This window comes from Colius striatus, chromosome 3, assembly GCF_028858725.1.
Source record: "Colius striatus isolate bColStr4 chromosome 3, bColStr4.1.hap1, whole genome shotgun sequence".
NCBI lineage: Eukaryota > Metazoa > Chordata > Aves > Coliiformes > Coliidae > Colius > Colius striatus.
The window spans coordinates 90,438,746-90,727,103 of NC_084761.1; the positions used below are offsets into that span (position 1 = coordinate 90,438,746).

The 288,358-nt window shown below is 40.8% G+C and overlaps 3 protein-coding genes across 8 annotated transcripts; 1 reads left to right on the forward strand and 2 right to left on the reverse strand.

The window, feature by feature from the left end:
* Window positions 1-11,410: 11,410 nt before the first annotated feature.
* Window positions 11,411-26,092, reverse strand: RNF4 (ring finger protein 4). Of its 2 annotated transcripts, none has more exons than XM_061993764.1 (8): window positions 25,933-26,092; window positions 20,026-20,188; window positions 19,473-19,593; window positions 18,516-18,592; window positions 17,377-17,386; window positions 15,913-16,078; window positions 13,929-13,977; window positions 11,411-13,577 (listed from the first exon to the last, which is right to left on the reverse strand). In XM_061993764.1, the coding sequence occupies exons 2-8, from the start codon at window positions 20,032-20,034 to the stop codon at window positions 13,428-13,430; spliced, it is 582 nt and encodes a 193-aa protein (XP_061849748.1). In that variant the 5' UTR covers window positions 20,035-20,188; window positions 25,933-26,092; the 3' UTR covers window positions 11,411-13,427. The 2 variants fall into 2 exon arrangements, with proteins under 2 accessions (XP_061849748.1, XP_061849747.1); XM_061993763.1 differs by having other exon boundaries at window positions 18,516-18,595.
* Window positions 26,093-30,180: 4,088 nt separating this feature from the next.
* On the reverse strand, window positions 30,181-87,030 carry CFAP99 (cilia and flagella associated protein 99). The gene is made up of 16 exons (XM_061993222.1): window positions 86,877-87,030; window positions 83,860-83,987; window positions 72,321-72,465; window positions 69,331-69,425; window positions 63,022-63,134; window positions 60,688-60,862; window positions 57,201-57,281; window positions 55,014-55,079; window positions 53,211-53,270; window positions 49,216-49,304; window positions 46,775-46,979; window positions 45,185-45,326; window positions 43,852-44,003; window positions 40,621-40,826; window positions 32,184-32,346; window positions 30,181-30,348 (listed from the first exon to the last, which is right to left on the reverse strand). The coding sequence occupies exons 1-16, from the start codon at window positions 87,028-87,030 to the stop codon at window positions 30,181-30,183; spliced, it is 2,142 nt and encodes a 713-aa protein (XP_061849206.1).
* Window positions 87,031-87,419: 389 nt separating this feature from the next.
* Window positions 87,420-242,580, forward strand: ZFYVE28 (zinc finger FYVE-type containing 28). Of its 5 annotated transcripts, none has more exons than XM_061993942.1 (14): window positions 87,420-87,761; window positions 160,979-161,119; window positions 181,057-181,194; window positions 184,028-184,230; window positions 185,925-186,014; window positions 188,255-188,344; window positions 190,807-190,908; window positions 196,771-198,135; window positions 208,191-208,295; window positions 225,022-225,176; window positions 225,791-225,907; window positions 227,890-227,994; window positions 239,249-239,352; window positions 240,249-242,580. In XM_061993942.1, the coding sequence occupies exons 1-14, from the start codon at window positions 87,723-87,725 to the stop codon at window positions 240,378-240,380; spliced, it is 2,886 nt and encodes a 961-aa protein (XP_061849926.1). In that variant the 5' UTR covers window positions 87,420-87,722; the 3' UTR covers window positions 240,381-242,580. The 5 variants fall into 5 exon arrangements, with proteins under 5 accessions (XP_061849926.1, XP_061849927.1, XP_061849928.1 ...); XM_061993943.1 differs by having other exon boundaries at window positions 225,025-225,176; XM_061993944.1 differs by lacking the exon at window positions 208,191-208,295 and having other exon boundaries at window positions 87,421-87,761.
* Window positions 242,581-288,358: the final 45,778 nt, after the last annotated feature.

Below are 288,358 nucleotides of genomic sequence, written 5' to 3' on the forward strand. Positions count from 1 at the left end.
ATCATGCTGGGACTGAAAATAGAAACCAGTGATTCAAGGCACGTGGGCAACATTTGAACAAAGGTCAATATTCACTTTTTGCACAGGGCTGTGGCTGAGATTGGAGCGCAAGCAGAAGGGGATGCTGCAGGATTGCTGCTGGCCTTATCAGATGCTGTTAGACCTACTAAGGTGCCTGACCCACAGCTCCAGTGGAAGAGAGGAACTGAAGGGGCTGGTGGAGCCAAAGGGCAGTTTGCCAGAGCACACAAGCATCTGCACAGGAGATGGGAATCGGCAAAGTCAGCTCTCCAGGCACAGGCACAGCTGAGCACCCTTGCAGGGTCACCTCGGTCAGGTCACACAGGAATGCATCCAGGAGGGTTTGGAAACCTCCAGAGAAGGAGACTGCACAACCTCCCTGAGCAGCCTGTGCTGGGGCTCCTTCACCCTCACAGGAAAGAAAATTTTCCCTGTGTAGTCCTGTTGCTGGACACTACAAAAAAATGTCACCACATCCTCCTGATATGCACCTTTTAGGTACTTACAAGTATTGATAAGGTCTCTCCTCAGTCTTCTCCAGGCTAAACAGCCCCAGTTCCTGCAGCCTTTCCTCATAAGAACGTTCCAGTCCCCTGATCATCTTGGTGGCCCTGTGCTGAACTGTCTCCAGCAGTTCCCTGTCCCTCTTGAGCTGAGGAGCCCAGAACTGGACACAGGACTCCAGATGAGGCCTCACGAGGGCAGAGTAGAGGGGGAGCAGAACTTCCCGTGATCTGCTCCCCACACTCTTTTTGATTCCACTCCTGCCTTTGGCCTTCTTGGCCATGAAGGGCACATTGCTCTGTTTTTAAGCTGAGCTGAGTAAATCATTTCTCAGCAGTTTCCTGTAAAAAGAAAGAAAATAACCCCTAACCAAAATAGAATCATAGAATCATAGAATGGTAGGGGTTGGAAGGGACCTTTAGAGATCATCCAGTCCAACCCCCCTGCAGAAGCAGGGTCACCTAGATCAGGTCACATAGGAACATGTCCAGGTGGGTCTTGAAGACCTCCAAGGAAGGAAACTCCACACCCCCTCTGGGCAGCCTGTGCCAGGGCTCCCTCACCTCAACAGTGAAATAGTTTTTTCTTATGCTTAAATGAAACTTTTTGTGTTCCAGCTTCATCCCATTACCCCTTGTCCTGTTACTAGCTACTACAGAAAAAAGGGATGTCCCAACCTCCTGACACCAACCCTTTAGATATTTGTAAATGTTAATAAGATCCCCCCTCAGTCTCCTCTTTTCCAGACTAAACAGCCCCAGTTCCCGCAGCCTTTCCTCATATGAAAGATGCTCCAGTCCCCTGATCATCTTGGTCGCCCTGCACTGGACTCTCTCCAGCACTTCCCTGTCCCTCTTGAGCTGAGGAGCCCAGAACTGGACACAGGACTCGAGATGAGGCCTCACTAGGCAGAATAGAGAGGGAAAAGAACCTCCTTCGACCTGCTGCCCACACTCTTCTTGATGCATACTTCATAAGCTCACTCGTTCCACTGAACTGTTCCAGTCACACAAAAGCTCCCACCTGTGCTGAAATGGTTAATGTTAACATTCCAACATGTCATTTTTACATAGACCTTTAGAAAAATAATTTAAGGTTGTTATAATGGTTTCATTCTGTGAATAAATGTGAGAAACTTTTATATTAATGGGAAGTCATTTCTTCTCTGATTTTTTTTGAAGCTGCAGCAGAAGAGCACGTTTACACAGCTCATGTTCATTGGGGTGGTCTGAAGTACAGCATGATGGCCCTGGAGGGTTGAAAGTCATGGACAATGTGTTACAGTGACCAAGTCCTAAGAGAATATCAAGGATTCAGATGAAGAGATTTTTAGTTCCTGCAGAAGGCGTGAGAATACTTTGCAGTGTCTCAGGTCCCAGCTAAAGCGCCTCAGTGCCGATGGCTTTCGGGAGCTACGATACTTTTCAATTAGTGCCACCTAGGCCTGGACAGGTGTCAGTCTGTTTTACAGATGGAAACACAATGGAATGTCAGTGTAAAAGTAATGAAAGGGCCATTTTTAAAGCTGTCTGTGGGCATGTGTAATTCTGACTCTAAGGACAGGCTCCCCAAACTGCTGCTGATCCGGGTACCTGTCACTTTCAAGGAATAGAGCTCAAGGAAACAATAGTGATTTTTTCTATGAAACCCATCCTCCACCACTCACTTCCCTGCTGACACCATACTGCACCTTCAGCTTCCCCATCTGTGAGCAGCCTGTGCAGGGATGGGTGGACATCCAGCAGGTTTCAGCACCCGTGACTGTGCACTCTCTTCTCCAGCCTGGGAGAGCGCTGCCTGCACCATATGAGGTGTCCCTTCTATCTCCAGCAAAATGCTGAGCACTTTTGGGCAGGAAGCTGCCCGTGCAACTGGCAGAGCAGCTCAGCAAGTGGAAAATGGGGAAGCCAGGCAGAGAACAATGCCAAACCCCTCACTCACAGCCGAGGGAATTGTCGCAGGAGCTGCTCTTGAGGGTTTTCCCATGCTGAAGTGATGACTTCTCCCTCTCTGCCTTATCAGCCCGTGCCCTTCAGGGAGAGTGGCAACTAAACTTTTTAATGATCTGGGCTCCCCTTAGCTCCAAAACCCTCGAGACTCTTAGAAATTCCCTCCTCAGCAATGGGTCCATCACTTTCTCGGTCAGGTCAGGCTAGTGAAGGAACCCAATGCCTCCTCTGCAGTCAACAACCAGCTTCCAGCTATACACAGAGACAGGCTGAGGTGCTGCTAATGGGGACCCAAAGGGGAAAACAGCAGCACATCCTGAGCAAGAATGTGTACATTTTATTCATTTCATTTCATCAGGATAACTTTGGAAGGATGGGTTTGCAAATGCTAAGGAGGGCAGAAGAGGCAGAAGTGCTTTGCCGTGTGGTGGAGGGGCTCGATGCAGATGGGAGCCGGCAGCTCCTGGCTGTGGCCATGACTTGGCCTGACAACACAATCACCTCAACCGGCACTTCTGCAGGACTCCAGGATTAACAATCAGGTTCTGGTAAGAAGTGCCAGGAAACCCATTACCACCCCATAAATACTCAACAACATTTTAGAGTGTTAATTTATTTTCCTCTCCTCCTCTCTTCTGCAATTTGCATTACCAGTCACACTCCTTACTCTGATTCACTGCTTCAAAGACCTCCCTGTAGCAATTTCATAAGGAATTCAGTGCTTGATCTTACAACTCCAGCACATATTGTCAACCACAGGAGTTTTATTTCAGTCCAAATCACCATCCTCTGGAAACTTAATATCCATTCTTTTCCTCCAGTAGAGTTTCATCTGCTCTGCAGCAGTAGAAAGAATATTTTGGTCTAACTGGAACCGTTAGGTGGAGATCTGTGTAACAGAGACATCCCAATGCTGCCTGTTAATTTCTCTGCTGGAGCTGAGGTAATTTGGAAAATAAGAGCTTTCACTTTGTTCATCTGTGATCTCTACTCTGGGGCAGAATACCCTTTCTGCCACACAAACCCTAGAGTAAACAAAGACATCATTTAAGCACATCTGGCATCTTACCTCCAGGAACAAGGCGTTGCTGTGTGACCTGAGCTAGGTGGACCTGCTTTGGCAAGTGGGTTAGACTAGATGATTCTATGATGTAAATTTATATTGCAAGGGTCCTCAGATCCTTGCTGGCCCATGGGCACGTGATGTGGTGTCATGGACCATGGCACCAGTGACCACCTTCTGCCACAAGCAGATCTGTAGGGTTCTGGCCACTGTGCACAACAGCCAGCTCCCAGAAATCCTTCTTGTCTTGTCTCCTGAGAACAATACCTTTTGCAATACCTGTTGGATATATATGAAACAAATGTGCTGTCCCTCAGCAAGGGTCTTGGAAAAAATAGCTTTCAAAGGCCTTGTGTTCTAAACAGAAGCCTGGTCTTTGCCCCTCCTAGTTATGGCAGCAATATTTTGTGGCATTGGCATACTGCTGTCCTTCCTCCAGCCAGAGGATGAGGAAAATGGCTCGTCTGTCTCTGCTCCTGGACTGTTCCACACTGACAGTGCATCTGGCATAGGCACAACTAGCTCACCAGTGGTCAAGACCCTGACATACCACGGCAAGGGAGCAGGGGGAGACACTGCTTCTCACCAGTCACTGCCTCGAAGGGTGCTCGGCTATTTGACAGACAAATTACCAAAACAAAATAAATATGAATTAAAATCAGCATGAATTGAAATAAATCTGGGTGAGGAGGGGAGGAATTTCTCTCTGTGCCCAGCACAGGAGCTCACAAAGGCCTGTGTGCAGCCATGTGGGGACGTCTGCAAGAGCTGTGTGCTGTGGTATCGATGTCCTGCACTGGCCTGTCACACATAAATAAAAATGCTTTCCAAGAAAATACTTAGTTCTTGAAGAAAAATATTTTTCTCCTTACTTATGATACCCCTGGGTAGCTCTTCACTCCTAGGCTGCCCAGAAAACTCTGAGAGGGGCCTTACTTTCTTTACAAATATTTTCAGATCTTATTCCTCAGTGAGAGGCAGGAGGGTCTTCTCCTGGGTCAGCAGGGTTGGCAACCATGAGAGGCAGCATTAAGAGCACGAGCCACCTAACACTGTGAGGCTGCCAGCCCTGAGAGTTCCTTCAGGGCTTGTGCCAGGTGCACTTCTCCCTTTCCAGCATTGGTGTGTTGGGTTTGTGTAGAGCTCCTTTTTCTCAGTAATGAGGAGGAGGCTGCAGTGCTGTCCCTGTACATAGTTCTCACAAGTTCCTCCAGCTGACAACTAGACCTACCTCTGTCCCAGCCAGGCCAATCTGCTGCTCCTGCTAGCACTATTTAAGATGGGAGACTTGCATCAGAAGATGAGGTGGAAGGAGTGGGACAAGATGGAAGTGACCAGGTGGATGTTAAAGTGAGGGAAGGGGGAGGGCAAGAGGTGTGCTGGACTGGAGACCCCCCTGCAGCTCACGGTGTGAGATAAGGGAACTGAAACCCACCTGCAGCTCTGGGAGCATCCTGCAGGTGAGGGGTGGCTGTGCCTGGAAGGGCCAGGGCTGTGTGTGGAGCTGGCCCCGGTTTGAGCTTTTGTGGAGTGCCTATGGGCAGCACAAACCCACACAGGAGGTGGAGAGGAGCTGCAGCCCTTGGGATGGGTGCACCTCTGGTCAGTCCCTGGACTGGTGAGGAGCCCGCCTGCCCTGAGGTGAGACGAGTGGCAGGAGCCATCGGGAAAGGACTGACTGAAACACCCATTCCCTGACCCGCTGTGCTGCTCAGGAGGGGAGGAGGTAAAGTCAACTGGATCAGTGCCTGAGCCTGGGAAGAGGGGAGGGGCAGGGGGAAGGAGGCCTGGTCATACTCTTCATCATTGTGCTACTCTGCATCTTCTATTTATTAAGCTTTTGGTTGGTGACACACTAAATGGACTTTGTTTGCTTCCTCAAGTCGAGGAGTCCTGCCCATTCTGCCCAGGCCCACAACTGGTGAGGGAGCCCTCCCTGTCCTTGGGGCTTTCCCTGAGGCCCTCGGTGCCTTTTCTCTTCCCCATCCCGCCACGTGCAGTCGGGGCAGCGAGCAAGGCAGCAGCTACATGGGCCTTGTGCCTGCCTGGGCCTAAACCACAGCAGTCACATACTTGCCGACTCCCCCGCTGTTAGTGCCAAATTCAAACTGCCCTTCTGTGGGTTCCAGCATTTTGCTGCTCATTCATCCACCTGTGTGTTGGCCAGACATTTCTTCTCTCACATGTAAGGTGTTGTTGTGATGCCTGGCTTGCAGCTGAGCTCTGCAGAAAACAAAGAACCACGACTACACCTTAAACATGCACCAATAGCCTTGAACAATCCCTTCCCTCTCATACTGGGCCTGTATATACTTCAATATAATAAATACATTAAATCCTTTCTAACAGTTCCCTTGTCAGGCTGAATAAAAGTCAGCTTTCTTCCATATATCCCACCAAGATCCCTAATCATCTCCATTGTTTCTCTTTTGGCTTCCTTAATATTATCAGTAAGCAGCTTAAACAGGAATTGCCAGCTTCATCATCTGCTTTAATAATGTGTTTAATAATTGCAGGTATAATTATTCACAGCACTGACAAAATTTGTCATTCAATACTAATTTCTTCAAACTACTGAAGGCATAAAGCAAAAACAGACTAGCTAGACATTCATTTCTAATAGTTCTGCTCATGTTGTTTGATGAACAAAACCTTCAACCCAGCATTCCAGCAGTATTCCTTTACAATATAAAAGGAAAGCCAACAGGACTTTGGGTTCCATCAACAAGGACATCACCAGCAGAGATAGATAAGTCATTATCCCTCTCTACTCAGCACTTGCCAGGCCATACCTGGAACACCGTGTTTGGTTTTGGTCCCAGCTATGCAAAAAAGATGTGGGCAGGCTGGAGAAGGTCCAGGGGAAGGCCACAAAGATGATCAAAGGACTGGGAGGGAAGCCTGCCGTGTAAGGAAAGGCTGAGAGAACCGGATTTATTCAGCCTTGAGAAAAGAAAGCTTGGAAGAGACCTTCTCACCACGTTCCAGTATTTGAAGGGTGGCTACAAAGAAGATGGAGACTCCTTTTGTACTAGGAGTCACTTGGAAAAGATGAGGAGTGATGAGTACAAGTTACTCTACTCCTGTGAAGTTTATGACTGGATGCAGGAGGAAACTAATCACAATGAGAAGACTCAGCCATTGGAATAATCTCCCCAGGGAAGTGGTGGGCACCCAGCATTGGACATTTTATAAGATTTATCTTGACAGACTGCTGGGCCATCTTATCTAAGTTATGCTTTTGCCAAGAAATTTTGGACCAGATGATGCTTGAGGTGTCTTCCAACCTAGGATTCTATGATTCTAGGATAAGGAAAATGAAGGTAATGGTAGCTTACACATGCACACGCTTTGCATTTTGGTTAGAAACACCAATCCCAGGCTTCAGCATGTTTTCACACTGAAATAGTGCAGCACCAACACACAGAGTATTTCTCCACCTTGCTTTTATCCCATTTATATGTGTTATTTCCACAGCCAGAGAATAGGGAGATACAGCACAAAATTCCCCTCGTGCTGTTACCTCCTGCTGTCCGTGAGGTCAGTGCATCCAAAGGGACATTTCCCAGCTGCTCCCACCTGGGACCAGATCCTTTTCCAGAAGAAATCCAGCAGCAGAGTGCAGCCTCCTGTAGCACATGGGGCAGGTCAGCACTGGGTCCAGGCTGATGTGGCTGTACCATAACGTAAGAGCAATGTAACTGGGTTTGGGGAGATGAGCTCCAGCCCTGGGAGTGCTGCCTGTCCAGGAACAAGCCACAGCTGTGCTGTCAGACACCAGGCTTGCCCTAGCACAGCCCCAAACTCTTCCTAAGTCTTAGATCTAAGCTAAACCAGTTTTCTACCCTAGGGAACTGCACAGTATCATAGAATCATAGAATGGTAGGGGTTGGAAGGGATCTTTAGAGATCATCTAGTCCAACCCCCCTGCAGAAGCAGGGTCACCTAGATCAGGTCACATAGGAACATGTCCAGGCGGGTCTTGAAGATCTCCAAGGAAGGAGAATCCACAACCCCTCTGGGCAGCCTGTGCCACTGCTCCATCACATATCCTGGTCTAGGTGGTCTACATATAGACATGTAAATTCATAAACATTTCTTTTCACAATAAAACCTTTTTTTTAGGCATTCTAACAGGTATGAAACAATAATAAAGCCAATACAATCCTGCATAGCACCTAGGTAGCAATGCTGAGGTATAAGAAAAGTATATATAGCTTTCCTTTCCCCTTCTTAATGTCCAAGGATATTGGATATTTCCCTTGCATTTCCAAGGAGCTCTGGTGCACCCAAAACAATTATTTCATTCATCTCTTCAGGAGGCCAGGTATTGCCCTGCTCTGGCACTGTGAAACCCCATCTCTGCCAGAAGAAGCAGTGGGCTCACAGCAAGTCTGGGAAACAGGGCACCAGCCTTTTCCCTCAGCATCCCCAAACACATGGTAAACAACAGCCATGCTTTTGCAGGGGAGGGGGCTCTGAAATGAAGGTTCTCTCTAATTTTATGCCTGGGAACCAGCTGGCATTTGTCAAGCCACCGGGCTCCACCACCACTCAAATTGCTCTTTGCTGCTCTCCTCACACAATGCCTCCGGAGAACTGGCTGATTTTTACTGGTCAAACAAAAATAAGAACAAAAATTGATGTTAGGGTCCAAGCACCTCCAGCTGGAAGTCTCCTTTCTTTCTGAGTGCTGGCAAGAGTCACACGGCCGAGCAGCACTGCTTTCCATGCAACGCGCTCTGCCTTCTAATACAGGAGGCAGGAGAAGGTGAAAACAAGGCACACTGACTTGCAAACCTAATAAACTATCTCTATTGACAGAGAGTCCTCAGTACGACAAAAGCACTTCAGATATGTTTTAGCCAGAAGTATCAGGAAATCAGCCTTCTGCAAGCATTTCTTCTAATCAGCTCTTTGCAATTCATGAGGCCCCGTGTGGAGCAAGCAGCTCTCTTACAATCACAGAATGGTAGGGGATGGAAGGGACCTTTAGAGATCATCCAGTCCAACTCCCCTGCAGAAGCAGGTTCACCTAGATTAGGTTGCAGAGGAACACGTCCAGGTGGGTCTTGAAGTCCTCCAAGGAAGGAGACTCCACAGCCCCTCTGGGCAGCCTGTGCCAGGGCTCCCTCACCTCAACAGTGAAAGAGTTTTTTCTCCTCCAGCAGAGCCCTGGCTGCTCCCGCAGCCTCACGCTCAATTTGCTCAGCTCAGGGGTACGAATGCTTCAATATGCAGCAGGCATTTTCTTAAACATTGAAAGACTTAAACAAATCATAACCATCCTATAATTTGGCAGGTTAAAAAAGCAGCTTTTAGAGCCATGTAAAACGAGTGACTTAACCCCTCACCCCAGGCTATTTTTAGAACTTGCCTGCACTCCAGCGAGGAGAAAGGCACAAATGTATGCGTGATCCAGGCCTGAAATCGTGATTGCTGAATTAGTTAGAAAGAAGCTGGGATCTTTGTGGCTGTTGGTAAATGATTTGGGGAAAAGGTGTTGGGCCACTGGTCACTGGAATAGGCACAGCTTCATACCTCTCCACCACGGAGCGAGAATTGCAATGAGATTTATGGCAAAGGAGAAGCCGTGGCACACCACCTCCCTGCAGCACAGCTTGAACACTTAATTTACACGCTCCCTTCCACTGCAATGTGTGTGCTCTTGACCAGGGTAATTATAAAGTACCCACTTGCCATGATGCTGCAAATCAAGGTATACAAGAAAAGCTACATAGGAGTTGGTGTGAAAACATAACACCATTCTGTGTACCCCATTTCACAGAGCCCAGAGGTGCCTGTGCTAGACATTTCTGCCATCTGAAGTGGTGGGAACTTAGGGAGTACAGCAGCACACCTTGCTTCAGCTGAGATCTTTGCAGCAGGGAGAATATTTAAGCTGGCACCTCCAGATGCTCTGCAGGAGCTGAAGGCTCAAGGACAGGTTGCTTCCGCTCTGTTGCCACGTGTGCCAGCAGGGATTGGGAAGGGCAGAGGGTATTAGAACAGCTAATGAAGGGATGAAAGTTTCCTAAAGGAAACGAAGGATAAACTAGTGCTAGAAGAAGCAGAGGTCTTTCACCTTCCCCAGGAAGCAAGGAATCCCTCACTACACGTGAATGCATTTTGTGCACTCCCTGGGAAACAAGTTGCCATATATATAATTACAATCAGTTTAAAATGGGTCTGCAATTGCTTGGGTAGACAGACATCTGAGACCATTCATCCCTCAACCTCTGTTGCCCCTGTATTAAATCAATACCATAACCTAGGATTTTTCTGTGTAAGATTTTTAATGCTAATGCCTTGTTCTTACAAGTTGAGCAAGGAACCAGCTTTAGAAATAAGCATAATACCATTCCTACATTTTCATTCACGCTGTGTGTGCTTTTAACTGTCTCATCTACAACCTGAGGGCAACATCTCCTATAGAAGACAAAAATAGACTGAGTTTGAATCTATAATTTGTGGGTAGCAGAGTTACCAGTGGGAAGTAAGGCTTTCAAGTTTATGTTGTTGGTGCAATCAAGGGCTTTACTGAATGAAAGATGTTGCAACTATTCAATGGGGTTTTTTTTAATGGTCTGAGACCTCTATCTCATTTCTAATAAGAAACTCAGTATCACATCACCTCTGTATTCATCCTCCACCACTGGCACAGGTGGGACACCCCTCTAGAGAGAGATGTCAGGGTAAAAATCTCTTGGATCACATCTGGCCTTAGCAGTGGAGACTGGTGCAGATGACAATCTCCTCCTCTGGGAAGCTCCAGACCAGATATTCCTGCTCCTCTTACCTTCCCAGAACCCTCAAAGAGCAGGAGAACTTAGAATGTCAGAAATAATATGAAGCAGTTCTGAAGGATCTCAGTGTTAGCAGGCTCTGAGTCAGCTGTAGAAACCACTATGAATTTCGTCTTCAAACACAGCACCACACAATCGACCAAGCTGAGTTTCATGTCATCAGATAAAAAAGAGATAAAATATACTTGAAGGTTAAACATCCTCACAAGCCTGAGGGTTCAACAGCATGCTCTTGACATAAAATAGATTTAAACAGAACATCTGAAATTAGCCCTCGCTGCCACCAAGCGTAGGTCAGGCACAATGCAAGGACACAGCGTTCTACAGTGAACAAAAGCCTGGTGCATAGGATTGCATCGCCTGTAAGCATCACCCCAGAGCTGTGCTACCACCCTGTGAGGCCTAACCCCAGGCAAATCAAGGTTTAAGCTCTGCAACCAGAACTCAGAGGCTCCCTGAGCAGTCATGGCCTTGCTGAGCTCATCCAGCTGAAGTGCTGCAACACTTCCCCATGGGAATTCCCCTCTGGAATTCCTCCTCACACAGCTCAGCTGCAGCCACAGCTCCACACAGTGAGCTGTAGGTGCAGGTTGCAGCTCATTATGCTCCAGCACTGATCACCAAGCCACAGCATTAGTTTCCACTCCAGATGTGCAGGACCAACATCTCCCTTCCCTGTCTCATCCTTCTCTCCAGCCACTGCAGTGCTGCGAGCATCCAATTAAACCTTGGAACATGTTTCTTATCTGGCTTCCAAGCCCAGGACTGCTCCTTCTTGGTCCTGAACTTCAGCTTCCTAATATGGCTCATATTTTTTACCTCATCTCAAAAATGTGACCTAGAGTTAGATCCCAAGTGAGAGCAGCTTTCTGTAACAGCAGAAAGGCATCAGTCTGCTGGTACCAAGGATCAGTAGCAGACATACAGCCTTCTCCTTTCCCCACACCACAGACTCACTGAAGAACTACAAGGTTTGGGGATTTAGGATTCTTCCTCCTCCCCACCTCTAAAAAAAAAAAGATAGATGTCAATCAATACACTGTGATTAAAAGAACAGCTGCTTCAAATGGATCAAATTGATACTTTTATTTCCACCTCTTAGAAGAACTGTTTGCTACCAGCAGAGTCAACATAGATGGGACAGACAGACAGGAATACAATTAAATACAGGAAAATTTGAACTATATACAACAAGACATACATTTACATAGTGAAGAAATCTATATATAATCAATCTGGTTTTGCCAATGTGAAACATCAGTGGAACTACATTGGTTTGTTGGGTTGTTTTGGTTTGGGGTTTTTTTTTTTCCCTAAAAACACATGTAATACAACTCAGTCTTTTTCCATATACTGAGACCTGAAGTTCATTGATGTGCACAAACTCTGTGGGTACTCACAGGGTACACAGAAGAGAAAAACTTTTTTTTGTTCAGTACTTTATAGTTTGTGACATCTCAATTCCAAACAGCTCCACTTAGTTTCTCAAGACACAAACTGTAAAGCAGTGCTTCCATGGAGCAAGTTGTGCAAAGTCATTCTAGGCTATGGCTAGTACACTGTGACAAGACACACGGGTACCTGGCTCTCTTCCTCCCAGCCCCTTGTACAGTCACCACCCAAGGAAAACAGGCCAGAATTATTCTTTTGGTTTTTTTTTTCTTTCTTAAGCTACAGGGAGAAAGCTGCTTCTATGGCCCTTGGGCATCTTGGCAGGTTCCACACTGGGCTGCTTCTCTTCCTGCAGTCGCTGCTCCAAGCAACTTTCAGAATCATCTCTCTGCTCTTTGGAACACAAATGCAGCCCCAGTCATCTCCATCTGCCCTCCAGCTGCTGCAGGCCCTGTGTCCCCTCTCTCAGACCAGAGCAGAGCATCCATGGGAGAGATGGCAACTTGCTATGTTTCACGTGGGAACAGTCACCTCTTTGACACAACGTGGAAGCTGCCTGCTCCTAGTACCAGCTCTGAGCCACAGCCATCCCCCACCCCCGGCAGGGAAGGGGAAGCATTCCTTCAGCAGCCTTTCTGGAACAAACTCTGTCTCTATTCCTACTTCCAGAAATATCCCTAGATTTGGGTTGCAATCTTCAATATCAAACTTAGGAGAGCTAATTAAAACAGTTGCTTCAATTAAAGGCTTCCTACAGACCCCTAAGACAGTTTAGCAAAGACTCAGCAGATGCCAATGGTAACCACCAACACTTGACATAGGAAGAGCTGTAGGCAGTTTGGTGTTCAGCTGACAAGAGCACAGCATACAACTGGCTTCTTATTCATGGCTTGCAAGCCTGGAGAAGACTAGATTCTCCTTCGTGATCAGGAGAAAGTGCTACACAACAGTAGTACCCCCAAGAGATCATCTCCTCACCTTTGAAAAGAAATGCAGTGTTGGGATTCCAATACAGCAATTCTTGGCAGGTCAAAACATTCAAAGAAGTCTTCTCACACTCTACATGTTGCAATTTGCCTACATACCTCAGATCTCATGGAGTTCATAAAGACATCAACATGTTCAAGCCTTCTGCTTAGAACACCCGATGGCTGGTTATCAGCAGGTTCTTTTATTGCATTACCCTGGTTGTCAATTGGTTTATGGTAAGGTATGACAGACCTTACTCCACTCAGGCAAAGATGGTGCAGCAGACAGCAACAGAGTCATGAGCTTCTTACAAGATAAAAAACAAAAGCATAAGGAAATGGCAAGTTCATCTGTATTTTGAAAGGTAACTATTCCATACCTCTATGTGACAGTGTGAATAATTTAAAGAGGAAGAAATAACAAAATATTTAGACCCTTCTTTAAGCATTAAAATAATCAAAGGAAAGGGATTAGCTGCGTCCTTGCTGATACGGGCTGCTGGTCTCATTTAGAGACAGCACTGATGTAACATCATAAGCAAGGAGTTAACAAGCAGCAGCTCAGACCATAAAAAAGCTGTCTCTATACATACAAGTTCTTATAAAAAAAATCATTTCTATTTGGATGTGTGCACAACCTGCTGCTCTTTAAATCTTCAGAGTACTGGAAACTTGACATTTTCTCCAAACCCCAAGTTGAGTCTGTCCTGAGAAACAAAAGTACTCATATATAAATGGGATGATACTGTCTGTGGGTGAGTTTCTTCCTGCAGGTCGGGCAGGAGTTTGCGTTCCTAAGGGAATCTCGTAGACACTGACTGCAGAAGACGTGGCCACACTTGGTTGACACAATCAGTCGTCCACTTTGCACGATCTGCAAGAAAAGAAACAACCACAGGTATTTAGAGCAAAGAACTCTAGTGTGCTGGTGTGTCGGCACCAGGAAAAGAGGACTTGGAGTATTTGCAATCAGGACGGACTACTTTAACCATGAGGAAGCCAAAGACCTTTTTGGTACCATCTTGGAAAGTGCTTTTCCCTCTACAGACACCACTAAGAAGTGCCTTGGGGTTACAAGTTGGGTTCACCTTCAAAGCAAGGCCTGTACTGGACTTCCAGCTACCTGTCTGTAGCCTCCCACATAATCCAGCAGAGTTGGGCTGCTCACCCTCTGCCACGTTCTCCCTCCAACAAAACAGAACCGCTGACAACACGTGGTCCTTACCTCTGAGTAGCCATCCATGCAAATCGGGCAGCTAACGGTACCAGAGGGCCTTGTGGGAGAGAGAATAAAACCAGAGAGAACAGGCATCTGTTAATTTCACCATGTATTGAAGGGTCCTGATGCATCAAAGGGCCCCTCTTAGTTACAGGAAACAGTGTCTTGGTTGTCATTAGGGACCAAAGCCTGTAGCCACCCACTCTATTATTAGAGGTCACAGCAGTCTATGTGCTGTGCAGTCTGCCTATGCCAGTATCCATCTTCCACAGGTCCTCAATAAGTGCACTGTAACAAAAGCACCTAGCTGTACTTTGGGATCTAATCATTCTACAAGGGAAAGAGGTTGTTAGAACTTCACACGTCCCCTATTCTACTTCAACAACATTCCAGTCCAGTAACATATTCAAGGAAGTCCTTCCTTATACAGGTAAGGTGAGGAAATACTCAGCAAGAAATTTCTAGTTCAGAGAAGGAAAGAGACTCAGTGGCTGCTGCCCAGTTGTAGCTATAGATGTACTTCTGCTTCCAGCATCCAGGACAGCTGTATTGCACAGATACTTACTGACAGACATAGCTACTCTGCCTAATAGTCTCTCTTCCTCACCACTTGTATTTACAAATTAACCTCTAGTTTAAACAATCACAGTAATCTGCTTTAATCTTTTCCAGAACATTTGGCTTTATTGTCACTGCCCTCACTAAGCACCAGTTTGCCATTGAACATGAGTAGAAAAACACGAGGTGTCTGGTATCCTGTTATCTTAACTTGGAGCAGTGAGTACTACTAACATCTATCCCTAGTTTCACATACATAATTTAACTCCATTAATTCTCCCATTTTTACTACTAGATTTTTTTTCTGCAGCAGCTACAATACCAGCTCAGCAGTTAATTACAATTGATGATCACCTTCATGTAAGCAAGAGTAGTGCAACACAACAGAGTAAGACTGCAGCCAGCTCTGTGGCAATCTCCAGCAGCAGTAGCTCTCTGTCAATGGCAAACGCTGCAGCCCTGACCTGTTTCAGCCTTACCTAAACCTTGCAGAAAGGCACGTTCTTGAACAGAGAAGTTCGAGATCCAAGGAACACTATTTTTTTTATATATCAACTAAATAGTTGGATTTATTTGACCATATTCTTAACATCCTAAACTTCAAAATCTACAAGTCCACTGGCAAAACATACAGTGCTTTAGAATACTTTAAGCCCTTTGGGTGGCCTATTTAAGACTTGACACCCAAAACTTCCATACCCAAGGGTTCTCCTCCATTGCCTTCCAGTAATCTAAAAGGCTCAAAGCACACCATTTTTAGCAGTACATATATCTCCCCCCCCCCCCCCCAAAACATTTTACAAAACACACAACAATTCTCATCTTTGCCTTCCCTAGTCATACAGACGCCTGACTTCATTTAGTTAGTCATCAGAGCTCCATGACATAGCCAGGACAGCACAACTGGCTGCAACAGTATGAACTCCACAACCTCCTTGCAAGTACACCTCGGGAAGGACGGCTGTTGCTCCACGAGATCAAGGCAGACAACTGCCACGGCAGGGCAGAAGCACTGAATCAATCCTAGTTTTTACTGGAATTTGTCAGGTTGCTGCCTGCCAGTCTTGTGATATCAAGGCTCACCAACACCAGTGAAGATCTTTCCACATCTAACATCACTACTAGAGCTTTGTATGAACAGTAAAGGCAATACACTATAAGCTATGGCCTGTGACTAACCCTCCTTCCTTGCCAAACCCCCCATTCCTCTTTTAAGGTTGTATGCAAAGTTAAACATCTGTCTTGGGCTGCCTTTTTACCCTCAAGTGCCAATGCTATCACGTGGTTACCATGCAAAATGTGACATTATGGAAAGGAGGAACTAGAGTAAGTTACGAGTTCAAAGACAAGCCAAGCTATTGCAATATAACTTAGCCCTGTATGTATAAGCAAAGCAAAAGTCAACGTTTGGTAGGTTGTAAGTCACACGTACTTCGAACTTGCAGTTTCATCTTCCAGTGGCCCAAATTCTCGAGACACTTTGTCTGTCACATACACATCATTATCTCGTGGTTCATCTTCATCATCACTACTCAGTACGCAGCTGTCCGACTGCCGCTGGCTTCTTAGTCTGAGATTTCTCCTTTGTCGTTGATTCTCTGCAATTTCATTTTGGGTAAGTTAGACATGGCATCTGTCTCTCCCTGGATTTATCCTTGAAATGCATGACATTAAGCCTGTAATGTTTCATATTTTAAAAGCACCATATTCAGCTGAATGAAAAGCAAACCAGTTTCCCACATATGAAGGCTGAACGCTTCCTGACATGGTGAATATTCCACTGCACATCGACACAAAATATTTGCTTTGTTCAGAAGTGATGGAAGAGATATTTAAATCTAAAAATGTCAATTATTGAGCTGCTGGAGTTACTCTACCCAGGTATGGTGCTAAACTGTTCCACTCTGTGTTAAAGCAAAGCTCCCCACTGAAAGGCAGTTCCCACAAAAAGAGTCTTTTTAAGAACGTGTTTGGAAACTACATAAAAACAGTGTCTCCTTAGAAATTGGCATCATCTTCCTCCTGAGTTATGGTAACTTGCAAAAGGAATTATATTGCCCAAGAAAAAAGGAGATGATAAAAATATTTAATTGCCTGGTCTGTAACATCCAAAGGTTAAACAACGGCTGTTCACTTTTTCGACAATTAGAAACTGCATGCAATAGTTACCTTTGCAACACTAGTGTATATGTAATAACAGTCAAGCACTGATCATTTCAATTGATATAGACAGCCACAAAAATAAAGTTCCCTCCTGCATAATTACTCCACTAGAACTTTTATTCCAAGTATTTTCTACATGCTTTTGCTTCATTGAAAGCACAGAAGAGGCTACATTCTAAACTAGCTAACAACATGCTAATACCTCTTAGATATTACAATCAAAACAAGGTCTGAAAGGTGTCAAGGATTAACTTCTTTCTATATATAATCATTGTAACAACTAATATAGCACAAAAAAAAGATATCACACTTGTTCATACTTCTCAGTATCTGAGATGTGTCAGAATAGATAATGAAAGTGAATACCACGACCACAATTAACTTTCTTCTTTAGTTCCTTCACAGCAATATAGGCTAAAAGAGTGTTTTGACATTTTCCTATTCAAAGCAGATAGTCTAGTGTAAAAGTGATAATGGAAATTATTATCACTTGGCTGAGAAAACTTCTGCATTTGGAAAATCTGAAAACATTTGGAACAGATCTGATGTATTTCCTTTCAGATACTTTCTACGAGTTCTGATAGCAACTACCAAACACAGAGTGGATCCAACCTCTAAGACACTGGTGAGGTACTTCAGCACTGTCTTTGTCTCTCACTAAATGCAAATTTAATCTATGATGCTCACATGTGTTGGAAAAGACAAAAAATGTAATTGGCAAATGTCTCCTCACCTTCAACGATCTTGCATCGATACATATGGGAAAGGAGAGAAAAGAAAACACAATTAGACTTTGGTGTGCACCCCAAACATAGGTTAAGCAACTACAGCACAACACGTTAAGAATGGTGGGATATCACTCTCTTATTTTGGTTAAGAAAGTTAAAAGTCATAGTAAACTTGCTGCTGCTCTGAAAGGAAGTCGGTGATTGGTTGTGGTTCTGCTGACACTGCTGCAAAGGGATAGAAATGGAGGCAGGTGATGAACCACCTGAACACCTCCTACTGGCTCCCTGTACCCATACCCTAATTTCATTTAGCCTGAAGGGGATTCTTTCCCTCTTTCTCTCTCAAACAGGCAAATTCAGGTCTGACGTCCATAGACACTTCACATCACATTCACAGTGGTTGAATTAAAAAAATCCCCAAACCCAAACTCCCTGTTGCCTTTGGTGGAACAAGCCCTGGAGTGATGCAGATTATGTCCCAAAGTTGGAAGCCTTTCCTTTGCAAAGGCCCAGGACCAATCCCAGCAGGAGATAACTTCACTCTGTTCCTCCTTCTCACTTCTGGTACGCGCAGCAGCTGGGGCATCCAAGAATGAGGTTCTAAACCAGACTATGGACTGCATCAAATACTATTCCGGCTTTTAAAAGGGCAGTAAAAATCAAGTAGTGGATTTTTAAGAAACTCCTTGGAGCAATAAAATGCACTAGTTTGTGTCATGGTCTGCTGCCATTGTCCTTAGCATCTCTCTGACAGGGGTACTTGAAACCAATGCTGCACCTAAATATTTGGTATTTACCAAGTCAAAGACTGTAGGCTCGTATACTTTTCATTTAAACCATTGGACTCTATCATTGATATACCAATCAAATTGTAAACTTAAAATTGCATTTCCTTATGTTACATTACCCATGACAGGTATAGAATCTCCCCAATCTCTCAAGCAAAAGCTACTTTGGATTACTCTCACTATCTTCAAGTGCACCTCCAGAGCAGCTTGTATCTTGGCCTGTAACACACATCTTTCATGCACTAACCAGTCACCTTGGAATTTAAACTTGTCTTTAGAGCCAGATTTGATCAGGGAGCTCAACAGAAAACTAACCTGACTGCAAGATTTAGATCAGTGTGTTGTTTGCTACTTACCACAACAGAATCATTGTGAGTTAGATCAACGACCACTGGATCAGAAGATTCACATGTCAGATCTACTACTTCTTCACCTGCTTAAGACAACAAAGTTAGAATGAAGATCAGAGACTGACACTGGGTAACAGGCTGAGCTTTAGCTCAACTTCCCATCCTCCCTCTTCTCTTCAGGAAGATTCCCAACTTCTCCCTCGGGCTTGGCCCTCCAGAGTGCACACAGAGTATTACCACCACTGTCTTCTGCAGTGCAAGAGAAACAGCAGCTGAGCTGCTCATACAGTTCAGTTGTACAACAGCTTGCAGAAGGTGCACAGCAACAGATTATTCATCTAACACAGCAGAATGTCTATCATGCCAAATAAAACATGAATCATAATGGACAGAATAATTTTACAGTACTAGCTGTAAATGTTCCCATCTCATGTCTCTTCATAGCTAAGTGCACAGCAAAAGCTGAAAAAGCCATATAACTAGCCAGAGAATAGTAGTTACTTACAGGATGTCAGAAGGCAATTTAAGTATCTAGGAGGTCAGGAAAGCTTTTAAAATCCTGATACTTTTTGAAAAAGTGTATTTGAGTGATGAGGCATGACTAATGACAAACTTTTAATTATGTCCTTAATACTTGGGAGTTTCCAAACTTCAGTTACCACTGTCTGTTGTGGCAGGTGCAGTGACTTTCAGCTCACCAGATGGGACATTCAGATGTCTAGGCAGCACTTGAGGCCCTTTCTCACACAATTCCTCTGTCACTAATGGTCAATGGGTGGCATCTCAGTAACAGACTAAAACAGCTGTCAGCAGGCTTGGTGTTTATAGGTGCCACACTAGAGGCTTTCTAACAGCAGAGGTTTCCCATACTTCTCAGTTAAGGGACCAGAAACCAGGAATTAAGTGAGACTCCAACTTTCCATAAATAGCTGATGTTCTTACCAAGTTAAAAAGAAAGCTTACCACTTTCTTCAAGTTCTATTGGCTCTGCTTCTGAAGCCATCTCTGCAGTAGAAGCTGCCAGTCTGCTGCGTTTCCGAGCTTGCCTAGAACTAACTGCTCCTCCACGGCGCTTTCGTTGAGTCTAAGAGAGAACAAAGCCTTTCCATTTTCCTTAGAACAAACATTTACGAGGCCCTTGTCCTGGCAGCACCCATGAAAGCACACAGGATACACAAAACCCTCCCCAAAAAGGCTGCAACAGGAATCTAATGCTGGCATGGGTCATGCCTACCTGAATGCATCTCATGAGGGCAAAGACATCACCCCAGACCTCTTACCAGCTGGGTCACAAACTAAAACATATCGTGATGGTTTGCAAGTGAGAAAATTGGTTTGTGACTACATCAAGTCTTTGCTTACCCTGTAAGCATTTCTGAACTACTGCCAGCACTGAGAGTGATTAAAAATCTGAAGTATCACAGAACAGTTACATGAAGTTTTAATATGCTTATGTTCCACTTCATTTACTATAAACTCCCAAAACCTGCTTTGTACTGAGTAGTAAAATACTTACTGTGCTCATAGTGTTTCGTGACCAAAAGCTACAGGAAAAGCTGTACAAATACCAAAAAATAAAACTGCAAGAAAGCTGCAAGAATCAATTCCTTGTATCCCCTTAAATAGGACACTTAAGCAGTCTGGATTGCTCAGGGTCTCAAAATGACAGTCTTCTGAACCTGTAAGAAAAAAAGAAAAGAGAGAAAATGACCCAACTGTAATGCTCCTTCTCTTCAATACACTGTCTCTCTCTCTCCAAGATTCCCATTTCTGAGCCACCAATGGCTGTTCAGGGCTAAAGGGGAATCCTCGGAGTTTGGGAGTTGAGCCTCGGACATCTGCAGCTGGGCCTGCAGTCTCTGTCATTCCCACTCAGAATAAGCCAGTTTCTTAGCAAACTCAGAAAGCACTATGGAAGCTCAACTAGGTTTCACTGAAAAGTAACTGACTGACTCTCAAGCCAATGTCTGTACGAGAGCAAGAATCACTGGTGGTTGTCAGGCAGTTCTCCAAACCGTCTCCAGATTCCAACAGTAGGTGCTGAACATCTTGAGAGGAAACTAAAAGCAAGTGCAGCAGAGAAATTACAGTTTAGAAATCCTCATAGATCTGCAAGAGGATACAAGTTTGCAGTAACTACTCCGTGGTAGCTGTAGGTATACATGCCCCTGCCCTTCAGACAGCAAGCTGCTAAGTGGGAAGAGGTGAAAAGCATCAAGGCAGAGATCGGTAGTTGACACGGTACTGAAGACCACATCTTAAAACTTGCTCTTGGTACAGCTATTTTGTGTCCAAGACACCATGAGGACTGTTTAGAAGACTGAGGAGAACACAGGCAAAATCCAATTATGTTAAACAAGAACTGCAGAACTGTCTTCCCCATACTGATCCTGACCTACACTACAAAGACCAGCACAACGCTGCTGTTACCCTGTTCTCAGGTTAACAAACACTGAGACTGTGAAGTGAGAGAATGGCACTGCAATCAGTTGTAACCCCAAGGTGAAAGAAGCCTGACTGGTTTTTTTTCTTATTATATTTTCTCCCTGTATTTCTTAAATAACTTTACTTCTTAAGAGATTCACTAACATTGAATTGGGACATTATTAAAACAAAACATACTCGAGAAAAATCCTTCACCTACATTTGGTACTTTTACAAAGCCCAAAGATACATTTACACAGAGTTTGAAGCAACACATTACTCATGAATTTTCTCATTTTAAAACTGGCACTGGATTGCAAAAGCTAAAATGAAAGTCAGTATGTCTTTTCAGTTTGTTTTTTATTTGTTTGAAGGTTTTCTTCCCCACTTGGACTACTTGCTGTATGCCAGACTTAACCACCAGGGAGCCTAGAGGCAGATTTTCTGAACTGGTATGCACAACTCCTTCTTTCAGCATGAACCTGATAAATTTTGATAGTTTTTAAAAACTACACTAAAATGTATAGCTTTTCAACAGTTTTTCCTCATAAATGTGAGCAATAGCCTTATATACTTATGTGGGACACCAAAGACTAAGGCTGAGTGTGTGCTGTCAGAGAAAGGCAGGAAGTGACTTTGCATCTCCCCCATTCTCAGTGCAGGACTCACACAACCATCTTTCTAGCATTCTGTGCACAGCTAACACGAGTTCTCTTTGCACACTGCGCGCCACTGTTCTTATGGTCTAGACTTTATCTCACCTGTTACGAAAGCAAGCTTTTCCATCGGCCTTATCAACACAAGTGGGAAGATCCTACTTTATTGCACTGAATTTTGGGCTTAAGGAAGGAGAACTCCTAAAACAAGACCAAGTCTAATTGCACCATTGTTACAAACCAAACCAGAAAGACTGCTCTGGGAGCACATTATGGAAGAAGGAACTCCTTTATGACTATTATTCAGAGGTTTGGAGCTCTTTGAAAACAAAGAAAAAAAGGAAATGAAGCAAGAAGGACACATAGCACAAGAATTGAGGGATGGGGACAAGGAGGAGAAGCATCCCTAAACTCAACACATCTGCTTTTAAGCTAGTTGCTCTAACCACCCTCATCTAACAGCTACAATTGAAATGGAAAATAACCTAGGTGGTTTTCTGCACACAGCAGGAAGATGAAAAATACTGAGCAACACACGAGTACATCAAGAAGTTAAGCCATTGTACTCTGCAAGTTTATTTAATCACTAAAGCCTAGAGATCTTTCCCTGATTTTTCCTCAGATATGGAGTTGGAAAAAACACTTAAGACATTAAAAACCTGGGAAATGTTAGTTGGTACACAAAGCTGAGGACTTGAGCAAGCTAGCTGTAATTAAGTTGTTCAAACTGTCTTTAAATAGAACCTTTTAGAGCGATCTGATCCACTGACATAGCCACACTGCTGAAAAGACAGCAAAAGCCAAGGCTGATGGATTCAGTGGACAGTGGGCTTTTGGAGGTAAAACACCAGAAGGTTTCACCAGACCCAGTGCTTTTCAGATTTAATGCTGAATACAATCCAGTGCAATGGTGTGTTGACAAAGTATCTTTAAAATGGTAAAAAATATGGAGGGAGCAAGCACCTGGGATGACTCCAAACAAAACGCTGCATAGGTTCTCTTTGGCCACAAATGACTTCAGTGCCAAAGAGGCATGGTATAGTCACTTTCATCATTAAAAAATATCCCACAAGTCAAACCACAAACAGAAAAACCTTCTAACTTGAAAATTACGGTAAAAAGAAAATCTAACTAATACAAGACCTCTCATGCTAAGACCACTTCATCCATGTTAAATATTCACTCATTTTACCAAGATACTAAGAAACAGATTTATATGACTACTATGATATGTTTCAGAAGATCTAATATGAGACCAAAAGGCAACACAGGGCAGAGAACATTTCTCAAACTAAGTGACAGCACCACCACTACTTAGTTTAATTTATACTTAATTTTATACTTTTATACTTAGTTTTATTTATACTTAATACAGAGCATGTATATAAGGCACAAATTTTCTAGTTGCTAATGGTTGAAATCTTCACCTCTTCAGAAGCTGCTTCTTCTGAAGGAAGTTGGGAATGGGTATCTATAAGGAAGCTCATAACTGTAAAATCACCAGCACAGGCAAGTACACCAGTATCAACACAACCTGACTCTGGGAATTCACCTTTATAAAGAAAACAGTACTGCTGGAATTAAGATTATGAAAGGAGCCTCATGACCCAGCAATATTTGTGTCTTGTAAGACTTAACCTCTTCTGTGGGACTACAGATTTCCACATGTTATTGGCTTGCTTGGGAAATTTCACTGACAGTTAATTACCCAAACTGTAAGAATGGGTAGCAAAAATAAAGCAAAGTTTACTTTCTTAAATAGGTCACAGATGAAGTTAGTAGCACCCAAGAAGAGAGGCAAACAGAAGCATTCCAAGGTTTGCACATTTCCAAATATATTCATCAGTAAGAATTCCTAAAGACTTTGAAAATCTCAGGGCCACTCAGTTTAATAATATAATTTGTTATACAGGATAGTCCAAATTAAACAATATGGTTTATATGCTCCTTGTGCAACAGACACTGTGAAACCCAGCACCAAGGCTGGATAACACAAAGGGAGTCACTGCAATGACCCCCATCCCTCAACCCATAAGCATGAAACAACCCCAGCTGAAGCTGGTTGTGAGCTCAGGCATTACACTTGAAGCAAGATAACATGCATTCAAGACATCAATTCCAAATTCCACAATTTCGACTTTAAAAGTAAAAAAATCCCAAACAAACCCTTTTCCTAAATGTGAAAACGAAGCAGACCCATTTAGGAAGATAACAAACACATTTAACTTAACAGACTTTTTATGGCATCACTGCAGGATGACGTTCACTACCCCAGAGGCCACTCCCCCCCATAGGCAGAGCTCGGCATATGCAGTTATTGTTCCTGCCATTTAGCTCTGCCAAGGGCTTAAGTAGTGTTGTCCTCATAACAACAAATTTCAAGGTTTATCCTTACTGGCATTTTAAGGACTATGTCTACTAGCTTTTCTCCTTACAGGTAGATACTTCAGAAAAGCAAAGGCTGAGCCATATAAACTAGTAATATTGACTCCCATACTCATCATTTTAATCTCCTGTTCATTTTTCCCTCTATAAAAACTTCAATATATTCATCAAGTTTAAGTTGAACCAATTTAACATGTTTGAATTACAACTCACAAAATACCAAAAGGACTCTCTAGACAACATAAACTAAAAACTTCTCTTACACTACTCTGAAAATAGTCTTGGTGTCCTCACGCTTAGCATGAATTGAGGCAAATTAGCTTAAGCAACAAATAGATATTTTTACCACATCTCACTAACACAAACAAGACTTGACTTTGTAATCATCCTAAACATTACAAATACGCTAAATAATGACTTGAAAAAAAAGCAGTAATGTCAGTCTAAATGCTTGGTGTGTGCAAGGCACAGATGACAAACTCCACACACACTGTATTTGTCAAAACATGATAGGCTATGCTTTTCAGACTTTGCTGGTCTGAGAGAATTTCTCACTCTCTCTTTGCACTCCTAACAACAGGAAACAGTGTCAAAGATGTAGCATGCATAACAAAGTTTACTGTGGTCAGAAAACATATATACCAATCTGCTTTGATTTTTAATCACATAGAACAGTAATCTGCTGTTTTATTCCTTCAAAACTTTCCTATCATGTATTTCCAGTTAAAGGCATTCTATTTATTTCAGATGCACTACACCAAGCTCACTGAAAAAAGAAGCCGAGACCTTTTATCCAAATTAGGTCAAGCAATCCCTCTTAGAAAAGCCTGGTGAAAGGCACTATAGAACAAGTAAAGATGGAGAGATAAACAGTCTACCATACAGATACACTAGCCTACCTGCTCTAGGCAGTCAGCTAAATCTACAAACAAACAAGACACGGGTTTATAGGCGGCCTAACAAAAAAACCCCAAACAAAACACTACCAAAAAGAAACCTCAAATCCAAAATAAAACGAAGAAGCTAAGAGAACATCCACAGAACAAAACACACCAAAACTTTTCAGTGGTCTGACATCCTATTTCAGAAACAACAACAAAAAGTATTCATTGGCCACAAGAAAAGCTCCTATTTGCATAAGTCTCTCTGGCAGAGGCTATTTACAATACTTCCCAAATCAGAGAGCAAAGAAAGGAAAAAGTTGTCTTGTCACACCCTGTAATGGAGGCGCAGGGGGACACTGAGGTATCAGAGAACCATTCCCTCCGCTCCTGCTTTCATGCAAAAATAGGAGCACACACTTAACAACTTCACGAAACTACGTCCCATGGGCACACTGAGCAGGGGAGGGGAGAAGAGGAATGCCATCGTCTCGTTCTCCCCCAGCCCTCTCAAGGCACCATCCGAAGGGCTTGAGCAGTAAACGCGGTTTATGAAGCAGTGAGCACCACAAAAGGCCGGACAGTGCGTCTGCAAGAACGGGCCAGTCTCGCTTTTGAGGGAATACAGGGCAGAAAACAGCCGCAGGCTTTGCAGTCCCCCGGAGCTAGCGGCCGCTCGGCAGGGAGAGCACGAACGGCCGGGGCCAGGCCTGAGGCAGAGGCGCTCGCAGGCCCCGGACCTCCACAGAGCGACGCAGAAAAAAAACCAAAACACCACACGGCCGAGGGAGGGGGGACGCGGCAGCCCAGGCCGGGAGAGCGGAGAAGAGGCCCTGGGGGCCGCCACAGCGGCGAAATGAGTCGAGACTCCGCCCCGCGCCCGGGGAAGGGGCTCGGTGACCGCCGCGGCCCCGCAGAAGGCGGCAGCGCCGGCACAGCCCTGCTGCGCCGGGCCCAGCTCCGCGAACCGGCGGCAAGCGCCTCTTTCCCCCCGCTCCCCTCAGCGCCGGCCCGGCCCTCCCCGCCCCACCGCGGCTCGGCGCGACCGCCTCCCCTTCCTCACCCCCCTGCCCTCACCTGCCGCCCGCCACCCCGGACGCCTCAGAAGGGCAAGGCGGGCCCAGGGACGCCGGTACCGCTCCCGGGCACCGCTCCACCGCCCTGGCAAAGCCGCGCGGCCTGCGGCACTCACCCTCACCGCCCGACCCGGCAGCGGCGCAGGGTAACGCCCGCCCCCGCTGCCCGGCCATTGGAGTGGCCGCCGCGCACGTCAATTAGGAACGGTGATGGCGCAGCCCCGCCTCTTATCCGGCCCCGGGGGCTGCTGGGAGTTGTAGTTTCGCGAGCGGCCCACAGCCCCCTCACCGTGGGTCCCTCAGCGGTGGTGGCCGCGGGGCCCTATCGTGCGTTTGGCTCTGACGGTGGCCGAAGCAGGACTGTGCTTTTGCTATGTCCTGCGGTGTTGTTCCACCGGGGTATAGGTGTAGGAGCTTTGAGGGTTCCTCTCCTGCCATGCCAGCTCCCTGGGAATGTTCCAATACATTGAGCAAAATTCATCAGGGCCTAGGAGATCATTACCTGTTGCCTGCTGCATAATTAGTCCAGATCCTCTATGTGACCTCTTGCAAGAGCTTGTACAGGTGTCCTGAGGCCCTCACAACATCACTGAAAAAGTTTTTCCCAGCTGCTTTGCCTTAACACAGGGATCATCTGGCTTTTCCTGGGTTTTACTGCTCTGTGCCTGGCTACTTGTAGAGAAATTCATAGGTTTTCCTGGTGACTTTCCTTGCCTTCTCCTCCCCTGGGTGAACAAAACTCAAGATTTGTAGTAGGTTTGGGGCTGGTTTTTTTCTTTTGCTTATCATTCCAACATAACTGACTCTGCATCTTTGGTTCCATTTTATAACATATGGGATGTTATAAATATTATTACAGTCTTGTATTCATGATCTAGTAATCATATAATAAAAATCTTTTAATATATTATTCTATAATATTATAATATAAAAGCATGTATGTGCTTTCTATAGCAGGTCACATTACTTGGCCTGTCAGTTACTGAGCATGAGCTTTGTCTCCTTACCAGCACTGCTTTGGAAGATGGAGCCAAGCATCACCCAGCAGCAACTGTGTTGCACAAGGAGCGAGCACCCTCTGTCCATCTCATGCTCACAGCAAAGCTAAAACCCTTCTGTCTTCCTGAGGTAATCTGGGCCTCATTACCATAGTTGCATGTGAAGGCCTTTGTGGTCTGGTCATTTAAACTGAAACAGTAGACCTTTAGAACACACAGCTTTTGGCAATAAAAGGGTTTCTTAATGAGTCTGTCACTAAGATCAGACAGGTGAAACCTCAGATTTGTTGTAATGGTGCAAATAATACTCATCCACAGATGTAGAGAAGCTAGGAAATACACATAGAAAGACACACATGGGCAACAGAGTAACCAGCAAGGTTAACTCAAAGCCATTCTTTACTTCCTAGCTACTTCCTTATATGCTGCTTCTGCCCATGTGCTCACAGGGGCTCGATTGATTAACCTGTAGCATCTGTTTCTGATAACTGGAAGCAGCTTGCCAGCTGCATGAACTTGTCCCTACCATCTTTATTTAAACTGAGGAAGTATCTGGCTGGTCCAAGTCATGTTCGTATCCACACTGATTTTGTAAGTCGGTATTGTTAGACAATTTAAGAGTCAGGTTTGTTCACTTACCCTCATCTTCTTGGTTGCATATAGAGCAAGGAAGCCTTTGTGAAGCCAATGAGTGTAGAGGCATTGCTGACTCTCAGTTATCTGGGCATGGACATTTTAATCATGTTGTGGATGGTCTGTGACAGAGATGAGCAGAGGAAGCAGTGTAAATGCAGCTGTATTGCTTCAAAGTTCATTGGGCTTCTGGAGACTGAAGCATCTTATGAGGAAAAGCTGTGGGATCTGGGACTGTTCAACCTGTAAAAGAGAACACTGAGGGGGGACCTCATTAATACTTGCAAGTATTTGAAAGATGTACGTCAAGAGGATGAGGTGACACTTTTTCCTGTAGTGTCCAATGACAGGACATGGCATAATGGTCAAAAGCTGGAACACAGTAAGTTCCACTTAAACTTCTTTACTTTGAAGGTGAGGGAGCCCTGGCACAGCTCTGGAGGTTTTCAGAATCCCCCTGGACATGTTCCTGTGTGACCTGATCTCCATGGACCTGCTTTAGCAGGGGAGTTGGACTAGATGATCTCTAAAGGTCTCTTCCAAGCATGACTACTCTCTGATTCTGTAGTTCTAATGGCATTACAGCTGCTTTTGTGACAGAATGCTAATAAGCCCTACCAGACCTTTCCTGTCTCTGCATTGGATCACTTCACATTTCTGTGTACCATATTGCTGGAGCAGGAATACTAGAGAAGATACTCTAGTGGCCAGGAGCTGAATGGTTCTGGATGGGATCTGCTGGCTTCAGAATCAAGATATCCACATTTGTCAGGAAGAACGTGGCATTTTTGATGTTATTCTGTATATTCTGTTGCAAGAGCTCCCATCACTGGGAAATCAATAGGCTATACTGATATAAAAATATATTGCTATTTTTCCTGACAGACTCAAGTCCTTTTATGTTTCTCAGCACATTGATTTTGAAAATGACTTTATGCATGAGATTCTAAAGTAGCAATAGGGCTATTTGTGACTTCTGAAGTTAAAAATTCTACAGCTGGATTATTGAGATTCCTCTGTTCCTCAGTCCTTTCGAGAGCAGGGAAATTACAGAGAAGGAAATAGTTATGAATCAGCTTGACTGCAAGTCAGGAAGAATTCTGAAAACTGGGTCCAACATCACAGAGGAAGAAGCATGCAGTATGATGGAGTTTTGAAATTGCCATATTACCTACCTAAACACATTTGCCATTTATTTACCTAGTGATGACTGGTTTGGGGGTTTTTTTTAACTCTCAAAATGCAAAACCCATTACAAACTTTAAGAGGAACTATTCAGCTGTGCAATATCCCAGGCCAGGACTGTCAGCCCTGGTAGTTGCTAGCTTCAGCAAAATCGAGGTGTTAAAGTCACTGCTTGGCTTTGTGGTTCTGGAATACAATGCAACAGAATGCTGAACAACTGCAGATAGGGAAACTTCCTGTCATCGAGGGTTTGTCGTTTTTAGCTATTGCAGTCCCCTGCTGGACATAGTGATGTAGTTCCCTTATCTCTGTAGTTTCCCTTCTTTTGCTCTCCTACCTTTCTTAGCTCTTCCTATGGAGCATGAGCCCTGCATTGCTTTCGTGCACTAGTGAAACATTTACTTTGAATGAAAAATACAGCACATTTTGTCAGCCTGTAGATTGTGGAAGTGATCTTCACAGCTAGATGGCAACAAAAGAATTCTATTACACTTCCTTCAGTAAAAAGTGAGAAATGGACTGTTGTGAGAGCACTAAAAGCAGCTACCTGACTAATGTCAGAAATAGTCTCCTTCAATTAAAATATTTGTAATACCCATAATTAAACACTTAGTAACTGGCATCAAGTTAAAATAGAAATGGATTACACAGTTTTACTGCTGTGCAGATTTTATTTCAGATGTACATCCTCCTTGGCTTTGTGCTTAGAATGTCTTGTGATTTAAAGGCTGTTTCACACAATACAGCAATTGTCATAAAGCGAAAATTATCTTCTAGGTGACTAACAGAATTTCAACATTTTCTGGAGGCAGCTCACTAAAGAGGTCAAGGAATGTTAAGTTCTCTTTCCACTGAAGACAGAAGACATTCACATCTGTGGGAATGGTCTATCTGGGTCACGGGACTCTGTCACATCATCTAAACCTAAACAAGTTTTTCCCTCATCCTCTAAAACCAGTGTTGAAACTGGTGATCCTCTTACACACAGTTACTGTAGGAACACGTTTTGGGAGCTTGGGCTGAGCATGCCTCCTGAAAAGATGCATACGTAAACAAATGCTGTTTGATTTTTGCCCTCATTTTTATTCTTTTGGAAGGTGAGCATAGCAAAGCATGGCATAGTATACACTGATAACAGAAATATAGATCTCAACACTCTTATGCAGATATTTGCAGTTGTGCTGTAGGAGCTCCAACGGTAAGGTTTTGGTTTCTTAAAGCTTTTGATTCTAACAGAAAAAATATGTGTTGTTATGGAGTAAATATAACATTCTATTACCAAAAAATTAACACAATTTCTATTCTGTTGTGTCTGTATGACCCACATTTTCCTAATCACACTGTAAAAGTGAAATAAAGATTAAAATTCAACCTTGTAGTAGCTAGGCACATTGGGAGATTTCCAGCAGACCCGAGTTTCTTTCAAATGCACTTTATTTCACTTGAGAACGCAAGATACAGGCTGTGGCTCCAGTTCTTGCTGCCTCATAGCCAGCCATTTTCTGAGCTGTTTCTCTGGCCATGAAGCCACGTTGAAGGATCTTGAACTGTCTTTCCCGACTCCCTTCCAATTCTTTCCATAGGTTCCACTGAAAAGAATCCTGCAGAGAAGACAGGCAGATGATCAGATAATACAGTGCTTCTCTTTAGAAGTTACACTGAACTTCTGTTTGATGATCTGGCTGGCTGGGAACAGTTTATTTGCTAACATTACTGCAAAACTGGTCAACCTCAAACTGGGTATGATGAACAGAAAGGTAACTCGAGTGGGTTATCCAGTTTAAGATGAATTAAACGCAGCTGCAGCACTTCACAGAATGTTAATTCAAGATAAAACTCCATCTGGATGGTTTGCTCCAACGCTACTACCTTATGTTCTTTCTCTGTCAGCTGTTGATTCTTGAAGCCCTAAATGAACCGTTGCAGAAATCCTATCAGTGTCTATTGTTTTGCTGATCCAAAACTGGATTCCCAAAGGAGCATTACCACAAAAGCTCAGAACAAACAGAAAACTGCTACTTAAAACAGTAGAAAAATATATTTTTTTCATTGATGGCAGCTTTCTTTATGGTTATTTTTCCAAATTTCCTCCAGAGGAGGAGACTCCGCACCCTCCCTGGGCAGCCTGTGCCAGGGCTCCCTCACCTTCACAGTAAAGAAGTTTTTCCTTAAGTGGAACCTTTTGTATTCCAGCTTTTGATTGTTACCCCCAGTCACTGAATGTTACAAAAAATTAGTATTGCCCCATCCCCCTGACAAACACCTTTCCAATACTTCTAAGTATTAATGAGATCTCCCCTCAGTCTCATCTCCAGACTAAATAGCTCCAGTTCCCACAGTCTTTCCTCATATGGAAGATGCTCCAGTCCCCTGATCATCTTGGTGGCCCTGTGCTGGACTCTCCAGCAGTTCCCTGTCCCTCTTGAGCTGGGGAGCTCAGAACTGGACACAGGACTCCAGATGAGGCCTCACCAAGGCAGAGTAGAGAGGGAGCAGAACCTCCCTTGACCTGCTGGCCACACTCTTCTTGATGTACCCCAGGATGCCATTGGCCTTCTTGGCCATGAGAGCACATTGCTGGCTCATGTTCAGTTTATTATCAACCAGGACTCCCAGGTTTCTCTCTGCAGAGCTGCTCTCCAGCAGGACAATCCCAGCTTGTACTGGTGCATGGGGTTGTTCCTTCCCAGGCGCAGGACTCTGCACTTGCCCTTATTTTAATGGACTTGGAGGTTTAGTTGTAATTTTACATTGCAGTTGTAGAGCTTTTAAAAAGTGAGCCCCTCCTGACTGTTCCCTGCAGTGATCCATATGCTGTGGCACAAGTACTGTTACTGGTGTCTGAACTACTGCTAAGTGTTAGGCACACATGAGACAATGGCAGAGGCAGCAGCGGCAGGAGCAGCAGTTCCTCACCACTTCTCTTTACATTTGCCAGGAAAACACAACCAGTGTGAATGAGCATAAAGGCTATAGGCCCACTGGTGCTTCCTTTCAGTGTTGTGGGAGCAGGCAGAGGAAATGCAAGGTAAAAACCATGGGAATGATTAACAGTGATGTGCCTTGGGTGAGAGAGGGGGTGAGCATATCTGTTTGGTGTGATGGGATGTGTGTGATAGGAAGCTGAGAAAGAGAAAGAGTTAGAAATGGGGCACAAGGTCCTGCTTTGATGGGCTGAGAGTGCATGGCAAAAAGAGTGGAAAGCTGGGTGTCGCGTGGATGAGCCCTGCTCTGTGATAGCAGAAGGTGTGACAAGAAGGTGAGGTCAAAAACATGGTTTAGAGAAATTGTGCCTATGCAGGAAGCAGGGTGTTGCTGTTGCCAGCCATGTATGGCACCATCTGCCTCTCCCCCCCTTGCCAGTGCTGGCAGTTGAGCAAAGGTCTGTGAACAGCAGGTCTATTGCAGAGCTGTTCTCTTTATGTAACTCCCAGACCTTCCTTGATGTGATGCTGGTTTTCTGGGGGGTGATCTTAAGAAGTTCTGCTTGCTTTTTACGCTCCATTGCTTTTTCTTCGATCTTTTTCTGCAAGTTTAAAACACGTTCGTCTTTTATAGGCCTTGCACCACACTGGGACTTTATTTTCTTTTCTTCTTGTCTGCAAAATCAAAAAGAAGCAATGAGAAGGTTAAAATGATATCAATCCTCAGAATAAATCCATCTGAGCATATATTGTCTTAATAATAATGAATTTGCTCTTGCTTCTGGGAACTAGTAAGACCCAAAACAGGGTTAAATTATGTAGCTCAAACGTGGTCTTCACAACTTCCTTCATGTTGTTTACAAAACAGCATTACTAAACAGTATAGAATAATTTCTTCCCACAGGATGCCACGATGACAACATCTGAAGCCTGACATGACATCCTTTAGAACAAGCCTGTGCAAAACCTGTGACAACACTGCTCCTTTCTGCTTATGAGAACTATGAAGTTTTGCTTATATGATCATTAGTGTTCATCTCAATTGCTGTATCCCTTGGCAAATGAAAGACATTCTTTACTGTGTAATCTCAATGCTCAGACTCAGAATCTATGGGTTGATGATGTATTAATTAAGGTCAATTGGTCTAGGTGAGCCTAAATTGATAGCACCATGTGCAGCATAGAAGTAAGGAATAAGAAAGAGGCTATGGGTCTTCCCTTTTTCTGCCTTTTGTTATAGCTACTTTTCTGCCCTCTGGACTTTACAGCAGGTGTTCTTCAGAACAGCTGTTCTGGACTAGAGTTTCCAAAATCCTCAGGAACTGGACAAAGGGCAGATTTGACCCAAGTAAAATGAGATTTGACCTGTCGCTGCAATGTGAGTGTGAACTTTAAAGAAGGGGCACAGTTTAGCTTGGCTTCTCATTTCCAGTTACTTTGCTGAGAGACTTCCTCAAACCTCTCTGTGTCATGCTACCTGGTTGGGATAACACTTCCTTATGCTCCTTAATGCTGTGATATACTCTGTTACACTGAGATTAACACTATTCTCTAAATCTAAAAATTATGTACTATCACTTAATCCAATTGAGAACATGGATTATTTCTATTTCCATTGTAACAAAGCATTGCATTACAAGGGATATAGGAGAATATAACAATCTTCTTTAAATATCATGATAGGTTTTATGTAAATACTGGATGGTTAAATATTATAAGTGGGAATAAACAAAAGCCCTTCCCTTACATGAAAATACAGATTCTTGTAAAGACAATTATAGGAAGTACAGTAAGAGGTTTAATATCATAAAGCAGCAGCTGCTTTATTTACTGTTTTAACAGTATTTACCTTTTAAAAATGTACTTATTTTTTAAATGTACTTATTATTTACTTTATTAACATTGTAAATAGTTGCTTATCCTCAGAGTGATATTAGTCCTCTTCTACATGTGCCAGTCACCTACACTATTCCAAAAAACCCTGTCAATCTCATATACTTTCAGATCATAGAATCATAGAATTATAGAATCATAGAATCATAGAATGGGAGGGGTTCAAAGGGACCTCTAGAGATCATCTAGTCCAACCTCCCTGCAGAGGCAGGTTCATCTAGATCAGGTCGCATAGGAACATGTCCAGGCAGGTCTTGAAGACCTCCAAGGAAAGAGATTGCACACCCTCCCTGGGCAGCCTGTGCCAGGGCTCTCTCACCCTCACAGTGAAACAGTTTTTTCTTATGTTTAAGTGGAACTTTTTGTGTTCCAGCTTCATCCAGCTTCCATCAGCCCTTGTCCTGTTGCTAGATACTGTAGAAAAAAGGGATGTCCCAACCTCCTGACACCCACCCTTTAGATATTTGTAAATATTAATGTGATCCCCCCTCAATCTCCTCTTTTCTAGTCTCCACCACATTGTAACAGAAACTCAAAGAAGGAAAGCAATAAAAGAAGATTTTTTTTAATGGTGTTTTTCCATGATGATCAGCTGAGAACTTGCAAGACTCAAGCTAGAAAAGTTATTTGTTCTCTGTCACTCCATATCACCTATTCCCTAAGGAGATAAGGTAACAGCTAGTCAGAATGGAGTGGTACATAGTCAGAAAAAGCCTCTCCAGATTCAACAGAAAATTATGTGATAATTACATATTATAAATACTAAATACATATTCTATTATTTTATATTATAATCCATAACCATTTAAATGTTACTTTTCTTTACCAGCTATTGGTATTGAATGAGCTCTTTGAATGAAATAAACTCTTAAGAGCTGTACTAGTTCCTAAAATGTAATGTCAAATCTTTAGTCCAAAAGAGAAGTTGTTAATTTGCTTTCCTTTTGGTCTCAGACAAGCCTTCCATCCCTTTATGAGTCAGCCAGAATTAAAAAATAATTCCCCACCCAAGACTTTGAAGGATTTTTAATATCTTTGAAGTCTGCGTGTTTTGAAATGGTTTGACACACTCTTGGTTTTGCTTAGTTGACTTATCAGAAAGTACCTTTTAGCACTAAGGAACGAGACAAGATTCTTGACTGTGTGTATGGAAGTTTGTAGTACTGTGGGGTGTGTGTGTAAACTTCCCAGAGGAAGAAAAGTCAGGGATGAATGAAACATTCACCAGAATCTGGATAGAACAGCAAACAGTGAAAATGTAGTTAACTACCACTCATTCCGTTCTCTATTCACTTTCCATGTAAGCTGTGTGTGCAGTCAACAGCAGAAAGATTTGGGCTCATTATGATGAATTACAGCACAATTCCATCAGTGATAGGTAAAATGTGTCTTTCTATTTAAAATAATATTCCAGCTGTGATAAACTGCAGTTGACATCCCATAACTGCTGTCTTCATGATTTCCTTTGTAAATACAATGATTTTTAAAATGTGCAAGTATTTCTTTACTTCACATTTAACAAACCTGTCATGGAGTCTGGCAGTCCAGAGTCATCTTACTTACACATTCCTTGTAATTATTTAACTATCTACCCTGCAATTTTAACATCTGGCCAACTGGACCCTAGGTCTAGTAGGTCATCTGGCCTTTAACTGAAGAAGTAGCAATTCAGCATTAAAAGTTTTCCTGCCAGAAGTGAAACACATGGAACAGTTGGATTAGGTCTCCTCAGCTGTGTTTAAAAAATGGAGAATTTGAAGATTTGCACAGAGGATTCTGCCTGAAAACTCCATTTTGCCCTTCATATACATTTTCAAACTCCAGCAGTGCATACAAAGTATAAGGGGACAGATGTATGACAGCTCCTAACTGACTCAATATTGATAGGAGATGAAGTAAAAATGGCTACTTGACCATTCTAGGCATCAAAATATCAACTTAAGCAGCTAGGACTATGTTTATAAGCTCACCTTACAAACTGTGCATTAAACACAAATATATTTGTGTTGGGTTGCCTTACAGTGCAATAAACAACTCTATTTTTCCCATTTCCTCTCAGTCTCAGTGACTAGGGCTGTCTGTATTTCACAGCACCTTGTCTTTTCTTCCACCCTGCACTACACAAGTCCTGCTTATTGCAGTGAGGAAAATGAATGTTATCTGTTAGCAGTTCCCTGGTATGGGAGTCATTATTTTGACATTTAAGAGCACCACACTATTAGATTGATTACTGTTTTGTGCTAATGTGAGGGATTTCAGCACTCAAAATCTGACTCCCTTCCAAAACAATTAAGTTATTAAGCACCTAATTTTAGGTAAGGAAATGATTGTTATTCATAACAGTGTTTTCCTCAATTGAAATAAAAGACTATGAAGCTGTATAATCAAAGTTCATTCACTGAATCACAGAATGGCTGAGGATGGAAGGGACCTCTGGGTATCATCTTGTCCGCTCTCACCTGCTCAAACAGGGCCACTTAGAGCCAGTTGCCCATGACTGTGTCCAAACAGCTTTGGAGACACCACAGCCTTTCTGGGTGACCTGTGTCAGTGCTTGGTCACCATCACAGTAAAAAAGTGCTTCCTGATGTTCAGAGGAAGCCTCCTCTGTTTCCTTTTGTACCTCTTGTCCTCTCATTGCTCACCACTGAGAAGAGCCTGCCTCTTTTTTCTTTACAGCCTCTTCACATGCTTATATTTCTGATCCATCATTGCTGATAAATTATTTCCTCCTCCTGTTTCAGTGTTAGTAAAGAACTCATCACAAGCAGTAGGGACTGAGAAACTAGATCTTTCTTATTGCAAACAGAATTCTTACGTATTTGTGAAATGGTGAAACTAACGAAATCACAAGTATTATGAAGTACCAAACCAAAGTCCCTTAAATTGGTAGTTATTCAGCTTTTTTCATTACTCTAGGTTGGTTTTGAAGTTCTGAAGCAATAGCCACACATAGGGACAGGATGGCACATGTTCCCATTACATCTTTCCACCTCCATATGCTGTCTGCCTCTTCCCTCAGTTGTGCTGCCAAGATGTCTTATAGGTTTTGGAGAACAGTACTCCATTCTCCTTACTCAGAAGGCCTTTGACCCCCTAAGTCAGACCTGAAAAGTCCAGGAGCTTGTTCTACCTGGAAAGGAGCATCAGTTATTCATTCATAACCCTCTCTTCCACTTGTTCTCTTCCTCCTCCTAACCAGCCTTCCCCTTTGTCCTCCTGCCATGGCTGCCCTCAGGCTATCCCCACCCCTCCCCAGAGCAGGCCAAGACAGAGTGTCACACTGGTGTGCAGTCGGTACCCGTTGCCCATGAGGGCTTTGAGCACTAGCAAGGGCAGGGAGAGAGAGGCGTTCTCTGCCACCTGGGCAAACACACCAGTATCTGTAATGCAGTGCTGAGCTCTCAGCGTGCTACACCAGCACAGTGGCAGAGGGGCATGTGGTAAGCTGTTATGTTGGTGAGAGTCTGTGTGTTTGCCTCATATATAAGGAAGTCAAGGAGGATTAGTGTCAGTTCCAAGGTTCACCCTGGAACTGCAGCTGCTACCTTCACTGGGAAGTTGCCATGACTTGGAGCAGGGAGGAGGCTCAGGCAGCAGGCACTGTCCTGTCACTTGAAAAGGATCAGGAAAACAAGGCAGGAACATGAGCAAGAACAGAAATAAGGCACCTTGCATATGTGCCAGTGGCTGATGGGGGTGTGGATGTGCTACTGGCATGTATGTGAGACAAAAAAAAGGGTAGTGTGGTGTTCACTAGATTAGCTAACAGAGGAGACAGTTTTCATAGAACCATAGAATTGTAGGGGCTGGAAGGGACCTTTAGAGATCATCTAGTCCAACCCCCCTGCAGAAGCAGCTCCACCTAGATCAGGTGGCATAGGAACGTGTCCAGGCAGGTCTTGAAGACCTCCAAGGAAGGAGACTCCACAACCCCTCTGGGCAGCCTGTGCCAGGGCTCCCTCACCTCAACAGTGAAGTAGTTTTTTCTTATGTTTAAGTGGAACTTTTTGTGTTCCAGCTTCATCCCATTACCCCTTGTCCTGTTACTAGCTACTATAGAAAAAAGGGATGTCCCAACCTCCTGACACCCACCCTTTAGATATTTATAAATGTTAATAAGATCACCCCTCAGTCTCATCTTCTCCAGACTAAACAGCCCCAGTTCCCGCAGCCTTTCTTCGTATGACAGATGCTCCAGTCCCCTGATCATCTTGGTGGCCCTGAGCTGGACTCTCTCCAGCACTTCCCTGTCCCTCTTGAGCTGAGGAGCCCAGAACTGGACACAGTTTTGTGAGATGACTTCCCTCTGGACAGCTCTAAACCACATGAGAGAGCATGCTCACTCAAGACCACACTAAATCCAACCCGAAGTACAACCTCCCAAACACAGATAATGTGAGTAGGAGGAGCCTCAGCACCAACTGGTTTATCTGTTGCTTGATTTATCTGTTGATTACTTGCAGTAATAGATGTAGCCTGAGAGGAATGAAAGGTATTGTACCTGAAGTATGCAGGCACGTAACTTTAGTACATTAGCATGTATTCAAATACTCATAAATCTTTTGGTGCTCACGTTCCAAAGGTGAGAACTCAAATGTTTGTCCACACACCAGTGCTGACTTTCAAACTGTGTGACAGTAAGTCTAGCAATTAAAGGGACGTCCTGCGTACGTATTGAATTGATTGCTGAGTGTTCTGCAAGCACTCACAAAGCCACCGCTGTGATGGATGTCATGGCTTGCGGTCTATTAAAGGCTGATGTCTCTCTAATTTTTCATGATCCATTTCCTATTTTGTTTAATATAGCTCATTACATGCTTGTTCAACGTGCTGCTTTTGTGCTGATGTATGTCTGTCTGTAAATGATATTGAAAGGAACCTTCTTGGGTAGGGACCCAATTAGACTCCAGCTGACACTAACTAAAGCACATTTCTTTAGCAAAGCTTAGATGCCATACTTCAGCTGATTAGCAGTAGCCTTCAACATAATGCAATAGATAACTATTTCAGGATTCAAGATCTGTAAATCAGGTTTAACCCACTAAAACCTATAGCTTGTTTAGAGAGAAATCAAAGCTGCAGCCAAGTGTTTAACATTTGTAAACAGGCAGCACGCTGTATTGCTGTGTGAACAGAAATAACACCATAGATTGGGATTCCAGATGAAAATGCATGAAGTACACTCCCAAAGAACAACATTTCTAGTATGCTTTGATGATGCCTCTTTATAGTAGATGCTTCCAAGTTATGTAAATAAATTGCCTGGGAGCCATGAAAGGAAATGTCATATAACATCTACAATGAAACTTTGCATTTTCTTTATTTGGTGAGCAAACAGGGCTCCATTAAAATTACTTTATTACTTATCAGGAATCTGACTAGAAGCTTGCAAATGAAGTGTTTAATTTTATTGGATTCTACCACATTTGTCATGCTGGTCTGTTGCAAAAAACATTTCAAATGTCAGGACAAAAAGCGAATCAAAGTTAGCTTCTCATTCGAACACAGCTTTTTCAGGATCACAACAGTTCTAGATCTGAATTAAGCCCAAGAGTCTATTTTAAAGGAACCCAGTACTATATAAAATTCACAGACTGCACATCTAGCATAACAAATGATTCTTTAAGTAGTTACTAGTGAAACAGGTTTTATGTAGTATACAAGGTCTTAATGCCTAGTTTGCATCTCCAGTGCAAAAGCATTGGCTGGAGTTGCTCCCACAGGCTTTCACTACACTGAATGTTCAGCAGAGAGTGTATTTCCAACTCCATTTAAAGTTCTTCAGTCTTAAAATCTTCCCTCAATATATGCCATAGAAGAGAGGGTCACTAATCTATGGAGTCAATCCACTGCAGCTGCAGTTATTGATTCATTAAATTTATTAAACTGTCTTCTTCAGGACTAACATAGTGAAACCCCAGTCTTTGGAGATTAACTATCAGGAAGAAACCAAATTAGAGCTGGGAGTAGTGAAAACTAGTTAAATGAATACATCAATATTGCCTTCTGTAGTAGAGATTTAGAGCTGGATGATAAATCAATAACATGAATCGATCTCTAAGAAGCCACCCTCAGTGTCTCAGCAACAAACGTGAGTCTAAGACGTGTCTAAAGGTGTGTTTTTAGCGTGACAGAATATGTCTTCAGAATGTCAGCCTGAACGTCCGTTTGCAAAATAAATATGGCATGACGGTGACTAACCTCTCACACCCACAAAAGGGAAACTGTGAAAGGTAACTTGCAAGAAAGCAGTGGCAAATAGTCAAGATGCAGTAAAAATGGTGTAAAATCAAGAGGTGTGCTGTATTTCATGCTTTTACATTGGCTTTCTTCCTGCCTAGTTTTGTAAATGGTTTTAACTTAAACTTTAAACTCTTTGTGGAATGGCCCTGTCTTCTGCATCTGTGAAGCTTCATTGATGGTTACAGATTCTTTATGATAATGAATAATAAATATGATAATGAATTATAAATATGACTAATGAAGACAGAATTTGATCAGAGAGCCTGTAAGCAAAGAATTTTTTCTTTGATCTACTGCTATATTATATTTAATTTATAACTTATTATTGTTATCAAAAAATCTCCTTCCTAAAATATTTTGAACTTCTAGAGTAAGACCTGCCTTTTCACATAACAAATCGAACTGTAGCCCTAATGTGTTGCTTTAGATGAAAATGAGAAACCACTCGCAGTGGCATGCTAGAATGATACTAATGACATCAAATTAGTTCCGATTAGCTGAAAAGGAACAGAAGAAAGGCAGAATTTCTTTCTCAATATAGATTATTGTCTCTGAATCCTGGGGCAATACTGTTAACACCAGCCTACGGAGTGTCTTCAACCATAAAGAAGGAAAAAGCTTTGTTAAATCTGATGCAAATTATTTTAAGAAGAAAAAGGAAATGTTGGCTCCAGTGTAATCCTTGACAAAAGTCATACTGATTTATAAAAGGGCAGTACTTTGCTCTCTACTTGTTTTTGTCCTTCAGGGGCTAGCAAAACATTATCAAAGTGGCAATGTCTTAAATGTCACATGCTGTTTTATACTGACTTTAAAGCAGCTGCTCGTCCAAGTTCTGCTCTGAACAGGGAAATCTGGTCCAGTTTGTCTAGAAGAAGTTGTTCCTTAGCTTGTTTTTCATGAATTATCTGGTCTCTCTTCTCTTCCTCTGCTGCCTTCTGTGCTTCTCTGAGTAGTGCGAGGCGTTCACGTAGTTCCACTATTGACATTTCACAAATTAAACCATGGCCACCAGTCTAGAAAATATGGAATATAGGTTTAAATACCAAGGGGAGAGTAAGTGAGTAAAAACAGAATATCTTGATTGTGTTCCAAATCACACTGAATATATTTTGACTTCAAGAAATATAGGGATGCCCAAACCTGTTATTTGCAAGCTGTTTTTAAGGTTTAGAACATACTTTTCATATGTGTAAAAACACAAGGCTCATAAAAGAATTCATGAAAAAGCACTGAAATATACAGCAGAATGATCATAAATACAACACATTTGCCATCCAAAAAGTTATAGCTGACTTATCTTTAAGTTTTAATCAGGCTTTTAAAATGTGTAAAACTGCTTTTAGTTTGTAGCACCAGAACAGACTTTACACTTACAAGTATGCATTTTTTAAACTTATCCATCTCCAAACTATGTATCTGATGTACGGTAGCATCTGCTATTTTTATCTGAAAAGACTAGGACTACACAATGCTTTGTAGCCAGAAAATTCAGATTGTAATGTCCAAAGTCAAAATATTCAAAACTGAATATTTAATGAATGTTTTTTAATAGAATCTTTGCAATTAGAGGGATAATGAGCCTGATTCTGAGATGTAAAGAGAAATTTCTGCACCTCAGTTTGCATCTGACTACAGATCATTTCCAAACAGATTTGCTAACACTTGAAGTTTTTGGCCCTTGCTCTTACATATACTCCCCCTTTCTCTAGGCCTACACATACATGCATCTGCATATATGGACAACCTTCCTAAACTCACACACATACTGAGGTTCTCTGTAGCTTTCTTTGCAAAATCAATCCATTTCACCCCAACTAATATTCTTTTGTCTATTAACATAGTATTGGTGCACATCTTTGGTGTGTATCTTGTACTATACCATGTTATAATGGAATACATGTGTGCAGGAAGTCAAGATGCTAATCTCACTCTTGCTATATATTTATACAACATTAAGAGTGAAATATTGATTTGGAATTAATCACAAAACCTTGGTCTACTTAGTTCCATGGAAGTAGTTGCAGCAAATTATAGTGACAGTTTGGAAGGTATGAAGGAAGTGGGATGAGGTAGCCAAAAGAACAACCACTCCTCCAAATTGTATTTCTCAGACTAAAATGAATGGTAACGCTAAAGATATGTAAGTAAAACAATCTTTACAATCTTTTTAATGAAGAGAAATAAGCCAGATAAAGAGCCTTTATTTTTTTCAAGCAATCCTTGTATTGAATACTGAGTGGGTTGTTGACACAATAGTAGTCACCTTTCTGCTTTTGAGCTTTTCACAAGAGAGTACATGAAGGGCAAGTAAAATGGAATTTTGAATGATTTTTTTTGCATATGACTTGAAACCTTTGTTTTTCTTGTTTGTTTTTTGAGATGAGCTAGATGGGAAAATGTGTTTGAAGATATATTCTGTACTCAGAAACAAACAGTATTTCAGTAGAAGCTCAATATGAAGAGTTGACTGCCACTGTAAGTAGCAATGAAAGGGACCCAGTTCAAAAATAAGAAAGTCCTGACATTCCAGTCACCTTCATTTTCCTGAATGAGAGCCTGAATCGTTTCCCAGTTGTTGTGATTGAAAAAGTAATGATGTTTCCACATCTGACTACATCATACTGTTGTGTCTTTGCAGCCTACATCTTGTGACTGAATCATCTGGGTGAGACCATCCTAAGAGCTCCGTTTAGGGCTGAAGCAGTAAAAGACCTATAGACTGCAGTACCTTTTGGCATTTCCATGCGGACAGTTTATAGTATCTATGCTGGATGATAACTCTTTGTACCTGTCATATTTTCCCTGCTTTTTCTGTTGTGGTTCAATAATATTTCTCCATAAACGGATGGAGCGAGTCTGGCCTTGAAAAAAGAGAATTGCCTTCTCTGTCTGGAAAAGCAGCAGAGACGCGATGGCAGAGCAGCCATAAAGGGAACCGAAGAGAGTAAGGGAGGGTGGGCAATCTGAAGAGCTGATTTTATTCTTGTTCGGTTATTTCACACTTGAACACTAAATGTATTCTAAAATCTGAAAAATGAGATGGCGATTTATTTGGTGGCTGCAAACATGGCAAGTAGCTTTGGCATCAAAGTGTCAGATTGACTGTTCCAATAGCTCCATGGAAGGAAGACCTGTTCCTTCTGTGTGTTTTCTGCAGACTAGTCATGGATGGGGATTTTTAATATGTGGTCTTCATTTGAATACATGAGAGAAAGAAAAGAAAAAGGGAAAGGGATTCTATTTAAAATTGCTAGTGGGATTTTATATTATTCTCCGTTATTCCTCTTTCAGCGTGGATGAGCAAAATGGCAGTGTATTTTCAGCTGATCTGTTTCTGATTCAGTGGTAACATAACAGATTTCCGCATGTTGCCTACGTGTGGAAACTCTGCAAAAGTGGGTGTTGCAAAGCCCAATCTCAGGCATATCAGTTGTTGTGCATCAACAGTAAATCCAAGAAGTGTGGGATACATTTAGTGGAGACTTAACCACACACGTACAAGTCATTTGCACCGTATGCTCATAATAGCTCAGCAGGTTTTGGGTTCTCTTGACCATCTTTTTCATATATCTCTATGTTGACAGTTTTGAAAGCAAAGGAAATTAATTTTGCTAATTATCATGGCAATCACCACTGCAATATGAACAACTGTACGTCAGTCCAAACTGATGTATTCATTCAGTGCTTACTCAGGACTGACAAATCTGTGAATCTGTGAAGATGGATAGAACACGTTGCAGTCACATGCCAGACTCTTTTTGAAAGACACCAGGAAACCCAGATTCTACTGGCAAAATTCAAAGAAAGTCCAACATTTCCCTTACCATCCTAATATTCTTCCTGGTAAAATTTTACTTTTAGAAATTTTGTGAAAGTTCCAGTTCAGACCTAACCTTTGTGTCATGGGGTCACTTTGTACTCAATGCTGTGCCTCCAGACTGTGATGTGTACTGCAGGGAGTACACAATTCCTCTGAACACATGAAACATCTGGGATACAGTGTTATGTAAACCCAGTCATTTTTGCTTTGGAGCTTACCTCTGTTAAATCAACAAACTTGTGCCTGATGTTTGGCAAAGACTCAATAGCTCGTATTTGTTGAATTAGCTCATATCTTTTCCTGAGCTTCTCCTCCTCTTCTTCTAAAGCTTGCCGAAGAAGTTCTCGGTTTTCTTCACAAACTTCCTGAACTGAAAGATAAGAACTAATCTCTGTTAGCTGGTTGCATATTTTAACAAGTAGTCCATCTGGAGGAAAATTTGTATGTATTTGTGAAGAACCATAATAATACCAATCTAAAGGCACTTGAGGGAACAGTCTGGCATTGGTGGGAGGAACGATTAGAGAAACAAATGAGTACTTCCCACCTCCACTATCATTCTATTCAGCACACAAACATACTTTAAACATACATGAAGTATCCACTATGAAATACTGCTTTATCATTTCTGTTCCAATTAGTGCATGTTGTTTCACTACTTAATAAAAGGATATTATACAATTGCAAATATTCACAGTTTTTCAAGATATATGTAAGTATTGATATCCTAGGAATCACTGAATTGCTAAGGCTGGTAGGCTTTTTTAGAATGGCCAATACCCTCTGCCCACCTCAACCCTTACTAATACAAATGTACAATAAATACAAAAATACCAAATAAATACAATAAATACCAAAAATACCAAAATCATCACAACTAGAGGCCATGTGCTCATAACAGTAGATGCATTGCCTTGGAATATGCATAGCCGTGCCAGGCAGAACAGCGTTCTCCTGCACCTCAGTAGCTAAAGCATTAACTGAAGAATGTTTTTTTAAGAATAATGGAGGATGAGTGACGTTATTTTCCTTCATCCTAACGACTGGTCTGTCTCGGAGGCGCTACATCCTTCTCCTTTTTGATATGGTCCTTCTAGGAGACGGTTTTTCTTTCCTTTATCTACAATCTTCTCTGGACTGTCTCCTCTGGAGGAGACAATAATTTTGAGCCATGACTCTTTCACAGTGGTTGCTAAGCAAATGCTTTCTTAACAATATGAATCACAAGAATCTGAACTTCATAACTTGATTTTTCAAAAAGTAGAGTCATTCACATATGCTGCTTTTAGATGGGAGACAAACTAGTTGAAGAACATTAGTGTTGTATTTCTCCCTTTTAAACAAAAAGACTTTCCCATGACCAGTAGCTTAGAATTTATTACCTTATTCCTAGAATTCATATGCACGTATTCACGGAAATGTAGAGGCTGGATCTCTCCCTCAACTTCCCTTTCCTTTCTGTAAGATTTGTAATGGGCTCACTAAAAGAAAGACGAAGTAATTTGGGGACATTTCTCATAATCTTGCATTTTTCTGGCAATATATAAATACCTATTTGCTGCTTGAATTTCTGGAGCTTTACTTTTGCTTGCTTTGCATTCTTGTGTCCTTCCATGACCTGCTCCACCAGCTCTCTCATTTCTTTCTGTTCCTGTAGGCGTTTCTCTGCATATTGGTGCATCAGCTCTGCTTTCTAAATCCCAAACAAACAGGTGAATAAAACTTATGTTAATTGGTGATCCGAGTGCCTCAAATCATTGAGTCAGGGCAAGGACAATTGGATTCAAGGTATTACATCATGCACAAAAGTAGCAAAGGGCATCGGTTAGAGACAACATACAGACACAGATTTAAACTCCCCTCTGTAACATTTGTACTTCTGTCATTCAGGATTTCCTCCCACACGTTTCTAAAAGCACAGAAAAAAAAAAGCCATCTCTTGATCTGGTTGTGAGAAACTAAGAGGAGTGTTAATCTAATACATGGCTAGTTGTGTGCCTGCAGGGTATTCTTGGGCCTAAGTCATATCTACAATGTACAAAAGTCCACTTTTGGCTATCATGTTCCTTTCTTTGTCAGAAGAAATGAACAGGAAGCAGGAAACTGGATTTTCCCAGACTAGATTTCTTACTGTACTTTCTATTTTAGATGGAAGACTAGAGTTTTAAAAGGAGGAGGAAGGCCAGTACCACAGCTGTTGGTGAATAGGGGACTGGTGCTCAGTACTTCTGGAGATCTCCGTAGAGATGAAGTGCCCTGCTGGCGTCTGTTGGCAAGCAAGGGAGCTGCTTGGAATTGGTCAAGTTAGAGTAAATCTAATTTGCACATACCCTAATCTACATAAATTGGGACATTTCTGTTAAATAAAGCACACATGCTCTGAAATTGAGGTGAATATCATTTACAATAATTTTGGCATTAGTATGAGCGATCGCTCTGTGCTCAGTTGTACACAGGACAGTTCACTTTAACTTCTTGCTACAGCCTGTCTAAACAGACATAAAGATTAAAAGATTCCATGGAACAGAAAAGGAACCCATTAAGCAAGTTTTCCTTTTGTAGCATGACCTACATGAAAATCTTGTACATTTGTGGTCCCACCTTAAGTTGCTCAGACACTGCAGAGACATTGGTGTATAGAGACACAACTATATATAGAACCAGTGAGGGTCTCTACCTGAATTTTCCCCTAACACAGATCTAGGCATTTCATATGATATGGAGTAATCTGAATTATATCAGTTTAAGAAAACAATTTTTTTCGTATTTGTGGCTTTCATTTTAACAAGATAATGAAATTACTCATAAATGAGTGATTACACTGCAAAAGGTGCTTAATATCTTAGTATCTCTTCAAAAAGAATCTGCACAGTGACATGAATATAGGGGAGAATGATTTAACCTTCTCTTTTATTCAACTTACTTTGTTGTGTGTTGTCAGTCAAAGCAGTCACTTGTAAAAAGTACTTTAATTTAAAAGCACTACTGTATCTGGAAGTTATAGCACTATCTTTCCATTGTTTCCAGACTCCAGTGAGTGAAAACATGATGCAAAACTTTTACACTTTCTTATGGTAGGTGTCATCTGTGGCATGTTTTGCACTGATTGCATGTGAAGTTGAGCAATGCTGTATGTATTACCTCTTCTCTCATTAGACCAGCTTTCTTCTTATTTTCTTGAATCACATTCTGACGGGCTAGAACTGCCTCTTCATGACTCAGTTTCCCTTGAAGCCTCCTGGACTCTATTTCAGCTAGCTGTTCTTCCAAATCTTTTCCACGCATCTGTTTTTGCCATTCCAAGAATTCAGACGGGTCTCTGGCCCCTCGTAGCAAGTTTTCAATTCTGCAAGAGAGAAGAAAGGGTATAATACCCTAGGGATCTGGCTCTGCAGCCCTGCCTTGGTTCATGGCACGTTTCTAGTAGTGAGATAAGGTGATTGATTTCTGCCAAGAAAAATGGTGATTGTTGCAAAGTCATTTGACAGATACATTTTAATTCCAGTCTGAGACATTCCTCCTATGTGGAAAGCCTGGGAAACCCAGGTTAGAAGAAGGTGCTTGAGGGCATGGACCTGAAAGTTTTCAGTAAAACAAAGCCCCAAGAGAGGGCAAACTTTAGCTACATATGGATTCTCAAAAGCAGCAGGGAGAATCTGGATGAAGTTATGTACATTTGCTCAGAGGATCACTTTGGTTAAGAGATAGAAAGAAAAAATAACATTTCTCTTTGGCAATTTTCTTGTCTGCTTTAACACAGAGAATAAAAAACTTTTCTGCTTAATTCTATTTCTGTTTTGTATTTCATATTAAATAATATTGCTGTAATGAGGCAAAGAAATATTCAGCTATTAAATAAAGCCACATCCTTATTTTTTGTGCTTGGCTGAGAGAGAAGAGCATAGCAAAGCTCTGGGGCAGGCTCATCAAAGTCCTGCAGGAAAGGAGTGAATAAACCAAGAACTAGGGCAGAGACACAAAAATGCAGTGGATTGCATCTCACTGCTGCTCCCCAATATATCTATCTATATCTATATCTATATCTATATCTATATCTATATCTATATCTACATCTACATCTACATCTACATCTACATCTACATCTGTTTTGTGTTAAATGCAGCTGAAGATGAAAACTTAATGTAAAATAGTGTGAAGTTATGAGGAAAATATATTCCTTTGCTGAGTGTAAGGAAATTCTGCCATTTAAGAGTATCATACATAATATGAAAGAAGCTCAATATACATACTCAGCTGATAACAGAACCTGGTTGATGTATATCTCACTGCTAATATCCTGATCCATGCACCAAAATTTGCTAGGTCCAAAGAGCAAATGCAACCTTAAGCTGTCATTCTGGGACTTAAAATGCTAACCATTTCTAGTGCTGGGTCAGGTGGATTAGAAATAATACTAAATCAAGACAACATGACATGATTTATCTTTGACAAAGTTGTTAGTGAAAATGTTCTATAATTCCAGTTCTAGAATACTACATGCAGTGGATATTCATGAGTCACTCTCTGCCTAGTTAATAGCTGCTGAAACCTGTGCTGCTGAATAAGGATTCCTTACGTCAGAGGAATCCTTATGCCAGGACTCCTTAGAGCCTTTAGTGTGCCAAAAGGATCTGCAACTTCTTATTACCCATCCCTGCCTAGGATTTCCTTGCTTGTATTCAAAGGCAGCAAAGACTTTTGTATATTGCAACCCTGTAACACTGGGCTCCTATAACATTGGATCAGACTGGAGTGAAAAGAACTGTGTGAGGAAGAGCTGTGAAAAATCCTGTTGCGTGTGCAGTTTCTTACTGGGAGCCACACTGAAGTTGATGTGAACAGCCTTTGTCCTTGCCTAAGCTCTGCTGTGGGTTTGCCTGTCCCCAGCCTTGTTGTGCCTCCCTGGCTTCTCCTCGGCCCTGGCTCAGCAGTATGGACTCATTTGGCAGCCCCTGGAGCGCTGCTGTCCCTGCTGCCTTGCCAGGGTACTATGGAGCTGCTCTCAGGAAGGACATTGTCCCTACATACCGCACAGTCACTCACAGCTCCTGCCTTGTCTTGCCTTGTGAAGTGGCACACTCTTAGTCCTCCATATCTTAATGTGATGGAATGGACAGGTATTTTTCTATATATACAAATATTCAATTTGGCAAGTAGCTGACCACAAACCATTGAAGAAAATGGAGCTATATGAAATGATTCACCTTAATATATGTGCATCTTTTTAAAAGGGACACAGAAATAGATGTGTATTTGGGTCATTATTTATCCTGGAGAATCAGAACAAATACGACACGTGATCCTTGGATGTGCAAGTAGACACTAGCCAGAGTGCTAAATCAGAGTAGTCACACATCTTCAGTAAAACTATGACTTTCATGTAAACTGTAATTTCAGTCCACTCTTCTCTTTATTTGCCAACCATGTTTACAGAATAGCTTCCTAATGCCTTACAACAGGTCCAGTATTTTAGTTTACCTGGAATTTACTTAATTATTTTCTATAATTATTCTATATTAATTAGTTAATTATTCTATATCCAGGGATGTGAAAAGTAATCTGAGAAAGAAGTGTGATGGTACCTCTGGAGCTCCTGTTCCGTTTTCCGTTGATAGAGGGCACGCTCTCTTAAAATAGCTGCAGCGTTTAATTTAATAGGTATATTGTCAATCTGTCAGGAAAGGGAATGTATATACTATAGTTAGTAATGTAAACCATAAAACAGAGTATAAAAACATTTCAATGGGTTAAAAAAATTGACCGAAGACAGCATAAATTTTGCTTAAAGCATTCATCTAGCATTAATCTGACATTCACAATGAAATTGCATGCTGTTCATAAACCACTCAAGCTGCTTAAGAAATCAGCAAAGTCTCCCAAGTGGATTATAAATTTGTAATCACTCTTGGACCATGTCAAATCCCATAGAATGTGTTCTCTTCCTTTCATTTTTTGTCAGTGCTCATATACATACTGTGCAGGGATTCCATCTGCTTTGGACAAAGAAAATAAGCTGTTTCTCTGGAAAAGGGTAAGTTAGCCAAAGCCATTAAAGTAAAACATAAGCTGTACCTTTTGTAGGAAGGTCTCAGAAGTGTTTTATAAATAATCCCTATTATAGCTTCAAAATTTTTCTGAGACAACTGGCATCACCAATTGCCATATCCATTTTCCAGACAGTGGAAGTAGAGCACTGTGCTCTGACTTTCAGACCTTATGGTGTAACTTCAATTTGATCCTAGGGCTGTTTTGCAGTTCTTCAAAGTATTGCCTTAGGACTAATTCTCAGGCATCCTCTAAATACTGAGAGAGGAAAGGAATGTCTCTGGCAGATAAAAATGTTCCCTGCACAAGTAGACTATTCAGAAGACATCTATCACCTCTGCAGACGCATACAAGAGACCTGATCTGAACTGAGGCAAAGCAGTGTTGGTGGGGTAAGGACTGCGAGCATTCCTGCAGGAAACAAAGCTTAGTCATGACACGTTTGACCCAAATCCAGACAAGTTCTGTGCTGAGAAATCAAACATGTTTTTAATTTCCAAGTTAACAGCTTAATGAGTGGCTGAGAAACAGATGCACAGAATAATTCAAACTATATACTGAAAATATCATATGCACAAGTATGTGCTTCTGAAATACCTCAGCTAACTGCAACAAGGAAATTTTATAACAGATATTAATTAGGTAGGTTGAGAATAACAAAGACATGCTATCACCTAGAAATTCACTGAATGGTATTACTATGTTTTCTACACAGATGACACATTTTAGTGGACAAAAATTAATTACTAGCTTGTTTCTTGACAAAATGATGATAACTTGAAGAATTTAGGAAAAAACCTAAGCCAATTTATTTCTTTTGTTTGATGCACCATACTTACTCTTCTGTCTATTGATGTCCTTCTTTTTGATCCACTTCTCAACTCCTCTTAAAGTCTTCTGCATTATATGAACATTCCCTCCCCAGCCTGTATTTTAGACACTATACTGTGTATAAAATCTCTACTTAGAAAAAAATTTTTCTCTGATACATGTAGAAATTCTAGTCTATTTGGCAATTTCCTGTGTATACGGATTTCATGTTCTGTATTGACTAACTAGAATTTGGATAGAGAACCGAACTAAGAATGGTTATGAAAATACCTTTAACTTCAGTTTCCCAGCTTATTAACAGAAATACAACAGCCCATACAGTCAAATAATTAGGATTCCCAAGACATATGCAGACATGTATAAGTTAAACAACTGATTCAATTTTTCTATGTCTTGTGATATCAAGGAAGTTCTGAATTTTAGTCATTCTTTTCCTGTCCTGATGTATTTCCCTTTTTTCAGGATGGGAAAATGGAAATAATGGGGAAAATCACAGAACACTCTTATTCTTTGGGAAAGAAAACCCCTTTTCACTGTTGCCACCTAATAAACATGTAAGAGCCCACCAAAACAAATAAATATGTAATGAGCACGGTTTGATATGAGCAAAAGGCAGATTGAGACAGAGTGGTGATGCATTTATAGTATTTCATTCTTCCAGCAAAAAGAATGAATTGATATTTTGTTACAGCTGTGAGAAGTATTTGCTGCTGCACAAACTAAATGTGTCTGAAATGAACAAAAAAGAGATTTAATATACTGTGGGTGTTCTAAAAAGAGGAAAGGAAAATACTAGTTGGTTAAAACATTATATAATTAATTAATTTCAGGGCAGATTTTGATCTTATTTTTGCATCTTGGATAAACCTCCCTCTTAGGATTTCTCTAGTCACAGAGTTACACAGGCAGAAAGGCAATGGGAATAGAAAGTATTTTAAAAGTCAATAACAATAGGCCTTTCTGAGCTTGAAAGTTACAGCAGCATCTTGACTATCATGTAACCAACTTTTAAGGCAAACGTTTAGATGAGATAAAACTGCTCATGCTCCTAGAGGAGATAGTAGCAGGTGTTAGAAGTGGCCCTGATCAATGCCTAAGATGCCAGATCCATATTTTTCTTTATGCAATTTAAACAGATGGTTTGACTCTCATTAGTCCACACTAAGGTTTCAGTATTTTACATTATCAGGAAAGGAAATGGAATATACATAGTCTTGAACTAAGCCCACATAATAACATTTGAGTTAACTGTGTAAATGTTTCCTGATTTGGTCTTTTACCCTTTTTTGAGTGCAGAAGGAGTTGAGATCTTACTACATTCCTTTAATTTAAATGCTGCTGAATTGTAAGCAAGTAGACTGAGTAGGTGATATCACTATTAAAGATAACTTCAGTATGTTGATAAATGCCAGATATACTTTAGAAACAGTTGCCAGATGCCCAGTTCCCCAAGCAGAGAGACAGTCTTTCCAAAGTGTGAGCTATACATAAATACATAGTTTTAAAGAGTAGATAGACCTGCTCACAAGAGATTTGTCACAATACAAACACAGATTCCACATTAAATTATTCTGCATTTGAACTTGAAACAAATGAAAGGTGACAGACTGAATGATGTTTAGACTGAAGATTATCTGTAGTAGTTATTGCAGAAATAGCAATGGGAGTTTTCATGTGCTACACTGCTAAGGCTGAAGAGCCCATTTTCCATGTTTACAATTCTCTGACCCTTGGAAATCCCAGCAGAGAAGCAATCAGTGTAGTGGATTTTATGACCTCAGTACTTGTCTAAAGGAAACAAGACAAACATCCAGACTGATTGTATGTTGTGTATCAGATAGTCATTAGCGGAAATGATTGTTCAGCATTCTTTAGGATCTCATTTTGAAACAGCAATTTACAGACGTAAGATTCTTCTGTCTCTACAGTGAGCTCTCAAACCAGAGGTTTACAATTCTTTTCTTTTTGCTGTGGACTATTATTGGTCCCTACCATTTTATATAAAAACTTCTCTCTTTGTAACTGCAAACACTGCCAAGGCAATAAAGTTCATTGTGCAACTACACACAACTTATTGTCAGGCCCTTCAGGGAACCAACAGGTTTGAATTGCCCCGATGAATCTCACCTGGGATCTCCACTCACATCCTCTACTCACCAGGCCAGGAGCCCCACTTAAGCTCAGATATGGGCTTCAATCCTTTCCCAGTATGCTGGAGGTAACTCTGCTCCTGGTTGTCTCTCCAGTTATTCTGCCTTCTATCATGGAACTGGGTTGCTGTTGTAGCTTATTCTCCTGACTAGACTTCCTGGTGGACCCCAAACCCGTTACTTTGCTTTGTCTAGGGATGACTTGCTGTCAGCAGAACCTGTCACTACCACCATCTTGTTGCATTCAGATACTGCGGCCTGGTTGGTGAGGGCACTGGTTGTGCTTTCATTACCTTTAGCTCCTTGTTTCTCTTCCCTCCTGGAGTAGCCACACTCTTGTTGCTCCCTGGCCATTTCTTTGTGGATTGTTCATGATGTGTAGGCCAAAATTTCTGAGCCAAAAACCCAATCCATCCCACGCTCCTGGCCACAGAACTTAGTGTAAAAACATAGATTCCAGCAGAGTTTCCATCATCACAGGATCTTTATGTGTGTCTTTCACTCCAAAGTTTTCAAGCACATCTGACAATAGTAACTTAAAGGTTACTCACCTTTCTTTGGATCTTTTGAGCCCGGAATGCTGTCTTACTCTTCATACTCTCATGTGTGTTCTGCAGTTCAAACCAAAAATACATCATTTCAGAGAGAGGTTTTCAAGTACTCAGCAAAAATTACTAGCAAAAATCACTCTTGAATATTCATCTAGAGTAACAAATATGATCATAGGGGATGTATTTTGGAATTGTTGTATCTACATAAACTTGCTATGTACACCCAACTTAGTGAGAATATTTCATATCAAATGGTCATACAAAGGTAGGTCCAAATATTGACTAAAATTTACCGACTAGAATAATGTTAACAGAATAACAGTGATGCTTTGTTTGAGTATGAAATATTACCTATATATATATGAATATATTAAACTCTTGACAGGAATAGATATTGGGAAGACAAGACAGGGTGTTAAAGGATACTTCATGATACTATGAAATAGTCATAGAATTCTGCTGGTGGTTATTATTTTAATTTTATAGTGTTAACTGTAGATACTGATGTGAAAGTGTCTGGTACCATGGGGAGGAACACAGTGAATAGAATATGCAGATATGACGCTGAAATGAATATATTACACACATGGCTTCATGACATAGTTGTGAACTGGGAATTGACCAAAGCAAGAATTCAGTATGAATGGGACTGTTATTCCCTCAGCTTGGCTCCTCTGTGGTGTAAAAGTTAATGGAAAAATAATATGTGGATTTAGAGAAATATTGCCAGTTTGGAGACTTGTTGGAGTAGTATCACAGGAAGGCTGCTTGTCTTAAAACTAGGAGACTAATAAAGCAGCACTAAAAGCATAAGAAAAGAGGGTTGCACATTATGCATCCAAACAGACAAATGTTAGTGTATGGATGTGAAATGACAGTACAGCTATAAATCATAGAACCATAGAATAGTTAGGGTTGGAAGGGACCTTAAAGATCATCTTGTTCCAGCGTTCCTGCCATAAGCACAGACACCTTCCACTAGACCAGGTTGCTCAAAGCCCCATCCAGCCTTGAAAACTGCCAGGGTCAGAGCAGCCACAAACTCACTGGGCAAACCCGTCCCAGTGCCTCACCACTCTCACAGTGAAGAACACCTTCCTTGCATATAATCTAAATCCACCCTCTTCCAGTTTGAAGCTGATCCCATCACTACATGACCGTGTCAAAAGTCCCTCTCCAGCTTTCCTGTAGGCCCCTTTAGGCACTGGAAGGCTGCTAGGACGTTTCTGCAAAAACTTCTCTTCTCTAGGCTGAACAGCCCCAACTCTCTCAGCAGGTCCTCCAGTCCTCATGAGGTGCTCCAGCCCTCTGATGTCCTTCATGGCCTCCTCTGGGCCTGCTCCAACAAGCTTCATGTCCTTCTTAGGCTGGGGGCCCCAGAGCTGCACATAGTACTGTGAGGTGGAGAATCCCCTCCCTCAACCTGCTGGCTACGCTGCTTTTGAGGCAGCCCAGGATATAGTTGGTTTTCTGGGCTGCAAGTGCACATTGATGGGTCATATTGAGCTTCTTGTCAACCAACACCCCCAAGGGTTGGCACATAATTCCTAACCCAAATAAACAGATGGGTTGTGGAGTCTCCTTCTCTGGGGACATTCAAAATCTACCTGGATGAGTTCCTGTGTGACCCACTCTAGGTGGTCCTGCTCTGGCAGGGAGGTTGGACTAGATAGTCTTTCGAGGTCCCTTCCAACCCTTAAGATTCTGTGATTCTGTGATATTTTGACATACTTTTAAATACTCCAGTCATTTTTTATCTTCACACTGAGGAATTTTTAGGTAATAATGTATTTTTTAGCATACCTCTTCCTTTTCAGACTTCATGGTTGCACATCTGAACTGGCCGGCATTTGCTTTCAGGAGCAGATCCTAAAATTAAAGCAATTAGCTTAAAGAGTGTGGTACATTTAAACTCTCTAGTAAGAACTTTCTGTCTTGAACAGCTCTGCAGCCCTGATCAGTATATTAATTTGTTTCCAATGAATGAAAGCCTGACTTAGTATTTCTATGAGTTTTCATTTCTAATTAAAGACTCAAAGTAGGCAAGTCCTGATTTTCTACATAGCTGTGCCTGGTTGGATCCTTTGCACAGGGCATCAGGCCTTTGATATGTCTGCCCGTACAAAACATGTTCCTCATCTGTAATTCAACTTAAAACCCTCATAATTATCTATGGCATATCAGTACCATAGGTAGGAACTGTTTCTGTTTTTTAGTTAAATTAGAAGATGTCAATCATGGGATCTGAGCACTAAGGGTTTCTCCAATAAGCAGACCCCTCGTTTTCAAGAGGGAAATACAAGCAGCCACATTTCAGGTTTTTTGAATATTTCTTTTGGTTGTAAACCAGGTATCTAATCAAAGCTGTGAAACACACACTTGATTTTCTAACGGCTTTCTGGACAGCAGCTGTGCATAACGTCAGCACTTTCACCACTTAAGTACATTCTCACTCCTCCTTACAGGTGCTCAGACATGGTATTTGTAATAACAGCTATAGCTTCTGCAAAAATGCTATGAAACAAATGGTATTTCTAATGCATATTTCTTTTAGAATCCAACATTTCAGCTTGTTTAGCAAACAGTCTAGGGAACTGACCTTTGTGACTGCTTTGGATGCCTTTTATAACATTCCAGAGGCAACAAAAACTGCTGTTATTGCAGATATATTTTCTGTAGTGGTTTTCCCTTGTTCCTTGTATTCATGCATTTTCTCCACTGAAGAATGTGGCTGGTTGTTAAGTGATTTTATACTTGTCATAGATTTTTGACAATACAGGCACTGTGATATCTTGCTTTTCCTCCCCAGTCTTTCTAGGAAGTTTGTACATACAAGTAAGCACACAGATAAATAGGCATGTGCTTTCTCCACAATGTGGAAATAGTAAAAGGACAAAAAATAATGTTGTATTATTTTATAATGAAATATCAAGCATAGGTAACATGATGTGCCAGTAGAAGGGATGCAAATGAATGTAAAGGAATCCCCTAGAATCTATCATACATTAAGGCATTTACTGGTATTTAGGAACAGAATCCAATACCCCTTTTACAAGGACAGAAGGAGAGGCCAGAACAGTGATAAATGGACTTGCAGTGGCTAGTGAAAGCTAGAGTAAGGCATTTTCAAAATGGGGAGAGTGCAGATAAAAAGGAGGCAAATAGCATGGCTTTTATCAAGCTAACACTGTTATTCGATTGGATGTGGTGATTGCAGTGTGGGGAGGAGGAGAGAAAGTAGAAACTGACATTTAATTAATTCCCTTCCAAGGAGAAGACAACAACAATCTGTTTTAACTATGATAGGAGCTAACTCCTTGAACAGGGTTCCTATCAAACTTTGGATCAAATAACTACATCTGTTGCTTTGTTTTTCCAGGCCCTCCCTTCTTCTGCTCTCTTAACACGCAGACCATGTACTCTGCTTCTTTACAAATCATGATGATTTCCCACTCTCTCAGCCTGCTGAAGGCAAGAGTATGGAGTCTGCACAAAAAAGATGTCAGACTCTGCCGATATTTTGAAACAGTGAGCGATGACATGTGGTTGTTTATCAGTTCCTATCGAAAACAAACAAAAATATTGAATGTATTTTGAAGCCTTAATTATTAAGTGACTACCTTAAATAGCCATATGTCCTGTGGGAGTAAAAGAACCATCAGGCTATTTGAAGGTTGTGAAGGGAATAAAGTAATCATGTTTCTGTCACCTCACATGGCTACTTGCATAATTTCTCACCTGGTAGTTGTATAGTGAATGAAAGGTAGACCTTGACTCAGACAATTAATAATAACAGAAAGAAGATGGAAAAAGGGTGATAGAACAAAATAGAGAATATAAACTTCCTCACTCTGGAGAAAAAGCCAGGAGCTATTAGGTACAAAAGCAAGCGTGTCTCAGATAAAGTTCTGTGACTTGTGAAAATGAAGCATTACAGGAGAAATAGTTTAGAAGAAAGGAAAGACTAGAATAACAACATAATACACTTACTTGTGCTCTTCGGCGATTTTTTGTTTTGATTTCTTCTAGCTGCTTTTTTTCCTTTGGAGGTTTGTAGGTGCTTGGAGGAACCTATATTAAAAGGCAATAATCTCTATGATATGGGACATAAAGCATTCTAAAGCCACACAAAATAAATGCACAAACAGAAGCCAGCAATTAAGCCAGCTTGAGTATTTTTGTTAGCTTTTTAAGTGAAGTAGAACTGAAAGTATTTCGTAGAGTATCTAAGATTTTTTATTATGCTTTTATGGATGGAGAAATTAAAGCCCAGAGGATTTGCAGAGTTGCACAGACAGTAAGTATCAGTTTATTTCACTCTTCTTGTCATGTGCTTTACCTGCAAAACTGCACTTGGCTGCCAGTGTAAGCTGAAAATTTCTCCTTAGAAACTGCTGCACTTATTCCAAGTAATTTAAGGAGACTTTTCAATCAGATCTGTTCCAAAAATGATCTTAGCCTTGTAATTTAGCCCTCAGATACCATGGTGATGACTACCAATCAGACGACAGATAGACAATACAACAATTACCCAGTTGCTGGAAGAGGGTGACTAAGTCACTATAAGTAAACTGTAAATTCCAGCAGTAGAGTGATCAGAAAAGCCAACCCATACCTACGTAGTCCTAAGCCAGGAGTGAGAGAGGCCAACTTTGCTTTTCCTCTCCAGCCAGTGGTCAGGCTCACCTGGTGCCTTCTGAATGTCCTTTTACCAGAGGTTTATTCAGGGAGTAGGTGCCACAAGAAGTTTAAGGAAGAAAAGAGTGAGTAATCACTTTGAACTTTGGTTGTCATCACTCTTCTATTTTTTTTTTAAAGTTGCTGTTGTAAGATGGACAAGGGCAAGCTAATGCAACATTATTGCATTGAGAGCTTCTATTTTTAAACATAACAAGATCATAAAGATAAATATTTGTTGGGTCTATACATTTGCAAACCAAATCTTCTGCATTGGCCAAATGAATTCACCTATTTAATTATTTTCAACAATCAGCAACTTAATTCATGAAGCACAGCTGAAATAATGGAGGAAATATCTAAAAAATACACTAAATTTGACTGAATGGTACTACAATAATATCTCAGTGTGTCCTTTTCAATTCTTTAAACTACATTATTGGTTTCCAGAAAGTCTAAAAAGAAAATAATTGCACCATCTAATTATTCTATTACAGCAGTGATATTAAAAGAATGGATTTTATTTATAACTCAAGGCCAAGATATCCAGGGAAGTTAAATGTGTTCAAATCACTTTGCATGTTATCAGGTTTAAGCACCTGTCTCCATTTGTTTCCTTTGCCAACTTCAAGATTTTCTTTGTAGAATTTTATTTATGAATCTGTCAATGCATGTGTGCATCCTCACGTGTGCATCCTTGTGCTGGTGTGTAAAGGACAGTAGAGAGAAGAATGCATAATCTTTAGACCAAATATTTAGAATGAAATTGTTTATTATTAAGTTTCAAAACACAAGTATTTTTCCTTTGCATTTAGTGGCCCCCATTTCTGATGAATGTTTATGATGAATGATTATCCTAACCTTCTAGGCCTACATTTTGCCAGTGAAACTTTCCAAGGTCAGTGGAGAGACTCATCTCAATATAGATAACTAAGAAGACAACTACTACTCTGCCATCTGCAAAAACCCACATCTCCAGTCCTCTCCTGTGAAGAAAGCCCATGCTCAGCATACAGGACAGCAGTACTATCCCAGCTCCTGAACTCAATGTATGCCATACATCTCTTGCTTTGCTCCTTCTCTCTACTACAGAACATAATGCAACTCAGCAGGGATAAATACCTAAATTAATAATCCCATCAACCAGAATGAACTGACTGCACCACAGGAATGCCGTAACTCATCAGTGGTCGTTGCTTAAAATCCAGATGCTTCCATACAGCTGTTTCAAGCAGTAGCTACACCTGCGTTACTGTGACTACAATAGTCCCTACTAATATACCACATGGCAAGTTCTTTGACAGATGCATGAGAACCATGAGGAAAAAAGATATAAAATGAACAACTCTGTGAGAAAATTTCTGCACCAGACTATGAGATGTAATCTGAAAGAGCTTTATTTTTGTGCGTTCCTCTCAATTACATACAGCTCTCTACCATACAGTAGCCACAACTATGGCCTGCTCCCACTTTACTAACTCTTCCTTGCCATCTGGGCTGTCTTTTCAAGATCTAAAATGGTGATACTGGCAACAACATGGCAAATTAAAATGCAACTTAATTTGCTGAGATAGGTATAGAAATGAGCTCAACATATGTCTCTACTACACTAATAGTTTTGGCTTCACATAAGCTTTTAAATTTGCAGGCTTGGCTAGAATACAAACCAAAGTTAGTATAATCCTAACAACACAAATGAACTTCAGTAAATGCATCTGCATTAAAGCAAATTTATTCTAAGAGGGGCTGCACAGCATAAAGGTACTAAAATGACAGCAGCATGACTCATTCCTATACTGATTAAGTAGTTATTAAATGCAGTTTTACAAAGCCTTGTATTAAGCTGTTTCAATGTAAAATCCCATTAACTGTACAAAACACTACCATTACATTGCTCTGCCATCCTAAGATGTAAATGATTTCTAAGAGCATTCAACATATACATTATTTAAAACCTGAAGTGCTAATACAAGGTGGCAGATAATGCCTAAAACTATGACTTCCAAGCTCACTTTCCACTGCATTTAAATATAGATGATTTTGGAGTCTTTAGTAAGTTAGTCATAGCAGCTTGATCCCAAATCCTGTTTGCCTTACCCCAGCCAGTGAACTTGAAACCATTTGTATGTCTCTGATTCGTACCAGTGTAACTGAATTACAATCTTAGACAAATAAGATACAAGATAAATCTAGCCTCAGTATATGTGAGCAATAAATTTAAACTAAAAAAACCCTTAATTTTGCAGATACAGAATTAATACAAATAAAAAGTAATAAAATTCCACTCTCAAGGAGGAGCTGCAAACCTGGAGTCCCTCTCATCTCAATGAAATTGCTTTGTCGTTTATTTTAATGACAGTTCATCTACAAAAAGTCTAAGTTTATTAAAAAAATTCAATTGTATGTTCTTTTCTTACCCGCTTCGGTGCTTTATCCAAAGCAGACACCTTACAAACTCAAAGACTACCAGAAACACTTGTATCAATGCTGTCATCAGTTTGTACCCATTTGTATAGTTCCACCGCCAAAATGCACAAAACAACTACAGGAACCAACCTTTTCCCTTTCATTTGGCTTACACTATGCTTCCAAAACATTCACTGACATGAAAATAATTAGCTTGGGTTTTTTTTAGAAATCTGACTTCAATAACACAGCATATTACAAAAATCTCTGTTGATCTGTCAAAGGTCATAGATTTTCTATAGCTATTTTTAAAGAGACAATTAACTCCCCTACCATGATTTTGTGCACAAGAATACATAAAATTTAGTATCTGTCAAAGCATAAAAGAACTCACAGGTGGCCTTTTTTCCAGTACTGGTATTGGCAGAGGTATAGGAATGGCACGTGGTTTGGGTACAGTCAAATTGAATTCCTTCGGCTGAGTGATCGTCGAAGCCTTGACAGTGGTAGTGCGATTATTTAATTTCTCTGTGAGCTGTTCAATCAGTTGCTGTACTTTTGGCTGCCATCTTCAAATAAAACCAGATTTTTCAATTTTATTTCATTTTTTCCCCCTTTCACACAAACTTACATGCAGTATATGAGGTTGGCACCCTGTAATGCTTTTACCTGTTCAATTTTAATTAAATTGACCAATGAATTTATACTCATCATTTAGTTGGACTGTGTTACTTCACCTCTTGATAGAGGCTAGTCCATTCAGACTGGTAGTGGTGAAATAGCCACAGTTTTTACTGAATAAGCAATTATCTTGCCAGTTCTTTTTGTAGTAGGAACAGATTATGAATCAGAAAAGCAGCTGTCATAAGCAAAGTACACACCTAACATACTTAGATGAACAGATTATCAACAAACTGTGGTCTGAGTATTGCTGCTTTTACCAACAGACAGAGCATACATAAATCAATCTCAAAGTACAGGCAGTTCTAATAAAAAAATTGGAAAGATGTATGGAGCTGGGTGAATTAGCAAATGAACCCTCAGTGAACTCTGTGGAGCAGTCAAGATGATTTTGATTTCTTCTGTGTTTGGATTTTGGCTTCTATGAAGGTTCAGATTTCTTCCAGGGAATGACAGCAAAGTGCAGAATTCAAGATGAGACACAAATGGGTTATCACAGGGCTAATTATGGTGACAGCTTCATGTTAGTTATTCCTCCTCTAGATGTGTTCTATCCTTAAGTATTACACACATAAGAGAGCTTTCCTGGAACTTACAAAGCAGCTGACAGAGCCAACTTCCAGTAACTTGTTCCTGTGACTGTTACCTTAGCTAGTACTGTCACTACAGGATGAGGTTTGCAAGGAACTTTTGCAAGTGATGCAGCTCTATTGAAATAAAATAGGACTCTTTATATTGACCTTATTGGCGTTAGAAAGAGGAACAGAAAGATAAAAGCATTTAAGCTACTGAACTGATTAAACTGATCAATGCATCCTCAACCCTCTGAAGGGAGTTTCAAACCCAGTAACCACATATTGTCTTTTAACATTTTTTCATATGCTGCATTTACTACTTCTAAGCAAAACACGTATTCACTACGTCTGGAGGATGGCTCCAAAGTGCTCCTGAAGCCAGCAATGGCTTAAGCACCTGCTTGCAGGCACATGTATAGATGAAAACTGTGTGGGTATGTGTGTGTGTGTGTGTGTCTCTACACCTCCATCTGTATCTTTATGCTACTGTAAGCATACGTTTGCATTAGAGTCACTACAATGGAATATACTGAGTCAAATTTTGGCTTCAAGTATATCCCTGCAGTTCCCTGTAGAACTCAGTGGGATTTGGAGCATTGCAAGCCAAATCCATACTATGTATTTGCTAATGTGGCCTAATCTCCACAGTATGAAAGGAATAATTCCACTGACTTTGATATGGCAGCTAGAGCTGGATGCAAGCCCCTTTTCAGCTGACATTGTTCGTAGCATACTTTTGTCTGACAGTGTTTGCCATCATCTGAGTTAAAGTACACTGCAGTGAGGAGGATGTGTGATGGTAGCCACATTGGTGTACCGATGCTTGCTCTAATTTATCTGTCCTGGGTAAAAATGAGAGTGAAATAAGTGACACAATATGCTGCTGAGCTACTGTTTTTCCACATGAAAATGTTCAATTGACAAGGGTACTGATGATACTGTATCACCATCTAACCAATGTGTGGACAAACCTGGCACCTCGGAGCATTCAAACTGTCCTGTGATGCTGCAGCAGTGTAAGTAAATGATAATTTTAAAGACTTGTTTACACGCTTATCTGATTTGCTCAGAAGGGATTTAACAACTATTGGCATAAACAAGTCTGTGTATAAAGCCAAACGTGGGGAAGTCAAACATCTTTTTTTTTAAATGCCTAATGCCATACAGATGTTGAAGTGAATTATGAGGCATAAGTCGAACTCTGTAAGATAATTTGAACCTTCTATTTTTTTTTAGAGTTGGATCTGTGCAGGGGCACTGATAACAAATTTACAACAGCTGTGAAAGCACTCTTCTATGAGAGAACCTTGCCTCTGGGGAAGTAAAGGGATTACTACAGTTTCATGAAGAAAAGAAATGTTCTGAGAGACTTCAGTAAAAGAAACACTTAAACAGCAAATTGAACTTTCAGGGGAACCTTTCCCCAGCTTTTAAACTCTGAGATGGCCACAGGCTACTTAGGTACTGCTTACCTTAGCAGAGGATCAATCCAGTTCTCTTTTACATACTGTGCATCGTAGATCTGACTCCATTCATCTTTAATCCATGTGTTCAAATACAAGGCATTGAAGAAGAATCTAAGAAACTAATAAGAAGTGGTTTCTTTAAAGTATGGATATTGAAGTTATGGTATATACAAGACTACAGAAAGATAGTTGCTTTTCCTAAAAACACTGCTAAGAACTTGCTGGTATTTTATCCTGTAATTGCAATCATAGGTGCTCAGTATTTGTAGGTTTTTCTTAGTTGTGTTAGGATAGACACCTGTTTTTGAGCTTTATTTTGTGAAATACAAACAGATACTAAAATATTTTTAATGGCCTAAAAATCATCTAGGGGCTACAACATGGAGATCCATTGATGAATCTTCAAACATTGTGAAAGTTTTATTCAATACACTGGTTTTGGTATAATTACACAATAAACTTTCAGGTTCTAGTATGCCTACAATCAGCTCCTGATCTTTAGCTAGATGACCCTCAGTGCCCAGAAATGTGTCAGGCTCACCACTGCACCTGCATTACTGAAGTAGCTTTCAGCTCCCTAGGAACTGGGCAGGGAGAACTGCTGAGAACTATACTAACTGTTACACAATATATTTTTTTTCTTTTATTGAAATTTAATTAACAGGCCTATTCTCATTAAAATAGAAGATTGAAATTTGGCACACTTAAACATTGCAGGGCTCTGCATGTTGGAGAAATAGCAACTAACATTTGAACTTTTATTTCCCACTGGAGTTCACTAGAAGGTCAAAAGCCTTTCTTTAAAATTCAAACTGTTCAAATTGCCTTTTGAAACAGACTCTTGAAAAACGACGCTCAGAGGCAGCAGGTATCATTTACAGCAATACAAATTCCAAACTTGAACCTGAATTTTTTCATTTAAACTGTTGGATATCAAAGTACAAGCAAGTATCATGCTGAAATAAACCTGAAATAACAGAAAAAAAGCACCCTAAAGAATATTGACATTATGAGCCATACTGGTAAGCAGTGTGGAGTCACTTAAGAAGCTTTGAATGGTGACTGCAGAGCTTATTAGTTCAGACTTGACAACAGCTCGTCTTGGGTTGGTTTCCACATAGCCATATAGATCTTTGTACCAAGTTTTCAGTTCTGGAGGACACCAAGGAACTTAACTCAGACCTTTGTGAATAATTCAGCTATAAAATTTCAGATTTGACTTGAGGTGTTTACTGCAGGTGTTCAAGAGGTGTAGAAAGTCTGCTTCTTGAAATCTATAGTCTTGATGTGACCATTTCCAAGGAATTAACCTGTAAATTTCGTCTTATTTTCCTCTATTATGCTCCTGGTAGAGTCAAAAGATTGACAAACGACTGAAGGACTAAATGAATATTACCCCCTTGGATTCCCATTCTTGTCTAGAAACTATTGCTCTTCTCCAAAATTGCAGATTTGCTGGCATATTGCAAAATTGCTGGCATATCAACACATCATTGAAAAGAAGATATTTCATTCCTAAAAGCATGACTATAAACTAAGTGTTCAATTGTGAAGTTGGTTTTGGTGCTTCCAGATTTAGTGGAGGTTGGTAAGGATATGGTAAGGGATGTGTTCCATCCCTTTCGTCTAGAATCTCATTCATTCTCCTCATGGAGGATGGTTCTCTGTAGTGCATGCGGGTTCAATTACATTTTTCACCTAACGGAGTAATTTGCACTTATGCCATGTATAAACAAAATGCTACAAGTCTAGACAGAGTTCACACTCTCCAACAGAACTGATCCACTGTATACATACTACTTCTACCAGTTATTCTAACAAATGTTTACCTTCAGGTATTCCAGCTGCATATAAGACTATAGACCCAGTGAATATGTTTCCAGCCAAAGTACCCTTCTTACCTTATGGAAGATCCTGCCTGTACACAAAGTCTATAAAAAATGTGTTTTTAAACCCATGTAAGCAAGTGCATATATAAGAGCAGATTGAACATAAGCTAATATACTTAAAATGAGGCAGACCCTGAAGGGTAAAACAAGTTTAAAATTTCTAGGTATTCAGAGAGCTCACAGAAGAAGCTGATGTAGAAATACTGCAAGTGGTGATTCCTAAATCCTCCAGTTTTCTTTCACTAGCTTTCATTAAGCTGAACTCCTCCATTTCAGTCCTCAGTATTCCTCTTTCATAACCTAGTCCATCCTCAGAGGCTTCACTCAGTTGTCTGCTCCATTGCCACATGGAACTGAGCCTCTGAACTGTTGTTTTAGCGCTCTCTGGCTGATCTTCATTTAGGTCTTCTAAATATTTGCTGAAATTGTCTTTTACAAAGTGCTTGCAACTCAACTACCTCTTCAAGGCAGTTGAAACTATAATAAAGGCACAAAGTTAGTGATTACTAGCTGTTGTGTACAATAGCTGGCTGTTACCCCTTGAGACCTTCCATTGCATCACCAGTTATGTTCTGGTTATTAATATTTCACACTGTATTAAGACAAATGGGTAATTATGTGATTGATAAATGTTACAATGTATTCCTGTGAGGTACAGAGAATGATTAACTGTGTAATCAGATATCAATACTGTGATGTATATTTTAGTACTGCTTTAGTGACAGTCCCCAGAGATATGCTGTGATAAGGATATAACCCAATCTGCATCATATTGAAACAGTTCTCCAGGCAATGCAGGAATTGCAAGTGGCAGTGGAACATTACCATACATAACTTCTGATCAAAGTCTGCCTGTGCTAAAGTCCACAATCTTGGTTTTGGTAATCCATATCACAGATGGCAAATGTTAGCAGAACGAGACCCAGGAAGCCATAGCACAGTTCACTTCTTGACAATAGAAAATGTAATGTTTTGATGGACTGAATTGCTAGGAAAAATCCCTATACTTCTGTTTTGTCTTTGGTCACATGTGACACAGATGGCAACCTCAATTATCAGCAGTCATTGCTTTTATAATAGCAAAATGTGTCCTGAAGTTTGCACAGATTTCTGTTTGGATGTTACCAGCATCTGTCTCCTTAGAGAAATCACTGGCAGTCACTTTGGTAACAGCATTATTCTGCTTATTCCTCTGTTTTGAAGTTACAAGAGTTCCACTACTCACAGAGCATGACAACGAAGATTAATCTCCCTTCTAGAAGCTATGGAATTACACCAGAAATGAATTGTACCCATTTTTACTATTTCGATGTGCTCTGGCTGTAGTAAGACAATGTGTATAATTAAAGACTGTTTTGTAATGCATTTTTACAGGTGGGCTGAATTAATACCTTGCTTTTGAGAACTTTAACATGTCCTGCTAATACTCTCAGTGTATTCTAACAGTGGGATTGTATGTATAGCTAAAAAACAAACAGGAAATGGGAAGTTTCCTCATTTCATATTATCTTTATATGCATGAAATCATTTGCAGAGCCTAATATTCACAACATAAGCTTTTGACTACTGAGTTACAGAAGCAACTGCAAGAAATAGCAGGTTCTGTTTGTTTACACAGGTCAGCCACTACCTAAGAATGCTACTGTTTTGGTGGTACACACACAGAGCTATTTGCTGTAGTAGCAAATGCAATCAAAGACATTCCTGTCCACTCCTCTCTTCATCTGCTGATTCTTTTCCTCTTATTATAGAGTTTAGCTCTTCAGCTATGCCAGCTCAGCTACCTGTAGGACTGTACCTTTCAACAGCAACAGAGAAAAAAGAGAAAGACAAGAAGTTTTTAAGGCAGCTTTCCTATGAATAAAATGTAATGAGCAACTCTATTTTGAGGAACCTGACGTAAAGATGTAGAGAAAAGTGTCCTAGCATGGTCTCAGGTCCTTCTGACCCAACTTGGACTTTTTTTACCCCCATGCCCACCATAAGGCTGATGTTGCCCTACTATTTCTACCTTATCATAATAGCAATTGCAATACCCAGTTCTTATGTAGTGACTTTCCCTTGCAGACCTCAGAAATTGTTTATAGAGGACTATAGTGCTATTAGAAGCAACTAGAACACGAAACAGAACAAAACAGTTCTTGAATGCTAGAAGGAAAACACTAGTTATTTTGCATTTTTTACAAAGCCATTATGAAACTATACAGCTGTTTTCTTCAACTTTTTATTTCAACATTGTATTTCCTCTAACAAACAACCCCTTAAGTTTTACAACAAATATAAAAGAATAACATATATGAATAATAGAACAGGAAAATAGGCTTGAGCTAGCAACGCATAGCTAAGTTCTTAGAGGAACAATCAGACTAAAGTTACAAAATTGGGTTTTATCTTATGGTTCTGTAGTTACAGAACCATAAAGAATTTTTGCATGTATTCTTAACATTACAGAGAGCTTATGGTTCTCTGTTCAAGAAGAAGAACATGTGTTAGTGAGGTAACAGTATCATTCTGCCCGGATATTCTGTATAAATGAAAAGAGTTGAACATGCATCAATCAGAGTGAAATGCTGTGACTTTGATTTGAATGGATTCCATCATGCAGTCCTTTATAAGAAAGGTCTATTCACATGAGTCATCTCATTCAACTGAAAACTCATTTGAGTAAGGTTTGTCTGCATGATTGAGAAAATTCCATTCGGTCTGGGATGTGCAGAAAAAATATTTTTAATTAATTTATTCTAAGGAAATATATGTGAATAATTTTTTCTGCATCTCAAGTGAACTCAGACACAGTAGCCATCAGGCAAAATGTACAGGTCAGCATCCTGAAGGAGAATCTCAAATTTTTGATAACTTCTGTTGCTAAGGCTGCATATCTGCCTTCTGCTGTTTTTGTCTCTGTTGCTGGGGGGACCAAATGTTGCTTCCAAATCCTCTGCTGCAGGTGTATTAATATAATCTAGCATCGCTTTGGAGAAAAAGAACCTCTTCTAATGCAAGAGAAGAAAACATAGGTACCATGGTGATGAGGATCTGACACTTAAACAAAGTTACTTCTACAGGGAAAAAAGTAGCAGGTTCAGACCATAGTGTAAGGCAGCACTTCCCTATCAGAAAAGAGTTATTCCAGACAAGGAATGAGAAATGACCTGAAATAGAACATCAGGGCGCTGATGCTTAAGCCATATAAAGCTAAGTGAATGGAATCAACATAACTGGCATGAAGTGGGAAAATGGGGTTGCTAGCTGAATGAGCTCAAAATGCATCCAATCCAGTGGCTTGTGCCTAAGATGTTTACCAAAGAAGGGGCTGGGAGAGCATTTTAGACAGAGTGATTTGTCTGTCTACCAGATTATGATAATTCTTCCAGCCAATTCTCTGTTATTTCTAACAGTTAATGAAGTATATAATTTTTGTCTCTGAATGGAATTAATAAAACCCATTCCATGGTAAGCCCATCCCGACAAAGTGAAATGAGTGTTTCTAAAAACACTGTGCAGAGAACCTAACCTAGCCTCTCCTTACATACTATGCAGCAACTGTACTCATTAAAGAGACACTGGCATCCACGTGAACATTCAAAGTAATCAGTGTAAGGATAAACCTTAGCCTTTGGATATTAATTACTAAAATTTGCCTATCTCATGCATCACAGATGTTACTCAAATGCTGTGTTTGGACTATGCTTTGAAACATCTGGATGATCAAGGTTTACATAGGCTGTGCCACCAGTAATCTAATTTTAACTCATTTTCCTAAGAAAACAAGGATTATGAGACTGTTGCCGCTCAGTTTTTCCCTCTGCCTCTCTTTCCTACATAGCTTTTAAGATAATCAGCCCTTCAATCATTTTGAATGAGAAGCAGAAGATATGAATGTTTATTAAAATTTCATGAAAATTAGTAAACAATTGGTGAGTGAAACCTAAATTTGTGACTCTAGAGAGGAAAAGGCAGGGGGAACTTTGTTGTCGTACTTTGCGTTTAACAGCAATAGTGTGGTCAATTGCACTTATGTTGTAAGGGTGTAATTGGTACATGCATAGCTCCAAATGAGCAATTGTTTTTTTGAGGAGAAAACATGACGGAAGGACAAGAGGCTTGATAATTGAAGTGGTAGTAGGTTATCTAAGGGGAAATAAAAAAACCCCACTAATCAGCAGGAAGTGCAAGTTTCAATAGATCTGTTGTATACAGGAAACACTTCTGCTGCTTAAAGTCAAAGAAAGAATGCAAGCAGAGTGAGTATACAAGTTAGAGTGATAACTGTAAATCACATTAATTGTAAATCATGTGATTATTTGACCTTAACACTAATTTCTCAGGTTAAATTATCCTGAAAGTTGAGAAAAGTCATCTGATTAATCAAACATAATGAAAAGATCATTAATTATTTTTTTTAAATGTTTGGGACTTTCATTACCTTTTGCATTTTTGCAGTGTCCAGAGATTTGATGATTCTGCTGAAGTGTTGAAGACCAAGCTCTTCTAGTTGAAAAGTAGCCAGATAACAAATAACTATGAAAAGATACAAACAATTAAAACATGGCAGGATATTCTAATAAACCCATACCCTATACTCAGCATACTCTGGATCTATACTCTTAATTTTAGATAGTCTTCAATATTGTTTCTCTAACTGCTAGACAATGAGAAAGTGTAACATTAAGTTATAATATAATGTTAACCTCGAGTTCATTATTAGCATCATGACTATGCTATGGTTCACAAAGATTAGTTGTCTCTTTTGTGACTCAGATCCAAGCTAGTGCAAATCTACAAAATTTTATGCAATTCTAACAGCTGAGGATCTAGCCACTGACACAAAAATGTAAACAAATTGCAGTTATCTAAAGTAATTCACAGAGGTCCTATTGATGCCTGCAAATACCCTGCTTGCAAAGCTGGGAGATCTACCATAGCAGCGTTTGGAATCCTGTAAGGCCAAAGGTAAGATCTTGCCACAATTTCAGGGTGATTTCATTATGCCAACATCACCACTAAAACAAGTAGCTCTGTTTACCCTTGTTTGTTCTCATCCCCTCCTTTGGCTTCTTCTCTTGAGCAAGTACAATCAAGTTAAAACAGACTGAATTTTAACCTGAAGCACTTTCTTGATCAGTTCACTAGATAGCTGCTTACCACAAGTCCTAACTCAAAAGAAGATATGTCACAGGACTGAGAATGAGTGGCCAGTGATGAGAAAAATCGTGGCTTGTTCCTTTGGTTAGTAGTACCAGCTTATACAAGAAATATCTGCATATCCCCTCTGTATAAATTCTGTGTTAGTCTGACAACAAGGCAGGAAAGAGTCAGATGGCTCCTGAGAGACACGACTGAAAAGTTTCTGACAGTATTGCATTGTTAGAAACAGCTCCTTCTTTTACTGTAACCAAAATATTCAGTATAAGCAAGCTTATTTTGAGAAAATTTAATGTGAACATGAGACAGAAAAGAACGTTTTGATAGTTAATTTTTCAACGTCCTGTGTCTTTAATGTTTTCAGAGAGGATAGCTCTTAATTTTCTGTTCCAAAATCATATTTTATTATGCATGACAACATTATATATAACAAAATGTTTAAACTTAAAATGTCACATTTCTAGTATTTCTTTTCCATAATCAATTTGCAGAAACTGTACTAATCTTTGTTTTTATTCTGAATTAGAATAAACCCAAGTTTTTAAATTGTAAAATCCTCTGGAAAATCCAAACCCCATGCTTGCACCTCGCTCTGGCAAGTATGCACTTTGGGTACGGGCACACTCAGTGCAGACGTGTTTCTGAGCTCCTAGATCAGCCTTCATTTGAGCATATTCACTTTGATCACTTTGATTTTAGCTGCCACCAAAGAGTAATGATAAAATCAGTAAATTCTAACCAATGTGCAGAGCCAACTCAGTGTATCGTTAGGCTTCAATCTTATGCTTTAGCATAGCAACATACTTAAGCAGTCTTAGCAGAATATACATTTATCTCCCACAAGCTTTATTAAATTCAAATCTGCTCACACATAGCAACAGCCTTTATAAGCAGCTTTGATCATTTAAGTGTCAATGCATCTTGGCAAAGGGAACCACAAGCAGCTTAAAAAAATGTAAGCCAATGACCTTAGACTCTCAACTTGTTGATAAAGGAAAATTTTCCGGGGCTTACCCTCTGCCTATGATTAATGGAGGCTTTTGAGTGGACCATTCCTGACAATCCAATTATAGCAACACTCAGCTTAAAGGTATAATTTATGTGCCCCAGACACTGAAAAACATGGCTTTGGAGAAATGGAGACAATGAAGCATCACCATTTAGAATAAATTCAATATACTATTAATTTTATCCTTGACAGTTTAGGTTCCCTTTCATTTGTTATTTGATTTCGATTTCTATACCTTTCCAGACTGTGACAACCAGAATTGCCATAAAAATTTAGTAGCTTTTCAAAGATAAAATGCAGATATATTAGATAGGGGTTTTTTTTATTTTTCAACCACTTTGAATTAAATTGACCTGACTTTTCAAAGTACCCACAAAGCTTCAGAAAGTATGTGACTTAGAGAACCAATGCTGGTGCGATTTGTGTTCCAACATATTTAGGGACTCAATAAATGAGTCTTGGTATATGCCTATTAAATGCAGAGCATAAAAATATTTTTTAAACTACTTCTCAATGCCTGAAATAACCTTGGGAGTAGTAACCACCCTGATTAAACAGTTTGTACTATCAGATATAGTTGTACTGCAAATTATCGTAACCAAGTAACTAGTGAAAACAATTTACTCCACTCATGCAGACTGATAGAAGCCTATTTGAGTCATTGTGATGGCCAGGAATGAAGAAAGCCACAGAATCAGAGAATCACAGAATGGTAGGGGTTGGAAGGGAGCTCTAGAGATCATCCAGTCCAACCTCCCTGCTAAAGCAGGTCCAGCTAGATCAGGTCATGCAGGAACATGGAGAGAGATAATTATATCTTCATACTGTGAGATATGCCGTGTTCCTCAGCAGACAGAGCTTTGTTACACAACTTAATATCTGAATGGCTGAGGTAATAGGCTGCATAGAAGAGAATTACAGGAAATCACTGAAGAACATTTTTTAAAGTGATGGTTAAACTTCCAAGAGACTTCTTCCAGCCATCAATGCTATTTTGCACCTGCATGTTACCTCATTTGCAGGCATATTCTGCAGAATTTTCTCAGTAAAATTGCAATTAACACCTGTGAGAGTCCACACCAAATAACAATTTCAGCACTCAGCCTTTACATCCTAAGGCCATTGGAAAAAGTTCTGTACTTTGTAACACATTTGGCACAATGACGATGCTACAAATGTCACATAATACTAAGACTTACATGAATAAAATACATTTTAAAAGGTTTTGTGGTAACACATTTGGTGTTTTCAAGAAAACTTACCTACGTAGAGGTTCCGCTCAGCAATGAGGCAGTATCTCCCATCACGAACAAAAAAGGCATCGACCACTACATCCAGCAAGGATTTATATTCTATGCATCCAGCTACTGTATCCAACACAAACTTCTTTTCTGTCACATTAAGAGTCTATAGAGATACAAAATTAATAATGATTACTGTATTCTGGAAAGAAAATGTTAGTTGTGTACAAAACAAAGTACAATCATTTTGAAGTAATTGGAAAATATAAGCAACTTCTAATACTATCAAATATGGGCTGTCCTGACAAATTAATGGCCCTTTTTAAGCAAAATGTAACCTTCCCCAGTGTTAAACTTCCAGTTTATCTGCTGACATATGCATTTAGGTAAAAGGCTCCGATGAGTTAATGTCAACAGTTAAAGCAAAGAAAATTTGATGTCTCTGAGGTACAAGCAATGATGAACTTAGTCAACAATATGAGACAGTTTCAGTAAGAGTTTGCTTTTTCAGAAGGAAACCTGTTCTTTGCCAGTGAAGTCTGTGCCACCTGAGGAGACTAAATCAAGGGGAGAAGCTGGACAAGGATTATGGAGAAGACTCTTAACTGCTAACATAACCTAATATTGGAGAGTAGAACTAATTTAATCTAAACCCATGAGTGCCAGCATTCTTGATAATGCAGATTGTTTTGTATCCAGTCGTGTTCAGCAGTTTGCTATTATGTGAATTGAAGGAGGACAGCCACGCTACAACAAAATAACAAAAGATTCTGTGACTTAAAGAGGTAAGACAAGAAGCCAAGCAAAATGCTAAGTGTATCTTCTGAAAACATGTAGTTCACCTTTGATATATGATTTCTCCCACAGCTCTGTGATGTGGAAACAACTGAATGGCAATAATATATCTGATGAGAGGTTCACCTTGCCTAGAAGGCTATCTGCTAGCATCTTGATCTCTTTATTTCCCTAATGTGATTCATTTCTACTTTAAAGGTATTATTAGAGGCTGCTGGAAGGAGCTATGTGAGTTTTCTGATGTAAGACACTACACAGGGCTTTGAGACTGAGCAAATACAAGGAAAAAAATTAAAACCAAAGTTCTAATTTTTAAATGTAAAAAGTTATGCAGAAGAATTCCAGGTGTATTTTCTCAGTTTGACAGTCAAAGCAAGCACAATCCTTTTTCATTACTCCTGCTCAAAAGCCAGATTTCAGTCCTTCCAATTTGTGCATCATTACTAGAAAAAAAGGGGCCTCTGTATAATTGTCTCCGTATCTGTCTGTATTTACATATGCATATATCCATACACATGAATGCAGGCAAAATTACACGTACATACATCCTTGTGAAGTCTTTACTGCCATTGCGACTGCACTAATACATCTGACTGTCTCTCTAGCAGAATTGTCATAGACAATATTACTGAAGATACACATACAGAAACAGAAGGGGGTTAGGTCCTTAAGGCTAATAATGGTTAAAACGATGGAAAAGCTATGAAGTAAAGAAATCTATGAAGCTATGAAAAAATGAAGTAATCAGGTACGACTCTGAATATATTCTGTGACTCAGATATGTTGAGGGAGAAGAAACAAGAGTGTAACCAAACTAATCATTACATGGAGACATGGATGCTTTACAAAGTCTGCTGGGTAGCATTAGAGACTGAATGTGAATAAGCAGGACATCACCTACTTTCTTAGTCAGGCCTGTAGAGAAAGATCCAAAAGGTTGTGGTTCAGATGGAAGAAAGGTAAAGGGGAATGTGTTTGGGAAAACAGAGCCAAGTAGAGTGAGGTGGCAAAGGAACATAGAGAAGTGAGTGAAAAGGAGAGGAAGGGAAAACAGGACATACAAAAGGGCTTAGATGGAGAACAGATCAAATAGAAGAGCAAAGGAAAGAGCCTGAATACATCTGAAAGTATGCAAAAAAAATTAATTTGATGGGAAGTATGGACTCCAGCTTGCTAAGCACTGAGAATTCTTATGAGGGACAGAATCCATTCCAAATATATCTTTTCTGGATGAAGACTTATGGAAGTTTTTTCAAAGAACCGACAAAGAAAATCCAGAAATCTAACCTCCCACTAAAAGCTCAAATGTATATCCCATATTTTATATTAAATATCTGAGAAATCAACGTAAAAGGCAAAAGCAAACCTAAATACCTGAATGGCAAAGTGAGGCGGTTCCAGTAAAAGTAGGCTTGTGACATTTTGAATCTAAACCAATTAGTCCCCTTGAAGAAATGCCGTTGTTCATAAACAGATCAATCTGCAGACAACAGTAGCTCAGATAATAAAGTCCACAGTAAAACTGGCCAAGTCCCTTGGAAACAAGCCCACAAAAACTCTCACTGCTATCTCTGCTAGAAATCTAGACCATAAATTGTTTCCAAGATCTTTGTTTGAGCCTTTCTATTCTCCTTTTGAGTTCTTTGATACAAGTATAAAGCGCTACAACAAACCAGTGCCTTTCAAATGTACTTTGGAGAGATGATACCACTGCCCAAAATAAGAACTCCTATACAGTAGAGACTATAGCATAAAAATGCAATTGCATATTTATTCACTCTACTTTTACTATTCTAACAAGTCAGTCAGAAGACAGTTGTTAAGACAAACATAGAAATAAGTGCTTACTCTTGCTTGCTGCCTGAGCAAGAAAGTCCATAACCACTGCATGGCCTTGAGCTAAACAACAAGGTGGTAGCAGGTGCTACCTTCGGGACAACTGTGCCCCAGAACATCAATACTGATTGATAACTCTGTGAACCACAGGTCAAAAAGTCTTGTCACAAAATACTATCAACCGAGTCTGCTTTCAACTACGAACAGTACTAAGTGTTCTGTTTCTAACTATGAAAACTGAAAATAGTTCAGCAGCCTGCAGCTGTGTCATCGAAGGAAGTGATCTCATCGGAACTCACAATAAACTAAACAAGAATGGGCAGGATGAGGACTTGGATAAGAGATCTCAAAGGTGAGCCAGTTGTTGGTTAAGCCCTTCTAATAATCTAGTGTATCAGAAACCAACACTTTGAAACAGTTAGGATACTCTCTGCATAGCAAGGGCATTGTGTCCTCAACAAATTTCATCGAGGATATTTATAGTTTATGTGTATATCTGAAATCATAATTGCTTTGGGAAAGTCACACGTTGGGCATGTGTAATATCTAGCACTAATTCCTAAGCACATTCTGTGCACTTTATGTTGCATTTTATGTAAGTGGGATGTAATTCAGAAGTGAGTCAAATGATTCTGAAGCGGTACAATATGATAGATTGTACATTGATAGCACCTTTTGTATGAGGCCCTCAAAACACTTTACTAACATTAATTGTGTTTAATGAGATTTCTTTTGGGCAGTGTTATTTTGTAAATGCAGGGTTTACAGTATGGAGAAGATGAGATTTGGCCCAGGTGATATCATAAGTTATTGGTGGCAACAGGAATTAATACATGCTAATTTTTGAGCATTTGTTGTGTCCATCAGAACATGTTCTTACCTTTTCGAGTATACTTTACCTTATGCACTTCTCTGAAACAAGTAGCAGTTAGCTAGGTTTGCAATATGTTATGTGAGTCCTTCAGCATGAGGAAGGCCAGATAATTTACAGGTAAAAGTAATACATGCAGCTATCATCTTTTGTTGCACTGAAAACTGAAATTTATCAGAAGACAAAATAGATCTTGATCAATATGCCTACACCATTATCAGAAAAAAAATGCTCTATCTCTATTGCTCCAGCTTATTATTTGTTGATTTATTATGTAAAGCACAGAAAGCTTATGGTAGATGAATACTGGATGATCCTACATTTTCAACGTTTGGAAATCTTTGTATTCCTATGTTGACCAATGGCTGCACTGGATGTAAGTAAAATAGAGTTATATATTTTCACGATATCATTCCCATACAAATACCTGAAAGTGTTCTCTCTATGGCACTGAATTTCAGCTTTTTCTGATTGCTGAGCGCTTGAGTTGTAAAAGAATGATCCTGTCTGAAATTATCCTGAATGATTCTGGGAAAAAAATATACAACTCTTGTCTGAATGTGTGCTGATTGGCAATATCTCCCTGTTTTAAGGAATCTCTAATGTCTGCTGCTCTATGGACATATTTTCCTTGTTCCCTCACACTTAGCTGTAGCTGGGACGTAGCTTTTGTTTCTGGAGTGAGGGAGGGAAAGGAATTTCAACGATGTCCTGTTTGAGACTTCTCAGGACAAGGATTTAGTTTAAGGTGAAACAAACATTTTAGAAAAAACATAATATTTAATGAAAAGATAAAATAGCTTTCACCTCCTGTGAGAACTGAGTATGTACTGAGCTTGTCTACTTCTAGGCAGAATATGCACATTTTGCAGATGCAGTCTGATTAATTTATAGTGCTTCAGATATCAGTGCTAGTCCTCTCCAAGGGTCTAATCAAAATGCTGTGGAAATGAAAAATAACATTCCTATTGCCTTCACTGGATTTTTTATCAGCCACTAGAACCCAGTCCTCTTTCCCTCTCAAGTCAGGGAATATGCTGCAAGTCATTTAAACAGAGGGTTTCCTGGGATCTTAGGATATAAGTAGGAAAATGTCCTCCTCCTACTATTTACAGTCAATGTTGCTGGCACAAGCAAGTATTTTCATTTTCCTGTCATAATGGTGACCATCTTGAAGAGGTACAGTTGATGTTATTTTCCCTTGTACTTGAGATTAAACCACATGTTTAGGTCATTGCAGAAAAAACAGCTTCCATCCTTTCCTTAGAAAGAGTCTAATCTGCATTTATGTAAGTAACCAATAACACAAACTAGGTTTGTATAATATAGCAGGATTTTTTTACACCATGTATATCAAAATAAGCTTGCATTATTTTCATATTTAAAACTAAATCTATGACTTTTGACATGTGGGGATTTTACTCACAGCTGAGTAGGCATGTGTGAGACACAGCCAAACCAACACAAACGAGAACTACGAAGAGTTGTGCCAAATTACACCATGTTCTTGTGAAATGGAAAGCTCATAAACAGGTTCATCTTGCTATCAATATGAGAGAGATAAAGGAGTAAAATAGTGAGACTGGATTGCAGCTCTGATTTTACAGAAGTAAGCTTTTCAGTAGTTGGGATATATAAAGGTTAATATTGTGGGTCCAATCCTGCCACTCTGACATAAAGAATTCCACTGAAAATGAAGTGAGTTATTTGCATAGAGAAAGGCACAAACATTGCATGCTAACTTCTGTGTTAAAATCTGTCTCTTGTTATCATAGCAAAAGCTTGATTTTAACAGTCACAAGGAAGAAAAATGCCTGGGATGCTTCAGTTAGGTACAAAACAGAATCTTTTTTCAAAATGAACAGATGCAGTCTGTTTCTATAAATGGCCTGATGAAATGATTTCCTTATGTACAATACACACTGGATGAAAGATGCCTCTGGATATAGATCACTTTTGATAGATTTAATTGAGGAATACTTAATAAAATGAAGGATGTTTAGTTGACAAGAATTAAGGTATTATCTGGAAGGCATCGGTCTGATGAAAGGAGTATTAAAAAGAATTTAGGAAGGGGATAAACACAGAGAAGTAGCTTGGGCATTCAAATGAAGAACAACAGAATATAGAGATATAAATTCGATGTGCATGCTACTAACTCAAAGAACTGGGATAGAGTTAAAGAATTATTTTTAGTTAATCTCTCATTCACTATAATTCATGTTGAATTCTGTTTTAATAGCAACAAGGTCACAATATTGAAGCAAAAGCATTTATTTACACTCATTATTTGGTTTTAGGAGGTTTGAGGGACACAATATGATTCCTCACAATTGCAACTAGGAATCACCCATCATGTTATTAATGAATCTGTGTTCTTAGTGAAAATATATGCAGTGAAAATCAAGTCCAGTATTATGTTATAAATATAACTTACAATACAATAAACATGAAGATTGTAAATAAATGCATTAAAAATCAAAGTGTTGTTTTCTTCCTGGAAGTAACTTGTCTGATCATTCACTGAGAACAACAAATAGGATGTAAAATTTACATGTTGAAGAAAGAAAATGTGTGGAGGCTAACAGAGAATCACTTCTACATTCATTTTGATCCTAACATTCTAATTAGAGGAAAGCACATTATTTATCTCCCACTGTTCATGATTACAAAAACCTTACCATGTTTCACTTGTATTTCTCTAAAACCAGTATGCTAATAATCACTGAGTTTCCCTAACTCCACTTTTCTACAGAAGTGTGAACTAGGAGTTGGAAAATCAGAGCTGAGATTGGTATGTGTCTTTCTCTCTTGCCGTTATTATACTCTCTCTTGACACTCAGTCTTAAAGACTATTAACCACCTGGCATTCCAGCAATCTGTTGATGCATTTCCAACACACCAAAAGAAGATTCTGTTTTTATCCATACAATGCTTCAGACAGACCTGAACTCCTGCCAAAGTAATGGCTTGCCTCTGCTCTTTAACATTCACTTTCCCTTCCTTTAGTACTCATTTTCTGATTCTCTATTTGTATGTTGAGATACTGAGTGGCTGAAAAGTGCAAAAAGTGAAAAAGAAAAATGTGTCTGAACAGTTAGTGGATATGTTATCTGCTTGATCTACCTCAACTACAAAAATGTGGGGAAAGATGGGTTCTCTTGGAAGCAGCATGCAGGGATTAGATATGTGGCTGTCATTACTGTAAATGTACTGTGTAAAGCTAAATCTCACACACAGCTAGGAAAATATAACTCTTGATAGCAATATCTAATGTCATAATTTCCCTATAAATAAAGATGGCCAACTACTTATCTCATTTATATCAATATATATACAGGGTAATGCTTCTGACTTTGAGCAGTCACTCCAAAACATGGATGCAGACTGCACACTCAAATGTTTTCCAAACATTTTTCTATCTCAAAGCTTGAGACAAGACTTCCTACAATGTCAGAATATATTCAGATGGGAACACTGATATTTAAATAATATTATAAAGATGCATCAAGAGATTAAAATAATAATAATCATGAGGTTGTTTCTGCTTCTGTTGGAAGTTAATGGATACCCTCCCTTACTATTCAAGAGGAACAAGATGGTTTGATACAAGGAACTGGGAAAGTTGTTGAATTTTCAGTTTTTTTAACTAGCTACTTGGAGATAGCAAGTAGCTGCAAATCAAATGCAAACAAAGAGCTAGCAATGTATTTTCAAAGTGGTGCACAGGGGCCAAGCAGTGCTTTACAAATTGGCCTTCTGGTTTTCTTAGGAAAATCAGTGCACATTTTTCCAAGTGAAAACTATCCATTTGGATGTGTTTTGTATGAAGTTATACTGTAGCAGTAAGCTGCCCTGAAGATTCTGTGTGCCCTTACCATGCCCAGCCCAGGGATAAGACTGGGTCAAGCCATGCTGGGTCGGTTTGGAAGCTAAGACTGATGGAAGAGAGCCTGTCTTGGCTGTCTTTGTGACATTTGCCTCTTATGAGCTTCAGTTTGAAGAGAGAGAGATATTAATAATTTGCTTTAGGTACAGTAGAGACTGGAACTGAATGTGCAAGAACAATGTGCATGAGCAGATCAAAACCAAAGAGGTGAGCAGAACAGTAACAATAGCACTGGAATCAAAAACTTGAAGAGATGGAACTGGGACAGGTTAAATGAAGAGAGGTAGGCAAATAAGTTTGAGGGTGAGTAAGAGAATGGACAGGGACAGAAAGATGAGGGAACTTAGAACAGAATGCAGTTTATCTTTCTCTTCCATCTGCCCACTATTTGGCTAGCAGGGTATTCCAAACCTCTTATGCCCATTTGTCAATCACTGTGAACTGATAAGACATAAATTTTCTACATAGTAGTTATGAAAGAGCAAAATACACTATTTCACACGATTACATATTTTGGGCTTTGTTTGCAATCATCTAACCTTACCCCTAAGTAAAATTAGAGTATCAAGAGATTAATAAGAAAATCTTGCTGAAGAGTTATAACACAAACCTCTGGCTTGTGTTACCTTCACAGCAGCACAATGAAACCAACACAAATGTGTTGGATTTGGAACAGAATATTCAACAAAGGCCAATTCTATACTTAGTAGTATATCTAATATGGAAATCTACCCATCACTTCTTGCTATCATTTGCAAAGTAAGTCTATTTTCACTCTATGGCTTCCACCCTTTGAATTTCATGCCTTTAAGACATTCATATTGTAAAGTCCTTTATTTTAATATTTATTTCCTTGTCCATTTTCACTTCTTTTCCCACCCTCATTTCATCAGTCATTTTTAGTGCTTTACTTTGTATGAATTCCTGCAAGGATGGTCTTATGCCTCTGGTAGATGGTTGACAGGGTTATTTGGATCAAGACATATTGTACCTTTCAGACTCATTCCCTTAGGACTAAGCCTGATTTCCTTTCATAACATATTCACATTTATCATGGACACAAGTGAAACCCCTAAACTACAGTTTAAAATGCTGGCCTTTCTCTGTGACATTTCCTCACTCTTGTCAGCTCATTTTCAACAATCCTAAAACAAAAGTTGTGCTCTCATGCTAATTCTCAATTATTGGTACTATTCCTACCTTGCATATCAGTCAAGCCCGTAACTTCAGAGGTCATTTTTCATGTAGGCTACTGTCCAGGATATCATAATGAGTTTATCTGCACTCTTCACTCTTTTTGAACACTAGGTTTCAAGTAGTGTTTTCCTGTCCCTTCACGGCTAAAATCTAAGGCAGCTTCCCTGGTTTGTTCCTGGTTTATTGCAATAAATGCCTATTTCCTGGCTTTAACTATTCCCATGTTTCTCTAGGAAATCAGCACTCTGGAGTGCCATCCTTAAGATTGTTCTGCTAGTCCATTATTTTGACCCACTTACTCCACCTAGCATCTCACAGTTGATTCTAGCACAGGAAACCAAAGCAGCCTGTCTTCGCTAATCAAGATGCTTCACACCTGGGTTCCATTCTAACTTTATCTCTTATTCTTTACTGATGTCATCCCCCATTTCTGATCAGCCAAGGATGCTCATCTACTTATTTGTTAAATTTTCAAACAAGTAATTTTACTTACTTTCAATCAGCTCCTACAAACATTTATTTTGCTCTTTTAAACCTACTTCATTTTGACAGTGGTTTTGCTCTGCAAAATGTCTTTTGCTATCTCCTCTTTGTACTTCATGTAAGAAGATGTGGCTTTCAGAGGTATTTATTTCCAGGATTTGGCACTTGACAATACTGGCAATTATCCTGGGGTAATGACCTCCCTTGAACAAAATCAGGAATGACCTGTGCAGGCTGTCCTTCAATTTTGAGGGAAATGATCTAGCCCAAAATTGTTGGTTTCACCAGGAACAACCACAAACAAGCTGGGCAACAGGCTAATAAGTATAATTTATGCAGGTCATCAACAGGTTAACGAAGAACTAAACAAGGCACCTCAGATACTATATTAGAAGGACATAAGACTAGAAAACATCAAATCCCAATAAATATATATATAGTATGAATAAAATGTACAGTGTTGGTAATGACTGCAATCTGATTGTACTTTTAAGGGAAGGAAAACTATCTAGCAATTAGAAAAGTCTAGTAGTACAGAAGATAGTAACTTGTTGAGAAGTCTGATATATTGCATACCTAAGTAAATAGAGAGCTGTGTCTTGCAATTATTTAGATTTGTGCTGTTGGAATCTGTCCCTCCTGAATTCTACCTGCTCAATGGGACACTACTACTTTTGCTATCTGTCATGCTGCTAGCATGAGACATACAGGCTTGAATCTAGTCTGTGATTTAAAGCGATGGTATTAACCAGGATACAAACTGGAGGAAGCTTGTGCATGGGTCAGCTAATATTGGCTAACTGGTAGGTAGCCAAGCCTGGAAATCATGTGTACAAAAACACTACAGTACTTTCAGGATCATATGCACCAAGAGAGCTGTTAAGCATTGGAACTCGCTGCGCAGGGAGGTGGTGGAGTCCCCAGGCCTGGAGAAATTTAAAAGCCGTGCAGCTGAGGTGCTGAGGGAAATGGTTTAGTGGTGGGCTTGACAGTGTGAGGTGAGTGGTTGGACTTGATGATCTCAAAGGTCTTTTCCAACCCTAGTGATTCTGTGATTCTATGATATGCCTATTATGGAAGAGAAAGAACTGAAGTGAATTTTCCATGATGAATTATAATTACTCATTTGGTACTGAAACAAAGATGAATCTTAGGTAAACACAGATATTACTTTTTGTTTTCTTGGATAAATTCACAGCAAAAATATTATGTAGTAAGTTGAAATCATCCTAGAGAAAGATTTCTGCCTTACCTTTGGCATCAGCTATCATCCCTGTTCTTCCCCTCTTGAAAGCATTTATTATGAAACCTAAGATTCATATTTCTCTAATGGAGTTACTGCTTCTTTTGTCTTTGTATCACCTTTTGTGAGCTGAAAACAAAGTTCTGAACATGAATTTTTACAAGTATTTATTTCATCAGCAGTAGTAGCTGAATTTTCCTGCTTTCTGCCCAGAGAAAAATGATTATTTTGAAACTGGATCAGTTCCCTGATGCAATTCAGCATATGAGCTAGGGCAGGAGGGCAGTAACAGAAACTAGGGGCCTGCTTAAGAAAGCAAGCAGTCAAGTAAGTGTGTACGGATCCAGTGTCTCAGCCTCGGATTTTCATACCACACCTCCATAGTTTTACATTCTTGTAGTAGTTTCTGTTTATGCAAAATCAATGTAAAAGACTTTATAACTGGAACAGCAGTGGTTTAGACCTTATTGTCAAAAGTGGAAATGAGGACTGGAGCTACACAGCAGTGTGGAATCTAGGGCTCTGTCAATGTAGTTTGATAATACACGGCAAGCACAGACAATAGCAGTCTAAACAACATCACTGTCTTCCCTTAGTGATTTTGGACAGCTGATTCAATTCAGTAGCTGCATCAGCACAAGTCAGAGTAGCACTGAGGACAAAGAGATAGGAAGAGGTGATAGACTACAATCAGGAAAAGATGAGAACTGCTTCAGCCCGTACAGCTACGTATGGGCAAATCTTGGTCTGGTTACTTGTAATATGAGATTAAAATTAGGTAGTTGATTCATTGTCACTTGCCTTCCATCCCACAGTTCTGGTGGTCACTTAAAGTAAGTGGTCCTCAAAGCAAGAATAACCCATCCTGTGAGTCAGTTTCTGAACTGCATTTCTACATACAAACAGGTAGTGCTGACAGAAATTTCTATTTGGAAGGACAGGAGGAGATTGGAAACTATAGAACAGCTCGCTCAGAAGAGAAGCTTCCCCTATCACTGTCAGATACAGTCTAGAATGTTGTTGCTTTCCTGGCTTTTTGTTGCTACCCAAGCAGTTTTTCAATCCCTTTGATCTTCACTTCTGTGTTTTCTCTTGATAACCACAAGAATTTGGACTTTACTCATAAATGAAAACTGTCACTGTAAGAAAAACCCATGAAAGTTACATCAGGATAGAAAACATATCTCTATATTTAAAATCACATGGTAAACCAAAGTAAGCTATCTAAGATGAAGTGAAAATATACCTGCAACATCTTAGCCGATTCATCCAAGAAATCTTCCGCGCTCTGATTTTCAGAGTCAAATTTGTTAAGCTGTTGGACTATTATTGCAATATGTTTTCCATGGCTGACCATCTTCACCACGAACAATCCTATAAATACAGTAGATCATTAATTTTTCATGCCTCCTTCAGTGGTAGCATAACATATGTTGATAGGCTCATGGAGAAGATACACTGCAATAATGTAGAAGAGAACATTTAGGTCAAGCTTTCAAAATCATAGTTATTCAGAACAGCTAACAGGAGAAATGAGAATATAGTACAATCATCAATAAAATAGAATACATAATTACATATTTCTTACTCTGCAAATGTCTCAAAGATCCTGAGGATGATACCTGAATGGTTTCTGTATCAAGTTATTTAGTAAAATATAATTAAAGATAATACTAGAGACAAACATGAATTTTTGCACGTGTGCTATGCAGGTCCTGTTTAATAGGCTGCTCTTCCCAGTGAGATGCAAATGTAAACAAAATTTTAGTGTCTTATTACATGTTGCCATTAACAGCCCGTTTTCCCAAAACAACAAAGGAAGAGGAACAGAGAGGAATCACAATGAAGCAATGAGACAGTGTCTCATGGTCACCAAGCTGGGCAGCAATCACAACACATCAGTGGTCTAGGCCAGGGTCAAGATTTTTGAAGGCACAGCAGATGGGTACTTTTTCTGCTTAATGCTTTGTTTGGGAAATGACTGGATCACATCTAACTCAAATGATGTCTTACTCATATGTGTGAGAGTCTGCAGAACTGGCTACCTCAATTGTAATGTTCCCATGACAAGAACTACAATGCATTTATTTATACACATGCACATGTTGTGTACGAAAGACCAATGACGGTAATGATCAGGGCTGAAAGTCATTAATCTGGTTTAGCAAGGGGAAAAAAAAGACCAAAGAAGTAATTTTTCATGAGGAAAATAAAGTAATACTTTTGAAAATAGTTCTTCTATTTTTTATATCATTTTTTTGATGCTACAAAAGAACACTTCATCAAGATGATTCATTCCCACTGTAGTAAGGATAATGAATTTCTTCTTTTAAAAGAATATCATCACATTTCCAGATACAGTGCTCTGCCTTTCATCACTGTCATATTCCATAACAAATGCTTAAACAGCATTTTTAATTACTCATCTCAGACTACTGAAAAAAAAGTTTGTCTGTGATTATGTTCAATATAGGTATTTAGTTACCTGGTACGATCAAGACAAAATGACCAATAAAAAAAAAGAAACAGTCCATCAAAACAGGGATGGATGATGACAAGGGATGGCAAATAAAAAAGAGGTCTTAGTGCCTCTGTCATAGGGGGAACTGCTGTTTCTCCACTCTTCTGAGAATCATGGTATCTGTTTTTTGTACTTGCCAAGATATCTTGCACTTGGATAAGGGAGAGAGAAATACCTCTATACTCAATCAGGCTGAATCATAACTCAGGCTACAACAGCTCTACTAGTGGCAGATATTTTTTTCTAGCATAGTAGAAGTAAGTTTGAGCTCTAATGCTCTGTACATGTATGTATTCATGCCTCCCCTCCAAATAACAATCATTAAACAAAAACTGGAATATGAAAACTAAGTCTTGAGACCTCTGGACATAGAGGGGTTCTTAATAAAGAACTTTACTGGGGACTGTATTTAAGCAGACTGCTATTATTCTCATCAATGTTTTAAAACATATACATCAGAAATGTTTTTTTATGACATACACTCCTATTTCCACACAGCCATTTAGGAGACTATTCCAACTGCTATGTATAAAAATGATATAAATTTACACTATGAACAAAAATAGTAGACATTTCATTCCATTATCAAACACAGAATGTCACCTAAAAGACCTGACTTAGAGTTATTTTACAATGGAGCTTGGAGATTTTTTGGAAGCTATTCCATAGGATAAGTCTGGCTTCAACTGTAGGGCTTGGTTTCAGTGACCAGAAAGATTCCTTCAGGTTTTACATTTACTCCTAAGCTCCTAGCCCAGAAAGGCTGTGATTGCATTGCTTCTGATAAATGCCATCCTTAAAAAGTGGGCTGAACTAAGCCTCCCTGCAAAATTAAGTCAGATCAAGTAGCTATTGCTCAAAACGGAACAGGTGTTTCTCTCAGCTAGAAAAACTCTGTGCTAGAAAAAGAGCCTCTGAATATAGGGTATAATTCTCCCAATGGTTACATCCTGCCACTCCCATTTGCTTTCCACTTTTCTACATTGCTGTCACCTGAGAGTAGCAAAGAGCAGTTCTGGGCACAGGTTCAGCAGGTTCCTTCCTGAAGGCAGTGAAACATCAGACAGAGAACACTCACTGTGAGCAGCTATAGCCTGGATCTTTTTTAGTTTTAATTTGCATAGATTTCAACGTTTTGTATACCTACTGCAAGTATTTGCTTGACAGGCCATGGTTTGGTTTGTTTTCTTTAATCCAATATCTTCTGGAATGTCACAATTAAATATTCATTGTACAAAACCTTCTGCAAATAAGTTGTATTACATTTACAAGATAGGTAAACCAGAGGACAGCAAAGCTGGCTACTTGCCCGAAACCATAGCAGCTAAGGAAAACTCTGGGAGCACAGGCCAGCAACCCCTCCTGCCCACGGTATCCCACAGGCCCCGAGGGATCTTTTCTGTTGCATTTACCAACACAGAACGAACTTGTGCAGTAAGTTACAAGCTGCCCTGGGCACCTGACACTTTCAGGCATCAAGCATTTAACCCATTTTTGCCTTGGGCGGTGACACGTGCAGCTACAGCTCCCTCACTGCCGACCGACGCGCGTCAGAACGCGAGGATGCAACACCCCGGCCCTGGGACGGGCGCCGCCTGAGGTAAACGCGCGAGAGCGCCGCGGCGCCTGCCGCCGCGGGCGCTTCCTCGGCCCAGCCCCGTACCTGGCTGCCCCCGCCAGCCCGCGCGGCCGCCCGCGTCCCCGCCGGAGACCGTCGCCCCGCTCTCAGCGCGGCGGGAAACCCTCCGGCCACAGAGACCACTCTGCGGCAGCCGGCGGGTCGGTTGCTAAGGGGCGCAGGGGCTGCTGGGAGACGTAGTTCTTCCGCGCTGCTGCCGTTATGTTCCGGAACGGCCCGATCGGGAGCAAAGAACTACCCGGACGGGGTAAAAACATGGCGGCGATTGTTTGCTGCCGTTGCCAAGAAACTTATTCCGCCCGTCCTCGGTTTGTGTGCTCACGGGCGGCTGGAAACCAGCTAGCAGACTGTCTCGCCCTCAGGTAGGGCTCACAGTCACAAGTGGCACCTTGCTCGCCTGAAGCGGGCACGCTCAGCGCAGCCGGCGCAGGAGACTACACGTCCCGGCACGCACCGGGGCCGCGGTGCTTAGCCCCGCGCGCGCGGCGGCGGCGCGCAGCATGCTGGGGCGCGTAGTCTCGCCGCCCCCTTGGCGCGTTACGCGTGCAGTAGGGTGGGCGGGACAAGTCCCCCGCGGGGCCGTCCCTGGCCGCCCTCTGATTGGCGGCGTGCGCGGGGCCAGCGGGGGGTGGGAGAGCGAGGCGGTGCCTGCGCATGCGTCGGCGCGGCGCCGCTGCTGGCCGCGCATGTTTTGGGGGCTGTCAGGAGAGCTCGGAGCCCGCGGTGCTGGCGGCCGGTCCCTGCGCTGAGGGGAGCGCGCACGGTGCCCGCGCTCCACGGCGGCCTCTGCCCAGAGGAGGAGCGGGAGAAGCAGCAGCGGCTGTAGTAGCAGAGGCGACGCGGCGGAGCCTACCGGCGAAGGGCAGGGCTTACCCCGGTACCCCGAGCGGCGCGGGCGGGAAGCCCGCAGCTCCTGTGGCAGCGGCCGGCGGTGGCAGCGGCCGCGGTGATGATGAACAGGTTCAGAAAGTGGCTCTACAAACCTAAGGTAAGTTGTGAGGAGCCGCCGGCGCAGCGCGGCTCGGGGGCGCCGGGTGGCCGGCGCTACCCCGCGGCTTTTCGGTTCGCCTATCCTTGGGTCACCCTCACCCCGCAGCCGCGAAGTTGGGACGCGGGTTCCGGCGCGGCGCTGGCATTTCGTCTTGGTGCCTCAGCCGGCAGCCGCCGCCGCCGCGAAGGTGGCATGAGGTTGGCGCGGAGCGGGGCCAAGTCCGCTCGCCTTCGGACGGGTCTTGCTGGACACGGGCTGTGGCGGTTCCGCGGAGCAAAGGCGGGAGGGGCTGGGGCGTGCGAGGTACCGGAGCGGGCGAGCAGTTAGTACCGGCGTGCGCGGAGCGGCTGGCCCGCTGCGGGGGAAGAGATGACAAAGCAGAGCGTGTGCCGTGGTGCCGCTTGGACTTGGCGAGAGCACGGCCCGGGCGGGGGCCAGGGCGCTTTCCCGGCTCCGGGCTGCGCAGCTGCCGGCGCTCCCCGCGGTGCGCAGCGCGGAGGCGGCTCTGCCTGACCGCCTGGGCTCGTCCTGCGCGCTGCACTGGCGGCTGTTTCCTGTGGTTTGCGTACAGCTTCAGCCCGCGGAGGGACTGTTCAGGTGCTACCCTTTCAGCTATGGATGCTTTTGCCTGCACCCGAGAACTTTTTAAGTGAAAAAATTTGTTGAATGATGCTCTGTAGGTGTGTATATTTTCTGCCCTTTTATTTTCGCTTTGAAATTCTTGGAAGGAATCCAGGAAACATAGCTCTCATTGTAATGAAATTATCTTTTGGCACGAGTTAAATAACAACCGTCTGGAGAGTGATCTTGTCTCAAATGTGATGTGCAGATCGTGTAAGAAGGGCATTCCTGGTTCCGAACGTCTGCAGCATGCTTTTTTTTGTGTGTGTCCAGGTGTTACAGCAGGCAATCTAGTTTTTCACTTGTATTTGATTTAATTTTTTTCCCTCGCTGTTGCTACCACTCTTTTTTTTCTCCTTGCGTTTTAATTGCAGTCTTAACATTAAGCCTTATTTTTGTAAAGCTTCCATGCACACAGTCCTTTCACCCAAATTACAGCCAGTACGCTAGGATTTTTAAAAAAAAGAGAGTCGAGGTGATACTGCAAAATGAAAGTTCAGGTTGTGCTGGCTTTATGGTTTTTTTATGGAGTCATTATTCTGGTGTGTACTGTTGAAGAGCACAAACTTATCTGAGAGGGCTGCTAATAAATGAAAGGAGACTAGTTTAGAGATACAGTAACTGAAAATACAGCAAGAAATTACAGGTAGCTTTTAATAGACTTTATTAGTTGCTGATGTTTTATACCAAGGAACAAGAAGAGAAACAGATAATGAACAAAAAGAAGTATTGGTAATCTTATATGCAGAAGAAATCATTACAAATATAACTTTTGCCACTATTTTTTATCAGAACTAATTAGTTTTCTTGGTAGTTTTTAATGGAGTTTTCATCTTTTTACAGTAAAACTTACTGATACTGTTCCTTTGTTTTATATTATATGTTCAGTGTCCAAGGTCTGTATCAAAAAGGGTATGCTTATATTTTTATGGGACTTTTCTGTGGTAAATGAACTTCTCAAGCCCGACATATGACACTGGGCCTCATAATTTGGTAACATCTATTGCTGTTAGTTTAAAACTAGCACCCCATCTTTTTTTGTGTGTACTTATACATAGTTTGCAAATATTTTGTTAGTTCCAATAGCTTATTATTTGTTTCTTTCTACATGTATCCAGACATGGAAGTTTGAGTAGCACCTTTTTTGGTAGAAAGGAAGGTGGACAAGGTCATGTTTAGAGACTGTCACTTTGCTGGCTATGCTACCTGCTTTCCTATTTTGTCAAAGGATCCTTAGGATTCTTTCCTGTTGTGGGTCTCACAATCTGTTTTGAAATTATTTTGAACATACTGTATTTTGAAGATGATTGTTTAGAATATTTATTCTGGTGGGAGCAATCACCACCAGTGACTTGTATTGCTTAGTTATAGTCCTCTGTTAGGTACGTTCTGTAGATGCCAGGTACGTTTTATTAGATTTTGTGGCTACCAGTGGTGGGGCACACTACCTCACCAATATTCCAGATCCTGCTATTGTGTAATAGGGCTTCTGCAGGGCAGTAGGTTTTGATGGTACTGAGCATTTGGTAAGAGGCTTTCCCATTGAGATACTTTTGAAGGCAAGGGGATATGACATCAGAGTGCAACAAATTGACAGTACAGCCTGTTCAGATACCTGAATATATGGTTTAGCTTAATCCCAGGGGAACTATTTCAATTTCATAATTCTTCCTCAAAAAATCCAAGCCCACAAATATGTTAATTAACTCAGCTTAATCTTTGTAGATGGGAGAGATGAGGAAATGGAATAGAACAGGTATTGCTTAACAAGACGGAATTAGAAAACTGTCAGGATAATCACCAAGTTGCTGTAAGATGCAGGGACCTGTGTCTAAAGAGAGATACTCACTTGGTAGCTGCTGCCTCTCTTTGAGCATAGCAGGGACAGGAGAGAAAATGTGGGTGTAGGAAGTGGAAAGCCTTGACTAAGGTTGTGAGCATGTCGCTAGACCAGCAGGACTTTCCTAGCTCCTTGTACAGACAGTGCTCTTCCTGTCCTGCCCTATTCCTCAGGTATGCTGATATACCAGATTTTTAATAACCCAGATCGAATGCCAGTGGTGGAGGTAACCAGGGAATGAAATAAATAGCAGTGACTGGTGAGAGGCAGACATTGATCTATTAGAGCAGAGATGAGATTTTGTTTCCAGCCTCCTGTGCAACATTGATTGTTATTTAATTTTTTAAATGTTGCCTGTAAGGTGTGTTTTCCTTTAGGGGACTGCAGATTCAATGTGTTCAGTGTTTTGTTTTTGAACCAGGAGGAAATACAAGGGAGTGGTTTGAAGCAATAGTGTTCTTCAGTTGCAGCAGATGGTTGAACAAATAATTAAGGCTGTTTGACCTCCTCGGGACACTCTAGGCATCCCAGGCACTGACACCCCGATGGCACAAAGGGTGATCCCTTCTGAATCAAATAATTTGTATGCATAGATATTTCCTCTCACTTCAGGGAATCTTTTCTCTTGTACCTTCTGCTGCTGGAGTGTTCCACAGGTGTCGGGTCAGAACTTACTCCCAGTCAGATCTGGGCATCCAACAAGAAAGTATAGAACTGGTTTGTTTTTGCAGAGTTTTGCAAAGTATTTAGATTAATTTATGTGAAAGTTACTGCTCACATCTAGAAACTAGCTTGAAAAAAGGTATGGATAACTAGCTCACCTGGGTAGCTCTTCTGAGTTGAGCTTAATTTCATTGATACTTTGAAAGAAATGTTTAGTGTTTGAGGCGGGATGGGGCGGGAAGTTTGTCTTTAACCACAACTTCAAGACGTTTTTAATCTGTTTTGTGTAACAAACAAACATCTTCAGTGTGTGGAGTTTCTTTCATATTTCGTTTTTGAAATAAATACTGCTTATTTTGTGTTTACATCTATGAATCTGGATAAATTTTAACCTAGGGATCAATAGCCACGAAAGTCTTCTTTTAAGAGACCTTGCCATTTTTTGGATATTGATTTCGATTGTGCATTCACTAACCTATTTTTTTCTCCTAGTTGCTTTTAGATACTAAAAGAACTTCTTGCAGTATGTGTTGAAGAATTTCTTATGTTCCTCTAAATATCTAATTGTCGTTGGTAGTAAAGATAATGCTTTGTCAATGCTTTGCCCTTGTTAAATGATGCTCACAAGGCTTGCATAACTCTGGAGATTTTGTGTGATTTATTTTTTTGCAATACTGCTCTACGACTGAGATACAACTGTGTTCTTAGTGTCTCCCTTAAAGAAAAGGCTGCATAGCTCCTGTGGGGTTGTGAAGAGAGGGTTTGAGGAAATGGCCCCAAATTGTAGCTGGGAGTGGACACTTAACAACAAGTAGGCACTCAGCAGACCTCTTTCACATGCTTCAGGGGTTTTGCATCTTCTCCACAGGAGTGCTTGGAGAGGCTGGGAATTGTAGTTGCTATCTTCTTGGGTAGCTGTTTTGAAATAGTCTTCAGTGGCTTCTTTTTAAGATCCTTACTTTTCTGTGCTGGCTGCGTGTTACCAGGTTTCTGCTATAGTGCTCTCTGATAAGAGATAGCATTTAGGAGTAGGTGGAGTAGCAGATATTGCTGTGTCTTGTTGCTGTGTTTGTGCATAGTGCTGAACTTGTTAAATGGTCTTCTTACTAAGCTACATTTTATGAAATTAAGGCATAGTTAGTAATAATTGTTGCTAATAATAGTTGCTATTTTAAAGAAATGATTAAAGGCTTAAAACAAGAGGTAGTAAATAAATGTCTTGGAAGATCTCATATAAGTGGAAGAGAGCATTCTTAAAGTCGAGAGAGAGCTCTCCCAAAGCAGAAAAGTGAGGGCTAGCGTCACCCCCTCCCCACCCCCCCCACCCCCCCCAATGAATTCTAGGAGCTTCTGCATTAATTTGCAGAAGGTGAAGTATATAGAAAGACTCCAAGTCCTGACTGAGTGCTGAACATTAAAAGCTGCAAATAAGGTAATGTTTCTCAGCAGTGTTGTCAGGATTGCTTAGTGGCAGAGCTGACTTGACGTAGAAGATGGGAAATACGATAGGAAATGGTCAAAACTGTTGTGGTTTTTAAAGAAAAAGAATAAACATGTTTGTAGCAATTTTTGTAGGATAAATTTAAGTAGAGAATGAGGAAGTGATCTGGTATTAATCTTTCAAGTTTGAACTTTAGAAAAATGGAAAATAGCAAAAAATTATGGTCAACTATGTGCTTATACTGCAAAGAGCTTTGTTTTCAAGTTGGGTAAGTAGAATAAGAATGAGGAAGAAAGAATTATTTAAAGCGGAATGTTGGTGGATGAAATGGTCAGAAATGAAAAAGAGTAAAGCTACTGGAGTAGCCAGGCATCTATGGAGGCTAGCTGGGGGGAGTGTATGAAAAGGGAAGAGTGATTTCACAGAGTGGCAGGTCGACAGCAGTTAGCTTCTCACTTGTAGGTATGATTTACAAATCTTAAAAGCAAAGGATTTGCTTTTTGTGGAAAAGTAGCAGAATGAGTTCAGTCTTGAGGAAAAATGTCTTGGAGACAACTATTTGAATGAAGAATGAGAGAAGAGGTAAATCCTATTTGTAGCATAAAACTTCTTTTTACTGATGCCATACAGTAACCAAAGCCGTTGGCAACAGCAGTTTATGATCCAGAATGTTATTTAATGCAATATTTATATAAAATCTAATGACTTCTAAAGACAGAAGAATGAGGAGTTTTTTTACTTGAGAGACAGCAGTTACTGGGGTTTTTCTATAGCTTTGATTTTCATGATCAGCTCTTTGATCTCAATGATGTGCTTAATTATTCTTGTTACTGTCTGATCAGAGGCTGCAGCTATTGAACCCCATGAATCAGTGTTATGAGCTGCCTTCCTCATGATTATTATCAATAAGTCATCATACATTATTCAGTTTTAGAGTTTGCATACGAAATTGCTTCATTTTTAGAAGCACCATCTAGTGGCTTGAACACAAGTGTAGAAACCAATACTTCTTAACTGTTTGTTCTAGCCCTGCAGATGACTGAAGATGATTACCTGCAGTCATGTTGTTTCTTAGCCTTGATTTCACCTGTATCTGAAAAGGGGAAGTAGGTAACTATTGTAGTTGGCTATTGCAGTTGACTATTAAGAAAATTGCTTGACTGTTCTTAATTACTCTGATGTGAGAGAAATATGTGCACCTTGAGAAATATTTTTTGATGTGGATTACTGTGAGCAGAGTCATAGTATATCAGATCAAAGGTCCTTCTAGCCTGGTGTGATGTCTGGTGGTTATCTGTTTCCCTGTGTCCTGTAACAGATGCCTAGGGAAAAAAATATGAGATGAATAGAAACTGATATTTCCCCTGGGCTGCTTTTTTAAACTTATGGTAGTCTGCAGTGTAGGAGTTTTCTGAGCTGCAGATTGTACCCTTATAATTGAACAGCTCATGAACATTTTGCCTTAATATGTCTAATCATCTTTCAGTTCATTTATATTTCGAGTCTCCTTAATGACTACTGGCTTCTCAGTGCTTAAAGCTCAGTTTCAGTCTAGTGAGGTAAGCGTTTTCCTTATAAACTTTTTCAAGCAGCCATTGGTGTGACCTAATATGCCCCTAGACCTGCAGAGTATTTTCTACTCTTTCTCTCAGACTCTTGATTTGGATGTTTAGATTCTGTTCCTCTCCTTTCCCCTATGTGTTGGTACTTTACAAAATTCAGAAAGAAATACTTTTTGAGGATCACAATGCATTCTTCTAAGTTAATATGGAAGAATGACAAAAAAAACCCCACTAAAATACCCTCTATGTTGAACCACAGAAGAGTATTTCCTTACTGAACTAATTGAAAATTAAACTGCTTTAATAGTTTTGATTTGATCTGCTTTCCTGGCAGTTGTGCTAGTGACATTAATTTAAATTAATTCTTTAAAACTATTTTTAAATAATGATGTTAAGTAAATGAATTGAAGACTGAGTATGTTTGGGTCATGTTTGAAGACTGACCAACCTGGATAGTGCATGTGAAAGAGCAAGTTTTTCCAGCTTGGTCTTTGTACTGGAAGATGATGCTAAATTGGAGTCTCTTACCTGTTCTCAACTGTTTTCATCTTGAAAGTACAAAATACTCCAACTCTTCTTTCTCAGATTCCAATCTGGGAGTGATTGGTATCCCTGCTTGCCTTTAGGAAGCAAACTGCTGCAATTTTATCCTGACTGAAGCTGTTGAATCCTATGAACTCAAGCTGTTCCCACGTCAGCTAAAGCAAATGGACTTAGTGTATGACTGGAGGATAGCTTGTTGTAATAGAATACAGCTTTCCATTGAGGCAGTGTTAGCTGTCTGCTGTTTGAAAACGAGTGACAAAAGTTGTAATGCATTTTATAGAGGTTCAGTTTTAGGAAAGAATTGAGTTTTGTGAGGAGAAGAAATGTTTCGACAAGTTAGATACAGCCTTCCTGTGTCAGTATACCTTGTGGTGATAACTGGAAGGTTATTTCGTTTTCTTCTCGTATTTCTTTTGATGATATGGGCCAGTCTGTATGGCTGTTCTACTGTGCAAGCTGTAGGAATTTTGTTCCTGCCTCCTCAGTAGTTAGGGACTTCTTGGTCACACTTCCTCAAGCCTCTATTCTTCTTGATCTTTCTGATCCCATTGATGGTGGTTCTTACTCTGTATTTCTCTACATTCACCACCCTTCCTCCTTTTAATATTATCACTTTTGATCTTGTTTAAGAACAAGATGCCCTGATAAGGTGATTGACAGGAACTAAGTTGTGAAAGGAAATGTTATTTTGCAGTGAGACTGTGGAAGTTTGTAACAATCTACAAGGACAGCTGGTCTCAGAGCATCAGGTACCTACTTCCTCTACTTCACTCTGTCTCTGTAGGCCATAAGTTCATGTTTCTTGTCTGTCTTCAATCATACTTGATAGCCCTTCAGAATGAATAACATAAAGGTGAGCGGCATGTCAGTTCCATACATACCATGCTGGATTGAGGAATGAAAGGAAAGCAAATGGGGAAAGGGCACTGAAGGGGAGGCAGATGAAGAATATAGGGTGGAAGAGAAGTGCTTGGCATAAAAATGTAAGAAAAATAGTTCGAGGGAGGAAAAAGGGAGGCATACTATCCAACTGTTTCAAAATGCCTGCTCTTTATTTTCAAATGGGACACAGGTAAACTTGAGTTGAGATGATGGTTATGCTGGAATGTGTTAATTCCTGTCATCGACTGCCACTTTGATCTCTGAGAATTACAGGTGGTTGAAGCTAAACTAACCGGATGCTCAGGGTGTTCAGCATTTCTGCTTTGCATTTTTCTAATTCTCACCTTCCTTAGTGAACTTTTTAATATAGGAAACATCCTGACATCTTGAAGTTCATCAGATATTCAAAACCTCAGTTGATTCAGGTTATTGTTTCCTACCATGAAGGAAGCAGAACATGAAAAGGCTGTTGCATGCTTGTTTATAAATGGCTTTTGGATGTTTTGTCATCTAGGAATTGTTTTTTTAGGAATAGTATGGGCTCTTGTATTGGTGCCTCTTTATCTAATTCTCCTTATCTAAGCAGCAGTCTCCTGACAACTTTAACCTTGCTGTCTTGGTTCAATTGTTGGAGTTTGTGTGCTCTTAACATACAAGCAAGAACAGTGGGCTTCCTATAAAACCCTCTCAAAAGCACTGATTTTGCTTTACTTTCAAGATTCACTTACATGGAGTATCTGCACTACTGAACATCTTATTTAATATGTTTTAGAGTTTTGTAATAAAGATCGGCATACCTGATCTTACAAAGAGATCTTGATGCAATTGTAATTATGTTATTTTATGATTAAAGATGGATGGAAGCCCTTGTAGAATAAGGAGGAGTTAATGTAATGTAAGGATTAGGAGAAAAAAATGTAAATGGCTGTCAAATCTCATCTTGAACCCATGATTTATTTTTACCTTGTATTTTAAGGGATCTTGCAGATCTTCACTGAGTTGTAAGAGATGAAGTGGAAATGGTAACAAGATTTTCCTGTGGTGCTTGGTGATGGCTGGTGTATGTTCATCCATGAGCACGATGGTTGCATGGTTACATGGGTGTAAATTCTGTACTGCTTTCTTGCATGTGTGTGCATAGGCTCCATGGGATAGTTGTCAGGAGGTATTAGAACATTTTGCATTGGAATTTTTTTCCGTCTAATATGTTTTATCCCCTGTGTATGCTCCCAGTGGTGGATTTGGTTAGAATTAGCAGTATGTTCTGAAGACTACAGGTAGTAGTGTATTCTTTCAAGGAGCAGACTTCCTGTGCATCTCAGACTGGTTTTTGATTTTCTGTGGGTTTTTTTTAACTGTTGTGTTCTGAATTTTTTTTACCTCCAAAAAATTTTGTTGACTGTTTGCAGTCACTTCTGTTTCCCCAACAAAGACACTACTTTCCCCTAGAATTTTTTTTTTGGGGAGCTTTGTACATAAGAGAAAAAATATAACTTTGTAGTTGATTTCAATCAGGATACTTGACAAATCATCTATGTGATGATAGCAAAGATTGTAGGAAGAGAGGTACTGAAGTAGAAAGACCCTAGAAGAGGCAGAGAAGCAACTCTCGTTAGGCATTCAACTTTACTTCAGAGTGCACATTCCCATAAAACTTCTATTTTTGTCCAGTTATTCTTAAAGGTGTATTTTTTTTCTATTAATTGTCCCCAGTATTCCTTTGATAGTTTCTTTAAGAAAGCCTTAGCCATAGGTTGCATTTATTTTTCAGTTGATGTCTTCTTTTTCTATTGAACTTTTAGAGTTACTCTTCGGCACTTTCATAGTAGATAGTGCTGTGTATAGCTGATAACAAGGAACCAGTAAGTTAATGTTAACATATCTCATACCTCTGAATTTTAAAGTGTTTTTAGATATGGAACTGGGATGTAAATCTTTAAAAAAAAAAAAAAAAGAATGTATCTTGAAAAAGCCATTATATGCTTTTCTGTATAAACAAGTATTTTTTTACTCTATTAAAAATACTCTATTTTTTGATATGTGTGTGTCAATCTATATGTACATATAGACGTATATATTGTCTACTGTTATGTTTACAAATGTAGATGGATTGAAGGTGTCTGGCTGTGTTTGTTTCCCTCTTGAAACAGAGGCAGTCTACTGTGTAAATTAAACTGACTTAATCAGCACTTAAGTCTTGGTTTTAGTTAAGGAAAAATGTGTATCTCATGGGTAGCAATTCCTGTGTTTTGAAAAAAGACACGGTGTGAAAATTTCACAAAATAATAGTTTGTGAGTGCTCCTGAAGACTTAATAGGTGGTAACTTTTCTCCTGGAAACCCTTCTCCTAGAAGCCTTAATTTTAATGTAAGGAAGCTAAGCACAATTTTTGCTTAAGCCCAAAGTCTTTTCTTAGCAGCCAGGTCAAGCACTGAAATGCTATAAGGTTGGTTCAAGCTCTTTTTACAGTAATCTCTCTCTCTCTGCCTGCATATTGTGTGTAGTCCAAAACTTGTGTATAGTCTGTGCATCAAATGCAAATAGTCATTCTTCCTAGCTTTCAAATTGGGGAGTGAGGCATGAAGGTGAGGTGAGGTGATTCAATTGGCTCAAATCCAAGACAATAGGCAAACTAGCCAGAAGAGCTTTATTTGGGGGTTTATTAACTGTTTTATTCCTCATTCCCCGCTGCTCCCTGTCCACTTCTTCATAGGAGATAATTTTTCCTTTCAGATTACCCTTCAGTAAAATTTTACAGCTGAAGCAGCATACCAGATTGTATGTACTTTGCTATTCAAAGATTGGAGTGCAACTTACTGTTGCCATATGTTAAGACTCACTGTCGAACTCACGCTTACAAATGAGAACATACGGGAGGTAGATAATGGCCATTTTCAACTGTTAATTAGCCCTACTTAAACCAATGCCGTACTCACCATGCCTCCAGTCAGTCCTGTCCGGCTTTCTCATCTCCCTCTTGTGGTGAAGTCACTGATGTATGTTGACAAGCTAAGATTCCGAGGTGGAAAAAAGTTTTCCTTGTACTGTAATGCTTGTGTGGTTTGGAAGGAGAGGTGTGTCTTCTAAGTAAAGAGCTGCCCGGGAGTCCTGAGTGTGAAGGGCAGAAAATCCATTTGAGTGAGGTGCTATGTTTTGCTTACAGATGTTATACTTTATTTGATTTGTGTAAAAACAACTTCCTGATGTGATAAATGCCGCATAATAAAACCAAAGTTAGAAGTGTCTCTTAAATGCCAGCATCTGTGGTATATATGGGTTTTACAGTATGAAAGTTCTGTCAGTAATGACTAAACTTCACCTTTGAACCTGTTCACTGCAAAGTCTTCTGATAGAATATGAGTGTGTTTTATAGTTATCCTGTGTCACAACTATACTGTTTATGACTCCTTTTACTGCATATTAGCTATTTTTACTAGTATAATCTGCTGGAACTTACTGGTCAGATATATTAGTATGGTAGTCATCCCTTCAGAACAAAGGGAGAGGTATACACTTTTCTCCAGCGTTCACAACACGTGAGTCTTATCAAGAATCTGTGCACTCTCTTTGTATTTTAGGTTAACAAAGACAGTACAGAAACACCACTAGTGCACTGCTGGTGCTTTTGCTTAGGGCCATATACTCTCTCTGAACTTCTGGCTGTTAGGATCAGAAATTGCATGGTTGTGTTCTCCATTGGATCAATTTTCTGACATAGATGGGAACTTACTTTATTGATATAGTTTCACAGAGGTAGCTGTCAGTTTAATCAAGGAGAGAGGCAGCACAAGCTTCTGGTCTTTATATTGCCATGTAGCAATATAAAGCAGTATGTGGAGTTGCATCTTTGATGTCTTTAGTGCTTGTGTGTTAGAATGTATTAGTAATGTAAATATCAGTAAAGTGAAACCTAAATTCATATTGCACTTATTGCTTGTGGACAAGAAGAAATGGATGCAAGCTGAAACACAGGAAGTTCTATCTGAATATGAGGAGGAACCTCTGTACTCTGAGGGTGAGGGAGGGAGCCCTGGCAGAGGCTGCACAGGGAGGGTGTGGAGTCTCCTTCTCTGGAGGTTTCCAACCTGCCTGGATATTTTCCTGTGCCCCCTGATAGAGGAGCACCCGCTTTAGCGAGGAGTTGGACTAGATAATCTCTAGAGATCCCTTCCAACCCCTGCCATTCTGTGTGATTCTCTTTCTCTTGTGTAAAAGATAATCCCTGTAATACAGAGAGCAGTCTCAAACCCAGGTGAGATCACATGACACTAAGCATTGGACTTCTGATTTAATTTCTTAACATAAGCTAGGTTCCCTCAAAGTTATTTTTTCGTAACGTTAAGGTGTGGACCTTGTGTGAAATGTTAATGCAAGTAGTCTTGCAATGACAAAGGCACGGATTACAGAGTTTCGCTTCCAGCAAATGCTGAGGTAGTGAGGCAAGACTGTTGAACTGTAAAAGGGCAGAGATTTCACATTCTTGAACTACTTGACACTTTGAACTAGCTCTTCTTTTTGGAAAGAATTGTGAAGATACTAATGTATTTGGCTAATACTCTATTGTGTTTGGCATATTAATTCTCTGTTTCAAGTTCAGTTTATGAATTGTCAAGCCTAAAACTTGCTAATTTGGGACTTGGAGACAGTTAAGTGAAGGTTCAGCTAATTATGCTGTTTCAATATTAAAAAAAAAAGAAACCTTTTACAACCTTTCCTCTGTTTAATTTTCATCATCTGGCTCAGAATTGATATGTTTAAATGGAAGTATTGGCAGATAATGTAACATTTTTCACTGTGTACTTACTGGAATGGGGTTGAAAAAAAAACTTTAAGAAAGGACACAGGACAAATTCTTGTTAAATTTAATTTTATCTGAAAGAAGATGAATTTTAAATATGCACTTTGCTCACTTGAAAGTTAGCAAGTAAAACTTTTGCAGCAGTAAAAAAAAAAAAAGAGAAATCTGGATTACTTAAGTAAGGGTACTCTACTGCCCCCCAGAATAAAGCACGTTTACACAAGCCACTGCACTCCCCAGTGAGAGCCCTTTATAGTGGTATTGACTAGTCAACAAAAAGCTAAAAGCTTTGCTGGTTTTGAGGAGCTACTCTTAGGGCAGCAGAAGTTTCTTCTAAGGAGGTTATTTGTTTAAATTTAGGAGCAGTATGGTTGATAATATTACAGTGTGTTTCCATGGTCATGTCCCTGCTTTGCAGTCCATTCGATCCATGTGAAGCTATTACATATTTCATATCTTGGGTGCAGGAAAAAGGCAACATATGGAGAAGAGCTGCCTTCCTAAGTGTTATTCCCCCTGAGAACACATTCTGTTGGTGGGGGTAAATTTTTCTACTTAAATCACTTTTCTCTCTGGATAAAACAAAGTGTTTGGAAGTTAAATCTTAACCTTCCTTTGAAGGCTTTTCTTCCAAATTCTAATCACTTTTGAAAAATCAATGAGTGATTTGCTGAGGAATGTGGGGACTGAATAGAAACCGCTGATAAGCGGTGTTGGAGCACCCTCTGCAGCCTCATAATAATATTTAAATGAGCTTTGTACAGTTCTGGTGATAGATTAGTATGAATATCCAAAAAGGAAAGTTAAGTATCCAGGTGCTTTATACTACTGTACAGAGTGTATTGTACAAAGTACAATGGTAGATCCTTAGGGAAAATAATTAATTAAACACCTAGTAGACTTTTTGTGTCTATTATCCTACCATACCTCTCCTGAAAAGAAAACTCTCAGCTGTTGCTGTAGGTTCACTGGGGTTCAAGCTGAGAAGTAAAGAATAGCATGTCCAATGGGAATTGTGTAAGAACTAGTTCTATATGATAGGCTTTTGTCCCCAGTTTATTAAATGGTGTCATAATTTGCCTAAGAAGTAGTTCCGTTTTGCTGCCTTATGATCACAAGTTTCCAAGCTTTGGTAACCTATGAGTCATTAGAGAGCTGTGTGTTCAGCATCAGACTAATCCCCGGTGTCATGCTGGGACAGAGGTTTGGGTCAGGTTGGAAGAGATAGCGCCAAGTGTTATTTCCACTGCTTTGGACTGGTTGAAAACATCTGGGTTTGTCCTAATCTGCTATTGAACAGCCATGCTAGGTTGCAGAATAATGTGTTGTAAGGTCTTCAAGACTGTGCAACTGGTGAACATCTTGTGATTTGTTTTCCATAGGTGAATGCTGTTCTTAACATAAAACAGTGGTGTATTTTTTTCTAGAATACCTTCTTAAACCAGTGACACTGTATATACTGCAATCAGAATAATATCCAGCCTTCTTTCTGTTTCTTCAGTATATTTAAATGATGTGTTCAGAGCATTGGCGTGATAACTAATGACGCAACTGAGAATTTTCTGTGCTCTATTGGTGTAGAATTGCATGGCTTTGGGTGATGGTATTATATCATAATTTCCTGTACATCACAGATGGATTTGCAGCTGTGTGAAAAATCACAGAATTGTAGAAATGAGGTTGGAAGGGACCTGTGCAGACAGTCTGGTCCATCCCAGTTTCTCAGGACTGTGTTTTGTCAAATATTGAATGCTTCCAAGGATGCAGACTCCACAGCCTCACTGAGCATCCTGTGCCAGTGCTTGATCACCCTTACAGTGAACAATTGTTTCCTGATGATCAGGTGGGATATCTTGTTTTTCAGTTTGTATCCACTACCTCCTCTTACTATTTACACACATTGATCTCTGAACCTTCTCGAGGCTGAACAGTTGCTGCTCTGTCTGCCCTAGCATGACAGATGTTCTAAGACCTGAACCTTTGTGGCCTTCTGCTGCTTTTTATACAGTATCTTCATGCTTGTGTTGTGCTGGGAGGTCCAGAACTGGACCCAGCACTTGAGATGCCTTATAATTTATGACTAAAAGGAAAGGATCACTTCCCTTCACCCCACTCGCAACTCTCTAATGCAGCCTAGGACGCTGTTGCCTTTCTTTGGTACAGAGGCTCATTGCTGTCCTGTTTTTAACATTAGGCATTAGGTTTTCACCACCTCTTTGGACAGTTTGTTGCTCTTCCTTCATAATTAGCTCCCTTTAAACTCTCAACATCATTCACTTATTTTCCTGCGAATTCATCTAGTTTATACCTCTCTTAATCCCAAAGAGATGTGGAAGAGTACTTTCCATTTTGCAGTTTTGTAGATTATCATCCTGTTGTTTTTGAGTTGTGTCTGTTAAGACAGCAAACTTGATGTGCTGTGACTCCTGACCCAATCTTAACAGTGTGTTCTGACCACTTCCTACCCTCTGCATTGGTTCCACTGCTTCTTCAGCGTTGACTTTGTCATTTGTTGGAGCCTTTGAGTTGACTCAGAGGGGAAGAAAATGGTTTGGGGATGTGTAAGGAGACCTGAAATCACCTCTGTTCCACATACTTTTCTGCCCTTTGGTAAGCTTTTTGTGGTTTTGTTGGTTTTGTTTCTTTCGTCTAGATTTGCTGATCAAATCAGTTTGGTACTGAAAGGCCAGATGAGCTGTAATCTCCTGCAAGAATTTAGTAGTAGCTAGTCAGGTGTGCAGAGTTGAGGGGAGGAATCAGAGAAATGAGATTACTCTTTTGGCAACAGCAAGTCATTATAGTTCATCAGTGAACTGCAGTCAGATTATTCAAATGTAAATTCTTTTTGTGCTTTCCAGACTATTTTTCATGTCTTAATGCAATTCCTGAGTAAGTGAAGTATATCCACACTTTGTTTTTTAAAGTTCTATAGAACCAGGCCCATGGTAGGGCTTCAAATGTGCTCAGATTTCAACAGCAAATAATGTGTACATTGAAGTTATACAATGTAAACAGTTTTTGTGCCAGGGCAAACTTACCTAGATTGTCTTCCTTTGTTTGATTAACTAGAATGTCCAGTAGCTCAGTGTTAAGAGTTCTAGTGAGGTAAAGAGGTCCTTTTGTCTTCCCTAGACCCTACCCTACCAGTGGTAGAAAGGTGTTGAATTGACTTCTGTCCTTAATGGAAGAAAATGTCAGTAGTTCATTAACTTGTTGCCCTTCCCAAGTTCACAGATTTATGCTTTATGTGTGTCTCCCCCCATGTCTTTGTAAGCTTCTCTGAATCCTCCTTGCTTTCTCATGTCAGTGAAACAGATCTTTCTTTTTAGTACTGTTCTTGGTCCTCCTAGCAAATTCTGCTCTTCATGAGGTGGTCTTTAGTAATTCCTTAAGTATTTTAAGGGAAGCTGTATTTGGTAATACAGATATGAATAATACTTAGTTCTTAACTTTTTTTTTCATAGGTCTGTGTTTATTTCAGTACCAGAAATGCACCTTTTCTAGGACTTAAAATTTCTTGTTAGTGGTAAGTTTTTAGCACTTTTCTGTTGTAATAGTGGAGAAATTGACATTCCCAAGCCTATGCATTCATGAACTTAAAAAGCCCAATTAAAACCTTTGCATTCTTCCATATTGAATGAGATTGCCTCAGGCTAGAAGCAAGAGACAAAAGAAGATCTAAGAGATACTCAAAATACACATGAAATAATGAAAGCTCCTGGATGAGGCAGTAAAATTAATATACTTTCTTTTTCTTTATAAAAAAATGTCAGAAACTTGGCCAATATTTGGGGTGTTTTAGATCTTTTATTGAGCAAGGATGAATTGTGACAGATCAGTAAGCAATACTTGATTATGGAATCATACCTCTTAGGAAAGTGTTGTTTCCGTTTCTTTTTAAGTTATCTTGTCATCTTTGGGTGAGTGCATGATGTGGGATCTTAATGGGCTTTTTTGTGTCTTTTTACTTGATTTTTTTTATGATGGACATAAGGAATCATCAGTTTTGGTGGGGAAGATTGTTCTGGGAAAATAGATTTTCTTACTGGGAAGCTTTGACTCAGGATACTTTGAATATAGCTGCATTTGCTGATTTAGTTTGTGGTCTGCTTTGGCTTCTAAAATACCTATCTGCAGCATCCGAAAGGGTTTTCTCTTCCTGAAAAGCTGCATAGGTGTTAGTCTATTTTTAGAGAAGATTCTAAAGTTTTCCCTTAAAAGAAAGTTATGGCTTGCTTTCTGTAACAAAAGGAGTCAAAGTCCAGAGTGGAGCTGTTTATTTGCATGGTTTCCAGAAGGTACCTTTAAGTTGCTGAGGAAGGAATACAGGAATTCAGCATTTTTGTAGGTAGCTCCTTCAGTTTGCATGTGGGGAGAGCCTGGAATCAGGGTTGTTGCTGCCTCTGCCAGTGTCATGTTTAATATCTTTGTGCTGTTGCCATAGATGGTACCCTGAACAGCCTTATTTTCTAAAATGATACAGCTTTAGAACAAAACTGTATTGACTTTTTCTGTCTCTTCCATTTGCAAACTACCTGAGATTATTTGCAATTCTGTAGGCAGAAGAGTTGCAGGGAGGGAGAAATGTTGCCTCCTTTTCTGAAGGGAAAAAGATATGACAAAGCTTATTCAAAGGCTAACTTTAGCCTAGTGAAGCCAGTCTGCTTCTCGTGTCAAGGAAGTGAAGGATGCTTCTGTGGGAGACAGTCTGTAGCATATGTAGCTGATTTTTAGTGTGCCTTGCCACCTAGAAGAGCTCTTCTGTTTTCTCTGACTCCAAAGCAGGGCAAGTCAAGTTCCTCCAAGTCTGGCATCTATGAATACTCTTCTTGGAATTCCTGAATTGAGCTGAGGGATCTGCTGTAAGTGTTTGAAATAGTATTATTGTCTCTATAAGGTGTACTTGCGGGTTTTACACATAAAGTAACTTTTTTAAAATAAATTTTTTGAAACATTGGAGAATAAAAATGAATCATAGCAATCAGTTAAGAGCTTGTATATGCTATATAAGATGCTTCCAGTTTCTGAACTTTACTAAAGTCATACGCATCTGGAAGAAAAGTCAAGTAAGCCTGAATGATACAGACTTAAGTTGACATGTATATGAGGCCACATCAAGTATGTTACTTCAGTCTGTTATTCTTTTGAGTTTGTCCTTTTTTCTCGTGCAAACAGAATCAGCTATCCTGAATCTTTGTTTTAAAGGTGATCTGGCTTATCATAGAATCTTACAATGATAGGGGCTTCCAATAATAAAAAGATTTGTTGGAAGAGGGCTTTTTAGTAGAGTTTTCTCCAAATTTGGTTGGTGTTTAAGTGCTTTCATAGAGCTTTTGTCAGTGGAATTTTTTGGTGATACCACAATGCTGCAAATGGTAGAAACTATCTCAAGGTGAAATCCAACTCTGCCTCAAATAATTAACACATTTTTGGCTTACTTCTTGTTTGAGGACTGGAAAACATTGCATCTATTTAGAGGTAACTTTTAAGTTTAGTTGGATGTTGAGGAAATAAAAAAACCCAACTTCTCAGGACTGGAATGTTGTATTTAATTTTGCAGATATTAGTGGCTATAATATTGCTGGTAATTTTGTCATGTCTGCAGAGAAAGTTTGAGAAAGATAGAAAACCAAGATAATGATTCTATATGCATTGTTTCTTACGTGAACTATAGAAAAACAGAGGTTGGAAGGGGCCTCTGAAGAACATCTAGGCTGATCCTCCTGCTCAACTAGAGCCACATAGTGCTAGAAGCCTAGATGGAGATTCTACAACCTCTTTGGACAACCTATACTAGTGCTTGGTCACATGGTACACAAAGGTGTTTCCTGATGTTCAGTGGTAACCTGTGTTTCAGTTTGTGCCTGTTGCCTCTGATCTTGTCAGTGGGCGGCGCTGGAAAGATCATGGCTGCGTCCTTTTTTCACCCTCCCTTCAGATATTTGTATACATTGATAAGATGTGCTTTGAGCCTTCTCTAGGCTGAACAGCCCCAGCTCTCTCAGCCTTCTCGCATAGGAAATATGCTCCAGTCTCTCCATTGTCTTCATATGGTCCTTTGGTGGACAGACTCTCTCCACTTTGTTTCTTGCACTGGGGAGCCCAGAGCTGGATGCAGTACTTCCAATGTGGCCTCACCAATGCTGAGTGGAAGGGAGGTATGACCTCCCTTGTCCTCCTGACAATGCTTTTTCTGATGAAGTCCTGGCTACCATTTGTCATCTTTGTTGCAAGGGCACATTGCTGATTTGTTCAACTTGTTCACCAGAACCCCGAATACTTTTCTGTGGGTAGCAGCATAACCCCCTGGTCTATCAGACACTCTTTGCAGTTTTGTGTTATTGGCAAACTTGCTGCAGTATGCTCTTCCCTGTTTTTCAGATCATTAATTAAGATGTTAAGCAGGACTGGACCCAGTATTGACCCCTAGTTATTGACTTCCAACTAGACTGTACTTTGGGCCTGGCTGCCCAATCAGTTTTCAGTCCTCTTCAATTTCTGCTCAACCAGGCCAAGGCTTGATAGTTTGTCTTTTTTTTTTTTTGATGGTCTTATGGGAAACAACATCAAAGGCCAGGTAGACAATATCCAGTGCTCTCCTTTTGTTGCTCAAGCTAGTCACTTGATTGGAGGAGTTCATCAAGTTGGTCCAGCATGACTTGGTGAATCTCTGCTTGACTAGTGGTGATTTTCTTGGTGTTCCTATGCCTGGAAGTGGTTTCCAGGATGAGCTCTTCCATCATTAACTTAAAAGGATTTGTGACAGATTCTTATTAATACTAGCAACTACTCAAATAACATTTTTGAGAGAAAAAGTTAGGGTTGTCAGGCCATATTCAGTGTGATCTCACTTATCATCTCTTAGAGCTCTTAGCAGAAGAAAGAGATTGTTCTAATAATACTTACACTACAGCATGAATGTTGAGTTGGTGTGTGTTGAAGTAGTTACTAGGATTTTGTGGGATGCCTCCTGGGATTTCTCATCCTCAATTACATGTACCAGTTTGTCTAATGCTAGCAAGGCTCTACCAATTTATTGCACTTATTTTTTTGTTACTGCATTTGTAGATAAGTGTCACGTAAGAAACAGTTTAAGATGTGACCAGCTCAAGAGCCCAGCACAATTTAATCCTGTTTCTAAAGTCAAAGTGACCTGAAGTTGTCTTGATTTCAATATTTTACAGTACTTTACAGTTATGTATTTAACTTGTAAGCCTGGAAGGTAAACTGATTACCCTGGGGAATAATTCTGATTATGCGAAGTGGCTGAATTAGCCCCTGTTATACCCCCACTGTATCACTTTTCGGAACGTTAGCAATATTTGTTGTTTAACTGGTATTTCTAGCAGCTTTTTCTAAAGAATTAGTCAACTCCAGCAAGTAGTCTCTTAAGAATGGGACACCAAACTTGAGCTACAACTTGAATTCACAATATGGTAAAGCAGAGCCCTCAATTTGTCATCTGAAAAATGCAGAAGTTGGCTTCTTAATCTGATTATTGAATACTAATCCCAAATCTGAACGAGTGCTGTATGGGTAGCCAAGGCTGCAGGAAATCGTAACTTTTCTTAGTATACAGATGATATGTCAACTGCAATACTTAGACATTGCACAGATTTGGGTAAATTAAGGTTTGTTAAATTGTCTAAAATTATTATGAAACTACTGATATGTCTTAAAATAATTCTTTTCTCTGAAATGTTTCGCTGAGCAGCAGATGGAGATAAAGAGTACTCATGAAGATAACTTGTGTCTTTTTCCTAAGTTTTTTCTAAGTAAGCAGTACATACCTTTATAGCTGGTTAGGATCAAAGACCTGACCCATGTGTAGTGTTCAAGGCCAGCTGTTGACAAGGTCAATTTATGTAGAATGTGGTGGTGTGTGTTACTTTCTCACTGCATAATAATAATTTTTAATAGTAATATTTAAGAAGTAAAAATATCAACACTCCACTGCTCCAGATCCTTCAGATGTAGTTTCTTCTTTTCCTTTGGAGAAATAAGTTTGTTGCTAGCTCCTGAGTCTTCCAACCAAGCTTTACAAAGCTTAGTTACAGGTTGACTAGACTCCTAAAAACAAAAGACTGCCACCCCTACAGAGTGATAGGCAACATCACAAATGACTAAAATTACACCTTATTTTCTGATGTTAGAGAGATCACAGTATGCCTGGAATTTCCCTGTACGTGGACACTGAGTAGCTTGTTGCAAATGTGGTAATAGACAATCAGTGGCATCAGTCTTGCCACATAGTAGGAGTGACTTCGTCACAGTGGGGTATATTGTGTGAAGTCCACATAATAAGCAAAAGCTGCTACGACTTGATTCTGTCCACTGAATGATAGCATTTTTGCTGGAAAAACTGTCTTGTGTTGCTTGGATAGTAAGCATCTGCTGTTCAAATATTCAGTGATTTGTGCTAATTCCTGGGTGTGCTGTTGCTAGGTGGACCTGCTTTAGCAGAGGGATTGGACTAGATGATCTTTAGAGGTCTCTTCCAACCCCTACCATTCTGTGAATCTGTACTGTTGGCACTTAAAGGTGGGCAATAGTCCAGAAATCTAGCAGGAAATGTGGAATGGTATGGCATCAACAGCTTTTCCTTATAATATGTAACTGTTAGAGTTGCCACAGAAGTTTGAAGTAGTGGGTTTAGGATTGAAAAGATTTGTAGCTTCTTTTTAAAAGTAGAGTGTGTTCTTCAACATCAGACTTCTATGTTCTTTTATGTTTTCTAGCGAAGAGTTTAAGATAGTGCTGTAGCACAATTTAAAACACTAATGAATTTGTATATGGGACTAGAAATCTTTTAGGAGACTCAACACCAGTGTTGAGGAATTTTTGATTTCACTGCTTGAGTCACACAAAATTGGTAACTGGGGTACAGGAATGATTGTAAAGACTTTTGGGAAGATATTGTACTGAAAAGGCAAACCAGACGAGTTGTTTTGTCCTCTTCTCCATGGCACGTTCTAAAAGTCTCTGTTAGCAACGTAGCCCCAGAAGTAAGACCCACCTTTCCAAAATACATACTACTGAGTGGGGGAATCCTACCTCTGAGTAAAACTAATTTTTTCATACAATAGGTTTCAAAAGGAAAGTAAATAAATAGCAATTTCTGTATACTTCTTGGGATGCTCTGTCTTTGCTTAATTAGTAATTAAAGCTTTTATCTGTTGATGGTTGGTGTTGCACAAGAAAGGTCTTGATATTATGTATTAGAACCACTGAAACATTTTGCAGCATTATCAAAGCCATTGTTGAATTTCATTTTGGACATTTGCTGTGCAAGGTGGATGTGTGAAACTCAGAGACAATCTATTCAAAGGTGTGTCTATTTTAATTCTGATAGCTAAGGAAATTTTTACAATATTCTTATTCACTGTTCCATTTTATTTTAAGGTCAGATTATCTTTTTGTGTGTTGTGGAGCATATTCCGAAGACAATAATTAGCTGTAGTTCTGTAGTGGGCTGTACTTTTTGGCACAGTACATAGGAGCTGTGTGTATCTCATGAAACAGCTGGTGAGAATTTTTATGTCAGTGTACCTAATAGAGCTCCTCTTTGAGCCTGTCCTTAGCGGATCTGCTCATATGTGATTGACCAAATTTTAGAGTAGTTTCCGATGTTTTTAAGCCTTACTAGGTCTTTATTTGGGAAATGTCTAAGTTCATATTTTACTTAATATGTGTATTTTTTTGTTAATTTTGATATTAAGTTGATTTTTACTTAGACTTGATGAGTCTGAGTCTTAATGCTTTTGTGGCATTCTTAATAAAATCTTACCTGTATTGCAAATTCCTGATGGTGATTCTTCAATATCATAGAATCATGGAATGGTAGGGGTTGGAAGGGACCTTTAGAGATCATCTAGTCCAACCCCCCTGCAGAAGCAGGGTCACCTAGATCAGGTCGCATAGGAACGTGTCCAGGCAGGTCTTGAAGACCTCCAAGGAAGGAGACTCCACAACCCCTCTGGGCAGCCTGTGCCAGGGCTTGTCCATGCTCAGGGAGAAGTGGTTCCGAAAACTGAACCCATGAATGGTTCTTCAAAGGAATGTTGTTTGCAAAAGATCTCTTGAAATAACTACGGAGAGCTTGCATTCTTTATGGCAACACTAGTCCTAACTGTCTGCTTTCATCAATGACGTTGCAAACGCAGGCAGCAACTGAACAATTATACCCAGTCATTGCAGGAAGATAGAATCATTCGTCTTACCTATTACCTACCATTTTCAGATTTGTGAAGAGAATCTTTTGCCTTGTCGAGCAGTACCTTGAAATAATCTTTTAGTTCTGAAATAAGTATTGACACTATGTTGAATGTTTTCTTGCAGAGGTTTTGAACCTTCTAATTTTTTGTGCTACTGCGTGTTCTGTACTTTCAGTGTCTGACAAATTTGACAGACTTGCTCTGCAGGAGAAACCTTGGGATCAGCAGAACAGAAATAAACCTGTTATATGCCTGTTAAAAGGTAACGTATGTAATGAGTTGGCAAGGGTAGCCTGAAAGAATCCTGCCATTGTGAGTTTTGCGTGCAAAGATTGTATCACAGAGCAAGGAATAGCATGAGACTTCTCTTTACAGATAGACTGGGTAACTAATCAACACTATTTCTAGTTTTTGTCTAGAAAAATGTCTTCACTGAATTAATTTTGGTATTTGTTCTTGTTTATTAAAGCATGTGGATAATACACTAGTTGAGATCATAGGAAATTTCCCTGTGATTTCTGAAGTCATTCAAACTTAAAACAAAACTGTAGTGCAATTTGCAACTTAATGGAATCTTTTACTTGAAGTTTTTAGGTATATGAATTTATTCAACTCTGTACTTCAAATGTCAGGATAGTGGATACCTCAGCATGGCCTTCATTTGATTGGTCAGCTGTATTAGAACTACTTTATGTGTGATAAGTTGCAAATACATGAAGGAAGACGTGACATTTAAGTGAGGCTATGTTATCTTTACATAGGATGGTACAAAACTGTCAGGGATTAATTCATTTTAAAACCAATGTGAGTTGCCTTATTAAGGCTGAAAGCCCCAAGGAAACCATTTTATCCTGATAAGTGTTAGTTTTTACGTGTTAATACTAAATCAAGTAATCTAGGAGATAATAAACCTTCTGTAGAAGTTAAAGAAAAATATGTTGTCATAATTCTGCTACCCAAAGGGAAATAAATGATTTCGGGTAAGTTTTAAGAAACCTAAACCTGTGAATACTCTAGGAGACCATGGTTAAAGTTGTTTTTAAATCCACTTTTGTTAGAAATATGCACCATATGGTGCACTCAAGGCTTGTGTCAATTGTTCATCTGCATTTTTGCAGTGCCACAAAGGGCATGGAGTGAGGGCTTCTCAGGGGGAAGGCAAATTCTAGTTCTTGAATGATGTGTACAAAAGCCAGGGGAGTATACCTGCGTGTAGCTACCAGCAGGCAGGGTCCTGCTTTAAAGGTGTTTGAGAAGGATCCTGTGTTACGCCCTACAGAGATTTTCAGTGTTCTTCCTGGCAGGAAACAAGTGCAGAAGCTTCTGCTCCCTCAAGTCTTCTATTTTTACACCTTCTATGGTTTTGCAACTTATTAGAAAGTGTTTCGAGATGTTAGTGTTTGCTCTTTTTGCTACTTGTGTATCTAAGGGGTTGCCGATGCAGTCACATTCAGGGGAGCTGAAACTGGCTAAAGATGAGAAACTGATACTTTGAAGTTGAAATGCATTATGCCTGTTCACAGCAGAGAAGATGGCCTTTGTTTATTTGTTTCTTTTTTCCCCGGTTGTTCTTCCTGGAGGGAATGTCCTTACAAGAGTTTAATATGCTTTAATTTGTGTGCTGATGTAATGCCTTGGGCTACCTTGTCTTCTTTCTCTTGACTCTCTGTTTAGGTGATTTGTTATATGTGTCCTCTCAAGGCCACACTTGGGAAAATAACTGCCTGGTTATCAGATATTTCTTGTATTTCAATCTGTGCTACTTCTGAGACAAATGTCATATTTTAACTTATGCTTAGGGGTTTCTACGCTGTTCCACTCACTTCCAGTTTTGTTCAATGTTAAGGGAGTATGGGGGGAGGATGCAATACTTCCCTGATGTTTGGCATTTACATTCTAATATGATTTCTGATCTTATATTTGCACAAGTTAATCTTCATGACAAGAACTGATGTGGCGGAAAAACTTTTCCCCAAACTGGGAATCTACAGTCATGGCTGTTAAACATAGGAAGCTCTTTGTGGATATGACTCTGTGGTTCCAAGTGCCTCAGGAGACCACGGCGTGCAGTTCTCCGCCAAGCCTGTTTCCTTGTTTGCAGCCTGGATATGGGTTCCTCTGCACAGTTTCTGCTTGTGAAAGCCATGGTTTCCAGGGAGTGACCCTTACTTTGGGAAACTCTGTGTGTTGACAGGGATGCTAGAGATGTGATTTTGGCCTGCATTGTTGGAGGAGGTATCATGGCTCATGAGCCAGTTGAAGCCTGGTGTGCTCTGACTCTGTAGCACACTTTATCTCTGTAGCTGTTACCAGAGATTCATTCTAGAGTAGGAAAGTTTGTATGGTATGTGTTTTATGGAAGAATTTGCTGATGCACCTAGCTGAACATTGTAAGTCTTTCGAGTTCAACTGTTGACAACATGTTGACAACTCTCACCAGAACAGAAAGTGGGGAAAAGACAAATTTCACTGAAGTTGTAGAAGTGATGACTGAAGCTTGCTGAGTGGATAGCAACATTAGGAAAAAGTACATGGATATTTTAACTTCAAGCCCCGTGTCCTGGTCAGCAGATACCTTGTGTTAAACATGGTTAGAAATGACAGAACATCTGTGCCCATAAACTGTTTAATCTGAAAACACTTTGGTCTTTTTGGGTTGTTTTCTTAAATTTTACAAAAGAAAAAAGGAAACTTGCAAAATAATACATACAAACTGTACACCTGTGGCAAAAAAAAAAAAGGTAAGGAATAGTTTGTTGTGGATCTTGAACCACTACATTGAACACTTAAAGCTACAGCCAGAAAGGGACACAGTGAGTAGGGTCATAGTTACAGCCATGCCACTCATACTGGTAATCTCTATTGGACATCTAGCAAAGTCATACCAAAGCAATATTCATTTGTATGGTTTGATAAGTTCAAAGCTACTGAACTCTTTGATCTCTTCTCTCCACGGATGAAAATTTGAAACAGCAACTTGAGAGAATGTTTTCCTGTCAACCCTTGGTGCCAGTAGCGGAGTGCAGAAAAATGTGGTGTGCATGGCGTGCTGCTGTACTCCTGTGTTACTGTCTTTTTGTCTTACATTTTAATGGCACACGTGCAGTATTATATTCAGTTATTTTAAAAAATGTGTTGGCTTTCAGCAGAGCTAGTTGTTGTTATTTATTATTTAATACCACCCCTACCTCCCTACCCTTGTTTTAAAACTTTATCAAAAGGCTAAGCAGAACAGTTACTAAATATTTCAAAACAGAGCAGGATTCAGACAGGTGTTGAATGGTATGTTGCAATCAAGTGTATGTTCTTGGTTTTCTCATTGCCATCTTACCTCTGAGAAATATAGGATATAGGGAAGGCAAAGGAAAATAGTGTATATGGAAATGATTACCTTTTGAGGGTGAAAAGTGAAGAACTGAATCTGAAGTAAGCTAGTTGTATGACTCTAGGTGTTGATGGACATCAGGTTTGTCACTTGTAGAGCTTCTCACCTGTTACTTAGTTAATTTTAATGCAGGTGTGTCGGCAACCTCTCAGATTTCTTCCTGTTATACCAAGGAACTTGAGTTCAGTGCTTTGTATGATGCTGTTCATTTTAGTTAAGTGACATTACTGAACTTCAATACAGTGATCCAGCAAAAGTACTGCCGGTTTCACTGAGTGTAGTCTAGACCTATGTCAAGTCACCCCAGCCATTCCTTCCTTGGTGTAACACTGCTTCCTAGTGGAAGGAAGCACAAGTCTCACATCAGTGCGTTTGAGTTTAGATGGGCTAATACTCAGATGACTATTCAGGATTAGGGCAATGAGTTGCTCTTCCTGCCATGTCTAAGTGTTAGTTACAAACACTGGGGTTGTTTCTTGTTTAGATATTAGTCTACCTTCAGGCAAACTCAGCATTTTTGTTCCTAAGGCAGTATCAGAGTCTCATGCTAATAGTGAGTATTTAGTCGCTATATTTTTATCTTCCTTGTACCTCATGTTTCTCTAGTGATGTTGCATTTGAGCTGTGCTGGAACTGAAGTTGCAGAGCAGAAAGAAGGCGGGTGGAGACTGAGGAAGAAACCAAGCAAGGAAATAGTGAGCAAGAATTTTTCTTAACCTGTTACTCATTTCAGAATTATAAATGCACATAGTCATGTGTAGAAGCATGTTGGGCATCTTGGCTAGATTTCCATCTATTCTCTGGTTACACAAAAGATTATGATGACTGTTTAAGTATGAGTTCTTGAAAACCTCGTTTTGTAGCTAAAGTGTGGGGAATCTCCTTGTAAAATTCAATGCAGTCAACGTGCTGAAGTGTTAGAGTATTGCCATTGGTACTATTCACAGCAACTTTAATTATATGTTCATGACTTGTTTTTGGTGGGGTTAATTTTGCATAACTGATGACATGCATTATTAGCAGGATGCGAATACTGTTGTCAGAGCTCAGCTCTGACACACACTAGCTCTTACTGTTTCTTTATTGGTTTGGGCTCGATTGCAATAGAAGCTTGGATGTGAAAAATGACAATTTAACAAGAGCCACCCTTCAATTTTATACTTGTAAATTATAAATTAAATTATCAATACTAGTTAAGACTATATTTTACCACAAAGCAGTGCTTGCTTGAAGAAATAACTTGTTTTCATAGCCTAGAATTTTCTAAGGCTTTCAGAATGGCCTTACCAGAAATCATGTGAACACAGCTGACAAGTGGAATTGAGATTTTTTGAAATAGTCCTACTAGAAACAAGAATAAAGCTACTTTTGCAGTGCATAGTACCACCACTAGTTATCTGAGATAACACAATATGCTTAGGTAACACTTACCTTTTTCTTCAGTGACAAAAGACAAGACCTTTTTGATGTGAGAAATCAAAAGAGGAATATTGACCTTGCTTCAATTGGAAGTATTACTCTTAAAGAAGGAGAAAGATGAAAATGTGTTAGAGCATCTTTTTGATTGTATATTTGTGCTGTTACTATATACTGTTTGTTCTAAAATGATCTGTAGGGGAGAATGAATTCAGACAATTGTCAGCACCTCCCTGATGCTGCTTCTGTGTTCTTAGTCCTTAGATGGGTTTTGTGTGCACTGATGCCTCTCATGGCAGGAGATGACAGAAGGAAGTTCTCAGTTCCTCAAGAAAAATAATTCCATCATTTTCTGTTGAGATGTACTTCTTGCAGGGGAGCATCATCTCTTGCTTGTGTTCCATCACTCAGTTCTCATGGTTCAGGGCAATCCATGGTGTCTCTCTGCTTTTCCACTGTCAGGGCTGTTTCAATTGGTCTGGGCATCTTTTCACTTCTTGTTCAAAATCCGATCCAAATTGTTGCTTTTCTTATGTGACTTCTTTGAGTATATTTGATTATACACTTGTGTCTATGTAGGTGTACCCATTTATCTATACTCATCCATTGACCACATTGTTATTACAGAACTATCACTAAGTATTACTTAGAAATTGTGATGTCCGTTTGAGGTGGCCTACCTAATTGGGAGAGTTTTTTTCCTTAGTGCTTTTTTTTTACTGTTGACTGATAAGCTATTCAGTTTACATGTAATGTAAACTGTACATATAATGTAGTAGCTGAACTTTTGATTTCTCCTGAACTGCAGCAGTTGCTCTGCCATCAGGTGTCATCATGCTACAGTGCTTGCAGTCCTCCAAGGGTATGTTTTAGGAGCCTGTATTTTTGGGGAAGCCAAAGCACATAAGTTAATGAGAAAATAAAACCCCTTAGTATATTAAGAGCTCGGTGGTGATTTTCTTGAGAAATGGGCAATAAGACTTCCAGGAAGCTTTTTTTTTTTGTCCAAAAAAAGGGTTCTTGTCACTGTTGATGAGTCACATTGTGTCTCTGGGTGGGCACATAAGGCCATTGTTGCAATGGTCCACTTAGTGCTGGGCTCTTCATGGCCCCCATCTGCACTATTTGTTGCCTGTGCTGAAGGAGCTGTCTGGCTGGATTCTGGCACATGTCATGTGCAGGCACGTCCACAACTCTGGATATAGTGTGCAAGGGCTTGAAACTCCATGGGAAAGAGCTGCCCATTGCTGAAGCTGTCACCAGCCCAGATGGAATGATCATTTCCTGAGCGAGAATAAAGTTCCATTTATTTTTTTCCCCTCTTCTGTTTTTTTTTAATTATTATTTTTAGGGCCAAGTAATGCCGACAGATTATTGTACATCATCAGATGTCTTAGAAATTCTGGTGACAGTGAAGTTATGTTAGTTCGTTTGTATTGAGTGAGTCCTTACTCTCTGCCTGGCATTCACTGCCAGTGAAGAGTATGCACAGCAACCTTTGTAAGCCAGCTGACAGGCAGTAACTTGTTCTTGTACCTAAACTTTAAGATGCTTTAAACTTCTTGTGTTTTTGTTATTTTCCCTCCTCACTTACAGATCAGGAAACCACACCAGATATCACTAAACAGTCCTGAGAAAGAAACTGAAAAAGATGCTTAATTAACTTGCAGCGATGGTGACTTGATTTTCAAAAAGCCTTTTTGTAAAGGCTTGAAAAAAACAGATCTGGGAGATATTTGTGTTTTGAATTAAAGGAGACATGTATTGCTTAAATCTTTCGTTTCTGCTTGTAGAGATTATTTTTTCCTGACTGACAAAGTTAGAATTTGCTGTTGGGAACTGAGGATGCTTTGTTAGAAGCAAGACAGGAGAAACCACTTTAGGGTTTATTCGTGACTTAAAAGAATGTGGCTTGTGTGGGGTGTTGGAGCCTTTGAAGTGATGACTCATTATGCATCATCAGTATCAGGAAAGTGTTCTTTATATAACGTAGATTTTTGTATCTTGGATAAAAATTTCAGACAAGCAGGCTGCATATAGAAACACTGAATGTGATGTTGGAAGAAACACCAAGATGGAAGTTTGAATGATGCACATTACAAGTAAATTAAGCAGCTTTGAAGCAAGAGAAATAGGGATTTAATATATTTATTCCTGCTTTGACTAGTATAAGCACTTTCTTCTGTAATGATTATAATTTTGGAATGATTTAAGTACAAAATTATAGCTTATGAAATCACTTGTTATGTCAGGTTCTGTATTGGATTTATGTTGATTGTTACAGTGACCACCTTTTCCACAGCTTTCTATAGAGCATGAATAGAATAAAGCTTCATTAACTGGAGCTGTTTTGGGAAAAATGTGTTCTCTGAGTCTGCAACGTAGAGGATGAATGTTTTAATTGTGGAATTACCTTCACTGAAACTCTTACATAGTCCCTAGTATACTCCAGATTTGGCTGTCATTAGAAGGGCTTTTTTTTTTTCTCCATTCTCACATGAACTCTTGACATCCTTTTTTTTTTTTTTAATTTTAATATTAAGAAACTTGGATGTAGCCAAAAAAACAACCCCAGAGCAACCAGCCACAAGCAAAAAAACCCACCTGCAACATAACCTTGGAGAAATTTGCCAAGTTGGCTAATACTTCAATGCTACAGAGAAGTACACACAACAGTTTAAATAAAAATAACACTTGTAGAATCTTGAAGCTGTTTGTTTCATTTGTTTAGGAAGTTGAGAAGCTCTTTCCCAGTCTCAAGCAGATGCATGAGGCAATGCGTAAGTTATATGGCCTGAAAGGGAATCCACACACTGTGGTATTACCTTTATACCTGTATTTTTTCCTATCTCTTTCATATACAGTAAATGTATTTTAGTAAGGATTCCCAGAGACAACTTCTAAAATAAAAATGGGTTGTGTTATAGCTGTAACCATATTTAAATACTATCTGACTGAGCAGAATTCAGGTACTTTGAGTATTTTCTGTGGTTTGATTGCTTATTTTCTGTCTTTCCACCATTACTTCTATGAGCATTTAAACTCTGAGTCTTGGGAGAAGGTCATGTGATGCTTCTCTTTGCATTTTAGGTCTCAGGAAAGTCAGATGTGGTTCTGTGTCAGTTAAATCTTTCTCTATATGTGCTGGATTTGGCTTCCGTGTCAGCACTGTGTTGCCTTTGTGTTAAGGATTCACAGGATTGTAATTGATATAAATTGCTCACATTCTTAATTATTTTAAAAAGCAAAATTTATTTAGAGACAAAGGAAAATATATGAATCCTCTCCTCTTAAAAGATGAGTCTGCAGTAGAAATAAGCAGGTATACAAAATACCCAAAGTTCAATGTTCTTTTTCAGGATTGATGTTAGCTTGCTGCCTTAATTGTTCTTGTGTGTGCTTCAAGGAAGAATGGAGTAGTTCTTAATTCTTATCTTTCCTTAGTGGTCTGATATAGTGGGCTCTTGCTTGTTAGGCAAGAGAGGAATCAGCAGTCTTTTTATAAAATTCTATTTTGTGTATTGAGATTTGAGTTTGGAGTACAAATGCATGCAATTAGATTTGAAGAACTGAATCCTCCTTTTTATGCTTTCTTAATGTACTTCAGAGGAATTAAGTTTTAAATTGCATCTTATTGATTAAAATCTATGCAGTATGTTCCCTTTCGAGCATTCATATCTACAGGTGAAGATAAACCTAATCTCCAGTGGAAAATTGAAATGGAGGATAAAGGGCTTAAAAAAGCTGAGCTGAGACTGTAACCTGCTTCTTCTAACCCAGTGTTGCTTAGTAGTTACTCTACTAAATTGGCAAGCAATCTAACCTCTTTCTCCTGTGAGTTAACTGATGGAAGAACTTCCTCTGGCTAAAATCTTGTGTGTTGCATGATAAGAAAAAGCTCCTTGATAAGAAAAGCTCGTTGCCTTGGAACTTTTTCATATCTCATCACAAATTCCATGAACAATATCAAGCTTTTTGTGAAATACACATTGAAATTAGTTACAGCATCTCTCTACAATAACATTTGTACTGTGTGATCTTTTTCATTACATCCAAGATGATCTTTATGGTTACCTTCATAATATGTGCAATGTTTTGAATATTGAGTAAGATGCAAGCACAAAAAATTGACCCTCACTTTAGGAAGCAGACTGGTAAAAGTTGGCTTGGAACTTTTTTTGCCCTTGTCCTTATCTTTCTGAAACTGGCAATGGGAACTTTATTGGGAAATTAGACTTCTGAAACCATGTTTTTGTACAGGTGGTCTAGTGAATAGACAAGGAATTATGAAAGGTTGTGAAAATTCAATTACATTATTATATATCTGACTTTCTTACAGTTCCTGCTCTCTAGATGCAAGTATTGTCTTGATTTGAAATATAAGTCCTTGTAGAGATCTCAAGTTCACTATCTAAAACTGGAGGTTTCCTAAGTAATCTTTTCAGGGGACCTTTGCTTGGAGTGTTACGCTTCCAATTTTATTCCTTTGTTCAGTAATTAAACACATTCAAGAGTTCAGTCTCATTCTGATATATGTTGATTTGTGACAAAATAACCTGTGCGAGCTACATTTAAAGGGTTTGAATGTCACAGAAAAATCTGTAAGGAAACTGGAATGTTAAAACTTTTCCCTAAAAGTAAACCTTGAAACTGCCAGGCAGGTCTTCCCTTGCAGGTGCAATGTGAACATGAAAGTTGAAAAACACTATAAATATTACTGTGAGATGAAGCTCAGCGTCACAGCTTCTGCTGTGTGCTTTATTAAAAGCATACAGTTACAGTAAGTTGTCATAAAATCATCATAGCTAGCAATAAGCTAGAGATGCTTGTGGAGCAATTTGCTTGTCTCTTGGCTCTCCCAGACGTGGATATTAATGTGCCAGAATTCATCTCTCAGAGTTCAGAATTATTACTTCTAGAACTGCTCATAATTGTTTTACATTTCAAGAATTATTTTTCTTTGTGAGAAGTAATTTTTTTCTTTCCCACTTTCTGTAACGTAACTGAACTCTTTCTTCCTGTTTAAACCTTTTATTTTTGGGAGGTGGAGAGGATTGCTTACCATGGGAGATTATATCTGCAAAATATTGATTTGCATGCTTGCTCTGGAATGTTGTAATAAATTGAAAACATCAGTATTAAAAAGGAAATATTCCTGAAATTCCCTTAATGCTAGCAGATAGTGTGGTAGGTACTCTCTCATGTAAGGTATAGTGTTAGCTGTTTCAAACAGTCCAATTTCTCTACCAGTATAAACTACTTTTCTTCTGTGATTTTCAGTTTGTGGCTCTCAATACCATATTGCTTCTTGTATTCCCTTTTAAAGGAACTAATGATCTTCTCATCTGTGAAGCTTTGCTTTCTGAGGTTTAGCCCTGAAGGCATTTAAAAAATAAACTTGGCACACTACACCAGGTATAAGGAGGAAATTTCACTGTATTAAAAAAAAAACCTCTTCCAGTTAGTCTTGCAGCTTTTTTCTTCTACTCTTACATTTATTTAACAGCTCAGATAACTGAAAAGATGCAGTTAAATTGTTTGATCATCCTTGATTGTAGGCAAAACGCTGGGGAGAGCCTGTTCTGCAGGAGCACGTGGTGCTGACATGCCTACTTCTAGCTGAGCAGCTGGGAGAGGTGGCAGAGGAGGCAGCTGGCTCTTTCCTGTACAGGGCTTTGATCTGCCTGGGGAGGCTGATGCAAGATCCACTCCTGCTGCCAGCTAGGAGATTTCTTGCAGGTGTGAGCACCATTAACGAAGTGGTAGCATAGGCAGTTGTGCCACTTGTGGAAATATTCTAGTGCTCAGATTTAGGTGATGAATCTGGAAATGTTGAGTGGCTGTGACAAGGTGATACCATGCTGACTGTAAATGCTGGAGGTGATCTAGAAAGGAAGACAAATGTCCTTGCTCTATCTGCCTGTAGCTTTTTCTATCCTGGGAAGAGGGGACAGAGTGAACGCTCTCAGCCTACTGAAAAAAGTTTAATGGACATTTCAGTTGAAGTTCAATATGCATCCAGTACATTGCAATGTTTTTGTTCATTAGCTCTCGCTTACTGTGTTTCTTGATCTTTCTTTGAATAGCCCCACCATCCTAATTTTTCCTTGATTCTGTCTTCTGTGCTGTTTCAGACTCTGAGTAGACTTTGCCTCTAATTTGAAATGTTTTTTTGGCAAATGCTTTTGGCATACCATCAGGATGATACAGCAGCTCTCCTGTACATCAAGGGATAGGAAACACTTTGAGCTGACTGCTGTCATATTTTTCTCTTAATTTAGTGTGCTCACTGACTGTGACAACTTTTTTTTCTTTGCATTTAGATTAATATGGTCACTCAAAGTAAGACCCTAATTGATTGCTGTGCACATGTATACATATTTGGCACTATTTTCCACTGCTGCAGCATTCCTTGTGCTAAGAGATGCGTAAGTTATTTCATTTTTGCTGTTTTCCTGTTTGAGCCATGTACTTCACAGATCTCCAGCATATGTAGGAGGTTTTGTTTAATACTGAAAGGTCAGCTTTCTGCAGTGGGACACTAATACCCAACGTGTGTTGTTTGCTTTCCTCCCTGCTGCTACCTGACAGGAATTCCTGGTTGTTTTTTTCTCTTGCTATATAATCATAAATAACTTGGCTGTAGTTAATGTGCTTGCAGGATTAATTAGCATGTAAGGCATATCTTGATGCCCTGTTTATCAGTGAAAACTGTAAAGCTCTTTCGCTTACCAAATATTCAGGAATTTGAGAGCAATGTACAACAGCAGCCCTGAGGTAGATGGTAGGTTGGGAGAGAAAAGGATGTCCTGGAGAGGTGAGAGATGGCCACAAGCACTGAGGTGAGACAAGTACTGTTAGATAGGAGAGGGAATTTATTCTTTGTTCTTATAACCTGAGTTAGGAAACTTTACCTGAGTGTTGCAAAGGAGACGTTGCAGTTGCTGCCTGACAATTTCTGTAGGAGACCTTGCTTGTATTTCCTTAAACACAAACTCCTTGGGAAACTTGGATATCTGAGTAGGAACTTTATTTTAGCCTTCTGTTGCCTTCAGTCTAGCTATAAATATTGCTAAAGTTTTATGGTTTCTTTATTAATTTGAAATAGTAAGGTCTGTAGCATCTTGTATTATACTAGTAATAAGATATTAGCATTACAATAGTTTCTAGAAGCCACACACATTGTCTAAGTAATTTTATTTAATGCTATTTCAGAAAAACAAGTTGCTTCTCAGTATTGCCAATCTATCTTTGTTTTAGAAGCTGGGGAGATGGTGATAGATGATGGTAGTTGTTAATGATCATGGTTCATGTTCAGACAAGAATTTAGGTCTCGTAATGAATAAACAAGTTAGAAGTTCTCATGAGTGTTTTGCTCACAATGTCTAAACATGTGGAAAGGTGGCAAAGTGAGACAGACAGATGTTAGTTCTCTGTATGTGTTGCAGGCTGTTTGTTCCAAGTAGCCTTATCACTAGTTATTCTGTGGCACACCTGTATGCTTTTGAGAAATTTGTCTTCCAAATATTTTTTTGGTATTTACTTTTTCCCTCAGCCTCTCCTGATGCCAGTCTGTGTAACCTAACAATTTCCCAAACCAGTGGCACAGTGGTTTCTACATAAGTCCTATTTTCTAACCTCAGATGAGTTATTATTTGTGATGACTAATGTTTTTGTGGAGTTTATTTCAATTATTTCATGTTTCTTTGTGATTGTTTTAGAATAATTTAATTTTAATCCTCTAAAGCAACTTAAATATATTTAGTGTCATTTCAGTTAGATGTAAAAGAAAGAAAAGCTTAACTTGTACATTACAGAGACAATCAAAGTGTCATATTGCATGTAGCTGATGTTAGGGGAAAATATGCCATTTAAATTTTGCTTTCCCGGAGAAGCTTGTGGTTTGGATTATGGTTTCTTTTCATTAGGTCTTCATGGTGATGATAACTTGGGTTTTCTCTGAGCAGGACTGAACACTGCCTGTTGTGACTTCAATGATATTTCTCAGCATCAGTATAGGCCTGGTTCTTAGTATAAGATACTAAATCGATTCAATGCAAACCTGTGAAGATTAATGGAAAACAATAGCTTGTCAATATCTGCAATGTGAGAGGGAAAGCTATTGATGCTATTTTTATTTTTACTGTGGCACTTAACGGTTGTATTTTTTCCCTTGGCACTCCAAATACAATAATTTTGTCTTGAGAGTGAGTGACATTCAGTCCTGTACTTTACTGCATGGCTACAACAAGTTAGATGACCCTTACTTTTAATGTAAAATGGTCATTCCACTTGCCTCCTATCACTCCTGTGTTCCTTTCATAAACTAGCAGCTCCACTTTCCTCCAAGCTGTCAGTCAGCTCGGATTAGCCTTTCCTTTTAGATTTTAAATGAAAAGCAGTTAAATTTTACTTATGCCATTTACTCAAATATCAAGACAGGAGCATTTATGAAGTTTCCATTAACAAACTTTCTCTCTTATGACTGAAACAAAACCAAGGAAATATATTCAGAACAACAGTAGAGCAGCCTCTTAAATACTACATAGTCTTAAAAGAGGAAAAAGTAACAATAAGAAAGAAAGTTGGTGGGCTTGTACAATTTTTTGAAAGACTATGCTTGATTATGCTTGGCCTGTTTTAGACTGACAGAGAAGGTAATTACTGCATGCAGGTTCCTCCTGAGCATGTTGTCTGTCACTAGACATTTGTATTTTGGAAGTTCTGGTTTCAACATCTCACTTCACCCTGTTACTACAGAACAGTGCAGGAGCAATAGCAGCCTCATGCACTAACACACAGGGCTTTGTCAGTAACTTTGGAAGCACCGGGAAACAAATCTGTTAGTATCTGAGGTGCCTTAGTATATGGTTCTTGTTTCCATACCTGTTCAACTGTACTTCTCAACAGCCCAGCCTTGCAAGGGTCTCCTGCAGTTCCATCATCAGCTTTTGCCAGACACTGAGCTTCTTCCACAGTGTCAGGCTTGTGTCTTCTGTAGAGTTCCTTCGTCATGTGCTTTGAATGTCAGGTTCACAGAGATGGCTTCTGCATTGCAGTTCTCTTTGGGCTGCGATGTCTGTTCCCCTCTCAGACATTGTATGACGCCAATCAGTGCATCTGATGTGCATGGCTTCAGTGAAGGGAAGGTTGCACTTTGGCAACCCCCCAAGTAGCCCAAAGGCATAGTCTGAGTCTTTCCCATGGATCATCCCTTGGCTGCTCTGCAGCCTGCCATGTGATATCACACAAAGAGAAGGCAATTGAAGATTATGTGATTTATTTAAATTTCTTTTCCCTCTGACACTGATTTCATATGATTTGGCAGCATTCAGAAGGCAGAAAAATGTAGTTGAATCTATTAGATTGAAGAAAAAGGCTGGTAGATGGAGGTACTCAAAATATAGGACTTGCATGGGTTTAAGTAGATCACTCAAGGTTTATCTTGTAGAACTTCAAGAATACGTATTTTGAGATTGTATTTTTTTTAATGCAATGTGTTCAAAAAGTTTACTTGTTATTGCTAGGAAAAAGCCTTTTGATATTGAAAGAGATGATACTTTCATTATCTACCTTTCTTTTTATAAAACCAGACAGTTATTACTGTTTGTGCATTTTCTCCTTCTGCTTTCACCAGGAGCTAAACAGCTTGTAGAATGTCACTTCCAGATTTCCTGTGCTTTCCTTTTTTTTTCACATCTCTGCCCCTCTATTTATCTGTGACCTTATAAGCTTTTTTCCCCTCTATCTTGTACTTTTCACTGTTATGTAATTTTTATTCTTGTTTCCATAACAGTGAAACAAATCCCCAAAAGATGACTGAAATCTCTGGGAAGGCTCAGGATATGAAACTAATGGACAAAATCATCCTCAAGTCAAACTTGTTTTCTCCTTTTTTTATCTACAAGTTTACTCTGTCCAGTTTTTCTCCTGCAACTTTGTGTAGTGAACTCGTCAGGAGGATTGGTTTAGTTTTGGAAAGTGATGAAACCTTCCCTATGTTTTGAATCTAATGTAAGACAAAAATGTGCTGTCATCAGTAAAAAGGTAATAAGCTTTAATATGTTGATATGAACTAGGTCAGTTCTGCCTCTCATTTCTTTGATAAACTTCAAGGACCAAGTGCTATAGAGTTATCATAAGCTATTATATTTCTTTGATTTAATGTTAAAAGCAATTCTTGCTTTACTGTTTACAGCTATTCAAGATTGTCTGATTTTGCTGGGCTGGAACTTTGGGGAGTGCTTGGCGTGCTGCCTGGTTTTCAGCAGCTTGTCACGGACAGATGTTGTGCTGTCTCCTTCTGAGTATTTTAAAGCTGCTCAAGTGAATTCTTCAGACGGCACTTATAAATCCACATGCAGGCTTTTGAAGCCTAATAATTTAAACTGTAAGGCTAGAAATTTAACGTCTCAAATGATATATCTGACATACTATTCAGTGAGAGAACACACAAAGAATCAATGTCAACTTTTGCTATTTTAAAAATGTATTTAGAGAAGATGAAAAAATATAATAAACTGTTATTATGTAAGATTATGAAACAGCAGAATATGTAAGTGCTCAGCAAGAGGAGAATGTTGTTAATGTGTCCATAAGATGTAACTTGAAATGTTCCCATTTTGAATGTACAAGTGATTGTCATGAGGTCACTCCAGATTCATGTGGATAACTGAAAAAGCAAAACGATTTGCATGCCCATAACTACTAGGAGAAATTTGGAATACAAATCAAGTTTCACTGCCATGTCAGTCAGAAAGGTTGTCAGTGTTTCATGTGATCAGAACTTTGGAAATGCAAGGCTACAGTGTATATATATTAGTTAAATTTCCTTGTGTCTACTGTTCTGTAACATATTGGCACCAGGATAATTTCAAAGCAGTAGTAAGAACTCTGGTTGTTACTAAGCTAAAGGAAATTCCAAACAAGATCGAATATTTTCGGGGGGTTTTTTCCCTTATTGCATATCCAACTTTTTAAAGACACTTAAGTTGGAAACAGGTGTACCTGATATTCATTTTTTCCTAACCTATTGTATTGTGTTCATATAGAGAAATTGCTATGTGAGAGAAGGGGTAAGATGTATAAGAAGGAATTCCAAGCAGTTGGTGGCTTAAAGAATGGAAAATTTCACTTAGCCGATTTTGATAAAAAATTGTGTAGAAATATTTTCTTGTTCCATCTCTTACAGCCTTCTTTTTTACTTTAATGGCATTTACCATCCCGATATGTTTGGTTTGCTCTGGGGGTGTTTGTAGCTGCATGTCAGTCATTGAAGCAGGGATCTTGTCAAGCTGTGGATTGAAAGGACCAGACTATTTAAGCAGAAGCTTAAGTAAGTGTAGAGGCTCCAAGAGAACAGACAATACTTTCATTAGAAATTACAGCTTGGTTTTGTTTTTCTTTCCTATGTTACTTGAATTCTCTGTAGTTGTCCTTTTCTTTACTGTTTTTTCTATGACAGGAGATGTGTAGACTTGTTTTTGCTTGCCTTGTAGCAAGTTCTGGCACTGTGCATTAAATTGCAAGGTTACGCTTAGTGTGTTTACTTAAGGAGGGATCCAGAAGTTCATTGGCAGTTTATGTAGAGACCACATTGTACAGTAGCCTGCAAACAGAGGAAGCTGTTAATCACATATTTGCACTGAATTAGCATCTTTCTCTCTGACCATTAATTTCATTTGTTTGTTTCATTATACTTCAGACTTAGGTCAGTCTTCTCAAATACTGAATACTTAATGGCTTAGAAATGAGAGGTAGTTTCTTGTGTAATTTAAATGTGATAATAGTGCTGTAGATGCATGAGGTGGAAAAAATCCTGCTTCCTGTCTCATAACTATTGTTTTCTAACTTCTATGATAACAGAGTAAATTAATTCAGTTAACGTGTTCCTTCTAGATATGCATGTGTCCTTGCAGATACGCCCATGGATCTATATGTGGACCCGAGGAGGAAGACATGAATTATTTTTTAATGCATGTGATGTGGTTGTGTGATTCAGAGTATATGCAGGGAGTGTGAAGGAGTTTGGCACTGCTGCTACCCCAGAGCTGGGCGAAACAGGCCAGAGGAGAGTCAACCTCCTGTGGTGATGGTATGACACAATCTACCTGTTTTCCTTCTTAGTATATTTCATTCTTTTCTCATAGTACTTAATGAAATTCACAGAGCTTTCATCTTTCTATATACAAACTCAGGTCTGAGGCTATGCTGCTGGTTATGTGGAGATTTGTCTCTTCTGTACAACCTGTAACCTTTATAGTACTTGTATATAGGCAGTGCTAGGATAGGGACCTGTTGTTATGAACTAAAATATGCGTCTTGATCTTTGCCAAATTTTTAAACATAGGAATTTAATTTGAATTGTCTCTCAATTTATAGATAACAAACTTATAAAGCTGACCTCATCAGTTTGAGTCATCCTTTGTTCTTTTCTTGATTTCCCCTAAGAAATCTTTCCCTTGCAGACTTTGTGCCGTCAAACTTGTACAATCACAAATTATGTTGATGCACAACGAGATGCATTAATGCAGAAATATGTTTTTCTTTCCAAATGTAATCCATGTAGAGTACTAAAAAGCATAGGCTCATCTCATTTGTAATACGTGGTGTTAGCAAGAGATCATTTCTTCTCCTGTCCTTGATGGAAAATTAGGCTGTCAAAGATACTAGCTGTCCATGTGTTAGCAGATGGGTTTCCACGGCTTTAAATGTCACCAGGTTTTATTATGGTAATGACTCAAGGAAAAAATTGTGGAGAATAGGTTGTCATTAACTAAGCAGAACTTAACAATGACAAAGCATCCTGACAGGGTTTATTTAGAAAGATGTCCTGGCATCTTAATGTTTTTCATGTTCAGAGTTTCACAACTGTGTGGAAGAAGAGAATAAGATGCATTTAAGAGCCTGCTATCATGAAACATGCATTAAAACATGCCTTGTGTATTGAGTACAAGTTTAGAATATCTTCTACTGAATAAGTCCTTCAAGGCAGTAGCTTCATGCAGTGTGAATAGATCTAACAAAATGTTTTGGGAGAAACCTGCACTTAACCAAGTAAGGCTGAATGTGTACATCAGACTGTCAAGTATATACCGCCTCCAGCCAAGAAATGTCTGTACAAACTTTTTTCATCAAGTGCAGTACCATTGAGTGCCTAAATTGGCAATCAGATTTAATATGCTCCTGGGGTACTCTTACTTCTCAGAGGAGGAGCATTAACATTAAAAAAGTAATAATCTCCAGCTTCATTGCTTTAGAAAGCAAGGGGACAATACTGTAAAACCTGAGATGTAACCTAAAGTTGTTTGAACGGACTTGCACAAAAGTGGCAGGACCGCAAAGAATGAGTAATGAAGGCTTTACCAAGGACTATCTTCCGTTCCTCCTGCTTTCTGCCTAGTAATGGCAAAATATCTTGTGATGAATTTGCTTTATAGATTTTGAGAGTTCTGATTTTTTTTTGCTTAAACTAAACAGACAACTCCAACAAAATAAAATAAATCCATTAAAAAACATTTTTCCCTCCTGAGTCTGCTATTTTCTCTCAAGCTTACCTCTGCCATTCATGGTTCTCTGATCTGTGGTCATGTAATGAGTTTGTGTGGAGCTCCTTGTGCTTGGTATCAAGGGGAGAAGGTTGCAATGCTGCTCCTGTAAGCAGTTCCTGAAATTTCCCTGGCTCTGAGGTTAGGACCCACCTCTGGCCTGGCTGTGCCAACCTGGTGCCTCTGCCATCACTACTTCAGAGCAGAAATTTGTAGTGTGTAGCAGGAGGTGGAAGGGTGGGACAAGATGGGGGTGACCACAAGATGGAGGATTTGTTTGGTGTTACGGCATTTATCTTCACAAGCAAGCTGTGATGAGGCCTCACTTCCTGGGAAGCAGGCCCTCTTTACTTCTCTTACTAAACTGTCATAAGTCTTTTTGTCTTCCTTGTATTTGTCACCTTATCACCTGGGGGAGAGTGAAAGCTAGCTTGGGTATTTGCAGACTGGCCTGGGATCAACCCACCACAAACTCTCACCAGACATTTGATACTGTGTAGACTCAAAAAGCCACTGCAGATGGTGAATGTAAGACCAGACCTGTTTTATAAAGTAAGAAAACCTAGTCTCATGCTTAGAATGAGGGACAACCTCATCACCAGTATAGGCTGGGGATTGACCTGCTGGAGAGCAGCTCTGCCGAGAGAGCCTTGGGAGTCCTGGTTGATAGTAAACTAACCATGAGCCAACAATGTGCCCTCGTGGCCAAGAAGGCCAATGGCATCCTGGGATGCATCAAGAAGAGTGTGGCCAGCAGGTCAAAGGAGGTTATTCTCCCTCTCTACTCTGCCCTGGTGAGGCCTCATCTGGAGTCCTGTGTCCAGCCCTGGGCTCCCCAGCTCAAGAGGGACAGGGAACTTCTGGAGAGAGTCCAGCACAGGGCCACCAAGATGATCAGGGGACTGAAGCATCTTTCTTACTGATGAAAGGCTGTGGGAACTGGGGCTGTTTAGTCTGGAGAAGAGGAGACTGGGGGGGATCTCTAATATTTACAAATATCTACATGGTAGAGGTCAGGAGGTTGGGGGATTCCTTTTTTCTCTATTGTATCTAGTGATAGGACAAGGGGTAATGTGATGAAGCTGGAACACAAAAAGTTCCATTTAAACATAAGAAAAAACTATTTTACTGAGGGGGATGGCACAGGCTGCCCAGGGAGAGTGTGGAGTCTCTTTCTCAGGAGATTTTCAAAACCTACCTGGACACATTCCTGTGTGACCTGGTGTGGACGAACCTACTTCTGCAGGGGGGTTGGACTAGATGATCTCTAAAGGTCCCTTCCAACCCCTACCATTATATGGTTTACTAAGTGAGTTGCATGGTAAAGGGTGCTTAGGCATCTTAAGTGGTTGATGTAGCTGGTCAGGGATGAACCCATATGTGACAGCTTGTTCTTTTCTCTCCAGCTCTAGTCCTCGTGGGGTGGTGGTGTTCCAAGTGCAGTGGGCTTCTAAATTAATTTTGGATCTCTCTGGAAAAAAAAAAATGAAGTGAGGCTACGTGACTCTTTTTTGAGACCAACTATGAAAATGGGGATGGATGCTAGTGGTATCTGCTGTTAATTTTTAGAGAGGGGTTATATCATGAGCTAGTGCCACTCATTACTGTCAAAACTGTTCTTGTGCTCAGCTGATGGGATAAACTATTGGAGAGACTATGTTTGAAGATTTGGAAATTTGTGTTGTTGGAATACCATGTCGATATAAACTATATTCACACAGTAAGAATGGAAGAATTATGTATTAATTTGTCAATGGAAGACATTATTAATTAAAAATTATCTCTCATGAGCAAATTGGTATAATCTGATTGTGGAGCTGTTTTTCTGCATGGGTAAGCAGATAAATTAAACTATAAGCAGAGTTATTTATACATTGGAATAGGTTACCCAAAGATGTGGTTGCCCCATCCCTGGAAGTATTCAAGGTCAGATTGGATGAGGCTTTGAGCAACCTGGTTTAGTGGAAGGTGTCCCTGCCTATGGCAGACAAGATGATTTTTCCAACCCAACATATTCTTTATATAAGGGAATATAAAACTAAGAACATATATTTCTTTAACATGGGGAAAAAAGGATAGTTAATGTTGGTGAGTAGGTTTAACACCAAAGAAAATTACAAGACCATCATATAAATATCCGATGTAAAATTGAGATAATCTTCATCACCCAGTATCTTAACACCTCCTGAGGTAAACAGGGTACTTGATGCATTGTGGGGCTCTGTTCAATTTCCCTTCATAATGAACCAGATGCAGCTTCATCAGTTTTTGAGGGAGTTATGGTACCATATTGCTACATATCAGGTTAATTAGACATGTACACTCAATGAAGTTAAAATTGCATATTCACAAGATGTAAATGCAGTTTTATAGTTGGGAAGCTCAGGAACTAAATGGTTTGATCAGTCAGAAGCAGAATCAATAGGTATTATTGAAAGCAAGAAAAGGAAGTCAGAAGTAAATTTATTGTTTTAGCTTTATATACTCAATTAGTGGCAGGCAGGGCAGTTACAAAGGCTATGATTAGCCATTGAAAGGGCTGAGAGTTTCAGTCAACAAATCTGCTCATCAAATGAGTCCGTATTAGCCTAACAATACCATTAACTTTTTTCTTCTTTCTATTGTTTAATGTCAATACCATCTATATATTGATGAAGAAGTCACTTTGCAATCTGTAATCTTTGGCAGGCTTATTAATGCTCTAGTGTTTTTTGAAGTTATGTGTAATCAGAGCACTGTAGGACGCTGGGTAGAATGTTGATAACCAGCACTGACAAAATAGTCACTCTCAAGTGCAGTTCTCAAAATACTACATTTGTTTTATGGAAGTGCATGAGGAAGTGGAATTTTTTCAGTGACAGCTCACAAAGCCAAGAGAAAAGTTGTCTTAGATACTGCAGTCACAGGTAATACTTCAACGTAGTTTTAAATGAGTCTTACTTAAATTACTGAATAAAATTACTTTTATTCAGACTTAGACTGTTCTGCCCATTCTAATAGCACACAGAATTTAAAAGTTTACTGTTAACTAGGAACATTGTCCAGTGTGCTCTTGATCTTTCTCTTTGCAAATTATATTTATGCTGTTAGTTCTCCCTCTCTTCAATGGACTTGCTTGAGACTGCATGGTGACCTGCCTTGAGAGAGCCTGTCTTCAGGTTTTTGTATTTCAGTTCAGAACTGTTTTTGAGAAATGTCATGTCAATGGGTTTATATGTTCTACTGTAAGTTGAAAGACTTTGAAATGCACAGTAAATGCCTAAACTGTGTTTGACACCTTAAGAAGGTACTAACAGCAACTGTCAGGAGCTGATATAAAAAGCTTTAGTTTGCCCATAAAATTGTAGTGCAATAATATTATTTCACCTCACTGCAAAAAAATTACTCTGAACTTGATGCCTTTGTCATGAAAATATTTTTTGTACGTTTTTGTGCTTTATTGTAAACAGTTCAAATTAAGTTATTTTTGTGACATGTTTGTATCTTTAAAGGTAGTGAGCTTCTGTGCTGTATGGCTGAATTTATAATTCTATAATGTCTTTCAATTTCTAAGTATAGAATGATTTTATAGCTGCTGTACTAAGATGTAAGAAGGCACTGGTCTTGTCTGTCCAGTTGGAGACTTGAAGCTGCATTTTATCTTGTGTCCACCCATGTCTACCACAACTCCCAGAAGCTTCAGATAGCTTGTGAACTTTCTTGTAAGTGTGCTATTTGACTGTTAGCAAGATGATAATCACAGAATATTAAGGGTTGGAAGGGACCTCAAAAGGTCATCTAGTCTGGAGTAGGTCACACAGGAACTTGTCCATGTGGGTTTTGAATGTCTCGAGAGAAGGAGACTCTACAACCCATATGGGCAGCCTGTGCCAGGGCTCCCTCACCCTCACAGTGAAGAAATTCTCCCTTGTGTTACACTCCATCATCATCGTGGCCCTGCACTGAACTATCTCCAGCAGCTCCCTGACCTTCTTGAACTGAGGGGCCCAGAACTGGACACAGTGTTCCAGATGCAGTCTCATGAGGGCAGAGTTGAGGGGGAGAACCTCTCTCAACCTATTACCCACAGCCCTTCTAATACACGCCAGGGTGCCATTGGCTTTCTTGGCCACAAGGACACATTGCTGGCTCATGCTCATCCTGCTGCCCACCATGACCCCCAGGTCCCTTCCCCCTGTAGTATTGTCTTAGAGTTGATTCCCCAACGTGTACTGGCACATGGGGTTATTGTTTCCCAGATAAAATACTCTATGAAATTCAACATGGGCAAGTGTAATGGTTGTGTTCTGTTACTGTTCTGAATTTGATAGCTCCACTTTAAACTGAGACCTGTAGATACCAACTGAAAAAAGTTATGTTTCAAGCATTCTTTTGCAGATGCTCTTTATTTTTAGAGTTAAGTTTTTCTGAGCTTTGTGGTCATTAACCTGTTCCAGCTGATCTCCTACAGCTTGGCTCATTTAGTGTATTCCTGAGGAAAACAAAAAGCAAATTGCTGCTTATGCATTCAGCTGTAGTTGAGTGTGCATTAAACTCTGCCTCACCCCAGCATGCTATTCTGAGCTTCAGCATGCAGACATGCGCAGAGGTCAGCTGGGTACAGCAACAAAGCCTTGTTGTCCTGAGGATGCTGGCTGTGATGGGATAGTAACACACACCTTGCAGTTACAACAAATATCAGGAAAAAAAAAAAGACATCTGAAGAGTTTGAGAAGGGTTTCAGGGGAGGAGCTGTGCTGATACAGCATATGGCCTGTCAATATGATACGTATTGTCTGGCCAGGGCAGAAACAGGGCAAAGAACGTTTGTTTGGAATTGGTTTTTTTTTTGGTTAATGGAACTTGTGCTGTTATTACTGGAATTTGCAAATACTGAAATATAAAGTGTGTGTTAGAACTGTTGTTTGGAAGTCACATCTGACTCCCCTTCCAACCAAGAGCTCTGCTGGTGGGTGACAGAATTTAGCAACTTTTGTTTCTAGGAGCATTGCAGTGATGGAACTATGCTGTTTGACTGCTTGAAGTCTCCCAGCAAATGATGATGAGCTGTGCTCATGGGAGCAGGAAAACCTCCTCCTAAGGTTGCTAAATGACTTGACTTTCATCTGGGAACAGGAGTTTCTTCATTACAGAATCCTTTTCTAGGTATTATGGAGTACTCTTACTCTGGATGTAGGTTTCTGTGACTTAATATGAGGTTTTATATTTTATAGCATTTTGCTAAACATTATCAGATAGGGATTGGTTTTAATTGCTGAGCATTTCTTTTAAGAGCTTTCAGAAAGGAAACTAAGTGCTGCAAAAATACACCATGTGAGAAGCGAATTACGAGATTTGATTTTTATGACCAAATACCAATTACCCTTAAACCAGGTAGTTAGGTCAAGTATTTTCTAGTATTCCATGTGCCTGGCAAGTGAGTATTTATAGGTAATTTATGTAGTATTTATAGGTAAAAGCAAACAAAGAGCGTGTCATGTGATATCAGCTGAATATGGGTATTTTCACAGCTTGTTCAATTATTAATATATTTTGTTGCTTAGCATCTGACATAATTAATTTTGTGGTCAGTTTTTATAGAAGTTGTCGGCTGTATACCTGGTGGTTAGGATTCAGCATGTGCTTTAACTGTTTCCTTGTTTCTAAGCACACGCAGCAGTTTAATATGTAAATATTCTGAGTTTAAGGCAATTTGAGTGGCAGAAGTAGTTAAAGTTAAACAAGTGAGTTGGTCTTTAAGATGCATTACAACATAATATATGAGACTTTTAGGAAGTCTGCTTTTGTTCTGAAAAGTACAATGAGAAACTATTTGAAAAACATATCTGTCTGAGTAACATATCATGTATACAACATGCAAATAGATAATGGTATACTCTGCATCCTTTACCATGGTATTATGCAGTTTGGCTGTAGTAAATTCTGTTTGTACCTGAGGGAGAGATACTGTAAGAGTAAAAACCAAACAAAACTTTAAATTCTTTATTCTGCAGTTTTTAGCCAGGCTTCCTCAAGCAGACGTGGTGTCACAGAGGTGGATATTAATGCTCTGTGATTTAGTGTTACACACTGAAAGTGCAAATGAAGTGATACACAGTACAAATGGAGAGAAACAAGCCTTCAGATTTACTGCAACAAGGAATATAAACTAGTCAGACCAGAGCACTGAAAAGCTGCCATTTCTTTACTGTTACTGTGGGTGTGTTCCAGGAAAATGCAAAACTGCAAGTTGCTGCTGGCAGTTAGAGTGCAATGGGATTGTGTCATGCTTCCGACAAAAGCTTTGCTGTGCAGCCACATGACTGCGGCATCCAGAAATAATCACATAATCTCGCTGCTAGAGGGAGGGCCTGCCTTCCACTCCTAGCACAACTCGATTTGGAGCCCAACTGATCATCTTCATTATTTTTCAATATTTTTTGGTTAGCTGAAGATGGAAGGAGCTTTCTAAATGTACCAGGCCCCTTACATTACTTGTCTGCTTCTCTGCCAGACATTGTAGAAAGTGAGTTCTGTATTTGCAGATAAAGACAATTGTGCAAATGCACAATAATTTTTTTAAGAGTTATTTTAGCTTTAGAGGGGACACCTTAAAATTAAACATAGTTCCAGGTTATTGTTTGTGAAAAGTAATGTGTCTGGGAAAAGTTGTAGCTAATTGGATTTCCATTTATTTTTTCCTAGGGTTATGGTTTTTACTTCGGGTGGCTTTTCTGAAAATCTCAGTAATTCTGTTATGTAACCACTGGCAGCAGTAATATGCTCTCAGAAAGCACGCAAGACCAAGTCAAGGCTAGGACAGATTTTAATCTTCTAAGTACAGAAATCTATTGGGTAACCTGATCTAGTGAAAGATACCTCTGCCCTTGGTAGGGGGCTTGGACAAGGTGTCTTTTAAATGTCTCTTTGAACCCAACCTGCTCTGTGATTCTGTGCTATGTTAATATGCTTGAGCTTTTACCTATTTTAAGAGAAATGCTATACCTTTGCTACTTACCTTTCCTATTCAGATGATAAAATGAGAAATTTGTGAGATGTACCAGATTTTCACCTGCAGTAGAGTTTTTTTCTCAGAGTCTGAATTTAATCTTATGTAATTATAATAGACTTAAACTGTTTTGGTTTCTGTGTTTCTTTGGAGGGTTCTTTCTTTCTTTGGTTTTCTTTTTAGTTCTCTGTTCAGCATGCCAACTTACTTTCTCTGGTGTATGCAATGCTTAGAAGACTGTTGGGAAGGGATACTTCAGCTTTTTTCAGGGTAGGCTTCTCTTACCAATAGAGATGACAAAAATGGGCATTTCTCTTGTTATGGGTAACCCAAAAAAAAGTAGGGAGGGATGAGGAGACTGGCTGCCCAGAACTTTGTGAAAGCCCCAGGTTGTTCTGTAAGTCTTCCGTGCTCAGTTGAGGGGTTGGAAAGAATTACAGGCTGGTTAGAATTGCCAAAGGCTTATGTGGTCAAGTCTCAGCAGCTGACTGATGTAAATCAGTATCTTCTGTCTTGGGTAGATTTTTTTATTTCAGCGTCTAGTTTGCCCATGTCAGACACACATTTGTGAACACTTGCTGCTTGAGTCATCCATCCACTGTTGAAGCATGCTCCATTACCAGATATTCAGTGCAGTTTACGAAATGTGGTGTGACATGTAGCCATTACTTTCTAACTATCATAATAAAAGTTTTTCTAACTTGTTGCTCTGACCTCAGGCTTCTAGTTGAAGTGTGAAAGATGAACTTAGTTCCACATTCAATTCCACGGTTGCCTGTAATGTCTTTACAGGCCCAATTGCTAAAGTGGCTATTTTTCAGACACCTCCTTTGGTGATAAGTTAGGAATAAGTTTTGGTGCTACTAAATTAGGCAAAAACTCATGTATGTAACTTATTTTTATGGCTATTACTGTCCTTCCCATATTCAATAATAGCAAGACTCTAAATGGAGTTGTAGTCCTTTTAAGACAAAAGTTAATATACGTATGGATAGTTGTGCAATAAATACTTGGTATCAGTGCCTTGTTTAGCCATTTTTCTTTCAGTATGCCGACCGTTACAATGTATTAGTAGAGTTTCAGATGTAGTGGGCTTTAAAATGTGAAATCCAGCTCTTCTGTTGCATGAAAAGATTGCTAAAATAAATTTTCATGTATACAGCAAAGCTTGCTGGACTTTTTAAACTTGGCTTATGAGTAATGAAAAAGCTAGATGATGATAATCTTGTGAACAGGTGTTCTCAATTCTGTTTCAGTAACCTTTCATACTGCTTAGTCATTATATCTTTTCTGTAATTGTTTGATTGCAATTTTCTGCATTTTGTTTGAAGTTGAAGAAAGTTATGATATCAGTACTTTTTAAGCTCACTTGAAGGGTGGTTACTGTATTGATTCCAAACCTAAGTGAGGCTGAAAGTTTCAGATTTAGTGTGTCTCAACCTTAGTTAAAGAAAGAAGTTTCCTGAGCTGCGGTAGTTACAGATCTGTAACTTCAGGAAGGATTGAGCTTTGGAATTAAGTTGGCTTCTGTCCCTGCAGACTCCATGAAAGGCGGGAGCACTGTAGCAGTGTTACTGTGAGTGGGCTAAGAGCTTTGTTAGGGAAAGATGCAAAATGCCTCCCACTAGTTTAGAGTAATTAAATTTTTAATTATAATGTCTTTTATCCAAGAATCTCTAAGTGTTTTATATAAACACTTATGGCTTGGTTCTCACAATCTTCTTTCATATTGCAACGCTTTGCAATAATGCTCTGAGAGTGAAATGGTACCTTAATTTACCACTGCGAGATGGGCATGCTATGGGTCTAGTGCAACAAATGTTGGTTATGACTTCTCCTGTGAGTCACAAGGTAGACAGCAGTTTATTAATAAAACGATACAGTTTCAGGCTAAAATTAAAGACCAAAGCTACCTTGTTAAATGCCTAGAACTATACTGTGGTCACAGAGAGATTCAGTGCTAGCTGCTAACAGATATTCATACAGCAGTCAGCAACATTGTCAATCTCAAAACTGGTGGTTTTATCATCATTCACAAGACAGAAATTAAAATAAGATTAAGATCAGGGAGGTCCATTCTTATTTAATCAATTTTCCTGACTTATTCTGCTTATTCATCTTAATTTTTTTTATGCTCTTTTACATAGCTTCTGAGTAATCAACAGGTTTGTAAAATAGCTTTTTAAGAGCTACGGAATAGAGATTAGAAGACTGAATGAAACACAGAGAAAACACACTGATTGAATGAGGCTACAAAATTCAGCTGCAATAGTTAAGAGGATGCAAGTTCTGCTATTTCCTTGGGGGCCTCCTTGTTTCTTTTGCTGTTTTATCTTTTTTTTTTTTCCCCCTTGTCTTATTTAATCAATAGAGTTTTCAGCTTAATGCTCTTTCATATCATGGTTACTTACCAAAATGTCACCAGCCTAGCAGTGCTTCAGGTTATAATCTGTATCACGTCAGTAGTCTAAAACTGTATGTGGAGTTACTTGGTTTTGCTCTTACCTCCCCACCCCAGTCTTTTAATATTGTATTTGTAAGAAGTGAACAACTTAATATGGAAATATTTACTGTATTTTAATGTTGGGTTTTTTTTAAACTAGGCAAGGTTTGGTGGAAAACCATTTTTATTTATGTGAGAAATCATTAGAGTAAGTTTCTTGGAGACATGTTTTCTGCAAAAGAGAGCTCGTGTAGTAAAGCTGAAAACTGAAAGATGGTGGTTTATAAGCAAGGCTTTATGAAAGAGGCAAAGAATAAGAAAGCATTGCTTCAAATATTCTTGATGGAAAGGCTGTGCTTTTCCTTAGATGCACATGAACACTGCTGTGCAAATACAGAAAACCAGTAAGTCGTCTTGTTTGGATATCTTATTTTTTGTGCTGATGTTTTTCTGTCTAGTCTTCATGCTGCATCAGCAATTGTAGAAGTAAAGTTGACTCTAGTGAAGAACTAAAGAAAGGACAAAAACATACCAATGCTGCAAACAATCAAAAATCTTTCTCTGAGGATATGACGGAGGTTCTGTTTGGTTGTAGGTAGGCTGGATAGTTTTTACTTGCCAAAGAGGAAGAAGTTACTTGTGAAACTTGAATTTATCTAGACTAGTTATGTAGCTAACATACTTTTTTCCGTACTTTTATGAATAAATAACTGAAGAAAATTGCATGTAGCATGTTGTAAAGATGAGTTGTGAATTTGATTGTTTCAAAGTGTCAACTTTGTCTGGATAGTAACACCTCTAGATATATCTGAAAAAAAGTCCTACAACATGACAAAAACCAATTTTAAAAGGTTAGCATAACCCAATTGGGATTATAACTTCCTGTTTTCAGGTCTGAGGTTTGGCTTCTCTTCTGCCTTAAACTTTTTTTCAAATGTATATGCAGACTTCTCTTACCTGTTTTTTCCCCAAAGCATTTCAGTTTTCTTAATGCTTCCTTTATAGTTCCATTTTTCAGAACTAGTCCAAGTTACTTTCTGTTTTTGTCTAGAGTGAGGAAAATGGGTTTTTCCAGTTCTGCAGTTGGTGACATCTCAATTCCATTGGTTTCTGTGCTAAAAATGCAAATTTCTTAGGAGAACAGTTGTCTTGAAGGTTCATTTCAATTCAGATATTTGATCATGGGCAAAGATTATTGTGCATTACATTACCACACATTAACTGTGAAATGCAGTTCTTACCTCATTTTCCTGAGTTGTGGTTGGTACTTTTGCTTCAAAGAACATAACTAAAGATGCTGAAAATCACTCAGAGTGATTGCTAATAAATTGTATAAGAGCTACTCAGCTCCAGGAGTAAAATAACCAAAGTATTAGGTTCACAGTGGTAGTCTCTGATGGTTCCTGTCTTGTCCAGGTCTTTCTAGTTGGTAATGATCCAATTGTGACTGCTCTGGAGGGTCCAGTCAAGTTAGGCTGAATGGGCATAATTTCTCTGCAAAGGCACTTGTTAGAGTTGTCCCTCCTTAAACAATGTTTGTGCATTGTGTGCCTTTAACTTAGAGTTATTGTATGTGAAGGTCTTTTGAGTCATGAAGTTAATGGGTTATATGCCTTGTGTACTGTAGTCTATTTTGGTTCTTTGTGTGGTTTTTTTTCCAATTTGACACTAAACTGGGAGGACTGGCTGATTCCCCAGAAGACTGTGCTACCATTCATCGGGATCTCAACCGGCTTGAGAGGTGGGCAGAAAGGAACTTCATATCAGTCCTGCATCTGGAAAGGAACAACCCCATGCACCAGTATAGGCTGGGGGCTGACCTACTGGAGAGCAGCTCTGCAGAGAGAAACCTGGGAGTGCTGATTGATAATGAAGTGAATGTGAGCCTGCAATATGCCCTCGTGGCCAAGAAGGCCAATGGCATCCTGGAATGCATCAAGAAGAGTGTGGGTAGCAGGTCAAAGGAGGTTCTTGTTCCCCTCTACTCTGCCCTGGTGAGGCTTCATCTGGAGTCCTGTGTCCAGCTCTGGGCTCCTCAGCTCAAGAGGGACAGAGAACTTCAGGAGAGAGTCCAGCACAGGGCCACCAAGATTATCAGGGGACTGGAGCATCTTTCATACTAGGAAAGGCTGCAGGAACTGGGGCTGTTTAGTCTGGAGAAGAAGAGACTGAAGGAGGATCTTATTAATATTTACAAATATCTAAATGGTGGGTTGAGACATCCCTTTTTTCTGTTGTATCTAGTGATAGGACAACAGGTAATGAGATGAAGCTGGAACACAAAAGTTCCATTTAAATATAAGAAAAAACTATTTTACTGTTCAGGTGAGGGAGCCCTGGCACAGGCTGCCCAGAGGGGTTGTGGAGTCTCCTTCCTTGGAGTTCTTGAAGACCTACCTGGACATGTTCCTATGTAACCCAATCTAGGTGAACCTGCTTCTGCAGGGGAGTTGGACTAGATGATCTCTACGGGTCCCTTCCAACCCCTACCATTCTATGAGTCTATGATTTTCATTCTGCAATTAAAAACCTGTCTAATTGTCAGTGTCACTGTAAAATCAAGCAACAACATCTTTTCAGTGTCTTTTTAGTAGAGATCATCGGTGAAGATGGGTTGCTGAAATAGACACTATTTTCCTAAGTTTTCTTCCTTATTTGCTAAGGAGAGCAAACCACTGCCATGCACTCTGTGTTTCCTGTACCCTATTCCACTCCCCCCCCAGTATTTCAGTATGTACCTGACTACAGAATATTTATTACTTACATATAGAGGAAACCATTGAGGCTCAAGGATGCTCATTGATGTCCTGATTAGAGAGCCTTCTTGGCAGTCTGTAGCCACTTCAGTGGTTTCAGATGCATCTTCCTCAGCAAGCATTGCTTCCTACACCCTCTTCCCATCTCTTCTGGTGCTTATGATCTCTGTCTCAGTTTGAAGTGTCCCTTCTTGCCTATTAGTTAAGAGGCATACTCAATATAAGATGAGGCTCATCTGTTGAGGTCCTTAGCAGTGCTCTGGAATTGACAAAACAGAGAAGTGACATGATAGATGCTTATGTGAGGGTACTGTTGTAGTGAGTGGGGAAGAGATTAATGTGTCTTCTCACAGTACAAAAAGTAAGAGATAGTGTATGAAGAAGAATCAAAATAAACAAAAGGCTTACTGTTTTTCTTCAGTACATGGTTGACCTGTAGAGCACCTTGCCCAAAGAAGCTACAGATGCTCAGTGTTTACAGTACTTTCCAGAAAGCAACTAGACAAATGGAATAAGTGAAGTCCTTGACACCACTCCAGTTGAGAAAGTTGCTTAGCTGCAAGTAGTGCTTGCTAGATTCTAACTACCTATGTGGTCTTCATATTTGTGATCCACAGCTGAAAGTGAGACTCTATGGTAGACAGACACTTGTTCCATCCTTATGTCACTATTCACTATGGGATCAAAGCTTATCCGTTGTGTTTGGAATGTGAACACAATTGGGTTCTCACTTAAAATGCTTGAAAAAAAAAAATCAAGTTTGAGTGAACCTGTGAGAAGATGCTGAATTTGTTTGCAGAGGTCTTACTGTAATAATTCACAGCTGTTTGTTGTAATGGATGCTACACAACATGGGTAGATACTAGCATAGAGAGCGTGTTAGCAGTGAGTGTTTTCTGCCCTTGTTTTGTAAGCTGAATTGTGTGGTCAATGGGCATGCTTGGGCATGCTTGAGATGCTGTGTTTAGAGTGCTGCTGAAAGAAAGAGAGCTCCTGTTGCTTGTCACCTCAGGGCAGGCAGGCTGCTTGGAAGATCCTTGCTGCTCCAGCACAGAGTTCTTCACATGCTAGGCAGCCCTGCACGGGCCACTCCAATGTGCGTTCATCACAATGGCTGCAACTCCTCTCCTGCTCTCTCACTGTGGGGTGCAGGGGAATCTCCAGTTAGGCACTGGTCCTCCCTTTCTCCTTCTCTGACTGCAGGGTCCATGTGGTCACCTCCATCTTGTCTGACGCTTTCACTTCCTCCTATGCACTACAGATTTCCCTTCTTAAATAGTGATGGCAGAGGTAACAGATGGGCCCAACTAGGCTGGAGGTGGGTCCATTTCAGAGCTAGGAGAACTTCCAGGAACTGTTTCTTGGGACAGCACTGCAGCCTCCTCCCTCTGTTACCAAGCAAAAAGCAGCTTCACAGAAACCCATTACAACCTGCCATCAAACATGTGCTAAATGCAACAGAAAGACAATGTCTTTTGAGGTTTTTTTTGTTGTTTTATTTTGTGAAGGAGTTTGAGTAAATCTGGAGGTGATTAACTCTAGGTTGTCTTTTTTGAGTAGTTCTGCTTGACTGTTGAGTTGGAAAGAATAACGTTCTTGTAGCCACTTGACGTACAAGTGAAGTCTAAACTTGTGCTCTGCAGAAGATGACACATAAAAAGAGAAACCAGCTTCTGAGAACAAAACCTCTTACTCAGTCTCAAAATGTGGTCTCACTCCTTAAGCTTTTGTTTCCTGTATTGAAATGAAAATGTATTTCTGAAAAAGAAAGTAAGAGTGAAACTGAACAACTGAGCAAGTAGACAAGGACTTCCACTAATATTACAGAAAATCAAGAGAGGAAAAGCAGCATGGAGCTACTGCCCTGTACAGGCCTACTGAGTCAGTCTGTTCCTTGCCTTCTGTGTGTTGAGGTTAGAATCATAGAATGGTAGGGGTTGGAAGGGACCTTTAGAGATCATCTAGTCCAAACCCTTGCAGATGCAGGATCACCTAGATCAGCTTGCACAGGAACCTAGACTGGGTTGTCTAGGTGGGTCTTGAAGACCTCCAAGGAAGGAGAGTCCACAACCCTTCTTGGCAGCCTGTGCCACTGCTCTGTCACCCTTACTCCTTTCTTTTTTTTTTCTTTAAAGTTTGCTGTGAAATTAAAATCTTGAAGCTAGAGATGGATTCTCAGGATGATTTGAGAAAATTGCAGCATAACCAAGTTATCATGAAGCCTACTTAGAACTATAGTGATAGAAATATTCTGTTATGGTTGGTTATTGAGCTGTAGAAAGGGGCACAGCAGTTCTTTGAAAAATGTAATTACTTAGGTTGTTGCCAAGCTAGAATGAAATTAGACTTTTTTGCTAAAAAACAGAAGCTGGAAGATGGGGAAATATAAAGACTAGCATAAAACCCATGAATTTCCAATTTTTTGCTATTTATAATTTGCATATGTACCTTAATAAATACTTGGAGATAATTGTTTTTATTACCAGCAACTTGTTGTCACTCTGAAAGTGCCACTGAAAAAGCAGATGTTGCAAAGCATTTTTGTATATGTGAGATAATAGGATGGGGAAAGAGTTAAGAGAAAGTTTTACTTCAACTTGGTAGGAAGTGCATTCTATCAGCTCATTATCAGCAGCCACCTCAGTCTGTCAGTTTGGTGCTTTATGTGAACTTTTCCAATGGCAATCGGCAAAGACTTTTCTTTTTTCCCTTTGCATATAAACCTCTAAATCTGTCCAAGTCTGTCTTCAGCCTGGCTGTTACTCCATATGCTGCAGAATGTTGAAAGAATGGGAACGCTGCTATTTCTTATGCAGAGATATTTTACTGGGCTCTGGAATGCTGCATGTGGAAGCTTCAGCTTTTTTGAATTCTTAGCAGTTTATTATTACTCAATACAAAATTTTACCTGTCTGTGTGCAGACAAGTTCGTTTTTATCTTAATAGGACAGTATGATGTCTGAATGGCAATGGCTAACAAAACAATGGGATGTGATTTGTTTTCTAGCATATTACAAAACTGTTCCTCTAAGCAGCTTAACCTTTCCTGTGTAAAGCAAACAGTCATTGGGGAACCTTATGTGTAATTCTACTTTATAATATGTTCTTATACGTAAACCAACTTCCAAACTTTTTTTCTCCCAGTGTGCTGCAGTGGTTCAGTAGTTGGTTTTGAAAGTGAACCAAAATAATCATCATAACTCTTTGTGAATATAGTAATCTAATGTGAAGAGTCTTGGAAGTGTCTCTGTGCACTACTACTAGTATTTGAACTTCTGCTGGTGCAGATGTGGAGTCATAGAGGGTGACCTGGTTCTCCAAAATTATTTCGTAGCTATCACATTAGCAATGAATACGTTAAAATACTTGGGCTTTTATGGCAGTGTAAATTCTGATGAGAGTCTATCAGGATTTTTATTTTAAGGAAAAGAAGAATAGACCTCCAAAAGAATAATACTGAATCTGTGTGAAGATTCTCTTTAGTTGTTTAACAGAGCTCATACATTTCTCCTTCCTTCTAAGTCCTTTGAATTTGCTGCACCATAATTTTTGCCATCATGCCTAGAAGTCTCAGTATTTGCAAGGCATTAGGAAAAGTAAATCCATCATTGTGTACACTCAAATGAATGCATCTTGCAATATATTACCACTAAAAATACTTATTTAAGTAAGTAAAGTTCACTGACTAGATGATTTTTGTCTCCTGGATGGGAAGTACTTATTTCACTTTTCTCTTTGACCTTCTGATAATCAAAATGCATGTTTTAATTTCTGATTTCCTGATGAATCTACAGTAATAATCATGACCTGTTGGGCTGTTTCTGTTTACTTGATCCAAGAACATTGGTATTGTCTTGAATGAGATATTGCTAACATACCAGTAAGGATTATGTGTTATGGAATGTGTTTAGTATATTGAATGAGGCTGTAATACGGGCAGAATGGAGTTTTAATCCAAGGTTTTTCTCAGCAGTCATATTGGGGGGGAAAAAAAAGGGAAGATAGAGAAAACTGCACCTATTACTGAGGTAAAAACTATCAGCTATCCTTCCAGTATTTTAATAATAATTGGTTAGATCTCAGCCAGTAGCTACCTTACTTGGTGCAAAGCTATCAGGGCAAGTTTATTGCATAGGAAATGCCTACTAATTTTTTTGAAGTTAACATTGGTTCTTTACATGTTACTCGTTTACCTGTGTAAGCTTTTTTGGAGTAGAGGCCAAGGCTGCTAATCCATGAGGAGTTCAGAGCCACCAGGAGTGATGTCAGCTTTCCCTTCCACTGAAGTTTGATATTTTGAGGAGAAATTACATGTTGGCAGAGGGCTGCTTCAGCAGCCTGGTCCTAGAGCCAAAAAGGGGGTTGAAGTAGCAAGAGCTTCCATCATTGAAGACATCTTGTACTTAAGAAGTGTTTTTAGCATAGTTAAGCCATGCGCTGCACAGAACTGACAAGTTTTGAAGGCAATGTCTGCATATGTTAGTTCCTGGCTATACTTTGCCCTTGGAGAATTAGTCTTTTTGCTTTGCATTCGTGGTTTCGTGTGAGGCTGGGCACCTTTTTTACAGAGATGTAGTGTCTTTGGAAACAATTTAAAACTAGACCAGTTCCCTTAATGCATATTTCCCAGGGGAATGGGGCATGCCGTGACTGTACTAAACATTGGTTTTCCTTTGGACTGCTTGATGTTTGCCTTTTCCTTTCTTTTCCTGGGATGCTTGGCTGTTTATGCCTAAGTGTGCTTTTTTTCTTTATTTGGCACAAGCTGACAAACAGACCTCAGAAATAGTATGAAAAAACTGCTACTTTTGACTCCCTTCCCAGCTAGGAATTACACTGGCTTCATGAATGGGAAGAAAATCCTCAGCGTACATTATTCCAGTCTAGGTGATGTTTCTGGCTAGGCTTGGATATGGGTCCAGAAACCTATGCATGGACTGGACTTACTAAGGTGGAGGAATGTGAAGCAATAAACTGCCAGCTTAGTCAGACCCAGACAGATTCAATTTCTAACTACTGAGCATGTATATTCATATCTCTTTGAAGTACATGAAGAATCCTAGTAACTAGGATGGTAAATTTGTGGTAATCTGTGACTGAGAACTAAGAGGTTTGTAGAGCACCAAATTCTGACTTTCCTTTGCTTTAAGAGACATGTTCTTTAAATGAACAGTATGTCAGTGGTGCTGTGACACTTCAAATGTGTCTCTCCCAGTGAACGCCTTGATCGGTTTCTGTTCAAGAGGTATGTTGAGTAAAAGACCACTTTCTTGAGTATGTAACTTTTCTAATTTTCTCTTTTATGGGATTGTGCAAGTTGCTGTCTCTTTTGCCTGTTAGTTTTGAGCTTTTAAAGTAATTTTGAGATAACTAGAGAGTGTAGTGGAAAGCACAGTAAAACTATGTATAGTGAAATATGACTGAAAACGACAACTATACAGTTCTTTATTTGGATTTTTTAAATGGCAACTTACTGTTTCATTTAGCTAAAGTGCTCTCAGGGCCTTAGACAACCTCTTTTAGCTGAGGTCTTAGTGTGACACCAGACTCATATATGTCTTCACTGAAGAGGATCCTGTTATGATAAGAGATTTGAACTTTGTATGTGTTTGCTGTAGGATTTGAAGCTTCCAGCTGTGGGCTGTCAAGGAGGTCAGTGGCTACCCTTAGTATGTAATTACCTTCTGCAGGAAAAGATTTCTCATAGTGAAATACAGTGAATACATACCATATTTTATTTTGGCTTTATTCTTTAACTTCTCCTTCAGATGAATGTAACATTTCTCTCCAGGCTAAGTGTGCAAGCAACAAAATAGCCTTGGTGATAATAGCAGCTTTTGAGGTGAATATCCTAAGCTCGACAAGGTTCCTGTGAATACAGAACATTAGCCTTGAGTACAATTCTGGTTTTTGACCTGATTTTAAAAATAGACACAGAACAAGTATATGTTTAAAGCTGAGTCTGGTGTCAAGTGCTGTGTGTCTGGCTTATCTTATCTCTGAATGAAATCTGACCTTCCAGATCCCATCCTCAGTTGTCATGTTGTGTTTTTGTGACCTGTTGCTCTGAACAAAAGCATTATTTTTCAGGAAGTGAGTTTAAATAACCTTCCTCCAGCTAAAAATAGTTGCTGGGGTGTCCCTCCTCATTTCACTTCGTCTGTCACTTTTGTCATGTCTGTTGCAGCATGAATGCCTTAGTTCTTTGATGAGGAGCAACAGACTTTGTACCGGCAAGATGAAGGAGGTTGGAAAATGGATGAGTGCCATAAAAAGATTTGGAACTACAATGCAGGCAGATGTACTTCATATATGAGGAGAGAGATGGTTCAGTGAGCGAGGAGGACCAGTCTGCCACAACAAATTCCTATCTGCTGCAGCTGTATGTGTTCTAGTTGCATCTGTCTTCTAGCAGCCCTAGAGATACTTCAGGGTGTTCCAGAGAAAGGGTGAAAAGCTTGGTTTGTGTAGTTCCAACTATTTTGCTATAGTGTTAGTATTAAGCAGTAGGTTTTTATGATAACAGTATTCTGGGTCCACGGAAACTGACGTGACTTGAGCAGGTTTAGGAAGTTGTCACATTCAGTTTTTATTTCTCATTCTGCTAGTCTGTTTTGATGGTTCATTAATAAAACTTTTTCTACCCAACTTGAGTCAGGAATTGGTGAGTGATCTCCCTGTCCTTATCTTGACTCTGGAGCCCTTTGTTATGTTCTTTCCTCTGCTGTCCAGTTGAGGATGGCAAGTGATAGGATGACTTGGTGTGCACCTGGCACTCAGGCAGGACTGAGCCACCACAATGATACATGGGGTGGAATGGTGACTTGGTGTTGGCCTGCACAGAGGGAAGAACTTTTCTTTTTAAGTTGAGATGTATTCTATGAATGGCACGTTGATAGAAGTGGAATGGCAGACCAGACTCTAGCCTCATTTGTGAAAACTTGTATGAGTAGGTAGGACTCTTTTACATACACATCTGTTCTTTGGGAGTGCCAACAGCTTGGTGGTAAGAAACTTAGATAAGCATTAGGAAGGATAGTGATCCTGGTTTTTTGTTCTATCAATGATACTATTTCTTTGGAAATGATCTTGTTTGTAATGGCTCTTATGGTAATTTAGCAAGTCTCACTTAACTGATAATGAGTTTTTGCTTCATGGAATGAAGTAATTTGCATAGTGTTGGTGCAATTGTCTTTGTAAAAGACAATTACATTAATAGCTCTGGTGTGTGTGTATATATATATATAATTTTCATAATTCAAATTGCCACATTTAATCTTGGATTTTTCTTGTTAGGAAGCCTGTGTTTGTCAACTTTAGAAGTTAGCTTTGATTTGATGCTCTGAAGTTAGAGGTGGGGAAGAAGGCTAAGTTTTCTCCAGAACTTAAAGATGCTTTTTTAAAGAGATGAGGTTTGTGTTAGGCTTACAAATTAATCTTCTAAATTTTAACTTCCCTTGTATTTGTCCTGTGCTGAACGCTAGTACTGGATTCAGCATGTCTTGGCCTAGATGCTTTTTATTCTCCTTGTCACAGTAGTTGAGCATTCAGTGATGTCCTAAACAGTGACTTTACTACTATATTTCACCCGTGGATTTTCTGTCATGTAAATGCAGAAACTGCCTGTCTGTAACTGGTCTTTCTGAAATGATTTGCATTCCTATACCTCCAGGAAATTAATATTTGCAATAATTTTTGTTACAGTTTATTTAGCTATATAAGGAATAAAAACATAAATACTCATTCCTAAAATGAGTTGTCGTGTTTTAATCAGTTGGTGCTTTTACTGTCTTACCATAACTAACTTCTCTATTTAGTTAATGCTTTTAGCTTTGCCTTATGTTGAGACCTGACTAGTCCTCAGACTGTCAAAGGCAGTAACATGAATAATGGAGCAGTAATTACTTAGAGTAGAAGTATAATGCCAGCTTGATTTACACTGTTACATTTCTAGTCCATTTCAAAAACATAATTATATTTTGCTGAAAATAAATAATCTTTGATATCTCTCCAAAATACATGCTGTATCCCCAACCCTAATCCATTTCAGGCTGTATTGTTGTGCCTGTCATCTCCAGATCATAAATTCTGGATTTCCTTTTTCTCTCAAATACATAAAAAACCAAATGAATAAAAATTGTTTCCCAACACACACTATAATTATCCTTGTTGGTCGTGATTTTGAATGACGTTTGTATTTACAGTGCAATTTTGGGATGTGATAACATCATTGTCTGAAGTTAATATCTCTTCCTGAACAGAGCCATTAAGTCTTTAAATTCTATTTTAACCCCACTTGTAAGGCTTTTCTATGTAGATAATTGATAATTACAAATAATATAAAAATTCTATCAAGGAAAACAAACAGCAGTCACAAAAAAGTCTGAGTTGCATTATCTTGACATGTATTTGCAGTGTTAAAAAAATCTCTAGCAGCCTTCACAACATTTTCTTTGAACGAGAATGCTGTATTTCACCTATATTTGGATAAGGAAAAGCAATGTAGTTTCTTAAGCGTAAAATATTCCCTACATGGTGAAGATGTTGCCTGACTAGATAAGCTTATTGATTGGAGGGATAACATAAAGCATTTTACTGTTGGACTTAAAAATTATTTGATTTGAGTATGTTTCTAAATTGCCACAGAAGTTGAAAATATGAGTTTCCTAGAAGTATTTCTCTGCAGTTGCTTGGGTCATTAAACATAAACCTCAAGCTTTTAATGTAAGTCATATTTTGAGAGTTTGGTCCATCATTGCTGGTAGTTTCTGAAGTTCTGCGGGTGTTGTCCTCCAAGCTTGCCGGGGTCCTACGTGCTGAGGGTTGAAATCGGATGTGCATCACATGGGATGCAACAATAACAGCTGCTGGAGGGAACAAAACTGAAAAGACTGCAAGTGCTGGGTAAGGCAGATTGTCTCTAAGGTAGCAAGGAAGGGAAAAAAAAAAAGGTTTTTAGTTCAGGAAGTTTGAACAGATGCGACTCACCTTCAGAAAGGTATTGAACAACTATGCTTGTGTCATATCTAAAGGGGTCTTTCCGCACGTCTCATCTTTGAAACTCATGAATGAAACAGCAAGGTATTGACTGGGCTAGAGGGAGACTTGTCTGATTGAAGCCCAGACTGCAGTGGGAAAGTTCTTCAAGTTCTGGCCTCCACTTTGCATTTGTTACACGACTCAGAATGGCTTCAGCAGGATAAGACTGAGGGATGGGGGATGACAACTGTTGTTGCCTGTTTTGGAGTAAATTCCCATGTTTTTGGCAAGTAATGTTACCCTGTTAATAGGTCAGATAGATGTGTAAGGCTGGAGGCAATTATTACCATCCATTTTCAAAGGACTCTTGAAATTATTGGAAATACTTTTGAAATGGAAGTTCGTAATCGAGGAACTTTTTTGCCACTTCTATGTGATTAGAAAATACACACCATTTCTTATTTGATAGCAACAGATAGCTTCGATCCAAAACTGCATGACCTTTTGTCAAAAGCTGTAGACACAGTAAATCCAGTTGAGCTTGTTGACCTGTCAGGCCCTTGAAATACAAGCTCTAGCTACTTGAGCAGCTCTTCTTCCTTAAAGCTTTGGAAATACTGGAATTATTTGCCCCATTACTTATGAGAGTTTGAGAGTCTGATTTTAGTATGGTCCCTAGTTTGTGTTCTTTTATGGAGTCTGACTGGTACGTAGAGCCTTTGTAGAGAGCAGTGGTTGTAGAGAAGGAAGTTCATCTGTGGTGGAAGAGAAAGATTACTGCTGTCTGCAGATAAAGACCTGCAATAGGTGTCTGCATTGACACCCAAGTGAGTTATATGTGTATGAGTTTATATTTTCTGTTACTTAGGCTTCATTTTTCAAAGGTCGGATTTCTTTCTCTTTTTTTGGTGTCTCCAAAGAAACGTTGTTTGATATAATTATCAAATATAACATAGAAAAACTAGTTTGAATCATTCTTGCCAAAGCATTGTAGGTATCAAAATGAGTATGGCTGGTAATTAATTTCCATGTTTTTAACAGCAATTCTGCAATTAATGCCGTGTCCTCTTTTTGTGATTTAGCATGCTAGATAAGACAGTTGGCAACCAGATGTTTGTGGAATGCATTTGAGGAGAACCTGAACATGAGTAATTCATAATGGGGAATAATATTGCAGATGAATAGAGAGTAATAGGAAATAGGAGCTTCTGGAAGCTGTCTTTGTAGATGCGGGAAAATAAATATCTTCATTAAATGAAGTATTACATAAATTATATTGGTTTTTTTAACGTTTACCTAAACAGACAGCAAACAGGACAGAGAAACTTGATCTTGCCAGAAGAAACAATATATGATTCTTAAATCCTTGTATAAATTGCTAATATGTAGAGGAATTTGATTGAGTTTTTTATTGTTTTTGTTTTGTTGCTTTGGTTTTTGTGTTTTCACATCAGAAGAATGTAGACTATATAATGGAAAACATTCATGTTTGTGTTGAAATTCTGCTTAGTTTTAGTGTGTTCTGTGTCGTGATATAAAAGGAACTGATGTGGCCTGTGGGAGTGGAGGGGGGATAGCTGAAGATTCATACAGCTTATCCAATGTGCATGCTGAATAGTAGAAATGGTCAAACTAAAACTGTATGCTGAGCTAGCACAGAAAACAGGAATAGCTGTACAAAGCCATTTGTTTCCCAGGAGATATTTTCTGCGTGACCAGGAGACCAAGGACAGACCTTGAGGATATTGTCTGAAAAGACCTAGGAATGCCTAATTGAGCAAGAAGATTCAATTTGGCAGGAGGTGGGAGCAGGGACGCAGGAGAGCTTTCTCCAGTGCACTGTCATCCAGTTAGTTTACTGTCTTACAGCAACTACATGCTTTGTGTACTGGAATATATGTTCCTGTTGCTGGACTGATTCAAAAGTTTTTTTGCATTAATTAAAGTCATCTGTGGTCCTGCTGTTGGTCTGTCAGGTCCCTTTCTCCACTCTCTCTTGACCACTTTCTATCTAAAGCCACTATTTGTCCAGGTCAAACATCAACTGAAACTTACTATTATCTGAAAACAGAGCGGGAAGCCCAGTGTAACTGATGACAACACTCAGAAAGCTACTTGTTTATATGATTTATCTGAAATAGTAGAAGTAAGATCAAAAGCTTTACTTACACAGACATTCATCTGAAGTTCTTGTCAGAAGGCAGAAGCTGGGAGAAGTTTACATGCTAGAGGCATTAAGAGCAGATCCTTTCATCACTGGGCTTGAACAGATGCATTTTGGAGAAAGTTCTGATGAGATCTTTGTTGTAGTGATTGATGGTGCTAGTGATATGATGCCCAAGTAGGTAAATTCTAAACATTAGACAGTGTTCTACGTGAGCTTATTGAAAGCCTTCTACAAGTCAAATGAGGTTATGCATGAGCAACTTTATACAGATGACTGTGCTTTTGTTAAAAAATGATATGAACACCTCATACTCATAAGCAAGTTTGCTGAGGCAAAGAAAAAAAAAGATGAGCTTTCAATATGAAGAAATACAAGGTATGTGCTCTACTTGTTACTACCTGAGAGACTGTGGAGTAACTCCTTTATAGTCAGCAGGCTTCAACTCGTTACTGGATCAGGTTTCCATCTTGTTAGAGTTTTGTCTGTGCCCTAAATAACGAAGACATTGATTTCATGATCCAGAAGTAAAATGCTCTATATGGCAGATGGTTCCAAACAGGTTGGTACTGAGCAGCAAGGCAAAATTGGCCTTCTACCAGATCTGCAAAGCATGAGCAAAATACTGGAGCTACAGACCTGGGAGGAGGGGTTGGAATCAAACTAGTGTGTGTGCACACTCAACCAAGATGGAGCTGCAAAGAGACTGCCAAGCAATCCTTAAACAGTACAGAGAGGGGATTTTTAAGGTTTTTGATTGGTTCTTTTTTTGTTAGTCTCTTTTTTTTAGAGTAGAAGTCTGATTCAGAAAGGAAAAAAGGGTATAGTCAACTAATAATTAGAAAAAATGAAACATTGAAGTCATGTCCAAGAAGAGGTCATTGTTTGCCTCTGATTAGGAATTGTTATAAATATTTATAGACATCCTGCAGAAAGTTGTCAAATTTTGCAGCACTATGGAAGGTTTACACAACTGGGAGGAAAAATAGTTGAGTGCCACTTGTAAGTGCCTCACCATTTCTTTGTGTGAGGGGGAGGCTATGGCTCTGGAGTGAAATGTAGTCGATTAACTAGCTCAAGGAGCTAAATCGGGTGTTTTTATGGATTCTACAGTTTTTTTAGTGATTTGTTTCATAATTTGTTTGAATAGATGCTTAGTGAATTGTTTGAGTTTAAATACAGAATTCTGGACAAATCTGAAGCAAACTTCATAAAAGCATTTAAAGAGTAATTTGTCGATTTCAATATATAATATAAGCTAAATGTGCTCTTTCTAGGTAATTATTCTTCAAACCTAGCGTTCTTGCAGCAGCTGCAAATGAGTTACGAGTATCTTAAGGTCAAACTCTGAGATATTAGCTGCAAGAGAAGGTTTTTGTGAAGTATTCCCCAGATTCAGTAGGATAGATGAACCTTGGCTGGCTGCTGGGTGCCTTAACCAGCCATGTTTTCACTTCCATTCTCTACAGACTAAGGGGAGAAAATAGGATCAAAAGCTCATGAGTCAAGATAAAGACAGATAAATCACTATTCTGTATATAAACACAGAGCAGCTGGTGTAACCAGGCTGCAGCTTTTCTCACCGTGTTTGTTTTTTCTTATGACCAATTAGCAATCATCATATTCATCTTAGAGTCCTTTTTCTATTTATGCATTTGCAGCACCAGTTTAAGACTTCATTACATTCTCCAAAATACGAACATTGAAGAAATTTTTACCGATTTTTCCTTAATGAGTAGCACTTCAAGTAGTCAGTAGATCAAAAAGGGAGAAAAACTCCTAAATAAACCAAAACCTAACAAAAAAAGCCTCCTGGATGGCTGCAGATTTGGAGTAGCAGAGTTCCTTTTTCATTTAACCTAAGGAAATACTTTTGCTACTATAATTTATTACACTTGAACTACTGAAAATTTTGGCTCACCTGCCATTTTAAGAATGATTGTTTCTTTTTATTAGCATTTGGAAATTATTGAAAAATTCCAAGAACCTGTCTAAAGGAAAGATATGAGGATACTTATTACATATGAGATGAAAAATTAACTGATGTAACAATTTGTTGGGATCCTTTTCTGAAAAAATACCTTATGTCTTTGTAACTTGTCATCTGCCAGTTAAGCCTACTGGTGCCAGTGTGACTGATGTGGTCAGGCTTCAATTGAGTAAGTTTCTGTTGCCGTAAGTCTATTATTTTTCACACTGACAATGAATAAACTCAGTACTTGGCTCCTAAATATTATTACTTTGGAACACTTTGTCCTTATGATGACGTTATATAAGTCTTAGTGAAGTTTAATTAGCTGAAAACTAGTTACATGCAACATCAGTTGTAAGCTTTAGAAATACTACATTGCCTCCTCATTAACTCTATTTAAATTGCTTAGGACCTAAACTTAGAATCAACTTAGAATCATAGAACTTGTACAATCAGTTGTTTTCTAAAATGTTAGGTGATGTTTTCTGTAGACTGCAGACTAGGATCGAGTTCTTTACCTATAACCTTACCAAATTCCTGTCTCAAAGGGAATACTATTTCACTTTTGAAGTCTCTTTTCTGATTTCTGTGCTACACAGTATTTGGTTGTATTTAACACTATCTAATAATGGCATTTATTTCATGGAATGGGAACCTTGTCACATGCCCTCATAGAGGGAGTAGACTTCAGTGTACTATTTTGGTTTCCCTGAAAGTATAGTAGAGAATAGATTTAGGCTGAGAACAGCTGGGCCCTCAGATGCTTATATCACTCTATCCCTTACCAAAGTGGGAGTAAAGGCAGCTACTTAGATGAAAAGACAGTTCTGCTGCTGTGAATGCTATGGTCATTCTCTAAATAAAACTTTGCACTTCAGCTATTAAAGTTGAAGCAGAATAGGTATTATTGAACAGGCAGTTGATATCTGTCAGCTTTTCTGGCTAAAGGAACAGTAGTAGAGAAGTGTTATTGGCACCTGCAGCAGCTAATTGTCGCATATGGACCCTCATCCAATATTGTCGTGTGATTGTGAGTGCAGTGCTGCCATATGTAATACAATACATGTATTTGTGTAAAATATGCCTTTTACCAAGTACTGCTTGAAAAGTTACCCTCATAGATGGAGGTTTATTTTGTTCCCTTGTCAAAAAGAAATCTGGATTTAGCATCAGCCAAATTCATATAATTATTGCTTTTCCATATAGTTTCCTTCCATAGGGATCACATCAGGGATTCTGAGTGTGTGGGAAGAGGCATAAATGCTTAGTACTGGAGAAGTGCCGGTGGACAAGGGAGATCTGGAGCCGTTCATCTCAGGTCCATGGATTTTACTTCAAGCAGAGTTAGAGTGTTTAGCTGTTGTTCTCAAGTCTTTCTATCAGCATTTAAAAAATCATGAGTATTATTTTCTAAAGGATAACTGACAGGCATCAGCAGGTAATCTCACTAGCTGGGATCTTGCTCATTGGCATCACTCCTTTGCTTCACTCTGTTGTTTGGCTTATTTGGGACAATTCTGTCTCTTTGGCAGCAGAGAGTCGTGCTCCGTTCCTGTTGCAAAGTCAGTAGAAGAAAAAGCCTGAACAGTATCTTTGCTTGCCTACAAAGGCTCAAAAGGAACCTGGGGTAAACATTGCCTTTAGTGTTCAAATTATGAGCTTGTCAGTTATGTTTATAAGATGATGCATGTTTTGTGTTACTTGAGAAAGCATTATTAATACTTGAAAACTGTTGCTAAAAATCATGTGAGAGACGCTTGCAGTTAGTTTCAAAAGGGGGAAATCCTCTTCAAGAACTTTGATTTCTGGAAACGTGTTATCTTTTTGAGGCAATTACTAAATTCTAGAATTATTGTATGGTTTGAGGTTTGATCTCTGGGTACTCTGACTTTTCATTGTAATATCAGTTTTTCGTCTAGCTTTTTACTTCTGTCTCATGTTGAGAAGTCAGCTAGAAGTTCTTCCTTTCCCAGTTAGTTTACACTCTTTTTCAGTGACTGCATCTGGTTTTGATAGACCAACTTGTTGGCAAGATGTGAGAATAGCATCTTTTCATGTGATATCATGCAATAAGTAATCTTACAGACCTATTACCTAATAACCTATAGCTAACAGGTCTCTTAAAATGAAGCTGTTTTGTTCTAAATGTTTGCTTATAGTCTATATAAATTCTTTTGAAAAATGAATCAGAATTTATTATGAAACAAAGTGAACTAACCTAATCCTAGTCAGTGTTCATTGTTAGGGCTTCATGGGCAAAACCTGAGTGTAACCTGTTCAATAGACTTGTCATGTAAGTGGTTTCATACTGACTCTATGGCAAGCAGTCGTCTCCTGATTTTGAAATCTGAGCTAGTGAGAGTGGAACCTAATAAAAAGTAAAATAAGTAAAATAAATATTCAGTGAGTGATCACAGAATCCTTTCAGCTGGAAGAGACCTTTGAGACCTTTAAGAGTCCAGCCTTTGTTCCAGCCCTATCAACCACGAGACCATTTCCCTAAGTGCAACACCCACCTGTCTCTTGAACACCTCCAGGGATGGTGACTCCAGCACCTCCCTGGGCAGCCCATTCCAATACCTGACAGCCCTTGCAGGGAAGAAATTCCTCCTCATATCCAGCCTGAACCTCCCCTGGTGTAACCTGAGGCCGTTTTCTCTTGTTCTATTGTTTGTTACTAGAGAGAACAGACTTCCTTTCAGGTAGCTGTAGAGAGTGATAAGGTCTCCCCAGAGACTTCTTTTCTCCAGGCTAAACAGCCCCAGACCCCTCAGCCCTTCCTCATAGGAGAAGTGCTCCAAATCCTTTCCTAGCATGGTAGCCCAGCTCTGGATGCTCTCCAGCACCTCAGTGTCCTTGTACACAAGTTGGGTACTGGCTTCTTTGGTGTATGTTGTGGTTTTATACGATGTGGCTAAATGTTGGGGTTTTTTTTTAAATAAGTAACTGCTAGTATGTTGATTTCTGTCTTTGTACTGACTGGAGTGATAGCTGATGTGTATCATATGAACCAGGATAGTAAGCTCTTACCCATGTATGGAAGGGTAATTTCAAATCTGTGGTGAATGTACATACTCTAGTGGTGCAATTTAATTGTGTGCTGGCAAAATAGCCATAGAAACCAACCTGGACTGTTTGGTGAGTTGAATTCTTTTCATGATTAGATTTGGTATATGAAGGAGTGTTGGACAAAGGAATTGCATGGCATACTTAAAGAATGGGACTCCTACCCAGATAGCTCACATTTGAGAGAATGTTCGGATGATAAGAGTTTGGAAACTATACCACCACACACAAAACTTCTGCACCTTCTCACACCCATCCCCAAAAAATCACCAACCAAACAAAAGTTCCTGCCCAAATCCTGAAGCCGTATGTGCAGCCTACAGTGGTGATAGGGTTAAAGGGGCTACTGCAATTTGTGGACACAGAAATAGATGGCTAGTAGTAATATAAATATTTCGTGCTTTAGTGGAGTAAAGGCAAAATTTATCTAGAAGTTCAAGTGCAGCAAATCAAAGGAAGAGATGAGATGCATTAATTTGATGGTACATGTGATTAACTCCTGTAACTAACTACCAGGATAAGTGGTAGGTTTTCTGTTATGTGCTTTGAAATGAAGTGTTTCTATTAATTTGAGCAGCTCAGGATGGGAATTATTAATTCATATTCTACCAAAGAACAGTAAGTATTTTAGATGGAACTATTTGAACCATACACAGAAAGCCAAAATTGGCTTGGAGCATAGCACTTTCATTTTCTGCTACTGATTGGAACAAATGGAATTGGGAAAGTTGTGCTTTCAACAACCCCCTGCTGTTAAGAGCTTTAGAGTTTCCTGCAGCTTTGGCTTGCCAGGGACCACATATGATTGACACAATTAATCAAAGATCAGGCTACTAATCCACACCAAATATAACCCAGTAGAGAGAACTCAATTAAAACTTTTGTACCTCCAATTTATAAGATCAGCCACATGGGAGCTAAGTATCTCAGCCTTACTTGTTTTGCTTGAGACCAGTCTTATAAATTGGCTGATTTTCCTCCTGCCGTGCCATTTAGAAGCTTATAAATCAGCAATCATGCTTGCCACAATTCCACACGTGCACTCCTGCATCTTTGGTTAACCTTCTTGTCTAAAAAGTTTTAATGAATATAGGTAAATGCTGAAGGAAAATGTAAAAATTTGAGATGATAAAAACAATTGGGATGGGGGAATGCTAAAAGAAATGCTTTACTAAGCCTGATGTCATAAATACAGAAACTTGTTTGGAACTAAACAGATTTAAATTTAGTTGTTCAGTTACAGGCTCTCCCTGTTATTCATTTGGAATTTTGTTTGTTTCCCTCACCATATATCACAAGCTTTATCCTTCTCCTTGGGCACCTTTGTGTTAAGGCTATAGTGGAGACATTATTTAAGACTGTAAGTTTTTGACAGCTTACACTTGAGGTACTGAAGCTGCTTAAAAAAAAGACAGCATTGGAAGGATTAAATGGAAGAAGCTTATGATTGCAAAGGCTCTCTACTTTGTAGAAATTGGCTGTTTAAAGGAGGAAAAAAAAAAAGCCTGAAGCTTTCATTACATTTCAACTGCCCGGAAAGCTATTTTGTTTCTACCTTGCCTCAGAATTTGAATGGTGTGAAGGAGTCATGTAGGAAGTTAGAGCAGTGTGATGGCTCACAGTTGTGTTGAAGGTAGGCTTAAATTCACTCTTTTCATACACAAAAGTACACATTGTAGGAGCAGGGCCTATGTTTCCAGGGAAGATGGTTGTTGTCTCGGTAAACTGTGGACTGAGAACCAATTCATCAGGTAACACTGAATACATATTTAGCATCACTTGTGAGAAAACCTCTTTCTTTAGGTCTTACAGCAATAAAATACTCTGATCCTGTCAAATGTGGAGGTCGCATACTCTTCTCTTCAGAAGTTATTAGTTATCTGTTGTTCTCCTTCAGAGAAGAAACAACCATGCAGGTTTTAATTCTGTTGTAGTGTAAAAGCCTGAAAGGATTCTTCTGCAGGATATATGTCTTGTGGAGACTAAAATATGGAGTTTAACAATATTTTGCAGTATAACTGCATTTCTTCAAGTATTCATGATAGCATTTTTTGTCCTCTCACCACTTCCAAACTGTGGTGGTGTTGGCAGAGATTTGCTGCTAATCTTTCTGTGTGAGCACAGACAGTTTGTGTCTCCTGGACCGATGCTGCAGGACTGGGTGTATGTGAAGCACAAGATTCAGCCCTCCAATATACTTTCATCGTCTCAGTGCTTGAAACCTGTGGCTTGCTAGTAGCAGCATTTCTGATCTCATTGCACATCCACATGCCCATCCCTGAAGAACTTTGGCCTTTTATCCTTTTCCAATAATAAAAATGTTTTGTATTTCAGCTAGAATGTGTCATGGTTCACAATGTAAACTTCCTCATTACACCCTTACTGTTTTCATCCTTCACTGTTTGTTACATTTGGTGTTTGATTTTTTAGAGCAATGTTATCATCTGTTTTGCTTTTGACTAATTTCTTCACTGTGTTAGACTTCTTCGTGTTGGTACATGTTTTGCTCCGATGTAGTGGTATTGTATATCTTAACTGTCATTTAAGATGAGGTGGTTATTGGTAAGTTCTATGCTTTTTGCTATATTTTTACTTAATAATTCTATGTTTTCTTTCTTCCCAATGGTCGTCTTTACCTAGAAGTTCTTGCCAATATTACTTGAATTCATAATTTTTGAGTCTCTTTGAATTGTTTCCATGCAACTTAATTCTTCTGTTTACTAATTTTGTACATAACCTGGTCCTTCTAAAAATGTTGGAGTTGTTACATTCTTCAGTGCATTAAGAATCAAACACTTTTAAACTGTTTTTCTGTAGTATAAGACATGTTTTTCTTTCATCTAATGACAAGTAATTGTAATTCACAATTTACAGTTAGTGTATAACTTAACGTTTCTTACACTGTGATTTGAAAACAATTTATACATGTGTTGTGCAAAAACCTGTGCATGTTTTACTGACTGCTGCTTTCGAATAGGAGGTTGTGCTTGTCTGAGCCCATGAATCTTTCACCAAGTTGCTGGCACCTCCAAAAAAACTACTCTTTCCCTTCTCCCACTTCTTCTGCTGTTCTAACAGTCAAAATTCTTATCTCCTTGCTCCACACACATAGGTTTCTGGTGTTTTTCCAATATTTTGATGGAAGTCTTCATAGGGATCAGAATTTCTTGTTGTTAATATTTGAAATAAACTACTTGTGAAATAATCTTCTATTATTAATATTTCCTCAATAGGTTTGATGCATTCCTTCTGTCCTTCTGTTCTTTCTATTATAATTACTGTTTCATTTCAATGTGGCTCAAATGCCATTGTACTTATTCTGTTCTTTGCCACTTGGAAAACTCGGGGCATAATTTTCTCTCTAATGCCTCAGTCATCTTACATTACCAGGGCTAAATAGACATAAAAACTTTGTAAACCAAGTATCTGGTTGATTCAGTAACTTTTTTTTCTGTGGCTTGCTTCTTGTGATCCTCAAGATGAGGAGTCTGACTTGGTAGCAACATGCATAAGGTCACAGTGGTTACCACAGTGCTTAATAGATTTTGAAGGTTTTGTTTGTTTTAATTTGGAAAGCAACTTTGTCTTTTTTTGCCTAGAGCTTAATCATATTTTTATTCAATAAACACAACTTGTGATTTAGTTTTTTGCTCCACCAGATAGTTACACCACAAGTGGGGAGAATGATGGGATGGATTTGGAGCTAACTGTAGCTGAGTAATGCCTAAGTTTATGTGGGAGATTTTTTTCTTTAATTTACAAAATATTTGTAAATGTGCCTAAATATTTCAAGACTGTTTGTTCGATGGTACCATGCCACTTATCTGGCTGTGTGTTAAAATAGTAATAATGCAATGAATGGAATTAGCTGAAGTGAGTTTTCATTTGCAGAAATAATGTAATAATGTAAATGTCTCTGTCTTCAATACAGAGAACAGATCCACAGCTCCTTGCTCAGTTCTACTACGCTGATGAGGAACTAAACCAAGTAGCAGCTGAACTGGACAGTCTGGATGGAAGAAAAGACCCGCAGAGATGTACACTGCTAGTCAACCAGTTTCGTTCTTGTCAGGTAAAACAAATGATGCCTTCTTGATTTTATTCAGTTTTGTGTACATGAAATATTACATTATTATTATTTACTGCATTAATCAGTTTCCATTGTCAAAACTGTTTAAAATGAGCTCTTGGTAGATACATGCATTCCCTGAGTTAAAGGGTATCTCTCTGAAAACACTATCCTTAAATTACATCTACCAGATCTCATTTAAGAGAACTGGTGCTTTCCCTCAAATAAGAACACGTATTAAATATGTAATTTCCTTTATAGAAAGTAAACATACCAGAGAGCTTACTAGAGCATGAGAAACGTTTAAACCTTTCAGGCAGTGTGAAATAGAACCATAGAATGGTAGGGGTTGGAAGGGACCTTTAGAGATCATCTGGTCCAACCCCCTGCAGAAGCAGGGTCACCTAGATCAGGTCGCACAGGAACATGTCCAGGCGCGTCTTGAAGACCTCCAAGGAAGGAGACTCCACAACCCCTCTGGGCAGCCTGTGCCAGGGCTCCCTCACCTCAACAGTGAAAGAGTTTTTTCTTATGTTTAAGCGGAACTTTTTGTGTTCCAGCTTCATCCCATTACCCCTTGTCCTGTTGTTAGCTACTATAGAGAAAAAGGATGCCCCAACCTCCTGACACCTACCACTTAGATATTTGTAAGTGTTAATAAGATCCCCTGTCAGTCTCCTCTTTTCTAGAGTAAACAGCCCCAGTTCCTGCAGCCTTTCCTTGTATGATAAATACTCCAGTCCCCTGATCATCTTGGTGGCCCTGTGCTGGATTGTCTCCAGCACTTCCCTGTCCCTCTTGAGCTGAGGAGCCCAGGGCTGGACACAGGACTCCAGATGAGGCCTCACCAGGGCACAGTAGAGGGGGAGAAGAACCTCCCTTGACCTGCTGCTTACACTCTCTCGATGCATCCCAGGATGCCATTGGCCTTCATGGCCACGAGGGCACATTGCTGGCTCATGGTTAGTTTATTATCAACCAGCACTCCCAGGTCTCTCTCTGCAGAGCTGCTCTCTAGCAGGTCAGCCCCTAGCCTGTACTTGTGATGAGATTGTTCCTTTTCAGATGCAGGACTCTGCACTTGTCCTTGTTGAAGCTCATGAGGTTCCCCTCTGCCACGTCTTCTATAGCTGCTCAGATTTCATATCTCATGAATCTGATAGCTTCTCATCAGAAGATGTGAAGATGACTTGTAGCTTTGCTCATTTTTTTATTTATGTTTTTTGAAAGAATATTATTGACGTGTTGAAAATGAGGAATTACTGAGGAACCAAACAAAAGGAGAGAAATTACCTTTAATTTCAAAAGTATGAATCTGTCTCTGTTTCTGTTGTGTAATATAGTTCACCTAAAAAAAAGATTCTGGAGAGTATCTGCTGAAACTGGCTGTACTTACGGTGGGACTTGAAGGGAGAAGAACCTGACACTGCAAAAACAAATTTAGTGGTTTCATGGATTGACTTAAAAACAATTCAGAAATTGAAAAACAATTGAGTAAATACAACTTTCCCTGTATCACTGTGCCATTCTACATATAAGAACAAAAAAAAAATCCAAACTTTTAGAGGTAGAAACTACTGTTGTGATATACTTTGTACTTGCACAAATGCTTTGATAGTTCTGCTGCTAAGTGCTCTCATTCTGACTGGGATAGAGTTCATTTTCTTCCCAGTAGCTGATACTGTGTTGTGTGTTAGATATAGTTTGAGAATAATGTTGATAATACACCAGTGTTTTGGTTGCTGTTAAGTAGAACTTACCTTGAGTAAGACTTTTTCAGTTTCTCAGACTCTACTAGTAAGCAGGAGCACAAGAAGCTGGGAGTGAGCATAGCCAAGATGGCTGTAGCCCCAGGGCTTTTCAATACCACAGAGCATCATGCCCAGTATAGAAACTGAGGGGAGTTGGCAGGGAGAGGGCTGATTGCTGCCCAGGGATCGGTCAGCAGGTGGTGTGCAGTTGTGTTGGGCATCACTTCTCTTCCTGAGGTTTTTTTCTCTATCTTGGTTTATATTCCTTTTCATTACAATTACTATTAAAATAGTTTTTTACTATGGAAATTATATTGTAGTTGTTTTTAGTTATTGAACTGTTATGTCAAACCACAGGTTTTGCTTTTCACTGAATTCTCTTCCCAATCCCACTGGGACGGAGGGCATGAGCAAGTGTCATGACACGCAGTCCCATCAAAGAAGACACTTTAAACGAAAGCAGATTTGAGTCCAGATACCATGCTGAGGTGGTAGGAGGATTTCTATGTGAGGAGTAAACAATTGCTGTCAATTCTGGAGAATTCTAAGAGGACTTACTAGGGTAAAAAAGATTCATTTGTATGTCCACCAAGTTAAAAATGATTCTGTGCAGATGCACGGGTTTTCTGATCTATCTCTTGGAATATGGGCAGACCTGAGGAGCTGGTCTGTTCAAAAAGTGGCTTTGCGGAATTTTTCACCTGTAGGAATGCAAGAAATGCTAAATCCAATAGTTCTTTGGTTTGTTATGTAGTGACTCACCACCATGTGACTCTTAATACTTTATGATGTCTGGCAATTTCTTCTTTTCATTTATAAAACAGATTGCTGTTGCTAAAACAATCTGTTGCTAGAGCTCAAAGCAAAGATGGAAATGGTTTTATTTTTTTATGTAGCTATTTTAAATACTTTATCATCTTCAAAGTTCTGTAGAAGTCAGATCATCATCAAATGTCACATGAAAAATGGCTCTGCTAATTAGGACTTATTTTGTAGTACTTTGTGTAAAAGCTATAGTTTTTGTGAGAATTTGAGAATTTGTCTTGTAAATGCTAAACAAGAGAAGGAACAGTATTTTAGTAAGGATCAGAATGCAGTTACTTGCTAAGCAAGTACCACATGGTAAGAGGAAAAATCAGTTTTAGCCTAAGATATGGTAGAGTTTGAAGACAGAGAACCAATAGCTAGCCCTGGGATCAAAATGGTTGCAATGAAAGGTGGTGTACGTGACAGTAGGACTGCAGCCGCATTGTGCAATACCTCTGATATCTGAAACAAAAATCCTGTAATTGAGACCTTTTTCTGTAAATGTGTTCTTACTGACTCTTCAAGTGATTCTTCTGAAGAGGAATTTGTCACCACAGAATGTAGTTATCCAGACCTGCAGTCTTTGCATGGTTTCTTTTTTCCTGTTTTCATTTTTTCCATGTGTTTATTAAGGTTTTCAGATGATACCTAATTTTTGGCTCCTTGAAGTTGAGTCGTAATCTTTCTGTCTAATTTCAGTGTTTTCTAAGGACAAAGATTTCTAAAATCCCTTGAACCTTCTGCCCTATCAACAAGTTTTGAAATTAATTGGTGATTCCTAGGTTGCTTGATTTCATGTGATTTACTCTTAGCATCTGCTTGATTAACAGATGAGGTTTTGAATTTTTCTTATGTTGTATTGACAAGAGAAATGTCTTTTAGTTAGTGTGGTGTTGAAGTTTTTTGTTTGTTTTCCTGAAAGACCAAGTCTTACAAACTGTGATTCTTTTTAGAGAGGAGTTATATATGTTGGATCTTAACTATATCTGAAGGAGTAAGTTTTACTACAAAGAGCTCAAAGTTTACAAGTGTGTGAACAGATTCAGACAAAGTGAAGGATTCTGCCTGAAGGATGTAATGCTTTATAGCAGATGTACTTAATTTTTTCTACCTTAAATAAATTAGCAGTGTTAGTCAAGGCAAGTTGAAGATATGATGCATTTCAGTTTTTCCATGGATACACAGGGAACTTCAATCTTCAAGACCGTTGATGCTTCCTTCCTGCAACTCTGCATGTTATCTGGTACTATTTGGGGATGAAAATCACACTTTTAACAGGAAATTAACTTTTCAAAACTTCTGAAGCTCTTGTAACATGGGTCTCAAATGCTGTGACCTGAGTCAATAGCATGATTGCAGGGCCAGCGCAGGACCACCAAGATGATCAGGGGTATGGAACATCTTTCATACGAGGACAGGCTGTGGGAACTGGGGCTGTTTAGTTTGGAGGAGACTGAGAAGGGGAAACTGATCTTATTAACATTTATAAATATCTAAAGAGTGGGTGTCAGGAGGTTGGGACATCCCTTTTTTCTATAGTAGATAGTAACAGGACAAGGGGTAATGGGATGAACCTGGAACACAAAAAGTTCCACTTAAACATAAGAAAAAACTATTTCACTATGAGGGTGAGGGAGCCCTGGCACAGGCTGCCCAGAGGGGTTGTGGAGTCTCCTTCCTTGGAGGTCTTCAAGACCCATCTGGACATGTTCCTATGCGACCTGATCTAAGTGAACCTACTTCTGCAGGGGGATTGGACTAGATGATCTCTAAAGGTCCCTTCCAACCCCTACCATTCTATGATTCTATGATACTGAGTGGCATACGTCTAAGAGTAAGAATCATGGTAATAAATTTCAAAGCTTCACATCAATATGATCTAACACTTGCTTCCTGCTCTGATAACCTATTATAGAAATCTCTTACTTTGCTTTGGTGTTTGCATGTCAGTGGTAGAATTCTATGAGAGCATGACATTTTGCATTTATTGTGTGGTTAATTCTTATGCAATATAATACGTCTTCCTCTACCAATTTCACGTAAAATTAACAGAAACTGAAGGGTGCAGACACACATGATGAAGAGCTATGTATGTTTGTGTTCAATGGAAAAAAAAAAAGAGTAGGTAGGGCATCATGCTTTGGTTTGTTGACCTTGACTGATGTTAATAGAGTGAAACAACTTTTTCCTTAAGAAAAACGTGTTTGCATCAGTGAGTCTTCAGTAATATGCAGTACTGATTTGTCTGAGGGCTTCTTTTCCCTGCAACATAAATAATTCATCTAAATATTTTTATATTAGTAGTATATTAAGGTGTCTTTTTCTGTGCTGCTCCTAATATCACACAGTATTGAATTTCGTAAGAAGTAATGGTACTCTGTGTGCACTTGTAATTAATCAGTCATATGTTTGATTATTCTCTACACTAATTTGCCTTGATCATGACTATTTTCACATTGATTAATATCTTATTACTTCATTTAATAGCATTTCTCAGCTATTTAAAATGAATTAGGTTTATTGTTACATGTTACAGAACTTCATGGGTTTTGTTCAAGAAAAAAACCCTTTGTTTCTAACTTGGAGATTTTGTTACAACTTGATAGATAAATGTTGAACCTGTGCACAAGTACTGTACATACTGAAAATGTTTTCAGGATCATAGTACTTGCTGTTTCAGTATGCTGAGAATTTTCTCTGCGTACAGTGGTAAGGTCTCAGAATAGCATATGAGTCAATTCCCAGCATGGCTTTATCAAAATTATTCTTTGAACTGCACATTATGTCTCAACAATGTGTAATCTGATCTGCTGAAGTACACTAGGAAGGAATTTGCCCCTGATAAGACTCTAACCTGAAGCAATCCATTGTCTTGTCTGGCTGTTACCCCTTGCACCTTAACACAGAATAGTAAAATGGGGAATTTATCGTATTTGTGGAACATAACTGTTTATCTGTCTCACTGGTAGGAGTGATTGATACTGTGTTGACTAGTAGTCTGTTATACTGGCTCTTGCCCTGCTACTTGCCTGCTTGGGAAGCACCTCTTGAATTACTGCAATTGGCAGTCCAGCATTTTTGGGTCTGCAATCAGCAGTTTCAGTTTGCTGTAACATTAGGCTTTATAATGTATCCTTTAGTGCGCTGCTTCATGCATAGGTCACTTCTCCATGTAGTAGGTGAGAAACAGATACCTATGAATCTGAACCTCATTATCTATCACAGTGTAAGTTAATGTTGCTGAGAAATTGGAGCCCCTTGGAGAAAGCTGAAGCATATATTGTTCTCTTGATATCACTTATCTGTCTCAATTTCTGTAGCTATATAAAATACATAATGAAGGTCATAAAAATTTGTTTCAACCACATTTCTCTGCCTGTTTCTTCCAGCTCAATGTGACAACTTAAAAGCATTACTATGAAATTAGTTTAGATTCAAGTGTCAGTGAAAACAAAGCTTTACCTTTATTGTAAAGGAATACAAGTTAGAGTGGTTCCAACCTAGAGCCTGAAGGAACTTACCATAGTGTTGAATGAGGGTGGAAGTGGGCTGTGGGAAACAAGACAGCCTAAAGTGCTCCTGGGAGCCCATCTAGGGAATCTCCTTTGTCACAAGAGTGGCATGCTAAAATAATAAAATGGTTTGGGCTGGAAAGGACTTTGAAGATAACCTGCCCCCTGACATGGGCAGGGACACCTTCCTCTAGACCTGGTTGCTCAAATCTCCATCCAGTCTGCCTTTGAGCAGTTCCAGGGATAGGCAGCCACAACCTCTCTGGACAAACCCATTCCAGTGTCTCACCACCTTTATAGGGAAGAACTTCTTAATAGCTAGTCTAAATCTATCCTCTTTCAGTTTAAAACTATTACCCCTCATTCTATCACTACACTACCTGGTAAAGATTCACTTCCCATCTTCCTTGTAGACCCTTTTGGGTATTGGAAGGCTGATAGAAGGTCTCACTGGAGCTTTCTCTTCTCCAAGCTGAACAACCCCAACTCTCTTAGACTGTCTTCAAAGGAGAAGTGCTCCATCTCCCTGATTTTATTTTTTGTGGCCCTTCGCTAGACCAAATCCAACAGTTCCATGTCCTTACATTGGAGGCCCCAGAGCTGGACACAGTACTGCAGATGGTGTTTCATGAGAGCTGATTAGGGTGAGAAGACAATCCCTCCCTTGACCTGCTAGCCTTTTTTGATGCAGACCAGAATGTGGTTGGTTTTCTGGGCTGCATGTGCACTTTACTGGCTTGTATTCAGTTTTTCATCAACCAACAGCTCCAAGTCCTCTTCCACAGAGCTGCTGTCAATCCACTCATCACCAAGTCTGTGTTGTGGGTTTCCCAGACACAGGTGCAGGACCTTGCTCTTGGCATTGTTGAATCAAAATCAAAATTTCAATTAAAAAAATTAATATTGTACTTTTCATGTTTGAAAGATGCTTTTTGCATATCTTAAAAGGTTAGAAATGTTATTTGTTTCTGAAGCAGGGGATGATTGGATAATACAAGTCTAGAAGTTGGGGAAGCTCTTTATCTGATACCGTATCACTGCTCCAGTTAGACACTAAGATGTTTGACAATGGGTCACTTCAGGAGGTGATTACTAATTTCACTTTGATACAGGGAAACCAGTCCAGTTGCCTTTCACCTTTGCTAATACCATGTTTGTGGATTTGTAGATCATTTTTAAACCAAAAAAGCAATCCTTAAACATCACTACCATGCAAAATGCTGATGTTGTTGCAGGCTTACAAAACGCCTATTAAAATTTCCCAAGTGGAGGAAATGACCATGACAGCTGCAGTGAGCACTTCTGTCATAGAGCATGGGTGCACTTCTCTGTAGTGGGAAAGGGAAAGAGTCTTCAGATTGTGCCTTTTGAAATATATATATTTAAAAATGAATCAAAGTTGGTGTAGCAGGGAATAGCAGTACAGGTGTCAATCAGTAATGTGCAGGAGTGAAACTGAACTTAAATTGACAAGTTGGTAAATAATGAAAGGAAACTTTTCTTTGTATACAAAATACAATGAATTTTTTATCAGTTAAAAAGAGAGGTGTGATTATGTGAAGTAATGCATGCTGGGAAAGCCATAGGTTGTTAGGAAGGGACTGTGATACAAGGTTATACAATATCGTCTGCTCACAGTGACCACTTTTATTGCATGCATACTCTGATGAAAAAACACTGAGTTTAGGGGATGAAGTATCTATACAAGACATGAGGTGATAACATGAGAGTGAGATGAATATTTTGTCTGTACTTCAATTAGAACAGTATTCTTTTTTTTTTGGTCCCGATGTCACAAGTTTTATTCAAGTTTAATTCTTCTTTGTGAAAGAGAACCTGACTATAGAAGGCTCTTAATTTCTGAGATTATGAAGTCTTCTAACATTCTGTTTAAAAAGATAAGCTGATGTTCCATTTCTTATGGTATTATCTGCTCTGGATCATTTTCCTCATATTAAGAAAAATTGACATGTTGGTATCTTGATTGAATATTGACACGGTAGACCTGGGACACACTGGTGTCATTCGCAGAGCATTAAAAGGCTAAATGAGGACAGTGAAGCCAGGTCATTTGGCTTTTCTCAGCATTTGTGAAGTATGAGGCTACACCAGATCAATTCTGTAGAAATTAATGTAATGTGACGGGTCTGACTATCAGGGGCTTTATAGTTCTTCCACATTCTGCAGCAGTGCTGTCAGAGGATTGCTGTCAGCTCTGCTGTATTTCTTTTTTTAACTTTTTTTTACTGTTGCTAAAAAATAAAAAAAGATAAATTCTAGTGTCAGGCACTGAATTGTTAATATAGTCTCATGACTTAAAGATGCTGTGATTTGCCTTCCTTCCTCTGTATGCATGTGGTAGCACCACGTTAGCAAGATTAACAGTACGTGCAAATTATTTATTTGGTGGTATTTCCATACTTGGGGATTAACTCCATTTTCTTTGATTAGAAGCTTTTTTGCTTAATCATAGAGGAAAAAAAAATCCCTTTTTTCTCATTTAATTTTTCTTTTTAATGCTGGGTAAGTATGATAAGGAGGGCAAGACGACAGATGATCTTTTTAAAGACAGTTCTTAGCAGTGAAATTCAATTTTCATGGTGACCTTAATGTACTTGAAAGTTAAAATAAAGGCTGGCTTTGTATGAAGTAATCCATAAATTGTTAACTATTTCATCTGTTTTCAACGAATTTAAGATCAATGCTATAACCCTGTGTGTATATGTATTTCAGGTATGAATAATGAGTTATTATGAAGAATATTTTGTGGAATATTGTGCAGTCTTGCTTCCTCATTTGTCAGATTGTCATAAAGTTTTCATTAAACAAAAGGAAGCCCTTAGATGTTATCTACATATATGTTTATGTCTATTAAGCATTGGGACAGCAATGACTTCTACAACTGAAAGGAGACATTACAAAATATTTGGGGGTTTGAGAGAGAAGGTGAATTTCAGATTGCCTTATTGTTACTGTTAGTGTATAATTTCACAATAAACTGCTGATTGAATGGTACAAGTTTGGACATGGGGTGATATGCTTTGCTATTAGATGCTACTAGTGCTTTTGCACTACTTGCACACATAACTTCACATTTTAAAGGCTTTTGAAAATAAATCCTTCACTGAAATGAAATGTGATGTGTTGGTTAAGAATGCTTACCTTTTTTCTTTTGCCATCTTTACTCTCCTGCTGGATTTTTAGGTTTTGCATAGTAGTGCTATTTTTTTTAACACCTTTAAAAGCAACGTTGATATGAACAGCAGCAGTATTAACCCAAGTACACAATTCTTCCTGCTGTGAAGCAAATGAAGCTGACTTCTTTTATATGCTGATACTGCTTCTTGTTCTGTAGTTGAGAAAAAAGCCCAGAATTTAATTGAAAAAATATGTAATGCTCTTGATATTGTGTGTGATCTACACACAATATCAGTTCTTGGGTTTACCCTGAGAATATATTTTCAGTTCTTAAGGTTTCTGTGGATAAAGATTACTCAAGAAAATACCAAACAACAGATATTTGTATTCTTTGATTTCTCAGTTGCCCCAGGGTATCTGTAACTACTGCTGAAGTCATTGTTGTTCCACTTACATACTACTCATAATAAAACAGCATAGCAATTCATGTAGAAGCATAAGTGATCATCTTAGGCTGCAAAGCTTGTTGAATTGAGTTGTCCAACTGAGGCACTGAAGCGCTTATTGGTGAAAGCATTTGTAATTTTTGCTTTAGAATTGTTCCAGTACTGTGAGAAGGTGTTTATTCTTGTTTCCATTGGGTTTTTTCTGATCACATCTGATGCAGTCTCATAAATAAACAAGGATGAATTCTACCAGGCTTGCAAAGTCGTGTGTACTTTTGACTTATGTCATAACTGGGATTAAAAAAAAATGTTCCCATTTTCACACATTACTACAAATGTCTGGCCTCAGTGTCAGCCTTGTTTATTCTTTGTACTATTGTCCTCCAGAGAGATTTTGCCAGTTTGCCTTGATAACAATTTAACCCTGTAGCTGGTATGTGAAGAATTGTCTCAGTGGAAACTCTAACATATTTCTGGCTGTCTGACTTATTCCGCAATCCAAATAGGTATCTAAAAGTACGTAATACTTTAAAATTAAGAAGAAAATGTTGAGGACGTTCCTCAACAAGGAGAACACTATGGTCTTTATGTAATTTTTTAGGAGATGCTTCACAATCACTCAAAATATACAGATAGTGAGAATTACTCTAGACCTGTTAAAAAAGAGATCTGCAAAGATTTGAGCTCTGCAAATTGAGCTATTGTTGGATATAAGTCTTTATTGGTGATATAATCTGATATTGGACTTCGTTCATCTTCCGTCTACAGTAGCAGAACTTCAACATAACTCTCTATTATCTCTATTCAATGAAATCTGATGTTCATTGTTTTTTAATGCAAAGTGGAGCTTTTCTTCCCTAGCAAGTAGACTTGTAAATCTACCAGTGCTGTGGTTTAACACTGCTAGGTTTTACCATTCTATGATAATTGTATTAATGGAAATGTATAGAGTGATTTCAGAAAAAAACAATTTGAGCTGTTTTAGTCCTGTAATAGATAAGTCCTATAGATAACTTTGCGCAGCTGTGCATATGGATTGCTCAATCTTTGATTAAAGCCAGCCCTTGGGGACTCAGTTGGTAGAAATGTTATAAACATTTCTTTTCAGTAGATCTCTTAGCATCATCTCTCGCATATGTAGTTAATTTATGGGCAAGCAAGATAAATAAGCTTTGATTTTTGTAAAAGAAATCTGTGCAAACAAATATTTGTGTTATCACCCCTTGTTCCTTCAGGAATAATTCTGTGGGCCGTTGACAGGTTCAGTTTGAAGGTTCTCCATTCCACATTTACACTTTTCCACTCCCACATGACAACATGGTAGCTTAAACTACTTTAAGACTCGTCTGTCCTTCCTTGTAGCACCAGTCTGTGTGCTCCAGGAACCCAGCTTGTGTTCCAACAGTATGTATGCAGCTGTGGATGGGTGGGATCAGCTGGAAGCCTGGTTGTAGAGGAGGCTTTGGTGGTATCATGTTGACTTGCTGTGTGGATGCACAGTGGCGTAAAAGTGCTGACATACAAGAGTGCAGACAGAAGTGGAGAGAGTGTGGTGGTTGTATAGATCCTTATCCACAGCCAATTTACACAGGCAGTTGTCAGCTTCAGACCTTTAGGACACAACATCTTTAGCATCTATATGCAGAGTCATTCTTTGGACTTTCAGGAGTGAAATGAACGGGATCACTGTGGAGCCATGCACTGAAATGATTCTCATATGTACAAGTAGTACAAGTTCCTCACTGCAATGAAGATGCTGATGTTTTGGAGCATGCCCAAAAAAGGTGAAGGGTCTGGAGCATAACTCTGATTAGGAACAGCTAAGGGAGCTTGGGATGTTTAGTCTGGAGAAAACGAGGCGGAAAGGGAGACATGATCCCGCTCTACAATACCTGAAAGGAGATTGTAGCAAGGTGAAGGTCAGTCTCTTTTCCCAAGTAATGGCTTTTGCGCAAGGGGAAGTTGAGATTAGAGATTAGGAAGAAATCTTTCCCTGAGAGGGTTGTTAGATGCTGGCACAGGAAGATGGGGGAGACTCCATCCCTGGAGAGATTTAAAAGATGCATAGCTGAGGTGTTGAGGGACATGGTTTAGTGATGGGCCTGGCAGTGTGAGGTTAGGAGTTGGACTTGATGACCTGAAGGTATTTTCCAACTGAAAGGCTTCTGTGATTCCGAGTAACCTGAAAGTGCTACTGAGATAGTCTGTGACAGCCTGGAGATGGAAACACCACCTGCAAAACAGGTAAAATAAGGGACTAGCTTCTCAAGTTGGCCTTACTGCCTAACACTTAGATTGCAAATCGGCCTTACAGTGTTTACTGCCCATCTTTGAAAGGTGGCGTTCTGTTTAAGGTATAGAAGCAGCTTATCTGAAGTTATCACCTGTTATCTGATAAATTGAAGTGGTATGAGAGAAAATATATATGCTCTTTAATTCTGTACTTTATCTGAATGGTATTGATGTTGAAGAGAGCAATTTTTAACAAGACAGCATTAATGAGCATCCCTTGATGAGGGATGTATCTGTGAAGAGCTGTTAACGTAGCTCATAGGATAATGCTGATGTCACAGTGGATTGGCAGTGAGTTGTCTAAGAAATACTAATTGTATTCATTAACATCCTGACAAGAGCAAACTGGGAGTATGTACCGTAATCACTGTGAACAGTGAGGCAGTTCAGAGGTGCAATGTTTTCATGTCTGATTGCTTCTGTCCGTTGAAGAACAGTTTCTTGGAGAATTAGACAGAAATGGATCTCATAAAATGAGACAAGTTAGACTAAAGGTGTAAGAGACTCTCTGCTGGATTCTGAGACTTAATGATTGCTTAGAAGTTGGCAAGAATCTATTTCTGATGTTATTTTGTTAATTGATAAAGTTCAACAGTGTGGATTGAGCCAGGAGTACTTTTAGCTGAAGTAGTTGGTCAAGTATTTCCAATCTACTTGACTTCAAACCCTGGAGACATCAGTTATGTTAGTAGAGATCAATGAAGGAGACAGCAGCTTAATGATAAGAGATGAAGGGAAGAAGCTGACTGCAAGAAGCCTCTGTGTCCCAATGTTTGGAAAAGGTGCTAGACCAAAAGTATTTTTTAATAGTGGGAGTTTAGTTTGGGAATTGAAAGCAGATTCTCTCCAGCCTAATATAGGAATGCTTGAGTGTTACTCCTTGTCTGTGATGGGGAGGGAATCGTACTCATTTTCTGAATTATACCTGTTTATAAGGTTTTCTGTAAAACATAACAGCTGTCTCTTACTTAATACACTTGATACATACATAGGAAAGCCATAAATTCATGCCAGAAAGACTAGGCAGTTGACTGATGGGAGAGTGAGCCAAGTCTTGTTCAAAGAAAATTGTTCTCTTTATATAGTCTCTTCCAATTTAATTTTAAGTGGGGACCATGCCAGTTTAGTAAAGAAAGTGAAACTGATAAGAAAAGCATTTTTTATTTCAGCGATGATGTCAAGATTAACCTCAAATTCCAGACAGTGCCCATCTCTCCTGTACTGTTCGCTTATTGTTGTTGGTTGTTTTTTCCTGTTGAGTTTCATTTCCAGTTCAGTTGTTTTATAATAGTTTACAATGTTTGTCATTTCATTACTCCTAGTAATGATCACTTTTGAGAGTTGCATTGCTCCAACAGACGTCTTCTCTGTGCTGCCTGACATCTTCAAACAGTTCATGTCAGGTACCTGTTTACTATTTGCGTATGCAACTGACTGAAAGCTGGTAACATGGCATTTGTAAACATGCAAGCTTGTCAACCCTATCGTATATTTTTACTTCAAAGCACTGTGAGTGAAGAAAATGAATTGGAGTCTAATTGTGCTAAATACACTAAATAGCCTGTAAGTGTCAGAAAAGGGTTTTTTTCCTCTGTCAGACTATGAGTGCAGATTTTAAATGTTAAGTGATCAGTGGAATGATATAGCTGGGTAGAAAACAAATGTGCAGCAATAAACATTTTGAATTCTTAAACAGCAAAGATGTAGAAAGGCATAATTACTTTATTTAACAGCTTTTCTTCACTGCTGTTGGGACACTTTCATACAATCATAGAATGGTAGGGGTTGGAAGAGACCTTTAGAGATAATCTAGTCCAATGCCCCTTCAGAAGCAGGTTCACCTAGATCAGGTCGCATAGGAGCACATCCAGGCAGGTCTTGAAGACCTCCAAGGAAGGAGACTCCACAACCCCTCTTGGCAGCCTGTGCCAGGGCTCCCTCACCCTCACAGTAAAATAGCTTTTTCTTATGTTTAAGTGTTTCTAGCTATTATAGAAAAAAGAGATGTCCCAATCTCCTGACACTCACCTTTTATATATTTGTAAATGTTATTAAGATCCTCCCTCAGTCTCCTTCAGACTAAACAACCTCAGTTCCTGCAGCCTTTCCTCGTATGAAAGATGTTCCATTCCCCTAATCATCTTGATGGCCCTGCACTGGACTCTCTCCACAAGTTCTCTGTCCCTCTTGAGCTGAGGAGCCCAGAACTGGACACAATACTGCAGATGAGGCCTCACCAGAGCAGAGTAGAAGGGGAGAACCACCTCCCACTTTGGTCACTTGTGCTACAGAGTGATTAGTGTGATGGCTAGAAAATATAAAATGCTTGATCATAAGTTGGGCCGTGAGTACAACTTCATCAATTAACAAGTATGTTATTTCCCTTTTGAATTTTAGGTTCATATTTGATCTTCTGTAGTGAGTGGTTAATATGATAAAATATTTTTTCTTTGAAAAAAGAATCACAATAGGGTGTTCCTCTGCAGTGTTAAATCATAGCTTTCTGTGTTAACAAGATTTTTCAGGAGTTTTCACTTGCTCATGGATCAGAAAGGTCATTCAAAGAAATTGAAATTGCCTGTTATCTGAGAGTGTGGGCAGAGTGGATTGCAAATGGTGGGCACTGAAGGTCAGGAAATTCATTTGCAACAGAGAACCATAGGGAGGACAGTGGTGAGCAGGCTTGGAGCCAGCAGTAGTGTTGAGGATGTAGGATGCTTTCCCTCAGCAGGAGAGGGAAGCAAAGCAAAGGTCATGATTACCCTGTCTTGCTTCCACTTGTGGCCTCAGCTGTGGAGCAGCTTTGGAGCAACATGAAGAGGGCAGTGCCAGCTCTGTACCATGCTGCAGTTCTTTCATGGTTGGCAAATCTTGAAGTGTCTTTTAGGTAATTTTGGAAGTCACTTTACCATGGCAGGAAGGTAATCGTCTGGTACTGGTGAAGGAGAAAGCCCATTTTATGTTTATTGCAGCAAATACCCAAGTCAATGTGTTGTCTGTTGCTGTGACACTATGTAAAATAGGATGTTAATATACCAGGTTGCTTACTAGATTATTTTTAAATGTCTTGTGTTAAAAGGCAAACTTTTTAGAGCCTCTGTAGAGAAGGCTTAAGTATGTATACACTGTTGTAAGAACATGTGTATATCCACAATGTTTCACAGAATCTCAAGGGCTGGAAGGGACCTGGAAAGATGATCAAGTCCAACTCCCCTGCCAGAGCAGGACCACCTAGAGTAGGTCACACAAGAACTCATCCAGGTGGGTTTTGAATGTCTCCAAAGAAGGAGACTCCACAACCCATCTGGGCAGCCTGTTCCAGTGTTTATCTAGTAGTATTTTGATTCACTGGCGATGAAGTTCTTGAGTTGGCTCTTACATGTAAAATCAGACTTGACTGCAAAGTTCTGTACTTGAGAACAGACTTTGTCAGTCTTACTGAGAACAAGTTTCAGTATGCTTCATTTCACTATTACAAATACATAAACGGTGGATGTCAGGAGGTTTGCGCATTACTTTTTTCTGTTGTAGCTAGTGATAGGACAAAGGGTAATGGGATGAAGCTGGAACACAAAAAGTTCTATTTATATATAAGAAAAAACTCTTTCACTGTTGAGGTGAGGGAGCCCTGGCACAGGCTGCTCAGGGAGGGTGTGGAGTCTCTTTCCTTGGAGGTCTTCAAGACCCCTCTGGACACATTCCTATGCAACCTCATGTAGATGGATCTACTTCTGCGGGGGGTTGGACTGGATGAGCTCTAAAGGTCCCTCCCAACCCCTACCATTCTGTGATTTTTATGATGTAGAATTTTACAGTGAGAAATGGTCAAATAGCTGATAAGGAAAAAAGAAAAAACAAAGCCTGAAAGCATGGCCTTGGATATTTGTGCAGGATGGGCTGGAGGGAAAGCAGTGCAACTGAAACCAGGATTTCCAAGTGTCATTTGGAATCCTGTTACTGAAATCAAAGAGTTTGTCACCTTTTCACTTGGTTTTTTTTTCAGTTAAAGAAGGTAACCCATAAATCCCTGAACACTAGCTAATTGCTTTAATTACAATTCTTGTGTGTTTGGCCTTAATTTGTGTTCATCAGTTGCTTCTATTTGTTGCAAATGTGACGTTGAAGGAGGTCTGAAAAAGAAACTAGAGCCAGAAAAAGAAACTAGAAATGTGAAGGACATAATTAAATGAAGAGGCTAAAATGCCATCTCTTAAGCTCATGGTGATATCATCACAGACTGTGTTACACTGGCTAGATTTACTGATAGTTCAAAAACATGGGTTTTTAGGAGCTGCTGAACACTGGAAGTTACCTTCCTCTGAAGAAATCTTGCATAAGACCTCAGGAAGGTCATGTTTAAATGTAATAGCGTGAAAGAGCAACATAGCTTTTTATGAAGGACATGTACAAAAGGGTAAATAAGTCTGCTTTCTGTTGATGCAAACTTGTGCTTTAGGATGTAAGTAAGATGAAGTTCCTGGCTTTTTTTCCTGTACCTATTCCAAAAGCTAATGCAGTGGCTGCTGTCAGCTTTATGCTATGGTTGAGCGTACAATCAATTACTGCTGGGCCAAATAGAAACCAACTTTTTGTCCCTTACTGTGGCTAACTATGTAAAGTGTCTCACTACCACTTGCTGTCTTCCCTATCAAAATGGAATATAAGTGATCTGTAATGTTAAACACTGAGCTCTGTTTTTCAGGAAACTAGGAACTTGGGGTAAATCCCCAAGCAGAATCTGTAGCAGCTGCCTGTTGTGCTATTGGAGAGCCTAAGTGGAGCAGCTGAAACAAAAGAATCAAAAGGTAACAACAGATGAAGCCACCAAAGGATACATTAAAATCCAGAGGCTTTTATGTAGAAAGATGGATCAAATGAAAGATTCACTACTTCAATTCTAACTAATTGATTTCTGTTGCTTAATTTGGAACAAAACCTCAATGCTACAATGGATCCAAACACATTCATCCTTTGCTTACGAAGCAGAATGCTGTAATTAACTAAATTGAATGTTTCTTGAAGCTCTTTCAAAGAAAATACTAAACTCTTACAATACGTTGGATAATCTGTCTAGCTTGCTTGACATAGTTCCAAAGCAGCTGAGATTTGAAATGTTTATGAGACCAAGTAGTCCAGGTTTCCTGTTTAGGTAAACACTGTTCCAGGTATCATAAGATAAAGGGTAAAGGGAAGGAAAGTGATGGAAAACTGGGGGTTTTTGTTTTTGTAGTGGAATAAAATAAAAAATAGAACATCAGAGTTTAAGTTGCACAACTTGAATCAGCAAAACCAATTCACCTTGTAGAACTGTTTCAGCATTTATATGCCAAATGGCTAAGTTCCTTTAACTGTTATTTCCTTAATCTTCCAGTATCACCTCTAAAATATGCAGGAAAAGCTACTCATCTTCTTAATTGGCTTTTTCACTTAGGCAGCTGGTCATTTTGTCAAAAAGCTATGTGAGCCAGGTAACTCTTTACTGACAACTGCAACTAGTCCAGATTGTGATGTATCTCCATTGGGAAGTGTGTATTAAAATTGTAATTACCTGTTGTGATTTAACTTCTGATTCCTGCACAACTTCTGGTTTTTTTTTATAACTAACTCAGGAAGTTTGACACACCTGGAGATGTGTTGGTAGACCTTGAGTGCTCTAGAGGAGAACTATCTAGAGATTCTAGGAATATGAAAGAAATAAGAATATTAAATGTCATGTAGGTGATAAACTAAAAATTTTACAAAGCAATTATAGTACTGAAGTTTAATTGTGTTTATTATATCTTGTTGCCTTCAGTTGCAATATTTAAGTGCATTAAGGTACAAAATTTCATTTTGTTTATAATAATCATCTTCTGAGATTATTTGGACAGACTCTTAGTATGTTTTTAGAGGTGCAATAATTAGAAAAACAGAATGAGAGTATGGAACAGTTGCTTGGCCAGATACGAGTCCTGTTGCTTTACATTTCCATAAGATGTTCTTCCATATGTCAGGAGTTTTGAGTATGTATCTAGGTGATAATAAAAGATGAATTCCATCTGTTTTGTAGATGTTGTAAAACAAGATATCATTTGAAAATGATAGTATGAAAGTAAATTAAAAAAATTAGGAAGGAAAGCTTTTCAATATGGTTCTCACTCCATTCTGTGTAGCTTTTTTTAAAAAAGAGGAGATTGGAAGTGGTATTTTCCCATATTCTAGTTTGGTGGCAAGTAAAACAGACTGAATAGCGTATCCTGAAATAAAATGGAATGAGATACTTTAACATCTCATGTAATCAGATACGATAGAGTTCTTCTCAGTGTTCCCTGGCTTAATATTTCTTTGTATTTCCTGCAGCTTTTGTAAAACGTAACTGGTAGTATTACTTTTTAGAGCTGTGTCTCTCCAATGCTAAGGGAACTTCGCAGACTTTTAATTCTGTGAAAAAAGGAATCTGGCTTTTTCATCCTATTGTGCCAACCTGTCTTGCTCTGGTGATAAATTTGGAGCCACAGGCAGAGTCCCTGTCTAAAGAGATGACTAATAACTGATTTAAAATATATCATGTGTGGCTGTTGTGCTTCTACAGATTACATGTTTTAATGTTCAGTTTTATTCTTTAGTCTGTAGCTTTGTGTGGGAATTCAGTGTTTTAGGACTTGATTTCATTATAGTACCTACTTGTAAAATACTTTGATTCCCCAACTAGATCTAGCTAATTATTTATGAGATGTGTACTTAGTACCAAGAACTAAGAAATGGCAGCAGGACAAATAGAAAACTTGTTATTAGTCTACTTTTTCTCATGTTAAAGCATCATACTAATTTGCATATGATTCAATTCCATTTTATCCTGGAGAGGGGTAGTGATGTCAGACTGACTTGTTCTTCAGTCAGTAATTTAGAGTAGTGGTGCTGTCTTTCCTCTGTGCTGTCTTCTTCCAGGGTTTGAACTTAAAATCCTCTTGCAGTTACACCAGGAAGTACCATGAAGTTGACTTTTCTCTCAATTTCTACAATGGGCATCTTTGCATTCCTCAGGATCCAAGTGCCCCATTATAATATCCTGGCAGTACGTTACACCTAGCAGCCTGAGGGATATGTCTCCAGATGGAGTAATTTATATGTCAGTGAATCTAGCTATGTTCTCTTGTCTCTTATTGTACCTGCTTGGCCATGGTTTGTATTATGATACCATGGAGAAGCTGCAGAGCGTTTGGTTTTCAGATTGGTTTCTAGAAGCAGGTAGTTGAATATTATGTGTACTAGTCCATTTTAAATGTATGAAGTGATATTTGCTTTTTAACATCTTTACTTAAATGAAATGTGTTACCTTGTGACAGACTTGCAAAAATTACGTTTATGTGAAAATGTTGTAATTGTTAACATGTCAAGTAACTTACCAAGACTCTCTGAGTTGTGCAATGTCCTCTGGCCAGGGGTGAGATGGCAGCAGGTGTGCCAAGCCAGCCCTTGCCCCCTGGGTCTCAAGCATGGAAACAACCTGCTTTAAAGTCTAAGGATGAACTGAAGTCTCTTCAACCCCAATGGTCCCAATATTACCCTATTTCTAATGTCTCCTAGGTATTCTGTCAGGAGTCCCTTTGAGGAACAGTGAAGTACGTATCGTAACGGCTGATGAGAGAAAGAGAGAAATCTAATTTACTTGTACTTCTAGTTTATTTACTAATACTTTACAGACAGATAGTGGGAGGTAATGAGCTATTTAACTCATGTCTCCTCATCAGAAGTCCCCTTGAAGTAGTCAGTTGCAATGAATCTGAGAAACAGTCTCCAGGAAAACTAGAAGTGAAGTTTGCCACGTCTCCTCCTTCTATGCAATATTCTCCTCTTTGTTTTCTCCGTGTTTGATGACCATAAGAGTTAAATGCTGCATTTTTTATGTTATTTAATTAGTTTGTGCCTCAACAATAAATTCCATTTAAAGTTGGGAAAAAAATAGTGGGAATTTTATGGGAACAGTATATACACTATCCTGTATTTTGTTTCAGGATAATGTCTTGAACATAATAAATCAAATCATGGATGAATGCATTCCACATGAACGGGCCAACCGAGACTTTTGTGTTAAGTTTCCAGAGGAAATACGCCATGACAACCTTGCAGGACAGCTTTGGTTTGGAGCGGAAGTAAGTGTCTTGTGTTTCTATTACTTGGAGTTAATGGACAATTTTTTTTTGTGGCCAAAAGCCAGAAGTTTAAAGTATATCTTGAGGCTTCCTGAGAATGGTATGTCTAATTACAGAGCAAAGTAAACACCTTGGAAAGCTTGCTCAGTGGCTGGGTTTTTTTTTTACCTATGGTTTTGTTATTGATAGGTTTAACAGCACACTAGTTAATTCTTGTATTTCTCTGCTGTCATTATGACCACCTCTTAAAATCTTATCTTGTGAAGTAGCATTTGATTAGTATTCCTGATTTTATTTTTATCCTGATGAGGTATCTTGTATCTCATGCTTTGAAAATCATAGAAACAAACGAAGTTATATATATATATATGAATTTTAATAGGATAGAAATTTGTTTCCAACAGATGTAAGTGCATGCTGACACTTTATTTCAATGGCTACTTTATACTATAACTCATATTAAACAATCCTAACTTCACTGAGCTGACATTTGCTGCACCTAACTCATTTCATGTGTATGCTAAAAATACAATGACTTCTGTGCATAACACAGAAGCCCACTTTTCTCTTACCTGGCTTCTCTAAGACTTACTTCTACTGCAGCTTGTTGGAACAAGGCATTTCATAGTGAATAACATTTATTTTAATCAAGGAGTAGATGAAGTGTCAGAAAAAAGGATAAGATACACAAGATACTCATTAGTACTCATGTCTGTTGGCTTAAAAAAACTCATTGTGGTATCTGTGATGATATCCAACAGACCTGAAGACATTATGTTTATGTTGAGAATTGAGCATGGAGTAGTCTAGACATCCCCACAAAACACCGTGTTTTGTTGTTGTTTTCAACTTCATCTCTCCTGTATTTGAAGCAGTCTTCCAGCTTCTGCTGTTATCCATTCTTTTCTCTACCAGTTCCTCCTTTCTTTTTAATGTGTGTGCTCTCTTGTCAGTAGTTCCTATCTTTTTCAGTCCTATATACTTCCATACATTTTGTTTCTGAAACTTTGACAGTTGTTAGTTGTAGGCTCCTCTGAGTCAGGGAAGTCACAGATAGAAATTTTTTAAATGAATTTGAGATGTTAATACTTTATAGTCATGTCCTCAGCAAAAACAGGAGGTTTTTTTACTCATTGTCATATGATCCTCACTGCAGTCATCCAGGAGTCACTGGGTGTCACTGGAGTCATCACTGCAGTCAGCCATGCTCTCTGTTTTAGAATGCCGAGAGGTTGATACCCTGACTTAATATGCTTTCTTGGTAGTCAGGTAGGAGATTAGGTAATTCTTTTTTGCAACCACTCATAATGGTTTCCAGTGAATTGCATTATCTTTTCTTACCCCAAGGGATGAACAAACTAGGATTACAGCAATGAACAAACAGGAAGAGTGCCAGCCAATGTGGTGTTGTGGAAAGTGCTTGAGGGATTCACTGATACAGCCAGTATCTTACAGAAGGGGAAAAAAAGTCTCTTTATTCACTGTTTGTGTTGCATAAGCCAATGCTTTTACACTTTGCAAAATCAAACTTTCACTGTCTCTAAATCAAACCAACAGGCTGGAGAAACCTGTTGGTATCAGAGAAAGTAACACATGCAGTGATAAAGTAATGTGAATGTGTGCTACTGTAGACACTGTCTTGCAAATTCATTTAGTAAGGGAGACTGCCTGAACTGTTATGAATATACACTTACATATCATTATCAGTGCAATCACTCTGAATCATCAAAGAGTACCAATCAACAAGTAAGACTTGCCTTATCCATGCTTTCCCACAAGCACTTCTTTGGCTGCTAAGAGGTACAAATATAATCTGAGGCTGCTGGGATTGCTGGTCCCCCATATGGATGTGCAGAAGTGCCTCCCATCCAGGAGAGTGCAGAGGCAAAGAAAGAGACAGAGGTGCAAATGGAGATTAAAAAAACATAAAAAAAGAGAAGATAACTTTGAGACTACAACCACCTTGTATATTTTCAGTTAATACAGATATTTCCTTTAATGTAGCAAGTATGATTTATGGCAGTGCTTGTTGTATGCCAAATGCATCCCTAAAGGAATAAAAGCAGCAGCCAACTAAATAGCTGGGGTTTAGTCGCACATGTTTTTAAAAAGTGTTATTGATCTGTTACAGTAAAAAAATCTGCTTTTAATGTCTTTGAGTCAGAGGGAGTCAGTGTATAACTCTTGGAGAAAGGAGTCTCTTAAATAGCTGCTTTCCAGAAACTGAAGGGGGAGAGTCACTCTGACCTGGATCTTATGTTCTTTCCTATAAAATACATTCACAGCATCTGTAGGAGGCAGGGGACTGACCTAACTGGGTCTCTGGTCTGATAGCCAGTGCAATCAGTTGTGCTGCAAAAGGCATCACGGCTGCAGAATTTCTGTTCTTCTTGTAAGGAATAGATCTATTTTACAGAATCAATCAGTCTAACCTGAATCAAAACAGTCTGTTGATTGTACTTTAGTTGGATTCACTTCCTTCTTCTGCAGGCAGTCCTTGCATATGCATACATTGCCTATATATCTTACCAATGCTTATTGCCTAACTAACAAGAGAAGAGGTTTAAGTTGTTCTGGCAGCTCTGTCATTCCGGCACTTAAAGCTCTTCCTGTTCTCATGTCTGCCTGACTAAAGTGCTCCCGAAATTTTTATGTGAAGGCTAATGACTCTTGGCATACCATTCTTAGACTTTTCCTTCATTCAGTACTTAGCCCCAGTTTGTAGAAAATTATTTGTCATGTTCAAAATGTTAAATATTGTGTCTTGTGCTTTTTTTTCAAAGATTAAAGTGATTTGGTAAAAGTGAATATTTTCTCTCAACATATTTCATAGTGTTTGGCTGCTGGTTCAATTATTATGAATCGTGAAATTGAGAGTATGGCTATGACTCCATTGGCCAAGGATCTGACCCGAAGCTTAGAGGAAGTTAGAAATATCATTCGTGACCAGGCTTTAAGGGATTTGAACCTCTACACAGAAAAAATGAAAGATTCACTCAAGCATTTTGATGTCCTCTTTGCTGAATTTGAATTAAGGTAAAAGATCCAAAGTACATGTATTGTGTTTGGGCACTGACTTGGCTGCTACAGCTGTTGTGCAGCATGTTCGTTTTTGGAAGTTGGCTGTTTTGTTCTGGTTTTATGGGGGAAAAGTATATAATTTTTTTATCATAGTGTTTGAATTCTTCAGTAGCTTGTTGTATTGTTAAATTTTTGCTTCCAGTGTAGCAATAATGAAAGAAAATTGAATAGCTTTTTAGCAATCAGCATTTGCTCTCTTCAACTAAACTATAATCTTCTATTTGCATACTGGCATATGGCATTTGAGGGAGACTTTCCAAGACACAAAAGGAAGCCATAAATTGTTTTCCTAAATGTTTTCTTTATCTGTGGAAAAGCAACAAATAAGACAGAAACATTTTTAAGAAAATAAAGAAAGTATGATAACAAACAGGCTAGAGATTCCGAGTATCTCTTGTGCTTAGAGATACAAGCAAGATGCACCCAATGAGTTTAGGAAAGCAAATTGAATCTGTTGAAGGAAGTGCTTTTACACAGCTATAATTAACAAAAGAAACTCACTGATTTAAAAACTTGTGATCGGAAAATGACGTGGAGGTTTACAGCAAAAAAATAAATAAACCTGCTTTTGGGATTAAAAAAGTAACTGTTTATTGCATCAGATCCCATTGACCAAGTCTTGTGTTGTGATTCAGAATTTAAGCCAACTTCCTACATGTCTGTTACGTGTTTGATGATGTACACAGTTACAGAATGCTGAATAGGATTATCTGTCGATCTAATAGTATACAGTAATTCCTACCCTCAGTAGAACAAGATTCTTACAATTGAGTACTGCTCAAATTTTCCTTGGGAATAATCTATAGACTGTGCTGTTTCTCATTACTGTTTACTCTTCCTCAGTATTCATATTTTCTTGTATTATTTTACTCAAGTAAGAGGGGGTTTTTTTTTCTGATTCCAGAAAGCATCATTTATACTGTTACATTGGAACAAAATTTGAATTGAAAACATTGGCTAAAACCTTGTTATTAAGTGTGGCTTTGAGTGCAGACAGCAGTGACAATCAGTAACTGACCCTTGGGAGTAACTGTGCACAGTTTCTGGCCTGTCTGTACCAACTCTCTGCAAACAGCCTTTTTCTTTGAAGTTGTTTTGCAGATGCCTTTTTCCCCTCCTGTGTTACTTCTACTCTGCAAATGACTTCAGTAATATGGTGACCAAAAGCCACTTGTACCAATGTCTATTACCTTGTGAATTAGTGCTTTTGCATGTAATTGCATATAGAAACAATCTCTGCTGAGTAACTGCATTTCACTAATATCAGATAAAACCTTTCCAGATAAAATGTGCATTTCTGTTAGGTTCTTTTTCTCAAGGAAATGCAGAGTAAACAGTTCTGTCTTAGAGATGTGGCAATAAAGGTCCTTCTAGCACTTACCTCCCTGTGCCACGCAGTATGGAATTCTTACTGCTAAATGTGTGTAATTATATCCCAGACTTACCACTGAGTTACACTGCCTCGATCTGCAATAAGTAAATTGACTGCATTTCTTACAGATTCTTATGCTGTAAAACTCATTTCATACTCAATGCTGTCAAAATAAATACAAAATTGTATAGGAAAGGTTTGATTTTGTGTATAACAATGTTGTGATCATTCGCTGAAGCACATAAAATAGTAGCACATGATTTTATAATCTTTGTAGTTACGTGTCAGCCATGGTACCTGTGAAGTCACCGAAAGAATATTATGTACAGCAAGAGGTAATCGTACTTTTCTGTGAAACTGTGGAGAGGTAAGCATTTTAGTTAAGTACTAAACTTTAATTTCTGTGTCTACTATCAGTCCTTTGTAGAAATATTTGAACTGTAGTCTTTAAAAGGCAGCATGAAACACCACATCTTTTGCTTTTCTAATAAGTATCCAAGTACAAATTTAAAAAGCCTTCACATGCTCACCAGTCAGGAACCTCTATTTATTGTTTTGTAGACAAAAAAACCCATAAAAAGTTAATAATGTATTCAATCTCATCAGTTCTATTCCTATGCCTAGTTTTGGATGTGTAAATGAAGACTCAGCATTTAAATAAGCAATATCTGTTTAAGACATTAGGAGGTAATGATATTTTATGCAAGAATACATGGGAACATGATTCTAATCATCTGTGAAACTCTAGTGATGATCAGAAAGAACTTGTAAAGGGTCTTTAAAATCTTAGAGGAGTGGAGCTTGACTTTTTTATATGAAGGGATTTTGTCTTAAAAAACAAAAAGATCCATGAATTCATAAGTTCTTGTAGGAGTATGTGATAAGAAAAATACTAATTTGCTTGAAGTGTACAGTGTTTGCGGAAAAAGACATTTAAGATAGAGTCCAACTATTAACCCAGCACTGCCAAGTCCAACACTAAACCATGTCCCTAAACACCACAGCTACTTGTCTTTTGAATATCCCTGGAGTTGGTGACTCCACTGTTTTCTTAGGCAGTCAGCTCCAGTGCTGTTCCTAATCTCCAATGTAAACCTCCTCTGGTGCAATTTGAAGCTGTTTCCTCTTGGTCTTTTCTTCTAAGTTAGAAGCAGGAGAACAACACTCGCTTCTCCATAATTTCCATTCAGGGACTTGTAGAGAACGGTAAGGTCTCCTCTGAGCCTCCTCCAGACTAAACATTCCCAGCTCCCTCAGCTGTTCCTCATCAGGCCCTTCACCAGCTTTGTTGCCCATCTCTGGACACAGTCCAATACTTCTATGTCTTTCTTGTAGTGAAGGGCCCAAAAACTGAACACAGTATTCAAGGTGCAACCCCACCAGTGCTGAGTGCAGGGAGACATTCACTTTCCTGGTCTTCCTGGTCACACAAGCCCTGATATAAGCCAGGATGCCTTTGGCCATATCCAGCTGGTGAAATATCCAGCTGTAGTGAGGTTTAGAGCAATGTAACACTGTTTTCACAAGGAAGCTAGTGAACAATAGTCTGGATGGAATTATTAGACCAATTGACTATAAAAACACCCTTGTAATAAGTGTTGATTTTACAGTCATGTTAGGAGAACCTGTAAAGTAAGACCTTGGATCTGATGTGGTCAATACTTTTGTTACGTAGTGGAGGGGTACAGAGCACACTGCCACTGTCTATAGGTGACAGCAAGGTCAGAGGTGTTTCAGACATTTTAGAAGACAGGTTTACAACTCAAAATGGTCACAAGTAGGGGGAATTACTTTCCATCAGTCAGAGCTATTACATATATACATTTGCCCCATATGAGAAATTAATTATTGTTTTTCACTAGCAGGTTCGGCTACTCTTGCAGCAAACTGTAAGAATGAACAGGGAGAGTAGGCCATGTGCTGATCACAGCAGGACTAATGTGCAGTTTTGAGTGTTATCTTACTGGTATGGTAAAATCAGAGAAGTGTGAGGATGTTATGAAACTTATGAGAAAATAATTTGTGAAGAACGCCACGTGAGAAGCTGAAGCAAATTGGGGTTTAGTCTAAAGGGGGCTTAAGATACTTGAAGTTATTAGATGTCTATGAGATCTCCAATAAATATTAAATTTGTAGGCTTGAATAATAGCTGCTGTATAGAACTGAGGGGGTTTTTTTTAGCTTGGCTCAACAGTTTAGAGGGATTGACATAGATGATTACAGCAAATTTTATTTGCAAATGCAACCAAATAATTTCCACTGTTACTTCAAAACTGTTACTTTAAGATGAAAAACTCTAAGCACCAGTGGATTTCAACAACAAACTGAAGCTTGACATGAAATAGTAAATAAAAAGGGGAAATGTTATAAAAATGATTTTGGTTTTAACTGTCTATAAAAACTGTAACTTTTTAAAGGTTTTTTCTTAATTTTGTTTTTTGGTAAAGTAGAGGCTCCAGCAGTTATATATTTAGTAGTTTAGGTTGTACAAAAATGATCCAATAGTATCAGCTTGGTTTGGCATGTAACAGTCTTTTCATTTTTTTTCCTGAAATGTATTCTTTGAGAGTTTGATCTCTCACTAAATGAATTTCTTTTTCTGCTTAGAGCCTTAAGGCTTGGATACCTCACTCAAGATATGATAGATGACTATGAACCAGCTTTAATGTTTACAATTCCAAGATTAGCCATTGTATGGTACGTAATTCTTTTTTTTACTACACTCCATTATGGTTCATTGAAAGATTTATTGAAGTTTTCAGAAACTTCTGTTCAGAGTTTTGGCATGTTTTCTTTCATATGAGTTCACTTGTACTGTCTTGAAAAAAATCAAGAGTGTTATATTTTGTTTTTAAGTAATTACTACTTGCATCCAGAATGTCAAGAGGAACAAAGAAAGAAGGTAAAAGTCTAAATATTTTCGAAAGCATGAACATGGAACAATTCATCAGTCATCTTGCAGAAAGAAATTAAAAAATAAGGGACAGCAATCTGTTAATGTTAGAAATATTTTTTTGAAAGCACATATTTTGTCACTCAAAAACAGTATGGCCTAAGGACAGAAGTTTTGAAACCCAAACATTTCAATAGGAATTGCATGTTTTTCTTAATGACTCTGGGTTCAGAAGGATTTTGCATGACAAAACTGCGTTGTGACCCACTGAGTTAGGCTTAAATCTTTTTCAAGGAAAGTATTAACTTGTGTAATGTAAGTGTAGTTTTGTGGCCTGTGTTGACAGCCCAAGACAAGTGAATTAGAACAGTGCTTTTGCTTCATGTAAGTTTTGCAATATTGAACAAATCAGATGGGGTTTTTTTCCCTAATGAGTCTTCCTGACTCAGTAAGACAGCAGTTTCTCTGGAGTAAAGCCAGCACATTTTTAGTGTTTTACAATTGTGAATGTTTTCTAGTTAGCTAATATAAGGACTATAACTGAAAGAATAAGAAACCTTTTTTTAATTACTTCTGAGAGTTCAGCTTTATAGAACTCCAGCTATACCTGAAAGCCAGAGGAAGGCTCATTTTACATCAGTTACAAGTTCAGTGAAAGTAACCATGAGCTTCCACTCTGCAAAGAAGTAACATTTGTTTAGGTAGAACACAGGACATGAGTCAGCAATAACTAACTGTTTTGTGATAGCTTGCTTGTTGAAGCTCGAAGCTTAGAAAACATAAACGTGACCTTGGTAACAGGATAATTAGTCTTAAACCAACAAATAAAAAGGGGGACTTGGAAAGGAAACTTTTCTCTCTCCTCCTCCTGCCCTCAAAACCCTTGTTCCCAGAGCAATTTTCATCAAGTTTATTAGCTGAATTTTTTGGACCCTCTGTTACCTTCTGAGCTTTATGATGGCCGTTTTCCAGACAGATAGGAGACCATGGTCCTATCCTGGTAGCAGGGCATAAGCCAGACTCTGGATTTATAAGCAGAAGGAAAAAAAAACAGTGTTTCCATGACAGAAAGCAATGTTAAGTGGTCCTTTTTATTAAATCCTTCAGTGAGATTCGTGTAATGTGTGATGTCAGCTTTGCTGCTGCTTCTCAACCTTTGGTGATTACACAGGGTGCTCGCTGGTGAGCAAAAGACTTCAACAGTCTTGTTAGTTGGCTGAGGATCCACATAACTTGTAGATGATTTGGATGCAGACTAGCTAGAAAGATTTCTCTGAAGCAACATGAGATTTGGGAGTAAGAAAAGAAACGTAGCTTTGAAATACGTTAGGTAAATGAATGCTGACTGTAAGGTCAGGAAAGGGAAAATCACCTGGGGAAAATGGCCTGGGAAAAATCAGTATGTAATTGTGACTCTGAGAACATGTGATCCATTTGCCTTTGAGAAACATAAGTTGTTTTTATAGTGGGCAGAGAATTAAACAGTTTTAAGCAGAGTGGTGCCTAGTGTGGGTGGAATCCACTCTGTCAGACACAGTGTGGTATGATGCAGATATGGTGAAGGTGGATTTTATCTAATCCCTGACACCCAAACAGATTTGACTAGTAGCAATTCAGTCAGAAGGAACTGTTGAGATATCTACAGTGAAGTACACAGAGAGTTTCAGGATCACAAGCTAGTCTCTTTCCAGGGATATTTCTACAAGTGCTGAGTTGCTTTAGAAGCATGGTGTTATCCAAGTGTGTTTTATGTGATTTTGGAAATGTGGGGGTTTTTTTACCACATTTTAATACCATCTTGTATTTATCTTATTGGTAGATAAGTTGGAGAATCAACTACCTTACCTGGGAATGATTTAGACTGGAAAGGAAAAGTCATTTGCAATATGGCAGGTTGCAAGACTTTCCTCAGCTTACTTGATAATCAGTTTCTTGTTCATTTAAGAACAAGATAAACCAGCAATGAATCAAATCTGTGTTCGCCTTATGTTTCCATTGCTTTTTTTTCCCCCCACATGTTTAAGGGGAAGTGGACGGAGGGAAGGGAATTTTTTTCCTGTTGCTTTAAGTAGCATTTCATTCTTGCTGTAGGTGAATAAGACAAGAATATGGTAATGATATGTAACTTGAGTGTGTTTCTAATGTTTGTGTATTGGTTTTTTTATGAGTTTATGTACAGTTGCTTTGCTGACTCTTTATTCACTAGTTGCTTTGTGTAATGATATTTTCTTTTTTGTGTCTCTTCATGCATGTATTTGAATTACAGTGGCCTTGTTGTCTACTCTGAGGGGCCATTGAACTTGGACCATAAACCAGAGGATATGTCTGAACTCTTCAGACCTTTTCACACTTTGCTAAGAAAAATAAGGTAAGTAGTAAAAGATGGTTGTAACTGCTTTTCTTATGAGGTGAAAATCAGAAGCCTAAAAAAGAACTCATAAATGAAAGGGGTTTTTATGAGGGTTTTCTGAACTTTTCACCTTCATGGTAGGGTTGGGTTTTTTTTTCTGAATATAATTTTATTGCTTTTCAGATTGTCCTTGTGGTTGAATGATTCCTGAAATACTAAAGTTGCAGTTTTATTTTTGGGAGATCCTGTTTGTAATTAGCCTCAATGTTTCTGTTAACTAGACTTATTACAGTATCTCATTATGTTTTAATGCAATACTCAGATCATTCTCAATCTAATAGAAATGACTATCAGCTCTTCTTACTGAGGATCTGTTTTTACAGTATGAATCATTTTGTGTATACCTCTTTTCATGGTGCTTCAGTCTTGGTAATCAGTAGAGATGAAGGCTTTGGGTCAAGTATAAACTGCATGAAAGTACTTTTTCCTTAGTTGAGATATTTAGAACACTATTCTGTTACTTGAAAGAGATCAAACTCGATCTTTAAAGGATCTTTATATTGAGATTTCTTTTTATATTCATCCCTAAGGTGTTTTTATCTCGACGTTTAAAAAACACCTTGTGTTTTAAATCTGTAATCCTTTTTTATTAAAATTCAAATTTAAATGCCAGCTGCAAATTTTGTTCCTAGAAATCCCTAGAGATCATTTGGCAGATGTTTTTTTTTCCCCTTTGTCCAATTTTCAGCTGTTAATTACCTTCCCTGTATGTCATGATGATGGCTTGATGTAAGAATAGTTTTCATGTAGATGAGTTGATTCAGATCAGTCTCCTCTCACCCACTGGAGATGGGACATCTCCTGAAGGAGAATGTAAGCTCTTTCAGAATGGTTCAGAGAGGAGCCCATTTCTGAAGTTAGCTTTTATGAATATCTGGACCCACATCCTTTTATGTTCCTTGAAGATTTGCTAGCATTTTTGTCTAGAAGTTATTACAATTGTATTTTTAGGTACATTAATGATTTTCATATTGAAATCTCAGGAATAAAAGGAACAAATCAACAAGTTTGGGTTTTTCAGTGATAATAGTTTTATAAAAACTGAGTAAAAACAAGAACATGAATTGAGGACAGATACATAAGTTAGAAAATAAAGTGGGACTGAAGCTTAAAAACTCCATGAGGTTTATCTTAAAATACCATATTCCTAATATATGGCTATCACAGAAACCTTCATGGCTATTCTACTGGCTGATTAAAGCCAGAAGAATAGAAGCTAAGATACATCTCACAATATGTACTTCATGCTTACTACTTATATTTCACAACTTGGGAAATGAAAATCCATTAAGTCAGTTTGTTCCTTAGTCCATTCAATTTTCAGTTACTCTGGATTTAATGCTTGGGTTGAACACACATTATTAAAGTGCTTGTTTATTTGAGAACTACCATTTTCAATACAAACTTCACAAAATGAGAAGGTTCTTCCAAATTTGTTTTTGGAAAAAGTTCCCAATGTACTTTAAGGCATAACAGACTTACTCTGTCAAGGGAGCGTTAAGAAATGTAATTTCAGTTCTCTTGCAGACAGTTTGCAATGTGTTTAGTGAGATAGCATCTATTAGAGCAAAAATTTAAGCAATTTGAGATGTAATTTGAAATTTTTCTCTCTGTCAATCTCTGAATTGAAGGAATGTCAAGGAACTCAAATATTTGAAAGAACTGGGCTCAGAAAGATCCTTTAGAATATTACTGAATGAAAAATTAATTAAGTGGAAATAACTGAGATAGGAAAGTGTGCAGTTCATGTAAGGTAATTAAATTATTTTTGAAAGTACCAAAGCTGCCTAGACGTTTCTCTTATTGTCACAGGACTTCTAAGTCATCAGGTTGCAATTCAACTCACTGAGAATGTTCAAAGAAACGTATAAGGGAAGTTGGAATGAGATAAGTGATGTTGGCATGTCTGCTTCCCAGTGAAAAGGGAACATTTTTTTCCAGAGTCTCTCCTGTCTTCCTCACTAATAACTAAGGCATGAAGAGAAACCTAAGTTGTCTGTTGTTCAAGTAGTTGTATCTTGTATGCAGTTGTGTGCCTGTTCTAAGAATATAGAAAAATCTCTTAGTGCAAAATATGATCACATCCCAATGAATTTCTCCACAAAGTTCTAGAACTTTTTCAGCCAACTAAATATTTTAACTCTTGCAGTAACAGCAAATATAAAGATTTTGTGGATTTACAGGCAATTTTTAAGTTGTATTATCAAAACCCAATTCCTCCTCTGAAAGGCAATGTTAGTTACTGTATTTATATGGACTCACAATTAAATCAGAAATAGCAGAGAAAAATATCTGTTGACAAGGAAAATTTTTGGTATCCTCTGTCAGTGACAGGCAACTTGGGAAATTATAGAGATTGTGCAGATCTCTGAGCAAAAGCAGCAAAGGATTCTTTTTAGATTTTGATAAGGAGGACCAACAAATGATGACTTTGAATATTTTAACTAACGCAAAAGCCAAGTGCTTGTGCTTTGATTTTAATTTTAGGTGTCAGCACCATTGGTACTATATACGTCTACCAATGCATAATTATAAAGTATTGTTATTTCTGTTATTTTTAAACTAAGACATCTGAAACATTTCTGCCAGCTACTGTGATCTGCGTTGTTAAATATACAAAGCATATCATCTAGTATATGCATGGATATTTAATTTAGATGCCTGCATCATTGAAAATTCTTGTGATAAATTGTTACCTACACTATGTGTGCATTTGAGGCTGCTGTATGAGTTTTTGAGAGGTGAGCAAACTTGGGATTTTGCAGTATTACTTAATTCTACCCTTTCTCCCCAGCCCTCTGCTTGCCTAGTGCTTGTTTCTTTCCCATTACAATTGATAGCAGGGTTGCTATGGACTTTGGTGGTGCAGAATCAAGAAGACTGCAGATCAAGTGGTGTAGAATCAGAGTATCCTAGCATTTAAAAAATTTTTTTATTTTTTAGAATGGTAGGGTTGGAAGGGACCTTTAGAGATCATCTAGTCCAAGCCCCCTGCAGAAGCAGGGTCACCTAGATCAGGTCGCACAGGAACACGTCCAGGCAGGTCTTGAAGACCTCCAAGGAAGCAGACTTACCCCTCTGGGCAGCCTGTGCCAGGACTCCCTCACCCTCACAGTGAAATAGTTTTTCTTATGTTTAAGTGGAACTTTTTGTGTTCCAGCTTCATCCCATTACCCTTTGTCCTGTTGCTAGATACAATAGAAAAATGAATCCCCAACCTCCTGACACACTGAAACCTTTCTGTATCATTGATTAGATACTGATTGTAAATGTATTAAAGAATGTGTTAGAGAAAACTCTTGTGCTTTTAAAGAGTGCCCAAGGGTTTGGGGAAACATGATGATTTTTTTCAAGATGTCTGTGTTTAAAACTTTGAGTTCATTTAGAACTTTCTGCAGTAGAAGTAGCACCAGTGGTATTTGTTATGGATAAGTTTTGCTTTCTCAATGTGGATGGATCAAAGCGGTTTGGTGTGCTGAACTCAGCACAATTTTGAGGTGATGTTATTGGCAGAAGCAAAGAATGTTACTCAAGTTGATGAAACTAGCCAGCATAAAGCCAATGTGTGTTTCTGTCCCTTAATTTACAGTGCATGTATGAAACCTCTATTGAATAGGTCTGAGCAGTCAGGTGCTCTCTGCTTTCGGAAAGGAAGCAGAGCAGCTCTGGGCACCCAGACATCCAGGATTCCCAAGTGCTGCCATGCAGTGTTCTGGAGACTAATGAAACCCTAGACTAGATGTTGAAAGGCAGGTTTAGTCTTGGATTTTCCCTGAGCTCACATCATGCTCAGTTATGCTGATGAGCTTGGATAGAAAGCAAACTCCTTTGAATGTTGCTAATATAGCCTATGTTTATAGAAGTTGCTAATTCTTATCTCATGTTGAGAAGAGGATATGACTGGTGTCTGGAGAAGCCTAGCTAATGTTTAAGCTGTTAACTGTTGATCAGTTCCTGACATCCATACAGAAGTGTTCAGTGAGGATTACTGAGCACATGGATGCTACCTTAGTTTGGAAATCCCTGAGCTACAGGCTGTTGAAGCCAGCAGGAAGCACTCAGCAGAGATCACTGTGTACTTGTCTGTTCTCATGCTCTTCTTTACAATCTATTCTGAGTCAGGCTTCTCTTCTTCATAAACCCTGCTCTGACCTAGAAATGCTATGTTTGTAATATCTTTGCCTAGGCAAGTGGCAAGCTTAGCAGTGTTGCATTTGTGTGCTTACTGTATTTATGGTAGGTTTTTGGAATTCTCACATTTGTTTGTTTCTGCTTATGAAATCCTATGTCACAGCATTTCTGTGAAAACTGACAAACTGAAAATTCTTAACAGAAAGCCTCATGGCAAAAAGTTAATTTATGATTTTATTGGGTGCATAGGTATAATTATTTCAAAAATAAACAATAATACAGCTGGTTTTTTAATTTGACTTTAAAACTTGAACCTCTGTCAGTTTTTACGATGATGATACAATGCTGAATATCTTCAGACATGGATTACTGTTTAAATAAAAGATCTGAGTTATCAGATGGTACCATTATATACTGTTTAGTATGTAGGAATGTATAGTTATTTTGAAACATTCTAGCGTGCCAGATAGCAATACAAATTTATAGCTTTATTAGGTAGCAAAGGTTGACCATTTCTCTGATGCATTTATGACTTAAATTGTCCAACTTCAGACTTGAAGATGCATATGGAATAGTTTTAAAAAATTCTGACATGTCTGATAGAAAATATGGAAACAAGTGAAAAGGGGAGGATATGATGGTGCAATTTGTATAACGTTACTTCCATTGGCTTAGAATTTCTTTTCAGGGTCTTCTAATTTACATAAAAATATTATTAGTGGTTTTTAAAGTAAGTTTTAATCGTATGGAATGTACATAGCCATTAAGAAGTGTATTCTGTACTTACTCTGATTTAAACATGCTTATCTAAACTATTCTCCATTTTCAAATTGTAAGACAGATACTAGTGGTGTACTTTTCTGGCAATTTGAGCTTTTATGATATTACTTGGAAAAATACTTGGTCTTTGAGTTAACAAGTTAAGAATGCAAGCCTCTGACTGAAAACATGAGACACAGAATGTTTCTGGTTTAGACTGAAGTTCATCCTTTATGGGATTTCTTGTAATATATGGCATTGTAGTAGTTAATATTCCAGCTGTATGTCACCTGCAAAACAATGATGATTAAACACATGAGGAATAGTGGATTCTCAGTCTCTGTTTAAGCAGAAGGTCTTGCTTTTCCCATCCATCCATTATGTTAAAACATACTTAGTGGTCTTTGAAAACGTTGACAGCAGTTCTTGACATAGGATACTTTTATATTTGCTTTCTAACTGAGAAGCATAGTATAAACCAAATTCAGACTTAAAATTAAGTGCTGTTATGTCTGTAGGTTTGTTTTAAACTTAAAAAACACTTAAATATAGCAGTTGCAACTAACACTTGGTTTTTAGGTGTTCATGTTCCTAAACTGCAATAGTGAGGACACTTGATAACACTGGAGGGATCACATGTCTCCAGAAAACAGAGTTTAATAAATATCTAGGTATTTACTTTGACCTGTTACTTCTAAGCCTACCTGATTCTTAATGTCATGCAGAAACCTAACTTTCCAATGACTGAATTATGTGTTTAAGGCAGGAGACAGATGACTGCTAATCCCTGTTTCACTGAACAGGCTTCCAAGATTCTCAGCCCCCAGGTTCTGGATATTTGTATAAACAGTAAAAGCTTTAAAATCAGTAAGATCAGTCCCTCCTATGATTGTAAATGCCAAGTGATGTGTGTGTTTCTTCATTTTTCAGGGATCTACTTCAGACATTAACTGAGGATGAACTGCACACGCTGGAACGTAACCTCTGCATCTCTCAAGATGTGGATTTTCCTGTCAGAACACATGCTGAAGTACCCTCTGTCATTACACCAGGCAGAAGTGTGACTTTGCCTGCTAAGGAGCTTTCAGCAAATGCTGAAAACACAGAGGCTGAGCTGGCTTGTTCTATGCAGTATGATGAGCAGGAGCTGGAACAGCTGAATAGGATGGTACATAGAGTTGGAGATGAAATGTCTTCTCTGCTTTCCCCTCCAAGCATCTGTCAGTCTCCAGCTCACAGACACAGCCTGAGAAATACTTCTAGCACAGAAGCTTCGCCAACGAGACACCATCTTGCCAATTTAACTGATGAAGAGGACAGAGTATTTTTTATGGATGACCTAGATGGAGCAGGAGAAGCTCTTGCTGGATTGGATTCAGTAAGTGATACTTTTGCTTGGGTGAACAACCCTTGCCATGATTCCAAACAGAACCTGCAATATAGAGATGCTTTGCTGTATGAGAATGGCCATCAAGCAGAGGAAACTTTGCTTTTAAAAGATGCTGAAAGTGGCTTAAGCAATAATAATAATATTGAAGCTGGCAAACAGATGCCTGATGTTCCAGTTCAGAATTCATGCAGCTGTCTAGAAGGTCCAGACTCACAGTTATACCTCAATGGCTGGGATGCGTATGCTGAAGATGCCGAAACAGCAGAAGTGATAGCTCACAGAACAGGGGGAATGAAAATATCTGCCACTGTAATATTCAATCCTAAATCTCCCTCTAGCTCAGAATCTCCAGTAACAACTCCTGAAGGAGCTATTAGTTGTGTTCCTGGATCTGCTAATCCGTTAGCAAATGAGGAGGAGGATGAATCTCATAAACTCAGTATAGCTGCCACAAACTGTCTAATTAATTCCTGTGTGTGTTGTGGCAGCTGTGAAGACAGCAGGGATGACAGTGTTGAAGGTTTAAAGACTAAACATTCTGCAGGAGGTGTTGTAAATGCTTCATATACGTTAGTAAAGTCTAAGGAAATGGACCATGTAGATAACTTGGACAATTCAGTCGCTGCACAGGAACCATTAAAACCTGAAAGTTCTGCTTTGTTAGCAGAAAGAGACTTTGGCAGAGAAGAGCAAAATCGGCCAATCTCCTCTAAGTGCCTGGCACATTCCTCAGGTTCACAGGTAGGAACAGAAAATGACTCGCAAGGAGATGTGGAAAGCATCTCAAATCAACAGAAGAAGTGGGAGAAGAGAAAACAATTATGTGAGAAAAAAATGGACAACGATGAAGATACTGGTAGTGAAAGGGCTGCTAAGGAAGATGTGAAGTCAAGATCTAGTTCAAGGTAAGAGCAGCTTCATGTCTTGGTAGTAATTTGCATATAAATTTCTATATCCTTTAGCAATTGGTGTGTAATTTCTGTTGATTTAAAACAGTGTGTTGCAGGATGAAGTTTTGCTACTCACTGTAATGCAAGTAGCTTTTTATTGCACTTAGCTTTTTTGGAAGACGTTTGGATAACACCTGAATTGTAACTGTATGGTATCTCCATATCATTGAAATAAAGTACACTAATCACACTAGTTAAATGTAACCAAGTGTGCATCGCTGCTAAATGTTACCTGGGTCATTACCTTAGTTGTAGTCTGCTGTTTTGCAGCAAAAATGTATCTGGTAGATATTAGAAAGTTCACTTCTGCATCAGGATTAAATTGGGATCAAAACACGTATTACCTTAGCTTCATTTGACAGAATGGAGTTGATCAGATCATGTTGCCTGTGGGCACAAGGTATGTTTGTGAATGTCTGTGTGCTGAAGGACCCTATTGAAGTGCAGAAGCCCCTTTTAAACCTGTTGGACCACATCAACCAAAGCTGACAGAAGACTAAAGGTCATGGATTAAGGTTTTACATATGTAATGGCAATAAGAATCTAGGTAACAGAGACTGTTGATTGTTCCAAAAAACTTATCTACACAGGATTGCAGATCAGCAGGCACTTCTTTATTATGCAGCGCTGGGGAAACACGAGGGAGCTCCTCCATACTGCTTCCTTGTTAGTTACCACTTTCAGGGTTTTTATACACCTCAAACAAAAGAATCACATTTGTCAACAAAAGCATGCATAAATTGTCCATCTCTTAATTTTGCTCTTTACCTTGATTGGTAAAACTTTCCAAAATCACAGTGATTGGTCAAAAAAATATATCAGTCCCTTTGTTTTAGTAACAGCTAAGGTAACAGCTAAGGTAACCTAACAAATACATTTACCAGGGTCTCCTGGCTAAGGTAACAGGTCCCTATCAGGTGTGGTATGTAACTCTTGCAGTTTGATCCTTATGTGATTCAAATGAATATTTAATTAATCAATAGGTATTTGAGTTATTTGCAAGTGCTTGGCTAATTGATTCAGCTATTACTAGGTGATTAACAAGTGCTTGACTACTTCTTGTGATGATAAGTTAACTAAAATAATTGTGTATCTGCAACAAGACTATAATAGGAGGTGTATTAAAGAAAATGCTGAACTTTGGTTTGACACTAGGGATCCTACACACATCAGCAGGAAAAAAAGTAAACTTTATTTTGTTTTACTCTTTAGATGATCAACTGTTTTTTAGTGAGCTATCTCCTCAGTTTCACTGAATATTAGTATCATAAGGGAGAGGGAAGAAATTCAGTAGAAGTTAGTGTTGCTTTCTGTATCTCTGTGACAGCTTGCTTTCTTTGTGCCTGACTGTCAGTAGTGCAGACATGATGTGTGTGATACAGGATCTCTTTTTGTTTCGTGTGTGGTGTTCAGGATAACAGAGTAGAGGTAGCTTGAATCATGAAGCATTACCACAGCATAAAGGCTACAGAAATAAATATTTATTTAATAACATGCTGGTTGAATAGAATCAAGAGCTCTTTACACTGGAGTTAATTCCTCGTACTACTAAAACACAGCGTGCGCACAACTCAACTTTTGAAAAGTTAATTTTATCTTCCTTATTATTCTGAGTATTTGCAAACTTAAGCTTGCAAGTATGATTGTATTCAAGGGCTTAACAATGGAGTTGATGAATAGATTTCATTTAAGACTGAACAAATCTCTTTGACATTTCATGCCTGTGCAACACTTCAAGTAGAATACTGCTTTAAAGTCATTACTGTGTGTTTAATTAGTGTCCTGATAAATCATACATCATTTTCAGAACTCAGATAATTTGTTTACTGGTTTTTGCCTTAGGTAAGCTATTAAGTTAAATTTATGATAACAAGTCTGCAAAATGCAATGGGATTATACAGATAAGCTTCTTTTTCAGCATCTTGTGGTTCATGGATGTGATAACCTCTTCTACATGTACTTGTCCAGCCTCTGTTAATATTGTGTAAAAACTTTGTAACAGAATTGTCCTTTTACAGAGAGTTCTGTAGGTCCATGTTTCTCTGTGTCCCTTTGTTTGCTCTGGACCTGTCTCCTAACAGCTTTGTTGAACCGTTTCTAGTTCCTGGCTGGCCTTTCTATACCAGTTGTGATTTTGTAGACTTCAGTCACACTTTGCCTATCAAGTTACTTTTTCAGATTGGAGAAGTGAAGGCCTACTTAATAAAAAGTTGGCTATAGATTTGATTGTTCCTTTGGTCTTGTTCTAAACCTGTTTAAATTATACTCTTTTCCTTTAACTGTAAGTAGATCGGAACTACATTTAAGATACGAGCAAACCATGGATTTGCACAGTGTCATAATTACTCTGTGTTGTTTTACCAGTTACTCCCAATATTTGACTTCAGATTTTTTTTTTTAAGTGGTGAACTGATATGTTTTTGTCTGCCAAAGCCAGAAGATCCTTCTTGTGAGCTCAGAGGCTGTCATTCTACATCTGATGCTAAAATTCCTCTCCCTGCATTTACCAGCTGAATCTTCTCTTGCTTTTTTATTACCTGTTACTGTAAGACCTAGTACAGCTCTTCAGTCTGCTCTTTTTATTATTAACATGAATAATTGTGCACCAGTAGGAATGTTCCAGACCTCATGGTACTCATTTTTGCGTATTGTATGTGAAAACAAAACCCTTAGGTTCCTAAGGAACCAGAACATCCTGCTCTTCTGAGAAGTGTTCATTTAATATCTCCTCCCTATATATGGTTAAGAATTATATGTCCATTTTGGACCCCTTCCTCTTGTGCTATATATAGCTCCTTAATTTTCTTAAAAGCCGTTAGTGAGATAATTTGACAGAACCTATGTAGAAATCCAGAGGCCGATACACAAATCGCTGTTCTTCACAAGCTTCTTGACTCCTTCAGAGAGTACCCAAGATGTTTCCTCTGCAGAAGATGTGTTACTTCTTCCCAGGCAGACCTTCTCGTTATTGCCTTGTTATTTAGCTTCTGATATATTCTGTTCAGTTGCTTGATACAAACATCAGCATTGTGGAACTACAATTCATTGTGTCTCCTTGGAGTGATATTCAGAGGTTGCCACCTTTAAACCCAAGGCATCAAGGAAGTTTTAAATGAGAGGTTAATTACTGTCTGACTCGTTCTGGAGTTCTGTGTGAATATTTTAAAATACTTTGTTAACAGATTGGTAGGTCTTGGCTGTTTTTGCTGTAGCTTCTTACACAGTTACTCTGACTACATCTAATTCTCATTTGTTATTAAGACTACAGTACATCCGTTATTAATAGGCAAATATTCCATCTATGCAGAGGTAGGGATGGAGATATTTTGTTACTAGATTGTTGCTTCTTTCTTTGGGAAGTTCTAATTTCAACTCCTTTAGTATATTCAGTGAGAAGGCAATGCTGGGGGTCTACTGAGGACTAGATTAAAAAAAAGGACTTCCATGTAGATCCTTAGTATTCTCATGCATATCTATATATAGATTTGGTTCTTGCCTCTGAATCACTAGTCATGTTATCGGTAAAAGAGAATTAAGTTACAAAACAACTTTGTGGACCTTTTCTTACTCATGCTGCCTGGATGGTGACTAATCACTGCATTTCAATGGTGTTTTTAAGTTGGAAGATCACATTATGCTTCTGCAACTGCTCCCTATTACATGCTTGAGAATGGCAACTTAACCATAGGGGAACTGTTGGAGACAGGAGATTATTTGCAGAATGATGGGCCCGTTAGCTAGAACAATAAGCAATCTAATATACATGGAATAGCTGCAGGATGTGCTCATTCATCAAATTGATAAATGTATTTACTTTCTAGGTACAGTAAGTCACCAACTAAGAGAAGAAAATTCTTTTCCTTGTCTGAATCAAGCAGCTGTCAAATGTCTACATTATGGCATAAACTGCTTCTTTCAGTAAATCAGTTCTTACATTATGGGAAGTGATACTGTAGGTATCGTTTCAATGATGCAGTCAGGGTTACTGTAATTCTTAAATCTGAAATATCTGGTATTTCAGGCCTCTCTGTCTGGCCTGGAAATACAGACTTACTTCTCTTCTGCTTAATATTTGGGTATTGAGATGTCTTTACCACTTTGGTTCTTAAGTCATAACTGACGTTATGTTTTTCTCCGTATGTGCTTCCATCTTAAAGACATAAACCACCAAGTGCAACAAGTCTTGGGCAGCAGCATTAATGTGATGCAAATATGAGAAAAGCACTAGCATTATAGTATCTGATCAGCTGAAGGGACAGTGTGATAAGCAAAGGCTGTCTTGTAGCAAAACAAACTGTTCAAGGGGAGTAAGCAACATAAGAATAGTACAGAAGGTGGTAAAACTAGGAGAAAGCACCATTTGGTGTTTTCAGGCAAGAAAAGGACATAACACCAAAACCAAGCTTTTAATCCTTCAACTGGAAGCAAGTATACAGGTTTTTTAAATACTTATTCTGTCACATTGTTCTTCCTACTTTTTTCCAAGGGGAAAGGAAACTACAAAGTGCGAATCTCGCTTTTATTTTAGTGGTTTGGAAATACTTGGTGTTCTGTTCCTTCCAGAGTTGAAGAGTCCTTGTAAAACTGCTAATTCTTCCATATGTTTTATGAAGTTTGGCAACTTGTTTCATTTTAAGTGTATTGTTGCACAATGCAAGTGTTTTCATGTTTTGGTCTTAGATACCTGGTTCTGTTGCCTGTTTGTTTAGCTACAGGTCTGATATAATAAAGGATTCTGAAGCATTGTTCCTCTCCTTTGTGCTGCAGGTCTGTTTTGTCTAGCTTAAACTATACTTTTGTTTTGCTGTTTTCCTTGATACATTTGGTGAGTGTGCTCTTGATGAAGCCTTTTGCAGTGCACCTGAGAATCAGCAGGTGAAAAGGAGCTGAAATGGGTAGTGAGGAGAACTTACCTTCACACTTAGTGCAAGCTCTAGCTGTGTCCATTGACTGTTTAACACTGATGCTGTTCACATTTCTTTGTGGGGGCTTAAAAAATGGAATATTTTGCCTTGTGCTTTTGCAGTGTAAGGAGGAGGAATGAGGCATCCTCTTCCTAAGGAGGAAAATTGTCACAGCTCTTAGTGTTGCAGTTGCGTACTCTAACATTGTTTATAGTTTAATATAGTTATGTATTACAATAGTCTATATTATAATACATTTTAAACTTTATTTCCTTGGCTTATTAGAATGACTTTGTAGGAAGATGAATACCTGGATTACACAGCTGCTTTCTAACAGCTTTTTTTCTGGGGTGTTTTTTTTGGTTTATTTTGTTCACTCCCTAGCAACATGTGATATGAGCACATTTTCAGTACAACAGCTTTAAGAGCGATCATTCCACCTTTATAAATACATGGAAATGAAGCATTTGTCTTCTTGGGATGGCTAGCATTTACATTTAAAAAACCCCAAAAATAACACCACACAAATTCTCCTTCTGGCTTACTTTTGAGTCTATGGCATTTGATTCTCTGCTGCTTTGGTAAAAATAGATTAATTGATATTGCAATGCAAATTAACTTGATGAAATGTCTTAAATTCACACTTTCCCTATAAAATTCCCATCACAGTAGAACTTGAGTAAATTGCGTGTATCTTTATATGGCAAAGTTGCCTTTTCCATAAAAATTATTGGGCAGCTATGCATGTTCACATAAACAAAAACATGTCTGCTTGGTGTCTTGTACTGATTAGTCTTTTAACTAGCTATTCAACAGTAAGAACATTTCTCATCAGCAAGAAAGGAATAGTTGATTTGGAATAAAATATCAGCCTTTCAACTGCAGAACCTCCCTTAAGCAATCCTTTAGTTAGCTGTTGATTGAAATTCCTCAGTTCCCACTCTTGTATGCTGTTGCTTTTCTTTGTACAACTAGCCAAATTCAGATTCAGTATAATGCTTTTTTTTCAGTCCTCCTTCCCCTTCTTTTTGACGATCCAAGTCTCAAATTAAAAGCAGCATTGTTTAACCTTGTCTGCTGAACGCTGATTTAATGTGTTATCTGATAAGGTGACTGCTCTTCTCAAGCCTTACGATGCAAGGAAAAGGTGTTGCTGTTCAATACCAGCTTCCATTTTACTATGTCCACAGATCCAATGCAGCAACAGTGAACTGTATTAACACTTAACATACAGGCTCCTGAATTGAGTACAGTAGGTGAAAGTTTTAAAAGCCACTTATTTGTGTGGCTTTAGTTGACACAGGAGGCTTTCAAGTTAGCTCTCATGTAGTGAGATAGAGATCTGTGCCAAGTAACTATTGTAACAGAGAATGTAATTGTAACTCAAGTAATAACGTTCATCAGGAAACCATCTCCTGAAACAGCCAGAAGTTTAATTAAATGTAAGAGGATGGAAACACATTCCAATAGAAAAGAGCACACAAACCAGGATAAAGGTGGCTTTCAGTTTGTTTTTTGACTTGAGTAGTTCCAAAAAATGATCAGCAGCTTGAAATAAGTGGTTCGTGCCTTCAGTCTGCCAGTAAAGAGACAGTCTCATCACTCCATGTCACTTTACTCTGTTGCCTTATATCTTTATTCTGTATTTGCAGCAGAAGTGCTGAACAATTCTTTTCTGGTGATTATGGATGGTGGTTTTATGCCATGCTAGAATGTCATTTTTAAAATAGCTCTGTAGGTGTTTAAGACCTCACAAGTAAAACAATCTTCTGCCACCTTGCACAGTTGAAACAGTCCTGTGAATCCCAATCCAACAATGCATTAATTTCAAATGAGCTTGAGGTGTGATGAAGTTCAGGTTGTCTGTGAGCTGGAGTGGGAAGAAAGGGTTGGCTGCTCAGCTACAGAGTGTGTCTATATGTACCTACCTTCTCTTCTTATAACTATGCTAATGAATGTGCATGCTGAGCTAGCATCAGCTGATAACAGGAATCATGAGTTGGGAAAAGCAGGTCAATTCACCTCAGGATCTAGCATCATCTTACAAAAGCTGACTGAATCTTCAGGCAGACACTAATGAGAAGAATATCCTACAGATAGGTTTGCTGGGTCTGTGTGTACTGAGAGGGGATGCAGTGAGTATGTCAGGAGTCTTGGTTGGTTGGGGTTTGGTTTTTGTTTTTTTAAAAAAGGCTAATTAGTATAACACTGAGAAGGTATAAAAACAGGGTTTGTTACTGGGTCCCCATTTCTTGGTACTAAGTGAGCACAGATTTTTCTTATCTAATGAGTTACAGGCTGCATATGAACCAGAAGTAAACGTAAATAACAATTCTTTCTGGTACAAAAATCCAATCTATATTGGTACATAGTGAGGAAAAACATTTGCACATTGTAATTGTCTAAATTGTCCATTATCACAGCAAACTAACCTCTGTGAGTGTGGTTTGTGCCAGGTGGGCCCAAGCAGTTTAGGTTGCCAAATTATGACTGACCACTTGCATATCTAATCCTGAAATTAGCAGATGGCTCAGCGTGGTCAGGTTTGTGCAGCAAGTAAAAGGGAGTAGTGGAAAACAAAGGTGTTTCTGAAGCAGTTTAAAATGGCAAAGGTGTTAAGAGACTGCTTGAAAAGAGAGAAGATACTGGAGCTGATGAGAAGTTCTGATAATAGCTATGGGTTAGAGGTGAGTGAGGGGGGAAAGAAGCATGGAGAAGAGGCATGAGGTGAGACTGGTACACAGGTGTCAGAACATATCTGAAGATGGAAATAAAGATAACCTTGAGATTGTTTATAATATAATATTGCTTACCATCAGGGTCCAGCCCTCTGTGCCACATCTATAGTTTTGTCTTCTGGCTCAGACTGTCCACTCCACAAAGTTAGCTCAGGATTTTGTGTCTTGGGATGATGTTGACAATAATTAACATTAGCTCTTAGAGAGATGGTCTTTAGAGTGGTGGTTAGTTTGGTTTATGCTTTAGCCTTGAGCATTTAACACTCCCCAAAAGTATGACAACTTTGAGTTCTTAGGAAAAGTGTCAGCCCTTTGGATTACGTGTAAGAGCTGAAAACCTCAAGTTCTCAAAACAAACAAAAATATCTAGAAAACCAGAACTTAATAGTACATGAAACTACCGAAGAACTTAAATGCAATTATATTAACAACTGAGACATGTTGACTGGATTTCAAGTATATCAGGCAGAGCTTTACAGAAAGCACTAAAGAGCAGCAAACCTGCCATGTTGCGAAAAAAGTGTTATTACCCAGATCAGCTGGCAGGATTATTACACTGGAAAAATATGGAAATAGGAAGGAGGTGAAAGAGAATAAAAGAAAGTGCTGAGTTTGCTACTTGTTTCCTGGTTCTGCTGTCTAAAGATTACTTTATTCTGAGCAATCCATTTCATCTTTGCAAGAGAGCTTCTCCTGCTCAATCATGCTGTGAAATCACATGCTAATGGTTTTTTAATATCATTTAACTGCCATAAAACAGATAGTAAAAGTACATTTTGATAACATGACCATGTTGTAAGATTGGATAGGTAAAGATGACAAGCTATGAAAGTGTAAGCCTTTGTTTCAATGCATGTATCTCTCCCTAATGAGCAGAATTAGCAGGGGAAAGTACGTAAAAAGAATGGAAGTTAAATAGATTTTTGTTCAAGTCTGATAAAATTATTTTCCAGTTGTGGCAGCTCTATTTTTCAACTAAAGCATCATACACTTGGGATTTATTTTCAAATTGACAGTCAGCAATGAGGAACATGAAGGGGTACATTTTCCAAGCATTTAGTGGGAGGTATGCAAAGAAATCCTATTATTTTGTAGTAGGATTAGAGCACATACCTTCCGTTCACTGCTTTGAAGAATTCCCCTTAAGCATTCTTCCAGACTTCTATCTGCAAAAATAGCCACAATAGTCAATTTGGCAGAAAAAAAGACTTCTATGTAGCTGGTTTGAGTGTGTACCCTGCATATGCTTACAAACTAAAAGAGCATTAAAAAAAAATCTGCTAGCAATTGTGGAGGAGTAAAACAATCCTGACCTATATAATTGTGTCTCTTTTAAAACTGAAGGTATTTCTTAGGTCCAAAGGTTTCTGTTGATTAAACTTTTGAGTTCAGTAGGCTCAAATGATTCTTCTGTACTGTCTAGCTCCAATACAGCTTTGATAGCTCTGATCAGGATCACATGTTTTCTTATTTAGTGTAAGTTATTTTTTTTCAGCTTATGAAATGTACAGTAGCTGAGCAGTAAATTGTTACTGAAAAAAGTTTTCTGTCTAAGATAGTTCTAATTTTAATCTTCTAATCCTAATGTGTGTTGATAATATGATGTCAGATCCAAAACAATATGTTATTTAAAGGCTTTTCATTAGCCCAGGGATGCCAGAGACAAGTTGTGCACTATTCATTTCAGTAGTTCATGTTGTTTTACTTAGTAGTCACTGGCTTTCTTCTAATGAAGTGTCAGTGGTTTGCCATGAGATTGCTCATTCCTGCTCATCTGTTGGTTTAAAGCACAAAATTTGAGGTGCATATATGGCAGTTACAGGGACTGAACAAACAGAGGAGTAGGTGTACTATAATTCATCTCCTTCACTGAAGGTCAGCTTTTTGCTTTCTTACAGACTTTTTCGTTCCCATTGTAAGGAAACTTAGATAAGATTTGTCACTGTATTGGGGAAGTTCGAGAAGCTTCTTGTTTGGGGTGTCTTGGCCTGAAATACACAACGACTTTATGAGCTTTCAGTTTTGTTTTAATTCTGTTGTCAACATCAAACATGAGTATGCTGTCCCATCTCTACCCTATGAAAATGGAAGGCCCTTGGTTCTTTTCCAAGTGTTTTAACTGTACGGGCATGGATCACGTTGGAGATTTTTATAAATGAGAGGTGTGCCCACTGACTTTACCAAATTGACTATCTTTTGGGGCAGAAAACAGAATAGATTTGTATCATTTTCTGAAGGGCAAAAATAAATATCTGCCAGTTGACTCCTGTTTCTGTATAATCCATGACAAGCCAAGAGTTATCACAGTGCTCTGTTTTTTACCTTTGTTCACTTCAGCAGTTCATTTTGTTTCCATATGTTTTTTCAGTTCTCAGGATGGCTTACGTGATTCCCCCCTCAGCTCCATCTCCAGCAGTGACTATGAGAGTGTTTCTGTCACTACATGTAGTCTCTCCAGCATATACAGTCTGAGGTAATAACATCACTTCACAGTCAGATTTGACGAATGGTGTTGGGTTATGCTCGTATAAAGATTTTCCTTGAATTAACAATCAAGTGACAGCAACACTTCTGAGAATTCTTCCTTTGGAACTGCAGGGACTTTTCTTTTTCCTAGTAATTTTCTCGAGTTCATTGGCAATTGAGAGGCAACTATTTACAGAAAAACATTAATACATACAGCAATGAATTATATGATTCTCCCTTTTTTTTTTTTTTGGCCATATAGAATTTCGTAAGAGAAACTTCAGGTTTTTGTTTTAAAAGTACCAAATGTTTATCTTAGCTAGGTGTTGCCTTTCTAGGAAACATGGGTTTTTTTTCCATTTTGTTTTGCCTAGTACATTGAAGGGAACATTCCAGTTAAATTATTATTAACTTCCACAGTGTTGTTGGCTAAAATTGGTAAGAATACTAGTTTATGTTCTTGTCTTCTGAAACTGCATGAGAGTTTTAACTACTTAATTTTGCTCAAAGCACTTAATGAGAATAACAGAGGAATCAACTTCAGGGCAGAAAAATATGGAACTAAAACAGAGATAAGAGTTCTCTTTATTTCATTGTTTGCCTAAGGTTACATGATGTATTGCATACATGTTGGTTCGTGGTAACACTTTTACTCTGGTACAGGCAGATTGAAATACCACTATTTCAGTTGGGGTAGATCTTCACTGCTTCTTGTCCTCCTTTTTCATCTGTTGATCTCTGCCAAACACTTGAAATTTGAGAAATTCCAAGATTTGTGTAGGCTTGGAGAGAGAACGAGGGAGTAAAATGTCGTTTCTAATAGTGGCAGAGGAAATAGTACATGTAATAATATATGGGGGTTTTTTTAGGATGTGACCATCTTCAGGCTCAAATATTTTTATAGTTTCATGGTTTTAAAATTAAAGGCAGAAGGATGCAAGTAAAACAGTTTGTTGTCTTAGTTTTCATTTTGAAATACATTTCCTTTTGACTGTTCTTGAGACAAAGCCTCTTTTACCTGCGTGCAGCAGTTGCTGTGTTCTAAATACAGTATGCGTCAAAGACTCTGGCACAGGGCTACCTGGATGGACAGCAGGAGTAACCTCGGTTATTCTTCAGGAATAACTGGAGCAGTGAGAATAAGCCTTCATTAGATATCCCACCTCTTTTCAAAGCCTTCCTGTAGTGCCTTTGGGTGTTGGTATTGTGGTTGCCACTGTATCGATGCTGAGGTAAATTAGATCTGTCTTTTTTCTTGCTTCAAATTTTGTTTTGATGAAGTTCTGTTTGTAAGGCAATATGTGTACAGTTCCATTTGTGCCCTTGTCCACTGAACTAGAGCATTTTATCATCCCTGGGTGTCATGCAAGCAATCTAAGCTGCCTATTTTTCTGATATTACTAGAGATCCAGCTCTTGTAGTTTATGGCCCAATAAAAAGCTAAGAGCCTACTTGACTATACCAATATGAATGTCCCCTTTTGAGATACTTAGAATTCTCCATTCTTTTATCTTTTATTACCTAAAGGGTTTTAATTGCCTGTTAAACCACTTCTCTAGAGTAGTATCATTTGTTTACTATAACAAGCATGTTCCTTGCAAAGAAATCTCTGCAATATGATCTTTTCTGAAACAGCAAAGTTCTCCCTGGTGTTACATGCATATCCAAAATAATACTTAAATTCGTTTTGATTGCTTCTTTTTTCCTCTGTGGTATGCCACTTCAATGTACTTAATTTCTTGCTGTCTTCACTTAGGATCAATTAAAAATTTAAATGTAATATTTGCAACTTTATCTTAAAAAATAATTAGCTAAAGAAACATAGGCCTTTCAACCTTCTGTGAACCATAAACACTTCCCTTGTGCTGTTAAATAATCAATACTGAGACCAACAGCCGTGTTGTCAGATTGTAGCATGTTCTGAAATACCCAAGTGCCTTCTGACAACTTGGCTTTGGTAGCAAAACCAGCTTAGCCAGAGTAACACAGTGCTGGAAGAACTACTAGTGTATAAAATAACACAGAGAGAATGGATTTGAAGCAATGAAGTACTGTATATATTAAATTCTATATTATATGTACTTTGATTGTTTTCCAAATGGAAAACCAGGGAGAAAATTCCCACCTCTTGGATCTGTTCAACCCATGGGACATTGCTGGCTATTTTGGTTTTTATTGTGAGGAAAAAGCTGCTAGGACTGCAGGAACCATTTGGAACCTGTTAAAGCAGCCTGCTTCAAATCAACCTATCATTTGCTGCCTCAGAATTTTTCCATCATCAACCGCTGCTGTGTAATTTTTTAAGCTATATTCATCCCACCTAATTTTAGGCACCAAACCAATATACCTAAATTAGTTTCGTTGCTGAAGGTTCCCCATTTAGTCAATGGAGAAAAGCAGAAAGCTCCATTAAGCGTGTAATTTGTTGAAATGCATCTGGGCCAAAGATTTTCAGTCTTAAATGAGAACTGTGGTTGCTTGCTTTGATTACTGACTGTGCTCACACAGTAATTTGAAAAACATTTTAAAACCTTGCTTGAGATTTCTAAAACGTGAATTTAAAAAAGGTACAGAGGGCTTCTCAAATGGTTTTGCTAAGGAAAAATTGGTTATTTCATTGGTACCCAATCTGTGTAGAGGGTTTATTCCTCTTAGTCTCCAGGGTCAGCTGGTCAGGCAGTTCAATGTTCATGCCAGTTTGGAAAATGATTTTTTGCTAAATGTTTCTTAACCATTATCTAGATTTCAGGTGCTCATGTCAGTAGTCAGCTTTCTCAGCAAAGAATAAATATATTCATAGAATCCTAGAATGGTAGGGGTTGGAAGGGACCTTTAGAGATCATCTAGTCCAAAATCCCTGCAGAAGCAGGGTCACCTAGATCAGGTCGCATAGGAGCATGTCCAGGCAGGTCTTGAAGACCTCCAAGGAAGGAGACTGCACAACCCCTCTGGGCAGCCTGTGCCAGGGCTCCCTCACCTCAACAGTGAAATAGTTTTTTCTTATGTTTAAGTGGAACTTTTTGTGTTCCAGCTTCAGCCCATTACCCCTTGTCCTGTCACTAGTTACTATAGAAAAAGGGATGTCCCAACCTCCTGACACCCACCCTTTAGATATTTATAAAAGTTAATAAGATCTCTCCTCAATCTCCTCTTCTCCAGACTAAACAGCCCCAGTTCCCGCAGCCTTTCCTCATATGAAAGATGTTCCAGTCCCCTGATCATCTTGGTGGCCCTGTGCTGGACTCTCTCCAGCACTTCCCTGTCCCTCTTGAGCTGAGGAGCCCAGAACTGGACACATGACTCCAGATGAGGCCTCACCAGGGCTGAGTAAAGAGGGAGCAGAATCTCCCTCAACCTGCTGGCCACACTCTTCTTGATGCATCCCAGGATGCCATTGGCCTTCTTGGCCACGAGGGCACATTGCTGGCTCATGTTCAGTTGACTATCAATCAGGACTCCCAGGTCTCTCTCTGCAGAGCTGCTCTTCAGCAGTTCGAGCCCCAGCCTGTACTGGTTCATGGGGTTGTTCCTTCCCAGATGCAGGACTCAGCACTTGTCCGAGAAACTGTGGGTTTATTCAGACTCGCAAGTGTATGCACAACTTCTTTGTGACATCAGTGTGACTGTGGAATAATACTGCTGACTTGAGTGAAAATGAAATGTTTGTAACTGCTGCATGGAACTGACAGTCTGTTGTTTATATTTGCTCCATACAACATCCAGTTTTTCATTTTTGATGGTTTCTTTTTATAAATGTAGTTTTCAGTAGAAAAAAAATAATGTAACTACAACTTAGTTAATTTTATATAGGCAGCCCTCAAAATACACTGCTGGAATTGTATCTAGTTTGCTGTTGGAAGCAGTAAAGTTAGTAGTTCTTAGAAATACATTGCAGGAGTTTGTCTTGAGCTTTTAACATGCATTTCAATTATTGGGAAAGATCCTGAGAGGGCCATGAATTTCGTGGAAATCTAAATGAAGGCTATTCGTGTGCTAACAGAAGGAGATTATATACTTCAAGCCAAGAATCAGCTTCAATTCTTGAAGACTGGAGCTAGAAAATGGCAACAAAAGTGTTGTTTTGGGAATAATGAGGAAAAGTGAACAGAAGAACAAGGTAGTTACACTGAAACATCCAGTGAGGCTTGAAAATAAGTAATTGTAAGACAAGTGCAAGGGAGGAAGAATGGATCTGCAGTAAATCATTTGCCTGCCTAGAGTACACATTAAAACTACTTCATTTTGAGATTGTGAGGAGCCAATAACTGACATCAATGACACAAATGACTTCCATGGTCAGCAGTCACTTTTTTTTAGATATGTCATTATAACTTAAATGTCAGTGTTTTGTGGTATATTTTTTCTACAGTTTTAGGCATTTACAAAAATTGGTGTTGAAGTCTTAGCCTGTTGTTTACCCTCTATAAAAAAAGTTATTTGCATTGTATTGAGAATTTGGGAGAGAGGAACCTCATCAGGTTCAACAAGGGCAAGTGCAGAGTCCTGCATCTGGGAAGGAACAACCCCATGCACCAGTACAGGCTGGGGATTGACCTACTGGAGAGCAGCTCTCCAGAGAGAGATCTGGGAGTGCTGGTTGATAATAAACTAATCATGAGCCAGCAATGTGTCCTCGTAGCCAAGAAGGCCAATGGCATCCCAGGGAGTAGCAGCAAGAGTGTAGCCAGCAGGTCAAGGGAGGTTCTTCTCCTCCTGTTTTCTGTTCTGGTGAGGCCTCATCTGGAGTCCTGTGTCCTGTTCTGGGCTTCCCAGTTCAAGAGCAATAGGGAACTTCTGGAGAGAGTCCAGCGCAGGGCCACCAAGATGATCAGGGGATTGGAATATATTTCTCATGAGGAAAGGCTGTGGGAACTGGAGCTGTTTAGTCTGGAGAAGAGGAGACTGGGAGGGTGTCTTATCAACAATTATAATTATCCAAAGTGCAGATGTTGGGAGAATGGGGCCAATATTTTTTTTCTGTAGTGCACAGTGACAGGACAAGGGGTAATGGGTACAAGCTGGAACATGGGAAGTTCCACTGGAACATGAGGAGTGAGTTTTGCTGTTGAGGTGAGGGAGCCCTGGCACAGGCTGTCCAGGGAGGGTGTGGAGGCTTCTTCTCTGGAGGTTTTCAAAACCCACCCGGACATGTTCCCATCAATCAGGTTACACTGTTTTAGCAGTGAGGCTGGACTGGATGATCTCTGCGGATCCCTTCCAACCCCCACCATTGTGTGTCTGTGAGAAACCAGCAAGAATCTGCTAGCAATTGGAGTGGGATGTTTATCAGACTATCTCTGTTAGAATATCTATAGCTGCATACACGTCGGCATGGCCCAAGGTGATTGACTTGTTGGATATAGTTGAAGGATATCGCTTACTTAAGAGTATACCCCTTGTTTGTATAAAGACACGTGAAACAAGGCAGAGTAGGGTACCTTAGTATTAAAATGAGATGAGATGTTAATTAACCTGCTTCAGAAATAAAGGATGTTTTGCATGAGACTGTTTGAAGCTACCTTGGCAGTCAGTTCAAGGAGTAGCTTGACTTGGAAGGGATCTCAAAAGATCATTTGATCCCAACTTGTCATGGGAAAGGACATCTTTTTTTTAACTCATTGTCCTGTCACACCTTGAAAACCTCCAGTAATGGGGACTCTTATCACATCTGTGGGGAGGTTGTTCCAGTGATTGATTTTTCTTAGTAGAAAATAGTTCTTTCCTATATCAAGATGAAACCTCTCCTGGTGCATCGTGTCCTCTCCATTTAGCTCCTTGAAAAGAGGAGAGCTTGCATCTTCTTTGTAGCCACTCTTTACTAACTGGAATGCTGTGATAAGGTCCCTCTGAGCCCTCTGTTCTTCACAGCTTGCCTTTGGACTCTCTTCAGTTTGTGTATTTGTCTTGAATTGTGGAGACCAGAAGTGGACACAGCATTCCAGGTATAGTGCTTGGTAGATTGGAATGATCACATTTCTATCTCTGCCAGGAACGTCCTGCAGATGCAGCCCAGGATTTGATTTGCCTTCATTGCTGCAGCGGTGCACTGCTGACTCCTTTTCAGCTTGTTGCCCACCAGGACCCCAGGTTCTTTTCAGCTACTTCCCAGCCACACCAATCCCAGCCTGTATCAGCCTCTTTGGTTGTTTTGTCCCAACTGCAGGACCTTGTACCTTTCTCTCAAACTCCATACTGTTCTTCCTGGATCACTCTTCCAGTCTATCTGAGTCTCTATATAAGAAGCTTTCTCTTCTGGCACGTCTACCTCACCACCCAGTGTCATGTCATTAGTAAACTTGGTGGTGGTGCTCTCAACCCCGTTGTCCAAATCATTTGGGAAGTTGTTGAGCAGTATGAGACCCGGTATCATTCCCTGGGGAACCTTATTTGAGTCACTTATGACTCAAATAAGAAAATTTCTTGTCCATCTCTCAGACCAAGTACAGTTCTTCTGGATGGATAGTTCCTTACAGAAAACACAGTGCTTTTTGATCAGAACTCAGTGCCTCAAAGGGGAAGCAAGAAGGAAAAATAACTTGGTCATTCATCAGGACTGTGAGTTATACTAGGCAAATTCAGTTCTTTTGTCTGATGATCCAGAGCTATGGTGTCAAAGCTATAGTACAAATTACATGCCCACAAGTTGAAGTCAAGAGATCACAACTTCTCTGGGGATCCTGTAGATGATAGTGTGGAGGAAAACAGATATGTTAACTGTGTTTTAACTGATGTGACAGTCTACCTTGTGAGCTGTGTCTCCAGATCTTGTGTCTTGCAGTTAACCTGGCCATGTTATTTTTTAGACTTATATTTGTTTAAGCTACGCAAAACAACAGATGAATTTTGTGTTACTGTTTGCTGCTGTCATTTTTGTTTTGATCAATGCATTACTGTAGATTTTCTTTGCCCTTTCTTTTCTGTAGAGCTTCACAGAAAGACTGCTCATAGTCAGAAAAAGGATGATGGTAGTGCCTTTAAATGTACTGTACTGGAATCATGGGAATGAAGAGTTGTGGGAAGAGAAAGTGTTTTATATCTTGAGTAAATCAGATGACTTCTGATAGATGCTATTCCTGTCTAATGATTTTTAACTGCAAACTGTCTGTGTATGTGTTAGACACTGTGGGTCTGTGTTGTACAGCTCTGTCACTCAAGCTGTGTGAGGGCATTCATATGTGTATTAATAGAGTCCTAAACAGGCTGCTATGTACAAGTCTTCTTGCTTTGCTGCTAAATCCCTTGCCCCAACAACCATCTGAGCAGCACCAGCAGAAACAAAGTCAGTCTTGATGAAGTTTGTCAGCATCTGCTTCTGATTTCAGTCAGTGAGATGTATGTGCCTGAACCAGATGTCTCTAGTTATTTACCATGGGGATTTTTCTTGATTTGTTTCATGCCCATCTTGTTTTTCACCCAGTAAGACAAAAAAAAACAACTAACTGATGCAGATTTTATTTTCTCAAGGAATAACCCAGGCAGCTTGTCTGAACCATTGCTTAACAAGCTCTTGCTACAGTGGGAAGGTGAAAATTCAGTTGTTCGAGTTTTTGGTCTTTCCCTGATAAAATGATAAACTTGACCATCTTAGAGGTGTTAAAATGTACTATGTGGTTGAAGTAAATTAAGAATAAAATATGTTGCTGTCTGACTTAAGTGAAATAGGGCAATATTTTTAGCTGACTGGCATCAGTGGCAGGGGCAGTAAGTCTGTTCTAGCAGAACTGGTAGACACAGCCTCCAAATGGCAAATTTTGGTGCATTCTAGTGGCATATCAAGCATATCATCTGGCTGGAGACTGAGACAAAGTGATCATAATGTGTTTGTATTCTTATTTCTGTATAGCTCAGTTGTAATTTTCTTTTTTTAATAATTTGGTCACATTTATGATCATGTTCATTTTAATGGTGTGTAAAAATCTGTTGTTGAATGTCACATGGTGTTCCCTGTGGTACTAATAGAACAAAAATTAGTAACTTTCAGAAAATAGATTTTATTTGCAGATTGGTTCCCCATCGCCTTCTCCCCCAACCAAATTGAAAACCTTAGAATAGCATGTTTGGGAGTTCTGGGATTATGTGTAATTAACTAAAATCACTATAGTAACTGCAGATTTTGTGGAGTGTTTGGCAAAGGCAAAAACCAAGATATGTTCTAAAAGCACAATTATATAGGAGAAAAGAAAGAGAAGATTTGTTCATACTTACAGTGGCATTGAATGTGGAAAAAATGAGAGAAAGCTTTCTTTTCTGATAAAACATTTAAGGCTCCACCTAATACTTTAATTAGCTTTTCTCAGCTTTGACTCCCACAACTGGATACCCAGTTCCCATGGGATTTGCCTAGACTCCAGGATGCTTTAATGCTTCAGATGGTTGCTCTGTATTATTTTTTTGAGGGAACTGATGGAGGCAATATGAAAACATTGTGTGAATAGGCTTCCCCTCAGGGTTCTTCATGATGGAAAACATTATTCGGTGCTGCTTCTTTATCACTTTCTACCACACAAGAGTTGCAACTCGGAGCATCTGCTGCTAAATTAATTCACTTTTCACTATGCCATACAGAACAGTTGTTTGTATATTCCAGAGGACATTTGTGAATAGGTAAATGAAACAACTCTTTGTCCTTGGAAGTATCCGTATCCAGCTAGCAGGTATCCTGGTTCTGTCTGTCCTGTGTTGAGTTCTGGGTAAGGCATGTAAGCTAGAAGTGCATTTCTAACCCTGTTTCAGATAGCAGAGGTAATATTACATACCTTTTCTTCATAACTGCTATAATAATTCTGGCTTTCCCTTTCAGTTTTTCTAGTTCAGGATTATTTTAGAAGTTTAAGTATTCCTGTGTTCTCATCTCATTATTTGTCCTTCTGCAGAGTGAGTGAATGTTTCAATGCATGTTTGATTACAAGGAAGTGTTAGAAAAAATTGTTATGTTGAAATTGAGAAAGTCTTAGTAGAACCTAAGCAATATTCTGAGTTCTGGTGACACTAAATTGAGGGGAGTGGCTGACACACCAGAAGGCTGTGCTGCCGTTCAGCACCACCCAGGCAGGCTGGAGAGTTGGGCAGGGAGAAATCTAATGAAATTCAACAAGGGCAAGTGTAGAGTCTTGCATCTGAGAAAGAATCACCCCATGTACCGGTACACATTGGGGAATGAACTATTAGACAGTAGTGTAGGGGAAAGGCACCTGGGGGTCTTGGTGGGCAGCAGGATGAGCATGAGCCAGCAATGTGCCCTCGTGGCCTAGAAGGCCAGTGGTATCTTGCGATGTATTAGAAGGGCTGTGGGCAGTAGGTCAAGAGAGATTCCTCCCTCTCTACTCTGCTCTTGTGAGACCACATCTGGAATATTGTGTCCATTTGTGGGACCCTCAGTTCAAGAAGGACAGGAAACTGCTGAAGAGAGTTCAGCACAAGGCCACAAAGATGATGGTGTGAAGCATCTCCCTTTTGATGAAAGGCTGAGGGAACTGGGGCTCTTTAGCTTGGAGTAGACTGAGGGATGACCTTGTTAATGTTTACAAAAACATAAAGAATGGGTGTCAGGAAGATGGAGCCAGGCTGTTCTCAGTGATGTCAAATGATAGGGCAAGGGGTAATGGGTACAAGCTGGAACATAAGAGGTTCCAAAGGAACACAAGGAAGAATTTCTTCACTGTGAGGGTGAGGGAGCACTGGAACAGGCTGCCCAGATGAGTGGTTAAGTTTCCTTCTCTGGAGACATTGAAAACCCACCTAGGTGAGTTCCTATGTGACCTGCTGTAGGTGACCCTGCTCTGGCTGGGGGAGTTGGACTATAGATGATCTTTTGAGGTCCCTTCCAACCCTTAAGATTCTGTCATTATTTTAATTCCCATTAGACATACAGTATCTTTGCATTCTTCTGAAAACCTAGGCCAGAGTGGTAATGAGTTTGAGTAAGCCAGTTGTCCAGGTAGCATTTCTATTTAGCAAGTTTCTGCCTGAACAACTTTGTTTTTTGGCAAGTCCAACATGGTTACTACAAGAATGGTGAGCTGAGGAAGGTTTCAAGGAAATGGTCCTCCAATAAGTGGGCAGCTGCACAAGCTGCCTGGGTATGGAAGTTGTTGCTGATAATTCAGTTGTCTTCAATGTTCAAGATTTTTTTTCGGATTGAAGGTATCACTTAGGACACATGGCTAATCCTATTAGCCCAATTCCTTTTTTCAGTCACCCAACTTCAGAGTACTCACCTCTACTTGGGACAAAAGAAGCTAAGGAGGAGCTTCTGCAAATCTTGCAGTGGATGAAAAATAATTCTCACTACTGAGGGATTCAAAAGGCTGACAGTAGATGGGGCTTCTAGTACATGTCCTACCATGTATGGAGCTGGGCATTTGCTAATACATGTGATACAATTCCTCTGGTGGTACACAGCTAGATTGTTCCTGATAGAGGGTTTTGCAGACAGTCATGATTTGTTTCTCAAGACAAAGTTCTAAAACATTAGGGTTGGTTGGTTGTTGGTTTGGCTTTTTATTTTTACTACTTAATGCTTTTCCTTTGAAATGGAGAGAATACCTAAGGGGTTGCATTTTGAAACTCTCTTGACTTACTAAAATACTCAGGTTAAAAAGTCAAGAAATAAAGTTCTGAATTAAAACTGCTTTTAGTCTGCTTTACATGTGGCTTGCTTAAAATATAGTCCTTAGCAAAATAAATATATGCTATTACCCAAATAGTAGGATGTGTTCTGGATTTGGTTTAAATGACTCTAAAATTGTGTGTAGTCACCCCTTCACTTAAAGTAATTGTAAGAAGCCATTAATCTCATAGCTTTCTCCATTTTAAAACTAGTATGTGTTAGAAACCAAAGAGCTTTAACCTGCTGTTTATTGTGGGTTTTGTGAGAGTATCCAAAAAGAAACACTAGAAGTACTGTAAAAATCAGGATGGGAAGCAGTAATTTTTTTTCTTACTGAAATGGAGTCCTACTTCCCTTACCCAAACCCCTATCATTTTCCTCTTGTCATTCCTCATGTAGGCAGCCTTTGTCTTTTCCCCAACTACTGTGCCTGATCCTTTACAAGACCTTTGGAGTAGATACTTGTTCTTTTTTGAAAATTGGAACTTGGGGTTGACTACAGCTTTATGATGTATAAAAGTAAGAGTAATAAAAGTAATAGCTTGGGAAAGACAGGTTGACAGGCTAGTGGTAGGATTTCCAGTTACAGCCTACACAAATGTCAGTGGGATGAATGTACCAGTTACTGAAGTGCTTTTAGAAATTGTGTGTGCAGGCAATAACATAGATTTGCCTGCAAAAGTTTTGTGCTCATGTGGTTTTTTTTTAAATTTAAAGTATGAAAAAAATCAAATTAAAATATAAAAATATGTAAAATTATTGAAATAAAGGTGATGTTTTTAATATTGTGCATAGAGCAAAGGTGTCCACTGTGTAAAATTCTTTATGAACAAAAATGAAAGCCAGAGAGCTAGAGTATTCAAAACATACTTACTTATATAGTAGGGAAATTCATGTACATGATATACCTACACATGGATGTACCTTTATCTTAGTTATTCAAAATGTGTGACATCTCAAGTAGTGGACATGAGATATTTAAGGCCAATTAGTGCAAAATAATTGATTTTATTTAAGTCCAAGGAACTGTACAGTTTTAGAATTTGTGGGCAGTCTCTCATCAATTTTTTGCAATGAACCATAATTGACAACTAAGAATTGGACCACTGTCCCTTTGGTATATCTCTGATCATGATTTATAGTTGAGTGTCCTTCTATGTAAATGGGAAACTGTGAAATCATAGAAAACCTTTTTCGAAGTAGGAGGGGTCTTACCTGCTACTGGTATAGCACACATGAGATTTTCCTAAAGAGCAGCAAATGCATTCCTCTGGTTTTTGCAAAGTAACTAAACTTCTGCATCAGAATAATACCATTTAATATGTGGATCTTGAGTTCACTGTAAAGTGGATTCACAAGCTTTGAATTCACACTACAGGAGGATTGTGGTACCTGTTTTGTTGCAAACAGTTGTGTCCCACTTCTTATGCTTGTGTAGTTTGCTGGAGATACAAAGAGCAAGCGAATAGTAATCACCAATGTCACAGGTATTTGTGTAACGTGAATGGTGGGAAGATAGTTACTGAACTCTAGTAAACTTTTCTAGTAAACATTGCTTAAGGGCACCACTAACAATTTTCTGAAGCCTGTACTTGAAAATTAGATATAATCTAAGACCCTGCCTGAAGTGAGAGACTTAGAGGATGAACTTACTTTCCTTTTACATTTAGTGCAATAGTTGCATTATATATAGTGGAATAGATGCAAAGGATAAAACCCAACGTAAGTAGTGATCACCTGTTGCTTTCATCAAAGATTTCTAAAAACAAACCACTTTAAAAGCTTTTGTGATACATTGGAAAACATAGTAATTCAGTTGATTTCTTTGTAGCCTCTATATTCCATCGGTGAGCTTTCAGTTCTTTTCATCTGCCACTGCTGTGTATTTAATGCATTCTCAAGGTACTCTGAGGGTTTGTTGAGAGTAATAAAGAATTCTTTGAGAGAATCTTATACACTCTGTGTTCAGTTCAGAACAGAATTCAGGTTTAATACTTCTAGACAAATTTGGAAGGAGATGAGTGGTTACAGATTTCTACTGCTATTGACTACTTTTTGGGCATGCTGTGTGAATGGAAATGCCCAACAAATACAGCACAAGGCCACTGGTATCACAGACTATTACCTGAAAGTGACTGACCACTCCTGAAAGTGTCAGTCATAATCTTCTTATTTCACAGTCCTATTTTCCATTATGTACGGATACTACTGCTTAGCCTGGCTCAGTAAGTTCCAAAGGATCTTGAAAGCTATGAAGCAGCTTGGTTCTACAGGTGAAAGTTGGTTTTGTATGCAAGTCCACTGTTGAGTTTTGTTTGCTGTGTGTATTTGGCTAAATTTCACAGGCAGCTGTTTTCGAGATACATCTTTGAAGCGTTTGAATGAGTGTTGCTGCTCTTCTAATGTGATAAAGGAGAGGTAATTTAAACATTTGCTGGGTAAACACTAGCCAAGTTAGGTAAAAAGCCAATTAATTCTGTCTGCCAAAGGTTATCTGTTCCTTTCCAAAGCATAGGCAGGCTTACTGTTGGGAGTCAACGTTTTACATAATGTCTTATTTCTTGATATTTGCCTTTAGACATGTTAACTTTGCAAAGTTTTTACAACATGAAAAATAAATACATGATAAGCAGTGTTTATGATAAATGGAATTCCCTGTTTATTTCAGAATTATCTCTTCTTAACCTAATTCCTTAGATAGTGCAGGGATCCTTTCAACCAAGAAGCTGAGAAAAATGAGCAGTTGTCTCTCGTTTCCTAGTATGGCTGTTTATATTGTGCAGTGATAATTGATTCTGCAGATAACAGCAGCGAAACATTGCAAATCTGAGTGTAGTCTGACTTTAATGAAATGCTTCCTACACACCTGCTATCAGCTGAGAATTTTGAGCCAAATTATGGATGTAAGATAAGCCAAGTAGGAATGGTATATATAGAACTGACTGTATGTTATAGAACTAAAAAAATACCTTGTTTGAAAGAATAGTTTGGAGGAAGTTAAACTGAGCTCCGTTGATCAAAATTCAGGTTCACTTTCTGTAATATAAGTTTTGAAAATCAAGAGACTCTAATATTTGTAGAGATGCAATTGCTGCTATTTGGGAAACACTGTTACAAGAAAAGCTTTCTCTTTTGCTGTTTATGCAAAACAATTGCTGTGTTTCTGTTCTTAAAGTTTTTCTGCTTGCCCCTACAATATTGATTTTCTGGCAATGTTCTTTAACAGTAAGGTGTGTTTTAAAGAATAGAACAGATAGGCATTAGTCATTCTTCAAAACTCTTCTTTTTTCTAAACTTCACTTGATCCTATTTGTAGATGTAGAGTATCTTGTTTCTAACTCTGTAGTGATTCTTTGATCCAGTTTTAAATTATCCTGAAATGCTCACCTTTCTCTTTCCCATGGTACAAGCAATCCTGAATACACAACATCCTATTTTCTGAAATTCTTGTATGTGAATATTGTACTTGACAGGTGGCTATGCATATTGGAGTATGCATACATGCTGACCTTGTGGAGTCTCCTTCCTTGGAGGTCTTCAAGGCCCGCCTGTGGACATGCTCCTGTGCAACCTGATCTAGGTGAACCTCCTTCTGCAGGGGAGTTGGACTAGATGATCTCTGGAGGTCCCTTCCAACCCCTACCATTGTATGAGTCTATGATTCCATCCTGCGGTGCCAAGCTGATTCATATGTGCTCTGTGCTAGGGATTTTTAGGACAAAAACGTTCCAGCCAATCTCATGGTGTGACATGACCAGTCTTAAGGATACAGCACAAAACCTAACACAGAATAGCCTGGTACAGAAGTAGGTCAAACCACATTCCTTGGAGAAATTAAGAAGTAGAAAAAATTGCATTCTTTCCAGATGGAGGAGACTTGGAAATGCAAACACCATGATTGAAATGGGTCAGAGCCTGGTCAGAGGGAAATGAGCCTCTCTTCCTTTTTGCAAAATGGGGAAGGACTAAATAGTTTATATTCTTGAAAAGCACTCTTGATACCTTACTTAGAAATATTTCTTCAGCTGTGCTTTGGAGGGAAGAGTCATCCTTGAATTGGCACCCCTGCTTTCCTCTACAATAAGGTCTTTGCTTGTTGGGAGTTTCAAAAAGACAGCTGTGTTGAGATTATTATAATCACATACAAGACTGCATTTGTGTCTTGTCATGAGATCCATGCTTGCCTTGGAGAGCAACATGTAGTGTAGATGTGTAAAAGCAAGAAAAAAAAATAGACCTCTTTTGGCCCTGTTACAAGGCAGATGAACTCCTTTATCTGTATAGGTGAGCACTGGTGTGAGTAAGCAGTCATCTACTGCCATGCCATTGCCAATCAGGGATTGCTTCCTGACTCTCACTTCCTTTTGATTTACTCTTTCATAAGCCATGCTCTTACATGGCCTTTTCATTGTCTTGAACACACACCTTTCCACACTAACAGGCTTGGCATTATATTATAGCCCCTATGGAAAAGCAAAGGAAAAGCTGAGAGTGACTTCTCACTTGGTTCTCAGTATATGTAATAAACCTAGTCAGTTGTGGTTCTGTGGAAACTGTAAACACAGAACTGACATATTTTTACAATTATTTGCTTTTGTGAATGGCAATGGATAATATAAAATCATAGAATCGTGAGTCTTTTGCAAACCTGCCCTTTACTGTGTCTTTTAAGGAATGGGAAGCCAGTGAAGCTGCTCATGCTATACCTTTTCCATCATTTCTGTCAATAACTACTCTCCAGTATTTATTTATTTCCATTTCTAACTAGAGCTTTTAAGACAGTATGGCCTAATAAATTTGCTTTTACATTTTAAAGGATTACTTGTATAGGCTACAGGTAGAATTTCAAAACTATACACCATAAAATCTTGTTATAAATAGTTATCAGTGTTACTTCTATGTCTTATCCTGCTCATATCTACTGCCACAGGGATGGGATCTGCAAGGTGGTCAATGTTTCAGCACCTGATTAAAGCACTTTGACCTCCTTCATTACACTTGCTATTTAGGCAGTCAATAACTTCTTTTAACATAGGAGTTGTCTGTGCAATAGAGTGTGCAGGAGTTTTGGACAGTTGAAATACAAGTAAAATATTCTAGCTTTCCTAGTCATTGACAAGACTAATTTCTTTCCAATATGTTACTAAAATGGTGTAGTGTTCTCTGTCTCTGAATGTAGTAGAGTAAGAAGGCACATCTTCAGTCAACACAGTGAATCCTTAGGGCTTCAATGCAATTGCATCCTGTGCTCTACTCCCATTGAAGGGTTTTTCCGTTGGCAAAGTGCTGCATTTTCTCCAAGTACTTCTGTCTTTAAAAATATATCTTTGTTTACAAATAATTTAGGTAAATCCTGATACTTGAAGAAGCTGGGTTCCCACCAAGCTTCACTGCAGTCTCAAGTTGTTTCAAGCTTCCACTCCAGGGATGGGGAGGGTGGGGAATAGCTGGCAACTATGCCTCTGTTTTTTAAAAGAAAATTGAAATCTATAGTAGGCATTTGGTGACACATTTTCATCTCTTTGGAGTTGATGAGTTATTCTCTTACAGTAGTTTGACATTTCATAACTTGTACAGTTACGTATATAAGGGGACTAATCTACTTTTTTACTGTGTAAATTATCTTTTATCATTCTTCTTCCCAGTTTTTTTTATGGAAGGTTATCTATAGATTCTATTCTCACTATTTTCAGAAATTCTTTTTCTTTTCTCGAATTAATTCCAACATGAATAAATTTCTAAGTTGGCTTCAGAACTGACCTTCTCATTTTTAGGTTGATATTCCCCTTTCGGGTTTTTTTGGTGGAATTATGGTCCTAGGACTGAACTTTTGGAAGAAATTAATGTGAAAAATGGCAAGGCATTTGGTAATAGCCAAGGAAAATGCAGTAAAATACAGATAAATGATTTCCTGCTTAAAAGTTTCTTGCAGCTATGCCACAGAGTGAGAATCAAATGTGACAGTGATTGGTTGCACGTTGATTAACTTCAAGAAGAATTTACAGCAATTAGTTCCAGTTTGCAATAGAGTCTTGCCTGAGTCATAAATCCTTTAGGATTTGCTGAACATCCTGAACAAGTGAGTGAAGATTTACATTACTTTACTTTTTTTTTTCTCTGACAGCAGTTTAATGACAAGCTCTTGTTCATCTGATGACATCGACCAGGAAGAAATCCAGCTCGCTTTGCAGGCTGCTAAAATTGCCACAAGAGAAAAGATCAGGTCTAGATTTCATGGCAGTAATGATCTTATTCACCGCCTTTTTGTCTGTATCTCAGGTATGACAGTGGCCTTTCCTTCTGAATGTAAAGAACTATTCATCTGGGGTTTTTTCCTCTTTGGTTTGTGTACAGTTGTGGTAGAACAGACTAGAGATGAAGCTGCAGGAAGCCTGTGTTATGGGACATAAGTTGACAGAGTGGTGTAGAAAGACCTGCTACCTGGTGGGAACTTACAGAGTAGAGATGCAGACATCTTACATCTGTGGTGATGAAGAGTTTAGTCATGCAACAGGTTTGACTTTCAAGTGCTCCCTTTTTCTTGATGTCCTATGCTTTCAAGAGAAGAAATTTGATACAGTATTTGTCTTTCTATGCAAAATGAATCTCTCAGTGCTTCCCAGCAAAGGACAAGGAACATATGTATCAAATTGCAGGTGTGTAATTGGCCATTATGGAAATTGGCAGGATGGAAATTGGCCGTTATGGAAAACTGGTTTAATTAAATGCTTAATTCTTATTGCAAACACGAGCAAGCGATCACCTCAAAAATAAATATGAGGCCATTATGGGTAGAAACAGGCAAATTTAAATACAACAGGCAAATTTAAACACTTTTTTTTAAGGGTGGTGTAATAGTCTAGTAGTGGTCACCTGTTGTCTCAAACTCCTAGGTGTTGCTGACCAGCTACAGACAAATTATGCCAGTGATCTGAGAAGTATCTTAAAGACCTTGTTTGAAGTTATGGCAACCAAACCCGAAACAGAAGACAAGGAAAAGCAAAAGAAAGGTAAAGAGATCTAAACATTTCTTTTTTCTGTAGTGGATTTCTGCTGGTAGCCCCACAGAGAGCTAATAATTATTTGACAAGAATTCTCATACCATTTTGTTAAGTTCTTGATAGGACTCATTGTACAGTTTTAAAAAAAGTAGTGGAAACAGACTGTAAACAGATTGAAGTCACTGGAAGTGTAGCTATACAAGAGTATTTCTAGAGGCAAGTGTTGAAAGAGTTTAAGTCATAGAATCGTAGAATGGGTTGGAAGGGGCCTTTAGAGATTATCTAGTCCAACCCCCCTGCAGAAGTAGAGTCACCTAGATAAGGTCGCATAGGAGCACGTCCAGGCGGGTCTTGAAGACCTCCAAGGAAGGAGACTCCACAACCTCTCTGGGCAGCCTGTGCCAGGGCTCCCTCACCTCAACAGTGAAATAGCTTTTTCTTATGTTTAAGTGGAACTTTTTGTGTTCCAGCTTCGTCCCATTACCCCTTGTCCTGTTGCTATCTACTATAGAAAAAAGGGATGTCCCAACCTCCTGACACCCACCCTTTAGATATTTAAAATCGTTAATAAGATCTCCTCTCAATCTCCTCCAGACTAAACAGCCCCAGTTCCCGCAGCCTTTCCTTGTATGAAAGATGTTCCATATCTGCTCCTTTCCATATTCCTACTTAGAACAGTGTTTGTAGCCTATATAGTCATAACATCATGTATGCAGAGTTTGGACTTAGTAGATCTGGTTTTCCCCTCTCCTAGTATTGTTTCACACTGGACTCATTTGAATTTAGCAGGATGTGTATCAACAATTCAGTAGTTTAAATAGCTATGAGAAAGAGCAGAGTATAAGATGAGGATTCTCAGTAAGAGGCTGAAATCTGACCTGTCTTGAAGAAATTGCAGAATTCTGAATTTGGCTTCAAAATAGAAAAATATTAACTTTTGAATTCCACATAATGGAACCAGAACCTGAGCCAATGCAAGACATTCTTTCTTTTCTTGTCAGTTTTTTGATTGGCTCTTCAAAGAGACAAGTCTGCTACCTTCCCTAAAACTAACTATGTCATCCTAGCAAGATTACAATTACTTTTGTCCTCTGTTATAACTATCAGCACCTGAAGGTGATCAGAATGCCTTTATTTTCCCTCCCCACCCTTTTCCTCATGATTGAAAACTTTTGGTTTCCCTTTCTCCCAGTTTCATTTAAAAGCATTGAGGATTTTATATGAAACGCTAAGTTATTAGTTGATTGTACAATACAACACAGCTCTGCAGTGGGATAATGCACAATGTGCATTACAGTCCTCTATTACTTATGACTGAAACTTCCACAGCAGTTTTATGGTGGCAGGATGTCATGATGTCAAAAGGGATCCTTTTTATCACTGGCGAAGGGAAATGAATGAGGTTAGACAGAATTGCTGAACAGAGGATCAAAGAGTTCCTGAACATTAAAATAAGAGTAATAAAGCAACTAGGGCTACAAAGAATTATCACTAAGAAATATATGTTGGTCAACAATACTTGGTTGGAATAACTTCCATTGAATGAACTATTACTTTAAAAAACAAGTGTCAAGAGAAATAAGCATAAAGAAACGAGCAAATAGAAGTCATGGACTTTAGGGATGAAGTTTCTCTTTGAGATAGGTGAGTCAATGTGTATGATTCACTGAGGGAATCTCTGGTTGTTCTCGTAGCTTACTTGTTTGTGAAGGAACCAAGTTAACAACTCGGAAATAAAGTATAGGATGCAGCTAAACTGCTAGAAGTAAGAGGACTGTATGTCCTGCAATAACAGCATCTTTCATTGCTGTTGTCATTCCAAAGAAGAGTAGAGGAGACTTTTAAATCACTGTTTGTATCAGGATAAAGAAAAGGCAAGGAGTCCTAGAAGGTACCTATAAATGCTACGGTAATCTAATCTCAGAAGTCACATTATTTTAAGTGCAAAGTGGAAAAATATGAATTTGAGTACCTTTTGATTTGTTTTACAGTTAATCAGGGTTTAAGGAATGCAGCGTTGGAAGACTGTGCGTTATGTCAAGAAAGTATATCATCCTCAGAACTTGCAGCAAAAGCCAGAGATGGAGACTTTGAAGGTACCTTTTTTTTTTCCTAAGAGAGACAACACTGGTATATTACAAAACAAAAGAACCAAATGATTAAAATAAGGTTTTGAAGTTTAGCTCTGGAAAGTGACTATAAAGTGTTGTCATTGTATGGTTTAGAGGCAAAGTCAGAAGATAAACTGAGTATATTTATTTCAGATTTTTTCCTAACTGCTTCATGTAACTCTGATCTACAAGTTGTCTTATCCAGTATGAATTCCTTTGTATCAGTGGAGAGAGGCTTTAATATAGCACATATTACAGCTGACAAGTTTGAGGGGTAAGATGCAAAGCCCTAAGAGAGGTCTTCTCAGCCAAATCTGAAACAGTCTTCTGTATCTTCTACTGTATGTGGAGATGCTTTTGGTTTTTTTTCAGAATATTATGGTTATTATTTTCATACTCTTCACCATATTACTTCAAAGAGAAAGTTATGTTTAGATGAGTCTGCTGAGGTTGCTCGAATCTCACTGAATCAGTGGTAGGAGTAGAGAAATGTGCATGTGTAAATCTTAATGTCTTGGTTGGGATTCAAGCATTATGAGAGCTCAAATGTGTTTGTTTCTTTTATTTTCACCTGAGCTGCTGCAGGAGTGCTCAAGAGCCAGTTATGGACTCTAGTCCTCCTCTGGTAAATATGGTATAAAAAATGGATTAAAAGATGTCAGAGCACTTGCAGTCAAAGAATAAGAAAAGAGCAAGTAGCTGTATGAGATGGTGCAAACAATAAAGCAATTAGCTTTGATCTTCAAGGCTAAGTGGTAGTTTTGGCACACCAGACACCTAGTTATCAGAGAAGTGATATCTCTGTGGTCAAGTGAGAAGTACAAGACAACTGTCGACTCTGAATCAGTATCTGAGCTTCCCAGAAATTCAAGCATGCAGTAATTTCCCTGGGCTTAAAAACTTTGATCTATTGTTGTCTGTTTGTCTATATACACTAGTGTTCTTCATGTGAGAGGTTTTGAATGCAAGATGACTTAGAACTGAGAAACAAGCAGTGTATGTCTCTGCTTAGGTCCAGAGTAGGGTGACCAACACAACAGAAATGCTGGTTCATGTCATTTGTAATAAATATGAAAAATCACAGGGAGGGGGCAAAATGTCTTAAAGATGAGGTTTAGAGTAATGCTACATATTTATAAGTGATTTTGTGTACCCAGGGTTTGCTTGCTGACCCTTCTTGTGAACCTGCAGGCTCAAGGATCTCATTTAATTTCTTTATTTGAAACAGCAGGGCTAATTCATGTATAATGCAGTGTAGAAATATTATCTCTTCTGGAGGAAGATGATTTGGTGGCAGAGAACGAGCTATTCACGAGTCATTTTAATGGATTTTTCTCCTGTGCCATAATTCACAACATCATAGAAGGTGCAATAAACAACAAATCTTTAAGCTAAATCCTTACTGTGTATAGGCTGTATTGGAAAAAATGCAAGACATTATATTCAGTTCATGTTCTTTTGTTTTGAATCAATGCCTGATGCTGTCAGTGAATTTGACTTATAGAACCTGAAAGCAAGTTACTCTGAACTGCAGGATGCTGAATAACCTTCTCACAGTGGGTGTACATTTTGTCATGCTAAAGTCACTTTGCTTCCCTGACGTGTTCTGCAGCTTTTCATACCTTCTATGGGCATAGGGAAGGTTTTATGTTTGGAGAAGTGCGACCTATGGCTTGGACTGTTATTTACTGAAATAGAGAACCTCAGCCTGGTTGCTTAGGCAATGTTATGGCCACATAGGAGTGTGGTAAAGCAGAATATTTGGAGTTACGAGGGCCCTGCAGCACTCAGGCGATGTCCATCCGTGACATCCCTGTCCTAAGTGAATGCTAAAACTCAACCTATATTGTTAACAGCATATGCAGGAAACTACAGCAAAACCAGCCTCTGCCTACACCTTTGTTGTGAAATATCAGGTGTGTCACCTATGCTTGCATGATGGAAAGCAGAGCTTTGTGGGATAACCAAGTGCCTTTTGAATATGTAGGCTTGGCTACCTTGGCACAATGTTTTCCTATGCTAATACATCCTCCAAGCAGAGGTAGTTAGCCAGTGCTCCTTGGGTGCTCTGCTTCTGATACTCATGCTTGCTCACTGGGAAGGCTTGGGCATGTCTGAATCTGTGTCCTTGCAGACTTTCTCTGAGAGCCTTACTCGGCTTGCGTGTAAGTGTTGTAAATAACCAACTTGCACAAATCACTTCAGCTCCTCTGACTACATCAACTGTCTGGTATAATCTGCTGTTACTCAGCCTTTAAATATGCTCATGGGCAAGAATGTTCTGTAGCACAAAGACACAGAGGGTGCCTGAGGAGCATGGAGATGAGTTACATCTTCCAAACCAGAACAAACCACAAAAGGTCTACACAAAGAAATATCTGAAGTGGGTCAAATTGTTGAATTTCTGGAAACTATTGAAACATCCTTTCTGTGCCCTCACCTCCAACACATCCCAGGCCTCTGTCCCTTCAGGTCAGAAGTTGCCACTGCTGGCAACGCTGTACAGACTTCTTTCTACTGAAGTATGTGGTGATGGCTATGGGATACGTGAGTTTGCTGTCCCTAAGGCATCCAGCATGAGGCGTAAACTTAAAGCAGCATTTTAACCTCAGCACGCATGTGCCTTTTCCCCTTTACAGCACCTCCCCATCTGCTTTGCTTTTGCTGGCCACTGTGGGAAGAGGAGCCCCTGATTTTGGGTGATATTTGGGTCCAGGTGGAAAACATTTGGTCGTTAAGGCAACCTTTGCTACTTTACATGAGCATCGTGGTCTATTTCTTGCAGCAAGCCTGATGGATTTGTCATCCAGGCCAAACCAGGGCCACAGGCCCCCAACAGGAGTACACTGCAGTTACCCTGTAAATGGGCTCAACACAAAGTCTGGGAGCATTGCACCAATCTGTTGACAGCTTTGCACCAAAATTAATTCTGTCTTGTTTTGCATATCTTTTCTACACTTCAGGTCACTCTTACTGATTTCAACTGAAAGTGAAAACAATTTAAAAGTAAATGAGCACATCAGTAGTTCCTCCCTTCTGCCCTCATGGCAGAATGTGAGCATACATCAAATTGAGAGAGTATGGCAAGCTACCTGCCAGGAAAGCTTTCTCCAATTATCAAATAAATCCCTCTTACCGAAAGTGCAGAATGTTTAAGATTGCATCCAATCAATGGTAATAACAAAAAAAAAGGAAAGCAAGCCCAGCAACCTGAGCAAATAAATGGTTTTAAGATTCTGCTGAAGGTTCCAGCCTCTACTCACATTATGAAGATGAATCACCTGTTTTTGTCAGATTTCTCATTCTTACTGGATATGAAACCCACCAGCTGGTCTGGGTTGTAAAACAAATATGAATGTTTATAATGAGCCAGCTGACATTGGCAAGGGTATAAGAGTTAAATCCTGCGACCTTCTGAAGGTGGAAATACAGTAAACTCTAGATTAATTGGCATTCCAAAACAAAAGCTTTTCTGTAGTGCCAATGAGCCTGTGATGTATATGTTCATCTTTGCTGTCCTAATACTTTATGATTTTTTTCAAGGAAGTATATATATTTATACTTTACAGAGTATAAAAGGCACAACATTTGTATGAAGGAGAGAATGTAAAGCAAATACACTTATATTTTTGTAGAATATAAGATGAATTTATACAGTTTTCCATATATATAGTTTTTATATGTGTCATTCTTAATAGGTATAACAGCTTTAAAAAAAACCCCAGTCATCAGGGAAGTAGCAATTTGATGTCTTTCTGCCATTTCTGCCCTCTGGGATTGTGCCTTCTAACCTCAATGCAAAACTTGCTCTGTATTTGCCAGCAGGTTCCCATATAAATACATAGATATACACCCACAGAGTGCAACTTCTGTCTTGATACAGATTCTCTGGTATTCATTTCTTTATCAGTCTGTAATTTCTGATAAGCATTAGGTTCCTGCTGACTGTATGTGGGAGCATTGTCTTTATCCTTCTGAGCTTAATAGTGAATGTTGACAAATGAGAATTTTGACCATACATATGTTTTGGGACAATTTATTATTCAGGAAGATACATCTGTTGCAATTGAGGGAAGGTGAATGATTTTAATTGTCAATGTCATGAAGTTACAGGCTGGACAAGAAAGCGAGTGATGCTTCTTGTCTAGGAATAAGCATGAGAGATCTAGGAAGCGTAAGTTTTTTCTCAAGGGAAACTTCAAAAATCTCAAGATAGTATTATGAAGTTGTTGGTGCTCCATGAAAATACTTGCTGTAGCATCTCAGCTTTCTCTGCAACGATACGTTCATTTTCTCTCCTTATTCCTCCAGCATCTGTACAGAACCACCTTGCTTGCTGCCACTCAGTTATAACTCCAGCCATCATGAATTTGCTGTGGCTGCCAGAACAAATACATGTTTATTGCCAAATGCTGTTAGCATCTGTTTGCTGCACAACAGCACTCTATTTCTCCTTGATCCCTTTCCATCTTGTAATATTCTAGCCCACCCACTTTTCTCCAGTCCCAAGTCCTCACTGCTTGCCAGCCAGTGGCACAAGCACAGCTCAGCAATTTATGGTCCCAAGGCTTGAGCTCTCATTTTTGTTGCAGTGGGAAGTCATAAGGTTAAGAAAACCCACCCATGGTACTGCATGTGCAGAATCTGATCACTGTGAGTCTGAATTAACTGTCAACAGGAGCTGCATGCTTCTGTTTTTCTCTGTCCTCTACATGCCTGTTGCTACCCTATTATTTATAATGATGACCAGTAACTCCTTCCAAGTGAAACAAGATAAGTTGTTGCACAATTCAGTGGCCAAATGTATTCTGTCCAGGTAACTTCTTCCTTATTCAGCACCTCTGCTTACACTGTGTGAGAGAAGCATCAAGTTTTCCATACTGAGACAATGTTTTATAATCAACTGAACATAATTAATCATGCATGTAAAATTACAGGATTTTGTCAGTTTTCAGGTTGCATTGCAGTAATTTTATCTGACTTAAGATTTAGGAACTTCCTCAGAGCCTCTTACCTTTGCAAAGATTCCTTCTCTGTCAGCACAGTGTGGAACTTACTGAGACTTGATGGTAGGAGGAGAAAACATCTGATAAGTACTGTAAAGCACCAGATTACACAGCCCCACAGTGACATAACTCTGATTTTTATTAGATTTGAAATGTTTTGTCCTAAAAATACTCCTAGTCGGTGTTCTAGTATGTAGATCTACATTATCAACATGCTTCTAGCTTATAATGGTTGGTAGCTCTTACAAGACTACTAGTAACAGTTTTGTGGAAGATCCAAGTCTCTGGTCTGTCTGATTTAAAGTAAAGATTTGACCCAAATCCCAGTAGAAGTCAATGTTTTCTATCAGAGTTGTTCCATTTCATGGAAATAATAATTTTGCCCAATGAGTGAGTTGGTGATCATGTACCTGTACAGACGGACCCAGGACATCATTGTTGAAGCTCACGTTGAATCAGGCAGAGGAGAGGCTTGAGTCTGCAAAGCTCCATGCTTTGATGAAAGCTTTTGAGATTTGCACTGGTGAAAGCTTTCTAGGATAGTACAGAAACTCTGTCCTAACAAAGCTGCTGATGATCAGGGGGCTGGAGCATCTTTCATATGAGGAAAGGCTGTGGGAACTGGGGCTGTTTAGTCTAGAAAAGAGGAGACTGAGGGAAGATCTTATTAACATCTACAAACATCTAAACGGTGGATGTCAGGAGGTTGGGGCAGCACTTTTGTCCTGTTGCTAGATACCATTGAAAAGGGATAATGGGATGAAGCTGGAACACAAAAAGTTCCACTTAAACATAAGAAAAAAACTATTTCACTGTTCAGATGAGGGAGCCCTGGCACAGGCTGCCCAGAGGGGTTGTGGAGTCTCCTTCCTTGGAGGTCTTCAAGACCCGCCTGGACATGTTCCTATGCGACCTGATCTAGGTGACCCTGCTTCTGCAGGGGAGTTGGATTGGATGATCTCTACAGGTCCCTTCTAAGCCCTACCATTCTATGATACTGTGAGGGTAAGGGAGTCCTGGCATAGGGTGCCCAGGGAGGGTGTGGGAGCCCTGGCACAGGCTGCTCAGAGAGGGTGTGGAGTCTCCTTCCTTGGAGGTCTTCAAGACTCTCCTGGACATATTCCTATGGGACCTAATCTAGGTGGAGCTGCTTCTGCACGGGAGTTGGACTAAAGGTCCCTTCCAACCCCTATGATTCTATTGTTCAGGGACTGTACTTTTGGAGCTATTAAGTTGAAGCAGGAAATTTCATTTTATTGAAAAACCTCAAGCCATCTGTAATCCACACTGAATCCACTGAGCAAGGGTGAAGACAATTTAGATACAATTGCCTCCCAGGAGTCTTATATAGAAGTCAGAGATTGTGTGGAGTGACATACAGAAAATTGTGTGATAAGGGACAAAAAGGTTCGTCTTACCATGGCAGCTGAAGTGAGGGTAAGATCATGTCATCTTAGTTCTCTATTTTCCATACTTAAAACTGTGAATTTCCAGTTCCTGCTCTCATCAGCAGAGCTGCAGTGAAGCCATCTGACCTTTACTTGCAGCGATGAGGGTAATGCACTTTGACGGCTGCAGCAGTGGAAGTTCCACAGGCTGCTGTAGAAACAGACCTCTCAAGGTTAGTTTGGTGGAAGTGTAGTCAGGGTGATGCATAATGTGCTCTAAAAATTGAACACACATGAATGCAGGAGGAACTTCCAGTTTGAGTTCTGAATTAGGGATATTTGTTTAAAAACAAAAGATACAGAAAGGGTTTTCTCTGAATTGTTTGACCGTAATGCAAACACCACCACAAGCTTAGGGGTTAGTAGCTGCTCTTCAACAGAGTGGTAGTGTACATGCTTTCAGATTTGGTTTTGAGTTCAGATCTACATTAGCCTTCTACAAGCTCCAGCAGCTTTTAGTATTGTTTCACTCCCTGCCCTCGAATGTCTGTGTCTCAGCATCGCTGAATGAACTTAAACTTCCTGGCCTAATGTTGTCTGAATCATTGATGAGCCTGGGTCCAGTCTTTCTTCCTTCCTCTTGTGTTGTGGGACAGAGAAGTGGGTGTTCTCCCTGGATTTCTAAAGTTAGATGGGACTGCAGGAGGTCTATTTTAAGTATTTAAGCAAAATTAATTCATGTGTGCTTTTGGGCAGTTTACAATGTCTTAAAGGTTTTTATCATGGTTATGGTTTTCTTACAGCTGCAGCATCTTGACTTTGTGAGATGTTCAAGAGCAGAAAACCTTTTTAGCTAACGAGATTGCATAGACATGTAAAGGTGAATTCTAAAGCTACAGCATGAAGTGAATAAAAAGACCATAAAACTTTGTGGTTTATGAGATCATAATGCAAGGTTTTTGAACAGTTAAGAGCTGCAAATACTGTTTCTCCTTTTTAAATGTCTTTTTCCGTCTTCACACTATTTAATTTCATCTTGTGCCTTTTGCTTTCTCTAAACTTGTTTCTCATTCATTTAAATTCTTGTTTCTCTTCCTTTCTCTGCTTTTTTTTTCCTGTACATGCTTTTAATTTTTTTCCTCCTAAGTTTTTTTTCCTGTAGTCTTTCAGTCTTGTTTTAATCCCTTCACTCCCTTCCTCCTCCTCTTTGATGTTTGTGCTGTGGTCTTCATCCATTTCCCAACAGATTTCTCCAAACTCTCACTGCATGATAAAGCAGTGGGCCAATTAGCCCACGAATCAGGTTTTCCCTCCACTCCTTGTCCAAATCCCTGAAGCACAGGCAGATAGTGCTTTAGAGCCTGGATGTTTCCATTAGCTGCTGCACGCAGAGCTAACGGAGCGGCGTAGCCCACAGGACTGTAACACAAAGCCTGCAGGTGCTGTGCTGCTGCCCTGCTTCCAGCACGTCTGCAGGCTAATGCCAGGGGTTTAATTTGTGTAACTCACTCTGCTCCTTGTATTGAAGCTTTATCCCCTCATGAGACAGCTCTTCAGAGAACGTTTCAAAAGCCTCCTCTATAAAAAGCTGGATGACTCAATCATTAAGTCAGAAAGGCTGCTTCCAAGGTTGAGCGAGAAGAGGCTTGTGAAGGGGCCTGGGAGTGTGATCCCATTGCTGCTAGGACTTGCACGGGCTCAGAGAGACAGAGACGTTCAGGGCTTCAGCCTTCCTCCCACTGTGAGCACTTTGGCTCCAGTCTGGGACTGTGTTTAACTGTTACTCTCCAAATGAAGCCTCTGCACTTGTATTCAGGGCAAGGACTTTTTCAGTCGTGACTGAAAGCAAAGGTGTAGGGCTGATGGCCCAAAGTTTCTGATTTTTGGATGTCATTTTAAGGCTTCACCGCTGTGTGATGTTGGGCAAAGTGTTTCTCTCCTGATTTCTCCTCACACTCTTACTGACGGTAGCCGGGTGATGAGGATTAAAGCGATTAATGTTTGTACAGCATTTTGAATATTAAAAGCCATTACATAACCAAGTGTTACTATTTGGGGGTGTGCTGCAGTGCAGCAGATCTCGTTGCAGGCAGCTGGGATGTTAGGAGGGCAGTCAGGGCCAGAAGCCATAGGACATGGGGCTGGCCATGGAGCCCCCAGACAGGGCCTTACTCTTGTTGGGTCCTTGTCTAGGGGAAAATGTACCTTTCAGCTCACTCTGCTGATGTGTTGATGTAGTGAATCAGCTTGATGTGACACTGACGTGGAGGCAAAGAGAGTCCCTCCTGATGTGGGAGAAGATTGTGTAGAGAGGGTTTTACTATTCCTATACATTCAGTACCACTAAGTGCAATAATCATCTATATTTATTTATATTTTTACTAAAATTTCTAATGCAGTTGTAAAAGCAAAGTCTGCAGGTGAGTTCTGCTGGCAGTCAAGTAATTCTGTAACCATGAACTATGGATTAGGTGACTATTATGAGTTTATAAGGTGGTTATCAAAACAGTCTTGCTGGGCTTGTTTTTTCTTTGCACTTCTCATTTGGCACTGGAGACAATTAAATCCATATAATGTCAATTAAAAGTAACTTTTTCAGCATTGCACTTCAAGGGCAACAACAGGGGGGAAAAAAAGCAACAAAACAACACATAAACCCAAAATTGTAAACACCTGATAAGAAAGCTGCTTTCTGTCAGTGAGCTCCAGAGCCTCTGTGGTGGGTTTGGGTTAGTCTGTAACATGTTTGCATCAACCAAGATCTAAGGGAAGGAGGGATGATGGTGGGAGCTGCTGTGGAAGCTGTGGTTCGTATTGGCGTGCTGCAGTTTGTACAAAAAGGGTTTGTGTTTTGTGCCTTTTCTGTAGCCCACATTATAATGCAACTGGTAAAACATCAGTAGTGAAGTAGGCATCGTCCCAAGCTTGCTGTTAACAGCTTTGTGTTCATTTGAGAGGGAGACTTGGTGGCACAGAGCTTAAAATAACCTCCTAAACGTTGTTGTCTTCAAAATTAGTGAGAATCAACGGGATGGTCAAATCCCTGAAAACGTAATGAAGGCTGTGTAGCATAATGGCAAGTTTTGAACAGGAATAGTTTTACTGGCTTGGTTACTTTGTTTGGAATATATGTGATAACCCAAGGAACCCTCCTGGGTGTAGAACGTGGAGATGCTTCAGGGCTTGTTGTGGCTTCAGATCAGACATTACTGTGAAAATGATCCGGAGTCTTCAAAACTGACATTGTAACTGGTTCTAGGAGTTGGCTTCTCTGGGCAAGTTACGTGTAGTAGCTGGAGAGGCTGCAGAGGAGGAGAAAAACTGGAAAGGCAAATCCCTTGATTTCATTACTAATAATGCTTTGACTTAAGCTGGCAGTCCTGCCTCTCCCTGCTGCCACAGAAAAGGCTGCCTTGAAGTAGGAATCTGTGTCCCCACTGAACGTTTTCTGGTGAACAGCTCCCAGGGATGAGGTGAAGGCAGCTATGTGCATTCTCCTTTCTATCACCACGTTGGTCACTTCTCTGTGCACTGACTTTGGATTTGATTGCTGTGCCTGTGGTTGTTGCCTTTATCAGCCCAGTTTGTTCACTAAGTGAAAGACTGTTTCCTTATCTTTCAAAGTAGTTTTAGAGGAGCCTGTAAAAGCTGAGTCAAGAACTGAAGTTCTCTTTGGATTTTATTAATCAGCTTTTCAAACTTCTGCATTGAGTGCTATAGCCTTTTTACTTTCATTTGACCAATGTCACACTGTGACAAACACATGAGAACTGGTCATGGTTATGTTTGAACAATACAGTGGATGTTTCATGTCGTTTTCTTCTTTCTGCCTCCAGCTGTAGCACTCTTGACCTCTGCATTAACTGCACCATGTATTTTGTTGCTTGACAGTGCACTCCTTGAGGCAGGGATCTTGCTTGTCAGGTTTATAAATCAGCAATTGCATGGGTTGCATACTGTAAATAACAGAGAAGCTGTATTCAGGGATTTTGGGTGAATACATCCAGCAGTTAATGCTCACTGTGTCCACGGATTCCTTCTGGACAGAACTTGCTTTGCCCTTCATTAGATTTTTAACAAGTTAATTAAGCAGTCTCTACATCGTTTCTACACTTGTAATTTTAGACTGTGTGAGGTCACGTCGGCCTGTCCCTAGCAGAAGCAGCTCAATGGAAGTGGGCCTCATACCTTCTGCTTTGCTGAGACCAAATCATTTCCCTGCTTGGCTTTTATGAGAAGCTGGAGAGCCCATGGGAGAAATGACTGTTTGGGATAATGGTCAAATCCTTTCTTGAAGTCGTGTACACTTGGTTTTGTGGTTTCACTGTAGTTACTGGTGCCTTCCAGTGAGAGTCTTAATAGTTTAGCAGACAGTAATCAGCCTTCAAGTTTGTTGTCTGTCGAGTTGCTTGCCAAACTGCAGAAAAGCAGTCAGCCTGTCTGTAGGGAGGGCTGAAGAGGCTTATTTCAATGGCTGATTGCACTGACAGGGAATGCTGAGATCCAGCTCTGCTTTAATTGTCTCTTGCCTTCACACTTTATTTTGCTCATCAGCTTTTCCCTGCCACTTTCATTTGAGTAGGATGTATTTTGAGCCCAAAGCTGCAGTGTACTGTTTGGGTGCCTGCTGTGCTCTACCCACAGGTAGCAGCAACAGGGGAGCTGAGCTCTCCCAGGTAGCCTGAACTCACCCAGCTGCCTGTTGGCACAGCACCTTGAAAAGCCCAGATGAAAGCAGCTACTGTTACATTTTATTCTCCCTGCTCCCTTGAGGATCTGGTAATCGCATGTTTGTTTTTATTCCCTTTTGATTTATGTTCCCTTTTGTTGCTGTGTTTCTGACAGATCCTCCTGACTGGGTTCCAGATGAAGCCTGCAGCTACTGCACTGCGTGCAAGGCTCCCTTCACAGTCATTCGCAGGAAACACCACTGCCGGAGCTGTGGCAAGGTAATGACTCAGGCAAACACGGGAGGAACTGTCTGCCCCAGAGCACAGCAGATTGGTGCATCCCACAGACACTCAGCTGCACAGCACAATGCCTGTGATCAGCCAGCCTTCGCAGCTCACCGGTGGTTTTGTATGTCTTGGCTGTCAGCTGCTCAGCTGACTTATGGAAAGTGGGGGAGGGGGGGCTTGACTCTTACACAGCAACAAGCATTTGTCTGCTGTAAAAAGAACTCCCTGTTGAGATGCTGGAACGAACACCCCAAATCCAGGGTCACTCTGGAATGCTGCGCTGGGCTTTAGGGAGCCACAGCAGGCTGCTCTGTGTGGGATGGTGCACAGCTCAGCTTCCCTTTGCTTGCTTTCTAAACCTTTGCAGGAGGACTCTGGGGTGTAGGGCTGCTGCTTTGCAGGTTTGAGGGGAAGGAAGAAGGAGCAAAGGAGAATAAAGCAGTCGTGCCTCAGGAAGCCAGAAATCTGCAGTTCCATTCCTCTTGCTTACTGGCATACAAGTTGAAAAGAAAGAGGGTCAAGAAGCAGTTTTTGTTAATTTTGTAGTAGGAACTTTGAAGATATTCAGAAATAATCCCCATGTCTGTCTTTAAAACCAATGGAGAGAGATGCTGCTTTTCATCTCTGGTGGAGCTGCCTTCCCTTGTGAGCTGCAGAGCTGGGCTGTGCTACTTCTGCTCCTGTCAGTGCTTGGGCACCCAGGTCAGAGAGGCTGAGCACAGTCAGGTCACTGGGGTACAACCTGCCTGCCGGGAGCTTTCACTCGCTGTGGTGTCATCACCATGCAAAAGCCCAGTGCCTACAATTATCTCTTCCCTCTCTGAGGTCAGTTTTGTCCCACACAGTTCTTAAAGGAACTAAAGTGAAATCTCCCTTTTGTTTTTCAGATCTTCTGCTCCCGCTGTTCCTCCCACTCTGCTCCATTACCTCGTTACGGTCAGATGAAGCCTGTCCGTGTCTGCACTCACTGTTACATGTTCCACGTCACTCCTTTCTATAGTGACAAAGCTGGTATCTGACGTATTAAACCACTGGTGTGTCTTCTGGAGTCTTACACGGACTGATACATTTGACCGAAGCCAAGAATTTCACTTGCAAGGGGGACCTCGTGAGGGCGTGTGGGCTTTGACATCCATCATGATAGGTTTTGTACAGACAGTTTTTATTGCATTTTCCTAAGCTGCTAAAGGGAAGTGTGACGCGTCTGTAGCTCTGGGGCTGCAGCACAGTCTTCCATGACTTTATAACGTTAATGTTACGATGCCATATGCAGAACAAATGCACTATGGGGAAGGAAATAGGGCTCAGAGAATTGAACAAGCGTTGCTGCTTAGCTTACACGCTAGGAACAGAGTAACCAGTTTAATTAGTCCATCCCAGCAAGTCAGTCCCAAAGCTCGGACACTTCTGTGCTCGCTAGAATACCAGCATGGCTGTGGATGGCAGCGCTCTCCCTCCTGCTGTGCTTCAGCTTTCCCATTACTAGATTTTTGCCACCTGTGCTAGGATTAATTAAAGCCAAACTATTTCAAATCCACATTCGAGAGGTACAAAGGCAAAATTTTTCTTTGAATCACGTGGGAAGCATGGAGGATCCTGAAGCAGCATGTTTCTGTTGCCTTTCATTTACCAAGCAGAGCAATAACTCCAAGTTGTCTTCTATAAAATTAAGTTTTACAAGTTCCAGAACTCACGTTTCTGAGTTCTGGAAGTATTTATAATCTGCGTAATTTATGGTAAATCCTGTTAATAAAAGTATAGCACCCAGCTGTGGTTTCCATATCGACATTTAAACTTGAGAGGGAATGGTTACTGAAGGAATGGATTCATATGAAAATAAGTATTTTTTGAAAGAGTTTAGCAGCAAAATTCAGTAGATGTGACAAATTATTTCTCCCATGCTGAGGGGTTTTTTTGAATGGGTTTTTTTTCAAGGGCAAATGTGTGGTGATATTTTCAAAAGGTCCTAGAGAATGGTCAGCCAGAAAAGGGTACTTGTCCACATTTGGCAGAGTAACTGTGTAAAGTATTGCATACTGTTGCTTCACTTGTGCTAACAACTCAGAAAACGTTTGTATTCATTTGAAACACCAGGGATTAATCGTTATCTCCCCTTGGAGAGGAAAGAAATAAGGCTCACACAGATTCGTGCTATGATCTTGCACAAACTATCTGCAGTAAGAGGTCCCCGAGCACTGAGGTTTCAAAGGTGTTTGGACATGCTTTGAGTTAACCACATGAAAAGCAAGACAGTGTGTACTGTGGTTTCAGAGGAAACGAGATCAAGAGCTCTTTGCTGTCTCCCCTTTCCTGCCTCGCAGTGTTACACGCTGTGTTTCCAAGTGGTAAATACAGAAAAGGCTGAGCAAGTTGTTTGTGGTTATCACACTCAAAGCTCATTGTCAGAATGATAAAGCAAAACTGGCCAGAGGTGATTGGTTTTTGTTAAATTTGGGGAGGGGGGCACACATTCCCTTTAGCTAAGTGGTTTTACGTTCAGTGTTCATGAGCCACAGAAGGGTACAGGAGTTGCCACTGCTGCTGTTTGGCATCAGATGAAACAGCTTCACTTAGTTTACGTGTAATGCACAAGCCTTACAATGCCGTTTGTAGCCAATGTCAGCTGTGATGTGTTTACCCTCACCTGGTTTGTGTTCTTCTCATTATGATTATTTCCCTGCAACCCTTCCCACGGAATCCTTGAGCTGGAGTGCCGGCGTTCACCAGAGTTTGGAAAGGTGTGGGACTGGGCACTTGGTGGGAGGTGGGTAATGTGGTGCAAGCAATGATACTTATTCAGGCTTAAATCTCAGGCTTCACATTGCAATGACTATTGCAGTTTTATTTTTAGAAGAAAAGAAAAAACAAAAAACCAAGAAATTTAATGCTTCTTTTATAGGATAAAAAACTACGACAGACTGCGATTGTGAAATAAATATGCACAAAAAGTTGCTTCTGTGAGGAAAAGAAAAGAATCTTATTTAATGGACTGAATATTTATTCAAGCTTGTTTTTATTTTGTAAATGCTGTAATTCAGAATCATTTCCATAAATATGATATTTAAAGATCTCAGACACTATAGTTTCTTATGTAAATACAGACTCCTATTTCTCTTACTGAAAAGCACAATGACTATATCAATACTAAATACACATTTGCCTCAAGGAAGACTTTCATCTTGTAATCTCTTCAGATAATTAAAGTGTCAGGACTTTCTACTTCCATGTGCTGGATTGCTCTTTCATTTCGGGGTGTGTTTACAGGGAGTGACAGCTGCCATCCTGACCTTAAGTCTTTCTCACTTTGAAAACAACATGAAAGAAATGAGGTTTCAATTTGAAAATGGGCATCTCCTGTGCAGAGAAGGGCTGGTAAATCAGAGCTGCAGCACAGGCCTGTCACCTCATGGCCTTGCGCTGCCGCTTGCCACCAGCTGAGAATCTTCTTTCTCGAAATACCTGGTGTCAGTGGCCATCTCACAGGTGAGGCTGTTTGATCTGCCCATGTCACATCTGAATAGTCTTTTCTGTGGGGAATACAAGTCTGCTCCTTGGATCCACCTGCTCGGTTATTCTTACGAAGCAGAAACACCCAGAGCTGATTTGTTTTGCCCCTTGTATGAGATTTGCCAGTTGCAGGTTTTAATGAGAATTCATGTCATTTTCTAGAGGACTTAATGCATGGCTTTGGGATGCCCTTCCACTGAAGGAAAACCCTGCTACAGCTCTGTGATTTTTAGGATCTCTGCTTCAGTGGTGCAGCAACAGGAAGATTTTATGAGAAGCTGGCACTCAAGTTTAAGATTTCATTGGCATTCACAATGTATAAATAAATGAGCAGTATAAATTCATCCTAAAGGGACTCTTTAAGTGACACTTTACTTCAGGGTTCTGCAGGAAAAGAGGATCATAGAATCATAGAATGGTAGGGGTTGGGAGGGACCTTGAGAGATCATCTAGTCCAACCTCCCTGCAGAAGCAGGGTCACCTAGATCAGGTCGCATAGGAACATGTCCAGGTGGGTGTTGAAGACCTCCAAGGAAGGAGCCTCCACACCCTCCCTGGGCAGCCTGTGCCAGGGCTCCCTCACCTCAACAGTGAAACAGTTTTTTCTTATGTTTTAGTGGAACTTTTTGTGTTCCAAAGGATCCCTTTTCTCCAAACCACACCTCTGTTCCACAGTGGTTTTCCTGCTGGGGACACCACAGCGGGAGCAATATGGGACAGTAAGGTAAGGGTAACATTGCTGAAGGTGGCAGCGGTTTATGTGCTGTTGGACTCTCCTGGGTGACAGGTTCCCTCTGAAGCAGGGTATTCTCAGAAAACGAAGACAATAAAGTCTTGAAGGGGATCCTTTCTAGATCTACACAAATCATACAGCATTTCCTGCACACTCCAGGTTTGTAGAGGGAGGTTGGGATATCAGGGCTGCCTCTGCAAGGAAAGGAGACTGCCCCTCTCCAGACAACTCCAGAACGCTGACATGCTGTCACACAGCAGCAGCTCAGTGAGAAGGAGCCTGGCTGGTGAGGAGAATGACCTTGGTGTGTGTCATGTAATGTGGGAGGAAGGAGGAGAATGCACATGTTGGTTGTGCCTGCACATGAGTGGGGGACACAGGAGGTGGGCTGTGGAAGCAGAGTTGACTACAGGAACTCTTCCAAGATAGCCCTGACACAATCCTTCCTGGGAGCTGGAGGAAACCACCAGCTTTCTGTCTCTTGTCACTAGCTGAACTCAACTGTCAGTTTGTGCAAAGCCAAAGCTGCTGGGTCTGCATCCTCTGGTTTCCATGGCAACCCCTGATAGCATCTCTCCACCCAGTGCCAAGACTGCAGCACTGTTCACACAGGCAGGCACAGAGCCTTCAGCTTTCTGCTTCGTCACAGGGACTGTAATCGCTCAAACATCTTTATTCGTAGCAAAGATTTATGCTGCAGAGTCAGATGCTTACTGTGAACTCTATTTTCTGGCTATAAAATTTTACTGAATTATGCTCTATTTATGTTCTTTGCTTGGAAGAAATTTCAGTGGACATCCTTTAGACACTTTTGAGGGTTCTTTAGCTATTTTCCCTTTCCCTCTTGTACCCCACCCCATCACCCAGCTTTCTATTTCTACTGTGTATAAATGAGACATCTTGGTCACCTCCTTGGATGTCTTACAGGTAATGAAATAATTAGGGGCAATACTAGACATTTCAGGGAGCTTTCATCCCCATTGCTTCCTGATCTGGCCCTTCAAGTTCCCAGGCAGAGGCTCATTTCAAACCTTTGCTATACCTGTGAGATCATCCTGCCACACAGGTCCTTCCTGGTCCTGCGCTGTGTTTTGCACCAAGGTGTTTGAAGTCCTGCAGTATTCCTTTGTGGAAGAGAAAGGATGGATCCGAAATCCCAGGTTTTAACAGCTGTTAGTAAGTTACAGATGCTGCAAAGACTTGAGGGGGTATTTTATTATTTATTTATTATTTAGCTCTTTTTTTCTTTTCTCTTAAACCAAAAAATATTGAAGAGGAGAAGACTTGTTATAGCAAATCTGCAAGTGTGAAGATGATGTTTTAATGAAATAATTGGTCTCTTTGAAAGCAAGCTGTAACTGCTTGTGCTAGGAATGCTGGGGCTCATGCATAAAACAAACTGGGCAATTAGTCTTTCATGAACTCATTTCAGTTCTTGTTTTCACTAAACATGAAGGCTCTGAAGTGTAAAGTATGATTTTTCCCTCATGTTTGCACTCAAAGGTACGAAGCTGGTTTTGTCGTCTTAGTTCTTCTCTGCAAACAACCACCAGCCTGTGAGGGCTCTGACTGAGTTTGTCTGCAAAAGAGAAACAACTTCTGCTTCCAAAGTGATGTGAGCAAGCACCAGGGCCTCTGGGCCACCTGCTCCCTGCTCTGGCCACTCCTGAGCACCAGGCAACTGTGGAGGCTATGGCTCATGGCCAGGGGCTGAGGAGAAATAGTCTTGAGGAGCATTTGTGTTGGGGGCTTCTGTCTTATGATGCCCTGTAACATATGCTGAAAATACCCAGTCTTTCTTGAAAGATGTGTCTGAAGATAATGCTTAAGGTAATGCTCAGCCTTTTTGGACAGTTTGGAGAAAGTCTTCCCTCTTCCTTCATGGGCTGGAGCCATGGCTGCACCTGGGCTGCCCCATACTGTCCATCAGGAACATTAAGAGCAGTGTGACTGTTCTGGCTTTATTAGTGAAGCACTTGTACCAGGCCACCTTCCTCTGTATTTGGGGAAGCTCTGAGATCAAATTTTGATGCACTGATAGATTATTATTTTTTCTGGCCAAGACCATTTGTGACTGTTGCCTAATTAGCAGGTTTCTGTTTGCTCTGCACTAGCCAAGGCTGCTCATGGGGATTGTTTTGTTCAGGTTGTTTTAAAAATTAATTTGACTTTCTTTGGCTTAGCTGCAGGAAGCTTGAAATTAATAATGGAAGGTAGAAAAATCATAGACTAGAATCATACAATCATAGAATTGTTTTAGCTGGGGAGACCTTTAAGATCCTTGAGTCCAGCCTTTGTCCCAGCACTATCAACCACTAGACCATTTCCCTAAGTGCAACATCCACCTGTCTCAAACCCCTCCAGGCACGGTGACTCCAGCACCTCCCTGGGCAGCTCATTCCAATGCTGACAACCCTTTCAGGAAAGAAATTCCTCCTCACATCCAGCCTGAACCTCCCCTGGTGCAACTTGAGGCCGTTTCCTCTTCTACTGCTTGTTCCTAGGGAGAACAGACTGACCCCCACCTCGCTACAACTTCCTTTCCTTTCAGGTGGTTGTAAAGAGCGATAAAGTCTCCCCTGAGCCTTCTTTTCTCCAGGCTAAACAGCCCCAGACCCCTCAGCCCTTCCTCATAGTAGACGTGCTCCAAATCCTTTCCTAGCTTGGCAGTCTGCCTCTGGATGCTCTTCAGCACCTCAATGTCCTTGTACAGAGGGGCCCAAAACTGGACACAGGGTTTCAGGTGTGGCCTCACCAAAGCTGAGTCCAGGGGAATGATCACCTCCCTGCTCCTGCTGACAACGCTGTTACTGATCCAGGCCTTCCTGGCCACCTGGGCACACGGCTGGCTCATGTTCAGCCGCTGCCAACCAACACTCCCAGGCATCATGTTTCAAGTTCACAAATATATTTAAAAGGGAATCACCTTATGATCCTTTGACTCTCAGACAGTGGGAGATGGTACAGAAGAACAGTGGATGAATGATCTCTGAGGTAACTTGTAGGGAACAGAAATGAAATGTTTGAACTAGTGATTGTCACACTGATGTAGAAATACCTCTTCCTTAATCATTACAAAATAATGAGGAAAATTTCTACCCTCCTCATGTGAAGAAGCTCTGTTCAAATAAGAAAATTCAACTAGTTTAGTCCAAGTTTGTAGGAACAGGACATAAAATTGCCACCAATTCATTCAGGGACCAATTTTATAGATTCTAATTGCCACAATTTTGAGAGTTTGTTTCAGGACAGGACATCATCGGCCTTGCTGGGAGAGCAAACTGAGACTTGCCCAGTCGTACTCCTGAAAGGAAGTTTTCTCCACATCACATTTGCTTTCCATAGTTTGCATTTTCATAGAATCACAGAATGGTAGGGGTTGGAAGGGACCTTTAGAGATCATCTAGTCCAACTCCCATGCAGAAGCAGGGTCACCTAGATCAGGTCACATAGGAACATGTCCAGGAGGGTCTTGAAGACCTCCAAGGAAGGAGACTCCACAACCCCTCTGGGCAGCCTGTGCCAGGGCTCCCTCACCTCAACAGTGAAATAGTTTCTTCTTATGTTTAAGTGGAACTTGTTGTGTTCCAGCTTCATCCCATTACCCCTTGTCCTGTTGCTAGCTACTATAGAAAAAAGGGATGCCCCAATCTCCTGACACCAACCCTTTAGATATTTATAAATGTTAATAAGATCTCCCCTCAGTCTCCTCTTCTCCAGACTAAACAGCCCCAGTTCCCGCAGCCTTTCCTCGTATGAAAGATGTTCCAGTCCCCTGATCATCTTGGTGGCCCTGGGCTGGACTCTCTCCAGCACTTCCCTGTCCCTCTTGAGCTGAGGAGCCCAGAACTGGTCTCTTTTTTTTTTCTCTTTAAAGGAATCACATTGGAGTTAGACTCTAAATTGAATCTCAGGGAAAACGCTTCTGTATTTCTTTCCCAGAGGCAGCATTTGAAACATGGCTGCTTTGCTGGCATCAGCATCCCTGTCAAAAGACTGACATGCAAAGGTAAGGGTTTGGCTGCAAACTTGCATCCAGGTGCTGCCTCCATGCAACTTTTGCCTTACACTGGAATGAGAGCAAAGTAGTTGCTGCAGTAAAGACACAAAAAAATCAGTCTTCTGTGAAGGCTGAAGGGATTCTTAGGAATAAACTTGTACAGGTGCTTTCACCCTGTGGGCGAAAGGCAGGAGCCTGCAGGTGCTGGAGACCTGAGCCCCTGCCAGGCTGAAGGGAGAGGCCATGGAGCCACCAGCCCAAGGGGCTTTTTTTGTTTTTCCCCATTGTTTTGCTAAAATCAAATCCCATGAGCGACTCGAGGTGTTGTCTTACTGCATTGAGGGTGTCTTCAAGGAGCTTGGAGAAAAGCGCATTGGGTGTGCTGCTTCTAGGTTCCCACCCCCTCTGCTGACAGAAATACTGGTCTGGGGCAGATGTGGGGGGACAGAAAGGGGCTCTTGTCTTTTGGATTCTGGATGATATTTTTCCTCTTTTTCCTGCTTGCTTGCTTCAGTAAGAGATGAAAAAAAGAGAGCAGTTCACTTTGAAAAAATGTTGAGTTCCCATTCATGCAACAAATAATTTTCACAATGTGATCTAATTGCATAGTGCAAATAAATACCAATCATTACAGAATATTAGTTTGGTTTTCAACAGAAAAATCATTAACTTCTCATCAAGCAATTACAAAAGCACTTCCTCTGAGTACAAGCAGCTCAGAAGCCACTGAGAATTCCAGTGCAGCATGAGGAAACCCTCTGCCCGATGTGCTGCTCCTGGAGGTGTTCCAGTGCCCTCCCGAGGCTCGGATGTTGTCACAGCAATTAGCTGCCAGAGGAACTCAGTTCTTGCCAAATCCTGTCTCCTTGCTGCTCCAGGAGCTGCTGGGGTTCGGTGCTGGTAATTCTCTGAGCTTCTGCAGGGTTCCTTTCATTTGGGATATTTATAAAATGGCTTAAGCACCTGGCAAAAAGGAGGATATAGCTGAATGTGGGAAGGTGCTGAGCTAAAGTGCTCTGTAACACAACATTCAGAGAAGACTAATTACACACACTGTTGATCCTGTAAATGCCTCCAGTGAGTGTGCAAATCTGCTACACCGGGCTCCTCTGCCTTGCTGATGCGTGGCTTATGGGGACCAGCTGCTAAAAGCTGACCCAACTTCAACCAAGCCAGGTGAGAAAGAAGAGGCTAATGTTCATGTGGATAATCAGCTGTTGAAGGAATGAACTAATAGTTGTGGTGAACCCCCCATGTATTACCACTAGAATTTTCAATGCAACAGCAGGGTTCTCCTCTGGGCCCAGGTGAACACCCTGAGCTGCAGGTCAGAGGAGGGGCTGGTCAGGGAAGCACAAGTTGATATATAAATTTGGGAACTACCAAGAAGACAGATATCTCTGGAGGGGAGAGGCAGTGGGACATAAGCTGGAATACAAAAAGTTCTGGTTAAAAACAAGGAAAAACTTCTTGGGTGTTGAGGTGAGGGAGCCCTGGCCCAGGCTGCCCAGGGAGGGTGTGGAGGCTCCTTCTCAGGACGTTTCCAAACCCAGCTGAATGCATTGCTCTACCCCTTGATCGAGGAGAGCTTGTTTTAGCAGATGATTGGACTGGATGATCTTTAGAGGGTCCTTCCAACCCCCACCATTCTGTGAGTCTACAAAAGCACCACTCCTGCATGTGACCAAGCGAGGCTGTGGGTGCTGTCGGTGTGCCATGCACGGGAACCGAGCAGGGCTGGGTGTGGAAAGTCACTGCTTTGCCAAAACTCTGCCTGCAGCTACAGGAGAAATGATCCTTTGGCTTTGTTTCCCTTCCCAGCTGCTGGAGGTGTCTCTGCTGTCCAGCTGAGCCAGCCCTCATAGCTGGCCCTGGGCAGTGAGCTGGGATTTGAGGAGTGGGGAGTTGTGTCTCCTCCTCATGTGAACTTTCAGTCAGTTGCTTTGGGATTCAGGCAGAGCCATTGCAGCCACTTCCAGGGACCCTGCATCAAACCCTCAAATCCTTCTTGTGCCTCAGTTTCCTTTCCACAGAGCAGGGAGGACGCTTGTTTGCCTGCACACACATTATGGTGAGATAAGTAAACATCCTACACCAAAAGTGTTTACTGCTATTCTCACCCAATAGAGCACATCACCTCTGAAGGCCTGGCTGGGGGAGCAGCCTCTCCCCTGCCTGAGCATGGGCAGAGGGCTGCTGGTCCCTTGCCACATCAGCCAAGCCACTGTCCCAGCTCACGGGCACTTCTGTTCCCTTCAGAGATGTTCAGGCTGAAGGGACTGTGGTGAGCCTTCATTTGGGGTCCCCACAGCAGAGGCATTGCAGTGCTATGCCATAGGGGAGTCTGTAAGGCAGTGCAGAGTGGTTCCTGCTTGAGCCTTGCTCAGTGTAGAGCCTTCCCTTCCCTTCCCTTCCCTTCCCTTCCCTTCCCTTCCCTTCCCTTCCCTTCCCTTCCCTTCCCTTCCCTTCCCTTCCCTTCCCTCCCCTGCCAACCACAGTACCAGCACACTAACGGGGCATCACGCTAGCCCTGCTGCCTCACCACTATGTGTATGTTATCTCCAGCCTACAGAAGTGTTTATTAAGACTTGGGATCATGAGATCAGATCATCCCATCCCACTATCACAAACAGCCATGAATAATCCCTTTCATAAACCACGTGTATCTCATGGCAGAGGTAAGTTCAGGTTTTTTTACAGTACTCAGACCTTAATCTTCTCAGCAGACTGAAGTCTTAGAGATGCTGAAGTCTCCAGCCTCTGATGTTTTAGTGGCCCTTTGAAGCTTAACCTTGGATCTGAGAGTGGGTCCTCTCTGTTCCTCCTGTGTGCCAGAGGACCTTTTGCTCTCTGCCTGTCACCTGGACCTTTATCTAGAGATGTGTCTGGTGGGAAGAAGAGAGCTTGTGAGAAATGTCTATGCTGCTGTAAAAGAAGGGTTTTCTGTGCCGTGTAAATTGAAGCCTGTGGTAGCTCTGGCTCAAATATCACAGCCTCCTCTGGTATTCTGAAAGTGATCAGTGTGCATAGGTTCCTTTTCCCTCTGGCACCCTGCCCTCACCCTAAAAACGGTCTCTGGCCTTCATTTGGATTGTTAACATTTCCCAGATCTGCTGGACACATCGAGCTCAGGTGCCGGCGCACCTCTGAAGGTTAAATTCTGCTCTCCATCGCCCCCCTCTGGGTCTCCAGCTCCATCTCTGCTGGTATTTACCGGCATAGTAGGGCAGCTCAGCTCATGGGGCTGCTCAGATCTGGCTCCCCGTTTGGGACTGGCACACCTGAAACAGCGGAGGACACCTCAAATGTGGTCCCAGGGACTGGCTGGGGAGCTGAGCTGCCAGGCTGTGCTGGGGTGTGGTCTCGGCTGCAGGACGATGTTTGTGTCTTGATATCAGCCTCTTCTCCGGGTAAACACAGCAGAGGTTGATTGGTTTGTTTTGCTTAGATGGTAATGAAGCAGTTAATTGCACTTGGTAATGGCTGGCTCTGCCTGGCTGCTCAAGGAAGCATCTCAGAGGCTTGCCCCAGGAATCCCCTGCTGTGTAAGCTGTCTCTCACTTCCCAGGCCACTTGGCTTTCCCAGCTCCCTTGTTGGCTTAGTTTTTTTCTTTCCAAACACACATTTTATCTCCTTGTTTCACTAGCCTTTGTTCTCCATCTTGCTTGCACAGACTTGGAGCATGTCCTCCTGCAGCTGCCAGGGCCTCAGAGCTGCTGGCACAGCATCGTGCTCAAGTGGTCCCATACCCATGGGAACGGGTGCTTGAGCTGCTGAGCCGGCACATTATTGCTGCAGGTGTGATTCCTACCTTGGCTCCTCACTCTGCTCAGGTGTTTTGGGTATGTGGAGCCTCTGCACTGTCCTGACAGATCTGCACAAGCTGCTCCAGGTCTGATATGTGTTAAAATGTTTCCTCTCCTTTTGTTCCACCTCCACTGGTAGCCCATCTGTCCTGGGGCATCAGCTGCTGCTTTTCCATTGCACCCAGCAGCTACTGGGTTTATTTCTTTTTCTTTTACGGTGTCTCCACTGAGGCTTTTCAATATTTTTAAGGCCTGGTCTGGCATCCCAAAGGCATCTTCTAACAAAATGAACATTTACTATTTCAAATCTATCAAAGCTATTTTTTCTAAGTCTCTTGCCAAATCATACTTTCTTCTGTGTAGCTCAGTGTGGGAAGGAGGCTACTTTACCTGCTGCCACACCGCTGGGGTTTGACTGCACCCAGTCAGTTATACTGGTGAGTGAAGTGTGAGCTGAGTGGAAGCTGTTTGCAATGCAACTACCCCATCCTTCTATCCCCTGCTTAACTTTCATGTTCTAAAGCCTCCATACTCCAACACACAGCATGACATTTGAGTCAAATAGCAGAGAGGAACCTCATGAGGTTCAACAAGGACAAGTGCAGAGTTCTGCAGCTGGGAAGGAACAACCCCATGCACCAGTACAGGCTGGGGGTCGAACTGCTGGAGAGCAGCTCTGCAGAGACCTGGGAGTCCTGATTGATAATAAACTGAACATGAGCCAGCAGTGTGCCCTCGTGGCCAAGGAGGCCAATGGCATCCTGGGATGCATCAAGAAGAGTGTGGCCAGCAGGTCAAGGGAGGTTCTGTTCCTTCTCTACTCTGCTCTGGTGAGGCCTCATCTGGAGTACTGTGTCCAGTTCTGGGCTCCTCAGCTCAAGAGGGACAGGGAAGTGCTGGAGAGAGTCCAGTGCAGGGCTGAATGTGTCCTATCAATACCTATAAATACCCAAAGGGCAGCTGTTGAGAGAATGGGGCCATGAGCTTTTTTTTTCTATAGCATCCAGTGACAGGACAAGGGGGAACAGGCTCGAGTTGGACACAGCACGTTCCACTTGAACACGAGTAAAACCTTTTGCAGTGCAGGAGCGGGAGCCGTGGCACAGGCTGCCCAGGGAGCGTGTGGAGGCTTCCAAACCCTCCTGGACACCTTCCTGTGTCCCTTCATCAAGGGGAACCTGCTTTTAGGGTTAAACCGGGTGATGGCTGGTGGTGCCTTCCACCCTGGGCTGTTCTGCGGGTCTGTGAAGTGAAGCATTCAGGCCCTGAGGGGCGGGCCGGGCTCGGCTGCCCGCAGGCTGCACGCTCCCGCGGGCGGTGACGGGCACGGTGTGAGCCCGCGCTGCGGCCCGGCGCCAGGCCCAGGGCGAGGGGCGCTTCCCACATGTCCGGCGGTCGGGCCGCTCCAGCCCCGCTGCTGCCAGCCTGGGGACACGCGCCCTCCTCTTACACAGAGGGGTGACAGCCCCACGTAGCAATGCTTGGGCCCGGGTCAGAGAGCTCGACCCGCAGCTGGGGCCTTCCAACAGCTGCTTCCCTCTCGGCTGAGGGTCCAGCGCCGTTTGACCTGCTCTCCCCTGTGTTGGCTGGGGCATTCAATGGGGGAAACATCACCCTGTCCTGTAAGCAGCCGGGCCTCTGTGTAACCAGATAAAAGATCATAGGAAATGGATTACAGTAGTGTGAACTAGGTCCAGATGCATAGGTGCTTTGTAGTTAGAACTATTAGTAAGGTTATATTGATCAATATAAATAGATACAGACTCAGGACAGATACCCATCTTCATAAAGGATGTCACAGAGTCACAGAATGGTAGGGTTGGAAGGGACCTTTAGAGATCATCCAGTCAAGCCCCGTGCAGAAACAGCTCCACCTAGATCAAGTCACATAGGAACATGTCCAGGTGGGTTGTGAAAGCCTCCAGAGAAGGAGACTCCACACCCTCCCTGGGCAGCCTGTGCCAGGATTCCATCACCGCAACAGTTAAATAGCTTTTCCTAAAGTTTTAATGGAACTTTTTGTGTTCCAGCTTAATCTCATTACCTCTTGTTTTATCACTGGACACTACAGAAAAAAGTCTTGCCCCATCCTCTTGACATCCACCTTTTATATACTTTTAAGTATTAATGAGATCCCCCATCAGTCTCATCTCCAGACTAAACAGCTCCAGTTCCTGCAGCCTTTCCTCATCAGAGAGAAGCTCCAGTCCCCTGATCATCTTGGTGGCCCTGTGCTGGACTCTCTCCAGCACTTCCCTGTCCCTCTTGAGTTGGGGAGCCCAGAACTGGACACAGGACTCCAGATGAGGCCTCACCAGGGCAGAGTAGAGGAGGAGCAGAACATCCCTTGACCTGCTGGCCACACTCTTCTTGATGCCATGAGGATGCCATTGGCCTCCTTGGCCACGAGGGCACATTGCTGGTTCCTGTTTATTATCAACCAGCACTCCCAGGTCTCTCTCTGCAGAGCTGCTCTCCAGCAGGTCAATCCCCAGCCTGTACTGGTGCGTGGGGTTTGTTCCTCCCCATGTGCAGGACTCTGCACTTGTCCTTGTTGAACCTCATGAGGTTCCTCTCTGCCTAACTCTCCACCCGGTCGAGATCCCGCTGAATGGCAGCACAGCCTCTGGGGAATCAGCCAGTGCTCCCAGTTTGGTGTCATCAGGGAATCTGCTGAGGGTGCACTCTGTCCCCTCATCCAGGTCATTGATGAAGATGTGAGTAACACTGGCCCCAGAACCAACCCCTGTGGAACTCCACTGGCCACAGGCCTCCAACTCGATTCTGTGCCATTGATCACCACCCTTTGGGCTCTGTCATTCAGCCAGTTCTCCATCCACCTCACTGTCCACTCATCCCAGCCACACTGCTTGAGCTTTCTGATGAGGATGTTATGGAAGTCAAGGTAGATGACATCCGCTGCTCTCCCCTCATCTAGCCAGCCGGTTATGCACTCATAGAAGGCTGTCAGATTGGTGAAGCAGGATTTCCCTTGGGTGAATCCATGTTGACTTCCCCTGATAACCACCTTTTCCTTCATGTGTTTAGTAACACTGAGGAGGAGTTGTTCCATCACCTTTCCAGGGATGGAGGTGCCCTTTTTGAAGACTGAAGTGACACTGGCCTTTCTCCAGTCCTCAGGCCCCTAGTTTGGTGTCATCAGCAAACTTGCTGAGGGTATACTCTGTCCCCTCATCCAGATTGTTGATGAAGCTATCCTGGAATAATAAGTTTATCTGCCTGAGAGGGAGAGACCATTATCAGCAGGTGGATGGGGTGGGCGCAGTTACTTTAGATATATGACTTATTAATGACTATTCTCAAAGAAGGATCAGAGTCTCATAAGGACAGGACCCCCTGCCCTGCCAGGTGCTGGAGGGACACTTCAGGCTGGAAAACTACTCAGCCTCCAGAAATACCTGACTGGCTTGCAAACATCTGTTCCGGTAGCAGCATGTATGAGGCAGGTTTTGAAGTGTGTGGGGCAGGACAGACTGCTGCTCCTGCTGAGAAGAGAAACCAGCTCTGAACGTTTTGCAGTTCAGTCCTCTGAAGCTCAATGCGGACCATGAAGAGCACAGAACGGGTGTCTGCTATGCTGTCCTTGCCAGTGCTACTGTTTAATGTCTTCCTCTGGTGTGGGGAACAGGAGAAAGGTCTGGATTTCTGCTGCTCTGCCACAAACACTTTGTCCAGGCCTTTCTTCCTTACAGTTCTCTGCTTGTTTCTCTTACTGTGTTTTTAAGTAGTCTGCCTTATGGCTTTTGGTTAGCAGGTTCAAGGATTTGTAGGGCAAGATATTCCTCTTAGAGGTCTTCCCTGGCCCGGTAAGGAGCAGTAGCTCTGTGGAACCAGCCATCCCTGTGCATGATAACTGTAATCATCTTTGCATAGTTTCTGCTGAAACTCAGTGTGATGTTTACACCCACTCCATGCAAAGATCACTGTATGGCTGGGTAATACCAGGGGACACCGAGAAGGCAGGACTTCTTGGAAGAATGACATTTCAAGGCTCCCTGTGCTGCTTTTTTGTTAATTTGCACTGCCAAGTGTTTACAACAATTTCTGTGCCTCCAGCCCAGAAGGTCCTGCTGTCTCTGAACGTGCCAGACAGTGAGTGCAGTGCTCAGCTTCTGCTCCAGAGGCATCTGTGCCACTGAGCACAACATGTGGGACAAAGGCACTGACCGTGAAAACCTGGTGGGCAACTGACATGTCAGAGTGGAGCCAGGCTTCTGCTCCCACATGCCGCTGATTAAATACCTCAGCTCTTCCTTCCCCTCCACTTGGAAGTCTCACCGTTAACTTGATTTAAGGCCTCCCTGTGGGTTTGCAAACTTGGAGGACATTTTTTTTTTCCCCTTTCAGAGATGAGTTCTCCTTGCCAAGGTTTTAATAACTCACCAGGAAATTTATAGCATTTAAATTTAAACCACACGTGGGAAAGTGGAGCTGTAACAGTTTAATCCAATTTAACCTTGAGCGAGCCGTTCCGCAGCGCTCGGGCAGACAGTTCGCACCACAAGGAAATTCCTCTGCAGGGCGGCAGACAGTGGCTCTCCCATCATCTCTGTGCCCTTTCCAAAGCACAGAGGACTAGATTTGGCCATCTATGTCCCTTTGACCAGATTTTTTCATCCTCCTGCTGCAGCTTGGAGCTGGGCTCACCTAGGAGGTGTGTGAGATAAGTCTTTCTGGCTGTTGTGTTTTCCTTCCGATGTTAAGGATGTTTCATGCCCTGCTTGCATGCCCTGTCCTTTTCCTGTCCCATCACTTTTTAGGGATGCCTGTAAAAATGCACCTCTCTGGGGATGCAGTCTCCTGGGGATCTCCCCAAGCAGAGGAAGTGGGAAAATCTCATTGCCTAGTAAAAAACCCTAAACTGAGCTACCTTACAGCCCAAAGAAGCTGCTTCTGAGCAGTGATAAGGACTTAATGATGTTTAAGAGTTGTTCAAGTGTCCCTTGGCAGCCAGCTCAGCAGGCAAGCCTGTGCTATTGGTGAGGCAAAGCAACACATGCTCGAAAGCTCTGACCTGCACAGCAGCATTGCATCCGTGAATAAATGGTCCCTTGATCCTGGTAGGGATAGTGACAGGAGTGTGGTGCTCACTAGAGCAGGTGGGGGTCAAAACCTCATCATGGCTTAAAGCTCAGGTGCTGCCTTATAGCAATTGTATCCTCCTGAGTACAATGCTCAGGAGACCACCAACACTGCTACTGGGATCTCTAGAATAACATAGAACTGCAGTTCTCAAGCCTTTGGCTCTGCAGTCACCCATGATGAGGGAGAGTGAGCTGTATCATGGTTCTGACCAGTTCTGCCACTGGATGGCCCAACATAGTGATGCTGAGCTGAGCTGGGAGAGCCCTGATGTGCTGAGCTCCCCTGCCTTTCAGAGCTTTGTCAGCCTGATCCTGTGCTTTGGTGCTCACACAAGCAGCTCTGATGGACAATCAGGAGGTCCTGTACTGTGGAAACGGACATCTGCTATTGTGTCTCAAGGAAGCTAAGGCGAAGGCTGTGCTGATGAGCTGCTCTCCTCTCCAAAGCACCTGGGTCACGTCCTTTGGTTCACAGAAGTGCAACCATTACAGGTCATGAATAGAATGCCCTCAACAACTAAATGTTCAGAGTTTTATATCCATTGACCTGTTTTGTCTTTTGTGTAAAGTCAGTTTTATACCAACACTGTTCAAGTGTGGAAACCTGAAAGATCAAACCTATATTCATAGCACAAGTGAGACACAGAATTGGCAAAAACCCATTGAGGGGAGATGTAAAATGGTTGCTGATGTGTGAAGGCTCCAACCTTGGGGAAGATGCCCTGACTGCATACAGAGGTGTGTTGGTGCTTAAACCTGGGAAGGCTGAAGTTCTTGCCTGGTGTCCAGCTAAAGGGAGGAAGTTCAACAGTAGGTAGTCACAGTGGCAGAACACCTTTATGTGTTGCATACATCCACAGCACCTGTGGTTCTGGGAACAAGAACTATGCTGCTTAGCTTTCCTTTGCAGTCCATAGCAGGCAATGCCTGTTGGAAATGGGCAGACACAGAGTCCAACCATGAGTCCAACCATGAACTTGGTGATTTTCTGGGATGGCCAGGTGGAAAAGAGAAGTCTGGGGTATACCTGTCATTGCTGACTTAAAGCTTGGAGGAACGGAGTGAATAACAATCATAGAATCATTTGGTTGGAAAGAACTTTAGCATCAAGTACAACCACTCACCTCACACTGCCAAGCCCACCATCAAACAATGTCCCTCAGCACTTCATCTACACAAGTTTTAAATACCTCCAGGGATGGAGGCTCCACCACCTCCCTGGGCAACCTGAACCAACTGAACTGTGTTTGGTGTGTTTCTGAACAACTCTCCTTAGAGCTGCCCTTCTTGGAGATGTCCCAGAAAAAAAATGGGTAATAGCAAATTCCTCTGTTTGGACTTTCTCCTCCACTTTCCCTTGGGCTTGTGCATTTAACAGAAGATCATCAAATAATTGGCTGGCCTGCTATTTTTCTGGAGAGAGGGAACTCACCAGCCGAATATTCTTTAGACACGACAGATGTGCCACGGTGAGACCAGAAATGGGTTTCATGTCGTGTTCTCTGCCAGGCAGTTTCCCAGGGAGGCTGGCTGCTGCGTGTGCAGCTCGAGTCAGAAACTTTGGGATGGTGGAAAAAGAAATAATCCCCAAACCGGATTCCCTTCCAGCTTGCCAGGTGTGCCAGGCGCCTTGGCTGACTCACCCAGGCGGAGGGTTCCAGAATGACTAATGACCAAGCAGGCATTGATTTCTGCCTGTCTAATGGGAAGTCTTACAAAGTCTCCAGTTTCCAGACTGGGTGGGGTGCTTGCCCTTTGAAAATCAGATCCATGTATTGTCTATTGAGTTGGCGGCCCCAAAAAGAAACCGTAACCTCGAGATCAGGTAAGTGTGTCAGTGGTAGGCTTCAGGCTGCCAACAGTCATGCAAGGTGCTGAGGCAGCTGCTGCTAAAGCTGCCCTCGTCTGCTCCCATGTTTCACTGGTGACATGAACAGGGCCTGAATTACAAACTATACTTTTCAAAGCCTCGTGTCCTCACGTAAGGGCATGTAAGGGTTCATATACTCCCTAAAATGGCATTTCATTTTTTCCCCTTGTAAAGGCAATTGTTTTCCTGTTGCTACCTTTCTGCTCTCGATGAACACATACAATTTCTACATGCTTAGGCCTGGCCATTCAGTGGGGCTCGAAGTTGTTCTCCATGTCTGGTCTCCAGAGACCAGAGCAGACCCTAAGGCTGTTGTGAAAACATTAAGAGCATTGCAACATCCTGTGTTATTTCTCGTCATAGCTGTGATTGTTTATTCACAGTCACAGAAGAAATACAGAAGTTAATTAGATGTCTTCGGGCACAGATCTCGCCATTGAGCACACAGTTGACAGGAATGGCTTCATACCTGTTCCAGGCTGAGCCGTTCAACTGATGCAGGTGTGAGGACAGCCCAGGTCTGGCTTGTAAATGTGCCAAGGAAATCTCTACCCTACACAATGTTATGGCCCCTAAAGAATACCCTCTAGGCGTGAGGGGACATGGGTTTGGGTTAGTTTTTGCCTTTCTTGTATTCTGCTTCTTTAGTCCATGAAATTGTTTGCAGGGCACCAAGTGTGTGTAGTTTCTGTGCCCTTTGGTGGCAGCCAGCAGCACCTCAGCCCCACTCCCTGCTGCTGCAGAGGCCAGGGCAGCACTGGCTGCTGTGGAGGACCTGGAGGGTACCCTCCTGGGAGATGCATTGCGAGGCAGAGGGTTTTCCAGCCCTGTCTGAGGACTTGTCCCCGACTTGTGAAGGCGTTCTGCAGGGCCAGGTGCTGCTCCTGGATTAACTCTCCTTGGGGCACCCAGAGACAGCTTCTTGGCCCCAAAACACAGGACTGTTTCCCTCTGGAGAAGAAATGGAGGCTGCTACTATAGCCCAAGAAAGGGTCTTTCCCCTTCTTCTCTGGATTCACAGTCACACCTGCAGCTGGCTGTCCATTGGACTCCAAGGTCATGTCCTTTGTGGGTGATTTTAAGGCTAATTTTGACTGGCTGGGGACAACAGGGAGAGTTGGGCAGTCGCCTTGGACTGCTGATATCAAAGGCATCCAAGTAGCCTTGATGAATATGACCATGATCAAATGAAGCTGTGGTTTGTGCTCTCTGCGCTGTGCTGGCTACACACATCGCTCCTTGAGCTCACCTTTCCCTGGGAGTAAAACTGCAGTCTCAGGCAATAGAGCAGAGAGGGAGCATTAAGCTTTTAAGAAGCAGACTTCAGAGACTACATCCTCAAATTTTCTGCCATTTAAAATGTTTCCCTAAGGTTTTACCGCACGTAAATGAAATGATAATTACAATATTTTAATCCAATTAGCTCCCTTCATGATCTGGCAGGTGCAAACTGGAGATGGATCAAACTTCTCACTGTGGATTATGCCTGGAGCCTCCTTAAAGCTGCCGTCTGGCCCTGTGTGTACATGCTGTACAACGTGTGTTACGGGGGGGGAACGACTGCAGCGAGGCCCTAAATTATGTATGGCGTATGAATTATTGCTGAAATGCATCACTGAGACTTTGCTCATTGAACATTTGCAGCTCCATGTGAGCAGCATGGGAAAAGCAAAGGATTTGCCTGTGGCCTGGGCAAGGTTTTCATTTGCATGGATTTAAATGGAGTGTGTCACTGAGAGTCACAGGTCACCTGGAGTTAACTTAATACATGCCCCTACACCTTGAAGGAAATGTATTTTGCAAGCTTTCATCTGATTAGCATGGAAATTACACTGGGACTTCTCTGTAAAATGGGGACAGAGTTGAAAAAAATAATCTTGATGTGTTATTTTAAAAAAAGCTTTTCAAGGCCAGTGCAGCTGTCCTTCCTCAGGCAAATCTCTGTCTCATCTGGGAGAGCATCCCTTCTTCCTCCTGCCCATCGCAACCTGAAGCAGTGAGCCCCCCCTCTGCCAGGACAAGGCAAGAGAGACTTCTCCACAGCCAGAGCAGCCACCGAATCACAGAATGATTGGAGTTGGAAGGGACCTCTAGGGATCATCTAGTCCATTGTCCCTGCAGAAGCAGGTCCACCTAGATGAAGTTGCACAGGAACACATGCAGGTGGGTTTTGGAAACCTCCAAAGAAGGAAACTCCACACTCCTTAAGTGGAACTTTTTGTGTTTCAGCTTTTGCCCATTACCCCTTGCCCTGTCACTGGATGCTGCAGAAAAAAGTTTTGCCCCCATCTCCTTGACATCCACCTTTTAAATACTTGTAGGTATTAATGAGGTTCAACGTGGCCTAAGCCAGCAGGACAGAATCATAGAAGCATTTTTGTTGAAAAAGACTTTTGAGATCATCAAGTCCAACCACTAACCTCACACTGCCAAGCCCACCACTAGACCATGGTCCTCAGCACCTCATCTGCACAGCTTTTAAATATCTGCAGGGTTGGGAACTCCACCACCTCCCTGGGCAGCCTGTGCCAGTGTCCTTGTAGTGAGGGGCCCAGAGCTAAACACAGTATTTGAGGTGTGAATTCGAGGTACATTTCCGCCAGTCCATGTAGGACAGTTTCACGCTGGTTTTCCTAACACCTGTGGATATGACTGAGCTAGAAATGGTGGAAAATTGCCTCTTAAAGCCCCAGCTCCAGACAGGGTATTTGCACTGTGGTAGGGTTTTCGTCTCACAGCACTGTCCTGTTGTGGCTTTATGGCCCCAGAGATGCCCTCCCCACCACACTGAAAGGGTGAAGAAATTGTCCCTTGACAAAACCCAATGGGACTGCTTTGACAGCATTACATCACCCACCCATCAACCTGAGGCAAGGATAAAATATCATCTTTCTTTTTACTGTTTTGTTTTGTGGAAATGACTGGATTTGCTGAGAAATGGCTGAACCTCCAGGTCAGCCAAGTTAATTGGTGTGAGTGTCCCTTAAACGTTACTTTACTGGCAGAGCACCCACCTTTACTGCGTGGATGTGATAAAGGATGACTTTCTTATCTTTGCCCTATTTTGAATGGAGAAATATGATTTATTTTCCCATTTACATTCTGATTTCCCCTTGGACAATTGCTACCAGTCTGTGCTGAAAGCAAGCTCTTATGGGACAAGAGATCACTCCTTTTAAAAGAAGGATTCAGTAAATGTCTGCCAGAATAAGGGGTTTTTTTGATACTTGCTTTTCAAATACACCCCCTTTATGTTTCTGTACCTTCATAATCTCTCATTTTTCAGACAAGGGGAAAGATAATGTAAAACTGCTCCTCTTTCAGCATGAGCCCCAAGGCCCAGGCTGCAGACAGCGCTTGAGAGTGAAGGGAGAGGAACCAGCCCCAGTGAGATGCTGGAGTTGAGTTGTGAGGAGTGAGCTACAAATGACATGAAATAAATAGAAAAAGAAAGAAAGAAAGGGCACTGAATGTTTTCAAACAAACTGGAGAAAATGGATTTTGCACATTAACAGTCTGTGAACATAAGGTGGTAAAATCCTGCTGGCAGTCGTTTACTCTGCTGTTGGATGTAGGGACGCAGCTGCTCGGTGTGAGAGGGACTGCGATGGCGAGCGAGGAAGAGGTGTGTGTTTGTACCATTAGCACGAGCAGTGAAAATGCTGCATAAACCCTGGGACAGATGGGAAGAACTGTGCGTTACATAGGGCTATATACAAGATTATTGCTCAGCAGAGCTGTGCACATAGGAATATATATGATGAGGGTACGAAAGGCTGTTTTGGTGGGCACGGCGTGCTCTTTATTGCTCTGTGGTGCAATATGGCTATACTTTTCCTTTCCAGGGGATGGAGAAATGCTGTCATCTTGAGCCAAGGCTGAGATGGTGAGTCTGTTATCTGGTTTGACCTTGGGATTTGACGCCCTCTGCTTCAGCTGAAGTTTCTCCATTTATTGTAGGGATCAGACTGACCCGTGTTCTGACCCTCCACAGACAAGGTGCAAAGTAGGGATGACAAAAAGCGATTTTGCCTGCGAAGATCTTTGCTTCTATGTGAAGATAAGTGGTGGTGAATGTTCAAATGCAGATTTAGGTTTAGAGTCATCAATTGCCACACAAGACTGGCTGGTTTGAGTTCAGCTCCACAACTCCACGTGAGTTTTTTAGCACAAAAGCACAGAGCACAAGAAGCAGAAGCCTTGGCAAACTGAGGAAACCCACTCAGGGAGAGGGAAAATTCCCCATGGTTGGTGAAACCAGAGCCAACAGCAAACTAGGAACAAGGTGGGGCAGGGGAGACAAAAGGTAAGATTTGCCCTAGGTAAGGCAAGCAAAATAGTCATATTGGAGCCCCATTACCAGTTTAGTGTATTTACTTGATATCTGCCTAAAAATTCATGTCCTTTATAGTTTCTTTTTAAAATAATAATGATTTTATTGAAAAATTGAGGCATCTTTTGGAAAAAGCTCTTTTCTTTTCCTCTCTGTTTTTAGCATCCTACTGCCAGGCTAGGAGAGGGGTTAAAACAGCCTTTCCTCTGGGGATAGGTGGCTGTTGAGTCATACTGTGAGGTTTGAGGGAAACCTTTTACTCATCCAACATTTTGAGAGGGTGGGGGAATAAATCAGTTCTTTTAGCAAACAAAGAAGCATGTGCTCATTTGTTTGCCAGGTGATGGCTTGCAACACCTCTGCTCATTTGGGGCATTTCCTTATGGACGGTGCCTGAAATGCCACCCGTAAGAGTAAGGCACAGCCCAAAAGGTGTGAAGGTATCAGGGTCTGGCTTTCCCATGTTGCATATGAAACAGAAATGAATGCCAAAATGGGGATGTTTCCATGGACGCTGGAAATCCCACAGTCACACTTGATGCTTCCCCACATTAGCTATTTCAGAAAGAAAAAGAAACCCTTAGAGTCACATTTGTGGGAACAGCCCATTGCTGGAAGCAGCTGCACAGGGTGCGTTGCCTCTGAGAAGCAGAGGCTGGTGGTGGCTTTCTGGTGGGATGTGAAGCTTTGAAGGGTTTCCTGTTCCTGTCACAGACCTCCTGGGAGGCTTCCTCCTTTCCCTGCTCCTCTCCTCACTGCTGCTGAACTGCACTTCCAGGCGTCGCAGTCACAGAGGTGGTGAGAACTTCTCAAGAATGCTGCAGCAGTTTAATGTTTTTGAGGCTGCTTCCTCTTGCTCAAAGCACCTGACATTGGCCAGTGTGGGCTCTGGGACAGCCCCGCAGTGCCACAGACTCCATTGCAGCCCCGCGGTGCCACAGGCCCCGTTGCAGCCCCGCGGTGCCACAGGCCCTGTTGCAGCCCCACAGTACCACAGGCCCCGTTGCAGCCCTGCGGTGCCACAGGCCCCACTGCAGCCCCGCGGTGCCACAGGCCCCGTTGCAGCCCCGCAGTACCACAGGCCCCGTTGCAGCCCCGCGGTGCCACAGGCCCTGTTGCAGCCCCGCGGTGCCACAGGCCCCGTTGCAGCCCTGCGGTGCCACAGGCCCCACTGCAGCCCCGCGGTGCCACAGGCCCCGTTGCAGCCCCGCAGTACCACAGGCCCCGTTGCAGCCCCGCGGTGCCACAGGCCCTGTTGCAGCCCCGCGGTGCCACAGGCCCCGTTGCAGCCCCGCGGTGCCACAGGCCCCGTTGCAGCCCTGCGGTGCCACAGGCCCCACTGCAGCCCCGCGGTGCCACAGGCCCCGTTGCAGCCCCGCAGTACCACAGGCCCCGTTGCAGCCCCGCGGTGCCACAGGCCCCGTTGCAGCCCCGCGGTGCCACAGGCCCCACTGCAGCCCCACGGTGCCACAGGCCCTGTTGCAGCCCCGCGGTGCCACAGGCCCCGTTGCAGCCCTGCGGTGCCACAGGCCCCGTTGCAGCCCTGCGGTGCCACAGGCCCCACTGCAGCCCCGCAGTACCACAGGCCCCGTTGCAGCCCCGCGGTGCCACAGGCCCTGTTGCAGCCCCGCGGTGCCACAGGCCCCACTGCAGCCCCGCGGTGCCACAGGCCCCGTTGCAGCCCTGCGGTGCCACAGGCCCCAATGCAGCCCTGCGGTGCTCATCACGGTTCCTCCCAGGAACCTGCTGTCCTCAGACAATGCAGAGACCTCTGCAAGGCTCCTGCTGAAAAAGAAACCAGGGCCTGAGACTGAGCATAGAAAAAACAGGTGAGGATGAGGGGGTACCTCAGGTGCCTGTGGTCCCTGGGAAGATGAAAGTGTCCTTACGTGTTTAGCAGTGTTACATCCGTGCGGAGGTGGGAGTTAAGGGTCCTACCTGAACCTGGGTGTTGGAGACAAACCCCTGAGAGTACTGTGGCTGAGTTTGGGAGCAAATAACCACCCTGCTTGCTGATTAAATCTTTAACGCCAGAGAAGCCTGTAGCACAGAGCCTCTGCTTAACTGAGGCGATAAAACTGCCGTCTCCTGAGTGCAGTAACATGGCCGCATAACTGTCCTACGTGACCTGTCCGACATCTCTGGAGCCTGCCGTCCCTCTGGCACAGGCGCTTCCTTCTCTCCACGGACTGTGTAGGAAGGCCGGGGTGCCTGCAGGTGGCAGCCCCGTCCAGTCAAAACAGGGCTTCGGTTTTCCCCTGAGATGATAAGGCGACATCGGCAGCAGAATTAACTTAGGATTCGGTCCGCCTTAGCGGCACGGTGGTAGGACGATGCTGTACAAGCTGCTGCTGATGTTCCCTCCTTTCATGCAATGGCCCAGCACCTGCAGGACAGACTCCACAGCCTCGCAGCAGCCTCGTCCAGGCAAGAGTTATAGGGGCAGAAGGATAAGCATGAAACAAATCACAGGCCTTAGTGATTGCAGCATCCAATTGTCTGGTTACAGGTAGGAACCTGGAAATATAACATAAAAAATGTAGTTAGATTTACAAAAACCCAAACACCAAGAGGTACAGACTGGAGTCCTACATAGAAGTGACCACCACCAGCAGCAAAAAGCTTTCTTCTGGCACTGAGTGGTAAAGTCACCATCTATCACCTTTTGTGCTTGGGGCATACCTTACAGCTGTTGGGAGAGGAGGTGGAAAGCTCAGGCTCCAGACAGCTCCGCACCACCAGGATTGAGGTGGCTGGGCACCTACAAGCATGTTCTTGGTTAAGAAGTCAGAAATCTGTGGGTAGCAGCTGAGAGGCTCTTTGCAAAACTTGAGCTTCAGCCCTTTGTAGATCCAATCAATAATATCTTGAAGGACTTCTTAAAGGAGTTTAAAATAGCAATAAGCCTCTTACACGTTGAGAGCAGTAATGAAGTTTGGGTGTTCCTGAAATTTGTGGCTCCGTTTCTGTTCCCATAAGAAGGATCAAAACCTAAATGTTTTAAGGACCTAGACACCTCATTGCTCACAGATGCTTTATGGTATTCAGGAAAATGCCCTGTTTTCTGACCAGAAAGAAGGCTTGTAGGCTGATCACATACCATAGGAAATTTTGCTTGAATGCAGTGAAGAAGCAGTGCAAAGAACTAGTGTCTGAATTCTGGTTAATCTAAGGACAGAAATCCCTTCATTTATACTTTTAATTAAGGATGAGTTTTTGTTTCTGTCTCAACACACAGAATTATTTTTAAATCATGTTTGAGACTTGCAGCAGAAGAGGTTAACTAATGCTGTGAACTCATCCACCCAGGGGAGCTCTGGATTAATGTGGCATTTAAGTGGGGAGATCAAAGCACTGATACCAAATGAAATGCCATTAACAGTTTTGCACGGGCAAAAATCTTCAAGAGATTTCAACACAAGACATTGGAACTGAGCGATGGCTGCGGATGGGGAAGAGGTGTCTCCATCCCACTGCTGACTTTTTATTTGGCACTCAAAGCAAATTATTATTCACTGACAGTTGTGGATATACTGGTTATGGTCAAGGAGGTCATATACTGCCTGAGAAGATGCAGGCCAGAAGCAGAGGCAGAACCCTGCTAACCTACACCGTCTTTTCCCCAGTCCTGCGGTGAAGGCAAATGCTGAGATGTGTTGCTGTGGTTTGGATGTTTCAGCTTCCCAGCTTGCACTACAAGCCTTCTGCTTCTTTTCCCACGTTATATCCCACCAAGTGCGTCAGCAAGCTGCTCTACCCAGTGGCTTTGTCTTTTTTCCTCATTAGGGAACTGCCCAATTCCCTATGTTCCCATCCAGACAGCAGTACTGCCATTGGTAGTAAAAGTCAGATTCTTTGGGTAAACCAGAATTTGGTTGCCATCCTTTCATCCTTTGTTGCTTTGCTAAAAAAACACAAGCACAACACCAAAACAAAAACAAAACATTCCAGAGAGACTCTGCATTTTCAAAGCCTGCATGTCTACCTTAGAGCAATATTTTCCTAACTCTACAGCTGAGGTCAAGTCAACAACTTATAAGGGTTAGGGTAGGCCACTAATTAAGCAAGAACTGTAGGGAAGATTTAAGTGGGATCTACAGTGTTGACCTGTCCTTTTTAAAATGCCAAGTTTATATACGTGACCGTGCATTTCAAATGGGTCAAGAGAGCTTGGTTTTAAGTACCCAGCTCATTGCTGTGAATTAATATTTAATCAAACGTACAGCATAGGGCTGAATATTAAAGCTTATCTTTGATTTTGACTTCCATGATTTTCTTGGTTTTCTAAACCCCCTTGAAAATACTTCAGTATTTCATAACAGTGTTACTCATATGATATGTTTCTCATCTGTGATTAAAGCCACTGAGAATGTAAATCTACAAAGGGAAATCTAAGCATGACCTCATCTGCATAAAGTGTGTGGGAGACTAATTTAGTTACATCCCTATTAGTAATGACAAATCAAATTGTTCCTCCTGTTAAATCACTAATATAGCAAGGTTTTGCAACTCAGCACATAGCACGCACGATAAATCGGTTCCGTCTGCCCACAAATACTGGTGGCTGCTTCAGATCTGGGTTAATTTCTGATTCCAGACTATTTCAGTGCCGTTCACTTGAGCCATCTTAGTTCTCTTAATACCTGGAAAGGAAAAAAAAAACAAGGAAGGAAAGAAAAGTTAATCTCTACTCCCATGCACCGTATATTCAGCACTCCACATTTATAACCCTGCAGCTGATTGCTTAGCAACGTCTTTGGGAGGAAGGGCTCACCTGATGTGTTATCGGGCGCTTGGCTGTTGCAGGGGAACAGGCCGGATGAAATGAGGTCAGGCAGCATCAGCTTATCCCACGCCGAGTGGCATTCGCTCTGCTCCGTCATGAAATTAATCAAGGTCGTTAATTTGATCCTGTTTTATTGTTATAATCTGAAGCTATAATTTCAGGTGGCTCAAAGAGGCACGGTCTTATCTGTAATTACAGCTTTTATAATTGCATTTCTATTTTAAAGTAAACATTTTCATGTATTGCTGTAAATAGGCTGTGTATGATGGAGAATAATGTCATCTCAGACTGCTTTTCAGCCAGAGCTGCATTGCTGAAAACATGGACTGTAAATAGGACGGTGAACTATTCAAATCAGTCACTTGTGTGCTATTTACTTTTATGAGTATTTTACATATCTTACACCTTAAAGTTAAAACTGAGACTAAACCCCTCTATAAGCCCGAAGTCAAAGGCAAGGGCAGTTGAAAGAGATTAAGAAGAACTGTTGTTTGGTTGCATGACCTTTTAAAAACTGCAGAGCCAAGGCACAAAGATTGTCCTCATCTGGCAAAGCCCAGGGAGTTCATGGTGGCTGAAAACCATGTAGTGTAGATACTTCCAGACTGAGGGGCTGTGACAGCGGTGGGCAAGCAGCAGGCTCCAGCCCGGCCAACCCTGCAGATGATGCTGAGGAAAAATTGCATTGTTTGTTTTGTGTTTAGCATCTCACTCAGTGAGACCACGATGGGCCATGAAAACACCTTCCGTCTGCAACAGCCAACTTGGCTGCCTCCTTGCCTTTCTTCCCCTCCGGGCTCTGCTCGCCGGCTGTCTACGTGGCATGCATATGAGCTCCCTCCTGTCTCTGCTCTGGAGCAAACCAACTGGTTTCACCCAAGGAGAAATCTCCACACGATTGACAGTGCTTTTTTCCAGAAGAACCTGTCATGAGCTGGACCAGACTCTCCAACCTTGGACAGTCCTCCAACCATCCCAGGAGATCTCTTGCCCACCAACCTCTGTGCTGCAGGACCTCAAAAACCTTCACATCCTGCTGCAAAAGCATCATGCTGGCAGGCTGCCACCCATGTCTTTTCATCATTTGGAGAATTTCAGGCTTTTTTTAAAAAGAGTCCCTGATACAATAATTATTGGCCCAGGGTCTGTGGGACTCTGCAGGGAGATCAGAGGAGACTCAGGCCAAGTTCTGCACAGCACGAAGGCAAACATTGCCCTTCAGAGTGCTGGTCCTTAGTGGTGTGGACACAAGCCAGCCCGTAGCAATGAGCAATGACTTAATGGTGCCTCCCAGGCATTTTCCACAGCAGCAATGAATGCAAAGCCTCTGCTGAGTAGCCAACACTCAGCATTTCCTTTCTTCTCCCTAAGACTTCTCCTCCTGGACTTTGCAAACCTCTTCTTCCCTGTGGCCCAATGCTCCAGCAGCAAAGCAGTGGGGCCTCCCTGGAGCTGTAGAAGTGGGCGATGCAGAAGCAGGTGATGGACAGGTGTCCAGGGGCAGAATGGGGACACCAAGTGTGGAGGGTACAGGATAAGCAAAGCAACAAATCTGTACAGGAACAAGAAAATTCTTGAAGGGAATCTCTTGAAGCATATAAGAAATCTGGCAATTTACATTAAATAGTTGAAAAGGAAAAGTTGAGACTTTGTAGTGTAATAAAAACTGAATTCACAGGTTTAGTGAGAAGAGTGAAAGAATCCTGAGTTCTTTACTTACTAATAACCTTGAGGTAGCTACCAGCAATAGCTTGAATATATGTCCTCAGCAAACTAGTGTCAAAATTGTGAGCTGAACTCTAAAGAGCACAGCTGACATCACCCTCAGGTACCTGGTTTGGCTCTCAGTCAATAGACATTTTCCACTTCTCATCTCTATTTACCTCGTACTATAATATATTTGTAACCAAGCATCTGTCTGCACTTGGCCTATTCCCTTCTCTATTTAAACACACACCTGAGAAGAACCACAAACAATTTCCAGCGATGCTGGTCACCTGTCACCAGCAATGAAAGCATTTACAGAAAGTGTTCCAGTGCATCTCTGCAAAATGAGTATGTGAACATGGATTTGTGCAAGATGAACTCAAACTAAATGACAAAAAACCTGGCAAGCATTGCATGAACAAGCTACACAAGAACCTCAAGGCCCAGCCATCAGGTCAGTGTGCTTTATTTTAGCCTGCCACAGTTTTTAGAAGTGGTGAGGTATTTTTGCAACCTTCGTTTTCCAGTTTCTCATTTATACAAGACTGCTGATATGAAAATGCTTGCTCACCTCCAGATTAAAAAAACATATAAAGAATTAGCTTCTCAGGATGTTTCAGTCTGAGCACCCAAAAGCAATGGTCAGTCCCGAAGATTTTGGCTGTATTGGAGCTGGAAGAGAGAGGCCATAAAAGCCTTATTCTCTTCATGCAAGTACTTGTTCCAGACCAACCAGGTGCCTTTAGGGGCTGGTTTCTCAAGTAGGGCAGGGGATTTTTTTAAGCAATCCAGGGATATTCTGTTAAATTCAGGAAGTGTGATTGAAATGGGTGCAAATTCACTTTGACCACTTTGGTCTCCTTTACTTGCCTCTAGATCCTTTGGAACCCTTCCAAAAAGTTGTGTAAATGTGTAGAGCTAAGTGATGGGAATCTGGACTCGATCAGAATAAGCTGTAAAGGCTGTAAAAGTTTTTTGTGCCTCGTTTCATGCAAAGTCTGGGGTGGTAACACTGGCTTCACCATCAACACCTCCAGAACCAAACACCCCACAGTTTCCTGGTTGCTCTTATCCTTCTCAGCATCTCTAGTAACAACACCCCAGCAGCAACCTTGGCTGTTTGAACAGAAGTCTCCCCTGTGCAGTCTGTTATTAAATTCTCTTATGTCTTTATTAGATATCAGACATGATGAAAGAAGGTGGCGTCTCCACGGAAATCTTGCGTGAGGAGTGGGGATGGGATCCTCATGGACTGTGGAAGACGGAACGTCTACAAGTGTAACAATCATCTCGTGTCCCCATGAGAGTATTAAGATCCAGGCCTCTATTTTTTCTCTCCAGAGGGAAGAGGCACTTGAGGAGCATATAGAACCAGGTACTTATCTCTTCCCTACCCAATACTGCTTGCTTCTGTTTTAAGGATGGTTTTGGTGGCTTTATTTTTGTTGTTTTGCTATTCTCTCATCTCCATCTTTATAATCTCACCTATTGGTGCAACCGATAATATCCCTTCCCCAGGACAGTTTCATTTCAGACAAAAATGGCAAAAATCATTGCATAATCAGCATTTTTAAAAGTTGTTGATTAAACAAAAGAAGATGGATGCAGACTGCAGGACTAAATCCTGAGGAGCTGGTGTGTGGATTCACCCCGGGGCAAATCGCCCAAAGCAAGAGGAGGCAAACCCAGGGGTCCAAGTAAAGAAATAAGTAGGTTAAAATATTTCACTGTACTACATTTGTGTTCCTTAATTTTAAAAAATGTGGCAATAAAGGTAAGGTTGCAAGAATGTGGTTTGAATTACTTAAAGGAAGGTGCTTAAAAGCTCAGGAGATGACATATTTATGATACCAGCAGTATTTGTAAAGGTCCATTTTCATACCAGAAACACTCTTTTCTTTCACCATGGCCACAGGCCCCCACCATGCTGATAGAGCTCCCATAGAACTCCCACCAGGTAGCTCCTGCCCTCCCATGCCTTTGTTCTGGGACGACTGGGTCTCAGAAACATCATGACTGCACTGCTGAGAGCCTGAGGCGAGAGTAGCTGTGTGGGAGAAGGGCTGTTTATGGGCTCTTCTCCCCAGTATGAATGACTGGACAACAGGAAATAGCCTCCAGTTGCACCAGGAGAGGTTTAGATTGGAGATAAGGAAGAACTTTTTCACTGAGAAGGTTGTTAGATACTAGCACAGGCTGCCCAGGGAGGTGGTGGAGTCCCCATCCCTGGAGATATTTAAAAGCTGTGTAGATGAGGTGCTGAGGGCCATGGTTTAGTGGTGGGCTTGGCAGAGCAAGGTTAGTAGTTGGACTTGATGATCCTAAGGTCTTTTCCAGCCAAAATGATTCTATGATTCTCTGTAGACTTCTCCTTAACAAACCCTTGCAGGCTGCAGCATGGCCCGAAAGATGCCTTTTCAGTTGGGATGAACTTTGGGCAACTGCCCTTGTTCTTAGAATTCTGGGACGTATTTGAGAATTCAAGTGAATTAAAACACCCTGTAAATTTAAACTGTGTTTCTCTTTTATTAAATTTCCAGAGAAGGAAAGAAATAATAATTAAAAAAGACATCTCAAAGATCTCTTTAAGCATTTTTAGCTGTAAATGAATTGGAAATCTGTGGCTATTTCTAATCAGGAATGCATTCTGCACTACAAGTGCTGCAGCCTGGTGAAGGATGTACTCTGTCTTCTGTACATGACAGAAAAGGGATCTTTCCTTTCAATGGAAATCCCAGCCAGATCTACATGGGGCAAAGACAGCTGATTCTGCAAGAGATCCTGGATCCCAGGTCTTGCCCATCTTGTCACAGGGTCAGGCCTGGCTCCAGTTTGCTCTTTGTAAGCAGGTTTCCCTCGCATCACTCTGGATGGGGCTATGTGCCCACAGCACAGTGGGGCACTACTCACACCTCCTCTTTTTGAGAATGCAAATTGAAGACCAGTTTGGTCCAAGAACATGTCTACATTGCAGCTACATTATTAGCTGGTGCCCTGGCTCTTCTGAGCTCAGTGGTCTGATGCTCATTAACTGCACAAAAACTTGTGCCTTTACGAGGAGATGTGTTGTCCTTGGCCAGGTGGGCTGTGTTTCTTGGATTGCCTCAAAAATCTCTCTCTGCTTTAACAGGCCTGAGTGGCTGATGATCTTAACATTTGCTCTAACTGCTGTTTAACTTCAGAGCTGGTTTAATGTGTGTGTCTGTAGTAGTTACAAAGAAAATACTAGAATTTATATTATTTTTTAAAAAAAAGTAATCCAAAGCCTTTCTGTGGATACAGAGAGACTAAAACTTGCACAGAGGTTTTTAGGCTCTGTGTTTAACACAGTGTCATCACATAAACAACAAAATTGGCCATAAGGGGCAGGGAGGAGATGCCCTGCAAACCAGAAAGCAAACAGACTGTGCAAATTGCTTTCTAATGGATGTCTTCAAGTGTTGAAGGAGACCTGTTGGTTAATCTAGGCTAAATCTAACTTTAATTCTTGTTTTGCTATGGTTTATTATGATGATGATCAAGAGGTGATGAAGGATTGCTAGAAACAGATAAAGTGTTACTAAAACCAGTAATATTTTATCTTGTATTTGCCTGAGCACAGGATCAGCACATTAACAACCAAACTGAAATCAGGGCCTGGTTCTCTTCTTGCATGAACTGGCACTGGGGTAAATCTCTGGTTCAGTGCAGTCATTTGGCACAAGCCAAGCAGTAAGTGCATGGGAAGGACAACAAAGTCACTTACCCCATTTTAGCCCCCTCACACTGCCCAAACCTCTTCACAATTGTCCCTTATGGATGAAGCTTTCCCCTCCTACCATCTGACCTATGAAGAGCTGGGAGATGCAGGAGGGCTGGCAGCCTTTTGGAAGGCCTGTCCTCCCTCCTGTCCCCAAAAGGAGAGCGAGCAGCTCCAACAGAGATTGACAAAATGATAACAGCAGCAGCAGAACTATATGCAGACACGACTTTCATGTCCTGGTCCAGGTTGCAGATATGATTATGACCAAAATCCAGCTGATATCCAGCTGGAAAATTAAGATTTTGGCTTAAGGAAACCTGACTGCCCAGAAGTTCTTCTGGAGAACAAAAAGACCCCAACAAACTACAGAAAATCATAGATACTCCATGGTGAAATAATTGTGTGACTTAGCAACAGGGCTCCCAGGGGGAATAAGGAATGCATCCAAGTGAACCAGTGATTTATTGCTGCAAACCCTGGCAGGGACACAGAGACCTGCGCTCCTGCAAACAACCCCTCAGCACAGACAGCTCAGCAAATCTTGTCTTCTTCTAGGAAATCACTCCTGTGTTACATCAAAGGCCCCTCATTACTACTGATGCTGCAAGTCAGTGGGGGCCAGAGGCTGAATGGGGCACTGCTGTCCATTGGAGCATCTCCAGATGTCCTTGTCTGCTGGGGCTAAGCAGAGCTGTGATCCTGCCTGTCGGAGAAGTGCAGGAGTTTGGGAAGGTCTCAGGCTGGCTTACTTCCTTTTACACTACCAGGTATCCCTGTTCAAATCTTCTGCACAAAATATCTACCAAATAAAATAATACGACACCCTTCCTTTGCTCAGGATGTCTTTTAGAAGCACTGAAGAGCAGTGTAAAGTAAACAACCACCCTGTAATTACCATGAATAATGCCCCACCACTCCCTTGCAGTGATACAGGTAAGTGCTCCTGCCTCCTGCCGCCAGCTGATTACCTTACACAAGGTAATCAGCAGCTGTCTCCATTGGCACGACCCTTTGTAATATCACTGAATCAGTACTCTGAGGATGGCAGGAAATGTTTTTTCCTCTGTGATTTCTGTGAGCAGTCAGGTACCAGTGGGGCAGCTGACCCCACTGAGCCCTGAGCACAAGGAACACTTTTCCCCATCTCCTTCCTCTGCAGCTTGGCTGAAGGCTGGGCATGCATTTGCAGGCATATTATGTCTCTTTTCATTCTCTTTTCCTGCTGGAAGAGGTGATTTAGGATCTTGCTTCTGCAACTGCAGAGTCCCTTCCCTCTCTGACCACCAGCCATCAGCATGGCTGCAGAAACTTCTTGAGCTGAAGCTGTCTGAGGCATGGGCTCCTTCAACAACACAGAGCAGAATGCTTTCTCTGAAGTGAGGCCCTGAAGTGAGAGTTATCTCAGCTGCTGAGTTCTCTGGTGTTTTGACTGGCTTTTTAACGTCTTGGGGTGTGTATCTTCATTTGCAAATAATATTCCCTGAGAAGTGACTGAGGGCCTCTGGATACAGCTGCTGTCTAAAATCAGTGACACTTTTGAGCCATCGCCACCTCCATCCCAAGTTAGCTGTCCTGCAGTGGTTAAATACAACCAAGAACTAAAATACTGGGTTTGGGGATTTTTGTGTGTTTTGGGTTATTTGCGGTTGTTTTTTTTTTAATTCTCACTGTGAAGCACTGAGACTTTCTATCTTTCTGCCTTTGAGTTCAAACTAATGCTAAGGGAATATTCAATGAATGCTACTAAATATTTGTTCAGGATGGGAACCTCCAGCACTGCTTCAGCTGGAACATTTTCTTCTGAGTGCTCCTGACTGAGAGTGTTTTCTTCTCCCTCAGTAAAAAGAAGTTTTGCATGTGGTTGTTTCAATGAGACTTGAAGGTCTTACACCCCTGAGGCCATTGCATAGCTGCTGGAGCTCTGATCCACTGGCAAACTTTCCTTCCTTGGAGGTTATTAATACTGTCTTCATTAGCAATTTAGCATTGCAAAATGAGAACTGCTTACATCAGCCATGGACTCTGGAGATAAGTTTGTGAATGTAAAACATCAGCGTGTCATGACGATGAGCAGGTACCAAATATCTGCTCTCTGCTCCCCTACAAGTGGTTGCAGCTTGTCCAGCTTTTTGTCAGACTGCTTTATACAGTACCAGGTGGTGGTATCAGCCCAAAAGGTCTTTCATCGTGATGTTCAGGGCCCTTCCTTGGGTGTTTCTTTGCTTTGTCACCCCAAACCCTCCACTGATCTGTGAGTGTCTGTAAAGGTGTTAACATAGCGACTCATACAAAGATCTCCTTGGCTTTAGATAAAAATATTTAACAGCCCTTAAGCTTCTGGCCTCATCCTTTGGGGAAATTGCCTTCTTTTCATCTTCCTCTGCTCTGGCTGGGTTAACCCAAACCTTTTAGCAGGAACCATCAGCATAGGCAACATCAGGGAAGGGATGTGTGAGCTCAAAGGGGGACAAGATGGAGGTGGGGATGAGTCTTTGCAGGGCATATCTGTGGGCACCACAGACCTGAGCCAGTCTTTCCATTTCTTGTGCTGGTGTGTCTGCTGTTCTGATAGGCCTCATGTCTGTGATACCAGCACCTTTCAGGTGAGGCATTTCATTAAGCTCAAGACCACTAATTGCTTAGGCTGAGCGAGGAGGGTAAGGCACTCTTTTGCTTGGGAACCATAGAAAAATTACACTCCAGGGCTTTGCAAGCTGAGAAGTGTGTAAACAGAACAGATAAATGATCCCCCAAGTTACAAATGGGCTCAGAAGTAGAGCTGCAGCCAACCTTTACATTAGATGGGAACAGCTGCATACACCATAGCCTCCAAATTTCCATAGAAACTTGGATGAGCCATAGATTCTCTTTGTTTTGTAAATGTTTTAATTATCATGCTATAACACTGTTCTATAGGGATTGCAATGCTAAGGCCAAGGCCCCACGAAAGGCACATTTTAAAAGCAGCTTCCCTAGACCATGTTTTAAGAAAGGCAAAGCTGGTTTAGGATTAAGACTTATAGTTTCTGATAGATTTGATTTTTTTTTCCATGCTACTGCATGCACTCTTTTAAATAAATAAACTCCCACTGAGCTTGCTACTCCAGTGGGACTGGATTGAACTTCCCAGGCATGCATGAATTATAAAGTCAGATATATGTTCCTGCAGAGAGGAGAATTACTCGCAGAAACCGTCTACTGATGCACGTAGTCTGCCTCGGCCGGGGGAAGATACACCCCGGTGTGCAGAGAGCTGGTGCCCACGCTGCCCCGTGCAGACGTGTCGTTCCCCGGCTGTCGCAACCCCTTGGCGTCACGGCCAGGGACACGGCCCTGCACATTGCAAAAGGGCTTGACAGGATGTGGCTTCTGCGTGCGCAGCGGCTGCGCCGGCGCCCGTGTTTACAACATCAGGTACCCAAGTGGAAGCAGAGTCCGGCGGGCGGCCTGGGGAGATCTGGTTAGATCAAAGGCTTTCCCACGGCGAGGGCTCCCTGTGTGGCGGCAGCAGCGTGTGAGCACGGCACAGCACCGCGCCAGGGCCTGGGCCTCTGCCCGCCTCTGGGCCTCTGCCTGCCCCTGGGCACTGCCCACCCCAGTTTGCTTCACGTTGGCCCAGCCCATGGAAGCAGCTAGGAGCTGCTGATGTGGGGTGACTGAGGGCTGCGGGGGCAGTTCAGCCCTGTCAGGCATGGGCATGATGTTGTGTGGTGCTGGGAGCCAGTTGTGCCCGTGGAGAGTGGCCTTGGGGACAGCAGGGCAAGCAGCAGGTGCTGCCATCAACACTGCCACCGATGCAGCCACCAATGCTGTCACCAGCACTGTCACCAGTGCTGTTGCTGTTACAGCCGCCAGCACTGTCAGCACCACTGCCACCAGTGCTGTCACCGTTACAGCCTGGCTGCTGCTCTGCCCCTGCCAGGCACCTCTCCCTGCCCTTTCCCTGCCTGTTTCCCAGGGATGCAAGGCTATAAGAATCAAACTTACCCCTGTGTCCAATGAAATGTCCCTTGAAGAGCACATCTGCCTGGGACACAGTGAAGTCACTCAGATGAGGCAAAGCTCTTTTTCTCCCTTGCAGGGGAAGTTTTGCATGTCTCTCCCTATGGGCTGGGTAGGGAAGGGAGAGCTGAGCACCAAACCCCACACCTGTTGCTTCTTACAGGTGCTGGGCCAGCCATGACTCTGTGGGTTTTATGTGCTCTCACTATGAGATGCTGTGTTTTGCTGTCCTGCATTGTAGGGAGCAGAGCCACCGGCAGGCAGGGGACGGTGCAGCCGAGCAGTTGCACCAACATTGCCGTGAGGCGTAAGTCAACAGAAGCTATTTGCCCAAGCCCAGCAAACTGTGAATCAGAATATAGCTCTGAACAAAACACACATCCTCCTGGCCCGTGCTTGCCAGTCACCAATCGAGGCAGAGTGATGAAATACTTGGCCCTTCTCGCCCTGATAAGCGCTTTATTTTTAGACTCCCTTTTAGCATCGCTTCGGCAGCTGGTCCTGCAGGCTGGGCTGTTGCCTCTGGCTCCCTATAGACACGCAGACCCTGCTGCTGGCACATGCTGGACTGTCACTGAGCTCCTAATTTATACTCCAGGACATGTCACGGCAACACATTTGCTCTGACTCACCTTTGTCTCTCCTGCACCTTTTGCTGCTGTCCCAGATCATGCCATGACTTTTGGCAGGAAGAGTTTTCTGGTGAGCTCAACAAGAAGCATCCTCCATCTCCATGTTTCTCCAAATGCTTTCAGCGTACTGAATATACAGGGTCACTCTGGGGTAATTTGTTAAGACAAGAAAACACCTGGCAGGATATTGTTGTGTGCAGAGGTATGTGGGTGTGCAGAGCCCTCTGGTTGTGCCTACAGTGACAGGAAGCAGCCTCGCTGGCAGAGCTCTGGCTAAATGCTTCCGTGTCTGCTCCAGGGATCCTGTGTGACCTCAGCATGTCCCAGGAGCCCACGTCAGCACGTGGGGACTGTCCATTGCCAGTGCCAGGGGCTCCAGCTTCGGGCTCTTTAGGTCTTTTCCAGCAGCAGTCACAGCACTAAGGATGGAAACCTTAGTTTCCCAAACTGCAGGATTTTCCCATTAAAAAAGAAAACCAACAGACTCCCTCCCAGCTTTCCCTTCTGAAGGAGCCGTGTAACTCAGTTCCCTGCAAAGACACAGAACTATTTATGACCCAGGTAGTCCCTTTCGCCCCGTGTCTCAGGCTGCTGGATATCCATGTGGCATTTCTTAGCTGTCTCAGGTCAACTGGCCATATGCTGGGCAGATGCTTTACACCAATGATAAATTGGAGGGTTTCAGGGCCTGGCAGATCTCCTGCATCTGCCCTTACTCCCTGTGCATCCTGTCTCCATCTGAGTGGTGGGATTGAGTGCACCTTCAGCAAATTTTCAGGTGACACCAAGCTGAGTGGTGCGGTTGACGCCTGAGGGATGAGATGCCATCCAGAAAGACCTGGACAAGCTCAAGAAGTAGGGCCCTGTTCAACAAAGCCAAGTGTTGAGGCAATCCCCAGTATCAGTACAGGCAGGGGGATGAAGGGATTGAGAGAAGCCCTACCAAGAAGGACTTGGGGGTACCGGTGGATGAAAAGCTGGACATGAGCTGACAATGTGTGTTTGCAGCCCAGAAAGCCAACCGTATCCTGGGCTGTGTCACAAAGCAGGATGGCCAGCAGGTCAAGGGAGGGGATTCTGACCCTCTGCTCTTCTCTCATGGGACCCTACCTGAAATACAGCATCCAGCTCCGAAATCCTCAGCAAGGAAAGACATGGACCTGTTGGAGAGAGTCCACAGAATAAAAATGATGAGAGAGACAGAGCTCCTCTTCTATGAGGAAGGGCTGAGAGAGTTGGAGAGCCTGGAGAAGAGATGACTCCAGAGAGACCTTATTGTATTCTTTCAGGACTTAAAGGGGGCTTGTAAGAAAAATGGGGACAGACTTTTTAGTAGGACCTGCAGTGATAGGACAAGGGGCAATAGCTTTAAACTAAAAGAGGGTAGATTCAGACCAGATATAAGGAATACATTTTTTACGATGAGGCTGGTGAAACACTGGCACAGGTTCCTCAGGGATGTGCTAGATGCTGCATCCCTGGAAACATTCAAGGTCAGGTTAGACAGCAACCTGATCTAGTTGAAGATGTCTCTCCACATTGCAGGGAAGTTGAAGTAAATGACCTAGTCCATGGCAACTCAAACTATGCTATGATTCAGTGGTCTGCCCAGCCTTCCTCAATGGCATGGCAGTCTGTGCATTGCTGCACTGTGATTTCTGCTGGTGTTTCAGAGAGTTTTGAGGTCTTGAGCCAGTGTGTGGAAATCCCTCAGCAGCACAAAAGAATCTTGAGGTCTACCCAGAAAAACCTTTTCTACTTCTTTTATCTGGAGTGATACCTTGAAAGTGTACAGTTACAACATCTTCCTCAAACACAGGTGAAGAGAACAAGTCTACCTTCTCCCAAGAGCCTTTCTATAGCCAGTCCTCCACCTCCTCCACCCTCTTCTTCACTGGTAACTGCAAGGCAGCTCATGGCAGGGCTCTTGGCCGCCTCTCTGCACTCCACACTCACTGGGAATCCTACTCATCATTGTTATTGTTATTTTTACAGTAGCATCTAGAGGGACTGTGGCAGGCATTTTGCAGACATGTAGGAAAATGTAAGTCTTTCCCTATGGATGTGCAATAGATCCAACAAGCAGGAGGCAAAATTAGAAGGACGGGTTGGTGCGAGGGATGAGTGCACAAACCGACCACCACTGCTCATCCTTTGAAACCTTGTGTTAGGTTAATAAATGGAAATGTGCTCCATAAAAAGTCATTAAGTGTCTTAAAATTTTAAGCCAGCTCCAGCCTTTCTTTCTTTCTTTTTCTCACCTGTACAATTTGGAGAGGCTTTGGAGTCTTGTTTTCTGAAGTCTCTTGGGCAACCAAAGTCCCAGTGATGCTCAGGGAGATGGGAACTCCTGAGTCCCTTTGCTCTGCTAAGCAGCAGCACGTTATTTCTTCCCTCATCACGAGATTCTTGAATACTGCACCTGGTGTCAAACATTTTTGAGTTAACATATGCATGGGAGAGGAGAATGAGGGAGAGAAGGTTAAAAAACCCCAGAATCTTTCTCTAAAATGGTTCGTTGATGTGGTATTGTTTTTTTCAGAGGTGATGCTGTACTTTAAAGGTGACAGGTACTTTATATCCCAGGGAAATGTCAGGTTATAGGACAATGATTTCAACACTTTAGAGGAGATACTAATGAAACTTTTCAGCCTAGATAGGCCTTCACTCAGTTTATGTGTTTATAGGTATTTTGGGAGGAAAACATTAGACATTTTGAGTTGTTTGTGAATCCCTAAGGACAACGCTCACTAACACGGCCTCTGCAAACAGCCAGGATGTTGTGTCCCTGCAATCGGTGCTGTTCTGCAATGCCAGTGTGCCAGAAATCCCCTTTGCTATCCAGGAGGGATGACCAGGAGGGGTTACTCAGCTATAATTGATCAAGAAAGCCAATGGCATCCTGGCTTGTATCAGAAACAGTGTGACCAGCAGGACCAGGGCAGTGATTATCCCCTTATACCAGGTACTGCTGAGGCCACATCTTGAGTGCTGTGTTTAGTTTTGGTCCCCTCACTATAAAAAGGACACTTTGGTGCTGGAGTGTGTCCAGAGATGGGCAATGGAGCTGGTGAAGGGTCTGGAGAACAAGTCTGATGAGGAATAGCTGAGGGAGCTGGAGGTGTTTAACCTGGAGAAGACGAAGCTGAGAGGAGACATGATCACTCTCTACAACTACCTGAAAGGAGGTTGTACTGAGGTGGGAGTCAATCTCTTCTCTCTGGTAATGAATGATTGGACATGAGGAAATGAGCTCAAGTTGTACCAGGGAAGGTTTAGATTGGAGATTAGAAGGAACTTTTTTAATGAGAGCGTTGTTAGACACTGGCACAGGCTGGTGGTGGAGATATTTAAAAGACACACAACTGAGGTGCTGAGGGACATGGTTTAGTGGTGAGCTTGGCAGTGTGAGGTGAGTGATTTGAGTCAATGATCTTAAAGGTCTTTTCCAACCAAAATTATTCTATGATTGTAAGAGCTGAGGTATTTCCTAAGCATTACCTGTAACTGTCTTACAGAGACCCAACAGTGCATGGACAGGCAAAAACACCCTCAAAAGACCTATGCAAAAAGCATTGGAGCACTAACCTGGCCTTTTTTGATGAGAGGAGATGTCTGTGCGTGTTCTCTTCGAGTGCTGATGTCTGAAACTTGCTGGTTGACGATGTGACACCGTAGAATCACAGGAAGTGGAAATGAGTTCATCTGAGCAAGTGGGTATATTGCATGCATGTGAAAGCATGACATGGGAGGTTTGCAGAGCTTCAGTCCTGAAAGAGCTTGACTGCTCCCATTCAGAAGAAATAACTAAGAATTTTTTAACTCTGTTTTTACCACTGAGGAAGGACAATGAGCCAAGGCAGAAGGAGCAGAGGGAGGAGCACTTGAAAATTTGGCTTCATTAAATTGTTCCTTAAATGACCTATTCTTGCAGTGAATGAGGCTCTCTGTGTATAAACTCCAGTCAGAAAAACATCCTTTGGTCACTCGTGAGAGCTAGTAATGATTTCTTAAGGATTAATTCCTCCTAAAAGGTATTGTCTGCATTCCTCTGGAAGATGCCCTCCCACAGGCCCTCTCTACAGCGCTGCACTAAAAACAGTGCTCAGAGCTTCATTGCAACAGCTCCCTGGTGCAATTTTTATGGCTAGGCAGGTGAAGTCACTTTAATTCACCCAGTTCAATTCATTTAAATTTGCATGATAATATTGTTAATTATCCATGTATTTCAAACTGAATAATGATTTCACAAAAAGATAAGACAGAGTCCTGTTTCTCCTTTCCTCACATTTTAAAAATGCGCATAGACTTTGCATAATTAAGATGCATTTTCTGTGAGATGGGGATTTGTATCTACTGGAGGTTGGAGTGTGAGCTCACCTGCCTTGGTCTGTCCACCAGACCCTCCTCACCATAGCTTCTGGTGCTCACCGAAGGAAAGTGCTGCCATGTGACTGCAATCCCTGCAATGGGCTGTGCCATGCTGGCTGCCAGCCGGCTCCTCCACGGCTTTACTGGGGGTAGGAAGGGCAGCAGCTCATCACCCAGAGAGCAGACACTTCCTCTCTCCTCATAGAATCATAGAATGGTAGGGGTTGGAAGGAACCTTTAGAGATCATCTAGTCCAAGCCCCCTCCAGAAGCAGGGTCACCTAGATCAGGTTGCATAGGAACACGTCCAGGCAGATCTTCAAGACCTCCAAGGAAGGAGACTCCACAACCCCTCTGGGCAGCCTGTGCCAGGGCTCCCTCACCTCAACAGTGAAATAGTTTTTCCTTATGTTTAAATGGAAATTTTTGTGTTCCAGCTTCATCCCATTACCCCTTGTCCTGTTGCTAGATACCATCAATCAGGGGGATGCCCCAACCTCCTGACACCCACCCTTTAGATATTTGTAAATATTAATAAGATCCCCCCTCAGTTTCCTCTTCTCCAGACTAAACAGCCCCAGTTCCTGCAGCCTTTCCTCACAAGGAGGATACTCCAGTCCCCTGATCATCACAGTGGCCCTGTGCTGGACTCTCTCCAGAAGTTCTCTGTCCCTCTTGAGCTGAGGAGCCCAGAACTGGACTCAGGACTCCAGATGAGGCCTCACCAGGGCAGAGTAGAGGGGGAGAAGAACCTCCCTTGACCTGCTGCACTGTACTGGTGTGTGGGGTTGTTCCTTCCCAGGTGCAGGACTCTGCACTTGTCCTTGTTGAACCTCATGAGGTTCCTCTCTGCCCACCTCTCCAGCTGGTCGAGATCCCGCTGAATGGCAGCACAGCCTCTGGGGAATCAGCCAGTGCTCCCAGTTTGGTGTCATCGGGGAACTTGCTGAGGGTGCACTCTGTCCCCTCATCCAGGTCATTGATGAAGATGTTGAACAAGACTGGCCCCAGAACCGATCCCTGTGGAACTCCACTGGCCACAGGCCTCCAACTCGATTCTGTGCCATTGATCACCACCCTCTGGGCTCTGTCATTCAGCCAGCTCTCCATCCACCTCACTGTCCACTCATCCCAGCCACACTGCCTGAGCTTTCTGATGTTATGGAAGACAGTGTCAAAAGCCTTGCTGAAGTCAAGGTAGATGATATCTGCTGCTCTCCCCTCATCTAGCCAGCCAGTTATGCACTCATAGAAGGCTATCAGGTTGGTTAAACAGGATTTCCCCTGGGTGAGTCCATGTTGACTCCCCCTGATTACCATCTTTTCGTTCCTTTTCTCACTGCTCAGGTCAAGCAGTGGGTGGCACAGAGCACTTCTTCACGGGCTGTCTCATCAGCAAATTTAGTTGGGTTTGGTGGCATGTTCAGTGGCCCTTCCCATCAGAAACTGGGGCAGGCTGGAGCTCCCAGGCAGGAGCATGTGACCACAGCCACTGTGGATCTTCAGCCCTTGCTTAACCACACACCCTTAAATCAGGGCACTGCCTTAGACAGCCCCAAACCCCTTCCTGGCTTAGGAATAATAAACACAGGGGATATTTTTCCACCCGTTTTTTCTTACATCTCTCTTCTAATGCATCAGCCCAGTTCTTCAGAAAACATAAGGCACTCTGTTTCTTCTGAGTGTGAAAAGAAGCATCTTTTGTTCCATTTAAAAAAATAAAAAAAGAGCTTGTGGAAATGGGGCTGTGTCCCTGCTCTTCTGTTATCTGGCTTGGCCTGAAGCGCTCTTCTTGTCCCTTCTCCAGAAAGCAGAGAAGGCAGCCAAGGACAGAGGAGCTCTCCCTGTGCCTGTAGGGGAGCAGGAGGGAGTCTGGTCTGGATGCTGGGTAGAGGGTTAATGAGATTATGGCATTGGGGAACTGCAACTGCAGCCTTTGAAAGAGAAAAGATCATCCCTGGTGCTCCCTTTACACTGCTGACTTTGTTTGCTTTGCATGAATAGTTACTGGACTGGCGTGTGGTTGGGTAAAAAAAAGTCTCTTGGCCTTTCTTGATGAGGAAACTGGTTTGGTGTTAAAAGGGGATTATTGGTGTTAAAAGGGGGTTTGAGATGCATCCTTCCCCTGGGAGAAGGAAAAGATGTTCCCATGGGGACATGAGCAGTGCCCAGAAGCCCCGATGTTTCTGAGACACGTGAAGCTGCACATCTGCTAGTACTTGAACCAATGTTCATTAAAGGATTTTAATGAGGATGTTTCGAGAACTGCACGTTAGTCTGTGTATGTCCTTTGTGCAATATTAAACATCTCTGCCCTTTCAGCAGTGTCCTCCTCCCCAGAAGGTCTTCCTGCAAATGGGGTTTGACACTCTGATTTTGGGGCTAAAGAAACGTGAAGAAATAATCTTCTACAAAAATCTTAATATGGTCTTTGATGTTGCAGTCAAAGGAGCACACACCAGAAAATGTTTTGCTCTCTTTAGCTCATCCTCTGGTTGTGTTTGTTGTTATTTTTCTGTCAGGTATGACAACAAGCAGTTGATTAACTCATTAGTGAGAGCATCAAAGCACAAGGCGAGAGTGTGAAATCTTCTCCTCCAGCCACTGCTCACAGCTCAGTGGCTTCTGCAGGGCCCATCTGAGGTACAAAAAGCCATCTCCATTCCTCATAGACAGAAGTGAGCCCTGTCTTTCTCAAGCCCATGTCTCCACACTCAGCAACTATGGCTGTGTCATAGCATCTCAGCCTCCATCCAAGAGGACAACTCAAGCTCCAATTCATGTGTTCATCATCCAGCAGGCAGAGGTAGCCCCACAGTGTGGTTGTCTCAGAAACACACCCCATACCCCATGCCAGGAGCTCCTCAGGGCTACGTTATGTGAGAGGTTCCCTGTAGAGAACCACAGTTCTCTGTGTCCCTCATGGGACAGTGAGGGAAAGTGTCACATGGTGATGCTCCAGGTCAAGAGGCCAAACACCATTTGGTGCACAGATGATGTAAAGAGGCAGTTTTTCAAAGCTTCTCCTTACTAACGAGCTCACTGGAGCTGCAGGAGCAACTGGTCATTTTGAGTTTTCCTTGTATGTTCAGGTCTTGTGTGATTATGCTCAAGGTCTGGCAAAGGCAGTAGCTTGCACCTGAGTGCTGCTGCCTTGGGTTGAAGGCCACCAAGGTATTTTCTCCCCTAAGTGGTGTGCTGAGTCACAGTGTGGCTACTGCCCAGCCTTGAAAAGACTAGCAATGTCCCAGATCTTGCTGGCAGAGGGTAAGGTGATCCATCTGTCATCTGTACAGGCCTGCAGACCTACAGAAGCAAAGGATTAGCAAATAGTTTGTAATGGTAAACTCTTGCAGACCTGAGTATCTGTCTACACAAGCCCTACAGCTATGGCACAGGAGCACACCAAGTCCCAGAAGTGCTCCTGCACAGCAGACACCCAAGAGATCACTGCCTGATACCTATCAGAAACCCAGCACGTCTCTTGTTTTCCACCTCCTCTCACTGCTACCCAAGGCTGTGGCTTTCTGCCCTCTCTCCTCTTCACCTCCAACATGTAACTTTGGGGTACATGGGGTACCATTTCCCTGGGGTACCATTTCCCTGGGGTACCATTTCTACCCCACCAGCTTCTGTGCCCTCCTGTTTGCACTCCTTGGCCCCAGATGTGGGGAGTCCAATGAGACCGAGCCAGCTATGCCCAGAGGCTTCACCACACTCTGCCAACGCTTCTTACTTTGGCTTTAGAGGCCTCCTAAAACCTCTACCACCCATTAGGCATTGAGCATCCACTGTCAGGTTTGCCTGACTTCCTGGAACACCTCTGCTAACAGGAATCACCCCAGCCCAGTGGGGCTGGAACGGGACGCAGGAGCTACGCACACAGGAGCCTGCTGAGCTGAAGAATCATCAATATTTCTTGGCAATACTGGGTTCAAGTCCATTATGCATGGCACTGTCACAAAGGGAAAAGACCAGATTTTGCACCTACAGAGCTAAAATGGGCTCAGAGATCAGCTCCTTGTTTTTCTCCTGGAGCAATGGTCTTTGCAAGCAGGTTGCTCGTACTGGCAGCACCAGGGGATCAAAATTGTTCTGGAGAACTCTGGAAAGGGTGATGGGTTGGTAGCATAACCCATGGCAAAACAGAGAGGAGCCTGGCAGGATTAAAGCATCTTTACATGGCTGAACCTCCTGAGCCCCAGCCTTGGCAGCAGTGCTGCTGCTAAGCTCCGGGCTCCCCAGTCATCCCCTGTCCCTGCAGCCCTGGCAGCCCATGGTTCCTGGTTCATTTAGCACCGAGTGAAAAATCAAATACTGAGGCCCTTTGTTTTGCAAATGTGCAGCACAAACAGACGTTTTTGCAAAGAGCAGCCTGCACTTCCACACCCACCACGGGGCTTTGTTAGCACCTGAAACCCTCCCCTGACATGGTGCTGCACAGAAGGAGCTGTAAGGAGACATAATCCCAAATGAAGTCATGCGAGGAAACAGTCATATTTTTTTCCCCCTTTACATAAGGAGCTGCCAAGGTGCTCCTGAGAAATAGATATCCAACAGCAAGCCGCAGGCAGGGTGAGATGACAGAGACATGCTTAAATAATGTCTTTATTCCAGTTCAGCTGTAAAAATAATTATTGAATTTGGGTCTGAAGCCAAGAAGTACCTTTGTTTCTGAGTGCTCATTGATTGAAACATCTTGTGCTTTCAGCTGGGTTCTAATAAAGACGCTACATTATCCTTCATACACAGTATTAGAATAATATCTTTATCTGGGAGGAGAGAGGAATTTAGAGATTGACCTTAATGTTTCTTGAGATTTAAAGAATTTCACCCAGCCTAGAGAAACTCCTACTTCTAAACTCAGGGATTTCTGCTAGAACAGGAAGTTTCTCTCTCATTGTTATCCAGCAAAACGAGCTCTGGATTATATTTAGCTCCATTCATTCAGCACAATGAGAAGTAAGACTCCAGCCAATTTCCTTAAGCAAGTTTATTAATAAGCACTAGCTGCTTGGTGGCTGGTCATTTCTAGGTGCTGGGGAAGATGATATATGCAGCACAATCTCCCTCCCTCCTCTGAATCGGGTGCCCGGAGGATTTGACCACTTGAAGCCCTTGATAACCTTTACTGGGTATTTGTGCAGGCGTGGCAGCCCAAACATTGTCCTGGGCACAGCTTCCAGCCCTGCCCTGGACACCCATACTTGCTGGTCCATGCGTCACAAGAGCTGCAAACAAACCAACGAGGGCAGTTTAGCAGCTTTTAAGTTAGAGGTAAATAATCTTTCAGGGGGTCTTAACTGCAGGCTCAAGGCAGCTCTGTGTAAAATTAATAATATTGCAGCTCTAAGATGGAGCCACACTCACTGCAGAAAGCCACAGTCACTGCAGAGACTGCAATAACCACAGACTCCCAGCTTATGGGAGCACGTGTTGAAGTCACACACAAGTCAGGAGCCTTGGGTCAGTGAGGCCAGCTATAGCCTGGCTGCAGTTCTTTTCTTCAACCATTGCTTTCTCTGTATCTAAAGAGAAATGGCTCGGGATGTGTCCTCTGCTGAGGGCTAGGAAACACTAAACGTGCTTTTATGCATGTCAGACTTCACAACCCATAACTTTTCATCCATGTTGCTGTTTGTCACTTGGTCTGAAACTATCCATAGTATGTTTAGGATGTGCTGAGCTCAAAATATCTCCTGGCTGTGCCCAACTAATTTAGACTATATGATCTTAAGTTGGGCTTGCCCTATAGAAGTGAGCTCCGTACCACCCACCTCCAATGGTAGTCATCAAGGAGAGAGGTCTGGGGCTGAGTGTCTTTGCAACACTTTCAGCAGTGAGATATACTTCCCTTTAGGCCTCGAGCAAAAATCAGGCAATATGATGGCTTGGCTTTGCTTGGACAGGAAAAACTCGTTGCTTTCTTCCCACTGGGAGTGGTGATGGGGAAGGGAGTGGAGGTGATGTCCTCAGTGGTTCTGCAAAAACAAGATATAGCAGTACCTGGCTGTCCTCTCCCCAGCTAGAAGCCAAGGTAGGAGGATGCCTTCACAGGTTATGGGCACAAGGGAAGAAAAGACCTGGGAAGCAGTATGTGGCAACCACAAAGTATCAGAGTTGGGGGCCAAATGTAGAGGAAGGAGTAATGTCAGTCTAACTTCTCCCTACAAACTATAGGTGTCCATGTACGAGAAAGAAAAGCAATCTGGTACTCAGGAAACCAACCACCAGTCCCAGGAAGTTGCTGCTCAGCATGGATGTGGGTCCCTTAACTGAACAGCTGGAGAGGCTGATCCCTCAGTGCCCACCTTGCCTCCTTCAGCACCCATCAGTCAGCAGTCACAGCACCGAGACTTCCCAAAGCTCAGCACTTTGCAGCTTGCAAACCCAGGCATTGCTG

What these genes read in the sequence shown, in the direction of transcription:
- RNF4 (XM_061993763.1), bottom strand. An exon ending in AATAGAACTTGAAGAAAGTG is followed by an intron (nt 18,596 to 19,472) that starts GTAAGCTTTCTT and finishes TGTTGTCTTAAG; the next exon opens with CAGGTGAAGAAGTAGTAGAT. An exon ending in GATGAAACTGCAAGTTCGAA is followed by an intron (nt 13,978 to 15,912) that starts GTACGTGTGACT and finishes CTCTCCCACAAG; the next exon opens with GCCCTCTGGTACCGTTAGCT.
- CFAP99 (XM_061993222.1), bottom strand. Translation starts at nt 87,030, where the DNA reads ATGTTTTTACCCCGTCCGGGTAGTTCTTTGCTCCCGATCGGGCCGTTC. An exon ending in GTGGTCTCTGTGGCCGGAGG is followed by an intron (nt 83,988 to 86,876) that starts GTTTCCCGCCGC and finishes CTGTATTTATAG; the next exon opens with GATTGTTCGTGGTGAAGATG. An exon ending in TACTGGAAAAAAGGCCACCT is followed by an intron (nt 57,282 to 60,687) that starts GTGAGTTCTTTT and finishes CTTTTAATATAG; the next exon opens with GTTCCTCCAAGCACCTACAA.
- ZFYVE28 (XM_061993942.1), top strand. Translation starts at nt 87,723, where the DNA reads ATGATGAACAGGTTCAGAAAGTGGCTCTACAAACCTAAG. An exon ending in TTTGCTGAATTTGAATTAAG is followed by an intron (nt 184,231 to 185,924) that starts GTAAAAGATCCA and finishes TAATCTTTGTAG; the next exon opens with TTACGTGTCAGCCATGGTAC. An exon ending in AAGTCAAGATCTAGTTCAAG is followed by an intron (nt 198,136 to 208,190) that starts GTAAGAGCAGCT and finishes ATGTTTTTTCAG; the next exon opens with TTCTCAGGATGGCTTACGTG.